The following is a 288,358-nucleotide window of genomic DNA, read 5'->3' on the forward strand; positions in this document are numbered from 1 at the left end:
TGCCTCAGCCTATCCAGTAGCTGGGATTACAGGTTTGTGCCTCTGTGCCCAGCTTTCCTTTTGATTTCAATGATTAACTTATCTTTTTCTTGTTGATTATATCTTTATAGCCCTCTGTAAAAAGAAAAGAATTATCCTTTTAAGCCAAACAATAGTGATGCACGCCTGTGATCACAACTACTTGACAGGCTTAGGCAGAAGGATCACAATTTCAAGGCCAGCCTCAGCTACTTAGCAAGTCCCTATCAGAAAATGAAAAACAAAAAGAATTGGAAATGTAGCTCAGAGATAAAGTGTCCCTGAATTCAATTCTCAACACCAAAAGATAAAGCAAAAAAAAAAAAGAAAAGAAAAAGAAAATTACCTTTTTATCATATGTATATCAGAGTCTTCTAATGTTTTTCCTTTACTTTGTAACATTTTGGCAACCTCTGCTTAAAAAGAAAGACTCTTTCTAGTGAATAAATAAGCCATTGTTGTATGCCTAGAACCACTACTGTATCCAAATAAAACTTTATTACTAAAATACCATCCCCCAAAAAAAATAAAGTAAGAAAGAATCCTAAAAAGCAAATATTACCCTTGCCCAGCCAGAAGAGACCTCATCAGGTGTATTAGTTAAGGCCACTCAGTAGTCTATCTGATAAACAAATAGATTATCAGGCTGTGATGATAATCAACCTTAAACTCATATAGAAAGGTTTGCATCAGGGGCTGGGGTTGTGGCTCAGTGGCAGAGTGATTGCCTCACACATGAGAGGCACTGAGTTTGATCTGAAGCACTACTACATAAAAAAAAAATAAAAATTAAAAAATTAAAAATAAATAAACAGGGGCTGGGGTTGTGGCTTAGAGGTAGAGCGCTTGCCTAGCATGTGTGAGGCCCTAGGTTCAATTCTCAGCACCATATAAAAATAAATACATAAAGTAAAGGTATTGTGTCCAACTAAACTAAAAAGTAAATAAAAACAAATAAACAAAATAAAAATATTAAACAACAACAAAAAAAAAGATTTGCATCAGGGTAGGCTAAAATGTTACAACCTTAACCATTACCATAGGGATCAAGCCCTCACCTATCTATAAACTTTTAAACACATGGTCCAGACATGTTAGCTACTTAGTGTTCATAGTCAGAAATAGACAAACCAGCTTTACCCTTTCAAGGAAATGGTTACAGTTTTTCCTGGTTAACTGAATTAAATTCAGGATCAGAAGCACTTAAATATTTATCAAGCATATGTTCTGGCTCCCACGTTCCCACAAAGGTGGGTATCTGACTCGACTCCTGAGAGGATCGCCAATGGCCCAGCAAGTGTTGAAACTGGGTAGAGCTGGGTACCCAGTGATGACCACTGTGAACGCCTGCTGGATCCTCACAGCATACCATTTGCAGTAAACCTATACTCTTAGCATTTAATGCTTCAGAGTGAGAAAGTGGGCATTCTCTGACTACCGTGGTTGAAAGGCTAGTTTATCTTATCAATTAATAGTAGAGGTGGAACCCTTGTTTTCCAAGTCTTAACTACTAGCGAGCAATCAATGGTAGATTACAGGTTACCGTTTTATTTGGCCTATGCCCTGGAACATATTACCTGGTTCATACCAGCTTTAACCCTTGACATCTCCCAGACTATTCCTAGGAAATGGAACATTAGAAGACTCCTCCTCACCCTGCATCTAGGTACTATTACAGCATAACATTACATAAATGTCATTACAACATGACCTCTTGTCCCCAAACCCCACCACTGTAATATTATCACACCTCAATTCCCAACTTCCACAACTTTTTTCTGTGATAGTTGAAACCTTTCCTGCTACCAAAGGCTTCAGACTTACCCTTCCTCAGCTAAGATTGTAGAATAAACCTTCCAGGTTGGGTCTAGAAGTTCTTTGGAGAAATACCTATTCTGTTTATAAATACTGACCAAGTGACAGAGCTGAGCTCTCCGAACCTCTTCTGGTTCTGAGTGTTGCCTGGTTCATGAATGGTTCTTTGCTCAAAAAAGCTCTTATTCAATTTAGTTTATCTAAAATTTTTCTTATAGCAAGTGCAATCAATGAGATAGTAGTTGGTTTCAATCTTAATGGAATTAAAAAGCAGTATTATCAGCCTTGCAGAGGAACATTGCAATTTCTAATATATTTGCAAACAGACATGTAGGTATAAAATGTACTTTATTTCATTTAATTCTGATACTTCTTCATTGATCAGATATTCACAGTGTTTTTTCCTCTAGACAGTTGACAGGAAGGAGGGGGGTCTTGCTTGCTCCCTCATGATGACTCTGTTCTAATGCTCATCTCAGGTGAGTTTCCAGACTTAGGTAACACCATCTCCCAGAAACCAATTTCATCCCTTTTTCTTTGAGTTTGGAGCAGGAGTGTTGTGCTCAATTTGGATCTTTGTTGTCATAGAATGACATTAAGACAGTCTAGTGAGACACGTGCATAGATTACATAGATAAAGAAGAGTGCATTTAAATATCTGTAAGAGTTGTGATTCTGCTGGTGAGGAAGAATTTGGAAAGAATGCAGAATAAAATCAAGCAGTGGATTGTTTTGGACTCAGTCAAGTACTAAAGCAGCCTGGCTATGGTTACATATTCCTTAGTAGAGAAAATCAACTTTTATGAACCATGAACCAGGAAGGAAGATCTAAAGTGGGTTAAAAGTGGTAGACCATGTGCTTAGCATGCACAAGGCCTGGGTTCAATCCCCAGTACCAAAAAAAAAAAAAAAAAAAAAAATAGTTGAAGGAGATTTTTGAACTTGAAATTTCAGTAAAAAAGTACAGATTTTTAAAAGTAGCCTCTTTAGGGCCTTATAATATAGTGGACATTCCACAATCACCTCAGTATATGTATATTATGATGTCAGTAAGAATCTGAGTTAATATAATTCTGATAATGATAATAACACTCTCCATTTATAGGACTTTACATTTTCAAAGTAATTTGACATTCAGTGAGGTAGGGATTGAGGTTTGAAAGAAAACTGGAAGTTGCCCTGTGGGGGAGGGGTTGTGCATGGACCACCAGGGGGAGCTGGATGTCTCTGTAAAGTCCCCATTTAGGACTGGTCAAGGAAAATTCATCACAGCTCAGAGTCTGTTTTTAGCCTTTACGGTAGAAAGGCTAATTTTGCTGTGTCAACAGTTGCTTGGGCTCAGAAGCAGATGATTAATACATCCATGCCATTTTATCCTTCCAGTGAGAAACATCTTTACATGCTCACAATATTTTCATTTCCTCCCAGTGGGAATTTGAACAGGGAGCCTAAGCCAGCTTCAGGACGTTATTTGTGTATTAGTTGGGGGACTCCCTTCTGTTACAAGGAGATGAACACTGAGATTGTGTTAGAGTTGGGAGTTTGGGGTCTGTTTATCCAGGGAAGTAATGACTTGGTCATCAAAAGTGAGTCCCAGATTTCCTCAGAAGGACTCCAGGGGAACAAGTATGAGGGCTGATGTTCATGGAGTGAGCAGTGGTCATTCAAACCTGCCATGTGCCAGACACTAGTATGTAGTCTATAATATGACTGAGGGAGACAGAATCTCTGACCTCAAGAAGTCAGTAGACTGCTAAGGCTGTCCATCAGCAAACAAGCAATTAGGTCACTAAATGAGAAGAGTTGGAGGGGAAGAGCAGAGGGCCTTAGAAGCCCACCAGGCACAGAGGCAAAGAGGAGGCCTGATTGATGAGAAACATTGTCAAAGGAAGAAGGGGCAGGCTAGGGTGACAGTATTTTGAGAAGCTAAATTCAATCCTGGCAAGAAAATAGAGGGAAAGCTAAAAGAAAAGAGAGGATAGAGAAGGTAAACAAGCACAGAGGGTGGGAAGAATTACACTGTGTAAAGGAATGTGGACTTCATCCAGAGGATATAAAAAAAAAATGAGTAACGTTATTTGCTGATAAGAAGAGAAACTGGGTGGCTGGAAACATGGAAGAGATGGAAACTTTTCATTTGGACACATTTACACTTTTTAATCTTGAATTATGAAAACTATTACTTATTCAAAAAGTTGGAAGATTTATTTTAAAAGATTTTTAAATTATGTTAGCTATAATGAGTCTTGCAGTCACTAGGCTTCAGGTTAGCGAAACAGCAAATATACCTCACCAGCTTCCAATCTACCAGATGTTTTCAAAGTTTTATAGCTAACACCTTTGCGTAGATTCCCAACGTCAAAAGATGTGTAAACAAATAATTATACAGAAGCGATTTAATAACTGTTTTATTAGAGCTCTAGGCTTGGGACTTTGAAAGCACAGATTGCGAGCTGGGCAACTTTCTCTGCCTGAAGACTGGAGGTAGGTAATATGTAAATGAGGTTTTGAAGAATGTACAGAAGCTTCAAAAATGGAAAAGAGGGAGAGCAATTCATCAAAGAACTATACAACTTTCTGAAAAGCCCTGTAATGTTTTGGAGGAAAAGAGAGTGGGCTTCCTTGATCCACAGGGAATGAATGGTAGAAGAGTCTAACAGGCATGATGAAGGCAAGTGTGCAGACTTTGAATGCTGTTTCCAAGAGTGTGAATTTCAAACATGTTCAGATACGCCATACATTGGTATTCTGGAAGTTAGCAAATATATATCTCTAACAAAATTGATTTTTTCCCCATGTAGAAGAAAAATATTAACTTAATGGAAATCGTGTTTTCTATATCTTGAGTTTCCCTTCCCATACTTTTTACTGAAACCTTCTAATTTCTGCTGGCTAATATAAGAAGTAAAAAATAAATAAATAAATCAGTATCTAGGAAGAAAATATAAATGAGGAAATTCAAGTGCAAGTGAATAGGCTTAGTATCTTTTTCTTCTTGTCAAATGTGTTCCCGGCTGTGCTTTTTATAATGTTGTATCTGATATTTTCTGTTACCAAGGTTGTTCCTCCTTTCTGTGTAGGGATGAACTGTTATCAGTGTTTCCTGATGGTTTGCAACAAAAATAAATAAATCAATGCTTCCTGAGGGTTTGCGGCACAAACTCTGTCCCATGACTTGTTTTATTTGGCTTAAATACCGTTGTTTCAGTTGGGAAATGTCTAGCTTGTCTTGAGAAATCAAAATATCTGGCAATATAGAGTCTATATTCTGCAATGACAACAATCCAGTGGACGTGACTGGAGCCTGCAGGACTTAGGCTTCATCCCCCATGTGGTGGACCCAGCCCCACCTCCCGGGGTTGGTCCTGACCCCGCTGGCTCTCTGATTCCCCACCCCCCTCCTCCCGGGCTGCCATGGGATTTCCCAGGCACTTGCTCCACGCTCCCACCAGGGGTCGCTGTGACCAGGGTTTTGGATGGAAGAGTCGGGAGGAGGTGCTTGGGGCTGCTTCCACCAGCAAAGGGAGAGGAAACCCTCCTTTCCTTCCTGGCGAATAAGTCCTAAGGAACAACTTCACGTGACCCAACCCTACCGATGGGTCGGGATTAAGAGCCATTTATAGGCCAAATATTTTGAAAGACACTGAGGAGAAACAAAGCCACACCTCAGTCACTCTGGACGTGTGAATGATGCTTTGCAGTGTGCAAAGCTGGGTCAGACCGCGCGTCACTGGGGCCTCACAGCAATCCTGCGTCAGAAGTAGGGTATGGAGTCTCACCCACGTCCCCCCAGACACTCGGGAGTTCCAGTCTCTCCTGAGAGTCCTCACCCAGCGAAAAAAAAGAGGCAGGTTCCCTGCACTGATCTCTTCCTTACACTGTCCTTTTTGGAGGAGGGGGACAAGAAGGAACAAAGATCCCAAAGAGAAAGGGCCAGGAATCTGTGCCAGGGAGGAAGGGAGCAAGGAATGAACAGGCCATTAATAAGATGACCTTTGTAAGGTGCTCATCCATGGGCTGAGGCTACCCCAGGCACAGAAAAAAAAAAAAAAAAGCTGATTATATTTGTTATGTAAATAGCCCAAGAAATTCGCTGTGTCTTTCCCTGTATATGGGTAGGGCGTTGGTATTCCTTTCATATCGGGCCCAAAGTTGCAGAGACTTGGACTGAAAACACTGAGGCTGGGGACTTTCTCACCTCTGGCCAACCTGTCCTGGATGCCCCCTGAACTCCTTCAGTGGCCGTGACCCCTCGCGTGCTTTGCGACTTTGATTTTGAAGATGTTATCAGCCAGGATGCAGAATCCTGCTTCCCTGCCCAGCCTTCAGTTGCTTTTTCGCTGTTTGTTTTCTTTGGCGGCTCTGGGGAGACTGGCTTTTCATCTCAGCAGCACGTGCCTGCTCAGAGTGAAGGAAGGAGGTTTTGGCAGGATATGGTTGTCTGGGAAGGGAAGAGAATCCTTGCTTAGGGTCATCCTTTCCAAAACATGCCCTATAAGTTGAATGCTTATTGATATTTTTTTCCCTCCAGCTCACCCTTTTCCAACTCCTTCCCAAGAAGAAAATATACAATGTCCCTTAACTCAAAACAACCTGTTTCCCCCAGTTTCCTTTCGTTTTATTTACTCATTCATTTCTTCATTCATTCAATCTGAGTCTTTTAAACAGCATTAGTGAATATAACCAGAAAATAATGACATAGAAATGACTTACTCTAACACTTGTATATAAGCACTGTCCTGTTATTTCTTAAATTGAGATACAATTCACGTAACATAAAATTCATCATTTTAAAGAGCACAATACAGAGTTTTTTAGTACATTCACTATATTGTGAATCCATCACTTCTTATTGTTCCAGAGTATTTCCATTACTACAAATAGAAACCCCATACCTATTAGTACTCTGTCCCATGCAGTCCCACTCATTCCTACCCTTATTCCCTAGCAACCACTTTTTGTCAGTATGGATTTGCCTCTCCTGGACATTTCATATCAATGAATCATGCAATGTGTGACTTTTTGTTTTTCATATTTTTCACTTAACATTATCAGGTGCAAACATGTTGTAGCATGTAACTGTCCATTCCCTTTTATGTCAAAATAATTGTTCGTTGTATTCGAATAGCACTGTTGTTTATCCAGTTCATCAGAAGACAGTCTTTGAAGCCAGACACAGTGGCACACACCTATAATCTCAGTGGCTCAAGAGGCTGAGGCAGGAGGATCTCAAGTTCAAAGCCAGCCTCAGAAAAATGAGGCACTAAAGCAACTCAGGGAGGCCCTGTCTCTAAATAAAATACAAAATAAGGCTGTGGATGTGGCTCAATGGCCTACTGCCCTTGAGTTCAATCTCTGGTAACCCCCACCAAAAAAAAAAAAAAAAGTCATTGAAATTGTTTTGAGGGCTATTATAATAATGTTATATTTGTGTAGAAGTTTTGTGACAACATATGTTTCCAATTTTCTTGGGTATACACTAGCATAGACTTATAGGGTCATATTTTTTTTCTTGACCTAATTTAATAGACATTAAATTTAATAATAGACCAAATTTAATAGACTATGTAGGTGAACATACATCCACAGAGGACTTATTCCATGGATATTTGCACGTGCTGATGAGGAGATTCCTGGCAGTAACTTTCAGTATGCTGGCTAGTTCATCCCTAGCCATGGAAATGAAAATGGAGCTGGGTAGGACAGTGGGCAGCATGGAGCAGATATGCATATCTCTTACCCTTACCAATTTAGGGACTGTATTTGGGTTTTCAGAAGATGGAGAAGAGGTCTGAGAACATTCAATTGATGTCCACTGTTGAATGGGCAAGAAGAGGGTAGGCCTCCATTTCTTCTCTTCCCTGGAAGATTTCTGGGGTCTCTTGGGACATAGACCTCAGAGGACAGCTGTGGTTGAGATAATGCCTTTATAAGTGTGTGAAGAGTTGAGGAATTGTGGAGTGGGACTTTTCTGTAGATTTGCCCCTGTTTCATGTTAGCTTCCAAGTACACAGTGAAGCAGAACATTGTCCTTATCAACTGATTTTATTTTTAAAAATGGATTCAAGGCATTATGATAGGAATTCCATCAGCTGATTAGGAAGGTCATATTCAACACAGCTCTTCTATTGAATGTTAGCTAGAGTTGATTGTTTTCATGGATGTGGAGTGGAAATACAGAACTTCACTCTTTTTAAGCACAGAGCAGGAACGCCAAATGTGGAATGTCAGTACGGGACCATCTCAGTCCATCCTTGCTCCGCCTGTGCCTGTGAAACGTAACAGGAAATGAATTCATTCGAACGACGTTCTGAAGCATTTGTTGACATTAACAGAAAAAATTTGGCTGATTTTAGATTAAAACTTCTAACAAAAAGAGAATGTTCATGGGGTGGAGAATACTTTAAAACCAAACTTTACAATTGTTACCATATAAAGAGTTGTGTGTGTGTGTGTGTGTGTGTGTGTGGCAAATATTACATGTCAAATCAACTCTTTTGCTTCAGATGAGTCACTTGAACCTTTAAAAGTGTGAAAATCAATTTCTATCTTTCTCAGTGATCAGAAGAGGGAACGAGTCAATTTAGTAATGCCTGCCCCATCCTTTCTCTTTCCTGCAATTCTCTCTTTTAGTGCTGTTTATATGGACACATATGAAATGTAACTTTTGCATTTATTTATGCAAAATTCCCTAGGCCAACTGTTACAACTCATGTATTGACCACCTCGTCCCTAATGCAGCAATGTTCAGAGGTGGGATTTTCAGGAAGTGATTGGCTCCTGAGGGCTCTGACCTCATCAGTGGATGCATTAATAATTTTATGGCTTTATGGGGAGGTGGTGGAAATTTTAGGAAATTATGAGGGATAGTTGAAGGATGTTTTAGTCAGCTTTTTCTTTGCTGTGACCAAAAGACCTAACAAGAACAACATAGGGGAGAAAAAATGTATTGGGGGCTCATGGTTTCAGAGCTCTCAGTCCATAGATAGCTGATTCTACTGCTTTGGGCCCAAGATGAGTCAGACCATCACAGTGGAAGTGTGTGACAGAAGGAAAGCAACTCAGAAGCAGAGAGAGCTCTGCAGACCAGGGACAAAACACACACCCCAAAGGCACACCCCCAATGACCTATCTCGTCCAATCACACCATACTCACCTACAATTGCTGCCCAGTTAATCAATATCAGGGAATTAATGCATGGATTAGGTTAAGACTCTCATAGCCCAATCATTCCAATTCTGAAGTTTCTTGTACTGTCTCACTCATGAACTTTTGGGGGCCACCTCCGATCACAATAGAGGACGTAGGTTGCTGAGGACATGCCCTGGAATAGTATTTTTTTTGTGTGTTCTATGTCCACTCTTCCCGGCTGCCCTGAGCTGCGCAGCTTTCCTGCCCCACACTCTTCCAGTATGATGTTTCTCTCTTGGAGCCGGTCAACCATGACCTCTGAATTCATGAGCCAAAATAAATCTTTTTTTCCTCTAAGTTTTTTTTTTTCCTCAGGTACCTGTCACAGTGATAAAAAGTTGACTAACACAGTTACAAAATTAATCTGGGGGCATTTTTTTCTCACTAGAAGTTTACAATCAAATATATAAAATATATGTATAGGTGAATAAATATAATACAAAGTGGGAAGTATGAAAGTCATGTTATAGTAAGAAAATATAGGTCTTACCTATAGAAACCTTGGGAAAAGTTTACTACTTAAGCTTGGTTTAACATCATACAGATTCCACTTCTAGAATCCATTTCATAGGATAACCAAATGTACCTGGTAGGAACTAGGAATCTAATGGTAAACAAGGCAGAAACAATCCTGCCTTCCAGGTGGCCCAAATCAATAGTTTTCTAAGTTTCTTTGGGCTAAATTTTTTGTGATATCCCCAGACCCCAAAGAAAAAGTGACTAGAAAGAAGAGTCTGGGGCACTACAATAATCATTGCTATAAAAGCATACTAAGTTTCCAGGAACTGTGGACTAGATAACTGAGATACTTACAAGAATGTTTTTGGCAACATTATTGGTGACCGCCAAAAACAACCCAAATATCCATTCATAGAGGAATGGATAAATTGTGGTGTGTTCACACAGCAAATTAATGTACAGCGATAAAAATGAAAAACTATGATTGTACCTCTCCAAAGTGAATGACCCTTAAAAACAGTGAGCTAAAGAATCCAGACATTAAGATAACATACACTGTATGATTCCATCCCTGTAAAGTTCAAAAGCAAGAAACACTAAAGCATAATGTTAAGGTATACACAAGATGGCGGTAAAACTCTAGGGAGAAGCAAGCAAGTGTCCCCCGAACCATCAGGCCATGGTTTTCTGCAGAGAGAACAGGTGATGGGACTGGAAGGAGCATGAGGGGCTTCTAGGGCTTAGCATGATCTTTTCTAAGTTGGTGACAGAAATATTTACTTTGTAATGATTTGCCCACTACACCATTATGTTTTCTGCAATCTGTGTATGTATTGAGAAAAACTAAAATGAGGAAATCGTACCCATACCAGCCTAGAGACAGGACAGCAGAAGGGTGTCCAACACCCATCATGTTCTGGAGCATTGCACAAGCATTTAACAGGGCTGAACATCAGAAACCAAGGGGACCATGATCCTTGGGTTGGGGCTTTGAGGCTGTAAGAATGAGGGAAGAACCAGCTTCTCCCTACTCTGATAAAGGTTGAGATCCAATTGTAGTTTGAAGAGACGCCCCCCCCCCCAATACTCACACCAGCTTCCAGCCCAATTCCAGCATTTATGGCTGGGGGAGAACCAGCCCTTCACCTGACATAACCAAGAACTGAGTTCCACTCTTTGCCAGAGCAGCAACAGGATCTATATCATCACTGGTAGTTCAGCCACCTCAGTGTTTTACCAGGATCAATGGCCTTCAGCCTGTCCTGCAACCAGTCCATGAAAATCTGCAGAAGACTATCTCCTTCTCTGGCAGGGCTGTCTACAAGGAATTAGTCTCAGCTCTCATGTGTTGTATTTCACAATTAAAGAAAAAGAAAAATGGAAAGGAAGACAAGGTAGGCAGAAGAAACCCCCATCCTAATTCTCAGCACCTGTAAATGTTACTTAGGTGGCAAAAGAGATTTATCAAATGTGATTCTGTTAAAGATCTTGAGATGGGGAGATTATTCTGGATTATCCAAGTGAGCCCAACGTAAGAGTAGAATCTTGTAAGGGAACGAGGGAGGTAAAATAATCAGAGGAGATGGAATGGTGGCAGGAGAGACTGGACTGATGTGACTGCTAAATTTGAAAAATGGAAGAGGGCTACGAGGAAAGGAATATGGGCAGCCTCTAGAGGCTGGAAAAATAATACCAGAAGGGAATTTTAGGAAATTCCCAAATACATGAAAGTTGAGTAACACATTTCTAAAACAACAATGGGCCAAGGAAGAAATCATAAAGGGAATTAGAAAATACGTACAGATGAAGGGAAACGAAAACACAACATACCAAAAATCATTTGACCAAATTAAAGCAGCATTTAGGGGGGAAATGCTGAGAGACGTAAATGTCTGAGACATCTCAATTCAGTATCGTAACATTGTCCCTTAAGACATGAGAAAAAGAGGAATAAACTAAAACTAAAGGAAGCAGAAGGGAGGGAAAGATCAAGGTTAGAGCAGAAACAAATGAAATCGAGACAAGAGAAACAACAGAGAAAAGAAATGAAGACAAACATTTGTTTTTTGAGATCAATAAAATTGACAAACCTTTAGCCAGACTGACAAGAAAAAAAAAATACTCATTTATAAAATCAGTCATGAAAGAGCATGAGAAGAAGATCACCATTAAACAGGGTCGAGAGGGGGGAGGGAAAGAGAGAGAGAAGGGAAATTGCATGGTAAAGGAAGGAGACCCTCATTGTTATACAAAATTACATATAAGAGGAAGTGAGGGGAAAGGGGAAAAAAACAAGAGAGAGAAATGAATTACAGTAGATGGGGTAGAGAGAGAAGATGGGAGTGGAGGGGAGGGCAGGGGAGGGGGGATAGTAGAGGATAGGAAGGGCAGCAGAATACAACAGACACTAGTATGGCAGTATGTAAAACAGTGGATGTGTAACCGATGTGATTCTGCAATATGTATACGGGGTAAAAATGGGAGTTCATAATCTGCTTGAATCAAATGAATGAAATATGATATGTCAAGAGCTTTGTAATGTTTTGAACAACTAATAATAAAAAAAGAAAAAAAATTAAAAAAAATAAAATGCTCACCATCTCTAGCAGTCAGAGAAATGCAAATCAAAACCACCCTAAGATACCATCTCACTCCAGTAAGATTGGCAGCCACTATGAAGTCAAACAACAACAAGTGCTGGTGAGGATGTGGAGAAAAGGGTACTCTTGTACATTGCTGGTGGGACTGCAAATTGGTGCGGCCAATTTGGAAAGCAGTTTGGAGATTCCTGGGAAAGCTGGGAATGGAACCACCATTTGACTCTGCTATTGCCCTTCTCGGACTATTCCCTGAAGACCTTAAAAGAGCATGCTACAGGGATGCTGCCACATCGATGTTCATAGCAGCACAATTCACAATGGCTAGACTGTGGAACCAACCCAGATGCCCTTCAATAGATGAATGGATAAAAAAAATGTGGCATCTATACACAATGGAGTACTATGCAGCAATAAAAAATGACAAAATCATAGAATTTGCAGGGAAATGGATGGCACTAGAGCAGATTATGCTTAGTGAAGCTAGTCAATCCCTAAAAAACAAATACCAAATGTCTTCTTTGATATAATGAGAGCAACTATGAACAGAGCAGGGAGGAAGAGCAGGAAGAAAAGATTAACATTAAACAGAGACATGAGATGGGAGGGAAAGGGAGAGAAAAGGGAAATTGCATGGAAATGAAGGGAGACCCTCATTGCTATACAATATTACATATAAGAGGTTGTTAGGGGAATGGGAAAATTAACAAGGAGAGAAATGAATTACAATAGATGGGGTAGAGAGAGAAGATGGGAGGGGAGGGGAGGGGGGATAGTAGGGGATAGGAAAAGTAGCAGAATACAACAATTACTAATTGGGCATTATGTAAAATTGTGGATGTGTAACCGACGTGATTCTGCAATCTGCATTTGGGGTAAAATTGGGAGTTCATAACCCACTTCAATCTAATGTATGAAATATGATATGTCATGAGCTTTGTAATGTTGTGAACAACCAATAAAAAAAAATAAAAAAAAATAAAAAAAATAAAATCAGTCATGAAAGAGGAGACATCACTACTAATCTTACAGAAATGAAAGACTTACAAGAGAATTCTATGAAATCTGTGTGCCAAGAAGTTAGATAAATTTAAGTGAAACTGGCAGACTCCTAGAAAGACAAAAACTGACTCAAGGAGAATTTTTAAAAATCTAAGTAGACCTATAATAAGACTTTAAATTTAGTAATTACTTCCCACAGAGGAAAAAAAACTTCACTGATAAATTCTCCAAAATACATTGTCCTACAGCCAATTTTTAGAAACTCCTCAAAAAAACAGAAGAGAAGGGAACACTTCTTAACTCATTCTATGAGGTTAATGTTACCCTGATACCCAAACCAGAGGAATACGCCACTATCACTTATGAAAATAGATGTGAAAATCCTCAATAAAATACTAGCAAACTATGTTGAACAACATATGGCCATGTGGAATTATCCCAGGAGTATAGTTGTTTTAACATCCAAAAATCAGTTAATGTAATAATAGACAATACTGATAAATCACAAAAAAAACACATGATCATGTCCATAGATGCAGAAAATACCTTAGACAAAAATCCAATATCATTTCATGACAAAAATCCTCATCAGGGGCTGGGGTTGTGGCTCAGTGGTAGAGTACTTGCCCAGCACATGTGAGGCACTGGGTTCGGTCCTCAGCATCACATACAAATAAAATTAATAAGATAAAGATATTGTATCCATCTACAAGTAAAAAAAAAATTAAAAATCCTAATCAAACTAGGAATAGAAGAAACTTTCCTAAATCTGAATAATGCCATCTATGAAAAAAAAATTTACTCATTGGTGAAAGACTGAATTCTTTCCTCCTTAAATAAGAATTAAGATAGAATGTCTGTTTTTATTGTTTTAATCCAACATTGTACTGAATGTTCTTGTTAGGACAACTAGGCAAGAAAAAGAAATATACAGTGTTCATATTGAAAGAAAAGAAGTAAAACTATTTCTATTCACAGATAACAAGATCTTACCTATCAAAAATCCTGAGTAATCCTTAAAAAACTACTAAACACAGTAAGTGAATTTAGAAAGGTAGCAGAATACAAAATCAATATACAAAAACAAATTTATTTATTTTTATACATTATCAAATGAACAGTCTGTAAATGAAATTAAGAAAACAATTTCACTTACAAGAACATCAAAAAGAATCAAATATCTAGGAATAAAATTAACAAAAAAGTGCAAAGCTTATAATTTGAAAACTACAAAATAACTGGACACAGTGGTGCCTGCCTGTAATCCCAGTAGCTCCAGAGGCTGGGGCAGGAGGATTGCAAATTCAAAGCTAGCTTCAGCAATTTAGCAAGACTCTGTCTCAAAATAAAAAATAAAAAGGACTAGGGATATGGCTCAGTGATTGAATGCCCCTTGGTTCAATCCCTGGTACAAAACTAAATTAAAAAGAAGGAAAGAAAGAAAACCAGCAAAACATTACTAAAAGAAATTAATAATGTAAATAAAAGGAAAAACAACCCATGCTTATGGATTTGAAGACTTAATATTTCTAAGATGACAATATTCACCAAATTGACCAAAGTTCAATGCTACCTCATCAAAAATCTCCAGCTGAGGCTGAGGTTGTAGCTCAGTGGTAGAGTGCTTGCCTAGCATGTGTGAGGTACTGGTGTTTGATTCTCAGCACCACATATAAATAAATAAAATAAAGGTCCATTGACAACTAAAAAAAACAATGTTTGTTTTTTTTTAAATCTCAGCTAATATTTTTTTTGTGGAATTGACAAGTTAATCATAAAATTTATATAGAAATGCAAAGGACCAAAATAGTAAAACAATTATAAAATACAAAGTTGGAGGATTCACACTTAATGATTTTAGAATTTAACCCAAAGCTATAGGTTCAAGGGACATTTATGGTACTGGCATAAAGATAAGGCATATAGTTCAGTGTAACAAAATCAGGAGTCCACAAATAAACCCTGACATTCATATTCAATTGATTTTTTTTATATTGGAGATTGAATTCAGGCATGCTCAACCACTGAGCCACTTCCCCAGCTGTTTTTATTTTTTATATTGAGACAAGGTCTCTTAAGTTGCTTAGGTCCTTGATAAATTGCTGAGGCTCACTTTGAACTTGCAATCCTCCTCCCTCAGCCTCCTGAGCTGCTGGGATTACAGGCATATACCACTGTACCAGGCTCAATTGATTTCTGACATGAGTCTCAAAACAATTTAATTTGGATAAAAGACAACAAATATACTCAACAAATGGTGTTGGAATAAATAGATATGACATTTAAATTTAAAGTGCATCACACAGGACTGGGGATGTGGCTTAACAATAGAGCACTTGCATAGCATGCATGAGGCCCTGGGTTTTATCCTCAGTACTACTAAAAAGAAAGGAAAGAAAAAGAAAGAAAGAAAGAAAGAAAGAAAGAAAGAAAGAAAGAAAGAAAGAAAGGAAGGAAGGAAGGAAGGAAGGAAGGAAGGAAGGAAGGAAGGAAGGAAGGAAGGAAGGAAGGAAGGAGAAAGAAAGAAAAAAGGATAAAATGCACCATACAGAAATAATTTAACTCAAATGGATTACAGACCTACTGTAAGAGATAAAACTACAAAAACTCTTAGAGGAAAAGAGAATCATTTCTATAAAAATAGAAATCACGGCTTTGTTAAAATTAAAAACTCCTCCACTTCAAAGGATACCATCAAGAGATTGAAAGGACAACCCACAGAATGAAAGATAATATTTTAAAAATACATATCTGATAAAGGATTTATGTCTTTAATAAATAAAGAACTGTCACAATTCAATAAGAAAAAGAAAAATAACTCAATTTTTTAAAAAAGGATGTGAATAGGTTTTACTCCAGAGAAGATACACAGATAAACAATATGCATAAGAATAAATGTACCACATTGTTAATTAGCTATTGGAGAAATGCAAATACAAACCATACCAAGGTATTCCCTTATGCTGGGGAATAGCTATCAAAAAAAAAAAAAAGATAATAAATGTTGATGAAGAGGTAAGAGAAACTGGGACCCTGATGAGACCATAAAATGGTTCAGTCACTGTGGGAAGCAGCTGGACAATTCCCTGAAATGTGAAATTTATGAATGTGAAAATTCATTAATCGAAAGTTGAGAGGAGCTGGGAGTGTGGTCTTGCAGCTGGGTCCCATCATTCACAGAGACGGAAGGCATTGAAGTGAGAAGGACGAGCTTAGAAAGTTTGGCTTTTGCCAAGGGGTTGTGTAAGAAAGCAACTGAAATTTAAGAACACATCAATTTTATAGGTTAAAATGGTTTCTTTTGTGCTAATTTGCACTTCTGTTATTAATGAGGATGCATCTGCAACCCTCTTTTTCCTTTCTAATGTATGAGTTCTATGTAAATTATTTAGTATGTGATCCATAATACACAAATGCGCATCTAGACATGTTAATATTTAACTCACAATTCTATCAGGATTTGAGGCAAGGATATGACATAGTACAGGAATCTAATTACGTCATGACTATTTTTTTTTTTTTTACAGAGATAGCACATTGTCCCAGCATAATTTATCAAGTAAACCACTCTTTTCTGCACAGATTTCAAGTGTCTCTTTTATCACATAAGCAGCAGCTCCAAGTCGAGGGCCTCCGTCCTCTGGCTTCTCCAGCAACATAGCGCAACACAGTTTGGGAAGCATCTTGCAAAGACAAGAACATTATCGCTTCAAAACAAGTGAGAAGAGAAGACCACGGCATATGCCACACGATACAAGACTTTGCAGAAAACATCGAATGATGTGTTTGCCCCCTCAGTATCTCCAGGTGATAGAATCACCATTATTTTTCACTTTCCTGTTTTCTTCCATTCAAATCTTCTGTGAAAAATATTCAGAAGACAAACAATAAGCTGCTGTAAAATGAAAACACTTCCCCGGATTTTTATTTTATTTATGTTTGTTTTTTGTGGTTCTAAGGATTGATCCAACCCTTCCTTTCAGGACATTTAAATCCTTCATGTCTGGGTCCACCATGTAGCATTATTCTGGGTTGAGGGGCAGCTAGAGATGTGCAAAGTAGATCTGGGCTGGATTCAAGAACAACCCTCTAGGATGTGACCTTCGCATCCCCACTCCGTCCTGATCTACCTCAACTTTATTTCTATGGGTGTGGCATGTCCTTGTCTCTTCCCTTGTGGGGGGATTCCCCAGGAGAACCACCCTTTAAAGTGTCGGGTGCAGGGAGTTTGGTAGCAGGTGCTGCAGGTATTTCCTCAGGGAGAAAGGAAGCCCACAGATCCTCCTGATGGTTCAGGCCAATCTCTCTTTGAAAGACATACAAAGTAGCTTTTTTCTGAGTTTTGGAGAAATCAAGTGGGGGACCTTTAAAAAGGAAGAGGGGTGCTAGTAGCAGGGAGCCGTCTGTGTAAAGCCCATCTGGACAACCAGCGTAAGGTGTATGTGTGGGAACTGGAGCAGAAAATGCATTTGGGTTTCACTTGGAGGGAAGGCATGGCCAAGAAGGTGGGTGTGGAATCTGTTGGACCTAAGCAGTATTGGAGGGCTGTGTGCACTTGTGAGGTTCCTCTGCCTCAGTTCTTCATTTAAACAATAAGGCTAATACATCTATGTCCCTGGGATGTTACAAGGATTAAATGACAAGCTACCAAAATCTAACAGGGGCTGGATTTTTTCCCTTGGTTTATTTTGTTTGTTTGTTTGTTTGTTTGGTTAATTGGTTGGTTGGTTGGTTTAGTTACTCTTGACAGTAGAATCCATTTTGATATATTTCTATAAGCATGAAACATACCTTATTCCCAGTATTGTGAATGTACATGATGGTGAGATTCACTGTGGTATATTCATATATGTACGTAGGAAAGTTAGGTCAGATTCATTCCACTTTCTTATTCCTATCTCCCCTCCCATCTCTTCACTCTCCTTTGACTAATCCACTGAACTTCCTTCTTCCCCTCTTTCCCCCTTATTGTGGGTTAACATGCACATATCAGAGAAAATATTTGACCTTTTTTTGGGGGGGGGATTGGCTTATTTCACTTAGCATGATAGTCTCCAGATCCATCCATTTACTGGTGAATGACATAAAGTCATTCTTCTTTATAGCTGAGTAATATTCCATTGTGTATACCACAATTTCATTATCCATTCATCTGTTGATGGGTTGGTTCCATAGCTTAGCTATTGTGCATGGAGCTGCTATAAACATTGATGTGGCTACATCACTATAGTGTGCTTATTTTAACTCCTTTGGATATATACTGAGGAGTGAGATAACTGGATCAAATGGTGGTTCCATTCCTAGTTTTTGAAGGAATCTCCATATTGTTTTCCAGAGTGGTTTCACTAATTTGCAGTCCCACCGACGAAGTATGAGTATACCCTTATCCCCATATCCTTGCTAATATTTATTGTTACTTATATTGATAATTGTCGTTCTGGTTATAGTGAAGTGAAATCTCAGTGTAGTTTTTTGTTTTGTTTTTTTGTACTTGGGATTGAACCCAGGGGTGCTTAACTACTAAGCCACATCTCCAGCCCTTTTTAATATTTTATTTAGAGATGGGGGTCTCCCTAAGTTGGGTAGGGTCTCCCTAAGTTGCTAAGCTAAGCTTGAACTCATGATCTTCCTGCCTCAGCCCCCTGAGCTTCTGGGATTACAGGCATGCACTACACCTCCTGGCTCAGTGTAGTTTTAATTTACATTTTTCTAATTACTAGAGATGTTGAACATATTTTGTATATTTGTTGACCAATCATAGTTCTTCTTTTGAGAAGTTTAGTTCCTTTGCCCATTTTTTATTTGGTGGGTTTTTTTTTTTTTTTTCATGTTAGAGCTTGTTTGAGTTCTTTGTATATCCTGAGAATTAATGCCTTATCTGAGGTGCAGGTGGCAAAGATTTTTCTCCCATTCTGTAGGCTCTCTCTTCATGCTCTTGATTGCTTCCTTTGCGGTGAAGGGGCTAGACTTTATGGAGCATGGATGGTGCTTTCCTGCACACTGCCCTGACTCATGTGCATATAAGACAAGACCCCTGTCCCCCTCAGGGGCCTGGAATGTGCCATTAAGCAGACCCCAGTGCAGGAAGCTGGGTACAGTAAGTCTCTGCCTCTCTCATGGAAACCAAGGTCAGGCCAGCTTTGTGGCTGCCCAGGCTCCACAGTAAAAATGACAGCACAGGAAACCCTGGGGCTTCTGCAGAAAACCCCTGGTGTTGGCCCTGCCCGTTGTTTTCCTGGCCCGGCATGGAGGCATTGTGCACATTAAACAAACAAACAGCAGCCTTTTGGCCTTAAGCTCAAAAGGGTTTTCGGCTCCCTTCTGTTTCTCCCCAACTGCTGCCATCCCTGTGGCCCAGGTACACCCTGAGCAAGTTCTTGGGTGAATTTCTCGCCCACAGCCTCATGCCCACATCAGCAAATCCTGGCATTTCTGTTCTATCCGTAGGACTCCGCAGACCCTGTTTCCCATCAGCCCTGGCCACCAGCGGTCCCTCTGGGAGAACCTAATGGCCTTGTCCACTCTTCCCACTTCAGCAGTGCCCACCCCAGGCCTGTCCTGTCCCCACAGCAGCTAGGTGGGCCTTGTCCAACCATGGCATGGATCCCATTGCCTTCCCCGGCCTGTCTAATGTCTGCCCTTCATGTCCCCTCACTGCCCAGCCTCAGGGGGCCCTTTTCTGCCGGGCTGGCTTCCCTGCTGGACTTGTCCCCACCCTCTCTCTACAATGCTGGGCCCCGGCCACGCTGGCTTCCCTTTCTCCAACGATGCAGCCCTTCTGCCCTCCTGGAGGCCTCCTCGCTCCTGACGGCCCTGAGCAGCTCTGCCCTGACTGGACGCCTGCACCCCGGCCATCATGTCCTCTGACAGGCCTCCCTGCCCACCACTGGAGGCTGGAGTCCCTTGTTTGCTTCCTCCACAGTGGTTGTCTGTTCATTTGTCTTTTATCCTTGGGGTGTCCCTCACTATGAGGGCAAGGGGCAGGCACCACGACCTTGGTTACTGTGCAGTGCCAGGGTTGGATGCAGAGTGGATGCTCATTAACACTTGCTGAATAACCCAGGGACGAAATAAGTCAAAAGTGGAAAGAATTGAAAAAAGAATGATATACCATAGAGCCAGGCGCTCTTCTTTGAAGAAGATACAAAGGCAAGGGATAGGACACCCGTATCAGACTTCAGGCTGGCTTAGGGCCTCAGAAATGCTCCTGGAAACCTTGAGTGCTGACCTGTGATAACCTTGAGTGCTGACCTTGACCACGCGTGTCTCCCACAGAGCAGCTCTCAGCGGACACTGCTCTCGACCTGGAGTTAGAGTCAGATCCCTCAGGATCTGACAAGACTGCCCCCTACTTCAGACACCCATTCCAAGTAAGAGGTTGTCACCCTGACTTCCAACTGACCCGCTCTAAATGGGGCTTCCTGTGGCTGCTCTCACACAGGTTTGGGTAACTTGCCAGGATGGCTCATGGAATTCTGGGAAAGACTTCACTGATGTTTGCCAGTTTGTGATCTTAATAAAAGAAATGGGAAGGATACGAATAAATAGCCAAGTGGAGAAAGAGATACAGAGGCCAGGGCCCGAGCACAGGAGTGTGTCCTCATGGAGTCGAGGTTCACCATCTCCCAGCTGGTGGACGGGCCTGTCAACCTTGAGGTTTTCCAGACCCCAGGGTTTGGGATTTTTTTAATGGAAGCTTCATGATTCAGATATGTTCAATTATTAACTCAATCTCCAGCCCCTCTCCCCTTCCCAGAGAATGGGGGCAGGGAGGATTTGAAAAGTCCAAACTTCTGATTGTGGCTTAGTCCTTCTGGTGACCAGTCCCCACCTAGGAGTCCACCAAGAGTAGCTTCATTTGAACAAAGAATATGTTCCTATCACCTAGGAAACTCTAAGAGGCTTTGGAACCCTGTGTCATTTGAACAAAAAAGATACTCCTATCGCTTGGAAATCGTAAAGGTCATAGAGCTCTGTGCCAGGAACTGAGAGCAGAGATCAAATATATCTTCACTATTATATCTGTGCTATGGCTTGAATATGTCGTCTCCAAATCCAGAGGTTGCCAGTGTGATAATATGAAAAGGTAGAATGTCCAAGAGGAGATGAGGCCATGAGGGCTGCTTCTGTGTGAATGGGATTAGGAGCCCTTAGAAAGGGCCTTGACAGACATCTCTCTTTGCCTTCTGCCTTCTGCTATGGAAGACATAGCATTTTTCCCTCCAGAGGACACACCACAAGACGCCATCTTGTCAGCAGAGACCTGACTCCTCAGACAAGCAAATGTCCCAGTACCTTGATCTAGAGAATTCCCAGCCTTTAGAACTGTGAATAAATAAATTTGTGTTGAAAGATTACCTAAGGGCTGAGTGGGTGGCTCATTGATAGAGTACCTGCCTAGCATACATGAGGCCCTGAGTTCCATCTCCAGTTCCATAAAATAAAACAATAAAAATTACCTAGTTTGGGGAATTCTCTTACAGCAGCAGTAATAAACTCAGATACAATATCATTGTCAGTCATCAGCAAATGCTCGCTGAGCTCCAGCTTTGCCCAGACAATCTCGAAGGCACGGAAGATTCAGGAATTATTCCTGCTCTCACAGAGACTACGTTCCCATAGTAGGGAGTGGCTTCCAAACCAGTGAGCAAAACACATACCAACTGGACAGCAGTGAGCAGGGTTGTGGTGACATCACACCCTCAGAGGATGGTGGCCTGGGGCCAGGCAAGTTCCTCACTTTGCCTTGGTGACTTCATCTGTGAAATAGGCTAATGAGAGTTCCTTGTCATGGGCTGGGGATGTGGCTCAAGTGGTAGCGGGCTCGCCTGGCATGCGTGCGGCCCGGGTTCGATCCTCAGCACCACATACAAAAAACAAAAGATGTTGTGTCTGCCTAAAAAATAAATAAAAATTCTCTCTCTCTCTCTCTCTCTCTCTCTCTCTCTCTCTCTCTCTCTCTCTCTGTCTCTCTCTCTCTCTCTTAAAAAAAAAAAAAAAGAGAGAGAGAGAGAGAGTCCCTCGTCTTAGGGCCAGGCCCTGTTCTCCTCTGTCTTCATAAGCAACCAAGAAAGCCCCTTGCTAATCCATGCCACTCAAGTCCTGCTCCCTGAGCTTGCTTCCTCCCACTGTTCCCCCAACCCCCACTGGGCATCATGCTCTACCGCTCCTTGGTCAGGCCAGACAACACACAGGAAAAACACCATCCACCTGTGAGTGATACCTAGGCAAGCCCAAACCCTGAGCTGTAGCTGGGGGTTCTGCCCTCCCTGCCACCCACACGCTTTCTAGACATTCTGGGGAAGGGCTCTCTAAGTGCAGCTGCAAGGTCACTAAGAATGACTTTTCTATGGTGTCAGCAAGGGCCCAAGGACCTTACTGAGAGCCTACTTCCTTGTTCCTGACCAGAGCTGTTAACAGAAGTGCCCAGTGCCCACACTGTCTACAGATTTGTGTTTATGTTGTGGTTTTATCTTGGACATAAACAATAAGTGGGCAAATTGAGCACTAGATGTACCACCAAGCTTCCTTTAGAGATTCATGCCATTTCATTTCTTCCTCTTTTCTCTTCTACTCTTTGCTCACCAAACATCCAGCACCTGCTGCATGCAAACCCCAGGCTGGGAACAGAACAGTACTGGGAACAACAGCTGTGAACAGCAAATCTTAATATGCATCAGAGTAAAATAGGAGGAGCTGAGAATTGGGACATGCATGATGCTGCTCTGCTGGAATAAGGTTTCATCCCAACCCCTGGGGTCAGCAAAGATTTCATTCCTGCAGAGTTCTTGAGCTTTGCCAGGGAAGCTGAGGTTGGAGAGAGGAATGGAATTCCAAGTACAGCAGGTATGAGGCAGACAGCAGGGCTGGGGCGAAGGCTCTCCTGGGCAGTTCTCCTGCCCTGGGAACCCTGGTCTTGGAGGAAACACAGGATGGAGGGTGTGGTGGGTTGGGGAAAACAACAGCAGTGCCAGAAAAACAACTCTGGATGCCTACCCTTGGCGGGACAGAGGCTGCCTGGGAAGCGATTCCCATTGTTTCTGTTTCCTCCATGGGGGCCTGTTTGAGAGGAGGCCATGGGCCTGCTAATTGTCAGAGTGGCCCTGAGAGCTCCTTAAGAAGTCAAGAGGGAGGCCGAATAGGAAATGGCCACCTTCAAAGATACAAAAGATAAGCAATGATCAAGTGAAACAAGCCATAATTTCGGGAGAACAATAGATTCAGAATAACAAGGCTGGAAGGGGCTAACATACCATCTACTTGAACCTCATCGTTTTTACAGAATAAGATGCCCAGCTCCAGAGAGGTGAAGTGACTGGTTTGAAGTCCACACAGCCAATAGTTCTCCTGACTCACATCAGAGTGCTCAGATTACTTCCTGGGGCTGAGAGCAGCCGGAAAAGAAAGTTCTACATGCCTTCTCCTTCCAAATGCAATTCCCAACAAGTCAGGACAACCTGCCCTGATGCTTTTGATGAGCTCATAGCCCAGGGGTTCAGCAGGGCCTCCGGGTGACTGCTGCTGCACCACTCGTGACTTGGAGATGAAGGTCAGGGTGAGACACTTAACTGCTCACCTGCATGGCTTTAAGTCCCAGATATCTGGGAGACCTGTTTCCAGCCCCAGCTAATCAGGAGAGCACACAGGTGAGGCAGTGCTCACAGCAGAAGGCGTCTCCTCCCTTTACTCCTCCATTTACCCAGATCAGCCATGACTCAGGCTGACCATTGCCCTCTCTCTGCCGGCCCTGGCTGCCCCAGTACAGCCACAGTCTCTGGCTTTCTCATGCTTTGAGGCCTTTTTACATACGCTATTTCCATCGCCTGAAATCTTCCTGTCCCCAGCTCCTCCTCTGCCTGCACAGGTCCTGCTTATCCCAGAGCCCCAGCTGGACATCCCTTACTTTTGGTAGGCCTTCCCGAGATGGGGTGAGGTGCCTGTCCTAAGGAACCCTCTCTCCTGGCTGTACACAGTCATCACACTGGATTGTAACTGTCTGCAATTATATGCAACAACACACACAGTTCTTCCGTGGTTTGCACTGTTGTGAGAATTCGCTCACTCTATCCTTGTGGCAGATGTAAAGTGTTACTTCGCCCATTTTCAGGTGAACAAACTGATTCAGAGGGGTTGAGCCTCTTGCCCAAGGTCACACAGTGAGTCATAGAGTCAGATTACATGAAGCCAGTTGGGAGGACAGGACAATGTCCCATCCAGATTCTCCTTCAAGGAAAGACTATGCTGGCCAGCTGGTAGGGCCATCAGGAGACTCATTTTCATTCTGAGCCCTTTCACTTAACAGCTTCAGCAACTTAGAGGCATGCCCTTCCCAGGGTATCTCTCCATGGACCAATCGATGTGGGGTACAAAAGCTTGGTCATCTCATCTCACGGGGCCATTTTAGCTGCAGAACTCTCTAGGGGGAGGGCAGAGGCCTTTGCTGGACCCACCTCATAGCTCACCTTCTCCCTGGCTCAGTCCTGCTTCCTTTTTGTGGGGTTGATTCCAAGGCTCCCCAACAGTCTCCCTATGAGTCGGCTGCCACCCACAGCCACAGCTGTTTGGTTCCAGCACTGCCCCATGGTACAGGCCTGGCCTCTAGCATGGGGTCAGCACACAGCAGTGCTCAACACTGATCTGTTGGATAAAGGAGCAAATGCACAAATAAAGAGACTGTGTGGTTAAGGAACGTGCATATTCACCTTCCAGGTTCTCAGTAGCTGTTACTAAGTAAGTAGGTGGCCATCATGTTCACCATGTGCCTTCCCTGACATCCTTGGGCTGCCCCTTTGTCCTCTGAACACTTGGTACACTGGGAAGGTGCCCTTTCTGCCTGCCCATGTGTTTTAGTCAGCTTTTTTGTTGCTGTGACAAAAGACCTGACAAGAACAATTTTAGAGGAGGAAAAGTTTATTTGGTGCTCATGGTTTTGCTCCAGAGCTGGGGCCTTCTGGAAAACTGAGGCAGTGTGAAGACCATCCTCCTTCAAACCCCAATTCTATGATCAAGTCAAAGATTTCAGACATGGTGCTCAGAGGATTAGGAGTGAGTTTACTGAAGGGATAGGAAAAGGGGAAGGGGACACTTCCAAGGGAGAGGGTGGGTCCTCTCAAAGAGGAGAGGGACAGCAAGTCTCTCCAATTTTATTGGGGGTCCCAGAGAAGTTTCCAGAGAGTCCTGCCCAAGCCCACTTACTGACTTTTGACTGAGGGCAGGATAACCTCAGACTTTCAAGTCCCCACAGCCACGACAACTCTGGGCTACCTTGGCCCATGTTGACCAGTTCTAACAGGATACCTCACAGGATTTTATGGTTAGGAGGAAGCATCCTTATCTCCCTGCGTTTGGGGATCTGGTCTCTGAAGAGTCACAAAAGTTTCCTCCTTCAGGGTGACTTGGGTTTCTCTTATCTACATTGTTTCAGGCCTGCATTTCTCCTGCAGATAACAGATAGTTTGCTGTGGAATGTGACGTAACCTGTCCACTGAAGCCAGGACTGGTTGCAGGAAAATTGCATCTTAGAGAAGAAAACATGTGCAGGTCAGCACAGTGGGCTCATTTGATAGAATTATTCCCTTAACCTGGAGCTCCCACCATTGGCACCTGTCTGCTCCCTCACAGTTTCAGGGATCTCAGTTCATGGTTGGCCGACTCCATGGCTCTGGGCCTAAAGTGAGGCAGAACATCATGTGGAGGACAGAAGCAGCTCAGGACTTACCAATCAGGAAGGTGGGGGAGAGAGAGCATGAACATTCCATTCACCTGGGACAAATAAAAAGCCCAAAGACACACTGCCAGTAACCTACCTCCTCCGGCCATAACCTACCTGCCTGTAGTTACCACCCAGTTAATCCATTCAAGTGGATTAATGCACTGATTAGGTTAAGGCTCTCATAACCCAATCCTTTCACCCCTAAACTTTCTTGCATTATCTCACACATGAGCTTTTGGGGAACAGGGATTTGTTGTTGTTGTTGTTTTGGTACTGGGGATTGGACCCAAGGGTACTTTTCCACTGTGCTACATCCCCACTCTTTTTATTTTTTATTTTGAAACAGGGTCTAAGTTGTTTAGGTTCTCCCTGAGTTGCCCAGGCTGACCTTGAACTTGAGATCCTCCTGCCTCAGCCTCCTGAGTCGCTGGGATTACAGGCTAGTACCCCCATACCTGGCTGGGGGACAGCTTATAACCTAAACCATAACACCGTGTTATAGATAAGGCAGTTTGGGTGTACAGAAACAAGGCTAAGGGCAAACTGGAATGAGTTCAGGGTGGAGTCCTTCTTGGGGCGGCTAGCAGAAACCAAAACCCACAGACAGACTCTCTCCTGCTCCTCAAGTAAGTCGTTCATCTCCAACCTTCACCCCAGCCCTTGATCCTGCTCCTTATGCTCCTGAGTCCTCAGCCCCACACCCCTGCAGCTCCAACCAGCAATGGGAAAGCAGCCTCTAATCCAGATCATGAACCTGGAAAGAGAAAAACCGCTCGCTGGTGGATGGACAGGCAGGTTGTCTCTTTCCTCCCCACCCTGGTGGGATCTCTCCAGTCTGGCTCACCCCTGAGCTCTCAGGCCTTCTTCCTTTTCCCACCAGTCAGGGACAAATGAAGAGGGGGCTGTGGGAGAAGAGCAGCTGCAGAAGGAGGACACTTAGTATCCTACCTACCAGGGTCTTAGTGAACTTCATATTTAACCTTAACAGATAAGGCTCTGGAGTAGATACCATTTGCTCTACTTCACAAAGGAATCAAAAACAAACCCTGAAATTCGAAGAAGCTAAGGAATTTGTCCAAGGTCACATAATTAGAAGATCAGAAGCCAGGTTTTTTTTTTTCTGATGCCAATACTGTTCCTATGGGGGGGGGGGTGGAGGGGTGGCTTTTGCAGCCCCTGGGGCTTTGGCATGTGGCCCCAGGATCCTGGGGTGGACAATGGAAGCCTGGTTCAATGGAAACAAAATGACTAACTAGTCAGTGGGAACAGTAACTGCAGCTCTAGAAATAGGCGAGGCATAGAGACATTGCAAAATAAATGCAAAACCGCTCATTCAGGGTCACACATCCCCTCCCTGGCCAGCCCTGTGTCCTCCCTTATGTACCTTGACTGTGGCAAATCAGCAGTTGAGCCATCCCAGCATCTCCAAAATCCAGAAGGTGGTGGGCTGGACAGCACCTCCACTCTTTCTTGGAGTCCTCTAAGAATGTGGATTGGCTGTAATCCCAGTGGCTGGGGAGGCTGAGGCAGGAGGCTCACAAGTTCAAACACCGCATCAGCAAAACAAGGTGTTAAGCAACTCAATGAGACCCTGTCTCTAAATAAAATACAAAATAGGGCTGAGGATGTGGCTCAGTAGTCAAGTGCCCCTGAGTTCAATCCCCAGTACCAAAAGAAAAAGAGTATGGGTTGGATGGGATTACATGTAAAGCTTCTCTTTTCCTTGTGGTCACTCAAGGTATCAAGAGCCTGAGAAGGAGTAGAAATAAGAGGCAGCTGAAGCTGACAGAAAGAGCACAGCCTTCGGTCTGGTTTCAGCATCCCCTGACCATGGCCTTGCAGTTGACTACCCTGCAACTTCCCTAAACTCAGTTTTCACATCTTTAAAACCGGGGAAATCAATGATGTTAATGAGAATGAGAGGAGAATTAAATAAAATATTCTAACACACTGCCTCCCATACCTACCAGATATTGAATGCAAGTTAGTTTCTCACCTCCAATCCCACAAGCCCCAGTTCTGAAACCAGGGGAAGTAGATGGGATAAGGAGCTCTTAGGATTCTATAAATGACTCACTGATTTACGAATACATAAAGATGGAGAGACAAATTCAAGTCTAGTTTTGGATGGAAGAAGAGGCGCTACAAAGAAAGTTCACAATTGACATATGTTTACTTATTTTTCTTTTCTCTCCTTTCTTTTCTTTCTTTCTTTCTTTCTTTTTTTTTTTTTTGTTTGTTTGTTTCTGCTTTATTGCTGTAGTTTTTATTATTTCACAGTACTGGAGATTGAACCCCATGGCACTCTGTCACTAAGTGACATCCCTGTCCCTTCTTTATTTTTTTATTCTTGAGACAGTGTCTCACTAAGTTGCCCAGGTTGGCTTCAAATGTTCTCTTCACTCTTGAAAGAATTCAAAAAGATAAACTTGTAAACATGTTTCTCCCATAGATGCCTTCACCAAAAAAAAAAAAAAAAAAAAAAAAAAAAGGTCCTTTCACCACTCTTTATCTTTTGTAAGCAATTCCAAATATTTCTCATAGCAAGCTAAAAACAAAACCACTCTTGATTATGAGTGAAGAAAGCAAGCGAGGGTTAGAGGTGATTTACCCTGGATTTGCAGGGACAGGGAAGGAAACATGAACCCTTTAGTCCTATTTCTTTCCAGTTCTTTGGCTCTGATTTTTATGTCTGGTTTGAACCAGATGCATTTGTTTAGAGCCTTCTCACCAGGTTACACAAGAGGAATCACCTGAAAAACACCTTTTTTCAAAAGCAAAGCCAGTCCTTAAGGTGCTGAATTCTGATCTCATTTGTGTCTCTAGACACAGCAGAAGTTTGGAAAGCATGAAGCACCCCAGGGGTGCAGATGTGGCCCAGGCATCCAGCCATCAAGCCTTTGTTCTCCTGTGCCCTGCTCCTCCCAGCCCCACCCCCGTGCCCCTGCAGGGCTGGGCTCCCACCAGGCTCTGGCACTGAGCCACTTAGAAGATCTGAAGAGATCTCCTTTTCCCCTTGGCTATGATGTTCAGCAGAGTGCTTTGGCTCAAAAACAACCTTGCTTCTGGAAGAAAAAAAAAAAAGTATTCTTTTCCCACATTTCCCTATGAATGGTCAAGGGAGTTAGAATTTTATTTTATTTTATTTTTTTAATTCAGGAACCATCTGGCCTTTTGGCAAAACTATGGAGCCCCTCAAATGCAGCCTTACAGGGATGCTGAGTATGTCCCTCCACTCTCCCCCTTATTTGCCAGTGCGGGGTACTGGGGATTGAACTCAGGGTTAACTTATATGTTCCCAACACTTTGAATTAACTTCATTTCTCTGTGCTTCTGCAGAATCAGGAGTCCAAAAAAGACATGACGGGTACAAACCCCCTAACATCAGTTACTAAGTCAAACACTGTGATCACCTGTCTCAGGGACTTCTGGATGGCATAGAGGAGGTCCAAGTTCAAGTCCTCCTTCTGAGAGCTTCTTGGTCACAAATGCCAGTTGGGGCTCTCTGACCAGACACAGGGCTGGTCAGGGGCATCAGGGTGACTCCATGGTAGCTGCAGATATTGGTACCTTGCCTCTGTTTTTGCTTTAAGCCTATAGCAGGTGGGGACCCCATTACCCCAAACCTGTTCAGGTACAAAATCTAATGGCCACCCAGGGCCACTCTTCTCCTATTTACCTTCCCCACCATCAAGTCCTTTCTCATGGTTTTGTGAAGATTCAGTGAGCAGGCATGTCACATATGCCCAGCAAGGTGCTGGCACCCAGCCTCAGGCCTTGAAGATACTCTGGCATGTGCAATTGGGGGCCACCATTTCTCAGGTAAGGCAGAGGACAGCTGTGCCAGAGCATTCTCCATGATCTCAGCTGCTTATAGAAAATGCAGCCTCCCAGGCCTTACATTGGATTCTCCAAATCAGAGATTCTGAAAATTTTCAGTCTTAACAGACACAGGGGCTAAGGCTTCTGTTAGCCTAGGGTCTGTTCTGCTAGACTTCAAGGGAATGGATCCTTTTGATACCCTGGTGATTCAGAGCTTCTCCTTCCATTGGCCTCTTGGAGAACAGCTGTAGATTCCTACTGAGTTCCCCAAGGATATCTCTGCCACTGACCATCACCTGCCGTATCAATTCTCAGGCTTGGCAGGAGCTCCAAGAATCTCCCTCCGGCAAGGAAAAAAATCAAGGGAGAAACCAACCTCCACACACACAAACAATAAACAAGCTGGGATTTTTATTTTCATCACAGGGCAAGAAAGGGATACAAAAGAAGCCTCTTGGTTGAGCCAGTAAAGGGAAAGCTCTAAAATTTAATTCTCAGTAAGGTGTGGCCCCAGATACTAAAAAAAAAAAAAAAAAATGAGAAAGAAAAGACAAAAGAGTAATTTGCAACATGATGCAAATTCTTAAATTCAAAGAACTGATTATGAGAACATCCCGGAGCCCTGCCCACCATAGGGGAAATGACCACACAGGCTGGGAGAGGGTTTGAAGTCCATCTCTGCATACTTGAACCTGACTCCCAGGTCAATCCCTGTGAGCTTTCGACTTTTGACATTCCTGAGTTAATTCTTAACTAGGGCCAGATACGCTTGACCTTGCAGTTTTTTCCAATTTGGGGGTTGAGGAGGAGCTCTTCCTTGGACAGACTTGTCAGGCAAGAAAAGGCCCCAGCAGCCCTGGTCCCTTCTCTGAAGCACACTTCCCATTCTCCTGCCTTCACTTCCTGTGACCAGAAACCCTCACAGGTCCTGACTGTCTCTCCTTCAGCCACAGCATTTTCCTCTACCTGGGTCTGTCTCTCCTTTTCTCCCATGCCAGTGTTAGCCAGACAAGCTATCATAATCTCACATGTGAAAATATGCCATTATCAACTTTCACCATTTGGGCTAAAACAAGACTGTTTACTCTTTTCCTCACAAATGTTCATTGGGCCCTTGTGTATCTTCAACATGAGCCTCTAGAAAGAGAAGCTGAGTCCAGCCTTATAGCGACCACTTTCTCTTCCACCCATGCCTTTTTCTGTCCACCTGTCTGTCTTCCTGTGTTCTCCACCTCTCAGTGCCTCCTGGTGGGGCTGGATGCATGAGGCAAGAGTGTGAAGGTCTCCCTGTTATGCCCTGGGAAACCTCCTGGGGTAATGGGTTGCCACTGATCTTGCAGACAGAGCAGAACAGTTCCGGACATTTCTACAAGCAAACCCACACCACTGGCCCCAGACGGGTTTTAAACACCACCATGGCACCCTTCACCACCCAGCTTTCCTTTGTTCCTACTTAGGGCCAAAGGCTCTGCCCTTTTGAGATTCCCCACCACTGAGCACCCAGACCTGACTCCTGACTTCCAGCGGTCTCTTCCAATATCCTTCTCACCCTGTTTCTACTTCCTTCACCCCTGTCTCCTACTTAACGGTTTCTTCATTTAATCTACACTTTCTTTCCCAGGGTTTGTGTCTCCCTCTCTCTTTTCCTCCTCCCCTGTGTTCAGGACAAAGCACCCTTCATTGGCCTGACATAGAGGAGCAGCTGAGTAGCTGTCAGGAGGGACCTGATGCAGCTAGGAGGCCTATGATGAGCCAGCCACACATTTGCAGGAGGATCTGGCCAGCTCCAAACATGTGGCTAAGCTGGTCTGGGATGAATCAGGTGCAGTCCCTCAAACCAGCTGTCCCGGCCACCCAGCCTGTGTCCAAACTGCCCTTCCTCCTTTCCTCAATGCCAGTTGCTCATCTGTGCAGAGACGGGTAAAAGTGACGTGATTTTATCTACTTTAAACAGTCGTGACACAACTGTGTACACAGTTTTCAAAGCATCATAGAATTTAAAGAGACTTTTTCCCCCCCTTTCTTCCTTCTTCAAGACTGTAATTAAACTCCTGGTGACAGACTGGTAGAGGAAAGAGATGGGGCAGAATGACTTTGGAAATAAACAGCTCCTTTGCTGCCAGCAGAAATGAGGCAGCCTAAGGCTGTAAAAGGTTCTGTCAGCCAGAACCTCTGCAGGAGAATCTAGAAAACCCTCTGATCCCAGGTCAACATATGTTTTTCCTGCTCAAAATTATCATCTGCTCATATCTGTCAAGTGTCTGTCTCCATCCTTGTCCCTGTCACCTTCACGTGAAGCTCTCACCTTTATACAATGCAAACTAACTCTAATCCCCAAACTTAACCTGGCCTAATTCTCTGCAGGATTGACTACCGGATCCACCCGTGTCCAAGAGATGTGAAAAGCTCAGCAGTTGGCCGGGGATGGCACCATCAGAACATTCTTCCAATTCAACAAAGAAAGACATTTTTTTTTTTTTTCTCTTCTAAGTTTTTCTGTGAGTTCAAGTCTGAAATGCTCCTGGGTTTGCACTGTTCCGGGAGCTGAGGCTTCTATTCCTTCTTGTGGTGCCTGCGCCGGTGGCTCTTGTTAACGCACAAAGGATACCACACTGGTGGCTACTCCAAAAGGGGCAGAGTAGGCCGCTGCAAATCCTTGCAGGCCGATGACTATGTAGCGACATCCTTTGGTGATGACCTTCCCGACATTCTGTTTTAAGGAACAAAAGAGAAAAGCAAAGGGTTAGATTAGGCCACTTTTTAATTGCAGCATGAGCCATGGTGACATACAGAAAGAATCATTTATCCTCAGTCTCCCAGGGCAAATTAGCAAGTTGCCGTGCTTCCATATTGCTGGTGTCCAGTGCCCAACCCAACATTGGAACTTGTGGGGCCTCAAAACAAGCACCATCTTTGCAAGCACAACAAACTAAAACCCCACTCCTCTTCTCTGTTCCAGCTAAAATTTATTGGAGCATCTGTAGACTGGGTCAAGTTCTCCTTCATGAGCCTTGTCTGAAAGCCCAGCCTCTCTGCCCCACATATTTGTCCCTTTTGTGACATTATCCAAATACTGCACGCATATAAGTCTTGTGTTTCCAAAACAATCCTATGCTTCTTGAGGGCAAAAACTGGAGAAATGCTTTCTTGGAATCTTCTCTCTCCCTCTCTGCTGGGGCTGGGGCTGGCCAAGGGACACCCAAGGGATTCAAATAGAATTGCAACAGAAAAACTAACAACTCAAGGGCTAACATTTATTGCACTGTTGTCCTCAGTCATTCTCTCTTCACCACCAAATTGTGTCATCATTCTTGGTGACGTCAGGGTCCATGAAGCTGACCTGGACCTTATCTCACACACCTTGTCTCTCAGCCCTTTGACTTTCCCAACTACAATAACCCCACTGACTGGTTTCACTTAAAATTCCTGATCCTGATCACAAAGTTTGCTCTGACTTCCAAAGCTGACTGGTCAACCCCACCATACCAATCTGGTAGGCTGTCTTTCCTCTTCTGTCCTACATCTTCCTGTCAAGTCTCCTTCCCCTCAGCAACCTCCATACATTAGATGATTCCATTTCTTTCACTGCAAAGATGAGACATTGTCAGGGAACTTGTTCACCTTCCCACCACTCTCTATAAACCTACTTGTACCTGCCCATGGTTTCCCACCCCTACCTCTCTAGCCTGTGTGACACAGAGACAATAGCTCTCTTCTGGCAGGGTCATTCCCTTGACACTTGCTGTCGTCCCCTCTCCCATCATGTCTTTGGCTTTTCCTTGTCCAGCATCACCCTTCCTTTCTCTGTCCGATCATTCCCAGTAGCTTACACTGATGCTCAGGTGCTACACAGCCTGCCCCAGGTCTTTGCTGTCCTTCATGCCAAACCAACTGAAAGAAACATCCACATAAGGTCACCCCTCTGCACTCTCTATTCCCTCTTACTCTGGCTCCTGCCCCCACCTATTCGGGGGTTGCTTGGCCATCTCCCTGTTACCTGATCCAATAGATAACTTTCTGCCTTTCCCTTCCCTGACCTCTCAGCAGCTTCTGACATGCTTTGTAAAATAATCATTTGGCCCCATTGACCATGTTCTCTCGGTTGTCCTCTGCTTCTCAGGGACCTACTTATCCCTCTTACCAAAGATTAAAATGTTGAAGGACTTGGGTCCCCCTTTCCCTCTCTCTCTGCCCGCCATGCCTACAATCATTACTTAGGTTGTGTCATCCATTTCTAGGACTTTAAGTATCTCCAGGATGCGGATAACTTTTTAGCTCAGATATTCAACTCTACTGGAGATCCCCACTTGTTGAGATCCTACAATTCCTTTGGCATATACTCTCCTTCCTTGCACCAAATAAACCTAACTTGGGCTACTGGCATGTCCCTGATGGCCTTTGGCTATTGGGCTTCAACAAGAAGAAATACAGCAGAGTTAAATTTATTCAGATGGTAAGAGGCAGACTAGAAGTTTGATGCCACAGAAATAATACCTCAGAACCCATTCCCTTAGCCACTCCCTCACATACTTCCCTTCTGTAATGGAGGCCGTATGTATAGTTAACTGTCCACTGCCTGGTAGTGAATGGCAGCCCCATTGTTTACTTAACCATCCTTGCTCTCAGCTTCCTCGTTTTTTACAATGGAAATACATAGCAACTACCTCATTAGCTTCTTTTATTTTATTTATTTTTTAAATTTGTTTTAATTAGTTACACATGACAGTACAAAGACCTTGACATATCATACATTTGAACCAGATGGGATATAATATCTCATTTTTCTGAGTGTACAGGTTGCAGAATCACATTGCTCATGCAGTCACATATATACACACAGTAATAATAATGTCTGTTTCATTCTACTATCCTTCCTATCCCCCCATCCCCTCCCCTCCCCTCCCATCACTTTTCTCTACCTAATCTAAGGTAACGCTATTCTTTTTTTTCCCCCACATCTTCGTACATGTATTTTGTATAACGATGAGGGTCTCCTTCCACCATCCATGCATTTCCCCTTCTCCCTCCCTTTCCCTCCCACCCCTCTTCCCTATGTAGAGGCAATCTTCTTCTCATGCTCTTCCTCCCTATCCCATTTTGAGTCACCCCCTTTAGAGAAGATTTGATTTGGGGGGATTGGCTAACTTCACTTAGCATAATCTGCTCTAATGCCATCCATTTCCCTGCAAATGCCATGATCGTTAGTTTCTTAAGAAGATTAAATGAGCTTATTCAAGGAAAGTATGTAGTTTTTGGTTTTTTTGTTTGTTTGCTTGTTTGTTATGTTTTGGTGGTGCTGGGGATGGGACCCAGCGCCTAGAGCACGCTGGGCAAATGCTCTACCCCTGAGCTGTGCCCGTAAAGGAGAGCACTTAGAATTGTGCCTGACATAAGCTCCAGCAGCCTGGGTACCCACAATGTCAGCTAGTATAACTGTAAAATAACATTTCCTTCTTATTATTACATAGGAATTTAGATGTGTGTCAATGACATGATATGTCCATCTAAGATATTTTGCTCTTTTCGGGAAAGTTTCTTAAGAGTATAATTTCCTAGGATTTCTGGCTTACTTGAGCTTTCTGCTAATTAAATGTCAAATTCCCCCACAATAACAGAGTGAGGGCAAGAATTCTCTTACACCCATCAAGGCACCCCCAGCATGCAGAAAGATCCCAGGTGTCTCCTTTGGTACCTCTCTGGTTACAAGAGGAGCTTTGGGAAAACTGGGTGCATCTCTGTCCTCTCTAGACACTGCTTGCTGGGACACTGCCTCATTAATTTCCCAGTGAGACACTGGTGTGCACGTGAGCACGTGTATGTACTTGTGTGTGTGTGTGTGTGTGTGTGTGTATCACGTTGCTAAAAGATACATTTCTATAATTGTGTGATGATGAGAATTGGAGAATTTTACTTATATGTTTGAAACAACAACCAAAACCATGTTTTCTGGGAGAAAGAGTAATAATCGAGTGATCCTTTATATACAATGCCAGAGTATCACAACTGCCTGCCTTAAACTTGACATTTTTGGTATTTGTACATTCATTTTTCTTAACCTGATATATTTTTTAAATTGCTTTATAGCTTCATCTTTGAAATATGGGGGGGGACCTACTAAATTAGTTCATTAACTGGAACATTGTCAAAACAAAGAATTGAGAAATATAATGCAAAAAAATATATTAAGTATCAACTTCCATTTTAATGTCATTCAGGGAACAGATTTGGGATTATTTTTTTTTTTTTTGTACTGGGGATTGAACTCAGAGGCACTTAACCACTGTGCCATCTCCAGCCCTTTTCTGTATTTTATTTAGAGACAAGATCTCACTGAGTGCTTAGGGCCTTGTTAATTTGCTGAGGATCCTCCTGCCTCAGCCTCCTAAACAGCTAGGATTACAAGCATGCCCAACTGTGCCCAGATGGGAGTCTTTGATTTGAGGAAAATTAATCTCTCAGAAGGGCACTGATGGAGCCTTTGTGTGCCAGGCTGAATAATGGCCCCCAAGATGCCCATGTCTTAATTCTCAGAACAAGTATATATGACTCTATTAACTTACATGGCAAAAGAGATTTTTTTTTCCAGAAATGATCTTGAGATGGGGAGGTTATCCTAGATTATCCAGATGAATCTCATTTTTGTGCTGGATATGGAAACCAGAGCCTCATACATGCTAGGCAAATCTGCTACCACTGAGCCACATTCCCGGCCCAGGTGAGTGTCCTTATAAAGAGAGACGTAGGAGGACTCAGACAGAAGGCAATGTAATGATGGAAGCAGAGAGAGAGAGATTTGAAGAGTTTACACTACCCACTTGGCAGATGGAAGAAGGGGGCTTCTGGAAGCTGGAAAGGGCAAACAAATGAATTCTCTCCTGGAGCCTCCAAAAGGAAGCAGCCCTGATGATTTTAGTTGAGATTCTAGCCTCCAGAAGTGTAGGAGAATAAATTTGTTTGGTATTAAGTCATGAAGTATGTGGTAATTTGTTGCAGCAGCCATAGGAAACTAATCCAGGTAGGAGGGCTTTCTGCAGGCTCATTCGCATTCAATTGATCCCTAGTGAGACCCATTCAGTTTCAAAAAGGAAACCATCTGGGCTGGGGATGTGGCTCCCCTGGCGTGCGTGGGGCGTTGGTTTGGATCCTCAACACCACATAAAATAAAATAAACATATTGTGTCCACCTAAAACTAAAAATATATATTTATATATATTAAAAAAAAGGAAGCCATCTATCCTCAAAGATCATTTTCTCTGAACACAAAGATCAAGTATTCAGTTGTGAAATGAAGTCAGGATCTAAGCACCAGCCTTTGGTTGGTAGTCAGTGATTTTATTCTGAGTTAGAACTTACTTAAAAACCCATAAGGAGCTGGGTGCACATCCCAGCAACTCAGGAGGCTGAGGCAGGAGGATCACAAGTTCAAGGCCAGGCTCAAGCAATTTAAGAACTAAGTAACTTAGTGAAACTCTGTCTCAAAATAAAAAATAAAAATGGCTGGGGATGTGGCTCAGTGATAAAGCGTCCCTGGTAACAACAACAACAATAAAAAGAAGGAGAAGGAGAAGGGAAAAGAAAGAAAACAAAGAAAAACCGAAAAACAGCCACCTCTCCTCTACCCTCCTAGATGATAATAGTCAAGAGTTACAGAATCCTTGCTAGAAGCCTGGTAGAGTCTCCGACTTCTTCGTGGATTAACAAATTTATTCTCACTACTACCCTATTATTATCTCATACTACAGATGTGGATACCAAGGCAGAGAGGGAAGCATACATAGCCTGACGCCAGTAGGTAACCAGGTACACCTTTTCTGCTTGCTTTCTTTTCTTCTTTTTTTCCTTTTTCTTTTTGTGGTGATGGGGATTGAACCCAGGATCTAACACACACTAGGCAAGTACTCTACCACTGAGTTAAGTCACCAGCCTAAAACAAGGGGCTATTTCTAATGGCTTCTATTTCCCTTCTCCAACACCCTCCTACCTACATGATTAACAAAATAGAATTACTTTTCTTACCTACACCTCCCCCTTGTTGTTCCCAAGGGTATCTGAGAAAGGCAACCTGTATTATTATTTTTTTAAGTTTACGGTGCTAGGGATCAAACCCTGAATTCCTCACATATTAGGCAAGTGCTCTACCTCTGAGCTATACCCCCAGGCACAAAGTGTTATGTTAAGCTACGTTCTGAGGAGTTCTCCTTCTGATGCCCACTGATCCTGCACAAGAAGAGGCCAGGCCAGACTCAAGTCCTAGCTCTCTCTGCTGCTCTCTGGCTATGGTGGACTTGAACAAATAGCTTAACTTCCTTAAACTCCAGCCTCCTTCGCTACAAAACAGGGATAATCACAGCTTTCCAAGGTTGCTGAGAGGATTCAGAGGTCCTTCATATAAAGTACAAAGCAGGGCACAGGCACCCTGGAGGAACACAACAAATGTATGTTCCTGCCTTTCTAATGCTCAGCAAATAGCATTTGAACAACAATAAATGCACCATATGCATGTTATTATCGTTACTTAAAAATCTACTGGGAACATTAATCTCCAGAAGAGTCCCAGGAACACAGGCTTCCAGAAGGCTGGACCAGCTCAGCATTAGGGTCTAGCCCTAGGAGGGACTAGGGGGGCAGCTTGGGAGTGTGAGCCACCCTTTCATGTTCCACAAAGGCAAACACTTTTCTTTAAATAGAAGCAGGAAGGGGCTAGGGTGAGGGATCTGAGAAGTTAACAGGAATAGGAATTGAAAGAATTTTTGTTTGTTAATAATATGGAGCTAATTGTACATCATTCCTTATTCTACTGGACCGAAGTAAGAAAATGTCACCTAGTGACCAAAGCAGCTAAAAATTACCTCCTATGTCCCTAGCTGAGTCTTAGTTGTTCTCATGGCTTTTCAGCAAAAAGAGATTGCTGTTCTCTTCCTCTTTGTTGGAGACTGGAACCTTCTCAGTGGGCTCTGAGAAAGTGGAAGACAAAGTCTCTCTTTTGAATCCTGACATGGGAATGTTATCTCCTTTGGCCTCCTGGACTGGCATGTAACCTTCTAGAGCTTTTGCATGTATACTTCTCTGTTCCTTCCACCATGGGTAACATTCCTTTTCTGTCAAAATCTTTTTTTTTTTTTTTAATTCGGGGAAAATTCACATAACATAAAACTAACCACTTGTAGTACAATTTAATGGCACTTAATACATTTACTTCTATTTAATTTCAAAACATTGTCATCATCCCCAAAGGAAAGCACACACTCCATTAAGCAGTTATCTCTACTCCTTTCCCCAGTTCCTGGCAACCATCAATCTGGGTTCTCTTTCTTTGGATTTTTTTTTTTTTTTTTTTTTTTTATAAATGGAATCAAAGAAACGTTGTGTAACCTTGAGGTCTGGCTTATTTCATTTAGTACCATGTTGTTTGAGCATCATCCATGTGGCAGCATACATTAGCACTTCATTTCTCTTAATGGTTGAATGATATTTCACTCAATGTACATACCACACTTTATTCATTCATCCATGATGGACATTTGGTTGTCTTTACCTTTTGGCTATTTGGAAATAATGCAATGAACATTTTTGCATAAATATTTGAGTAGCTGTTTTCAATTTTTTTTGTTGTTGTTGTTGTGTTATATACCTAAGAGTGGAATTGCTGGATCACAGAATAAGTCCATTTTAGCTTTCTGAGGAGCCTCCAAATTGTTTTCCACAGTGGCTGCACCATTTTACATTGCCACCAGCTGTGTACAAGGGTCCCAATTTCTCTGCATTCTCACATTTTACATTTTTTTTAAAAAAAGCAAATAGCCATACTCGTGGGTGTAACTGGTAATTCTTTGCTATTTGGTGAAAACTTATCTAATCCTTCTATGTCCAGTGTTTACTTCACCATGATTGGAAGACTTGCCTGGATTTTACTCATTCTCATTAGGAACCGCTGAGCTCCATGAAGCTCCACAGTAATGCTCCAGTTATATCAAGTCTCCCTTGGAGGCTGTGGGTCCTCTAGGGCAGGGCTCCATTGTTTTCAATTTTGCATTTCTAGTGCAGGCACAAAGCCTGGAACAGAGTAAGTATCCCCAAAACATCAAGTGCTAGCCCCTGAGCTGAGGATTCCATATCCTCGGCCTACCAGCTAAGAGGCAAATGCTGGATTCTTTGGGCTCAAGATTAACCCTGCCATAACCTCCAGACTCAAAGTCCCAACTTTGTAGTTTTAATTAATATATATTTAGCCACTGTCTGCTTGTGTACTGCTTCCAAAGCTGATGACATACCTTTCAGAAAATGATAAACCTAAGCTCCCTGTGTGGAGACTGAAATACTTCAGGTTTGATAAGAGATCACTAAAGGGCACAAATATCTGGGCAATAAATCAGGTGGAGCACAAGGCCTTTGGCCAGGACACAATGAGTTAGTTCGTGATTCTTTTCTAGATCAAGGGAGACCTCATCTAGATCAAGGGAGCTTGATCAAGATCAAGCTTCTGCGGTTTCCCTTAAAGGGACCTGGTAACTGACTTTGGGCTTTGATCTTTGGGAAGGATACTGTCATTCAGGGCCATCTCCATGTTTCCCTTCCTCCTCCTGAACCTCTCCCTCTCCTCCAAGGCAAACGGCAGAAGGCCTCGGAGTACAGACATAGTTGGTCTCAAAAGTAGACTGAACAGGTGCCTATGAACTTGTTGAGCATCCAGGACCCGGAAATAACCCTGGAGTTTCAGGAGAATAATCCAAACATTTCTCAGCTAGTGGGATATCATGGTGAGGAGGTTTCCAGAAAACATAAACTTGGCTGGAGCTCCCTACTTCACAACTGGGTCACCTCCTCCAAGTCATCTAACTGCGCCAAAGCTTCAGTATGTGCATCTGTAACACACAGAACTGATTCTTGTCCTGCGCAAGTAAAATAAGAACCCTCTTGGGCAAAACCCTTTGAGAAGGTTATTCACCACCCACCCCTAGAAGGTAGTGGGCACCAGGCAACCCCGCGCCAGCCTGGATCGAGTATGTAACACCACTCGCCTCCGGCGAGGGAGTGGGGCTGATCGGAGTTGCAGGACACCCCAGATAAACTGAGTCGCGACAGACCATCGCGACCGACTCCCGCTCTCAGCTGGTCCCTGCAGACCCCCGGCTGAGAGAAGCGCCAGAGCCCATCCGGGCTGTGCTTGTGCGGGGGTGGGGGGCGCAGGCAGGGGCGCCGCAGCCCCGATCCCGCGGACAGTGGCAGTCTCAGGTCCCTACCTTGCCGTACTTCTTCAGCTTCTGCCGGTACTTTTTCTTGGGCTTCTCGCCCGGTGCCGGCTCCTCCAGCGGCTGGTAGCGCTCGGGCAGGACGGCGACGTGCACCCTCCTGGCGCTGCGGTTCCCCGCGCGCCGCCCGCCCGCCTCGCTCTCGGCGGCTTCGTCCCCGCACTCCAGGTGCTCCAGGATGGCGTCCGTGTCCTCGTCCCTCTGGGTCCGCGCTCGTCCCAGGGGCCGGCGGAGAGGGAAGCTGTTCGCCGCCTTATTTCGGAGCCTGGCTCCCACCGTCATGATGTCGCTTGCCCCTCCGACGACAGTCTAAGAGCGAAGACGCCAACCTTTGCTCCTTTGCTCCCAGTCCGCTCCTTCACACCCGCCTCCCGCCCCAACCCGGTCCCCGCGGGGGACTTGGGTCACAGCGTCCCCTGGCGATGGGGTTCGGGATTACGGCGATTTCGCCCGGGATTGACCCGTCCAGGTGGCGAGCACGCGAGCCCGACCGCCTGCATCCCACCTGTTGCGCAAAGTGGTGCAGAATAAGCGAAAGCTCAGTGACCGTGCACGTAGAGAACACGCTCAGCCGTACTTACAACGAAATGAATGAGCCCCAAACAAGGAGACTCTATTTGCCTACATTCAAGATTGTGATAGAGCTGATGCATGAAGACCACAGCTCTATCAAGGGTGTGAGGAGAGGGTCATGATAATAATAGGATATTAATGGGAATGCATATTGATGGCAAATCTTTGGGATAAGAAAATGTTTATCAAGTGCCAGAAAAGTCCATATTTTTCTAAGACGTATTCAGAAACACCAAACAGTGTGTCCACAGCGTTCATCACAGTGACACAACTTGAAAAATTGAAGCAAGCCAACAGGGATGGGCAAGCTCGATTCTAGTGCGTATGACAGGATATGTAATGAACTTAAAATCATGATTTTCAGGATATCACTCTAGGAGATATGATTGTCAGTGTACTATGAATCTCAGCCCCCTTGGAAAGCCTGGAGGGGTGGTGGTGACGGTGGTGGGTTGTGTTTTTTGTTTGTTTGTTTGTTTGCTTTGTTTTCGTATTGAGGATTGAGCCCAGGGGTGCTTTGCTTTACCACTAAGCCACATCCCCAGCCCTTTTTATTTTTTTTATTTTAAGTCAGGATTTTCCTGAATTACTGAGGCTGGCCTCGAACTTGTGATTGCCCTCCCTCAGCCTCTCCAGTCTTTAAGATTACCAGTAACATCTCCCACATCCCCCACTGTTTTATTTATGAGACCAGTTTCTCCCCTGTTGCCCAGGCTCAAGCTGCCCTCCTACTTCGGCCTCTGGAATAGCTGGCACTATAGGTGCTGGCCACCTGTAGAACAATTGAAAACCAGTCTCCAATAGACTCTTGTTACCAGCTTTTTACCTTTCTTTTTATGTGGTCCAACATCTCTGAGTTGTGGGAAATATGGAAATAAACATAACATTAACTTAATAAATATTTTAACATTAAAGTTGGAATAAATTTAAAAATAATTTGGATATCTTGGTATAAGTATGTGAAATGTTTATGTAATTTAACGTATTAGAATATAAAATTAGTTTGGGGATTCCTATTTAAAATGTGTAATCAAGTACTTAATTTAGATTTTCTTAATTGACAAGTAATAAATGATTTAAATTATATTTAATATTTTAAATATACATAAGCTCTGTAAAATACTATTCCATATATATAGTTCAATTTAAGGTAAAAGATAAAAATACATATAATTTTATGTATTTAGAAAAATTACATAGACTCTTTTTACATAATTGAAGTACTTGAAGACAAAATCAAATATTAAGTTTGTAAAAGTTGCTTAAAATGTTTAACAGAATTAAATTAAGTAAATGGTACCTTCAAACACACACACACACACACACACAGGGATTGTGAAATTATTAATTTGTAAATAGTTTAAAACAATATGGTATTGAATTTTAAAAATCAAGGGAAAGTAGATTTGTGGATCTTTAAGTTTACCTAAAGCAACTATTAATTTTTAAACAAATAGATACCCTCATAGTCCCTTTTCTTTGTATAAAATGAACCTCAGAGATGCCCAGATTGTTTATCAAATGAAGACAGAGGTAGAGAAACGGTAGGGTCTAACATGTGTTTTCTCTATACAAAATACTGTTCAACTACCACAAGGCAAAACCCTAGAACAAGTGAAAACCAATCTCCAGATTAAAACTCTCCTACTGGAATCATCAGTGATTGAGCAGGATTCAAGATGTAATCAGAATCCATCCGTATGTTGTTTTCTGTTGTCTTTTTAGAAGTTATTCCTGCCCAGTGTTTCCCTTGCTCCTGAGTGGAAATTTAGACAGTCATATAGTGTTTCTGCTCCCATTGAAGTAATAAAAATTCCCAATGTTGTAAACATAGCCTCACTTTATATAATCTTAAATTTTTTTTTTTGGTGTATTCTTCTTTTTCTTTTTTTTAAAATACACGACAGCAGTGGAATGTGTTACAATTCTTATTACACATATAGGGCACAATTTTTTGTATCTCTGTATATAAAGTATGTTCATGCCAATTTATGCTTTTTTACATGTACTTTTTTGCATTACAATTCTTAATACACATATATACCACAATTTTTCATATCTCTGTTTGTATATAAAGTATGTTGACACCCAATTCAAGTCTTCATACAGGTACTTTGCATAATGATGTCCATCACATTCCACCATCCTTGCTAATCCCCTGCCTCCTCCCTTTCCCTTTCACCCCTCTTCCCTATTTAGAATTCATCTAATCCTCCCATGCTCTCCCTCCCTACCCCACTATGAGTCAACCTCCTTATATCTGAGAAAACATTCGGCATTTGTTTTTTGGGGATTGGCTAACTTCACTTAGCATTATCTTCTCCAATGCCATCCATTTATACCTGCAAATGCCATGATTTTATTCTCTTTTAATGCTGAATAAAATTCCATTGTGTATATATGCCACATTTTTTATCCATTCATCCAATGAAGAACATCTAGGTTGGCTCCACAGTTTAGCTATTGTGAATTGTGCTGATTAAATATTGATGTGGCCGTGTCCCTGTGGTATGCTGTTTTTAAGTCCTTTGGGTATAGTCCGAGGAGAGGCATAGCTGGGTCAAATCTTATAATGTTTGATTCCATGTAATACTCAGGAACTTGGACTTGATTTAAAGTAAACCCTCTCTCCTTCCTCAGGCAGCACCTTTAGTGAGCTGTCCATTTTGTATGTGGTGGAAGTTATGGGACAGGACAATTTCTTTTCTGTACTCTCTCACTTATGCTTCTTGGTTTCTCAAACTTGCAAAAGGGTTTCTGAACCCTCCAAAGCCAAAATAGAGAAGAGAGCAGAAAATATTCTTCACTGGTGTTGCCCAAGGTGTCCTCCCACCTTTAGGACATGTATTTGAAGCTGACACTTTCCTTTGTTCTTTAAGGGCCCTTGTTGGGAATGCTCTACTCTATTGGTCATGACCCTGTAAATGTCCTCTAATCCTCAACTGCCTGTGCCTTCTTCAATCCCCAGGAGTCCCATGTTTCACTGGTGCTATGATCTCATTGTTTTCCACAACAATCTATGTGATAAATTCTAACACCCAAAGTGATGATGTTATAAAGTGGGGTCTTTGGGAGTGACTAGGTCGTGGGGCTGGAGGCCTCATCAATGGGATTAGTGTCCTTTATAATGAAGTCTAAGAGAGCCTTCACCCCATCTACTGTAATGCCAGATTCGTGGGACCCCAATAGACCTCCAGGAGCCGAATCCAATGCAATCACACAAGAGTCTTTATTGCAAGCTCGAGCCTGGACTCACAACCGTTTCCTACACAGCGTTCCCAGGGAGTGAGTCCTGGCCCTTTGTTCAGTGAGATTTTATAGGTTTTGGGGGGATACTATATGTGTCACAACATCACACAGCAAATCATTTCACATCGAGGGAAAATCAAACAACAACTCTTAACATTGATTAACACATTCACTGGCAGGAACAAGTTGGGTAGGGGTGATTGGTTAGTACAAGAGAGGGATTCCTTTGAACTGATTGGTTTAAGCCATGATGGGTGCACATGCTAAACTACATGATTTCCCAACATGTTATCAACCACCATAAACTACTGGGAGGGTCATCTGGCATCCAGGTATTTTCCCTGTCTCTTGCTGGTTGGTGGTTGGTAGGGGGTTGCTATGGGTCCTCACCTAGCCTAACTGAGTCAGGGACATCTGGCACCACAGATCTCTCCTGTTAATTGTAGATAAACAACTCAGCAGGGTGGGTATGTGCCTAGGAGTGCTCTGTGGGTCTTTCCAAGGACAAGGGTCACCCCCCCCCCCCTTCCTTGGACAGGCTTTGAGATAGAAGTTGTTTTCAAAAATGGAGTCACATCAGTTTCTCACTACCATGTGAGGATACAGCAAGAAACTGAATCTGCCAGCATCTTGGTCTTGGTCTTCCTGGCCTCCAGAATTGTGAGAAATAAACTTCTGTTGTTTATAAACTATCCAGTTGGTGCTATTTCAATAGAGTAAGAACAAACTGTTTCTCCTATCCCAAGCCTGGGAGTCCTTCTAGATGTGAAGACAAGATTTGATACAGGAAATTCAGTGCTTCCAACTCACCCAAAGGACTGGAAAAGCAGACTGTAGTCCAGGCCACCTCCAGTGTAACTCCACAAAAGCTGTTGCCTGTGCCACAGTCAGGAGGTTGGGACACCAGGAGGCTCCCCTGGAGCTGTTGGCTGTAAGGACACACCACCTCCGATGCCATTTAGGAATCCTCCCCACCCCCCAGTTAGCTACAGCCCACCATACCTGTGTATTAGTCTGCTGGGGCTTCTGTAACAATGTTATTGTAGACTGGGAGGCTTAAGCTACAGAAATTTATTTTCTCACAGTCCTGGAAGCTAGAAGTCAGAGAGCTCAAAGTGTCAGATGTTCGGTTCTCCTGAGGCCTCTTTCCTTGACTTGCAGATGGCCACCTTCTTTCTGTGTCCTCACATGCCCTCCTCTCTGAACGAATTCCTGGTGCCTTTTTCTATAAGAACATCAGTCTTAGTGGATTAGGACCCCACCCTTATGACCACATTTAACCTTAATTACCTCTTCAAAGGCCCTTCCTCCAAATACAGTCACCTCCTAAGGTACTGGGAGTGAGGGCTTTAACATAAACTTTGGGGAAACACAATTTATTTCATAACAATCCTTGGGGCTGCACTGGCAAAACCCAGACACCCCTGCCCTGTCTCTTCACATCCCTAAGACTGCACCAAACACTGGCATTCTGGCACTTAAAAAGCCAGTCCTGCAGGACTGCTTGCTAGCAGAAGCAATTCCAATAGTGGAAGCAAGGTTTCCGTTCTATTCCTTCCAGAACTCTTGGGAGTCACCTGATTAGCCTAAGCTAACTTGCTTAATTTTCTTGAGTCTCCATGGGAGACTGAAGCATGCTTTTTTATTTTTATTTCTCCTCCTCCTCCTTCTCCTCCTCCTCCTTTTTTAACTTCCTAGCCTCTAAACTCTAGAAGGAAGGAAGGAAGGAAGGATGTTGAAGGACAATCCATATCACCCGCCACTGGAATCTTTCTTTATTAGTAAGAATTAGTAAGCTACCTTTCAAAGGAGCTAAGACACCGGAGAGCTGAGATTCATGAAAATGTATTATCTGTGATTGAGTTAAAAAATGTTTAGATATCTCAGAGGCTTAAGAACAATTACTTACATGAAATAACTTGCACAGAAACAGTTATGGATATTTTTTTCATTTTTAGACATATAAAAATCTTTTGTAATAAATGTGTAAATTGAGAGAGAGATAATATGAACCTGAAGTTATATAAATTAAAGTTATTTAAAATTATTAGGTTTTTTTTTTACAGGATAGATTTAGGTGGAAAAAGAAATATAACTTTGGAGCTGATAAGAACGGGTTATAAACCATGAAACAGGAACCATCATTTATCCCAGTTATCCCACTCCTGGAATATACCCAAAAGACTTAAAATCACCATACTGTAGTGAGGTGGCCACATCAATGTTCATAGCAGCTCAATTCACAATAGCTTAGTTATGGAACCAACTTAGGTGCCCTTCAGTAGATGAGTGGATAAAGAAAATGTGGTACATATACACAATGGAATATTGCTCAGCCATAATGAAGAATAAAATCATGGCATTTGCCAGTAAATGGATGAAACTGGAGACTCAATCAACCAAACAATGATTCAGCACAAAAATGAAAAGTTACGATATCCCCAATTTTTGCAGATACAGAAGCAAAGTAGCAGGGTACAAAAGAGATTATTAAAACAATTTTTTTTTATCATAGCATTGATGCTTCTGTTTTGTGGAAGGCACCTAGGAAGACAGATACCCTCAAGGAGATGAAGCTTCCTGTTAAACTCTCATTCGTGCTGCTCTCCAATATATGCAAAAATCTTCCATCACACATCACCATGCAACTACAGGCAGGAGAAATGGTCCACTTCTTTAGAATAAATGAAAGACATTTCAGATATAAGCCAATATCTCTTATCAAGCGATGTAAGCCAAGTGACATAAGCCAATCCCAAAAAACCAAAGGCCAAACGTTCTCTCTGATTGTGGATGCTTATTCACAATAGGTGAGGTGGGGGAGTGGAGGTTCACCAGATTGAATGGAGGCAATGGGCAATGGGAGGAAGAAAGGAGGGTATTGGAATGGGAAAGACAGTAGAATGAATTGGACATAACTTTCCTATGTTCATATATGAACACACGACCAGTATAAACTCCACATCAGGTACAATCACAAGGATGGGAAATTATACTCCATGTATGTATGATATGTCAAAATACATTCTACTGTTATATATAACTAAGAAGAAGAACAACAACAACAACCCATGAAACAGGATAATAGGTTTAATTTTCCAAAGACTGCAACTTAAAAGTGTGTGTGTATGTGTGTGTGTGGCAGTTTTTAATCCCAGCTAAGCCTTGATTTTTTTTTTTTTTTTTTTTTTTTAGCAATCTGAAAAGGGAGGATGATAAACCACCACCTTTTTTAGGTTAAACATTTTATTTTCTAAAAGATTGTTTTCTAATTTGAGACCTCCTCTCATAAATGCCTTTTAGTTCAAAAGGTGATCAAAATCAATGGCATAATAAGAAAAAAAAATTGAACTTTGCATTTAAGTTTTTTGCCAAAGTATATATGATAATCATGCAGGTCCTATAAAATGCAAAATCTGGAATTTCAGGCAGGGCACATTTGTATATCACCTAAGGGGTGAGATTTCTGCACCAAAAAGAAAGAGATTTGAGGCAAATATAAACATAGGGTTGCAGATAAAGGTGTTAAAACTGAAATTTGCTAAACTCAGAAATCAGGACCCTTGCATATATAGTTTCTTCTTGGAATCTGAAGAATTAAAAAAAATATGTCTTGTTCTCAGAGAGAGCAACTTCTTCCTGTGTCCGTGGCAACAGTGAAGGGCTAATCACTGAGACCCACTAAGAATTGGCTGAGCCTGGGCTGGGGGGGGGGTCCCGGGTCTAATTAGACTGTATTCAAGTCTGTTAGCTCAAACCTTCTAACCTCTGCCATCACTGTCAAGGGTAGGGACTGGAGGGCAGAGTCTGAGTTTTGGATTACCCACTGCACAAATGTGGGAGGAAGCATACAGGCTCCTGGCTTTGCTGGAGCCTCTCCTGGGTGGAGCAGCTTTCTCAGTATAACTCTGGGAATGAAAAGGATGACTTTCAGGGTTGGGAAACTTTTTATTGAGTGCTTTTTTCAGATTCCAGTCTGTCTTGCCAGCCCACACTGTAGCTAAAAGCTTACCTGGCTTCTCCTTACCTGGAAGAGGCATTCTTAAGCGCCAAGCAAGCTCACTTTCTGCACACCTGCACCCAGAGCAGCGACTCGTGCAGGTTTGGAAACTGCCATGGTCAGGGCTTACCCATGAAAGACCTGTCCATTTTTGGAATTCGGCTTTTAATTTGTGTGTGCATAGATTTAGACCTGTGCTATTATTAGATTGAAAAGCCCTTTGAAACATTCTACATCAGAAGCAGAATCCAAAGTCTCTGGAGGATCATGTTTTAAAGCATACTACCTGACATTTAAAATCATTCTTTAATGATATAATGGAATTGTATCTTTTTTGGCTGTATTTATCTAAAAGACCAGAGTATTTGGAAGACTACTGAGCCATCTGTGCTTAATAATATGTATAATAGAAAAATATGTGTATGGGACTAGGATTGTGGCTCAGTGGTAGAGCACTTGCCTAGCATGTGCGAGGCCCTGGGTTCGATCCTCAGCACCACATAAAAATAAATAAAATAAAGGCATTGTGTCCAACTACAACTAAAAAATAAATATTAAAAAAGAAACCAAAATATATGTATAGCGAAATAAGGTCAGATTTATGACCTTATAAGTTAAAATAATATTTTGGACAAGATCTAAAATCCCTGCATTCATGTTTTCTCCCTTACCCACAGAATGCCATTGTAATATGTATATTATTAGAACACACATATGTATATCTAAAACACACACATGCATATACCAACAGCACAAAGCCACACTGTGTAGTATCCAGTGGGTCTCCAATATCAGTGTCCCCTGAAAGAAACTGGGACTTAGAAAATCAGCTGATTGTACTTCTGGGGCCAAGAATGTACAAAATGGTCCTGGAATATTTTGTTGCCCCCAACCAAAAACACTTTAAAATTTGTGTGCATTTTGGTCAAAACTGTCAAATTTTGTTAAGGCTATATGAGCTGATTCAAGGGCTCTTTTGGCTAAATTGTGACTTTCTGAGCACCAAAGAAAGAACTAATGACTACAAATAGTTCAAACAGATTATATTGGTGGAAGCTATGAGTTCACCACAGTGTTTTTGGGGAAAAGATATAGCACAAAGACAACACAGCTCTAAAAGACTGTCATTTTGTGATGCCATTTTAATATCCCTAAGTGCTTTGGCCCTGCTAGACTCATACAAAATGATAAAAAAATGGAGAATTCCAAATCCCCCCAAATTTATGAAAGCATCACATAAGGACGTGAGGGATCCAATGGAATGGAATTAAGGTGTCTTTGTAGCCTGTTGGAAAGACAGTTAAATAACAAGAGTGAATAAAAAAAGTGCAAAATCCCACTGAAGCAGGGAAGGATGTTTGCCTGAAATAAGATATGGTATTTGTTGAACCTAAAGAATGATGGCTATAAGATCAAGTGCTTTTGGGGAGACATTGGAGCTCCTGCCCTTCAGCCAGGTCCATAGGTTTCCAACTCTTGTGGGCTGCAGAACACACTCTGGTGAGTCCTGGGCAGGGTGTTTTCTGACCTCTAGTGGTTCTCTCTGGTAATAACAGTTATAACAACAACATCAACGTGTCAAAAAATAGAAAGAAATGGTATGACATTTCTGTGCCTTGGGCTGGAATTATTATCTCCATTCAGTTTGGTAGCAGGAATTATCTCATACCAAGCAGAATCTTGGACAAGTGAGTTATTACTTAAATTCAGCTTGATGGAACAAGACTTTCTGAAGTTGGGTGTACAAAGAACAATGTGGTTGTTGGTGGGTGTTTGTCTGGGATGATGTTGAAATAGCTAGCAGCACAGTAGGCTGGTATTCAACAGCCAGGGTTAAGACCTTGCTGATTTGGACCAACTCACTTAAACATCTTTGAACTGTTTTCCTTTCTTCCTTGTGAGAAAGGAGGCCATGAATGAATGGTTTCTCAGGCCTCATCTGTCTGTAATATTCGGAGAACAAAAATGTTGAAGAGTTTAAAAATCAGAACTGATTTCTCAGTCTGGATATCTGTTTTCATAGTTAAGTTAAATCCCTTTAACGAACAGGATCATCCTTTCAAAAGAAGTAGTTAAAGAAAATATTACAGCTCACATTTTAGACCTCAACATTTGAAGCTAAAGTAATTGGATTAGTTCACCCTTTCCAGACTCTTTACAAGCAGCTGAGAAAAAAAAAAACTGTCTACTTTATTCCCATTCTGAGGTACTTAACAGTCAAATAATAATAATAATGTATTTTACGAAAGTCATCCTAATGTTTGCAAATTTGGAACTATTTCTCTTGAAAGGAGACCATCAAAGAGGTCCACTAAAATGAAGTTATTGACACTAAGTGATATCTGCCTAGGGTGAGTATCTGGCTCCAATGAGTTTGGGTTATTCTTGTCTTTTAAATTAACATATATATCAGTGTATTGAGTATATCCACACTGTTGTTCAAGCAATCTTCAGAATTCTTCCTTTGCAGAACTGAAACTTTATATTCATTAAGCATGATTTCCCCATTTCTCCTTTTCACTGGTCACTTGGAACCACCAGTCTACTTTTGTCTCTATTAATTTGACTACTCTAGGTAGAAGAAACATGATATTTGACAGGTTTATTTCATTTTGCATATTGTCCTCAAGGTTCATCCATGTTGTTACACATATCAATCCCCTGCCCTTTCAAGGCTGAATAGTATTTCATTACTTATTCCATTCCATTTTGCTTATCCATTCATCTGTCAATGAACACTTGGATTGTTTCCACCTTTTGGCAAATGTGAAAAGTGCTTCTATGAACATGGGTGTACAAACATCTGGATGAGACCCTGCTTTCACTTCTTTGGGGGATATAACAAGAAGAGGCATTCTGGATCATAAGATAATTCTATTTCTTATTTTCTGAGAAATCATCATGCTGTTTTCTACAATGGCTGCACCATTTCCATCAGCAATTCACAAGGTTTCCAATTTTTGCACATCTTCCTCAAGACTTATTCTTTTCTGTTGATTGATTGATAGCAGTCATCCTAGTATAGGTAACAGACAGACATGAGCAGTGGAAACATGAGGCTAAGGGGATAATTCTATAAACTAGGCCTTCTGTGTTGGCCTCCATATGGTTTCTTTTCTTTTTATTGGAGCATCATATTTGTACTAATTACTTGGATTCTTTTTGACATAAATATACATATAAGGAATTTGATTTCAATCCCCATACCCCTCTCCTTTCCTCCCTCCTCCCTCCCCCTTTTTTTTTCCACTCTACTAGTAGATTTTCCTTTCACTCCTTTATTTATTTATTTATTTAATTGGTACTTCTACATATACATAAAGGAGATAGTTACTTTGGTATATTTATATATGTATAAAACATGATTCTGTTATATTCATTCCATACGTGCTTTATTTTTTAAAATTTATTTTAATTTATTATATAGGACAGCAGAGTGCATTATAATTCATACTACACATATAGAGCACAATTTTTCACATCTCTGGTTGTACACAAAGTAGAGTTAGACCATTCATGTCTTCATACATGTACTTAAGATAATGATGACCATCTCATTCCACCATCTTTCCTATCTCCATGACCCCTCCCTTCCCTTCCCACCCCTTTGTCCTATTAGTGTTCATCTAATCCTACAATGCTCCCCCGCAACCCCATCATGAATCAACAGCCTTATATCACAGAAAACATTTTGTATTTTTGGGGATTGGCTAACTTCACTTAGCATTATCTTCTCCAACTCCATCCATTTATCTGCAAATGCTAAGATTTTATTCTCTTTTAATGTGTACCTTTCCCCCCACATCCTAGCCAACACTTATTGTGGTTTGTCTTTATAATAGCTGCTATTCTGACTGAAGTGAGATGAAATCTTAGAGTAGTTTTGATTTTCATTTCTCTAATTGCTAGTGATGATGAACATTTTTTCATATATCTATCTGTTGATTGATTGTATATCATCTCTGAGAAGTGTCTGTTCAAGTCCTTGGCCCATTTATTGATTGGGTTTTTTTTTTTTTTGGTGTTAAGATTTTTGAGTTCTTTATATTTCCTAGAGATTGGTGTTCTATCTGGTATGTGTGTGTGTGGTAAAAATTTGCTCCCAAAACATGAATGCTTTCTCTTTTTATTATTATTTTTATTTATATATGACAACGGAATGCATTACAATTCTTATTATACATATAAAGCACAATTTTTCATATCTCTGGTTGTATACAAAGTATATTTACAGATGAACTCAAACTAAAAAGTTTCTTCTCAGCAAAGTAAACAATATGTGAGGTGAATAGAGAACCTACATCTTAGGAGCAAATTTTTACCCTTCACACGTCAGACAGAGCACTAATCTCTAGGATATTTAGAGAATTCAAAATGTTAAGCACCAGAAAAAACAAATAACTCAATCAATAAATGGGTCAAGGACCTGAACAGACACTTCTCAGAAGATGATATATGAAAAAATGTTCATCATCACTAGCAATTAGAGAAATGCAAACCAAAACCACTCTAAGATTTCATCTCACTCCAGTCAGAATGCAGCTTTGTTTATACAAACCCACACCAATACCTCTTGCCATAGATAAGACAAGCCCTGGGCTTTAAGAGACCCCCAAGGGCTGCTGCCCTTCAGAATTCTCTAACACAGAGACACTCTTCACCATGCTGGTGAGTGGCACCCCTGAGACACGTAAGCCCCCCTCCCCAGCATATTTTCTTGCCCTTTCTCCCTTTGAGCAGGGTCTCAACCTGGATCTGAAAGGTCTCCTGCTCTGAAGGACTCCCCTCCATGAAACCTGACCAAGCTCACTGCATGCTACTGCATCTCCTGGCTCCCAATCAGTTCTGATCTCCAAATTCCCTATGGCTATACTATACACTGATTTTCCCACAGCAAAAGGATGAAGGACGTATGTCAAAATGGCTTATGAGATATTTCAGTTTTATTTTTTCTTCTTTTGGTTTGCCTATATTTTCATTAAACAGGTGTAATTTTTATAAGAAAAAAAATTTAAAGGTTTTCTTTTACTTTTTTTGGGGGGGGGAGGGTACTGGGGATTGAACCAAGGGGCAATTACCACTGAGCCACAACCCCAGCTGGTTTTATTTTTTTATAAAAGGGGCATATGTAAAGATTATTTTTATTGCTGTTCTGAATTATTTTATGACTTTCAGCTAGAAAAGTAACATTTTTAAGCCCAAAGTGAAATTTCTAAATTGCTTTAAATGGCCTTTGAGAAACTGAGCCAAACAGAAAAGACTACAAAAAAGACTACAAAAACTAATCAATACTGATTCTAGAAAAATCTTTGAGTGGCTTAGGAATGAAGCACTTAGGAAAATGAAAGGTAATTATTAGCAATTAGTGTTCATTAGGACAAACTATACCAGATAACCTTTCTTTTCTTCCTCCTTAACAATGAATATTGTAAAAAGTATTTCGGGATCTGTTTCAGTGAAATATTTGGCAAAATCAAAATATGAAGCTGTGAGTTAAAAGATTTAGTAAGACTCCCAACTAGCTGAATGAAATACATGCAGTGTCATGAAATGCATGGAGTGTGTGTAAGACCCCATCGAGTGCAGGATGGAGTGGGAAGGGAGGAAGGAGGCAGAGGAGGGGTGTGCTTTGGGACAGTGGTCATCTTTGTGCTCTCCTCTGTCACTATGGCAGCACTAACAGCAGGGCTAGTTGTGGAGAGAGCTTATATTAAATGCAGCATCATAAAGCCCATTCAATCTATGATACTTTAATTCTTGAACTGTTCATTATTAGTTATTCTGGAGGTGGATAATGATAATCTATATAAATTACTGTTGCAGTTGAAAAATTTGTCCACAGTTGGCAAAGTGATATTAAACTTCAGAATGCCTCATGGTGAATTTAATTACTGATGGTATTAAGAAAAAAATCAAGGATTTTAAGCATGAAAGCATACTTCTTATTTTCCCCTTTATATATTTATTTGATGGTAGTAGGAATTCAAATCAGAGCCCTGCACATGCTAAGCAAGTGATCTATCAAAGTACATCCCCAAGCCCTTCTTTTCACGTCTAAATCAGGCAACTTACCATTTTTCCCGGAAATTTTATTTTAATATTTAATTTACAACAAAGTGGAGGAAATTTTGTAATAAACATCTGAAGACTTATCACCTACATTTGACCACTTACATTTTTAATAGGCTTATTTTCTCACATATATTTTCATCTCTCCATCATCCTATCCATATTATTATTTATGCATTTCAAAGTTAATTGCAGATATAAGGTTTAATTCATATTGCCCTGATGTCTGATGATGCTCATCACTTCTTTCATGTGCTTACTGTCCTCTCATATATCTTTTTTTTAAGCAACATCAATCATTCCTTTTATTTTAGGCATATTATTATTTGGCAAATATCAAATCCCTCCCGCTTAACCACCATGATAAGAGTATACTTTTCTACTTACATATTTTGTTGTTTTGTTTTGGGGGTGGATACTGGGGATTTAACCACTGAACTACATCCCCAGCCTTTTTTTTTTTTTTTGACATCTAAATTACTTAAGTTGCTTAGGGTCTTGCTAAGTTGTTGAGGCTGGCCTTGAACTTGTGATCCTCCTGTCTCAGCTTCCCAAACCACTGGGATTACAGGCACGCACCATTAACAATTGGCTACTTAAAGAATTTAAAGAATTGGTGTATTATAATTATACATAATAGTGGAATTCATTGCGACACCAATGGGTTTCTTGTAGACAGCATATGGTTGGGTCTTGACTTCTTTTTAATCAAATCTAAAAATTGCAACCTTTGCATTGAAGCTATTAGACCATTTAAATCTATTATAATTTAAATCTATTGTAAATGGCTGTGTTTAAAACTGCCACTTGTTATGTTTTCTGATCTGTTCTTTTGCCCATCCCCACCCCCCCAACCCTCGCTTTTTTTTGGCCTTTTTTCTTATGTCTTGAGGATAATTGTTCCAATTTTTAAAATTTTTTAATTGACAAGTAAAATTTTATACATTCACACATTGGCAAGTAAAATTTATCAATGTATAATTTACAACACTGAATACTATTTTTAAATAAAATCTTTACATTTTATCAACATTTTGATACATGTCATATAATGCATGTATGCATTATGGAATGAGCCAAATCAAACTATTTAGTGTATACATTATCTCTCATACTTTTTTTTTTTTTGGTGTATGTGTAGTGAGAACACTTAAAATCTACTCTTAGCGTTGTTTAATTGTACAACATATGGTTATTACATACAGGCAACATGATAACCATGATGTACAATAGATCTCTTGAATTTATTCATCCTAACTAATTTTCTGTTCTTTCACCAATATTTTCTCAATTCAACTCCAAGGTTCTAATTACCATTATTTTACTCTGAGTTTTACTTTTAGATTCCACAAATTAGTGAGATCAAGCTGTGTTTGTCTGTGTCTAGTACATTTCACTTAATATACAGGTTCATCCATGTCATCACAAATCACAGAATTTCCTTCTTTTTAAAAGGCAGAATAGTACTCCATTGTATGAATAGACAACACATTTGGTAGTTGTTCATCTCTTGATGTACACTTAAGTTGACTCCATACTTTAGTTATTGTAAACAATGCTGCAATGAATGCAGAAATGCAGGTATTTTTTTAATTTTTTTTTTTTAGTTATACACGACAGTAGAATCCATTTTGACATAATTATAAAAGCATGGAATGTATCTTGTTCTAATTCAGTCCCCAGTACCTTCTCTCCTCTTCCCTGTGCTTCTTCCCCTTTACTGATCTTTCTGGGAGTGCAGATATTTCTTTGACATTCTGACATTATAACCTTTGGATATGCACTCAGAAGTGGGACTGCTGGATCATACAGTTCCACTTTCCCACCAAATGTGTACAAGGATTCCCTCATCTCTACGTACTCACCAACACTTACCTTTTGTTTTTTGATAGAAAGGTTTTGAGGACTGGGGAGAATGCTCGCCTCCCATGTGTGAGGCACTGGGTTCAATTCTCAGCACCACATAAGAATTTTAAAAAAGGGTCCATCAACAACTAAAAAAATATTAAAAAGGAAGATTATGAGATGCGATTGTGGTTTTAATTGCATTTCCATGATGATTAGTGATTTTGAGCATTTTTTTCAGATGCCTGTTGACATCCAGATGTCTTCATTTGTGAGCGTATACATTATCTATTCAGGTCCCTTGCTCATTTTTAAATTGGGTTGTTTTCTTAGAGATGTGTTCCTTACATATTTTATATATTAACTCCTTATCAGGTATATAGTTTGCGAAGAGATCCATTCCTTGGTCTATCTCACTTGGCTGATTGTTTCCTTAGATTAAAGGAACTTTTTAGATCAATGTAATCCCAAGAATGCTAAAATCTATCTCCTTTGTTGACTTATTAGCTGTAATTTATGTATTTTTGGTGGTATACAGTATACAACTTTAATTTATAATCCATTTTAAAGTGGTATTAAACCATATATATATATATATATATATATAAGCTTTGCAAAAAACATTCAGGCTTTTGTGCTATATTATCCTAAGTTTTAATTTTACATGTTGTGTATCCTCAATACATTGTTACTGTTTTTACTCTTAACATAGTTGGTATTTATTTATTTATTCTTTTTTCTTTTGAGTAGATGCAGATTTCCATCCAGTGTATTTTTCCTTTTGCTTGAAGGATTTCCTTTAACATTTCTTGTAGTACATGTCTACTATTGATAAATTCTTTTATAAATGTATAACTTACAACACTGTATACTTTTATATAAAATTTTTACATTTTATTAACATTTTGATACAGTATGTAATGTATGTATGCATTATGGAATGGGCCAAATCAAACAAACTATTTAGAGTATACATTATCTCTCATACTTAACTTTTGTGTTTTGCACATACAAAACACCTTTATATTGGAAAGATATTTTATTGGGTATACAATCCTACTTTTATTTTCTTCCATTGTTTTCTGGTTTGCACTGTATCTGACAAGAATTTGTTATTCTTATCTTTGTTCTTTGTTCTGCAATGAATCCCCTCATCCTGTGGTGTAGGCCTGGTTTTATTTCAATCACTAGTTTTAAGGTAACTGGTGATATGAAAACTTGTGTTCTTCATTGGTGTTTATTAAACATTTTGGGTCTGCAGGCTTATGTTCTAGCACATTTTGAACAATTATGGCTATTACATCTTCAAATGGTTGTTTGTTTTGCCTCCCTATTCCTCCCTGATACACTATTTTTTCTGGTTTCATTTTGGATAATTTCCATTCCGTCTTCAAGTCCACTATCTTTTCTTCTACAATGTTTAATTTGCTAATTACATCCAGTGTGTTCTTGGAAATGGTAATTTTCATTTCTAGATATCTGAATTGTTTTTTTTTTTTTTAAAGAGAGAGTGAGAGAGGAGAGAGAGAATTTTTAATATTTATTTTTTAGTTCTCGGCGGACACAACATCTTTGTTGGTATGTGGTGCTGAGGATCGAACCCGGGCTGCACGCATGCCAGGCGAGTGCGCTACCGCTTGAGCCACATCCCCAGCCCTGAATTGTTTTTTTTATACCACTCACTTCTCTATTTCCCTTCAATTTTCCTCTAACCTCTTAAACACAGTTCCAATTGTTTTAATGTCCTTGTCTACTAATTCTACCACCTCTTCCATTTCTGGGTCAGTGTTCATGGATGTTTTTGCCCCACTCCTCATTCTAGATTGTACTTTTTTGCACATCTGCATGCAGGATAATCTTGAACAGATGCTAGATATGGTGAACGTTAGTTACTCATTGGATGATATGCATTTTGTGTTCCTGTACATATTCTTGAGCTTTGTTCTGAAACTATTAGAGACATTTATCCTTGTGGATATAGCATTGTTAAGCAGGACCGAAGGAATAGTTATTCCCACTACTACTGAGGCAAATTTATCAACACTATACTCACTGCTCCATGGATTACGAAACTTTCTACCATGGCTGGCTAGAGTATATGCACTCTTGCATGAGACATGATTTTTCCTTCTAATACTTTCAGGTGGCTCTTTCTCTGGCTTCAGATAGTTTCTTCACACGCATGTGCCCATCTCTGCAGATTTCTGGAGCTTTTTGTACAGCTCCAGTTCTCTGCCCTGCACATTGTCTTAGCCTCTCTGGTCTCAGTTCTGATTTCTTAAATAGGGAGAATACAGATTCCACACAGGTCCCTCATTTTCTGTGCCACAGATTGAAAATCCTCTCAGGGTAGAGAGTTGGGTCAATAGTAAGCCTCCTTTCACTTCCTTCCATTTAGGGATTATTGTCCTTTGTGGGCTGATATCCAACGTCTGGAAAACATTTTTTTTTGTTTTGATGACAACACTGTATGAAATTGTTATTTCATGTATTTTGTCTATTCATTGTAGGATGGTAAGTGTACTACTCCTTGTTAGATAAAAATAGCTTTTTTGGTGGTACTACTTGGAATTGAACCTGGGGCCTCATGCAAGCTAGAGTTGGGTTTAGAAGTTTTGATACACAAGTTGAAAACCTGAATCACATCAGGAAGCTGCTTCTGCTATCCACTCATTTTTTTTTTAATAGTCCACAAATCCTACTTCTAATATCTTGTTGGCACATCTGTTGAAATACCTCTCAAATATACCCTTCTCTACATTTTTCAACCTTGGGTTGGCCATTCATCTATGCTATTTTATAGATATTTTACTGCTAATAACCTCTGAAAAGATCTTCTTGGCTTGTCTTCAACCCAGCATATAAATCTGTTATAGATTTTTTAAAAAACCTACTATTTCCTCAGAACTTAGAATCTGATATATATGTTCATACTTAAAAAAACAAACAACACCTTGCTGAATTAACGAATTACTCTTCTTTAACAATGATGTATTAGAAAATCTAGCAAATCTCATTTCTCCCCGCTAACCATATATCAAGTCAGTGAAGTTGAATGAGGCTACAAATCGGTGCTTTGTATGATCTGTTAATCGACCCATGAGAAGCCTGCTGCCACCCAGAATATGTAGTTCATTTCTAACATGTGTCTGAAAACTCTCACTACCTTCGAGCCTTTTCTTGCATGTGTCTTCCATCTGTAGGGTCTTTTCCATTCTAACTCTGAAAAGGCTTTCCTTTCTGGTATCCATACAGACCCTACTCTTTTCTGAATTTCCACAGCACCTGTTGTCTGTGTTTGTCTCAGCACTTTCATACTCTATTTGAGTGGGTTTTTTTTTTTTTCCGGTTGTGTACATTTACATTTTGTCTTCTCAAATGGATGAAAATCTTGGAGAGGTAGGAACCTTTTCTTACAATTCCTTTCCACATCTTAAATAGAGATTTTAAAAATGAAGGCAGAGATCTTGATTAGTTTTACACAGGGTGACAGAATTTCTTACAATAAATTGGCACCTAACTTATCATGTTGCATTTGTTGTTCACATGTGCAATGGTAGTTCCGATGAAAAGCACCTCATAATAAAGCCTTTTGAATTTAAAGTCAAATTCTATTTTACAGAATATTATTGGGTCAATGTTCTGGAGTATATTTCATCTTATTATTTTTATTTAACAAATAAAATACTGTGCCCTCAGTTTCTACAAAATAATTAATTTAACATAAGGGATGTCATATCAAATAGTAGTTCCATAGAAGCCAAGAAAATCCTGGTATCACATAGCCAGTTAATACACACTGGTATTTATAATGAAAACATTCAAAATTCCTCTAAGTCTTCAAAAATTATTTATGTTATTATGAACACATAAAATGGAAATCTAGAGTAAATATCAAGATTTCATTTTTAGTTCAAACAATAGTGAAGTAAAATTTCCTTTCACAAAACATAAGAGTTGGCCTGAGTGAGAAAATGTAAAAAATGTCAGTTTCTGCCTGATGGAAAATGCCTGAGGTCTATCTATTTTTTGAAAAGTATTTCAATGAAAGGAATTCTTATTAAAAAAATTAAATCCTTCTCATAATGACATCTTGAAAACCTACATAATTTTACTCCTTGCCAAGTAAATTTAGAACACATCAAATAAACTCCCCCTACAGAATATTTTTGTCCTAGTAAACAGGGAATTCACATTCTGATAAAGAGCCAAAGACAAGTGCTTTATTATGAGAACTGTTCAAGTAAAATTTCAGTGTGCACCAGTGAAAGTGAAGAAAGGACTGCATCGCTCGTTCTGAAGGACACTGGAGTATAAAGGGGCTACACAGTTTTGTTTTGCTTTTTCAAACATCACCCTTTTCTAAGGCAAAAATACACTTCATTTTTGAACAGAACTATTACAGAAGAAAGCTACATCACAGTACAGTACAGAATGTAAAATTCATCTTCGTCTGGAAGCCATTACGGAATGGCACATCACCTACACTTACAGCTTTCCAGTGTAGGTTAGAACTACAGCATTTATCACAGCATTATTTCTCTTTGATAAAATCTGAATACACTTTCTATTTCTCAAGAGTGTGCAGATGGGGCCCATATGTTGATATTACAGTAATTACAACATTAAATAACATTGCACAGTCAACCTCCAAGGCTAATTCAGTATAAAATAACAAGTATTAAAAGGTACCTTTACTAGTGGTTTTACATTGTATACATCACTAATTATGAAAGAAAAGTAGGCAAATGCCAATTACAAAGCTGCACATTATAGGCATAATGAAGAAGAATAAATACAAGAAATCTGGCAAAATACTGAAATCAAATGGGTTACGTGGGAACAAACTGAACAGCCACATAAGCGTAAATCATTGATAAACTGTCATAAATAGTATGTTTTGCTCACAAGTCTCTTAAGTACTTACAGAGATTATAGAGGCAGGGGTGCATGGTGGATGAAGAGGATGGGAGGAGAATGAAGCGAATGTTCCCAATGCCAGTTAATTCCTGAGGTGGCATTATTTCTTAACTGATGCATTGATCAACACTGTAAAGACGAGTTTGTGCTATGAAACAGTCCCAATATTATTACATTTCTGCAATTATATTGCAGTATTCTGAAGGCAGCTGACCTAAGTGACAGTTTACATTATAATAGTCAGTTGAAGTATTGATTCATTTCAATTTTGCTGCTATAATTAGCAGTGGGACAGAAAACACTTCAAAGTTCAAAAGAAACTTGGAATAGATTTAATTTTCCCCAGTACTTCCTAGCTCAAGCCAAAGCTATTATTTATTTTCACGTACTTTATTTTAAAAACTCTAAGTGCTGACACTGTAAACATTTCGTATCTTCTTAACTAAACCTTGTTTGATAACAAGGCTAAGAGCAAAGATAAGCAGGAATAATTCTGTGTATAATAAAGCTGATCAGCTTCTGATTTAATTTTCAATATGATTTTAAAATAATTTTTAAAAGTCCATGCTACAATTGTAAAGACTACTTTTGTGCACTTTTAATCCTGGACACAATTTTCAAAATTGCATGACGGAGGTAAGAATTTAAAAAACCCACCAAAATGTAAATAACAGGGAAAAAACATTTTCAACTCAAAGCATCAAATGTACATTTATGTGCAGAAATCTAGACAACTATACAAGTTTTTAAGCAATCATATTTTATTATACAACTCTATGAACAAAAAATGAACAGAAATACACAATATACTTACCTGTACATGTGAACCTACTTTTTAAGCTACAGATTTATTATAGTTCATACTGACTTTAATTTTACAGTTCATAACTATGTATAACCTTATTGCATTGAGGGCAAATTCTACATGGGGAGATTCACAGGTGGACCACATTAGGCATTACCAGTACATTCAAAAACTGTACCTCATTTATGAATGTATCTTCCCTGATCCTGTAAATTTGGATTTCTTTACAGCTTAAGCTCATTTGCTATTTTGGATGCAATGTTCTTGAAGGCAATAGAAGTCCCAGATATTCGCTTGAAACGAACCCCATTAAGTGACAGACGTGGCAGTTTGCAGACTTCCATCTCCCACTGCACGAGGCTATCCTGTCTAGCATCTCCATGGACACAGAAAAGCAAAAACCTCTCTTTTTGTTCATAATCACAGTTATTTGCATCTAACACTTTTCGGATTTCTCTCATCATGTCATTAGGGTCCATTGAACTAGTGGTCTTCATACTCCATGTGAACCGCAAAGAACGCGGCTTGGAATCTTTACCCTCTTCCTTGTCTCTTTCTTTTGCTTCCCCTGACGTACTTCTGGAAGCAGAGGGCAAAGGGAAAGAATGAAAACAGAATTCCATTCAGCAAAGAAATCAATACATAGATAAAAATATGAGTGATCACAACTTAGTGCCTAATAAAGCTATTCAACTTGTAGGTAGATAGAAAGATTCATGTTATCTCGCTACTACTACAGCAGACCTGTGGATGTCATCTGTTTTGACTTTCAGCATCACTCATCTAACATAGCACATTTTCTTAAATACATTTGTTTTTGGGAAACAAATTTGCAGCTTAAAATGAAGAACTGTTTTTTTTTTTCAGTTTTCTTCCACATTTCTCTGTTCAAGTTTGCAAAAATAGATTCTCTATCTTCTTACACACACACACACACACACACACACACACACACACACACACCAGGAACCGATAGAAGGCACCATTCTGCTTGTAAACATATTTTTGAAATATAAAGAAAAATGTCCTCTTTTTCTGTCCTTTTTGAGTAGGAGGAATGTAATGACTACAGAGGAAAAGAATTATTTACACCTGGTAATGTTGAGAAAGAATGTTATATTGTGTATTGTAATTATGTAAAGATGTCACATAGTATACTTCTTGAAATTCTCCAATGTTTTCCTATTTCACTAAAGACAACCTTCAAATCATCTACAAGACTGCTTTTATTTTCTTCTCTCTTTCTTTTTCCTGAGGATTGAACCCAGGGGCATACTTCCACTGAGCTGCAGCCTTTTTATTTTTTATTTTGAGACAGGGTCCCACCAAGTGCCCGAGACTAGCCTCAAACTTGTAATCCTCCGTCCCAAGCCTCCTGAGTCACTGAGATTATAAGTGTGAGCCACTACACAGGGCCCACCCCCTCACCTCTTATTATCTCCACCTTGCTCACTTTAATCAGGCCATTTTGTCTCCATGCTATTCTTCGAACATACTGGGTATCTTCTTGTCTCCAGGTTTTTACACATTTCCCCAGATGGCTGCATGGCTAATTCCCTTACATTTTCCAAATCTTACTATACCCTGACTCCGGCATGACAAACCCCCCTATCCTACTCTATTTTCCCTACAATGCTTGTCACATTCAAATATACTATTTAACCCATTAAATTAGGTTAACATACATTTAAATCTACCACTAGATTGTAAACTCCAAGAGGGCCAGGAATTTTGTCTATTTCATTCACTGACATACCTCAGGTACCTAGAACTATGCTGGTATATAATTAAGACATATTTGTTACATTAATCTACCTCACTAAATTCTGTTTATGGAGGTACCTCACAAATAACATAGAACCAGAAAAATCTATTTCAAATAACCATAGGGAAGTAAAACTAGTAGATTGTTCATTAATACCAGGTAATTTATCAATTATCCAAATACAGACAAATGTTACAACTTTAACTTGTTAACCTATCTCACTAATCTGTGATTTAAGGAAAAAACTGCATACTTTGAAATAAGTTCATAATCTACTATATAAATATTTTCTATTTATATATTTATATCAATACTGATATATATATGTATATATCCCCTTTATACAATTATTTATATACACATATACATTGTGCCTCTCATTTCTATATATTTGAGTCTCCAAATTTTGCTAACTATGCAAACTTGAGAAAATAAGGGAAAAGGTAGAGAAAATAAATAAATTTCCAAGTACTGTTAAATAGGCATGGAAAGTATTTATTTCACATCTCTACCTCCCTTTCTTTGCTTACTGAATCTAAGCCATTGCATCATAGCCTCTTTGGATTGGCAGAGCCAACCAGAGTCCTCTAATTCCAGTGGTGGACTCACTGTACTAGAAATGGAAGGGGCCTGCCAGATCGCTTCATTGGGCACTCATTTTAAAAACACAGCTGATGCCTAGAAAACATAATTTTCTAAGGTCATAGAACTACTGAGTTGAAAGCTGAAGAGTAAAAATTAGGTGTCTTATTCCTCCAGATGATGATATGGTGACCTTAGGAACAATAGACAGATACAAGTTATTTTTCTGCTTGTGTCTTACAGGCATTATCACTGATAATAGTAGTTGCTGAAAGCTCTTGATAGTGCCCAGAACAACAGCTAACATTTATTGAGGACTTTGTAGGTGTAGGAGCTGTTCTATGTGTCTGCCATGTATTATTTACTAATTTACGCCTCAAAACAATCCTATGAGGCAGTCAGGATGAGGAGATAGAGGCATGAAGCTCTAAAGTAACTTCTCCAAAGTCACACAAATAGGTCAGTTGTAGAACACAGCTCAAATCTTCATGGCCTAGCTCAAGAGCCTGTGCTTCTAGTTACGGTACCACACCATCTCTCTGAAATGAAGGAGCCTCATTAGGACTGAGGGAGTCCGGCCTATGACCTTGCTATTTCCTCATTTGTAAAAAGGGTATTTTTAACCTGGTTGTTGTGAGGGTTAAATGACCAGTAAGCACCTTATAGGTAGTACGTATTCAATTGAATATTTCTTCAAAAATATTAAAACAAAACCCAATAATAATAAAGAAAAGGAAATGTGAAAAGGGCTTTGTAAACAAACATGTATAAAAGATTAGTTGTTAAATTCTTATGTTAAATTAGCAGTCATACTAAAATGATAAAAGTGCATGTAGATTAATTACAATATTATTAGTAGCCACTTGTGACACCACACACTACTCAATGTCTTGATGAAAAACTTAATAGAAATGTGGTATGAGATGTGAGCAAGGGGCTGAAAACAAAAGTACTCCATGTTTATTTAATAGGTAAAAAAAAAGTTAAAAAATATTGATTTTGCTCCCTACCATGGAGACTCAGGTACCTACCTCTACAAAGAAGCAGGTCAATGATTATTACTAAACATAAATACAGCACAGTTTGTAAAGAATACTGCATGGTAAACATTAAGTTTTTCTAAAGCTCATTACGTTTCATATTTCAAATGCTTTGAACAAAAGTCAAAATTAAATCAGAGGCCCATGTTGAGCTGCTCAAAATTATTTCTAAATAAAGCCAGCTTTGAGAGTTATTCTGTATTCCATAATGTTTGTGTATTCTCAAAATAACTTAATGCCTTAATTTTTCAAAATTTTCACTTATTAAATATGAATATACAGATTAACTTATCTGTAATGTGATTCTCAGACCACCATTCACAAGGCCTGGAAATTTGTTTGAAATGCAAATGCTCAGATATCCCTTACCTTTCACTGAATCAGAAACCCTGGGCATAGGGCCAACTCATTAAAAAAAAAAAAAAAAAATCAAATCCTCCCTATAATTCTGACTGTGCTCAAGTTTGAGACCCATTGCCAAAATGGACATCCAAGTAGTATTAAAGGTCAAAACCCCCATAAAGTATGGCAGGAGAGAGTTTTAAAATGTGGCCTAAAACTGAGCACTCACCTAAAATACACATTAATGTCAAATCTTCCTACATATTACCAATATACTGGTATTTGTGTGACTTGACTTAGGCTAATTTAGTTACATCATAATAGAGAAAAAAAGCAGTTCCTTTTAATCTATTAATTTTTCTGCCATGAAATATCTGATAGGATAAAAGGCTATTTCTTCACTAAGTATACAATTCAAAACAATTTCTGGAAAACACAAACTTAAAATTGATTTAACTTAATTAAATGCTAGGCAACATTAGGAAAACCCACCCCAATATAAAAATTTACAATATACATACTATCTATTTATTAGTTCTATTCATGATTATTAAATGCTGAAAGTATTTCGAATATCCGCTTCCATTCACAGGGACCTAGCAGCGAAGTATTAATAGTGGCTCCTCACCTTGAGGTGTCGGTTCTGCCACTGGCTTCGCCTTCACTTGGATCCCTCAAAACAAAGTGAAGGTTGAGATTTAATGATAAAATTGAGAAATATATCAGAAATCCTACATCTAAAATTATTTTAAAATTAACTTGTTGAGCAAACTTCTATCATAACAGTTTTCTATTATGAGGCAGTCTAATGCTTTTGCTCACGTTTTTCATTATAATTGCATGTTGCCATCATTTATTGAGCGTCTACTGGGTATTGTTCAAGAGGAGATACTAGGTGAAAGCTTAAGAGCTTAGGAGGTTTGTTTTGTTTTGTTTTGATTTAACATGATCTTCCAATTCTGAGACATAATTTTAATCATAATTTATCTTTTAGTTTAGCAAAATCTAAAGGTAAGACTATTTAATAATTACTAGTAGAAAGATTTAACTTCATATTTTTTATTACATACAATTCTAGTAGTCGCTCAATTGAGAAAAAGAATTAGCTTTGCAGTTAGTAAACATATATTTCTAAAAATAAATACCAATTTTAAATAAGCAATCAACTTCACAAGTTATATTAACAATTCATGCACAGCAAGTCAATAGCCTATTGAAACAAGTGAGTCTAAAAACAGGGATTCAACCTTAAACAAAAACACTGATCTTACCTGAATATCCATTTGTGAAATAAAACCAGGAAAACACTACTAATTGTCCTTATGTAGAAGGTTATTAATATTTTTGAAGTCTCCCAAAATTTAGACCATTTTGTTATTTTCAAAAGTAATTCAATATCTACACAGGAGTATCAAGTTACAAACCAGTTCAAAAATATTAAGAGATGGCCTGTGATAGAGAGCAAAGTACTCTGAAGTAGCTGGGAAAGCTCATCAACTTGAACCTGTAAGTTAAGGTTGTCTTAATGTTTTGACCATTCCAGACACATGGACATTATTTATGAAAAGTGAAGCAACAGGAACAAAATCAGTGCCACTCTCCCATTCCCTAAATTTAAAACCAGCTCTGCTGAAATGGTTATTAGAAATATGAGTATCTCATACTTTGAAGGACCTTAAGGCTTTTCTCGACAAACATATTGCATAAAAAACATTTTTCTGTCAGAACTGAAAAGAATAACAAACTGTATTCTCACATTAAAAAATTTCTTCTATTTCTATTTTAAATAACTAGTATTTTCATTGGAAAGTTTAATAAAAATCCAATACCCATGGGAAGAATGGAGGAATTTTGGATTGGGCAAAGGGGAGGGAGGGGAGAGGTTATGGGAGTAGGAAAGATGGTGGAATGAGATGGACATCATTACCCTAGGTACATTTATGATTGCACAAATGGTGCATCTCTACATAAGTATGACCAGAGAACTGAAATGTAGCAATCCATTTGTGCCCGATGAATTCAAATGCAATTCTGCTGTCATGTGCAACTAAGTAGAACAAATAATAATAATAATAATAATAATAATAATAATAGAAAAAAATCCAAAACCATTTCTACAAATCTATTTTCATTATAACAAACTGAAATAAAAGAATTCTGGGCATGCTGAAAATGAAAAGTACATTTTCAGTTACATATAGATGTACTGACATACAACAAAGAAGGGTAGTGCTCTAATTTGGCAAATACGTAATGCTGTTGATCTCTGAGGTGAAGACAAAATGACTTTACTAAAAGGGACACAGGTATCACTGGACTTTTCTGAATGTTTTGCATTTTAATTCACTCTTAAGACACTTACCCTACTGTGGTTAAACTTTAAGCATTAGGAATGAAATTTCCTTTAGACCCTACTTCCTCTGTTATCATGAGTCGAAGTAGCAATTGGCTCCTATCCTGTCCTGCCTACTTGCCAGTAGGAACACTGGAAGAACTTTTGCTACTTGGCAACTGTTTCACACAGCCCAGGGAGTCTGCTCTAAGTAGCCCTGGTGGGAGGCAGATAGTGATACAGAAGGTGTGGCTGGCTGTAAGATCACACGCAGCATAGTATGACTCTCCAACACCTAAAACTTAAAAAACAATTACCTTATACATGGCAACATATACACAACTGAACAGAACCCTGTATAAGAATGAGCTATGGTTAGAAAATCATAAAGTTTGGTGCAGAAAAAGCAAGCCATGTGGATATTGGGGGCAGAGGTTTCCAGGCAGAATGAATAGCAAGTACTAACTCCTGGATCAGGTATGCGTATGGTGCCCAAGGATAGACAGGGTCCTACATGGCAGGTGTGCAACTAGCAAGGAGAAGAATGAAAGAGGAGGTCTGAAATATGAAAAGAGCCAGCAAAGGAGCCTGGGAGGGAGAGTTAGTTTCTGAGGTAGAAGAAAATTAGAGCCAAGTGAGGAAAATGTTTCAACTGTGTGGAATGTTGCAGAAAGTAAGCTGCTTACAGGAAGGCAGGGACCATACTTGTCTCCTAAGTGCTGTACCAACTGCACCTAATAAAGTGCCTAGCACATGGTGGATTTTCAAATATGTGTTAAATAACAATATGGCAATCCTTTTTCTGAAACCCCCAACAGACCTTCTCCTAAGGCACTTTCTTGATATTTTGTCACCTGACTTCTTGTCCATAGTACTTTCCATTACATTTTATCCAGAATCTAAAATTTTTCTTGCAAGGTAAAGAGAAATGTTTTGAACAATGCTTAATAGCAATTAAGCATTAAACTCAAAAAAACCTATTTTTTTTCTATACTTTAAAATCAATCCAGGTTTAACCATGAGAAGGTTCTGGCTTCTTAGCTTAAGTAGTCAGTTATATTCCAAAAGCAGTTAACATTGTCCTCTAACTTTCCTGCTGACTTTGTCCTAAGCCTCGGTCTTTCTCTAGCAAAGTGTTATGCTGCATAGTAATTGCCCAAATAGCATAAAATAATTGACTGATATAGTCAGACATTGTGTTGCATTTGAGGACTTAAAGTTTTAAATTCAACTGTGTGATCCTGGGCAAGTGGATCTATGAGCTGAGTCCAATAAATAGCTCCACAACAAGGTTGGAGACTCAAGATGATTCTTCTCTTTCCCACACCTACTCTGAAATCCTAGGAACACTAACAACATTGAAAATTAATATCCTTTAAAGGAAGTATAATAATTTCATACCTATTATTTAACGAACAGTTGAATTAGCTATATTGAAGGAGCCCCTAGACAGAAACAATGGTGCCTTCCTCTGTACTCTTTTAGCACCTTGCACATACTTTTTCTATCCCACATTCTGCTTCATATCATGACTAGTTGTTTACATGTCTGCTTCTTCCAAGACTTAAGTGTATGGAGAAAAAAAGATGTCATCACAATTATCTTTAAATCCTGCTCTGTACCTAGCACAGTGCTTTATACATAATGGGCCTAAGTAGGCATTTAGTGGTAATGGTAATGGTCAAATTTATATCAGCCTGTATATGTTCAGCAACCTGTATAATTGGTGTGCATTGTACACATATGCTTGCTTTTTGAAAAAAAAAGTTTAACTGTACTATTTTATTATGCATGCATTTATTTTGTGTTTACTATATTTTGATGTGATGTTAAGATTTTATGAGGTTAAATTACATAAGAAATTTGTGATTCCAGTATTTAGTATTTTTATATAAAAAAAAGATAAACTACATATTATATATTAGTGAGCAACTGAAAAGTATTTTTAAGGGTTGGGGATGTGGCTCAGTGGTAAAGCACTTGCCTTGCATGTGTGAGGCCCTGAGTTCAATCCTCAGAATCACCCAAAAAAAAAAAAATAAGAGTTAAAAAAAGTATTTTTAAGATAAAAAATATTATTTGAAGGATACAAATCAGCTCACAATTGATTCCTTTTTCTAAATTGAAGCCTTTTAAATAAGAAAGACTCTTATGTTAAAATGTACATTTTCAATCTCAAGTTTTTGATTTTTCTACCCTATTTGATAGAAGTTTTAAATCCTCATTTTGTCAATCTTTTCTTTTTCTTTCTTAAGGAAAAAGCCTTTATGTCTTCCTGAAGTTTTTCTTCCAACTTCTATAAAAGAGCAGCTCTAATGAAATGTCATAAAACCATTCTGGAAAAACAAATCACTGAAAAGATCAATGAAAAAACCAAGTTTATTCATGATTCCTAGGGGAAACAAAACATGACAGTACATTGGTACTGACCTGCGAACGAATTTGGATGTGATTTTGCTTATTATACCAGTGGACGTTCCCCTTCTGGCATGTGCAAATGCACCCGTTTCATGGGATGGCGAAGCAGGTGGCCCATTATAAGCAGCACTGCGACGCTCCCGGAGCTGCTCCCCATGGAAAGTGCTTCGGCTTGAACTCCCTCGGGGAAAGCGGGTCCGGTCTGGAGTGGTGGCACTAATACTGTGAGCAGATGGGGAAGCAGCAGGCACTCTTTGGGTTGTACTGTTGGAACAAATTAAGATGTATTATTCAGAATAATGACAGGGAATGCTTTTACTTAGCTAAAAACTGAAAAAATAAAAATGGCTATGGCTACTTCTTTTTGCTCAATTTTATGTATTCACTGTTGAGATGTGATAAATGGGTTAACTGTATTTACTATGGCTTTGTAGAGTGAAATCAACACATTTATAAAATGAAAACTACTGAAACACAAAGACAAATGCCTTTTTATATCAGGAATGCCCAACCAGGGTTCTGCATTTACATATGTATGTATGTATGTATGTATATGTATATGTGTGTGTGTATGTATGTATGTATGTGTGTGTGTGTGTGTGTATATATATATATATATATATATATTTAAACTTTGTGATCTAAAAATCTGAAATCCAATATCCAAAACTCTTCTGGTCCCAAGAATTTCAGATAAGGAATACTCAGTTTGTACTCTTAATCTACTTGGAAATGTAGAACATGAATTTTATTGTTTATTAAAAAGCCTTTGAACAAAATCATTTCCTATTTCTAATGTAGGTGTAAGTGATAGCATAATGCTATATGGCACTATCAGCATGACTAACAAAACCTAATTACCAAAGGGTTAAAATATTCAGGTGTTCTGAATTTGAGAAATTCTAAAACAGATAAAAACTAGAAAAACAGACACCTAATTTTAATTTTAGTTTATACCTGACAGTTCTCTGAGTTAATTTGTTTTATTAATACAAGAGTAAGTAAGGGCTGGGGTTGTGGCTCAGTGGTAGAGTGCTTGCTAGCATGTATGAGGCACTGGGTTCAATTCTCAGCACCACATTAAGTAAATAAAAAAATAAAGATATTGTGTCCAACTACAACTAAAAAAAAAAAAAAAAGAGCAAGTAACTGGTAGGAGCTAGTTATTACTCTTTATCTAATTGTTTTTTTTGGAGGCGGGCAGCGGGGAAATGGGGGCAGTGTTTAAATAGCAAAAAACTCAATTTACTTAAATGATAAATTAGGCAGCATTATTTTACTTCATGGATGGGTTTAAAATAAAGTACTTTTAAGAAAATTCCTCTAGAAAATGATTTAAATTATATAGCAACATTTCTGATAATAGCTAAAGTACATAGTAAGCATGTTACAATTAGACTTTTCCTCCACCATAGTGAGTCTTTCCAGAAAACTGTCCTGTGATGGTGACTATAATATATTTTCAAATGGCTCTATATTTTGTAAAACAACAAAGAAGATAAAATGTGATCAAGATATTACCCAGGCCGGTAAGCTTCAGAGCCATCTTTAATGGTTGGCAGTGTGACTTTAATAGGATGACCAGAAGTGGACATAGACTTCTGGTGGCGGGGTCGGGCTGAGGCAACAGCAGAGGCCACAGCAGAGCCGGTGGAAGATATGCTACTTGCAGACATTTCTGTAAGGCTTTCAACATGAAATGGTTGAGAAGACCATGGAAATGGAGAAAAAGAAAAAGTGCACTTTATTAAAATTTAAAAATAGGTTTTGAAAAGTCTAAATTGACTAACATTTTTCATGACTGAAACACTTGAAAGAAACTAACATTAGTGGTATTATTAGTAACTAATGGAACTATATTCTTGTTAAAAGTATATAGGGGGAATTTATCTTTCACTGAAAAGATTTCACACACTCTTACTCTATATATGTGAACCTGAGAAGGTATGAAATGATTTTTGTGTATTTGTGACACTTTTAGATAAAATGATTATGATTAAAGGTGTTTTTCACTTCTTCCAAATTACAAATTTGTGTGATGTGTTGCTGTGGGGTACACTATACTAAATTATTCATAAAAGAAGGCTTAATTATACCAAAACCACTATCACTGGAAATATCATCAAAATACTTTTAGCTCATATCATGAATCAACAGGTTAACTGTGTAGACTTAGGGCCTGTACATTAGTATTTAATATAGGAAAAATAATAAATCATTAATCTATTTCCAACTGTCTATCCTAAAGCATCTTATGTCCAAGGAAGATACATTTCTTTTCATGTCTTACATTAACACTTACTTCACATGCCTATTCATTGAGAAGAAACAAATGTGAGAATTTTTTCTGTCCACTCCACTGAAATGACTAGAGGTAGAACTAAAAACAGAATTTAGTTTAAGTAGCAAAAGATTCCATACCTTTTTGAGCTACTTTAATAAGGAATCTTCCTACTCATGATAAATGAAGTTAATTTCTTAAAATAATAAAAATACAATTCATCATATTTTACATAAAACACTAAGAATTTCATGGTTTTGACTAATCAGTTGGGATGGCCACATTTTCTTTAGATGAAGTAAAGTAAAGTAAACCCTTATTTTTTGGATAATAATGATGGCTTGGTGGGAGGGAGAAAGGGAAGGAGGGAAGAAGGAAGCAGTAGCTGCCCAAGAGAATAAGATTCAGATTATGAGGAACAGATTAGGACCAGATAATCCGCTTTGTTACAGGGAAATATCTACTATCATATATTATCTGGAAATTCATATGTTTTGAGATTTATCTCCTGCTTTCCCTAAATATTTTCCTGTTATAAAAGGGAGATGTCTTAGTAAGAATGCTTGGTTACAATCTTACTATTTTGTATTCCTTTCCTGTTGATGTGTTTATTTAAGGGTACTTCAGCAAAAGCACTATGAAAACAGTGACAAAAATATTACTACTTGGCATTATGACACTTACCTGCTGTCCTTTCCATTCTGCAATGCTGTGTATCGATCTGTGGTCCTCTCACAGACGTATGTATTCCTTCTTGCCATGCTACCTCCAGAATACACATTGTTCTTTAAGAAGGAATAAAAGTGATTTTAAGATTATAACTGTATTTGTGGAAAGTCAAAGAAATGTATTTAATCTTCTAAGGATTTGAAAAAATTCATATTAGAGTGGTAACTCCTTAGAATTTTATATTAACATGCTCTATCTCCTTTCCCTCTCTTCTTCTCTCTCATATTTGGATTTTTGGAGAGAAGGCAAAGTGCTAAAAGCAAATTTATCACAATTGCAATCCTACAGTAGCAGTGAGCAGTCATTTGGAAGCAACAAAAGGCTGGGTTTTCATTCACTCCCTCTTTTGTGAGCTGGTGTTGGGGAGAGGGCAGAGTATTGGTACAGGCAGCTCCAAGTAACTAGGAGTGCTATCTCCCCACTAAATCTCAAGGAACCTGTATAGTAAAGATGGCATGCCTTCCATGCCTTCACTTGCAGCCTCATCTACCCCCAGCCAATGGTACCAGCAAGGAGAATAAAGCTCCAGATTAAAGGCACTCTTCACAGAGGCTGCCATCAGAGAGGGTCAGTGCCATACTTTGAGGATATTTCCTTTGGTCTCAGGTTTTAGCCAGGAGGCAGGCCAAGCCAAAGGAAGAAAAAAAAAAATAAGCAAAAGAGATAGACAGATGGATAATTCTCCACACATATAACCCTTGCCCTATAACCCCATTGCCAAACCTTGACTATTAGTTACCAGTAGTAAAATATACAAAAATGATTTTCAAAAGAGATAAAAGTCTTGTTTTACTCTTACTCCAACAGAAAAAGTCTTCCCTATTTTTAGATAATCTACCTTTCACTATTCTTTAAAATACACAATTAACATAAAATTTGTTTAATAATGGGGGCTAGAAAGTCCATAGACAACTGCTTGAATTCAGTTGGGAGAAGGACAAGAATTTGTGTAAGTGCAGATTTAAACCTTTTCAATAGTGCAGGTTCCTAGGCAGAATAAGTTTTGTCATACTAGATAAAAAATATAAATTAAAAACTATAAAAGTATGTTGGCAAAGGAGGCTAAGATTACTTAAAAATTTTTTTAGACTTTGTTTATATTAACCAAAAGAAAAAAAAGAAACAGAGAGATCCATTATGAAACTAATTTGCATTACAGCTCTTAAAAAAACTAGAAATACAATCTGCATTTCATATTTTGAAACATGTCATTTCATTACTGCATTCTCATTTAACAGGTCATTAATTTCTATCTATGTTAAGTGATAAAAAGTTTTATGGCTTCAGAGTATGCAGCTTTGCAGATGAACCATATTTTATTTTGACTAATAGATTTCTAGGTTTTGAGCTTTTAAATTATTTATTTCCTTATTTTTTTAAAGAGAGAGAAAGAGAATTTTTTAATATTTATTTTTTAGTTTTTCGGTGGACACAACATCTTTGTTTGTATGTGGTGCTGAAGATCCAACCTGGGCCGCAAGCATGCCAGGCGAGCGCACTACCGCTTGAGCCACATCCCCAGCCCTTTTAAATTATTTTCTACTTTGCTTCTACAAGCTATTGAGGAGGTTAAATTGTACAGAGTTCCCTGAAAACTTAAAATCTAGAGGAAAAACCCTAGAAATAATAATGAAAACAGAGGACAATTATGAAAAATTATTAAAACTGCACATAGGTTACTAACAGGCTACATCAGTCACACCATGGGCACCAAAAGTACCAATGTAAGAATATTAGCTTTTGACATTTTTATTATTTTGGCAACTCATTATGAGTTATCTGAGTTTGAATAAACATCAAATTGTGTGGCCATCCATCCTTTGGAAGTCTCTGAGATGTTTCTGACTGTTCTTAATGTTTCTGACTGTTCTTTCCTTCTCATTGTGTGATGGTGAATGGCATTTCCTTCCAAGTAGTGCTAATGAGTCCTGCTCTTCTGTTATCTCCCTTGCCTTGAGCCTCTGGTGCCAGTGATGCCCAAATGTGGCAGCCAATCTGCCCAAGCTGCAATTCACAGGGGAACTTAGGGTATAATTAGCAAAAGTTATAGAAAAAGTCTCACTGTGGGCTAGGGTTGTGGCTCAGTGGTAGAGCGCTTGCCTAGCATGTGTGAGGCCCTGGGTTCGATTCTTAGCACCACATAACTATAAATAAAATGAAAACCCATCAACAACTAAAAAAAATATTTAAAAACAAAGGGAAGAAAAAGTCTCACTGATTCCATCTGAAATAGGTACCATATAAAATTGACTTTTTTACAGGTTGACCTTCCTATTTCAAATAACAAAGCTCTATCTAGTGACTGCTAAGCAGGGAAGACTTTTCTGTTGATAATTTGGGGCACATGGAAACTACCCTTCCTTGAACTCCAATTTGGTAACTTCTCCAAGGAAGAAACCAATCATGTAAAAGACTTCTCTGGGTTTATTTTGTAGTAAAGAGATTATATTTTACATAATTGTCATAACTTTTATATACAATATATTATAATCACTATTGCAGTCTCAATTTTTCTGAGTCTCCCAGAAAGAAGTAATTTCTTTCTTCATTTCAAAGTTATTTTTTACTGAGAGTTCATATCTTAGTCTTTTGGGGCAGCTAAAGACTGGCAGTTTTTAAACACCTGTAATCCCAACGGTGCTGCTCAGGAGAATGAGAGAGAAGGAACTTGAGTTCAAAGCCAGCCTCAGCAGAAGTGAGGTGCTAAGCAACTCGGTGAGACCCTGTCTCTAAATAAAATACAAAATAGGGCTGGGAATGTGGCTCAGAGGTCGAGTGTCCCTGAGTTCAATCCCCTGTATCCACTCCCAAAAAGCCCACTTATTATCTAAATGCTCCCTCCAGTCTTAAGTGTTCTTTTATATTTTCTCTTTATTCTTCCCTGTTGCCTTACAAGGGGGCATCTCAGTCTGTCTTCTAGTTATCATTGTATAATTTCTATAGTATGCAGCTTCAGTGAGTAACATGAGGTAACTTTATAAATCATTAACTGAATCTGCTTCAATTGAACAGTTTATTTGTAAATGTAAGATTAAACGCACCAATGTAACATTAAGACAATATTACAAACAGGAAAAACAAAGCAGGAAGGTTAATGTACCATTTTGTGCTAAGGCTGTTACATGAAGAATTCTTTTGATTGTTCTATCTATATCCATCCATCCATCTATCTATCTATCTATTGGTACTGGAAATTGAACCCAGAGGTGCTTTACCATTGAGCCACATTTTCAGTCCTTTTTATTTTGAGGCAGGGTCTTATTACGTTGCTTAAGACCTCGCCAAATTGCTGAGATTGGCCTTGAACTTACCATCCTCCTACCTCAGCCTCCCAAGTTGCTTGGATTACTGTTGCTCGCCACTGTGTCCAGCTAGTTGTTTTCTTAATTTGCATTTATGAGAAGCATGGCTCCCTTTCCACAGTTTTCAAATTATGATTCATTTTGAAACATTTCAAAACACAAAAGATAAACATTTTACAAAAAACTGATAATAAATACATTCAACAAATTGCAATATAACAGGATATTTACTCACGCTTGGAATAGTTGAAGATTTTTTCCTTTCTGGACCCACAAGTGGGCTTGCAGTCATCTCGCTTTTTGATCCAACTGTGGTGCTGCCAAGTTTACGAGCCACATCTTTGTCCCACTCCTCTTTCTGTTCACTTTCTACACTGTTAGCCTGAGGCCTTTTAGTGTACGATACGGCAGGAGGAATGGATGGACCAGCTGTAATAAACACAAAACAAAACAAAACAAAACAGCATAATTAGATAAAAAAGACAACTGGCATATTTTCTCACAAACAAGAACTCTACAATAAAAATATCTGTGGTTTATACTCTGAACAGAGATTAGACTATTCAATTAAAGAATCTGATCAGTTCCTGCAAAAGGGTTCCTGATTATCATTCGATAATGTAAATCTGTGAGAACTACATGATACAATCCATGAAGATGTGACTATATAATACTTAAAATACACGAGTGTGGGTAAGACCAGCTCATGTTTTCACTTATTTTACTTGTTCCCCCACCATGATCACTAAAACGCCGCTGCTTCTGATTTGCTGAGATGCTTCGCTGGACCTTCAGGTGAGCAGGGGACTGAAGAGTGCTGTTGTTTAGGTCACTACTGGGCCGGGACCTCTGACACAAGTTTCCACTGGATAGCGATTCACTGCCTTCGAACTACAAGAAGAAAGACCACCAGACTTTTAAAACAGGAAAATGGTTAGACAAACAAAATGCACTCTTGATTTTCTAAATGATTCAAAGCTATATAAGGGGTAATCAGAAAAGGAAGGTAGCTCAAGATATAGAATCTTGAGTTGGAGGGAAGTGGATATAATTTGCTCCCATGAGTACCTGTCTCCTTAGTTTAGTCAAAATATCAAATAATATGGTAATTATATATTAGACACTGTCCTAGCTTTTCACTTATACCTGTCACTTAATCATTACAACAAACCTATAATGTATTACCCTAAACTTTCTAGATGGAAAAAGTGAAGTTAAGAGTCAAGGGATAAAATTTAAAACTTTTAACACATATGCACCTATATAAGTAAATACATGTACATATATATATATATATATATATATATATATATATATATATATATGCATACACATATACAAAGACTGTATTAAAATATCTACATTTGTTTTACATTTTGAACAAAGATTAAATTACTTTTTTTTTCCTCCTCACTTACAAAACAAAATTTGATTTATTGGCTCTGAACAGGAAATTACTTCTACTTAGAACTAAGCTTGGGGGTTGATACACTACTTCTCTCTCTGTAACACAGAGATCTGATGCCAGCAAATTTTTGGCTGAAGTTTAAGACATGAGTTTTCCCCCAAAGCTCATGCATAAGTCAATGCAAGAAAGTTTAGAGGTGAAATGATTGGGTTATAAGAGGTGCAACCTAACCAGAGCATTAATCCCTTGATAGGAGTTAACTGGGTGGTAACTATAGGCAGGTAGGGTGTGGCTAGAGGAGATGGGGCATGTCTTTGGGGTTTATATTTTGTCCTTGGTGAAAGAAGTCTCTCTCTTCTTCCTGATGCAATGTCCTGAGATGTCTTCCTCTGACATGCCCTTCTGCCATGATGTTCTGCCTCACCTCCAGCCCAGAGCAATGAAGCTAGCTTTATATGAACTAACACCTCTGAAACCGTGTGAGCACCAAATAAACATTTTCTCCTCCAATATTGTTCTTGTCAGGTCTTTTGGTCACAGCAGTAAAAGAGCTGGCTAAAACACTGCATCACTGACATTCCAATGTGAAATTTAAATTCATATGTAGATGAAACTAACAACAAATGGCAGATTAATGATGGTGGCAATCATGACAAATATTAGCTAAAATGGAGCACACAGTAATCTTCCAGCAACTATTGTGTTAATTTTTTATATTCTCACAATGACCCTAAGAGGTAAGTACTATTCTTATTTTCACTTTGTAGATAAGGAAACTGAGGCATAGAAAATTAAATTGTCTACGTGACAGAGATGCTGTGTGGGTAGGGAATGTAAACCTGGCTCTTAAGTTCAGGCTTAGTCTCACAGTAGCTTCATTAGTTTATATACAATACAATTCATACTTCATTTTAACTCACAGGCGTGGTGGACTGTATACTTATAAAATTTATGCTTCCTTTGTATTTAAATTAATAAGAAAATCAAAAGATCTCAGGACTGAAATTTAAAAATCTAAGTAGAAACAGTTAAGACTTCAGAAAAAAAAATCTTTTGTGCTATTCCCACTTAAAATTCTCTTGACCTGGCTTCTTAGACACCACTTCCTAGCTATCAGTATCCCCACTGAAGATTCTTCTCCTTCAGTATAGCACCTTCTTGGGGCGTTCATTGAGAGAATTAGATGAATTAATACTTGTTAAATCCTTTAGAACAGTTTCTGACACACTACTGCATGCAACATGTGTTCCTCAGATGATGACTCCAAAATCTGTTAATTCTACTTGAATCTTTTTTTTTTTTTGGTTGTCCACTATTGGATTTTTTTCCCTTTTTTTTATTGTTGGTTGTTCAAAACATTACATAGTTCTTGATATATCATATTTCACACTTTGATTCAAGTGGGTTATGAACTCCCATTTTTACCCCGTATACAGATTGCAGAATCACATCAGTTACACTTTCATTGATTTACATATTGCCATACTAGTGTCTGTTGTATTCTGCTGCCTTTCCTATCCTCTACTATCCCCCCTCCCCTCTCCCCTCTTCTCTCTCTACCCTCTCTACTGTAATTCATTTCTCCCCCTTGTTTTTTTCCCCTTTCCCCTCACTTCCTCTTGTATGTAATTTTGTATAACCCTGAGGGTCTCCTTCCATTTCCATGCAATTTCCCTTCTCTCTCCCTTTCCCTCCCACCTCTCAGAGGGGCAGAGCTGCCCCCCCCCTCCACCTGCAATCTACTTGAATCTTTTCCTGCAGATCCAGATCTTTACATATGAATATCTATTATACAGCTCCAAGAGAAATCTCCAATTCAACCATCCCAGACTTCCCATATTTCCCCTAGAATCCATAGCTTTCCTATCTTGGCAAATGCACCTTATACAACCAGTCATCCATACTGAGGAAATAAGAAATATGAGGGACTCTTATTCTTTATTCCAACTGGTTGCCAAGTACTATTATTCTTACATCCTCCATCTCAGTAGAAGACCTTGACAGACCTCACCTAGCCTGTTGTAGGTGCCTATCCTCCTATAGCTCCCAGAGCATCCCCAACACCTACCACACTGTATCATATTGTTGAGTACTTATCTCTGTACTGTGGGCTCTTTGAGAGGAGAACCTTTCTTGTTTTCATATTTATACTATTGAGCATAGTTCCTGGTACAGGGAAGATTCAATAAATATTAGCTGGAATGTGTTTCACTCATAGTTACTATTTAATTACAACTAATTTCTGCCTTTTCTTTCTTTTTTTGAGAGAGAATTTTTAAAAATATTTATTTATTTATTTTTTAAGTTTTTGGTGGACACAACATGTTTATTTTATTTTTATGTGGTGCTGAGGATGGAACCCAGCGCCCCCGGCATGCTAGGCGAGCGCGCTACTGCTTGAGCCACATCACCAGCCCAATTTCTGAATTTTCTATAAAATACCTTCCCCATAGATGTCTAATTTTTAACAAACTATTAATTCTCTTGGCCTCCATTCCTACTCTTAATTTACGCCCTTTATAACTGTTTTCCAAAAGGATAATTTCCTTTTACGATTCACCATTTATTTACAGTTATTTCCTGAATCTGTCTCCTTATTATGTATCTCTTCTGGCCTTGGGGATGCATTAAAGCCACTTGATATGCTATGAGACAAAATATCATGAAACAACCTTTCCCTGGGTTTCCACTTACACAAATCATTTCATACATACATTTAGTTTGAAATACTGCCACTTTCTTTTGTTTCAGTCACTGTCTTATCTGTACACCCAGAATTATTTTAGTGGCTTTGATGAGGCTGGTACACTTGGATGCAGAAGCTGTGCACTGTACAACTCTGGGGGACATCATTCTAAGACCAGACAGTGAGTAGTGCTTCTTGAAGCCACACAGGACAATGGGCCTACTCTTGCATAAAATCCCTCTTGGATTTTTGTAGCTGTGTGGCATAGCTGGGCGGACATGCCCCATGGTGCTGTGGGAGTCCAGGATATCTTGCCTCACACATGTGGCTGAGTAATCCAGCCACTTAGAAATCAAAATCCTGACACTGAGCCCGGATCGGCTGAATTCAAGCTCCCATTCGCCTGATTCCCGCAGACAAACAGCTGTGACTCAGCACTAATCCATCCAGCTGAAACAACTGGTCAGCCCTTCTGATCCTACGGAGGTAATGGCAACCGAGCCTTCATAGGTAGTGGCCACAGGTTTCAAACGGGGCTTGGGAGAGACAGTAAGGACCCACCCATTGCATTGGTCACCCGGCAAAGGGAAACGAACTGTCGCCATTTGCAAGAGATACCACCATGGCAGAGAACTGACGTCATCAGACTGCGGCGGAGGAGATAACTTCATTGAATCCTGCGGCTACAGGTGTGTAATCCCCTAGCCTTCCCTCTCCACACATCGGGGAAACCTTAAGGGCCCCTCCCAGCTCTCCCGTAAGGGCCCCTCCCAGCTCTCCCGTGAGCGCGGTAGCCAGACCGAGGGAATTAGAGGTGGCAGGGACCCGAGGCGCGGAACTACCACTCCCACCAGAGCTGACAGCTGAGGTCTCGTGCACCAGCTACCGGGGCGTGGCTACCAGAGGGCAAGTAAAATTTGCTGAGGATTCTCAGCCCTAAGCTCCACAAACTTAGGGTCTGAGGGACAGGCAATCTGGGAGAGTGTGCCCAATCGTCCATGAAAACAGGGCTCCCGGGAGCAGCAGACCTGGCGTGTACCCAGTATTGTGGTGAGCGGCACCCGTGAGAGGGGCCTGGCTAGAGGAAAAGTGGGGAAGTGACTAGACACAAGAGGAGGCCCTAGGCACTCAGGATTGGAGACTCGCCCAGTCTGGGAGGAGGAGCTGCTGCACAGTGATTGGTTCCCGCGTATTGACAGGAGAAACTTGGCCTGGTGGGCACAGCGCCACCTACTGGAAGAGAAGTTAATCAAACTCTAAGACTGCATTTATTAGTGTTTTTTTTCCTTTTTCCTTTTTTCTTTTCTCTTTTTTTAAAATTTTTTTATTTTGATTTGGGGTTTTCTTTCATTTTCATTTTTCTTTCTTGTTTTTTAAATTTTTTTTTACAATTTAAAAAAATTTTTTTTTCTTCCAATTTTAATTTTAATTTTTGTTTTATTCTTTTTTTATAAATTTTTTTTCTTTTTCTTTTTTTATTTCCTATTTTTTTTCTTCTTTTGTCTTTTCATTTCTTTTCAATTATCTTATCCCCCCTTCCTTGAATTCTACCTGCTTACTCTCATTCTCTTTAGTGACATCTTCCCTTCCCTTCTAATACCTTTCCTCCCAAGCATCAAATAAATTTATAGGAGTAAACAGTAACTCAGCAGTCAAACAGAACAAGAAGTAACATGAGCAGCTTCAAAAAGCAAGGAAGAAAAGGAGTACAAACAATGCAGGACAGCCTAAATATTCAGGAGGACCTAGAGTCATCGGAAAAATGTTCATATAAAGAACTCAAGGAACACCTTAGACAGATGGAATGGAACCTTAAAGAGGATACGAGTCAGCAAATTCAAGCAGCAAAAGAACACATTGAGAATGAGTTACATAAACAGATAAAAGAAGAAGTTAAGCATCTTTATCAGGAGATAGAGATTATAAAAAATAATCAAACAATAATTCTAGAAATGAAGGAAACGATAAACCAAATTAAAAACTCAATTGAGAGTATCACTAACAGAGTGGAGCAAGTAGAAGCCAGAACGTCAGATACTGAAGACAAAATATATCATCTTGAAAAGAGTCTAGCCAACTCAGAAAGGCTGGTAAAAAATCACGAGAAAAACATCCAAGAGTTATGGGATAACATAAAAAAACCAAATTTACGAGTCATCGGGATAGAAGAAGGTACAGAGATTCAAACCAAGGGAATGAGTAACCTGCTGAATGAAATAATTACAGAAAACTTTCCAGAAATAAAAAAGGAAACAGATATACAAATTGAAGATGCATTCAGGACACCGAGCACACAAAATCACAGTAGACCAACGCCAAGACACATTGTTATGAAGTTATCCAATATACAGAACAAAGAGAAAATATTAAAAGCTACAAGAGAAAAGAGACAGATTACATTCAGGGGTAAACCAATAAGATTAACAACAGATTTTTCATCACAGACACTGAAAGCAAGAAGGTCATGGAACAATGTATTTCAAACACTGAAAGACAATGGATGCCAACCAAGAATTCTGTATCCAGCAAAATTAAGCTTCAGGTATGACAACGAAATAAAAATCTTTCATGATAAACAAAAGTTAAAAGAATTTGCAGCCAGAAAACCAGCATTGCAAAGCATTTTGAGCAAAACACTACACGAGGAAGAAATGAAAAACAATAACCAAAACCATCAGAGGGAAGTGCCTCGGTAAAGACAGAGGGTGAGGGGAAAGATAATCATGGAGAAACAAACTAATTTTTTTTAAAAAAGGATAAATAATCAAACATGGATGGAAGTACAAACCATATATCAATAGTAACTCTGAATGTTAATGGCTTAAACTCTCCAATAAAGCGACATAGGCTGGTATCATGGATTAAAAAAACAAATCCAACAATATGCTGCCTCCAGGAGACACATCTGATTGGAAAAGACATACACAGGCTGAAGGTAAAAGGATGGGAAAAAATATACCACGCACACGGTCCTCGTAAGCAAGCAGGGGTGGCCATCCTCATATCGGATAAAATCGACTTCAAGACTAAGTTAATCAAAAGGGATAAAGAAGGACACTATATACTGTTAAAAGGAACCATTCACCAACAAGACATAACAATTATCAATATTTATGCACCAAATAATGGCGCTGCGATATTCATAAAACAAATTCTCCTCCCTCAAGTTCAGGAATCAAATAGATGAAAACACAATAATTATGGGTGACTTCAACACACCTCTCTCACCATTGGACAGATCCTCCAAACAAAAGTTGAATAAAGAAACTATAGAACTCAATACCACAATCAATAACCTAGACTTAACTGACATATATAGAATATATCAACCATCATCAAATGGATATACTTTTTTCTCAGCAGCACATGGATCCTTCTCAAAAATAGACCATATATTATGCCATAGAGCAACCCTCAGTAAATATAAAGGGGTGGAGATAATACCATGCATTTTATCTGATCATAATGGAATGAAACTGGAAATCAATGATAAAAGAAGGAAGGAAAAATCCTGCATCACATGGAAAATGAACAATATGTTACTGAATGATCAATGGGTTACAGAAGACATAAAGGAGGAAATCAAAAAATTCTTAGAGATAAATGAAAATACAGACACAACATATCGGAATCTATGGGACACAATGAAAGCAGTTTTAAGAGGAAAATTCATCGCCTGGTGGTCATTCCTCAAAAAAAGAAAAAACCAACAAATAAATGAGCTCACTCTTCATCTCAAAATCCTAGAAAAGGAAGAGCAAAACAACAGCAAATGTAGCAGAAGGCAAGAAATAATTAAAATCAGAGCGGAAATCAATGAAATTGAAACAAAAGAAACTATTGAAAAAATTAACAAAACTAAAAGTTGGTTCTTCGAAAAAATAAATAAGATCGACAGACCTTTAGCCATGCTAACGAAGAGAAGAAGAGAGAAAACTCAAATTACTAACATAACGGGATGAAAAAGGCAATATCACAACAGATGCTACAGAAATACAGAAGACAATTAGAAATTATTTTGAAAACCTATATTCCAATAAAATAGAAGATAGTGAAGACATCGATAAATTTCTTAAGTCATATGATTTGCCCAGACTGAGTCAGGAGGATACACACAATTTGAACAGACCAATATCAATGGATGAAATTGAAGAAGTCATCAAAAGACTACCAACCAAGAAAAGCCCAGGACCAGATGGGTATACAGCGGAGTTTTACAAAACCTTTAAAGAAGAATTAATACCAATACTTTTCAAGTTATTTCAGGAAATAGAAAAAGACGGAGCTCTTCCAAATTCATTCTATGAGGCCAACATCACCCTGATTCCGAAACCAGACAAAGACACCTCAAAGAAAGAAAACTACAGACCAATATCTCTAATGAACCTAGATGCAAAAATCCTCAATAAAATTCTGGCAAATTGAATACAAAAACACATCAAAAAAATTGTGCACCATGATCAAGTAGGATTCATCCCTGGGATGCAAGGATGGTTCAATATACGTAAATCAATAAATATTATTCACCACATCAATAGACTTAAAGATAAGAACCATATGATCGTCTCGATAGACGCAGAGAAAGCATTCGACAAAGTACAGCACCCCTTTATGTTCAAAAACATTAGAAAAACTAGGGATAACAGGAACTTACCTTGACATTGTAAAAGCTATCTATGCTAAGCCTCAGGCTAGCATCATTCTGAATGGACAAAAGTTAAAGGCATTCCCTCTAAAATCTGGAACAAGACAGGGATGCCCTCTATCACCACTTCTATTCAATATAGTTCTCGAAATACTGGCCAGAGCAATTAGACAGACAAAGGAAATTAAAGGCATAACAATAGGAAAAGAAGAACTTAAATTATCACTATTTGCAGATGACATGATTCTATACCTAGAAGACCCAAAAGGATCTACAAAGAAACTACTAGAACTAATAAATGAATTCAGCAAAGTGGCAGGATATAAAATCAACACGCACAAATCAAAGGCATTTCTGTATATCAGCGACAAAACTTCTGAAACGGAAATGAGGAAAAACACTCCATTCACAATATCCTCAAAAAAAATAAAATACTTGGGAATCAACCTAACAAAAGAGGTAAAAGATTTATACAATGAAAACTACAGAACCCTAAAGAGAGAAGTAGAAGAAGACCTTAGAAGATGGAAAAATATACCCTGTTCATGGATAGGCCAAACTAACATTATCAAAATGGCGATATTACCAAAAGTTCTCTATAGGTTTAATGCAATGCCAATCAAAATCCCAAAGGCATTTCTTGTAGAAATAGATAAAGCAATCATGAAATTCATATGGAAAAATAAAAGACCCAGAATAGCAAAAGCAATTCTAAGCAGGAAGTGTGAATCAGGCGGTATAGCGATACCAGATTTCAAACTATATTACAGAGCAATAGTGACCAAAACAGCATGGTACTGGTACCAAAACAGGCGGGTGGACCAATGGTATAGAATAGAGGACACAGAGACTAATCCACAAAGTTACAACTATCTTATATTTGATAAAGGGGCTAAAAGCATGCAATGGAGGAAGGATAGCATCTTCAACAAATGGTGTTGGGAAAACTGGAAATCCATATGCAACAAAATGAAACTGAATCCCTTTCTCTCTCCATGCACAAAAGTTAACTCAAAATGGATCAAGGAGCTTGATATCAAATCAGAGACTCTTTGCCTGATAGAAGAAAAAGTTGGCTATGATTTACATATTGTGGGGTCGGGCTCCAAATTCCTTAATAGGACACCCATAGCACAAGAGTTAATAACAAGAATCAACAAATGGGACTTACTTAAACTAAAAAGTTTTTTCTCAGCAAGAGAAACAATAAGAGAGGTAAATAGGGAGCCTACATCCTGGGAACAAATTTTTACTCCTCACACTTCAGATAGAGCCCTAATATCCAGAGTATACAAAGAACTCAAAAAATTAGACAATAAGATAGCAAATAACCCAATCAACAAATGGGCCAAGGACCTGAACAGACACTTCTCAGAGGAGGATATACAATCAATCAACAAGTACATGAAAAAATGCTCACCATCTCTAGCAGTCAGAGAAATGCAAATCAAAACCACCCTAAGATACCATCTCACTCCAGTAAGATTGGCAGCCACTATGAAGTCAAACAACAACAAGTGCTGGCGAGGATGTGGAGAAAAAGGTACTCTTGTACATTGCTGGTGGGACTGCAAATTGGTGCGGCCAATTTGGAAAGCAGTTTGGAGATTCCTGGGAAAGCTGGGAATGGAACCACCATTTGACCCTGCTATTGCCCTTCTCGGACTATTCCCTGAAGACCTTAAAAGAGCATGCTACAGGGATGCTGCCACATCGATGTTCATAGCAGCATAATTCACAATAGCTAGACTGTGGAACCAACCCAGATGCCCTTCAATAGATGAATGGATAAAAAAAATGTGGCATCTATACACAATGGAGTACTATGCAGCAATAAAAAATGACAAAATCATAGAATTTGCAGGGAAATGGATGGCACTAGAGCAGATTATGCTTAGTGAAGCTAGTCAATCCCTAAAAAACAAATACCAAATGTCTTCTTTGATATAATGAGAGCAACTATGAACAGAGCAGGGAGGAAGAGCAGGAAGAAAAGATTAACATTAAACAGAGACATGAGATGGGAGGGAAAGGGAGAGAAAAGGGAAATTGCATGGAAATGAAGGGAGACCCTCATTGCTATACAATATTACATATAAGAGGTTGTGAGGGGAATGGGAAAATTAACAAGGAGAGAAATGAATTACAATAGATGGGGTAGAGAGAGAAGATGGGAGGGGAGGGGAGGGGGGATAGTAGGGGATAGGAAAAGTAGCAGAATACAACAATTACTAATTGGGCATTATGTAAAATTGTGGATGTGTAACCGACGTGATTCTGCAATCTGCATTTGGGGTAAAATTGGGAGTTCATAACCCACTTCAATCTAATGTATGAAATATGATATGTCATGAGCTTTGTAATGTTGTGAACAACCAATAAAAAAAAAAAAAAAGAAAAAAAAAATCCCTCTTGTTACCCAGAAATGAAATTAGTTCATAATTTAGCACTTTGATTTTTGAATTCTAATAAGAATATTAGAATTTTGTATTATTTTTTATATCATAAAAGTCATTTACAAACATTATATCTTACACTTAGCTGTTATTTAATTAAACAAATAATTCACATTAATTTAAAAATGAGGAAGACTTACTTCAGGTGGTTTTCTACCTAGAAGAATATAAGTAGCCATAACTTCATCGTATTTCTGACTTATTAAGGCATCATTTATTTCATCTCGTGCAAAACCCATGGTGACCATAATGTCTAGGAAAAGAAAGTATAAATTTTCTGAATATGGGTTCATTTTATTAAAAAAAAAATTGGCAAGTTTTCCAAGAGACTAGATATGAAAATTAAGTCTTAAAAAATTTAAAGTATAGTTTTAATTTTACAAATTTTTGGATTATTAATCTACAGATACTGTGTTCACAGGCACACATTCATAATTTTTCTTGCAGAATTACCTACATTGTACATTATATACTCATGAGCCAACTCAGTTTCTCATTGCCTACTACATTCCTGAGCTGACTTCCTTTGTCTAGTCAGACTATTAGTCTGTGTCACTCCATACAAAATCCCTCTTCTTTGGCTCTTTCTATCTGTCTCTCTCAATGCATCCCCAGCTACTCATGGAGTGATCTCTCTCATCTCTTAACAATTTCTGCTTTGGAGAACAAATTCTTCTGTGGAGGGCTTGAATTCCATGATGGTTCTGATTAGGATCTTAGTGCTCTCCCCTGCCACTTTGCCTTTCAGTCAGATAAAAGCCTAGTTGAGATGACTCCTGTGAGTTTCTGATGGCTTTGGATAGGGATAGAGAAACAAAGGAAGCGATTTTGGAAGCAGAGTGATGGTTGAGTGTGGGCAGACAGCAGGACCAGGGCAGAGGGCCAGTGGACTCTGCTAAGAAAGTGGAAAACAAAAGGTGAGCTGAAGAGTTCATTCCCTTTATTTGAGTGCTTTTAGAGTTTTGGTAAAAGTACATGCTGTGTTTGCTGATACTTATCAGTCTGATCAGTGCTGATAGTTGCATCAGTCAGCCCTCCTGTGAGAGACTGACAAAGGAAAAAAGTAGGTTTATCTACATGATTTTAACTTTTATGTTAAAGTTGACAACAATTAACTCAGACCATAATATATATGAGAACAAACTAAGGAGCCTGCAATTTTTTATGTATAGTGTTTATCATTAAGATGATAAATATTTTTCTAATAAAAATTGCTTCCTAGTTTTAAACTCTATTTTATAGACTAAAGACTCTTATTATGGCTTACTATATCACATCTTACAATATTTAAATACTTACCTATTCTTTTTGTATCATTGAAGTCTGGTTCAGGCTCAGTATATGGCTTTAATTCTTCTTCTTCATGACCAACATTCATCCATCGATCTTTCATTATTTGCTAGGAAATAAACTCTATGTTAAGTTTGGTCACTTGAAACATTCAATGAGTTATTTTAGCAAATGTGAAATTTACTGGTTTACTCAACAAGAATCATGTAACATTTTCAAATAAAGTTATTGCGTATAGTTTGATTACCAGTTCAATAAAAGGTATGGAACTTTGGAACCCACATACAGTATCTTAAGACAACTGTGACTGTCATCCCACATACTTACCAAATGTAATGATTCAAAATAACTTTTCTTCCATATTCATTTAAAAAGAATATTTTCAAATTTGAAGGTCTTAAGAACCTCCCAACTTTAATCTTTTCTTCATATTTATAATTTAAAGATTACTGAAAAGATTTTAATTTTTGTCTGGTCTTCTACCAAATATATACCTGTGTTTAAAAATCAGCACTTATTAAGATATTAAGAAAGGAGAGGGTTAGTTAGTAAAGATAACTCCAAGAGAATATGGGAAGAATTTGAATCTAGAGTTATAAATTAGGTGAAAATCAGGGTGAAGACAGGTATTGATGCAAACTACCACAGGTAGATTTAAGCTGAGGCTGTAGAACAACCATCAGTCCTGGCTGTTAAGACAACCTAATGGGGGCAACCTGTGGAATGGGGACAAACATTTGCAAACCATTTGTTGGTTAAGTGGTTAATATCCAAAAGAACTCCTACAACTCAATAAGGTAAAAATAAATAATTTAAGCAAGATCAAAGAAATTGCATAGACATTTCTCCAAAGAAGACAGACAAATGGCCAACAATAAGAAAATGCTTACATGAAATACTAATAATCAGGGAAAATCAAAACCACAATGAAATATCTGAAATCCTTTAGGCTGCCCACTATAAAAAAACCCTAAGTATAATAATTGTTGGCAAATATGTGAGGAAACCGGAACCCTTGAACAATGCTGATGGGATTATAAAATGGGACTACATCTATGTAAAATAGTATTAAGTTTCCTCAGGACATGAATAGAACTACCACATGATCTAGTAATCCCATTTCTTGGATATTTATTCAAAAGAACTACAGCAGAGTATCCAAGAAATATTTTCACATCTGTGTTCACTGTAGCATTATTCACAATACCAAGATGTGGTAGCAACCTAAATGACCACTGACAGAAGAATGGATACAGAAAATGTGCTGTATATATGCAATGGAATATTATTCAGCCTTATAAAAGAAATTCTGTCACATCCTACAACTTGGATGAACCTTGGAAACATTAAGTAAAATGCTTGACAACCACAGAAAGATAAATACTGCATGATTCCACTTAGATGAGACATCTAGAAGATTCAAACTCCCAGAAGCAGAAAGCAGAATGGTGGTTACTAGAGACTGAAGAAGAACATGCTAGAGCTAGCTGTTCAATGGGTTTAGAGTTTTAGCCACAGGATGGAAAAGTTCTGGAGATCTTGTACAAGAATGATAGTTAACCAAATTATAATTATAAAAAGAAATGGTTAAGAAGGCATGTTAAGCCAGGCACAGTGGTGCACGCCTGTAATCCCAGCTGCTTGGGAGGCTGAGGCAGGAAGATTGTTAGTTCAAAGAGAGCCTCAGCAAAAAAGTGAGGCACTAAGCAATTCAGTCAGACTCCGTCTCTAAATAAAATACTAAATAGGGTTGGGGATGTGGCTCAGAGGCCGAATGCCCCTGAGTTCAATCCCTGGTACCAAAAAAGGAAAAAAGGCATGTTTATGCTATTTTTAAAAAAATGTTGCCCTTTTATTCATTTTTAAAATTTATTTCGTGGTGATGGACTGAATCCAGGGCCTTCCACCCACTAAGCAAGTGCTGTACCACTAACCTACATCCCTAGGACTCCCCCCCAAAAGAAAAACCTAGTGGGTAAATTACCACATTCACAGCCAAGCAATAGAAAAACTGGGAGCTAGAGATCCATGATAAAATCATTATGCAGATGATGGAAAACCTCACCTTCAGCATTTAAAGACAAACAAATCTGAATAATTCTGTATTAATTTTTAAAATGGTTAACTTTTTATTATTACAGAATTCTATGCTTTCATTGTAGGTGTTGTATATTAGTTTTTTTTTCAAGCCCTGTAAAATATATTCTCCAACTCTATACTTTATTTGCCAAGAGTCTACTAATTAGAAAAATAACTTTCCCTTTTTATGGCTGACTCCTTGAGTGCCTAGATATTTCCCCTCGTTTATATTAATATTTACCCAAAGTCAAGTACCAGAAGACAAAAACAAGCAGATTTTTTTACAACCACTCTGACCAATGGTTATAAAAAATGGTTATAAAAATAATTTAAGTATATCATCCAATAAATTAAATAAAAGCAAATCTACTACAAATTTTAAAATAATAGTGATATTATGTAAGGTTTTTTTTAAAAATTTTATTTTAGTTCTAAGGAGTAAACCCAGGGGCGCTTAACCACTGAGCCATATCCCCAGCCCTTTTTATTATTTTTTGTTTTAAGACAGGGCTTCACTAAGCTGCTGAGGCTGGCTTTGAACTTGTGATCCTCCTGCCTCAGCCTCCTGAGTTGCCGGGATGGCAGGAGTGCACCAGCACACCTGGCCCATGTAAACTTTTAGTGATTATTCATCAGTAAAATTGTTAGGGAGGTTGCATTCCAAAAGAAAAAATAAGGACAAAGCAGAGCTGCAAATTTCTGCCACATAATTCCCTCCTTTCTGTTCCTCATTCCTTCCCTCTCTAACAGTATATGTGACAGAAGCCTAGGCTAGAGTCATTAGTAGCATTTATAGAAATAAAATATTATAGTCTGCAGAATTTCCTAAATTAGAAGGTGAAGACATGTCTTTCCTTTATCTATGGTTTTGCTTTCCATGGCCTTATAGTATCTTTTTTGGCACAAATGTTTGTTGTTTTTGAAGAAGGTAGTTCAAATAAAATGAGGATGCTAAAGAGCCATGGGTAAGATAGAATGCAGAGATTCTAGCAGCTAGATGACACTTTAGGAAGCTGTGAAAATGTTCGGGAGGGAGACAACAGAGGGCTCATCTGGATATATGGAGATGGAAGAAAGAAAACAGATTCATCTCGAGACCTTAATGACAAAATTTGTTTGGGTATTAATGAAAAGGGCCAATCCAAGAGAGCTCCGAAGATTTTAACTCAAGGGCCTGCAAATTAGGGTTTCTATGAATTAAATAAGAACTATATAGGAGACAGCAGATCTGACAGTTGGAATACAGGCAACTTAAAGCAAAATGAAGATAATTCAAATGTTCTGATGTCTTTATCTGTTTACTTGATACTCATCATACTCATATGTCCATGTTAGGAAAAAAATACACATACCTAGACCAATGTTGAAAGTGTGTATGTGTGTGTGTGTGTGTATACTAGTAAGTGCTATTTCTCTTACTCAGGAAAGAAGATTTATTCATGAAATCTAAAAATATTTTAATACACAATATTCATCTATTCAAAGTTGTGCTATTAACATCAAGTTCTTACAAAAGACCAAAATGTGCTGGAGTTTTCTGAGAAGGAATCATAAAGATGTAGGAAGTGAACTTACTCAAGATATAAGTAGTATTTGAACTGGTAGAAAGTTAAGGCAGAAAGATGTGAACAGTAGTGAGGAAACTTCCCTTTGACTTGGAACAAAGATAATATGCAATGAAAGAGTGGAAGGTACAGTTAGTATCTTCTGATGATCAACTGAAAGTTGATTTGAAAGGCTAATGAAGAAATGCTACATTTTATTAACAAAGAAGATAAACCACATTTTAGAAAAAATACAAGAAAAAGATTAATAGGCAGTGACACAGAAGAAGCAGTGACCTGACCACCCTCACATGAAAGAGATATGAGGCAACACTGAGCCAGGAAAAGGAGAAACTCAGTGATTAGGAAAGACAACTGGGCAGCCATGAGAGAATCAGCAAAGTTTAGGTCTCCTTCCTGTTACTCTAGTCAATGGGAATTGCCAAGACTTAGCAGTGTGTCTCACCACAGTCCACAGTCGTACTTCAAAGCAGAATAAAAATAAACTGAGGATGGAAGGTAAAGACAAGAAGGAGAAGATATGCCTAAAGAAATAATAAATTTAATAAATTTTTAAGCAGAGGATCTTTTCTAAGTATAAGGCACAAAAAGAAATAAAATAGGGATATATGAAAGAAAAGAGAGACAAAGAAGTACCTGTCATTAGTTGCATGAAACTCAGTCCTATACAAAATCCTTTTATGGCAAACACAAGAATTAATGTTAAAAGCGGAGGAAGAAATGTCTCCAGGATCTGGAGGTACTGTGTGACAGAGAAGCCATGAAACCCTAATCTGGGTGGATTTAGGCAAGGTAAAAAAGAACTAGGCCAACAAAGTGTACTAGACATAGGAACCAGTTGGATAAATTAATCCACTTCAGATTTCATTTCAGATACCTCATGAGAAATAAAGAGGACAAACACAATTGCAAACTTAACAAAAGAAAGCTTACTCTCCCATCACTGCCAATGAACAGATATGGCTACTTGCTGACTGTGTAAGAGTAAATACTAAGAAAATAATTGCTTCAGATGAATTATAAAGAATTAGAATAATTAACTATGGGAAATATACTCTCTATTCTTGGTGAACATTTAAAAATAGTACAATTTAGGGTGGTCAGTATAATAATTTTACTTAAATTATTAAAATCTTTTGTATTTGTACTTAGATAGCTTTCTTTTTTCTAAAAAAAGAATAATTATTATTCTTTTTGCTTTACTGTCACTTGTACTGCATGGACATAAACAAGATTATTTTAGCAGCTCCTGAAGAAAGTGTTGAAAGTCAAAATATATACTTCTCGAGGGAAGGCCAAAGATGACACAAAGAAAGCATTAAGAGGAATGTTACTTGAGAATCACATTTTGTATTATTTGAAAAGTAGTAAAGTCTATTGTGGCTAAGAATTGTAAAAATGAGAGCTGGGGAGTGCTAGAGTTCCTTCCTAGGATGCCAAAGCATCCTAGCACTGCTGCTACAACAAAATCCACAGCACTGCTACTACCACAAAAACTAGAAAAATGAATAAACACAAACATAGAGAAGGGAAAGGAGAAAAGCTTTTTTGTTTCCTTCTAATAGATAAATCTAGACACATTAATACCCAGTAAACCAAAGATGGGGAGATACCACTACACAATATAAAACACAAATCCTTTTAGAATCATGTGTGATACAGTTTCCTACCAATATTAGGGCAAATAGGAAGAGTTAACAGCATTTACACATGCCACCTAAAAAGCTCTACAACTGTTTAGGTCTAGAAACAACTATTGGTCAAACAAGTAGAATGTGAAACTAATTTCATTATTTTCATAGAGTATAAATATAGTATTTAACTTACAAATCCTTAAGAAACATTTTAATAATATGTGGTTATATCTGGTAAAGAAAAGAAAGGAATGCAAGCTAAATAAGAAGTTTAGTAAAACAATAAACAAGATTCCCTAAATTAAATTTCAGTGTTAGCAAAGCACATAAGAAAGACTAGAAGTTACTCTAAAATTAATAATTCATGATAGTTGTGTGACACTGAAGAGAAACAAATGAAATTCCATTTTTTAAAATATGAGAATTAGCAAGGGCAATATTTCATCTTAAAAGCTACAAGGCTGGTACAAATCTATAAGGCAATTAACAGATTCTTAGATGAATAGTTAAGAGACATTAAAGAGGTTATATGTGAAAAAGCACAGTCAACCTATTAATTAAAAATATAGAGCTTTATCACTAACAGAAGAAACACAAATTAAAGCAATTTATAAAGCAATTATAACAAATTACACAAAGGTATCATACTCTAGAACTCATTATATTCAACACTGGATCAAGCAGTGGAGAACAGGCATATTCAAAAGCCTTGAGTCACACACTTCTTTTCAGCAAAGATATATGAGAGCTATCAGATCACTTAGACCCTTGACCCAGTAATTCCACTCTGGAGACTTTATCTAAGTATATATCTCAACAGGAAAAATAAGTACACCATATTATTTTTAGCAAAAGTAATGGAAACAACTCAAATGTGCAACAAGCAGGGAATGGTTAAATAAATTATGATAGGTAACCCAAGGAGAACCAAAGGACACAGCTAATTAAAAGGAAGGAGCTCATTCCTGCAATAAAGCAAAAAGAACATTCTCAAAATTTTAAAGCTAAAAAAAGAAAAAAAAAGAATGACATGGAAACACTACTTCTGGATAAAAAGTTATGTATACACATCAAAGATAAGTGTTTTGAAAATAGATTTTTAAAAACAGGTTACAGATTTTCACTATAAAGCTGATAATAAAGTTTGTATTAAAATAAAAATAGACTAATATAATGTTTTAAGTCATTGATATTCCCAAGGTTTGGTGACAGTTTCTCTGGGAAATCTCTTTGGGGAACTGTGAAGCAGACCAGCCTCTGTATAGTGAAACCTGCACTATTATGATAATATTTTCAATGTGAACACATGGTTCTGTTGTTGAAAAACTTAGTTTTGGTAAGCTGGAATGGAAGGTTCCAGGCTCTACTCAAATGTGTCAAACTTGAACTTTAGAAGATTGAATGTTTTAACAATAATAATTATAATTTGTCATTTAAATTGAATTCAAATAAATCTAATAGTTTAAATCCTCAGCAATTTAATGTTATGGATAACAGACTAAAATATTTGGCTACTGTAAAATTAATCATCTTTTTTTTTTTTTTTTAGAGAGAGAGAGAGAATTTTTTTTAATATTTATTTTTTAGTTTTCGGTGGACACAACATCTTTATTTTATTTGTATATGGTGCTGAGGATCCAAACCAGCTCCCTGTGCATGCCAGGTGAGCACATTACCACTTGAGCCACATCCCCAGCCCTAAAATTAATCATCTTTAAGACACAAGTACATCTTATAATTGTCCACAGAGATTTGTAAGATCTACTCTCCCCAAATAAGTTTTGTATGTTCTTTTCATTCTGCTTATTGACTGAGCTGCTGCTTGAACTTTGGATATTTTTGATAAGTGACACTCAGGTAAAGTGGGTTCCTGTGATAAAAGAGGATCATGATGTAAGAATAGGAAGATCAATGTCCTCTAAATTTCTTGAATTTTAGAACCAATAGAGTGTTAACAATTCTAATTTTTAATTACTTCATGTTATTGTCTATGAATAATGGTTATAGGTAGGTTTAGAAAAAGCAGTGATATAAAAATGGGCCTTTTTACTGTATATGTTCTCCATTAAAATATCACTAATATATCCTTTTACCCATAAAGGAAAAAAAAAACACAAAAATCTTAAGCTTAGAACTAATCAAATTTAAACAAATAATTCAGTAAAAAAATAACTGATAACTGATCCACTGACACAAAGCATTTAGAATAATTTCCCAATGGAAGTGACCATCCCTTAACTTCCATCAAAACGTATTGTATCTTTTTGTGAAAAATATTTGTGGAAATAGAATTACAAAGCCCAAACTAACCTGAGAGCTCTGTACACAGGGATGGCTCACTATAAGGCTGCCTCCTAACCAGCATGGAGTCCGTGCCAGAAAGCCCCAATGCTACACTAAAAAAGTACAGTTTAAATGAGGTTAATTCTCTGAATTTTCTACCCTTCCAATTAAGACAAATAAAAGAAGACAAAAAGCACAAGTGAATAATAATGCATGCTGAATCTCTGCAATTATATTAAGTACAGGCCAAAATTTCACTCTTAAAAACAGATGGGCAAAATACTTAAGAAATAAGTTATTCTAACTGCAGGATCAGAAGGAAAAATGATTAGACATTTTGGTTATGCAAATCTCTGGTGTTATTTGGCTGTAACATACTTAGTAACACGTATAATAAAACATATGAAATGTATGTACACAACAGCAGTGTGTCAAAAAATGAAAATAACTGCTTCTAATATGTCCTACTTAGGTATTAGTAAATTTACTAATACATAGAAAATTAATGTTTCTATTAAATTTTTAATATCACATACTATTTTCAGAAAGAGCCATGAAGTAGACACTGGAATTTTCACAATCTTCTTTCATCATTGATTTATTGAGTCCTTACTGAAAACAAGACTTCTGTTTTGGACCAAGTGGCTTCTGACATAGGCTGTTTTCTTTTTTTCTCTAACTAAAAGTCAATTTTATCCCCATTTTTATTTCGTTTTAATACTTCATTGGAAAATGAAAAAGAAATAGTCTTTAGAAAAACCTACAACAACAAATTCTGAATAATCAAATCACTTTCTCTACCTTAAACAAAAGGCAAACTATATAACTTGGCAATTTTCTAAAGAAAATGCCGGTGTTCTTTGGTTCCTGAAACATCTTAACTTTTAAACTTTATATCTGGAGCACAAAACTTCACTCACTTCCAAGCTGCCTCTCTTTATTGGATTCAACACTAATAATTTCTTCAGAAGATTTTCACAGTCTGTGGACATGTAGAAGGGGATACGGTACTTCCCTCGCAAGACTCGCTCCCGCAGTTCCTTAAAAACATGAAAAAAAGCACTTACAACTAGCTTTTAAAATTATTGGTCTGGGGATAAAAACATAAACATCAAATTCAGCTGATACCTTTAAATTCTGGCCATCGAAAGGCAAGGAACCACTGACTAATGTATAGAGAATGACGCCAAGACTCCAAACGTCCACCTCGGGCCCATCATACTTCTTTCCTTGGAAAAGCTCAGGAGCGGCATAGGGTGGGCTTCCACAAAATGTGTCCAATTTGTTCCCGACTGTGAATTCATTACTAAAACCAAAGTCAGCAATTTTAATATTCATATCAGCATCAAGGAGAAGATTTTCAGCCTAAGAGGAAAATAATAAAAAATACAATGTAAAAAGCATATATGAAATAAAAATCTACATACTTGTTTCAGATCCTAGACTTATTTCTTGCCTCTCATTTTTAAATATAATACCAAATTTAGAAGCCCAGTATGACATACCAATACAACATCTATGTAAGACTGAATTTCAACTCCAGAAAAGGAAAGCTTTCATTTACACGCACATATGTAACGATTTAAGAAAGGTTATTTAAGACCCATTTTCTCCTTTATGGTTAAGAAACATCACAGAACTACACCTCAGTAGGATGTATTCTAAAGTAAAATCCTATTCTACCTGGGACTTCAACCAAGTTTACCCAGAGGAGCTCTAATTTAACAGGGTGCTCTTGGTTGATGCAAGGTTCAAGGTCATATTACAAATCTGCTAGCCAAGGGTTCTGTGACTAGTTTATTCATTCCTTTGTCCTTTCTTCTAGAATGCTTCCTCAATAAAGTAGTAGTTAAGAGAAACAAAACACAATCATATAAGCCTCCCTAGGCTGGTTTCCTAAAATCTGATCACAGAATCATTCAAAGACAAAATTTTAAATGTGCCTTTTGTAAATACAAGCAATTCATTAAAGGACTTGCTTTTATACATATTTCATTTCAAACTCTGAGTTTCAATTGATGAACAGGCTAACAAAGTTAGAGGTTATCTTGTAGGTATGTTTTATCAGATTCCAAAACAGTAAAATTTGGCCAAAATGAAAATCAGAGACACTTCTGCTCTGCCTCTGGAGGCTCCAACAGGCATCAGCACCAGGCACTCTGCCTATCATATATCTGTTCCCTGCCTCACATTCCTTTTTCTTTTCCTTTCACATCCCTTCTTCTTTTCCTTATTTTATGGTATACTAGCTTGGGACATTGTTTTGGAAAATGGAAATATGCCTCACACTCAAAATAGGGAATTAAAAACGTGGTATCACTTTTGATATAAATATTACAAAACAAATACATTTGAGAGATTTATATGAGATCCTAACAATTATGGACTGTATAAAAAAAAATGAAGTTCTGATGTAAGGGTCTGGTCAGTGTATGTTTCTGAGGCTGTCTGTGAGCAAGCCGAACCTTCTTTACTCTCCCTTGAACTGTCTGGATGGATATTAAAGTACCCATTCTGCCTCAGATGAGAGCTGCAAGGGGTTCCAAGCTCTCCTATTAGAAACAACTGGGAAAATTCTCTCCACTGGACTGGAGGGAAAACATCAATGGTGTTAAACAAGATTTTTTGGCAAAATTTTTTTTTCCATGTAAGAAAAGAGATGATAAGCTGAGAGCCAAACATAAAAGCGAGGGAACAATCTTTTCTTTCTTTGGGAAAGTGATTTCCCCTTGAACTATCTGAGGGAGGAAAGTGAGAAACAGAAACATTTGGAGCAGTAGAAAGTCTGTGAGCTCAGAGAAATGGAGCCAAAAAACAAGTTAACAATTTTAACAACCGTGTATTCAAATATATCCCAAACTGGTACTAGTAATTGATAAAGGCAATGGAAAAAGAAGTGAAAAATAAAAATAAACTCCTAGATAAAGAGATAAAGAACAATGCAAAATAGATTTGGAAGAATGAAGAAAAGAAGAAAAAAACTAAAATATTTTAGCTCAGAGATTCTACTTTCATTTTCTTTTGAAACCTAGTTGGCCACCATCAATTCTTGATTTTTCATATATTTTAATGTTCATTAAAACATTTAGAAGCTTTCCTTATTTTGAGCTTTAATGCAGAGAATGGACATTAAAGCTATATAGGTGAACATGGATTTGTACTTTGACCTTGCCTCTGTCTAAATGAGACCTCAGGCTTTTTTGTTGGGGACAGAGTTTTGCGTTTATCTATTTAAAACAAGCTAATCAAAAGTGAATAATATCCTCTAGTCTTTGAGCTAAGTAACTTCATATCCATATTTTTCTTCATTTGCTCATGGATCCTTTCATAAAATTATCATGAGAATTATATAAAAACTACCTGCATAGCACTTAGAACTGTTAGGTAATCAAAGAGTCAGCTCCAAATTTATTATTAAATATATGCTAATCAAGATTTTTTTGTTATAAAATCAGATGCTTACCTTAAGATCACGGTGAACAATGCACTTTTGATGGCAATACTGTACGGCAGACACAATCTGAAATAAACATTTGAATAAGAGTCAAAATTATTTTATGGTAAAGACACTCTGATTTTTCCACAATCACCACCTCCAATTTAAATAAATTACTACCTCAGATTTCAAAGTGATAGTCATTTCACTATTCCTTTAGTTAAGAAAACTATGCAGATTTAAGTGATAAAACTTTTGCTCTTCAATGTCGAAAATGGGGGAATATAATATTGTCTTACTAATACATACTAAAATATTTTTTGTCAGAGCCCATGAAGGTTTTGTCTGATTACATGACTGAATGTGTATAATTTGTATTTTTGGCCAAACGGTTTATTACAGTGTTGAAATAAGTACTTTAACACACATGAATTAGTATTATCTGGCTAGAGTTAAAAAACAAATCTCTGATGTTAGGAATAACATCAATGTGTTCTAGGCATGTTTCCTCAATTTGTTAAGACCTTTTAAATGAAGTATTTAGTAATATCTTATATTTATCTGTTTAAACATAAATAGAAAAAAATTTTGAGCCCTAAAAACACCCAGTTATCAAAATGAAAATGAAATTTAATCTTACACCTCTCACTACTAATTCAGAAAAGCAAAGAATTTTACACTTATAATTACGTTTGGTATGTCGCCATAATTTTTAACCATTACAATATCTCTTTGGTGACAAGGACTAAACAGGGAAGACAGTTTAAACAAGTTTAAAGGCTAAAATATAAAGTGAGAAGTAGATTATAAACAATTTTATGACAGTTCTTTACTATGCAAAACAAGGAAATGGGAAGACTGATAACAATCAATGAAAAGGCTATTTTGTATTGTATCTGATGTATAAGGCAATGACCATTTTAATGCACAGCAGAACATTCAATTCTGTGGATTCATTTAAATGTAAACACAGTTTGAATGCTGAACATTGGTTAGTTATTACAAACGGAGAAAGAAATGAGATTTTTTAAAGTCTAAAGGTGATGTGAAATATGATCAGACTAATAGGAATATGGGTGAAAAAAAGAACTTCAAAGTAGAGCGAAACTGATATTTTGGTATTAGAAAATAATTCTAATGTGTATTGAAATGGTTCAAAGACAGAGAAGACATGAATTCAAAACAAAATAATCAACATAAAATGAATAATATATAATTCACTTGAATTCATTTGATTCAACAGTTTATTGAGTACCTGCTATGTGCAAGAAAATGTGCTGGTTGCTAGGGGAACACAAAAATGAACACTACATGAACTCTGCTCTTAAGAAGCTTACAATCTGACTGAAAAGGAAAAACACGTAAGTGAGTAACTGTAATACAAGATAACATCATAAAAGCAGTACAAAATAGTGAGAGAATAATAAAAGATACAGAATAATTTCAGTTGGAAATGCTTCCTGGAATAGGTACTACTTGATCTAAGCCATTCTTGAAGGACGAAAATATTTGAAAATGTTGAGATTTTGGTATGGGGAAGTAGGGGGGTAAGGTGGTGAAATGTATTAACGACAAGGGGACACAATGTATTTGAAAAATTGACAGAAAAATGATCAGGGTGGGAGTCCAACTTTGATACAGAGGCTGGGAAAAGTCCTTGAATTCCCAAATAAGCAAGTACTATAGAACCACTAAGTTTGGGGCAGGGTGACTATGAATGCTTACGATCATTTAGAAGTTAGAGGCTTTTAAAATACTGTAGAACCTAACAACAAATATTTGTTCTATTAGTCTTTTTAAGCAGTATGCTTCAAGATTCCAACACCCAATTTTCACTAAATTATGTGTGCTGGACATAGGACACTCTACATTTATATGCATATTTTATTGAATATACCACAAAAGTTATAGTACCAGGCAACTTTGTATCACAGATGACAGAATTTTGCTGATAATGCTATTATCTTTTACAAGTCACACATCTGTAAGATACAGTGAAGATGTGCTGCAAATAATGATTTGGTTATCAAATATAATCAGAAGCCATGCATTTCACGTCAGACAGAATGGTCTTCATGAAAGCAGTTCCACAGGGATATCTGGAATCAAAAATTCTCCACGCCTTTAAGCTTTAAAAATGGAAAGCTAATTAAAGAGAATTCTCTGTATTAAGCATGTATTATCACAAAAAATGACCTCTGAGCTAGCATTCATTCAATGTGGTGGTTCACATTGTTTCTATGCTTGCGTTACAGGGAACAGTCTCTGCCACAAGAGAAGTTCTGGCTTCTGACTCACAGCAAACTTCTCCATCTACAAACCAGTTTCACTGCATTATTCTGTGGTTAGACTCTCCCATCTCAAAACATTCTGTATCCCATAAATAGTATGTGGGAGCTTCTTGATGATCCTTTTACTATGGACCTTGAAAATGGATTTATAATCAGCCTTGCACTAACCTTAAGGCTACAAATGTCAGTGTGTTTTTGGGAAGGTGCAGTGGTTGAGGTTGTTCTGCCATTACTTACAAGTGGGTCAGAAGTTCCTATATTGAAAGCAATACTATGATTTTTTTGTAGCCCCTCAAATTTCAGGAATGCAGAGGTATTCTATCAGTGACAGCTGACAAATGGTCTTAAACTGTCATATACATCTTTGGTGTGTCTCACAGTGGGATGAAAGACATGTATTTGTATATCCTTGCTAAGGTAGTACATCCTTTTACTGCTAAAAAAAAAAAAGTCCATAAAATACAGAAAAAAATAAAAATAAAAGAAAATCTACTTTTATTGGTTCTTTAGAAGTTCATGTTAAATCCAGAAAGGAAAATAAGCTCCTCAGAAATAAACTTTCCAATTTTGAGGGAACACATATAGATATTAAATACATTTAATATTTACTGCACATGAATAATTTTAAAGAAAATATTTTTCATTGTTTTATATTTTAAACAGCATTAATTTGACACAGCTTCAGCAACATGAGGAATATAAATCTGATTTCTAAATAATTCAGACTTTATTCAAAAGACCAAACCAATTTTAGTATTTATTTGATCTGTATTTAAAAAAAATCTTTTTTCTTTTTTGCAGTGCCAGGGACAGAACCCAAGGCCCTATGTGTGTGCAAGGTATATGAAAATATTTTTGTCCTAACTTCTTATCCTACTTTTGTCCACCAGCCATGATAGTGAGTTTTTTAGAATAGCAGGCATTTTCAACTTCTCTAGTTTCATATCGTACCAAGAATAATTTTCTACATGAGTGTATTTTTCAGTAAAAAAGTGAAATTAGCTGACTAATTTAAAAAGTATAAGTAGCAATCATCTTTAAAATATACATTAATATATCAGTGGAAATATTTAACACCAATTGGAATTGACTTGCAGGTCTGCTACTAACTAAAACTACTGTGACTTATAATGAAAGAAGAACAAAAGTGAAGTTTGTAGTGCTTTACTTAAGAGTAAGCTTAGAATTTTGTCCCAGGACAGGAAAGAATTTAACAGCAATGGGCTGAACATAATTTCAGCTTCTTAATGTTGCTTTTCTCATTACTAGTTGCTTTTACCTTTTACCTTCACTTTTTTATATTAATACTTCTAGGAATCTATCCTGAAAAAAGGATTATGCATGGCTTTGGTATAAAGCATTTCACCAACTGTGTTTAAAAAGGTAATAATTCTGTAAAATATCAATAATAAAAGTTTCACAAAACAAAGTCACTCCACAATCAATCTGGAGAATGGCATGTCCAGAACAAATAGGTATTGACTTCCCTTGCCCTTGAGGACATCTGAGTGTTTAATATGTTAACACACACATAACTACTCAAGAGACAGATCATATGTGGGCGTTCATTGTTGTCCAAACATACTGATCATAGAACCTCTTTAATTGTACAATCAGTGTTAATGCTTAGAAAAGAGGTATTGAGCCATTTTAAAGGAAAATTTTAAATTGACTGAGGGAAAGTTTAGGATATAATGTTTTCTGCTGAAACTTTACTTTAGTACATTTTATGAATGGTTTACAACTCATTAATTAGTCATTCTATTATAGTTTATTAAGCAGGTTTATTTTAACTACTTGAGTCATAAAAATTAAAAAATAAAAATTCTAGATGGATTCAAATTATTTTTCTTATTTTATCATTTCTGTAACAAGTCATATTGAAGTTGAATTGGAAATATGAATGTCTTACCACAGCCTTCAACCACATAGGCATCATGATTCCTTCCCTATAAGACTAAATAAAATTAACTATATTCTTTAAATCTATGAGTATTAGATTTTGACACCTTTTATTATAAAAAATAATAACAACCTCTTTAAATAGTATACTTATATGCTGTAAACATAAAGTTAATAATACTTGGTAAGAATTACTGGACATAAGCATGAAAGGATTAAGTGTTTCTTTTCTATCTTAGTCTGGTCTATATTTCCAATACTCAAAGAGTTAACAAGATGAGTTTCACTTACAAAAATTCACTATTTATGACCATATAAAAGTAACTATCTGCAACTATTTTAAATTTAAATTCAGGAAAATAGGCTTTTTTTTCCATTCTTAAGTATGACAATCATACTTCTTTTAAAATCATACTTTAACAAAAATGCCAGGTACTTTTAAAGTCCAGTTTGTGATACTCTCCACTGTACATCACTGAAAATATTAGCAAAACAAAGTTGAAAACTACTTTCCATACCTGCCTAAATTTTGCACGGGCCTCTTTCTCTTTCATTCTTCCATGGGCAACTAAGTAATCAAACACTTCACCTGAATCAGAAAGGTAAAGCAGACAGTAAAATATATGTAGATTTTTGGTTAACAATATATACAATATCAAGACTTTGCCTTATTTATAAAGAAACTTTTGGCCCACAATTTTCTGCTTATGTCTGTGTAAGTCACAACCTAATACACAAGTAGGAAAAAAAATTTAAAAAGAAAAGGAAAAATCCCATATAGAATTGAGCAGCAATGTATGATTTAACAAAATTCTTTCAAAAATTATAAAAACATAACCAAGAAAATTCATTTTCTGCTTTCAGGTATTATGTAAAAACATAGTCAATTTTTTATTATCCATGCTATTAAAGGGAAGCCACAGCATGAGCAATCAAAAATTATATTTGGCTTTGTATTGGGGCCTCCATTTCAAACAAAATAAAGTCATATTATGTTGGTTTTCTGTTTCTACGCATAATATAGTCTTGGTCAAATTCCATCTCACTACTTAATTACCACATTGACTTCTTTCTTTTCCTTTCGATTTTCTGATTATGCTTTTCTTACTCTACTCATTTATTTTGGTAGCTAACTACAAATTATGCAGAATTAAATAATCCTTGAATATATCTCTATTATCCCCAGAGAACTGCAAACTACTTGAAAAACTTCATAGTATCTGTACTTTATTTGTATCTTCATCTCCATGACAGAATACAAAGTGCATAGGCAACAAATATGTCTTGAAATAATTTGAAAATAACTAGAAGCTGAAGAAAATTTTTGCTGGATCCATTATTCACATGTTCCTAGTTTTTTTTTTTCATTTTTCCCTCATCAATAATAGTTTAGAAAACAAATAATGTTTAATTACAATATTAAAAAAGTTATCTCAGTGTCAGAGAAAATTTTATTTTATGTCCTTGTAATTTATACTATATAGACATATATGAATATTAAAATTCTGCAAAATGATTTAAAGAGTTCTTGTAAAGTACAGCAGAGTAGTTAAAACTCAAGCTTTAGAATATGACCAATTTTGGCATGAATTCTAAGTAGCTACTAGAAAACATTTAGATTTCTAAACTTCATTAACTGCCTATTCACATGGCTGGTGTGAGAAATAAATGAAATAATGCATGTGCTTGGCACAATGACTGGCATATAGTAAGCACTCAATAAATGATATATTTGTGCCTAGGTATACAAATATATTACATATACATATATGCAATATCAATCCTAGGATATAAGCAAAATATTAAAAATCAAATATGTAATGGATATGTCAGATGAACTTATATATCTACAATGCTGAACAGCATATTATATCAAGAATACATAAGTGATTAAATGGGATGAGAACAGAGAAATGAATGGATGCTCTAGTTGACTCATCAAAGCAGTTAATTCTAGATATGTGTTAATGTTGTTAATTCCAGTTAACCCATCAAAGTAGTTAATTCTAGATATATAGATTGAGGCTAGAAAAGATGTCTGCAAGATTTCAAAAATTTGGATTTATTCATAAGTTATTCTGAGATTGCTCATACTTCAGATATTTATGTAACTTAGCTCTTCATTTATCATATACTGTTGGTGTATGATTTGTTTCTTCAACTCTACTGTAATCTTCCTGAGGGCAGAGACTTAAACTTTGCTCATTTGTTTATTCCCAGGACCTAGAATATTACCTGGTAAATGTTTAATAAATATTGTTGGCATGAACAAAAGAAGGAATAAATACACTATTCCAGAGTAGCGCTGACACCTATTTTTTATAGGTTCCTTTGGATTAAATATGCTTCAAAAATCATGAAGGATTTCCCTAATTTCCTAATCACTGAAAATTCATTATTGAATAAGAATCAAGTAATCAACTCCTGGCAAAGAGGTAGCTGTCTGACTCAGCTCTTGTTCACGCTGAATTTCTAATGTGCATGTCACATTCAATCTTAAAGTATCTAGATATTTCAGATGAAAAATATTCAGTGTTTTATTTTCCATAGTCACCATGCCATTTATGGATTTAAAGGGCAAGAAAATGATTCTATATTTACTACCAAAGAACCATGATAGTTGTGTTACAGAATCACTGATCAGCAAGAACCAACGAAAAGTTATAACCAGGAATCAGAATTGAATGAGAGACTGGCTGGATTGAGTAGAATGCCAGAACCCATTTCTCTATCCCACTCCCTGCTGCCCCTTCCAGCTATGCCACTAAAGGAAAGCAGTGATGACCCTGTGAGTTCTGTTCCTCCATCACTCCCTTGCATTAGCACCAGTAGAGACTTGACTGTACTTGCCGGTAACAGTTAAATCAGCTCTTATATTAATATTAACCCAGCCTTGTGGTGGACCTTCACAACCACAGAAAGGTATGCATAGATTTTAATGCCCTATAATTTCTCATTTCAAAGCATGTCTAGCCCCAAACTATTTTTCCTAAAAAAAAAAAAAATAGTCTAAATGAACTAAAAATAACATCCCAGGTTCTCATATCTAACTAAAGGATAGAAAAATAAAAATTCACTATGTGATATTTGCAGGTTTATTACTTTTGTTATAGATTTGTTTTATGCAAATTTGCATGACTATATAAATAATAAATTATAAAAATCCAGTAATAATAAACATTACTGACCCAGATTTTCATGTTAAATTAAAAAAACCTATAGCAAAATATTTTCAGAGTGAAAAAGTTTCATAAAAAGCAAATCCACTAAAACATCTAATCTGTATAAATCACTGAAAATGTAATCAAGTATGTTTAATATTTATAGTAAAATTCCTAGAAATTTGAGACCATATAAAAATATATAGTATACATGCTACAGACTAGAGTAAATCCCTCTGTATTCCAGTGTGCGTAAAATATGCATCACCATAAAATCTATTAACTTTACAAGTTAAAAGGACTAAATATTAAGTTAAACACTAAGTTTTTCTGTTGAACACAAAAAGTTAAACAACCAAGTAATTTCAGCTATCCTTTCTTTTCCAGTTGCTTAAATTCTCTAGGTCTTCAAAATGTTTCTTTAGGTACTCTTTTTTTTTTTTACTTGTTAAATGATTTAATTCCATAAATTTTAAATAAATTCCAGAGAAGTCCTAATAATAATAATTTTGGGTCAATGTATTGTTATACGAAGAATATAAATGGGATTTTCTATTATACCTCAGCACTTAAAAATCTACATATGTATCTTTTCTATTTCCTTGTCAATGCAGTGCTCTAATATAAAATATATAGATTGATACTTATTTGAATTGAAACATTTTATGGATTATTTTGGAAAAGTACATAAATTGAAAAATCTGTCGCATGTGAACAGTCAGTGAAATAAACATCTGACCTCAAACATACTTTTACTATAGACTTGATTAAATCTCAGTATTTTTCTGTACTGAGATTCTATTTAGAGCCAAGAGTTCCTAATCATATTATAATATATTGTATTTAAATATGCAAATCAAAACAGTCAAAAGATTCCAAAACAAAAAAAGTCCCTAAGTATTTTTTAAATAAGCCAAAACTTCTATTTATAATGTAGGACCAAAAGGTCTTGAAAACAAACACTGAATTTTCCTTAAGATTATAATTTAAAGGTATTTTAATAAATTATAGATTAGTTTATAACACTGAAAGCAAATGTCATGCTGAACTGTTAGGTGTTATTAATTCTGTGTCATTAAAGGGAACTTTTCAATCCCCCTCATTTCTTACCCCCACTTGCATACTCCATGACTAAATAGAGGGTCTTCTCAGTTTCTATAACTTCAAACAATTTCACTGTAAAAAAAATTAAAGATATAACTTTATGATTGTTAGCACAGAATGGATATGCTAAGCAAATCTAATATAACACTAAACAAGTGGAAAATTGGAATATTTGCTAAAAATGTTTAACTACAACTTGAAACTCAAAAAGTCTCTCAAGAGTATTACTCCTACAGAAGAAAAGTATATGCCCAAACTTCTTAAGTGAAAAAAGTTTCTAAGATTAAAAAAAATTACCTTTTCTAATTAAGAGTAAATTAATAAAAGTGAAATCTTAAAAATCAGAAATATAAAAGTTTAACCAAAGCTTAAAAACAGACTATGTTGTAATGAGGTCTCATAAAAAACTAAGCGAGCTTTGATACAAAAAAAAAAAATCTAAATTTATGTGATACTATAAAAGTGTCTGGCAAAAAAAAAACTAAATTAGACTTAAACAGTTGAAAGTCTTCACCACAAATAATCACAATAGCTATATACAAATAAGATTTCTAAATGCTCAAGAAACAAGTGTATAAAAATGAACAGATTTTTAAATAACTGGGAGGATACCAGGGATTGAACTCAGGGGCACTTGATCCCCGAGTCACATCCCCAGTCCTATTTCATGTTTTTTATTTAGAGACAGTATCTTCCTGAGTTGCTAATGCCTCGCTTGTGCTGAAGCTGGTTTTGAACTCACCATCCTCCTGTCTCAGGCCCTCAAGCTGCTGGGATTATAAGCATGCACTACCATGGTTTTTTACTTTTTACAATTATGTATAATAATATATCTGATCTATAATTTTTTTTTTGTAAAGATGGAGAAAATCAGAACTCACAAAAACCAAATCCATTAAAACTGAATGTAAGCATTTTCTTTAAAATGCAAAGTTCTTTTGCTTATCATATTTTGATAATATGCACTCAAGTGCATATTATCAAAATATCTGGAATTCATATTTTATAAACATGTAAATGGTATGAAATCTCTCTGTACCCAGATTTAGTAAGGAGATAAAAAATATTTGTATGTATTAGCTCCAAGTTATACTAATTATTCTGGTGATAAGCAGAAGACATCAAGATAGTAAAAAACATAATTTGTAATCTTCAGTTAACTTCCTTATCATCTTTTTTTTATACAATGTATCACTTTCCCAGGTTATCACTTTTTTTCAGTTTATATAAAGCATCCTTAACATTGGACCTTTTCAAATACTCTCAAATTAAGGATAATACTTTGTCATTAATTGTATATATAAATTGCATACCTATATTAGGATGATTCAGTATCTTCATTATTCTTACTTCTCGAAACAACTGTTAAAGAAAACAGGTAGATATACTTCTGTTTAAAAAAAAAAAGACAAGACTCAAGCAGAGAGCCAACTGAAATATTTACTTGAAAAAATTCACCTGCTTACAAGACACTACAACATTCTGGCAATGAGTAGAAACAAGAGATGTCTCTCAGTGCTATCTATGCACAAATGAGCTATGTAACTTAGATTTAACAGATCAGTCTCAGAGACTTGGTTTCGAAAAGAATTTTAACTAAGTAAACAAATGGCTCTGTGCCTGTGTGGTAAGTGAATGCACTATAAGCAATAAAACTAACATTTTTATTCAACGACTCTCTGACTAGGAACAAAAGAAAAATACTGTGGAAATGAAATAAAATGATCCTTCACATGTTCTTTATCCAGAAACAACTTCATTGGGGGTACAACTGTTTAAATATATCTCTTCTGGCTGACCAGACATTTTAATGAAAGATTCAGGAGCATTTTTAGGTATACTTGTAGAATAATAAGAAAGGATAACAAAATATACTCAGTACTTTATATGAAACTAAAACAAAATGGCAAGAAATTGCTTCTCTATATGGCCCATTTTTCAAAGGTATGACTTGGCATTTTTCCCCTCTCTTCTGTCTTTGCATGTGTGTTAGATTCTAAGTCAAGCAATTTGTTCAAGAAAAGAGAATAACCAAGAACTGGTGATATTCCAAAAAGTCTATATTAAGACATATGAGCTGTGTCAGAATAAAATCTAAATTCGGTACTTCCAGAGGTGACATTTGTCCAAAGATATATAATGGCTAAAAAAGAAAATGAAAAGATGCTCTGCATTGTTAATCATTAGGAAATCACAAATCAAATCTGCAAGGCAATACAACCTCACACCTATTAGGATGACTAATACAAAAAAACAAAACAAAAATGCAAACAAAACACACTCCAAGAAAATAATAAGTGTAGGATGTGGTTAAAATGGGACCATTGTATATTGCGGATGGGAATGTTAAATGATGAAGCTTCTGTGAATCAATTAGATCAATACAGTATTATAAAAAACAATATTCTTAAAATAATTAACAGAATTACCATATGATTTAGCACTTCTAGGTATATACCGTATACTCAAAATAATCGAAATTGAGGACTCTACAAATATTTGTACACCAATGTCCACAGCAGCATTATTCACATTAGCCAAAATGTGGAAGCAACTCAGAATTTGTCAACAGATAAATAAACAAAATGCAGTATATACATATAATGGAATATTATTCAGCTTTAAAAAAGAAGGAAACTCTGACACATACCACAACATGGATTGAACCTTGAGGAAACTGCTAAGTGTAATACTCCAATCACAAAAGGACAAGTACTGTACAACTATATTCATAAAAGGATCTAAAGCAGAGTAGATGAATTCATAAAAATGGAAGGTAGAATAAGGTTGCAAAGGGCTGGGAGGATGTGAGAGTGACAGTTGCTGTTTAATAAGTACAGAGTTTGGGAATATGAAAATAGTTCTCGAGATGGATCGTATTGGCTGCACAATGTGAATATACTTAACGCCACGGAACTGTACACTTAAAAATGGATAAAATAGTAAATTGTATTCACATTTTATAATGATCTGAAAAGAAGTAAATATAAGGTACAAAACACACCAATAAAATTTCATTCCAATGGAAAAGTCTAATTAATACTTAAGACTTACCTGCTACAAACAGCTTGCCCTAGCTATCCTCAATAATTCCTACACGAGATCTAGGAAGTTTCTAAGTCTGTAAGTGTATATATTCATGTAAGTAAACTTTTATGAAGACCATAATACTTAATAATTAAAATTTTCACAATGGTAAATAGAATACAAAGACAAGTTAATTCACATTCAAGACAACCTCTCTCTATAACCGTGAAATATGTTCTTGGTTTGTGTTTGGGACAAAGCACTCAACTTAACCTCTTGATGGTTTTCAGCACACTTGAGATATCCTCCCCAGCTCTAAAACTATTTTCCTAACCATCTGCCTTCCTCTTATTTTATTGACTGCTCAGTCTTCCACTAGATCCTCTCCCTGCTCTTCAGCCTTTAACACAAGGACTTCTAAGTGTTCAGTTCTTAGCCCCCTTATCTTCCCACTCTACGTGCTCTTCCTGGGTGCTTTCATAGCTTCAAATATCAGCAATTTGATGCCAACTCCTATATTTATATTCCTCATCCAGAACATTTTTTTAATCTCAAAAGTTCATACCCACATTATGTACTCTATATTTTCACTTGATTCTCTCACAGGAATTCAAGCCCAATATTTGATTTCTCTCAAATTGGTGGTTTACCAATGCCATTAGATCAAAATCCATAATTGTGAACAACCAAGCCCTGAAAATCAAGATCCCATTTCCCTCTCCAGCCTCATCTCATGAAACTCTTGCTCTCAGAAGAATTGCACTCCAGCCATCCAGCATTTTCCCCTCAGTTCTCTGTACTCATTCGGTCCTTCCCTGATACTCAGGGCCTTACAAAATCAGCCTCTCTGACTGGAATGAACGTTCTTCTCCCTATTTGTTTTTTGGGACATAAAATATTTCAAATCTTTTGAAAAGTACAAAAATCAATATAGAACCTCAAAATTTATCACCAAGATTAAACAAATGATGTATGTGCATTATGTTATAGCTTTATCTTTTTTATTTAAGAATTATGAATTTTGGTTACTATTTTAATAAGGTATTATTAATACATTAACCATTACAGTCAGAACTAGAGACTCCCCCACCTCTTTTTCTCCCTTTTCATCCTAAGCATTACCCTAAGGTACATACCATTGTACATATTTCATACTTTTTCTATACGTAGCAATGTTCAATTTCTGTGCTTTAGACTTTAGATAAATGGAATCATATTGAATATATCTTTCTAAACTTATCCTTCTTTTGACATCCTGCTTTGAGAATTATCCCTATATTTAGATATAGATCTGGCTCATCTATCTTACTTGCTGTGTTCTATTGCATTATTTCAAGACACTATCATTTATACACTGTGCTTCCTACCGAGGATGCTTAATTTACTTCCACTTTTCACTACTGCAAACACTGCTATAATGAACATTTCTGAATGCTCCCTAAGGTATACCTAGAAATAATTGTTTGATAGCGGGGTATACACATCAAATTTTGTTAGGTCTTGCCAAATTACTAGCTCCAGCCTCTGCCCCATTCTTCATCTGAAGGCCTAGTATTGAAGAAATATCAGTGCCAATCAGTGCCTAGACTACCTTTGGGGCCCCATAGTCCTAATGACTTCTTGGAGCTCCAAGTCACTCATGATTTTGCTGACTGGAACCTGTAACAAAGGGAGGCAGCTTCACACCCAAGAAGAGCCCCTTGATGTTTTGGACTCTTCATCTCCCAAACAGGGATAACAGGTTTTGAAAAGTGAATATTACCTTTTCCTGGGCTCTTGTTGAAACTGAATACCTGACCACAGAGGGACAGCCACATTCACTGACCAAATTGTCTTATTCAGACATGTGAATCAGGAAAAGGCAAGAAAGGAGCACCAGAAGTTGTTTTACATACAAACACACACACACACACACACACACACACACACACACACACACACATTAATTTTTTAAAATTTTAAGTTGACAGCAAATTTAGCAGAAAGTACAAAGTTTTTATACTCCCTTGCCCTTCCTAAACACATACAGCCTCATCCCCAACCCCATCAAAATCCCAAACCAGCGTGGTATATTTATTTTAATCAATGAACCTGTACTTAACAAACCATTATCACTAAAAGACCATACTTTATATTAGGGTTCATTCTTGTGTTGTACATTCTGTGAGTCTGGACAAAAGTATAACATGTAATATTCCTCTATGCCGAAATACTCTGCACTTTACCTATTTACCCTCAGACCTTAGCACCCACTAATCATTTTACTGTTCCCATAGTTTTGCCTTTCCAGAATGTCATATACTTAGAATAATATGTTATGTAGCCTTTTCAGATTCACTCAATAATAGTCATTTCAGGTTCCTCTATGTCTTCTCAAGGATTGATAGTTCATTCCCTTTCAATGCCAAACAATACTTCACTATTTAACTGTACCACATATTATTTATCCATTCACCCATTGAAAGACAGCTTGGTTGCTTCCAAGTTTTGTCAATTATGAAGAAAGCTGATATCAACATCTGTGTGCAGCTGTCTGTGTAGACCTATGTTTCCACCTCCTTGGTAAATACTGAAGAGGGCAACTGCAGATCACAGAATAAAAGTACATTTAGTCTGATAAGAAACTGCCAAGTTTCTTATCCACCATGGCTGTACCATTTTGCATTCCCACCAGCAATGTGAGAGTTCCAGTTGCTCCACATCTTTATCAGCATTTGGTGTTGTCAGTGTTTTGAATTTTCACCATTCTAACAGGTATGTATTGGTATTTCATCATTGTTTTAATTTTCATTTCCCTGATGACATTGAGGTAAAGCATCTTTCCAATTTATTTGCCATTTGTATAGTTTCTTCAATAAAGTATTTGTTCAGATCATTTCTCCATGTTTCAATAAACAAATTATGCAGTTTGTTTTCATAAGTTTTTTCAAACCAGTTTTTGAGGAAGCTGTTCCAATCCTCAATAACACCAGATGCAGGCCTGTGGACAATGAGGAACATGGAATATACATCAGGTTGATTCATTTGTAACATAAGAGAATGGGTCTTTACTCTGGGCAGTCCTGGAGACCCTGGGCAGAAGGAGCCAGAAATTACATACTCTCACTTCTTCCCTGGGGGTCTCAGGGAGGTTAGGACCTTGGTCTGAGTGGTGTGCCCTCGGGTCAGAAGGAAAGAATATGCCTGGAATATGGGTGAATATTCAGAATGAAGCACGGAAGGAACATTCCATACTAAAACAAAGGAGATGCTACTCCTGTCTGTTCCCAGGACTGACCACAGGGGTAAAGCTCTGTAGGGTCTCCTCTGTTCTTTGTGGGGAGCTCCTCATAATGTACTCAGGGTTCTTACCTGGGCTTCTGACCTCACCTGGGCCTCTTTTCTCTGCAACCTGATCCCCCAACCCCAAACTAAAGCTCATCTCTTCGATGGGCACCTCATCAAGGACTGAAAGCAAAGGGAGAACTCCATGGGTTACATTTTCAGGGGCTCTAGACTTCTGGTTTCAACCTTTTTTCTCCCCTTCTTAACATGTAACTATAAAATCAAAACTCATAAATCTAATGATCCTATGTTTTAATGTAACCACAAAATATTTTTTAAAAAAACAAAATATTATGATACCCTCTTATTTTGTGATAATTTTCATGAAATCATTTTATAAGCACTGAGTAATAGAGTCTGCCATTTAAACATTTAAAAATCATTTTTAAGGAAAATACTTAATCGTAACCAAGTTAATTTTAAAAAAAACACAGGACGTTATCTTTTTAAAATATTGACTAACCCCACCTAACCTGCATCCCACATACATTACAAATGCAAACAGTCTTAATTCAAATCAGCAGCAAAAGCAGTCAGTAGAAGGCAAGAAATAATTAAAATTAATGAAATTGAAACAAAAGAAATAATTGAAAAAATGGACAAAACAAAAAGTTGTTTCTTTGAAAAAATAAATAAAATTGACAGACCCTTAGCCACGCTAACAAAGAGAAGGAAAGATAAAACTCAAATTACCAGCATACAAGATGAAAAAGGTAATATCATAACAGACACTGTAATACTACAGAAATACAGAGGATAACTAGAAATTATTTTGAAATCTTATACTCCAATAAAATAGAAGACACTGAAGGCACTGACAACTTAGTCATACGATTTGTCCAGATTGAATCAAGAAGATATACACAATTTAAACAGACCAATATTTTGGCTTTCTCTATAGTCATACATATAGTCATTTTAAAGGTGGTAAATGTGTTACTAATGTGAATAGTATTTTAAGTTTCATTTATATTCATCCTTATTATCACTCTTATGTATTTTTTTTAAATATTTATTTATTTTTTAGTTATTGGCGGACACAACATCTTTGTTTGTATGTGGTGCTGGAGGATCGAACCAGGGCCGCACGCATGCCAGGCGAGCATGCTACCGCTTGAGCCACATCCCCAACCCACTCTTACGTATTTCTAACAGAACAATCCCTGGTGTCAGTCTTGCTCTTCTAGACTTTTCTGCAAATGAATTACTACCTCTGCTTTCTTAATTTATTCTTTCTTTCTTATTAAAATGTATCTGCTAAGTTGTAGAAAATAACTACAAAATATAACTAACAAGTGCTTGAGTGGAGAGGAAGTTTTTATAATTGGTCTCCACTGAACCAGTCTGTCAGATCTCTTGCTCTAGAGTCCCATGCAAAACACAAGTGACAGCACTGAATCCAAAATGTGCACAGCTAGTTGTACTCCCTGCACCAGTACACTTTCTGTGAATGAGCAGTATGCTTACCAAAGGTTGTTTATGTCCCAAACATGTTTGCCACTGCAAATAAGTGATCTGGCTAATGTATTAGCTTTCTATTATCACACCCTAGCAACTTATAACAACACACATCATCTCAGTTTCTATGGCTTAGTACTCCAGACATGGTCTCACTGAGTCTCTGCTTATTACGGGGCTGCAATTAAAGCATTGTCTGGAAGTTTGACTAGAAAAGAATCTATGTTCCAGCTACTGTAGTTGGCAAAATCCATCTCCTTTTAGCTGCAGGACTGCAGACCCTGGCTTCTCTCTGGCTCTCAGCTAAAGACCACCCTTACCTCTCCTTGTCAAGTGGGTTTCTCCAACATGGCCATTTACTTTTTCAAACCAGCAAGGATAAGTGCTAAAGTGAGTCTGCTAGCAAGACAGACTTATTAACATAATGTAATCTTGGGAGTGAAACCTATTACCTTTTCCCTATTTACCAGTTAGAACCAAGTCACAGGCCATACCCTAATCAAGGGAAGCAATCATCCCATCAGAAGGTGAGGATCACTGGGGATTGCCTTAGAGTCTGCCCAACACGATTAAACTTTACATAAACCAGTGAATTACAGGTTTGTTGTTTAATGCAACAAACCAAATGAGATACTTTGCAAATGCTGAATAAAAGCTGCTAACAAAATTGCTGTTCAACTAGGTGTGGGTGAATTAAATGTAAAAGATTAAAATAAAATCTGAGATTGTGCTCTCAGACTGCTTCCTGAATGTCATTAAATAACTCTCCTTTCATGAATTCAAGTAGAACAAATAGAGCAAAACTGGAAATAATACCAAATGGATTGTGAATTTCTGAGTGTGATTTGCACTAGATAAACAAAGTAGAATTCCAGTTTGCAGACTCAAATTGAAAAGAAAAGAAAAAATGCCTTGACTTATGTTGGTCAATAAATGTACACTTAGGTGTTCAATTACTATGTTAAAAGATTGTATCCTTTTAAATAACTCCTCACTTTTAGCCCAGGAAACAGGGCTCTTACCCTACTCTTCAACTGGCATAGTCATTTCCTATATACTGGGAAGGGTGACCCAAAGAGCTGCAGCATGAGTAAGCCATACCAGTTCCTTGACTCTAACTTCTTTTCTTTCTTTTCTGTCTTGCGAAAGCACATCAAATTACAGAACCGTGAGGACAGTATTGCTATATGGATGACACTAGTTAATTTATTAAATTACTGGCAAACTTAACAGTTTTCTAGCAGTAAAGTGGCTTTGACATATCTCAAAACTAACTGAAACATACTAATGTCTCCGGGTAGCTTCATGTTTGAACATAATTTACCTAAAAGAATAGATTAACCACAAATCCTTTAGGCATTATTCCCTAAGTAATGTTATTTTATTTCATTGCTTTATAAGATGGGCTTTTAAGCAACACTGAGTTCATGAATTTAGTCCCTGACTGGTACCCAGAATGTATTCATTCCATTTTATCCTGGGGACAGGATTAAGATTATCTTGTGAAAATTAAGGCATATAACATAATTAGCACCTGCTCATAAATCCACTCTACTTTCACTGGGAGATGAGGCATGGGGAATAGTTATAGGCAGGGCCAATGTTCTCATCAGATATTTTTTATTCTAGTTAAAACAATAATACACATTCATGGGGATCCCTACATCTCAAATATGTCTTAAATATATTATTCTAGACTTAGTTTCCTCTTCTTTATCAGTTTTTGAAAAAGAATGAGGAAAAAAATGTAACAAGAACATGAAGGTGTGTATGGGTTGGGAGTGTGTTGGCTAAAAATGACAGGCAGTTGTGCAAAGAGGAAGAGTGGTTGCTTTTGAAAGGATGTGGATATTTTATATGGCATACTGATTAAGGATAATGAAATGCCAGAATCCTGCCCCATCAATCATCCCTCAACCACTTCTATTCAAGAAAATGAATTATCAGATTTGGATCACTGCTTTGTACTGTGTACCTCCAAAATTTCTGTTATAACCCTAACCCCCAGTGTCACATGACTGTTCTTACAGATAGGGTCTCTCAGAAGATAATCAAGTTTAAGTGAGGTCATACAGGTTGTGCCTTAATCCAATATGACTGCTGTACTTAAAGAGGACACCAGGGAGAAGCCGGCACAGAAAAAAGGCCATATGAGGCCACAATGAGAAGATGGCAATTTTACCCCAAGGAGAAAGTCCTCCATAGAAATCAACACTCCCAATGCTCTCATCTTGGGCTTCCAGCCTCCAGGACAGTGAAAAAAATTCTGTCTTATAAGCCATCCAGTTTGTGGTATCGGGTTACAGAAGCCCCAGCAAACAAATACATTAACCCCCTCAAATCTAGAGGATTCCGACCAACTGAACTGTGGCCCATCATTTTAGCAAAGGTCTCAAATGTCTCAATCTCCATGACACCCTTTAAATCCTGCCTAAATCTCTTTATTTTCCAGTTGTCTCCAAAGAAGAAAGAAATTGAAGCTAACATCAGAGTCTTCTGCATGAACTGTGAGTGTTAGAAGGAGCAGGGAGAATGAGGAAAGTGAGCCACATATGCACCAGTGATCTTGTAATCCACAGTGGGTCCTCCCCAGCAAGGGTACCAATCTTATCAATGTTTGTCTTTTCTTAGAAAGTAGAGAGTTTTGAGGGGAGAGGAAGAGCAGAATCTTTAGACCCTTGTTAGAAGTTTACCCTGAAATGTAGACTTGTTTTAAATAAGACAATTATTCTATGTGTCATATGTTCTGGGTACAAGTAAGGAAAGCAGAAGTGCCTACAAGTGTAAATTAATCACACACTAGTATTTTGAGCTTCTGAGTCTAATTTTTAGTTCTACTTTTTCTCATTTTCAAACTGTGATGTGATGTTTCTAGAATACATAAATTTAGCAAGAGAGCTCCAAGTCCACTAGTTTCAAACTTACTGTTTTAGGTTTGCTGTGAGCCAGAAATTGAGGGCAAAACTTGTTGAAATTACATGTAAAATCAGAGAAATAAATGTTGAGTGAGGGCTTGAGATGGGTCTTCTGTGACTAAAAGGCGAGGACTTTACTATTTAGATATGACAATAGTTATTTTAGTTGTTCATTATTGCTTCCATCTTGGTTCTTGGCTTTGTTCCACATAACTGAAATTAGTAAACAATCTTCAACTTTATGGAAGATATTTACTTTTCAATTCAGTCCTTCCTGGTTAGGGCTGAAGATAGGATTGGCTAAACACCATGAGTGTAATTATGCCTTGATTATGAGTATTTCCCTTTTCTCCTTCCAATCTCTTACATTCCTTCTGCCCATTACTCTTTTTTAATAGTGGGAAAATCTATTACATTTAGAACTAGTCAACGGGACATGTCATTCCAGTTGCATGCAAAGCATCACAAGAGGAGCCAGTCAAATACACATCAACTTCTCTGCAGCAGACCTGCTGGCTGTGTGGTCTTTTTCCTCATCCATGTCATAGGACTCCTTCACAGCTTGCTTGATCTTGAGGCAGGTGGAGGGTGAAGCTGCAGCTGTGGGAAACTTGACAAAGGTTATTCTGCCTGGGAGATCTCTTCCAGGCTGGTTTAAACAGTAAACTGAGGAGGGTGACATGCAGATCTTCTTGTGCCTTTCAGCACAGCCTTCTTGGCCTTTTGTCTATTTTGCTCTGATTTGAGTGTTAGGAACTCAAATCACTACAGTATTCTTTGCCTTCACTACAATATTTGTACAATATTTGTAAACATCCCATCTGTATCTCTAACAGCAGTTTATCAGCCCATTAATGTGAAGTGCAGGCACTGCTTTATCACCCTGCAGGAGACAGTTCCAAGAGACTGCCAGATCCTTGGCTATACTCTCAGAAGTACCATTCACTGAAGGAATATATTTGTGATTTGCCCACATTAACAGAACACTGTAAATCAAACTTTCAGCTCTTTAATTTTTAGAATCACCATGTCACTCCTTTTTTAGCTTTCAGACATTTTATTTTACTAGGATATCAAACATCAAAACTATTGCTAGTAGTACTCTAAAAATTTAAGCTAACTTAAGCCAAATATAGTGATATACACTTAAGAGTCTTAGTTACTTGGGAAGTTCAGATGGAAGGATTGCCTGAGTCCATGAGTTTCAGACCAGACCAGGGACACAGGGACACCTCATATCCAAAAATAAAAAGAAAGAAAGAAAAAATTAATCTAATTTCTTAGGTTATTCCCATGAAATAGTAGCACAGAGAAAGAGACCTGAATATAATTAAATATATATTTGATTATTTCTAGTTAAAATATAAAATGATTAGTCAGCATTACTTCCAATCCTAAACTATAAAACTTATAAATTTTTCACTGCAAAGCAATAGAAGGAAATACTCTTTAAATGATAGACTATGTCAGTTTCTCAAAGTTTTTATCTTCACAGATAGATTATGAGAATCTTATTCTTATAAACTGGTAGCAATTTTACATTATTTGAGTCTCTCAAATGGCCTTGTACCACTTGGAGTACAAGACCATGTTCAGTAAATGCTAACTGTTTGAGATATGAAATTAAATAACTTCATCATTATTCAAAGTACATGAATGAAGTCATGAATTGGTATCAACATACTTTAGATACAACCAGAGATATGAAAAATTGTGCTGTATATGTGTAATAAGAATTGTAATGCACTGTGCTGTCATTTATTTAAAAAAAATTAATTAAAAAAGAAAGAAGGCATTAAGTTTACAAATACATTAAATTTGAAAGTATGGTCATCTCATAAGAAATTATGAAAATTAAAACTAAAATTAAAATTAAAACTAGATATAATTCACATCCATAAGGCTAGCAAAAATTATAAAATATGAAAATATAGTATTAGCAAGAATGTCAAGTAATAGTAAATCTCATACAATGCTGGGAGAAGTAGGTAGCAGTGCAACCACCTGGAGCAATTTGACATTGCCTAGTAAAGATGAGGATATGTATGCCCTTCAACCTAGCACTTGGAGAGATATAGTCCTCTACACTTCTGCACAAAAAAAGATATAAACCATAATGATCATTTCAGTATTGCCTGTAGCAGCAAAAACAGAAAGTTAACTAACTAGAAGCATAAAATGGAAACACAAACACAAAAATCTATGATACACCGACAGGAAAACAGACTATATAACTAACATGAATATACTATAAGACAATGTTCAATGAAGGAAAACACGTTACAGAAGAATAGGAAGTTTAAAAATAAATAATATATAGAAATTTATGTACAAACACATGTAAAATATTTTTGAAAACTCTGAATGGGAATAAGAAAGACTCAGTTCAGAATAGTAGTTGCTTCAAGGTAGGAAGATACAAAAATGAGACCAACGCACTGAATACAGGGTCTCAAATATAACTGTGATGTATTATTGATATTTTTTAAAAAGTTGAGAAAAAAGATTTTAGTATGATAAATAAATATCACAAAAAAGCCATTTTCTTTAATGGAAAAGATATTTAGCTTAAACTACAAGAAAGTTTGTACTTATAATTATTACCTTTTTTCATCTTATTTTACCTTTTACTTCTATAAAACTTAAAAAAAAAAATCCCAAATCACAATCACAGATGACTGGGGAAAGGATTAGATTATAGGCCAGAAAACCTCAGAGACATTCAAATTGTATCCAACCTTACAGAGATATTCTTCCCTTAAGATTATGTATAGTTGTCAAATCCTAGGTGGCTAACCTCATCCCACTCAAAAATAGAAAGATTGGAAGTGTTAATTTGAGAAAGACTAGCAAATAGTATACTCTTTGGATATGCTTATTGTGGAGGGTATTTTTCACATGTGGATGCAGAACTGTATATTACACATGCCCAATAATATGTTATTGAAAACTTTCTCCAATAACTAAAGAGGGCAAATGAGTTTTAGACATCAGATATTTAGTCAGCGAACTGCTTGAAACAGCTTGATTCTTTACAGCAAATCTGGTTATCTTTTCCTCAACATTTAAACTATTTATATATTAGATTTATATTAATATTATATTATTATCACTTTCATTTAAAAAACTTGTTAGAATGCTATTTCTCTCAAAACCTATCTTATTTCAAAGTAAAAGACACACTTCCCATCAATTCTTCACATTGTATGCTAAAGAATAACTCTTAGCTATGATTTTATGATAATCCTTATTTTTCAGTATTTTCTTCAAAACCAAATCAAGATCAGAGGCATGTTACTATCCACTCTTCATAGAAAATAAAGCAATGAGTGGCTGGACATTAGGTATAATCTTATTTACTCACATGGCAGTATCATTTTTGCAGAATGAAAGAAGAAAATGAAAAGAAAACCTCCATAGGTACCTCATTATTTCTGATTCAAAACAACTTTTCAGTCTACAACCCGGCTAAAATCTAAGTATCACTTAGGTTTCCACTGACCTACATAAGCATTGGTCAAGATTTTTCATTCCACACATGTGACAAGAACTATGGAAAAAAGAACTCGTAGGTGGTGTTGCTCAGCTATAAAGTGAAATACACTTTTTTAAAGAGAACTTAAAGCATGGATACATGAGGAGAACTGATAGTTCAACATATGTCCAACAGAGACATCTGTTAAGGAACAGCACCAAAGAGCTTCTGCTGTTTTTGCCTTGATCAAAATATTTTCCAATAATTTTGTGATCTGGCTTTATAAACCTAGTTTCTTGGTAATCTGCTAAGAAATGTTAAAATTCTCAATATTGCTTCTGTAATTCTGTTCTTTTCTCTATCTTTAGTGACCAAATTCTTCAACATAAAAGAGATTGTTTTGCAGTTCTGGAAAATATAACTAGATTATCAGAAAGGTTTCTTGGCATTATCTGAAAATGCACAGAAGTTCAACTGGCTTAGGCCACCAGACACTAGCAATAAATGGATTTTTTATTTAAGATGTCAATTACTGAATTTTTTAACAATTTCATAAGTAGGAGTACTTACGCAAAATCACTATCCTACCACTGTGAATTACATCATTTATAACTTTAATGCAGCTGTCCTCTGTTACTTAACAATGTAATTCTATGTTGTAACAGTCTTGTCTTTATTTTCTTTCTTTTTTTTTTTATTGGTCGTTCATAACATTACATAGTTCTTAATACATCATATTACACGGTTTGATTCAAGTGGATTATGAACTCCCGCTTTTACCCCGTATACAAATTGCTGTATCACATCAGTTACCCTTCCATTGATTGACATATTGCCTTTCTAGTGTCTGATGTATTCTGCTGTCTGTCCTATTGTCTACTATCCCCCCTCCCCTCCCCTCCCCTCCCCTCCCCTCCCCTTTTCTCTCTCTACCCCTTCTACTGTAAATCATGTCTTCCATTTGTATTCTCTTGACTTACCCCTCCTTACCTCTTATATGACATTTTGTATAACCCTGAGGATCGCCTTCCATTTCCATGCAATTTCCCTTCTCACTCCCTTTCCCTCCCACCTCTCATCCCTGTTTACTGTAAATATTCTTCTCAAGCTCTTCGTCCCTACCCTGTCCTTGTTTACACCCCTTATATCAAAGGAGTCATTTGGTATTTGTTTTTTAAAGATTGACTAGCTTCACTTAGCATAATCTGCTCTAATGCCATCCATTTCCTTCCAAATTCTATAATTTTGTCATTTTTTAATGCAGAGTAATACTCCATAGTGTATAAATGCCACATTTTTTTTTATCCATTCATCTATTGAAGGGCATCTAGGCTGGTTCCACAGTCTTGCTATCGTGAATTGAGCTGCTATGAACATCGATGTAGCAGTGTCCCTGTAGCATGCTCTTGTTAGGGCTTTAGGGAATAGACCGAGAAGGGGAATAGCTGGGTCAAATGGTGGTTCCATTCCCAGCTTTCCGAGAAATCTCCATACTGCTTTCCAAATTGGCTGCACCAATTTGCAGTCCCACCAGCAATGAACAAGAGTGCCCTTTTCCCCGCATCCTCTCCAGCACTTATTGTTGTTTGACTTCCTAATGGCTGCCAGTCTTACTGGAGTGAGATGGTATCTTAGGGTAGTTTTGATTTGCATTTCTCTGACTGCTAGCGATGGTGAGCATTTTTTCATGTACTTGTTGATTGATTGTATGTCCTCCTCTGAGAAGTGTCTGTTCAGGTCCTTGGCCCATTTATTGATTGGGTTATTTGTTATCTTATTGTCTAATTTTTTGAGTTCTTTGTATATTCTGGTTATTAGGGCTCTATCTGAAGTGTGTGGAGTAAAGATTTGTTCCCAGGATGTAGGCTCCCTGTTTATCTCTCTTATTGTTTCTTTTGCTGAGAAAAAACTTTTTAGTTTGAGTAAGTCCCATTTGTTGATTCTATTTGTTAACTCTAGCGCTATGGGTGTCCTATTGAGGAATTTGGAGCCCGATCCCACAGCGTGTAGATCATAACCAACTTTTTCTTCTATCAGATGCCGTGTCTCTGATTTAATATCAAGCTCCTTGATCCATTTTGAGTTAACTTTTGTGCACGGTGAGAGATAGGGATTCAGATTCATTTTGGTGCAAATGGATTTCCAGTTTTCCCAGCACCATTTGTTGAAGATGCTATCCTTCCTCCATTGCATGCTTTTAGCCCCTTTATCAAAAATAAGATAGTTGTAGTTTTGTGGATTGGTCACTGTGTCCTCTATTCTGTACCATTGGTCCACCCGCCTGTTTTGGTACCAGTACCATGCTGTTTTTGTTACTATTGCTCTGTAGTATAGTTTGAAGTCTGGTATCGCTATACCGCCTGATTCACACTTCCTGCTTAGTATTGTTTTTGCTATTCTGGGTCTTTTATTATTCCATATGAATTTCATGATTCTTTTATCTATTTCTACAAGATATGCTGTTGGGATTTTGATTGGCATTGCATTGAACTTATAGAGAACTTTTGGTAATATCGCCATTTTGATGATGTTAGTTCTGCCTATCCATGAGCAGGGTATGTTTTTCCATCTTCTAAGGTCTTCTTCTATGTCTTTCTTTAGGGTTCTGTAATTTTCATTGTATAAATCTTTCACCTCTTTTGTTAGGTTGATTCCCAAGTATTTTATTTTTTGGGGGGATATTGTGAATGGAGTAGTTGTCCTCATTTCCGTTTCAGAGGATTTGTCGCTCATATACAGGAACGCCTTTGATTTATGCGTGTTGATCTTATATCCTGCCACTTTGCTGAATTCATTTATTAGCTCTAATAGCTTCTTTGTAGACCCTTTTGGGTCTGCTAGGTATAGAATCATATCATCTGCAAATAGTGATAATTTAAGTTCTTCTTTTCCTATTTTTATGCCTTTAATTTCTTTTGACTGTCTAATTGCTCTGGCCAGTGTTTCGAGGACTATGTTGAACAGAAGTGGTGAGAGAGGGCATCCCTGTCTTGTACCAGATCTTAGAGGGAATGCCTTCAATTTTTCTCCATTCAGAATGATGCTGGCCTGTGGCTTATCATAGATTGCTTTTACAATGTTGAGGTATGATCCTGTTATCCCTAATTTTTCTAGCGTTTTGAACATAAAGGGATGCTGTACTTTGTCGAATGCTTTTTCTGCATCTATTGAGATGATCATATGGTTCTTATTTTTAAGTCTATTGATGTGGTGAATAACATTTATTGATTTCCGTATATTAAACCAGCCTTGCATCCCAGGGATGAATCCTACTTGATCATGATGTATAATTTTTTTTGATATGTATTTGAATCCGATTCGCCAGAATTTTATTGAGGATTTTTGCGTCAAGGTTCATTAGAGATATTGGTCTGTAGTTTTCCTTCTTTGATGTGTCTTTGTCTGGTTTCGGAATCAGGGTGATGTTGGCCTCGTAGAATGAATTTGGAAGTTCTCCCTCTTTTTCTATTTCCTGAAATAGCTTGAAAAGTATTGGTGTTAGTTCCTCTTTAAAGGTTTTGTAAAACTCTGCTGTATACCCATCCGGTCCTGGGCTTTTCTTAGTTGGTAGTCTTTTGATGGTTTCTTCTATTTCCTCTATTGTTATTGGTCTGTTTAGGTTGTCTATATCCTCCTGGCTCAATCTGGGCAGATCATAGGACTCAAGGAATTTATCTATGCCTTCACTATCTTCTATTTTATTGGAGTATAAGGATTCAAAGTAATTTCTGATTATCTTCTGTATTTCTGAAGTGTCTGTTGTGATATTGTCTTTTTCATCCCGTATGCTAGTAATTTGGGTTCTCTGTCTTCTTCTCTTCGTTAGCATGGCTAAGGGTCTGTCAATTTTATTTATTTTTTCAAAGAACCAGCTTTTAGTTTTGTCAATTTTTTCAATTGTTTCTTTTGTTTCAATTTCATTAATTTCAGCTCTGATTTTAATTATTTCTTGCCTTCTACTTCTTTTGCTGTTGTTTTGCTCTTCTTTTTCTAGGATTTTGAGATGAAGTATGAGATCATTTATTTGTTGGTTTTTTCTTTTTTTGAGGAATGAACTCCAAGCAATGAATTTTCCTCTTAGAACTGCTTTCAATGTGTCCCATAGATTCCGATATGTTGTGTCTGTGTTTTCATTTAACTCTAGGAATTTTTTAATTTCCTCCTTGATGTCTTCTAAAACCCATTGATCACTCAGCAACCTATTGTTCATTCTCCAGGTGATGCTTGCTTTTTCCTTTCTTCTTTTATCATTGATTTTCAGTTTCATTCCATTATGATCAGATAAGATGCATGGTATTATCTCTACCCCTTTGTATTGTCTAAGAGTTGCCCTGTGACATAGTATATGGTCTATTTTTGAGAAGGTTCCATGTGCTGCTGAGAAAAAAGTGTAGCTACTTGATGTTGGGTGGTATAGTCTATATATGTCAATTAAGTCTAGGTTGTTAATTGTGTTATTGAGTTCTATAGTTTCCTTATTTAACTTTTGTTTGGAAGATCTGTCCAGTGGTGAGAGAGGTGTGTTGAAGTCTCCCATGATTATTGTATGTTGGTCTATTAGACTCTTGAACTTGAGAAGAGTTTGCTTGATGAATACAGCTGCACCATTATTTGGGGCATATATATTTATGATTGTTATGTCTTGTTGGTGTATGGTTCCCTTGAGCAGTATGAAGTGTCCTTCTATATCCCTTTTGATTAGCTTTGGCTTGAAATCTATTTTATTAGATATGAGTATGGACACTCCTGCTTGTTTCCGCGGTCCATATGAGTGATATGATTTTTCCCAACCTTTCACCTTCAGTCTATGTATATCTTTTCCTATCAAATGCGTCTCCTGTAGACAGCATATTGTTGGGTCTTGTTTTTTGATCCATTCTACTAGCCTGTGTCTCTTAATTGGTGAGTTTAAGCCATTAACATTTAGGGTTATTATTGAGATATGGTTTGTTCTTCTATCCATATTTGTTTATTGATGTTACTAAACCTGATTTGTTATCCTCTTTGACTACTTTCCCCCCTTTACTGTCCTACCTCCCATTGTTGGTTTTCAATGTTGTTTTCCATTTCCTCTTCCTGTAATGTTTTGCCAAGGATTTTTTGAAGAGATGGTTTTCTAGCTGCGAATTCTTTTAACTTTTGTTTATTGTGGAAGGTTTTAATTTCATCTTCTAACCTGAAGCTTAATTTCGCCGGATACATGATTCTTGGTTGGAGCCAATTGTCTTTCAGTGTTTGAAATATGTTATTCCAGGATCTTCTAGCTTTCAGAGTCTGTGTTGAGAGATCAGCTGTTATCCTGATTGGTTTACCCCTAAATGTAATCTGCTTTCTTTCTCTTGCAGCTTTTAAAATTCTCTCCTTATTCTGTATGTTGGACATCTTCATTATAATGTGTCTAGGTGTGGATCTCTTATGATTTTGCACATTCGGCGTCCTGTAGGCTTCTAGGATTTGGGATTCTGTCTCAATCTTCAATTCTGGGAAGTTTTCTCGTATTATTTCACTGAATAGACTGTTTATTCCTTTGGAATGGAGCTCTGTGCCTTCCTGTATCCCAATGACTCTTAAATTTGGTCTTTTGATATTGTCCCATAATTCTTGGATGTTCTGCTCATGGTTTCTTAGCAGACTTGCTGAGCTGTCTATGTTCTTTTCCAGTTGAAATACTTTGTCTTCATTGTCTGATGTTCTCTCTTCTAAGTGATCTACTCTGCTGGTAGTATTCTCAATTGAGTTTTTAAGTTGGTTTATTGTTTCCTGCATTTCTAGAATTTCAATTTGTTTGTTTTTTATTACCTCTATCTCCCTGTGAAATTGATCTTTTACTTCCTGGATTTGTTTGTCAATGTGATCTTTCATTGTCTGATTTTGCTGTCTCATGTCTTCCTTGAGACTCCAGATCATCTGAAGCATATATATCCTGAACTCTTTATCTGATATTCCATCTGTTGCAGCTATTACCTCTTCTAAAGTTGAGTTGACCTGCATTGCTTGTGGTCCTTTCTTTCCTTGTCTTTTCATACTGCTCGCGTTTCTTTCTGCTTGGTGCAACTGTTGTGTTTTGAAATTTACCCCCTATTTATTTATGTTGCTCTTGTATACTTGAAAAGTCTCCCTTGCAGGTGCAGGCGGCGGCTGTGCCCCTACTCCAATTGGGGTGACGTGTCTACCACGCTGGCGGCTCTCTGGGCCTGTTCCGGGAGTGGAAGGCGGCTCTGCTCTGTCCCTATTCCAATTGGGGTGTCGTGACTACAATGCTGGCAGATCGCTGGGCCTGTTCCGGGCGTGGGCGGTGGGCTTGGCTGGCGGGATTCCACCTAATGGCAGTCCCTAACCTCCCTGCTTGCTAATTAATGGCTTCTCTGAGGCGCCACGCCTTCTGTAGCTGCGGGGCAGGCCGCGCGAATCAGTTGGCCTGGATCTCCGGGGTCCTGCTGCTGGCTGTTTTGATGTTGCAAGCTGTTGGAGAGTGGTGGTGTATTCTTCAGCTTTCCCAGATGGTGGCCACTGACTGCCTGGATGGAGTGTCTGCTGTTTTGATGTTGCACTCTGAAGGAGAGTGGCGGTGTATCCTTCAGCTTTCCCGGATGGTGGCCGCTGACTGCCTCGGCGGAGTGTCTGCTGTGGGGGATGGGACTGTACCGCTTCCTTCCCCTTCTGAGAACCCGTGCTCGGCCCAAGGGTCCGTGTGGGCTTGGCTGGTGGGATTCCACCTAATGGCCTTCCCTAACCTCCCTGCTTGCCAATTAATGGCTTCACTGAGGCGCCACGCCTTCTGTAGCCGCAGGGCAGGCCACGCGAATCAGTTGGCCTGGATCTCCGGGCCCTGCTGCAGGCTGCTGGGATCCCTGGCACTCTATCACTTTGATTTTTTCTGCTTGCCCCTCCCCCAGCGCTGGCTAGCCAGGTTTCCTTTTGGCTGCTACTGGGAGGAGGGGTTGGAGGTCAGGTGTCTCTGGTTTCCCCCTAGCCTGTATGGAGGCTCAGCTTGATACTCCCTCTCCCGGCAAGCCTAGGAGAGATTTTATGCGAATTCCCGCTGTCTGGGGGGTGAGCTGAATGACACCGACCTGTTTTGATGTCGCACTCTGAAGGAGAGTGGCGGTGTATCCTTCAGCTTTCCCGGATGGTGGCCGCGGACTGCCTCGGCGGAGTGTCCGCTGTGGGGGATGGGACTGTACCGCTTCCTTCCCCTTCTGAGAACCCGTGCTCGGCCCAAGGGTCCGTGTGGGCTTGGCTGGTGGGATTCCACCTAATGGCCTTCCCTAACCTCCCTGCTTGCCAATTAATGGCTTCACTGAGGCGCCACGCCTTCTGTAGCCGCAGGGCAGGCCACGCGAATCAGTTGGCCTGGATCTCCGGGCCCTGCTGCAGGCTGCTGGGCTTGTCTTTATTTTCATTACAGGTTTTACCACCCAGGAATCACTTCTGAACCACTGGGCCATTTTTGTGAGGATGGAATATTATGTAACAAAGTAAAACCACAGCCGGGCTCAGTAGCCCACACCTGTAATCCCAGTCATTTGGGAGGCTGAGACAGGAGGATCTTGAGTTCAAAGCCAGTCTTGGCAAAAGTGAGATGCTAAGAACTCAGTGAGACCCTGTCTCTAAATAAAAAATACAAAATAGGGCTGGGGATGTGGCTCAGTGGTTGACTGCACTTGAGTGTAATCCCTAGTACCACATAACACACACACACACACACAAAAGTAAAACCACAGAAAATGTAAATTAATAAACAATACACAATGCCAGGCATGATGGTGCACACCTATAATCCTAGTGGCTAGAGAGCTGAGGCAGAAGAATGGCAAGTTCAAAGTCAGCCTCAGCAACTTAGTGAGGCCCTGTTTCAAAATTAAAAATAAAAAAAGGTTGGGGATGTGACTCAGTGGTTAAGCACCCCTGGGTTCAATATCTTGTACCAAAATTAATTAATTAATTAATTAAAATAAACAATACACAAGAGAAAAAAATGTTAGCAGAGATGAACTGCATGCTAGTGACTTGAACTAAGCCAGATTAACACACATTTTGCCATCTGTGTATAAACTAATGTGTCCACATTTCAAAAGTAGTGGAATTTATGAGAAAATTATGATTATACACTTGAAATTTATTAACTATGAACAAAACCATTTTACTGTGTTAGTTTTCCTTCAACGTTACTACATTGCTTAAAAGAACCCTAGGGATCACTAGTAGGGGTTCTGGGTCATTCTCAAAAAAACACAAATACATGAGGTGGGACTCATACTTTGAAGAGGAAGTTATAAATATAATATCTATCTCAAACACTTTTTAAACTTTGAAAACTCATCAAATTGGATCCCATTAATTTAATATACATGACACAAATAATATGACCATATTAATGAATAATGTTGAAGACAATTAACAATTCCAAAGACCAAACTGTTTTTAAGAACTTTAGATTTTAGAAGTTTTAAACTTATGATACCTCAAATTTAGATTCTCTTCCTCCCCACCCCCCAGTACTGGAGATTGTACCCAGGACCTCATGTATGAGGTGCTCTATCACTGAGCTACATCTCCAGTCCAAATCTAGATTCATTTATCTATTATTGATGTTGGCAAAGGCAGCCAAAAGTCCTTATAAATATATTATGCATGAAGAGGATGAAAGAGAGGATAGCTAAGTTCAGATAGAACCAGAACAAGAGTTAACAAAAAACTTCTGAAGGTGTGATTAAAATGAATTCTTAAGTATCTTCTTATCTGCCTTTTAGTATGCATACCTGACATGGAGGCATATTTTACTATTTTTTTCTTTACCAAGAGAACTTACCTGACAATGTTAGGGAAAACAAATGAATTGCCCTTCATTCCATTATTTAATTTTTAGATATGACCAACTGGGAGATGTTACTGAGCAGACAGGTAAGGCCAAATGAATGTTCTTTAAAGATGAGAACTAATCAAACCTTGATCTGTTTTTCTCCTCAAAACTTAATAGAAAGCAACTCTATGAACATATATGCAACTGTTTAAAAACAACAATGTATACTGGTTATAATTAGTGAATCTCAATTGTTCTTTTGCTATTATTTTCACAGGTTAAGGAAAACAAAATTATATCATGCCTGAATGGACATGACGAATGCATGATTATGCATGTATGGAAATATCGCAGTGAATTCCATTAATATGCGCATTTAATATATGCTAGAAATTATAATAAAAAATCACATCATTCTTTACATGCTTGTTTTAAAAAAGCAACACTTATCAGCAAAGATTAGCAGAAATTATTTAATTTCAGAAATTATTTAACATCAACAAGGAAATCTTTTAGTTAAATAAAAGCAGATAAATAAAGCAACATTCAGCTTCATGTTCAAATGTTTCAACAACTAAAACTGTGCTTTAAAGCGTTCTCTGCAACCCCTTGTTAAAGACAGAGTGGGAGATCACATTATTATGTATCCCAGCTAGAAGTTCTAAATGTCACTAAAAATCACTCAGTTTGCCAAAGTAATCCATGGCTTAATCCAGGAAAAAAAACCGAAATCTAGGTGGGCTACGGAGAGAACACCTGGGTACTGTTAGTAGTCTGTGTGTTTCAAATGGGTGAACAAAATTCTGTCCCACTGTGGCTTCAGCCCAGTAAAAGATAACACCTTTGGGTAATGCATCAGCCTAGGAGGATGCCTTGTCACTCACACAAATGCCTCATTAGCTGAAAGACTGGTAATGTAGAAGAGATTTTCTCCCAGAAGAAATCCATAATAATTATCTCACATTCACTGCAAAAGAAGAATCCAGGAAACTTTTCATGTTCTCACTGAACAGAAATATCAGTGCTATGAAAAGTTATATTGGTTGTCAAATTTAAAAGGAATCTCAGGAAAGTACAGAGACAGTTCTCTAAAGGGACATAAAAATATACTTGAGTTATCTGGCACTAAGCCAAATGGGAAGGAAGTTTTGATATCACAAATCTGTATTTTAAAATGTTGTGTTAGAATCATAGCAGATGTAGTTAAACATGCCATACTAAAACTTTCTTTTATTTATCTATTTATCTATCTACCTGTCTATTTATCTATTTATTTATTTATTTTTGGTATCAGAGATCAAACCCAGGGGCACTTAACTGAGTTCCCTCCCCCACCCTTTTTATTTTTTTATTTTGAGAGAGGATCTCACTAGGAGCTTAGAGCCTCACTAAGTTGCTGAGGCTGGCTCTGAATTTTCAATCCTCCTGCCTCAGTCTCCCAAGCTGCTGGGATTATAGGTACACCACTGTACCTGGCATAAAAATTTCTTCTCTCTGTTCTGGGACTCCAAAAGTCTTATCACATTTGCTTATGTGACTATGATCCTACTCTGTTTTAATACATATCTATCTATCTATCTATCTATCTAATAATATATGTGTATGTGAAATATTTATACATATATATAAAATTTCACTATATACAAACAGTATACATGGCCTAACAATAAATTACTTGATTCATTTTTAAAATATGAAAATGTACATCTGAGAAAGTTTTCCCATTGAAGTAATGAATGAAGTAACAAGAAACAACTTTGGTTTACCAGGATAATTCCCATTCTAACTGCTCTTTTTTCTCCCCATGTGGTTTTGTTTTTTCACTCTTTAAAGAAATATTTCTGTCTTTTACTGTGAGTAATCTGAAAGGCAAGTGCTATGAGAAAAAAGAAGAGCTAAGTGAAGCAATAAAAGAAAACTCACCTGTTATCATATTAACTCAAAACTAGATTTTAAACTAAGAAGCCTGAATACTTCAAAATATGATACAAAGTTTTATTATTCTCATTTAAAAGAGAGAAATTCCTTTCATATGGAATATGCATTACAATAAAGTCTATGTAAGTATTCCAAAATCCAAAAATCTCTGAAATCTTAAACACTTCTATTCCCAAACTTTTTGGGTAAAGGGGACTCAACCTGCAGTAGATATTTTTCAAACAACTATTTATTTGTAAACGTTATGTTTTATATCATGTTTTTTCTTCATATATGTATGAAATGTAGTATTGTACTTAACTTAATAGAAGAATTCAGATAACTGACTTTACAGAACTTTATGTATTAATAATAAACTCACATTCTAATTACATGCTAAATTAATTACCTTTTGTAGACTGGTAGGATTTAGCTGAGTTTTGTCTATTATTTTCACAGCAACCTAGAAAAGAGAATCATTAAGCTGTATTTGAGAATATATATTTTAATGAATAAAAACTTACAAAGAAAATGTCTTTTGTTTCATTCCTAACTATGCATTATTTAGTTCTATTTGAGTATTCATGATATTGGTAGTTTTGTAAACTTGTCAGTCTTAGAATATATTCCATTGACCTGTCTTTAACATATCTGATCCTGTGTCAATGAAATTAAGCCTTTGCTATTTATTCCAAGTTTTCTCTTTTACTGTAAAAATCACCCCTGTATCTTAATTGTTTACTCATGATCTCAATAAGCAACAAATATAGGGGGATAACTTATAAACATGTAGTAATTAAAATATTATGTGAATAAAATGGTTACATGGATACAGAGATTAGCTATGTAAGCCTTCTTATAGCAAAAAGGCAAAATGGATTTAAATATCACTGAAGGCTCCATCTGGTATAACCTGTATATAAACAGCTCTTAGGGTTGGAATGAACTAAATTAAATGGAAAATGACAATAAAAGTATACATAAAGTGAAAATATTAAAGTAATTTTGTAGTTGAGACTTTTAAAAATAATGTCCTAATCAGATCTAGTAAACATTACATAATACGATGGTGAGCTATTTATTTAAATGAAGTCTTTAACCCAAACATACAGACATAAATATAAAATGTACAATGTGCAAATATATAAATTTTTACCACACAAGTACAGATTATTTAAAACACAAGGGATTTTAGAAATCCAATTCTCTTATCATTGAGAAAACCACCTGTATAGCAACATTCATTTACTGGGGTCTCTAAACAAAAACTAGTGGGGAATTTTCTACATATTTGCACTTAGCTTACCTTAAGCTAAGAGCTTATCCTAGCCTTGCTCCTGAGATTAGTAGCAATGGCAATCAGAAATGTTTATAGAAACCATATAATAAAAGATGGAAGGCCGAAAGTTGCTCAACTGCAGCACATCTGATTTACAAGAGATGTTAATATGTAGGGATGAATCTTTCCTAAATGCTAAAAGATCAAATTTTATGCCATGATACAGATCAGTTTACTAATGTTCCATTCACACATAATAAATCACATGTTGCAACTGTCATTTATTCCTCAACATCAACTATTAAGAAAGCTCTTTCACAACACTCTGGAGAAGTCCAGGCAAATATTAAAAGGCATCATAAAAACTTACCTCTCTACCAGTTAGAACATGTCTTGCCAATTTCACTTTGGCAAAATTCCCCTTCCCTATTGTTTTTTGTAAACGGTAATTTCCAATGTGAGGCTGTTCATCTGTTGCTGATGTAATGGAGTTTCTACACCGGGGGATGTTCTGTCTGCTACTTGATTTTGTAGGCTGGATGTGTGGTTCCGTATATCCATCCACAGATGTATGCTAAGAAAAAGGTTATAAGATTTCATCATTAATTAAATTATATTATAAAAGGGCAATTAAAAAGACTACAAATAATTTTCATTAACAATTATTCCTCAATGAAAATATACTGTGCATACAATTTAAAGTTGAGCATTCTATTCACAATTCCTTCTTGACTTCAACTCCTTTTACTGGTAAGTTCAACCATTTAAAATAAAATGAGTATATACTTTTATTTATTCACTTTATTATTTTTACTGTGCTGGGGGGTCAAATCCAGGGCCTTGTGCATGCTAGAAAACTGCTCTATCACTGAGCCATATCTCTGGCCTTTACATGCTTTGAATGAAAAATGTAAATGGGTACGTAGCCAGACACTCAACAGACCATTACTGCTATACAGGGTATTGCCCTTTTACATTGAATGACAGCATAGACCAGGACTGCTCCATTAGAAGGACAGAATGTCTTTACTACCAAAACAAAACAAGCTCATAATATAGAATATTTGGCTAAACTAGCCCAGCCTCTCAGACTAGCCACTTTATGTTCTCTCTTACATTTCTTGCGAATATAACTTGATCAACTGACCAAATGGGTGCCTGCTACAAGTATATCTCTGATCAATTACTGCCTAGCCCCCTTGCCCAGCTCACCATGCTCATGTAAGAGGTATCTATATTCTTACCCAGGTTCATGGTTCAAGATTCTTTGCATTCCTCCTTAATATTGTTCTTGACACAAAGATGTCACTTTGTCTCACAGTCTCATGATAGCATATGACTTCAGTGGATAGCTGATCCTGCTCAGTTGGGGGCTCAGTACCTGGACTCTCAGTTCAAGCTGCCTAACCATATCTTTTCCTAGCTCTGATTATTTATGCTGCTAATTTTGTCTGCTTTATGACATACATAAAAGCTATTGCAAACATAATCACACATGATAAACATGTTTTTCTCTGACTTTTTAAAAAATAGCTGCAGATGCACCAGGAATGTGGATCAGTGATAGAGCATTTTGCCTGGCATACATGAGGCCCTGGATTCAATCTCCAGCACCAAAAATAAATAAATAAATAAAATAAAAATAATTGCAGTATGACAAATGAACAAAAGAAGGGTCATCTTTTATTTGCAAAGTAATTCAGATTCATGTTGTCCTAACCTATATAAGAAAACGTTTCTCTAAAATATTCTGAGTATATTGTAAATGAGGTAGTTTTCCTCATTTCCTTCTCAGAGGATTTGTTACTGGTATACAGAAATGCTTTTGATTTATGGGTGTTGATTTTTTATCCTGCAACTATGCTAAATTCATTTACTAGTTCTAGAAGTTTTCTGGTAGAGCTTTTTGGGTCTTCTAGGTATAGAATCATATCGTCAACAAATAGTACTAATTTAAGTTCTTCTTTTCCTATATGTATCCCTTTAATTTCTTTCGTCTAATTGCTCTAGCCAGTGTTTTAAAAACTATGTTGAATAGAAGTGGTGAAAGAGGCATCCCTGTCTTGTTCCAATAACCTCAAAAAAAAATTAAGATACTTGGGAATCAGCTTAATGAAATAGGTGAAAGATCTATACAATGAAAATTACAGAATCCTAAAGAAAGAAATCAAAGATCTACCTTGCTCTTGGATAGGCAGAATTAATATTATCAAAATGACCATACTACCAAAAGCACTATACAGATTTAATGCAATTCTGACCAAAATGCCAATGACATTCCTCTTAGAAACAGAAAAAGCAATCATGAAATTCATCTGGAAAAATAAAAGACCCAGAATAGTTAAAGCAATCCTTAGAAGGAAGAATGAAGCAGGTGGCATCACTCTACCAGACCTTAAACTATACTACAGAGGAACAGTAACAAAAACAGCATTGTATTGGCACCAAAACAGACTGGTAGACCAATGGTACAAGATAAAGGACACAGAGACTAACCCACAAAATTACAATTATCTTATATTAGACAAACATAAGCACACCAAAAACCTGCATTGGAAAAAAAGATAGTATCTTCAACAAATGATGCTGGGAAAAATGGAAATCCATATGCAACAAAATGAAATTAAACCCATATCTCTCACCATGCACAAAACTCAACTCAAAGTGGATCAAGGGCCTGGGAATTAAATCAGAGACTCTGCGTCTACTAGAAAAAAAGTAGGCCCTAATCTTCAACATGTGGGTTAGGTCCCAACTTCTTTAATAAGACTCCTATAGCACAAGAATTAAAACCAAGAATCAATAAATGGGATGAAATCAAACTAAAAAGTTTCTTCTCAGCAAAAGAAACAATTTGTAAGGTGAACAGAAAGCCTGCATCCTGGGAGCAAATTTTTACCCCTCACACATTAGATAGAGCACTAATCTCTAGAGTACATAAAGAACTCAAAAAGCTAAGCACCAAAAAACCCCCAAATAACCCAATCAACAGATGGGCCTAGGACCTCAACAGATGCTTCACAGAAGAGAATATACAACCAATCTACAAATATATGAAAAAATGTTTATCTTCTCTAGCAATTAGAGAAATGCAAGTCAAGACTACTCTAAGATGTCATCTCACTCCAGTCAGAATGACAGCTATTATGAAGACAAACAACAATAAGTGTTGGCGAAAATGTGTGGAAAAAAGGTATACTCATACACTGCTGGTGGGACTGCAAATTGGTGCAGCCAATAAGGAAAGAAGTATGGAGATTCCTTGGAAATTAGGGAATGAAAACACCATTTGACCCAGCTATCCCTCTCTCGGTTTATACCCAAAAGACTTAAAACCAGCATACTACTGGGACACAGCCACATCATTGTTTATAGCAGCACAATTCACAATCGCTAAACTGTGGAGCCAACCTAGATTCCCTTCAGTGGATGAATGGATTAAAAAATGTGGCATATATACATAAAAGAGAATAAAATCATGACATTTGCAGGTAAATGGATGAAGTTGGAGAAGATAATGCTAAGTGAAGTTAGCCAATCCCCCCAAAAAAAACAAATGCTGAACGTTTTCTCTGATATAAGGAGGCTGACTCATAGTGGGGTATGGAGGGGGAGCATGGGAGGAATAGATGAATTCTAGATAGGGCAGAGGGGTAAATGGAAAGAGGGGGCAGGGGGTTAGCAATGATGTTACCAAAGTACATGTATGAAGACATGAATTGGTGTCAACATACTTTATATACAATCAGAGATATGAAAAATGTGCAGTATATGTATAATAAGAATTGTAATGCATTGTGCTGTCATTTATTTTTTTAAAAAATCAATAAAAAAGAAAAAAAGGTACCCACTTGAATCAAATTGTGAAATATGATGTATTAAGAACTATGTAATGTTTTGAACGACCAACAATAAAAAAAAAAAGAAAAAAAGGTGATTCAGAGTCAAAAAATAAAAATAAAAAATAAATATTTTGAGCAGAAGTTTCTCTTTTTCCTTGATTTTTTCATTGGTGCATTATAGGTACACAATAATAGTTGGATTCATTTTGCCACATTTGTATATGTATGCAACATTATTGGCTCAATCTCTTTCCCAGTACCTTCCCTTTCTCCCTTTCCCTGATCCACTTACTCTGCTGATCTCCCTTCTATAATAATTATTATTTTAATCAGTGCATTTCATATATATGTGTATATATATATATATACCTATATAGTATACATACCATTATACACACACACACACACACACACACGATTCATTGTGATATATTTGTACATAGACATAGCATAATTTGGTAGATTCTGCTGAATAGAAATCTCTTAAAAGCAAAACTAAGAATGAATCTATTTGCCAGCCTTGTGCAAAGCATGATTCATACTCATTTTTCTATTATTACTTCCTGATTTTTTATAAATAATTGTTTTTAATTCAGTTCAAGATTACAGATATTCTTCTTGAGTCTTATATATAACTCTAGTCTCTGGCCTCCTTCTGAATCAGAGGCCCTTTTGGTGCACTCTTACAGTGACCTGTTTCTATGTAAATAACATCCATCACACTGTACCATCATTATATATTTACTGATCTGTCACTGGCACTCTATCATGAACAATTCTAGAGCAAGGATATTTTCTTTTCATCTCTGTGTGCTCACCACATTGAAAGTGCCAGATACACAGGAAGGATTCAATAAATCAATAGTTCTCAAAGTATTATCCTGGACCAGCATCATCAGGGCACTTATCAGAAATGCAAATGCTCCAGTCCTGTTCCAGGTCTATTAAATAATAAACTCTATGGGTAGGTTGCAACAATTTGTGTTTCAACAAGTGTCTTCTGATACATACCAAAGTTTGAGAACTATTGCAATAAATCATATGAAAATGTTATTTAGTGTCTCTTAGAGACTCTTCTATTGACTGGGCACAAACAAGATTTTAACTCCATTCAATTCTAAGAGTTAGCAGACTGCTATAATATTTCCCACAAATGGTCTCTGTCTGAACTTGTTCTACAGAGAATGCTGACTTGTCCATCCTTCAATTCAATATGAAAATTCCTCTTTCATGAAGCTTTTTGTCCTTTCACAAAAGAGTTTATTCCTCTCTTCTGTTGCTACTTTTATATCCAGTAAATATTTCCACAATTGGAATTATCACACCATCTTGTAAATATCTATCCACAGTCTATTTTTTTAAATTTTAAATAATTATTACTATCATCATCAGCAGCAGCAGCAGAGGCAGCAGCATTTTCCACTACTGAGGTTTGTCCCCAGCTCTTTAGAGTTTCTGAGAATTTTTCTTTTGAGGTGATGGGGCTTGAATTCAGGGTATCATGCATGCTAGACAAGTACTTTACTACTGAGTCAGATTCTTTGCCCTTATTTTTTATTTTGAGACAGGGACTCAATAAGTTGCCTCAAACTTGTAATCCTCCTGCCTCAATCTCCCAAATTTCTGGGATTACGGGCATGTGCCACCACGCCTAGCTGTCCCAGATTTCTTTTTGCTATAGATCCAAAGCTCCCAAATCCGAATAATTTAAGATAGTGTTAGGGACAAAAAAGGCACCAATACACATTAACTGTATTGCAGGGGTTTAATATGAGACTTCATACCCTTGACTTTTAAGAAATGATTCCTTGTTGCTCAGATCTATGATGTGTATAAAAAGAATAATAGTTAAAATATTTGAGATGTACCTGGCTCCTAAGGGCAGTTGTAGGCTAGATCCTGATGCTAAACCAAACTAACAGATTTGATTAATTCCAAGTTTCTGCACCCTTTCCTATGTTAATTTTCCAGTGCCCTCCCACTGAAGGTGGGGAATAAATTCCCAGTCTTTGGATTCATGTCATTTTCTTTGGCCAACAGAATAAACTGGATGTAGCAGTTTATAAAAGACCCAAGCAAGTCTTCAAGTGATATGTGTCAACTTACTCTCATAAAATTCTGCATCACCATAAGAAGAACTTACCCAGGATGACACCAAAGTAAGATGAGACATACATGGAATAGAACCACTCCCAGCTAAGTCCAGAACAAATCAACTGACATCAGATGACCCTCAGACTCATAAGAAATCATAAATGACTGTTGGTTTAAGCTATTGAGTGTTAGGAAGATTTGTTACACAGCAATTTTGGATGATACACAAACCCATTATTTGACTGTTTGACTGGCTATTGACTGATTCATTGGTTGACTGACTGCAGGGCTGAGAAATGAACCCAGGTCCTTCAGCACATTAAGTACTCTTTACCAAACTACATCCCTAGCCCCTATCACCATTTTTAATTTAGGAGGTGAACATAAGGGAAAATACTTATAAAATATTCTTATCAAACATATTCAAATTCTAGCAGAATCTGAGGAGAGGGGCAGTGTAATCAATTCCCAAAGAAGAAACCCTCGGTCATAGGTATGTAAGCCGTAGAGGGGACTGTTTTGTATCCCTAACACCAAACACAGTATAACAGAGGAATCAGCAAAGGGTTTTGGAGAATATACTACCCATGGGTCTACAGACTACAGTTGAACAACTTCTGGTGCAACACATCACATTTTGGAATGCAGGCTTTAAATTGTCCAGTTGATTTTTCTTTTTTAAAAGATCTAGCTCTCAACATTAAATGTGATGATTTTATGATCTTATATAGATCATAAATACATAAAACATAGAATATACTGACTTAAATTAAAAATTGCCTTAAATAACATATTAAAGAATATATTATCTTAAATAAAATCTTTTTTTATATTTGAATCAGATGGAGTATAATTTCTCATTTTTCTGAGTGTACAAGTTGCAGAATCACATTGGTAAAGCAGTCACGTATATACACACAGCAATAAAAATGCCTATTTCACTCTAATATCCTTCCTTTCCCCCCATCCCCTCCCCTCCCCTCCCCTCCCATCACTTCTCTCTACCCAATCTATGGTGACACTATTCTCTCTTTTTTTTTCTCTCTCAAGCTCTGAAAGAAATGCATATCAGTCAAGAATTCTACACCCCACAAAATTAAGCTTCAGAACTGATAAAATATAAACCTTCCATGATAAGCAAAGGTTAAAAGAATTCACAACTATAAACCCAGCACTACAAAACACATTCAATATGATATTTCATGAAGAAGAAGTGAAAAATAAAAGTAAAAACCAGCAATGGGAGGAATTACATTAAAATAACAAGTGAATCAATGAAGAAACAAATTCAAATTAAAAACCAGAAATACATCAAAATAACAGAAAATATGAATCATATCTCAATAATAACATGGAATCTAAATGGCTTAAACTCATCAATCAAAAGACACAGCCTGGCAGTTGGATTAAAAAACAAGAGCTAACAATATGCTCTCTCCAAGAGACTCACCACATAGGCAAAGACATCCACAGACTAAGGGCAAAAGGATGGGGAAAAAGACATCATTCACCTGGATCTCGTAAACAAGCAAGGGTTTCTATCCTCATGTCAGATAAAGTGGACTTTAAACCAAAGTTAATCAGAAGGAACAAAGAAGGACATTTCATATAGCTTAGGGGAATCATATATACACAAGACATAACAATTGTAAACATTTATGACTCAAACAATGCAGCATCCATGTACACCAAACAAATCCTTCTCAATTTCGAGAAGCAAACAGACCACAACACAATAATACTGGGTGACTTTAACACACCTCTTTCACCCTTGGATGGATCCTCCAAAGAAAAACTAAATAAAAAAGCTATGTAACTAAAAATACAAATAATAATTTAGACTTAACAGACATATACAGAATATTTCACCCATCAATGACTGAATACATTTTCGTCTGAGCAGTACATATATCCTTCTCTAAAATAGACTATATCTTATGCCACAAAGCAACTCTTAGCAAATACAAAAAAAGAGAGAGAGAGAGAGAGAGATAATAACTTGAATCCTATCAGATCATAATGGAATGAAATTAGAAATCAACAATAAAATAAAAAAAATAAAAGCTATTCTACACCTGGAAACTAAAGGATACATTACTGAATGACGAATGGATAGCAGAAGAACTCATGGATGAAATGAAAAAAAAAAATACTGAGAGGTAAATAAGACTAGCAATACAACATTTCAAAATCTCTGGGACACTATGAAGGCAACATTAAGAGGAAAGTTTGTTGCACTGAGCTATTCATTAAAAGAAGAAAGTCAACAAATAATAACTGAATATTACATCTCAAAGCCCTAGAAAAAGAGCAAACCAACACCAAAAGCAGTAGAAGACAGGAAATAATTAAAATCGGAGCAAAAAAAACCAAACAACCCAATCAACAAATGGGCCAAGGACCTGAACAGACACTTCTCAGAAGAGGATATACAATCAATCAACAAATATACGAAAAAATGCTCATCATCTCTAGCAATCAGAGAAATGCAAATTAAAACTAAGATACCATCTCACTCCAGTAAGAATGGCAGCCACGATGAAGACAAACAAGAACAAGTGCTGGCAAGGATGGGGGGGGGACGGGAGTTACACTCATACACTGCTGGTGGGACTGCAAATTGGTGCAGCCAATTTGGAAAGCAATATGGAAATTCCTTGGAAAGCTGGGAATGGAACCACCATTTGACCCAGCTATTCCTCTTCTCAGACTATACACAAAAGACCTAAAAACAGCATACTACAGGGACACAACCACATCAATGTTTATAACAGCACAATTCACAATAGCTAGACTGTGGAGCCAACCTAGATGCCCTTCAATGAATGAATGGATAAAAAAAAATGTGGCATATATACACAATAGAATATTACTCAGCACTAAAAAATAATAAGATCATGGCATTTGCAGGGAAATGGATGGCATTAGAGCAGATTATGCTAAGTGAAGTTAGCCAATCCCCCCAAAACAAATGCTGAATGTCTTCCCTGATATAAGGGGGGGGGGGTGACTCAAATGGGGAAGAGAGGAAGAGCATGGGAAGAAGGTTACCTCTACATAGGGAAGAGGGGTGGGAGGGAAAGGGAGGGAGAAAGGGAATTGCATGGATGGTGGAAAGAGACCCTCATTGTTGTACAAAATACATGTATGAAGATGTGAGGGAAAAAAAAGAATAGTGTTACCCTAGATTAGGTAGAGAGAAATGATGGGAGGGGAGGGTTGGGGTTGGGGAGATAGGAAGGATAGTAGAATGAAACAGACATTATTATTGCTGTGGGTATATATGTGACTGTATGACCAATGTGATTCTGCAACCTACATACTCAGAAAAATGAGAAATTATATCCCATCTGATTCAAATGTATGATATGTCAAGATCATTGTACTGTCATGTGTAACTAATAAAACAAAGAAAAAGAAAAAAGAAAAAAATTAGAGATAAAATCAATGAAATTGAAACAAAAGAAACAATCAAAAAAATACTAACAAAAGTTGGTTATTTGAAAAAAAATCAATAAAATTGATAAGCCCTTAGCCAAGCTAATGAAGAGACAAACAGAGAAAACTCAAATTACTAAAATTTGTAATGAATAAGGAAATATCACAATGGACACTACTGAAACAGATGATAATCAGAACCTATTTTAAAAATTTATACTGTAATAAAATAGTAAATTTTGAAGACATTGACAAATTTCTAGAGACATAGGACCTATACAACTGAATCAGGAAGATATAGAAAAATTTAAGAGATTAATTTTAAGCAATGAAATTGAAGTCACCAATAGAAGCCTGCCAAGAAAGAAAAGCCCAGGACCAGGCGGATTCTCAGCTGAGTTCTACCAGAACTTCAAAGAAGAACTAACACCAACCCTCCTCAAATTATTCCATGAAATAATTTCCAAACACATTCTATGAAGCTAGTATCACCCTAATACCAGACAAAGACACATCAAGGAAAGAAAATTTCAGACTAATATCCCTTATAAACATAGATACAAAAATTCTTAATAAAATCCTAGCAAATTGAGTACAAAAACATATTAAAAAGATAGTGCACAATGATCAAGTGGGTTCATCCCATGGATACAAGGTTGATTCAACATACAGAAATTAATAAACATAATTTATCACATCAACAGACTTAAAAGACAAGATTAACATGATTCGATGCAGGAAAAGCATTTGACAAAATACAGCATCCATCCATGTTCAAAATACTAGAAAAAATTAGGGACAGTAGGAATATACCTCTTGTAAAAGCTATATATACTAAACCCAAGGCCAATATCATCCTAAATGGAGAAAAATTGAAAGCGTTCCCTCTAAAAACTGAAACAAGACAGGGATGCCCTCTTTCACCACTTTTATTCAATATAGTCCTGGAAACTCTAGCCAGAGCAATTAAACAGATAAAACAAATTAAAGGGATACAAATAGGAAAAGAAGAACTCAAGCTAACCCTACTTGCTGATGACATGATTCTATACTTTAGAAGACCCAAAATTCTGCCAGAAAACTTCTACAACTCATAAATGAATTTAGCAAAGTAGCATGATATAAAATTAACATATATAAATCAATTGTGTTCCTATCCATCAGTAATGAATCAACTGAAAGAGAAATTAGATAAACTATTCCATTAACAACAGCCTCAAAGAAGATAAGGATAAAATATTTGGGAATCAATCTTACAAAAAAGGTGAAAGACCTCCACAATGAAAAGTATAGAACACTAAAAAAAGAAATTTAGAATATGGAAAGATCTCCCATGTTCTTGGATAGGCAGAATTAATATTGTCAAACTAGTCATACTACCAAAAGCATCATACAGATTTAATGGAATTCCTATTTATGTTCTAATGACCTTCTTCATATAAAAAAACGGTCATGAAATTCATCTGGAAAAATAAGAGACCCAGTATAGCCAAAGCAATCCTCAGTAAGAAAAGTAAAGCAGGAGACATTGCAATACCAGACCTTAAATAATACTACATAATAGCTATAGTAACAAAAACAACATGGTATTGGCACCAAAACAGACATGAAGACCAATGGTACAGAATAGAAGACACACAGACAAACCCACAAAAATATAGTTATCTCATCCTAGACAAAGGTGCCATAAATACACATTAGAGAAAAGACAGCTTCTTCAACAAATGGTACTGGGAAAACTGGAAATTCATATGCAACAAAATGAAATTAGACCGTTATCTCGCACCCTGCACAAAACTCAACTTTAAGTGGATCAAGGACCTAGGCATTAGACCAGAGACCCTGCGTCTGCTAGAAGAAAAATTAGACCCATCTCCATTATCTTAGCTTAGGTACCAGTTTCTGCAACAAGACTCTGAAAGAAGTAAAGCCAAGAATCAATAAATGTGATTGTATTAAACTAAAAAGCTTCTTCACAGCAAAGGAAACAATCAAGAATATGAAGAGAGAACTTACCAGAATGAGAGAAAATCTTTGCCACCTGCACCTCAGAGCATTAATCACAAGGATATATAAAGAACTCAAAAAGTTTAACACCAAAACCAAAAATCAAGCCAAAAACAAACAAATAAACAAACAAACCCAATCAAATGGGCAAAGGAACTCAACAGATATTTCACAGAAGAAGAAATATGAAGTATTTCAAGTATACAAAAAATGTTCAAAATCACTAGCAAGTAGAGAAATGCAAATTAAAACTACACTAAGATTTCGTCTCACTCCATTTAGAATGGCAATTATCAAGAATACAAGTAACAATAAATGAGGATGTGGGGAAAAAGGTACACTCATACATTACTGGCGGAACTGCAAATTGGTACAACCACTGTGGAAAGCAGTATGGAGAGTCCTCAGAAAACTTAGAATGGAAACACCATTTGACCCACTTATCCCACTCCTTGGCATATATCCAAAGGACTTAAAATTGACATATTATAGTAACACAGCCACATCAATATTCACAGCAGCTCAATTCACAATAGCTAAGCTAAGGAACTAACCCAAGTGCCCTTCAATAGATGAGTGGATCTTTGGTACATATATACAATGGAATGTTATTCAACCATAAGGAAGAATGAAATTATGGCATTTGCTGGTAAATGGATGGAAATGAAGGCTATCATGCTAAATAAAATAAACCAATCCCCCCAAACCAAAGGCCAAATGTTCTTTCTGGTATGTGGGGCGGGGGGGGGGAGGATTGGAGGTTCATTGGATTAGACAGGGGGAGTGGGGAATGGAGAGGGGGTGGGAATGGGAAAGACAGTAGAATGAATTAGACATAACTTTCCAATGTTGATATATGAATACAAGAGCAGCATAACTCCACATCTTGTATGACCATAAGAATGGGAAGTTATACTCCATGTATATATCAATATACATTCTATTGTTATTTATAACTAAGAAGAATTTTAAAATTAAAAAAAAAGAAATCAGAATATATAACCATTTGGTGGGAGTACCGGGTATTGAACTCGGGCACTCAACCACTGAGCCACATCCCCAGAAGCCCTATTTTGTATTTTATTTGGAGACAGGGTCTCACTGAATTAAGCACCTTGCTTTTGCTGAGGCTGGCTTTGAACTCTTGATCCTACTGCCTCAGCCTCCCAAGCCACTGGAATTACAGGAATGCATCACTGTGCCTGGCATAACCACACATTTTATATTATATATTTCTGATTATAAGACACCTATTAAAATGAACATTTCAAAAAATATATCTTTTCTCCACTTAGGAGAACATCTTTCCTTGAAAGGACTCCAAAGAACAGTTTAAGATAGTTGATCTTACTCCTTCCTAATCAATAGCTTAATTCTCAAGTAGAAAATCTGGCAAGACGACAAATTCAGCTCAGGCTAGATTAAACAGTGAATTTAATTAGAACTATCCAAACCCTAAGGTTATTAGATAGAAGAAATTGTGTTAGCTTAATTATAGCAGTTCTCTTGAGTTTTAATTTCTACCTTTAACTGAAAATAAATTCAAATCCTGTCATTCTTTCTTCAAGTCATCTACTCAATCCAACAGACCTTGATTTCATTTTTTCTGTAGCCGTGGCAACGTGGCCCTAAAGCTTGCTTTGCATATGCCGTGTAGTCAAAGTAATCAGAGATGATAGTTTCAAGCACTCTTTTACACTGCATCCCATGTATTACCAGACTCCAAAATTCCTAAATAAGAACAAATGTTTTCCTGTCTATAACACTAACTGAAATGATCTTCTACTCACTTACTGTGCATCCTTGGACACACTTAACTTTTATGTGACTACTTCCTTATCTATATAATGGAGCTAATAAATAAAGCCTATCTCTTTACCTCAGAACTATCTCAGGTTATTCTGAGGATCATATAAAATAAGGTATGTAAAGGTGCTTAGAATAGTACATGGTAAGCAAACCAACATAAGTGTTAATTTTAAAAAATCTTTTAATTAAAACTACACAAATAAATAATGAGACAAAAATAACCCACCTCCTAGCTTATGTAACCAAACCCATTTCCTTGAATGTCTGTTGCCTGCAACAACTTCTGTATCCGACAGGTTTCTGGTCAGCACTTTCCCCCCCATTTTGTTTCTTTTCTTTTTTTGATAGTACTGAACTCAGAGCCTTAAACAGGCTAGACAAGGGTCTATGGCTAAGCTATATGCTCAGTCCTTCAATAGGTTTCTAGTCTATAAATAATGGAAACTAATTTAGGCTAACTCAAATAGAAATGAAAATTTTTTAAGTCTAAGGTAGTTGAAAAAAATTCTGAAGGATGAAGACAAGAATGTGGAAGTAACCAAAATAAAATAATTATACTTGGTAATAAAGGCTAAAGTGAAATAAACTAAGGTGATAAGGTGACCTGACAGAGTGACTGGAAGTAAGAAAAGCTGAAGTGAGTGCTATTTTAGACAGAATGGATTTAACAGATGCAAACTGAGCTGGACCTAAAAGACGACAGGACCTACATACCTATAGAAGGGGCTGTAGCTTAGTGGCAGAGTGTATGCCTAGCACGTGTGAGGCACTGGGTTTGGTCCTTAGCACCATATAAAAATAAATAAATAAAATAAAGGCATTTTGTCCATTTACAACTACAAAAATATTAAATAACAAAAAAATACCCAGGCAGTAAAAGTAATAATCCCAAGGTTTTAAAGAGGAAATGATACCTTCCAGGCAAATTTCCTTAGTTACATAATGAAGATATTCCCTGAGACCCAAAGAGCCACCCAATCCAACTTATTTGTCTTTATCAATTTTATTTTTATTATTATTTTGTTTTTATTATAATGGAGAAGAGGATTAAAAATGTACAATACTTTTCGTAAAAAAGATATGCTTGGTAAGTTCAAAGAATATAAATACATAAGTAAATAGTGAATTAAACAGCTAAGCTCTACCTCTTGGAAATTCAGTTGTCTGAAAGGAAAATCTACACATTTATATTATATCATTCAAACGGTTTTCAGTTACAAATATGAATTCCTGCAGTGATCACACTAAGTCATATTTAAAAGGCAATGAAAGGTGCTGTTTCTCTAGCAAACAGATAAAGAATAAGTAACAAACTAATTAACCATTAAACAAACAGTAAAGAAGCAAAAATATGTTAAATGTAAGCCATATCTCATCCTGAGTGTTTCTCTCACTTGAAACAAGCAAACTTTTTATATCAAGAGAGTCTGGCTTAGACTAGAATTTCTGCTGCTTTCAGAATTTTTTTCCTCTGTAAGAACAGCAATATCTTAGTTATTAAGGTATACTAAAAATTATCAGTTTTCCTATGAAGTGCTAGGAACTATATTAAATGCTTTTAATTTTCAAAATAACTCTGTCAAGAAGCATGCAGTGATGGCACCATTTCACAAAGGAGGAAAATGTGGGCTCAGAGAGGTTATATACTATTGGGTTCTGGCTCTTCTGGTAGTTATGCCCAGTTCTGTGTGAATATCACCTAAAATGCATATTTGGTATGTAGGAGTGGGTTGTATTCCTTAAGGAATTCATATATTGTCCCGCACCCTTAAGGAATTCATATATTGTCCTGGGTTAAAAATGTCAAAATAAAAAATGAAATGAAAACTACTGGATTTATAACTTTATGCTATTCCTACTGTTAATAATAGTATCATGATCATACAGAAAGACACCAACTTCCAAGTATAATATGTCTGGGAAAGACATACTAGTAACATATTAAAAGCAAAAACAAGAATAGGCATTTGTTTTATTTAAATCACATTGGAAGTAGAGCCAGCCAAAAAAACTAGAATTTTGTTGGAATACAGATGGTGGTCCTATTTTTTTTTCTTTTAAAAAATAAGATGGATTAACCTGTCAATGCAAGAAAAAGAAAATTTCATTGGGTGTTTTAATCTAGCTCAATTATTTCTGATCTTGTTATTTAAAGTCTGAAAGTAGAGGACTACAAGGTTCAAAGCAACTAAGAATAATTTATATAATCAAAGAAAACCAGGTACCTTCCGAGTCAATCAGGATCTAAGCATCCACAATTTTGTTCACTGTATTCACAGCACATGTAAATATACCTCAAAATTGAGCCCCAATTTTAATTGCTAAACATGAATCCTCCCACAAAGACATAGCATGCTTGGTTTTTATCTAGGTAAAGAACAGTTCTTCCATATGTTGCCTCACTAACGTGGCTAAGGTATATTTCATTTTATTGTTTTCACTACACATCAACTGTTGTCAAGACAGATATTAAAAGGAATAAGCACTTTATCTTTCCATGTGCAGCTTTAGAAACAGTTGAGTAAGAAGAGCTCTCCTATTCGGCACTCACAATGGAGTGAATTAAAAGTCCTGAGTTAAAAGCAGTTTAATTCAGTGTAACACCAAACTTCTCACTTCATCTTATTATTTGAACTCCACCTTCTATCTCACTGTTCAGTAATTAATTTACTCATTTAATGAATAAAAATTTACTTTGACTTACTGTGTGCAATACACTGATTCATATACTAGAAAAATGAGAGAAAACAAAAGGTCCTCCTGTACTCATGGAATTTCTATTTTAGCAGAGGAGGGTAAAAGGAGAAAAGGATGATAAATATATTCACAACTAGAGGCTGCGGCAAGAAAAAAGAAACCAGCCAGAGTAAGGGATTGGAAGGTGAGAGCTGTCATGGATGAGATGACATCTGACAAGATACCTGAGTAAAATAACGTAGCTAGGATTATGAGTTGAAAAAGCAGGGGAAAGTGGAGAGGTAGAGACACTAATTTATAATTTTTTTTTTTTTTTGCTAAAGGAAGCACTTCAAACTCACTTTTCCCTTTGAAACATCCAAGTTGCAAAAATAAAATTGCATTTATTTATATTCTCTTCCCAGGTGTACATGTACATGCACATACCAAAAACCTACTCATCTTGTTCCTTTGATGTTACTTCTACTTGGAAGTACCTAGTATCTCACCAAGGAAGACCAAATAAGGTGCCAGAGGATAAGGAAGACTATTGATTCTCAAAATGGATTTAGATTTTCTCCTTGTGAAAATCTTTTGGCACCCCTAAAAAGATGATACTGCCCAGAAGAGATACTAACATGGGAAAGAAAACACTCCCCAAGTTATCAGTTAACAGATATAGCTCATCATCCTGTTTCACAGTGCCATCATACCAATTACACAAAGCCATATGAATTCATTAAAAATTACTCTAATATCAAAAGTATATTGTGCCAGGTGTGGTGGCACATGCCTGTAATCCCAAGGGCTCAGGAGGCTAAGGCAGAATTTTCCTGAGTTCAAAGCCAGCCTCAGCAAAAGTGAGGTGCTAAGCAACTCAGAAAGACCCTGTCTCTAAATAAAATACCCAACAGGGCTGGGGATGTGGCTCAGTGTACTGTCAAGTGCCCCTGAGTTCAATCCCCAGTACCCCCCAGAAAAGTATATTGTGATGTTTTATGACAGCCAGTGAACCTGCTTAGTGACTGAATATTCAAATATTCCTGAGAAGTACTATCATACAGCAAGAGCCCTGAAGGTAGAGATGCCATAGTTCTGTCCCCAAGATTCAGCCATATGACACTGCTGCACACCTGGATTCACTCTTTGTCAAATGATATCAGCATCAACACAGGCCCTGGTAACTTAGAAACAATAACTGAACTTTCATTTCTCAAATAAAAGAGTAGGGCTGCTAACAGATAAATAGTTTGTATATATGTAAATTCACCAGCAGATAAAAATATAATCTCTAGGCAAAAATTTAAAGACAATTCTTTAAAGGCTCTGAAAAGTCACAAAGAGCAGGCAAAACCTGAGGGCAGCTAAGAATGTCAGATATGAAATGTGTGTTTTTTCTTTCTTTTTTTTTTTTTTACAGTTTTCACCTGGGATCAAACCCTTGTCCACCTGGCTCTACGTGACTTAGCTAAGCAGAAACCAACAGCTTTACTGGTTAAAGCACTCAGGATTGAGCTGAGAGCTAACAGAATGGAAAGTGAGAGAAAATGTTAAGAAAAATAAAGTTACAGAGAACTGAAATTTTACTATCTGCTACAAGTGCTTTGCTCAGTTATGAATTAAGTTTGAGCAACACAACCTCCTTGGAACACATCAAAAGGAAGCAGAAGTTGAAGAAAATAGATGAAGATCCAGGCTGTGAAATTCTATAAGGGAGACTGGATTTGAAGTTAGAGAAAAAGCTTGAAAAAAACAAATGCACTCTAAAATTCTTTTTGCAGAGGAAATATTCTTCAAAAATAAAGGCAAAACCACATTTTTAGATTAATAAAATCTGAATTTGTTGCCAGAAGACAGACTGTAAGAAATATTAAAGAAAATGATCACAGGAGGAAAACTGGATCTATATAAAATAATAAAGAGTTCTGTTAAGTAGTAAATATGACAGTACATATTTTTCAATTTCTTGATTTCTTTAAAAGTTATGTGAGTAAAGTAAAACATAATAACACTCTATACTGAACTCACAATATGTAAGTTAAGTATATGTGAAGACAAAAGTACAAAGGTTTGCAAAATTTTAAGATTCTTACATTTGATCTAAACTGGTACAAGATTAACTCTGTGTAGACTGTAATAAATTATGAATATATTCTTGTAATCTCTAGAGCAACCACTAAAAAATGCATGAAAAATGCAAAAGTATAAGTAAAAGGAATTAAAATGTTTGATAAATTCAAAAGCAGGCAAAGAAGAAAAAAAAAGAACACCAATAATAATAACAACACTTAAAACCAGATGGAGTAAAAAGCACAAAGAAAACAAAATTTTAGACTTAAAAACAAACATGTTAATAATTATTCTTAATGTAAATACACTAAAAATTCAATATAAAAGAGAATATCAAGTGAATTTTTAAAATAAATACCCGATTATATACTGTTTCTAAGAGATGCATTTTTAATGCAAAGACACTGATTTAAAGTAAAATGATGGGAAAAACATAAACAAACTGTGATCACGAAAGATGGAAAAGCTACAATAATATTAGACAAAACAGATTCAATCCCCAAACTACAAAGTGACAGTTCATAACGACACAAAGGCCATCAGGAAGACATAACAATCCTAAATATGTTTGTGCCTCATAACTGAGTTTTGTAATCACAACCTGACAAAACAAAAGAGAAAAATAAAAACAAACCCATAGATACAGTTAGAGGTTTTAATCATTCTCTCAATGGCTGAAAGAACAACTACATATAAAACATACATACACACACACACACACACACACACACACACACACAATGAAGAGTAATGAAAATCTGAACATCATTATCAAATTAAAGATGGTTACGAACTTCTAGAAGCACATAGTTCTTATCCTTCAAGTCAAGGACCTTTTTCTTAATTCCTTAAGCCTTACACACAGATAATATTTTAGTTTTCTTTAGAATGACAAACTTGGCTTTTTATCGGAGGGCAAGACAAAATAGCTATAACTTGTACAGAAGCATGACTGAAGACATCATTAAAAGTGATCAATAACTATTTCATAAGTATCCAAACAATGAATGTGCTTGACTTTATTTCTGAAATATTTCTCTCATCTAGTATGCATCTTTTATTATGTTATGATATCATACATAAATGCCTCTCTCTTTCTCCCATTATGGTGTTTCAAGGTGAATTTTCACTTTAAATAGTACAATGGTGGGTGGTGTTACTGAAAATAGTAGCTTTATTAGTGTAAAAACTTAAAAGTAAGAATGTTCACTGAGAACAAAACCCCTATGATTCTCCTCCCCTGTGTTCCTACAGCACTTGGGACATTCTTTTATATAATATTTAAAACCTTTTAATGCAACTGACTTCTTTTTTTAATAATACTAACTCCTACTAAACCATGAGGTTTTTAAGTTGTCAAGCACTATATCTTTTACATTTCTCTATCATTCAATATAGTGACTATTATATGAATGGCCCACTAAGTATGCTTTTATTCTAAGTACCACACCTGAATACTTTCAGAAATTGACCAACAACACCTTTGATACCTTGAAAACAAAACAGAAACAAAAAATGGGCTGGGAATGTACTTCAGTGGTAGTGTTTGTCTAGCATGCATGAGGCTGTGTGTTTCATCCCCAGGACTACCACACAACAAAAACAAAACTAAACTAAAAATTATCAACAAAATGTAATTTAATTTAAAATAGATAAAAATTGATTTTATTTTAACTATTTTGTAGCTTTGGTAAGATAGTCATATAGCTATTTACAAAAAGCATAAAATACAAAAGCTAAAGTTCAGCAATGGGGGAAAAGACTATTCAAATAAACTGATGCTAACACCTTTGACCATGCTACCATGTTATACACTACATAAATCCAAGGGGAGATGTACAATATGGTGATCCTGCCTGTCCTCAAAGAGTAAGAGCATAATATTCCAAACTTTCATATTACAAGTGATCTATACCTCATCTGTTTTTAGGAACCATAAATAACTTTGATTTAAAAACCTAAATAATATGATAAAAATAAGAAAAATAGCCAATATAGTTTAACAGAGATCCAAGCAACCTGAAGAAAATCTTAGACAACACCACTTAACAACATCTTAAGTAATTATTGTTAGAAGTAGTTAGGCAAAGGCCCAGAAGGCAAAGTTAATACTATACAAGAAAAAAAATTGAATCACTTCGATTTGAAAACGTTTAGTAGAACCAAGTGATAAACCAAAACAGAAACAAGACTATTTCATCAAACTCCTTCAAGTGACAGTACTAAGTATATTAGCAGCACTTTTTAAGAAGAAAAAGAATGTATGGGGCTAACGATTATTTGTACCATATTTTTCAGTTGGTATGACTATAAACCTAGAAAATATAAGTAAATCAATAAAATATCTTTGGAAGTACTACTTGAGTTCAACAAAGTTGGAAGACAGGAGAAACATCCTCAATAACAATTACATTCTGAGAGAATCACTGGGTTCCCTTTCAAGTCATCTCCTTTCAATTTAGACATCACCCCCTAGGAAAAACCACACATCATGTCAGAGCTTTTACTCTATAACTGTCAGGCTCAACAAACACTTTTGGTATTTCTATTGTTTTTAGCAACACATTGCTCCAATATTTTCTCCTAGTACTAAGGATGGAACCCAGGGCCTCACACATGCCAGGCAAGTACTCTACCACTGAACTACATCCCCAGACCACAAATTTTTAAATTAACTTTTGACATAGACACAATGGTCAAAATGTCCAGTAACTCTAATAGGCTACTAACTGCTGTAACAACAAAGAAATCTGTCCCCTGCACCACCCTTTCAAACTTCAAGCCCACTCCCTCCCCAGAAACTTTTTCACTAGAATTTTCTTCTAATATTTGCCTAGATATTTTTATACAAAATAATTTCATATCATCTTAGACCTTTTCTGAATTTTCTACTATGGTCAATTAGGACTAAGATCTTGTAGTCTCCACTCCTTCTACAATCAAACTTTCCTTCCTCTAATTCTCATAATGTAATACAATCAAATTTCTAGTCAAAATCATTGATGGAATGTGACTTACAAATACTAATTCACTGGAAACCAAATAGTATATTATAATGATTCTTTTAAAACTTCATGCCAGCTTCACTGTGGTATAATTAGCACACAATGAAAACCACCAAATTTAAGTATACAGCTAGATGAATGGTGACAAATACATTTGGTCATGAAACACCACAACAGTATTTAAAACACTTTCATCATCCCCCAAAAGTTCCCTGTGCCTCTTTGCTGTTAATGTCCTCCTTTCTTGAATATGCTTTTTATTGTGGTATTTTTTACTTTTCTGGACTGTTATATATAGATCAGATCATTTATAATCTTTTATATCTTGCTTCTTTCCTTTAGCAAAATGGTTTTGAGATTTTTCCATGTTGTCATATGTATTATTAGTCCTTTTCTTTTTACTACTAAGTACTATTCCATTGTGTGAAAGTATCAAGATTTGTTTAATCCATTCCACCAGTTGCATATATCATGAAAACAGTTTCCATGAATATTTCTGTGGACATACATTTTTCATTTTAGTTTTTGTGTGAATATACACATTTTTATTTCTCTTAGCTAAATATTGAGGTGTGGAATTGCAGATTATATAAATACCCGCATTAAATTTTTAATTTCTGAAGCTAGTATTTGCATCAACTTTTTACTATTTGCTGAGTGTTCTCTGTATACGTAACAAAAATTTCAACCTGACACATTCCCTTCCGCTCATTCCTGTGTTGAATCCAATGTTTTTTGAGTTAAATGGACTATCTGCCTAAGTTCTGACCAATGGAATCTAAACTCTCCAGAGCCACACTTAAAAGTCAGGTGATACACCTCCCCTATTGTTCATCTCTTTGATTTTTTGTTACTTATTTCTGGGAGATTGCCTTTCTGAAAATTATTCCCAAAGCTTAGAATAGAAACTGACAGAAGATGTGCTAAATAAGAATTTGCATTTGTTGGGAAAAAGAAAAGAGACTTCCTATAGACTGAAAATTTTAAATGATACCAAAATTTAAGGATGACCAATATAAGTACAAAAATTGAATATATAAATTAAAATTAATAGAAAGCAAAAAACACAAAAAAAATTAACCAAAACAACAAAAGGCAGAAAAAATTTCTGAGCAGATCAAGAATAAAAAAGTGGGGGCTGGAGGTATAGCTCAGCTGGTAGAGTGCTTGTCTTGCATGCACAAGGCCTTGGGTTCAATCCCCAGCACAACAAAAAAATTAAAAAGGCCTGTTAAGTAAATAGAAATCACAAAATAACATGGTAGAAATAAGTCTAAATATGTAACTACAATAAATATAAAAGATTATGCATATAATTTAAGAGACAGATATGTCCAAAACAAATTTTAAAAAACCACACACACAGATGCTATCTAAACAAGAAGATTGACAGTAAATGTTGGGAGAATTCTACAGCAAAATAGATAAAAGATATAACAGATGGTTCACAAAAAGAAAGTAAATATAACTGAATAATGAACATGGAAGAAAGTTGAGCAAACTGAAATAAACACGATGAAAAACCATTTTGACCTAGAAGATCAATAAGACTAAAAAAAGTTGAAAATACTTTATGGTGGTAAAAGTTCTTCAGTAAAATGTAAAGTGCAAAAAACACAAGCAACCTATACTAAAATAAACAGTAGAAATTAATAGGCATTTCTCTGATGAATATAATAGGCATAATTTTAAAACATTTTAATCACTAGCAATCAAACAGTGCAAATTTACATCAGTATTTCTTTTCCTATCAGGTGATCAAAAAATTTAAAAGTAAAACAATATTAAACATTTTAGTGTAAATTTTAGGAATACAATGTTTATTACACTGCTAATGGGAATGTTAAATCAACCATTTTGTGAAACAATTATCCAGTAAAAGTAAAAACATACATCTCCCAAGACTCAGTATCTCACTACTGGAAATACTCACGCAAAAAAGTTAACAAATACAGAAATGCTATTTGTAAGAGTTAACATTTGTAAACAATCTCAAAGCCCAACAGTAAGAGATTGGATAAATAACAATAGTTCTGTCCTTAAATCCTACTTGCAACTTTGGACCTGGGTTGACACATGGGAACTTAAATGGTAAATAATCCTTTTCTTAATATAAAACTTACTCTGATGGTAAAAGTAGTTCATTTTGCCTAAATTGATTCTGTAAATGATGTGGTTTATGCTCACCACCTGCCTTTCTTGGGGGAATCTGGAATTTTGGTATGCTCCAGGCCCATAGTATGCCTATGTGATCCAGCCTTTAGTAAGAACATGGGTACAGGCACTTTAATTAGACTCCTGGCAGAGGAGGCCTCAGTGCTGTCAGTTGCTGGGGAGAATTGAAGGCATCCTGTGAGACTCCATTCAAAGAGGATTCTTGGAATTTTGCTCCTGGTTTCCTCTGTGTTGTTTCCCCTTGCTGATTTTCCTTTTCACTGTAATGAATCTTAGCTGTGAGTATGACTGCAGGCTGAGCCCTTCCAGGCCTTCCAGTGACTCACCCAACCTGCAGATGGTCTTGGGGGCTCCCAACAGAAAATGGGTCAGAGTATCATAAACTATCAATAATAAGAATTCATTTAATTCTTCTTTTATTTCAGTTATACATTCAGACTTGTATCCTGGGTAATGAAGTAAAGGCCACAATTATGCCCTAATTCTATTGATAAATCAAAACAAAATGCTTGTTGATCAATAAACAAAGCCATAACATTTTGTCCAGTGTAATGCTTATAGTCCTAGATGTTATTTTAATATTGATACTGCTATTCCTAATTTTTATTTGCCTGACATAACTTTCCCTAATACTTCTCATCTTTATTTTACATTTTGTTTTAGATCTGTGTCATGATGAAGACTAACATACCTCGATTTCACTGGGGGACACAAGAAACAAAGCTGGTAATCTGAGTCTTTTTAAAAATGAGTTTAACCTATTACATTCATTGTAATTACTGAAATATTTGGATTTACTTTTGCATTTTGTTTTGGGTTTATGTACTCTTATGTGTTTTCTTCTTTTGTTTCTTTTTCTTATATTTGATTTTCTTCTATCTTTTGTCCTTTTCTAGTGATTTAGAAGTACTAACTCTTGCTTCTGTGATTATTTTCAAAAATATTACGGTCAAAAGTCAAGATGCAGAGAAGACAGAGCAGGGGCAGATATTACTCCTGACTGATGTGATATGAAAAGAGGCAACAGCACTGCAGCTGGAAAATAAAGGGACATAGGTGAATGAGGTTACTGTGTTTGTTTTAAGATGAGAGAGACTCAAACATGTTTAATGCCAAGGGAAGAACCCTGTAGAGACAAACAGGTTAAGAGAAAGAGAAAAGGTAAATTAGTTCCTGGAAATGTGTAAAGTGAGATGACTAAAAGCACTAATGGAGAGATCACCCTTGCTGGAAGAGACATCTCTTCTCCTGTAACAAACAGTAGGAGGAGAACTCAGGTCTAGATGTTAAAAAAAAAAAAAAAAAGTGCATACATTTTATAGTGGGAAGTTGAGGGAGTTCCAATATGATGGTTCTTACTTTCCCTCTCTAATGAAGGTCATACTGCTAAGAGTAAGGACAGGCCACAGAGGTGTGCAGAGAGTAGAAATACTTGAAATAATCTCTGTAAAGAGAGGAACAATGAGTTAACTAAAGAAGCCTAGGAGGGCTGTTGAGCAGTACTGACAGTCTAGTTGAGATCAGTGACCATGGATTTATTGTGGTTCTACTCTATCCAAATGTTTTATGTCCTCAGTAACAATACTTACCTGCCCAGAAATAGGTTATTGAGAGGAATTGAACATAATTTTCCTATGTTCATATATGAATACACAACCAGTGAAACGCCACATCATGTACAACCATAAGAATGGGATCCTAATTAGAATAAGTTATACTGCATGCATGTATAATATGTCAAAATATACTCTACTGTCATGTATATCTAAAAAGAATTTTAAAAATTAAACAAAAAAGAATCGGTATCTTCCAGTCCTGATTTCATCTTGGACTGGAAGATCCCAACAAGAGAAAGTAGCAAGATAAGTTACTAGCAAGTCATGGAAATGATGGATAACAAAATCTGTGTTAGGGAAAGAAGTGAAACAAACAAAAATGTTGAGGTAATAATTTCCTTGTACTGCTAGTTTCTCTACCCTTTTTAACATGAATAAGTGCTGGATTTCGTTAAAGGCTTTTTCTGCATCTATTGAGATGATCATGATGATTCCTGTTAACTTCATGTGGTGTATTACACTTATTGATTTTCATATGTTGAATCAAATTTGCATCCATGTGATGAAACCCATTTGATCATGGTGTACTACTTCCTAATGTGTTTTTTAATGTGGTTAGCTTATATTTATTAAGGATTTTTGCATCTCTATTCATCAGAGATATTGGCATGAAGTTTTCTTTCCTTGATGTGTCTTTGTCTGACTTTGGTATCAGGATAATACAAACCCAAACCAATATCACACTAAATGAATAACAACTGAAAGCATTTCCTCTAAATCAGGAACAATAAAAGGATTTCCACTTTTACCACTCCTATTCAAGATATAGTTCTTGAAACTCTAGCCAGAGGAAAGAGGAAAAAGGAAAGTTAAGGAATACAAATAAGAAAAGAAGAAGTCAAACCATCTCTGCTGATGACATGATCCCATATTTAGAAGACCCCCAAAACTCCACCAGAAGACTTCTATAGCTGATAAACAAATTCAGCAATGCAGCAGGATACAAGATCAACATACATAAATCAATTGTCTTCCTATTCTCCAATAATGAATCTGCTAAGAAAGAAATCAGGAAAACTATCTCATTTACAATAACAAAAAAAAAAAATGCTTAAGGCATCACAATACAAGATCTCAAATTATACTCCAGAGCTATAGTAACAAAAACAGCATTATACCAGCATAAAACAGACATGACAACTAATAGAATAATAGACTATAAGACACAGAGACAGGGCTGGGGATGTGGCTCAAGCGGTAGCGCGCTCGCCTGGCATGCGTGCGGCCCGGGTTCGATCCTCAGCACCACATACCAACAAAGATGTTGTGTCCGCCGAGAACTAAAAAAAAAATAAATATAAAAAAAAAAAACTCTAAAAAAAAAAAAAAGACACAGAGACAATACCTCATAGATAGTCATTTGGTACTTGAGAAAGAAGTAAAAAACATACACTGGAGAAAAGACAACCTTTTTAACAAATGATGCTAGGCAAACTAGATATCCGTATGTATTAGAATGAAACTAGATCTATATCTTTCACCTTGCACAAAAGTCAACTCAAAGTGGATTAAAGACCTAGGCATCAGATCAAAACTTTAAGAAAACACAGGGCCAACACTCCAACATATTGACACAGGTACCAACTTCCTTAACAAGACCCCTAAAGCTGAAGAAATAAAATCAAGAATGAGTAAGTGGGATGGTATCAAATTAAAAAGTTTCTGCACAGCAGCTAAGAGCATGAAGAAAAAGTATATAGAATGGGAGAAAATCTTTACCAGCTGCTTCTCTGATAGGATTAATATCCAGAATATATAAAGGAATCAAAAAACTTAACAAACAACAAATAACCCAACTAGTAAGTGGGCCAAAAAACCAAACCAAACCAAAACAAAAACTACATGGACATTTCTCAAAAGAAGAAACACAAATGGCAAACAAATATATGAAAAAATGTTTAATGTCCCTAGCAATCAGGGAAATGAAAATCAAAACTACACTGAGCTTTCTTCTCACTCCATTCAGTATAGCAATCATCAAGACTACAAATAGTAATAATAAATGCTGGTAAGAATGTGGGGGGGAAAGGTGCATTCATACACTGTTGGTAGGACTGCAAATTGGTAAACTACTTTGAAAAGCAATATGGAGATTCCTCAAAAAAAAAAAAAATGGGAATGGAACCACCATATATGACCCAACCATCCCATTCCTTAGTATTTATCCAAAAGAACTAAAATTGGCATTCCATAGGAATACAGTCACATTGATAAATAGTAGTGTAATTCACAATAACCAAGTTATGGAATCAGCCCAGATGCCTATCAATAGATGAATAGATTAAGAAATAATGTGGCATTTATTTAGTCATAAAGAAGAAAATTATGGCATTTGCTGGTAAATGGATGGCATATAAAACAAACCAGACTCAGAAAGGAAAGTCAAGGGTTAAATGTTTTCTCTCATTTGCAGAAGCTTGACCAAAATAGAGGGGAAAAAAAGGTGTGGGGGGATCCCATGAAAATAGAATGGAAAGGAGTGGAGCAGAGGAAGGGGACTGGAAAAGAGAGCAAAGGTAGAATGAAATTGACCAAATTACACTACTTACATATATTAATTATTAATAGATTACAGTGAACTTCAGCTTAATGTATATTGATAAACTACTAATTTAAAAAAACTATAAATAAATAGAAAGAAGACCAGTATAGTAGAGGAAGGGGAACAGAAGGAAGGTTGGGAGAGGAAGTACAGGGACTGAAATAGAACAAATGCTTACATGATTATGTCAAAATGAACACCAATATAATGTATAACTACAATGCACTAATGAAATATTAAAAATAAATAGAAAATTTTAAGATTTTTTTATAAGCCAAAGGAGAAGTAGAGACCAGAAGATCCAATGAGGTAAAAGAATAATTATAGCAAGACAAGTTGAAGAAAGAAAACTAGAAAGCTAGGTACATGAGGTAGAGATATGGGTGACTGGATTTATGGAAGTACAGCAAGTTAGTACATGACTGGATTTAGTGATAATGAAAGTACAGCAACTTTGTATGCTACCAGTATAAAATGTTAAAACCACCAAGAATTGTTCTGGACTTTTGCGGTTTTAAAATACAGGTCTGTTCTATTTTACAAACGTTTTAAAGAACTGAAAAAAAACTTCACAGTCACATTATTAGACCTTGTTTAATTATATTCAACTTTCACTGGTTACATTATTTACCATACTTTCTTACATCCCTTTTTCTAATTTGTAGAATTTTTTTCAGATAGACGATGAGTAGGTGATATATTTTCTGAACCTTTGCAGCTACTAATTTTTCCTCATTTTAATTTAACATAAAAATTCAGCTGGATATAGAATAGATACAAAGAAACATTTCCAACTTATTTCTGAATTTATTCTGGAATGTGGAACTTTTTAGAAACATAACTTACACATAACCAGAAAATCACTATAATTAAATTGTGACCCCTGAGTGACAAAACAGTGAGAGAAAATAAATAATTACTATGTGACAAAAATTTTACAGAATTTTATCTAAGGAATAAACACAAATGCAAAGGAAATTTTATGATATCTTAATGTGATATCTTATTATTTTATATCAACAGGGATAATAGGATATTTAATAAATGATACTGGAACTAGAAAAAAATAAAGTTCATCTCAAGGATGTCAAGGAGTGAAATATCATTTTTTACAACAAAAAATTTTGCAGTGGATTAGGATATAAATGTAAAAGCAAACACATACACACATAGAAGCATTAGCCATAAAAGTAAGTACTAAATGAAATAAATGACAAGCTAGTAACTGTTTTTTTAGTCTTAGCATGGGAAATACCTTTTAAAATATGACAGAGAGCAGAAGCCACAAAAATTTTGACAAATTTAACATCAAAGAATTTAACAACAACAACAACAACAAATAGCTTTTCCTAAATCCTCAGCAATCCCGCCCCCCTCAAAAAATTCTTTCAATTCTTGGATTAGAAATTTACTTTTAGACTTCTTTCATAGCAAAGGAAACTCAAGAACATGAAGAGAGAGCCTACAGAATGGGAGAAAATCTTTGCTACCTGCATCTCAGATATAGCATTAATTGCAAGGACATACAAAGAACTCAAAAAACTTAATTCAAAAAATAATAATTAATAAATGGGCAAATAACTGATAATTATTTATTAATTAATAATCGATCATTTATTAATAACTAATTAATGATATTTAATTGATACAATTATATTAATTATGATTAATATAGTAATTAATATGGTTATTTATAATTACTAATTATTAATAATCAATAAATGGGCAAATTAATAATGCCCAATTAATAAACGGGCAAAGGAACTGAACAGATGTTTCACAGAAGAAATAAGAATGGTCAACAAATATGCAAAAAAACATCTCTAGCAATTAAAGAAATGAAAATTAAAACTACACTGAGAGCTGGGGTTGTGGCTCAGTGGTAAAGCGCTTGCCTAGCATATGTGAGACACTGGGTTCAATTCTGAGCACCGCATATAAATAAATGAATAAAAATAGAGGTCCATCAACAACTAAAAATAACTTTTAAAAAAACTACTCTGAGATTTCATCTCATTCCAGTCAGAATGGCAATTATCAAGAATAGAAGTAACAATAAATGTTGGTGAGGATGTCAGAGGGGAAAGGTATATTTATATATTGCTGGTGCAACCACTCTGAAAAGCAGTACAGAGATTCCTCAAAAACCTGGGAATGGAACCACTGTTTGACCCTTGGTTTATATTCAAAGGATTTTAAACCAGTACACTGCAGTGACGCAACCAAATCAATGTTTATAGCAGCTCAATTCACAACAGCTAAGCTATGGAAACAACTTAGGCACCCTTCAACAGATGAACAGATAAAGAAAATGTGGTATATACACACAATGGAATATTACTTAGCTATAAAAAATGACTTTAGGACTTTTGCTGGTAAATGGATGGATGTGGAGACTACCCTGCTGAGTGAAATAAATCAATCACAAAAAACCAAAGGCTGAATTTTCTCTCTGATATGTGGATGCTAACACACAACAAGGGTGTGGGGAAGAACAGAAATTCAGTGTATTGGACAAAGAGGAATGAAGAGATGTGACGGGGAGAGGGAAAAGGAAAGACAGTAGAACGAATCGGATATAACTTTCCTATGTTCGTATATGAATACACCACCAGTGAAACTCCACATCATTACAACCACAGGAATGGGATCCTAATTAGAATAAACTATACCCCATGTATGTATAATATGCCAAAATACACTCTACTGACATGTGTATCTGAAAAGAACAAATTTTTTAAAAATTATAATAGAAAAATATATTTTACTTTTAGTAGTTCATACTATAGTCACAGACTATATATTTATATATTTATATATATATATATAAAGGTTAGATATTATTACGGTTTTTAAGAGCAAAAAATAGAAACAAGCATAAATGTCTATCGATAGAGAAGTGGTTATGCATGTATAGTATGTTCTTTGCAAATATGTACATGCGTATATGTACACATCTTTACACATGCTTCATTAAACATAGAACACTTTTAAAAGGTTACATGAGGGACATAAATGTGAATAGTCATCTCTAGGGAGACTAGCTAGGAGACAGGGAAACAAACAAGAAGTAGAAGGAACACTTTCTCTTTCTGATTTATCTTTCAAAATATGTGGATACTGTTCTAAATGCACATATATTAACTATTTGATATAAAAATTATTTTTTAAATGTGTCTAAGAGAACACACAAAAAGAAGAGAATCAACATTTATTAATGTCCACTATGTACCATACATTGTGTTAGACAAGCTGAATATCATCCAATAAATAGTTATATTACTGGACTCAAATGCCAGTGTTTATGGCTATAGACATGGTTGCAAATATGTTCTTAAAAATTAAAATTTGAAGTAGAACTTTGGGGGTAAATGAATGATAGCACATTTGTTTAGAACTCATTAAATTAATAAAGTTGGGAGAAAACAAGTAAATGTAACAATGAATGCAACAATTTGACAACTTCATTCTTCCAACTCCAAATTAAATAAAAAGTAGTAAATGAATAGTTTCAGAAGGCCCTCCCTAAGTAGGAAGGCCAAGTATACAGACCACATGAAAAATGACAAGTGTCTACTGGGCACCTAAAAGAAGAACCACTTGGTAAGATCATCTTGTCTTCTGTCAACTAGTACAAAGAAATGCAAATCTGCTCATTCTGGAAAAAAAAAAAATAGAGAGGCCAGAATCTAAGGAGCATTTCCCTATGAACTGGATGTGACTCCAAGACCCTTAACATTCAGCGAAATTGTTCTAAGAAAATACATGTTACCTGAGGCCTTCTACTTGATTACCACCACAGTTTCTATCCCCATACCCTCATTACTTCCCTGAAGTTGCTCAAGGAATGAAAAGAGACATGACTCTTTAACACTTACACCCAACTGTCAGCTCAAGTTCTATTTCCACTTATTAGAGAGGTAAATCAAGGAGAATTCACCTACGCTATTCTTGAGCACATACCAAATCTACATAAAATTACCTAAAGGGTAAACTATATGGAAAAGATTCCAACCTATGCATAGACAGTGGGTGGAAGAGGAAAAGAAGACTATCATTATAGAATAATAATTACTCCAGGAAACAGGAAACAAAAATAAAAAACATTTTAGATAAACCTTCCATATACACATTTGAATGTACTTGCAAAAAGAAATACTAGAAGGATAAACTGAAAAGTAATTGTTGGGAAGGAGGAAACAGAATGAATGAAACAGAAGGAACTCAGACTTTCCTGAATATACCTTGTTACACAGCTTCAACTTGGAAATTATGCAAATGTTTTAAACATTCAAAGAATAAAATCAAAACTAAAAAAAGTAGTCTTGAAATATCTAATATAAAACATAACAAATTGATTAGATATCAAATTGATGAAATAAACAGAAGGAAAAAATATTTAAGTGCCTTTAGGACTTTACTGTGAGTGTATATTCTTAGTGGAATATACTTTTAGGCAAAGCAGTCTTAATTTATCAATCAGTAGCTTTATTAACATTATTATCTTGAGATTACACTTTTATATAAACACATATATAAGATAAAATAACTATATTATAAAAATTGTTCACTATAAATAAAATAAAAATCCTATGATATTAAATTCAAAGTAAAAATATCAGCTTCAATTCATACAGTTTTGAATATTTTAAATATTCCCCAAATAATGACAAATGTTTGAGGTGATGGATATAGATATGATCATTATACATGTGTACTAAAATATCAAATTATACCTGAGAAGTATGAAAATTACTGTGTGTATTTTTTTAATTTAAATATACTTTTAAAATGTAAAGGCTATTTTCCTGATTCTGTCCATGAAAAAGGCCTTGTACCACAGATGACCCGGTAACTCTCTTTAGAGAAATGGCTGATTACATGACTGGGGGGCTCAGTTTGGAAAAACTTGTACCAGAAGCAAGCCTAAAAGGGTTCCCAATGTCACTCTGCTAAAATAGCAGATCTAGGATTAAAACGCATGGAGTATGGCTCCAGAATTCGTGCTCTTAACTACTAGTCTAAACTGCCTCTTTTAAACAAGAGAAGTTAAATTAAAAGGAGGAAAGAAGATGAAAACCAGAGACCAGAATAGAAGAAAAATATCTTCTGTACTTAAAAGCATTTTTTGACAGTTGATTCTTTTCTCCTTTATACACTGTTTGGTTTTCACATTTTCCTCCTGCCTGTTCTCACCTTCTCAGACTTTCTTATTTGCTTTCCTTCTCCCACACTTCCTAATACTGAAGGACCCCAGGAATTCAGATCTTGGTATTCTTCCTTTCTTTGTCCATACTACACCAACTGCCTTGATTATTCCACCTAGTCTCAAAACTTAAATAACTCACATTAAAAAAAATTCACGAAGTTCTATCTCTAGCCATCTCTCTTGAACTCCAGAATGTTATATCCAGCAGCCAGCTCCCCTGACATCTCCATTTGGATATGTCAATATCTCAAACTCCAAAAGTGCTAACTTGATCTCCAACCCCTAAGCCCTTTCTCTATTCCCACATTCACTCCTTCAGGAAATCCTATTGATTTACCTTAAAATAAATACATCTAGAATCCAGCCACTCTCATCATCCCTACTGCTACTATCCTAATCCCAAACACCCGAATTATTGCATTTGCCTCCACAGGTCATCCTGTTTCTAACCTTGCCTCTCACCATTTTCTTCTCCTCAGTGTATTATAAACATAGAAGACAGACTATTTCTTTTAAAATATATGTGATATCAAGACATTCTTTTGTTAAAAAGATTCCTGCATCAGATCCCTGTTTTAATCACGATAAAACCATAGTCCTTATAATGGCCACTAAGGCTGCTCATCAAAATGTGGCCCCTTAAGCTGGGCATCCTGGCACATACCTGTAGTCTCAGCTTCTCAGGAGGCTGAGGCGACAGGATTCCTTGAGCCCAGGAGTTTGAGGCCAGCCTGGGCAAACATAGTGAGACCTCATCTCAAAACAAAACAACAATAACAGAAATATCTGACACAACTACTTCTCTGACCTCATTTACTACCATATCTCTTCTCACTTTGCTCCAGTCAAACTAATCTCACAGGCATCCTTCAGGCAGGTCTGGCACGTTCATAACAGCTCTAGCTGTTCCCTCTGCCTGGAACATTCTACTCTCATATAATCTGTCCGTCCAGCTCCCTCAGCTCTTTCAATTCTTTTCCTAAATCTCATTTTCACAGTGAGTCTTACTCTGACCTAATGCCACTTTCTCTTCAGGCCCACTCTATCTATCTACCTACCTTTAGTTTTCTCCTTCCCACACCCTCCTAAAGATGTAGATATTTCTCTTTTCATTTAATATTGTATTCAAAATGCCTGAGAAAGTGCAAATATCAAAAGCACTAGAAAGGCTTAAAGAAAATAATTTAACAAAGCTAAGCTTATCTATTGTATAACTGAGCACTAACCTAATTTTAAAACAAAAAAATGAGGTGTACCTAAATTCAACCACATGCTACCTGTTAAGAGACTCATCTAAAACAAATGGAATTTTAAAAAAAAGTTAAAAGTAACAGAATATATGAAAACATGCCACATAACTAAAAATGGATAAAAAGCAGGGATCATGTAGTGATTAAGAAGATAAATTTTAAGGACAGATCTAGGATCAATAGTACCTATGCCACTTGGCTATGTGACCTTTGGAAAGGTACCTCTCTGAGCCTTCATTTACTCATCTATACAATGGTGACAATGACCTACAATGTGAAAGGGTTTTTAATGACAACTATATGAAAGAAAACATTTAACACAATGCCTGGCACATGCTCAATCCCAGAACCCAATGTAATTTTTGTCCTTATCATATTCTACAATTGAGCGAATAAATGCCTTTCAATATTTCTCATATCAGAAACACAGTACTAATCAGAGTTGTTTCATACTAGGGAGAAAAAAAATAAAGCAGCAATTCTATTTTTTACATATTTGTGCAGGTTTCTAAAGAAACCTAAAGAAGACTTTAATATAATAAATGTTTACCACATAACTGGTAGCTAATCCTAACTATGTTTCTCCTCTCTGAGGCAAAATACACATACTTACTATACACTATCAGAAGTTTCTTAAGTGTTCACTCTATGACCAGTAACTCTACTTATAAGAATTTAGCACACAAATAAACCCCTGCACACATAAATATAAAATGACATATGTAAAAGTCAGACGATTCACTGCAACAAAATATTTACAACAAAAGGCCAAAAACATTCTAAATAGCCATCAGTAAGAAATGTGATTAAATATACCCACACAGTAGAATACTAAGCCTATCTTTAAAAATAAGATCTTTACATAGAGATATGGAATAATCTCTAAAATCTACTTTTAAAATAAAAAATATCAAGGGAATAAAAAGTATCAAATATTGCCATTTGTGTAAAGAGGATCAACATTTGCTTGTAAAGTTGTTCCTTAGTATCTATGGGAGAAATATTCGAGGAACCCCCATGAAGATCAAAATCTGTGGATGCTCAATCCCATTCTATGAAATGGTACAGTATTTGCATATAACCTATATGCACTTCCGTATACTTTAAATCATTTATAAATTATTTATAATACCCATATAATGTAAAATACTATGTAAATAGCTGTACCATTGTTTAAGGAATAATAAGGAGGAAAAAGTCTGTAGCTGTTCAGTACAGATGCATTTTTTTCCCTAGAGTTCTCAATACATAGTTTGTTAAATCTGAGAATGCAGATTTAACACAGATACAGAGGACCAATTATATATGAATAAAATATTTTTCCTAACAACTCTAGGCTGGGAAGAAAATTTACTGAATATACTTTTGAATTTTTAAAATTTTCACTTATTTGTATGTATTATCTATCATCAAGTTTATTTAAACAAAATATAAGATTATTAAGTAGCTGGTTTCTATCTACTAAGTAGTTACTTTCTAGGCAAATTAATTATTATGTCTCAATTCATTCATCAAATGCTAACTGAACATTTACTATGTACTGTCATTTTATCTTCAATTTCATTTCCCTACTTGATTAATGTGGCTGTTATTAGGGATCTACATGCCTATTCAAATACCATCTATTGAGCCTGGCAAGTACAGTGTATTTTCTTTACATCAACTCACATTACCTCCTTCTTAAAATAAAAATAAATAAATAAACAGCGATAGCAATGGTTTGCTTTCAGTAAACTGCTTGACCTATAACAATTTCAAGCACAAATATCTTTTGGCCATACATGGAAACCCAAACTAGAAAATTTTAGTGGTTAAAGTTATGGTGAAATGGTATGACTCATTCTAGTATTAAGAAATCCCTCAAGATTAGATAGCATAGATTTATGTCTCATCTAGCTGTTCCTTCCCCATTTGGTCCTAATTCCCACATGAGCAAAATACATTGGAAATTACATTAATCTCTAAAAATAGGAATAATGTTACTACCAGCCCAATAATAATAATAATAATAGCTATTATTTACTTAATATTGACAATGTCTTTTGTATTTAGTACCTTTTTAGACATGGTTTTACTTAATCCTCTTTGTAAACCTGACAAATTGAAAATATTATCCCATTTAAACATGAGCTATGAGGAGTCAACAAACAAGCAGTCAAAAATACACTTACTAAATGACAGTCCCAGGAGTCAAACTTTAGATCTGTCTTATTTTAAAGCCTCTGCTCTTCAATAGAATGCTAAGCTACTTCCCCAAACCTTTTTCCTAACACAATATTAATAATCTCTAAACCAAAAGTTGTTGTTTAGGACTCAAAGCTTTGAGAGCTGTGTGTCTACAGAGAACTCATGTCCTTGTCAGCTCTCATTCATAGGTAAGCTTTGCAGCGCAGGCTCTGCCCTCATTACCAGAGGTGTACAGTTGTTCAGCCTTGCCAATAACTAAAAACAACATGGTTAAAGGAAGAGATCAAAGATCTGATGAGAGTTCTTAAGGACAAAGAAAAACCTCATTGGTATCTCCCACTGGCCATGATGCCACTAGCAGTTAGTTTCCTCTACCTGAGTTTACAGCCAGAACATTTGGTCTAGGGAAGCTTTGCTTCCTTCCCACTCCCAGATACACTTTGTTGCCCCAAATTTACCCTTTTTAGTAGATACAGCACTAGGAGCTCACTAGGGGGTGCAGAATAGTGCGAACCCTCACAAAATAGTGCCAAGTGCAAGCACACACTCACACGTCAGCGTTTCCTTCTGTTCCTCCAGAACAATGAGGACAATGTCAACAAATAGAGATTATAGACCACTTTACCAAAGCAAATGTTAAAGTGGATTTTACCACAGGGACACTGGTAGCTTTCCAAAAGACCTCAACATTATAAGCATCATCTGAAATAGACTATTAGCTGATCAAAGAAATTTACAGGCTCAAGTGATGGTTGTTGCTAAGAAAACAGAACCATTATAGCTTAAATATTCAATGAGAAAGGAATAGGGAAAAATCTGATGACTATAAATGCAGATATTTTAAAATGCAGATATTTTCCTCTTAAGTTTTACTCATTTTTCATATCTACTATTCTATTCTTAATGAAAGAGCTATTGCAAATGATGTCTTACTGAAATAAAAGAGCAGAATGGCACTCTTTGGGAAGTTTATATCATTCTGCATAAAATAAATAGCTTTGAATTGTCTTAAATTACAGTATAAGCAGGTTTTTCCTGCCTTACCAAAACAGAATGGGAAAAAAAAAGAGAGAAAATGTAATCTTCTAATGAAGAGAATGAGAATAAAAAGAATAAAGTGGAAATCATATTGAAGAATATCATTGTTACTGTTTGACTAAACTGCTTTAAAGACAAAAAAACATAGTATTGTTTCAGGAATAAGATAGAGCTCCTAAACTTCAACATTACTAGTTTAACAAATTCTGAGAACTTTGCTGAAGGAGTAAACATGGTTTTAAGAGATGGTCCAAAACATTAAAGGTTAGTGAAAGGGAAACTAAGCGTTTCCATCTGATATGGTAATTAATAAGATAAATAACACAGGGTACCATTTTTTTTCTGTTAGAGTTGTTTTCCAACATCAGTTATTCTCAAAAGCTACCTGAGCTACTCAGTTGATCTTCTTTTATAAATCTGTACCATAAGGGTTCTATTTAAATAACATAAATAGGAAACAGTTTATATACATGTCTGGGTTTTTGCCTTTTATCAGTTATCACTATAATCAAATAATTAATTGTGTACCTCCAGAGAGCACAAAAAGTACTGGCTTAGTCATCTCAGACCAACCAAAATACCTTTGTACAAGTTGCATGGCCTCCAAAAGATTCTCGTGTGTGGAATGAACAACTGGACATCCAAACACATTTGGACCTACGACTGGGCTTCAGTGCAGCATCTTATAATTACAGATTACACACAGCCTTTATTTAGTTAATAAACTTCAATCCAAGCCACAAAAAAAAAAATCATAGGCCAAACACATATAAAAAACTCAATTATTTGTATTAAATGAAGAGCAGAGAACAGAGAGAAATGCAATCTACAGGCTGTTTAAAAGCCATTTAATGCAATGGTTTCTACACAGACACTCACTCACTAAACTAATGTTTTTAATGAATAAGCACATAATCCATTTTAACTTGGCAACCCTTCTGTTTTCCACTGCTGTCCTCTAATAGAAGTGCTGATTTACAATGAAATGCTCAAAAGGAAAATTGCATGAAGAAGAAGGAAGCTCTCTGAGTATAAACAGGATTATCCACTTTTTAAAGCAAAAAAAAAAAAAAATGGCTGAGTTCAAATAAAATATTTCCATTAAAATATGTTTTGGTTTTCATTTCCACAAACAGCACAATCATTAAGAAAAATGAGTCTGAATAGGCCACGCAGTTTGAATTTTGGCACTGAAACTTATCAGCAGTATGACCCTGGGTAAGTTATTTAACCTGGGCAATTCCAGGTTACCACAGGTAGAAAAAATAGACAATAATACCCATTTCAAAGAGTTTATGCTAAGTTCTCACCCAAATGCACATATGGACCTTCTCTGACGATCACTTCTAAAGGAGACTCACACCAATTTCTCTTTATCCTTTAACTTTTCTTTATTTTCCTCACATAGCTAACTATTATCTAAAATTATATGGGGGGGGGCACTTGTTTTCATCTGACTTCCCCTATAAAAATGTCTGTCTTATTAACTCTGTATTACTGATGCCTAGGAACAGTGCCCAAAACATACAAGTAGGAGCTCTTATATTTGTTGAGTAATTTGTAATATAGTAAGGGGTACTTTGTACCCATTCAATAGATGTTGGCCATTATTCAGGTAATTAGTATCTTGGGATTTTCTTTTATCTCTAAATAATTTCTTTCATTGACTTTGCAGGTTTTATTTACCATTCACAAGCATCAAGAATCATACTAATTTACTACTTGAAAGGATTTTCCTTCCAGGGTTAAGAGCTGCCATTGGGATAGATTATTTAAGTTCATTTCACACATATACTGAATGCCACACTAGCAATCACATTCTGTTGATACAGAAATGAAAGACAATCCCAGCCAGACTAAAGATTGTGTCTCAGTGTAGTGCCTCTGGCCAAGCCTCCTACTTCACTGTAGTATTAGAAGGAAAATGGGTATGAACAGAATGTTATTCAGTTGAGGGATGTGGGACTTTGTAAAGGGTCCTGAGCTCTTGATGGAAACCTTTGTCAACTACCCAGTTCTTTGGTAAACTTTAAATTCCTTAGCTCATTATGGCTAGAATTTTACCTTAGCTGCTATTTTGTTAATACTAATAGTACATTCAAAAGGCAAACTAGATTATGATCTAGGTTCTCACACAAGCAAGTCAAGTGTTTCCAAAATAGTCCCAACAGATGAAAGTTTACACAGGTTCTCAGCAAAATAAAGAAAATATTTGTGTGTATCTGCAAATGTAAGCTAGTGTAAGATTGTTATAAGTTCTCTTTTAAAAGGACCATCCTTCATTTTAAGACCATGGACCAGTTTTACTATTAAGCTATCCTTTCTACGAAATTATGTTAATAGTTTATGATAAGTCTTTCCCCTACTTATTTGACAAACAGAAAGTTGGCAATGTCAACCCAAAGATTTTTGTTTTTGTTATTATTTTTTACAAACTTTATCAATTCATGAAATTCTGAAATCAAGAACATCTAGAGGTAAAAAAAAAAAAAGAATACAATTAACAGCTGCCTAGCCAAACTCCAAATACAGAATACTTGATCTTTTATTCATTAACACATTATTCCTTCATTTATTCAAGCCCAGTTTTCATTAACCCACAAGTCCAGCAGATCTTAATTACAACCCAGATAATGTTAACAAAACTTTTCTGACCATGTGTTTGAAAATGGTAAGGACTTTCTGGGAAGTGCTTAAATCTTGTCATGCCGTGCTGGAAACACAATTTTATGTATGCTTGGCTATGTCCTTTTTAACTTTTAACTTAACATATGACCCTCTAAATAAATTGTGTCATAGAGAAGCTGAGAACATTTAACTTGGTTGTGCTTAACTCATTATCTGCAATGTCTTACACTGAGATATGCAAAGCTTTTTTCAACCTCAAAATCTTCAATTCATTGTCCATTCCCACTTGTCCCTGTCATATCCTCACCTATTTCCTTACCAAGGTTATATGTATGCTCCAGTTCTTTACTATAACCACTCCCTCACAAGTCCCCCTTATTCCTCTCCTGCTTTCCACTCTCTCTTCCAAGTTTGCTTGGCAACTCCCCACCATTCTGAAACCCAACCACTTCTCTTCCCGAACAACCCCTATACTTTACACCTGAAAGCTCAACACTATGAGAGATATATTCAACAAGATTACCTGACTTCACTTAAATTTGTGGGAATTTATCCCAAATGACAACCCAACACCACCTGATAATCCTCTGTACTTGAAATATATTCACTTACCCTTCTCTAAAATTCCCATTACCTACTGACTCCTATCCCCCCTTACATCCCAATTTGCCAACTGTTACGGTTTGAATATGAGGTGTCCCCTGAAAGCTCATGTGAGACAATTGCAAGAAAGTTTGGAGGAGAAATAATTGGATTATAGTTTTAGCCTAATCGGTGAGTTAATCCCTGATGGGATTAACTGGAGTGACAGGGTGTGGCTGGAGGGGGTGGGAATTGGGGGCGTGGCTTTGGGTATATATTTGCATCTAGAGAGTGGAGTTTCTCTCTCCGCTTCCTAATGTGAGCTGCACCCTCTGCCACACTCTCCTGCCATGATGTTCTGCCTCACCTCGAGACCTGAGGATTGGAGCCAGCCTTCTATGGACTAAGACCTCTGAAACCTTGAGCCCTCAAATATATTTTTCCTCCTTACAGTTGTTCTGGTCAGATCCTTTAGTCACAGCAACGAAAAACGAAAAAGCTGACTAAAACACCAACCACAGGTCATCAACCTCAATACAGCATACACACATCTCCAAATTCTCTGCCTCCATAAAATGCTCCTGCTGTTATCAAAACCTGGAATGTGGTAATTGCAGATGCCAAGAGAATAAGGAAACAGAGGTCATCTGTGTCTTCTCTGTTGCATTTATCAATAAAGAGGTAGCTGGTGACCTTGACAAGACTAATTCCACTGGAATCTTGGAGACCAACTTGGCTGAAGTGGATTGAAGCTGAGAAGCAATGACAACTATGAAAATACCTTTTAAGAATGTTTTTGACATAGGTAAACAGAGAAAAAGACTCCAAGCTAGAAAGGGACATGTGGTCACAGGAAATTTTTCTCTTTTAATATAAAATATAGAATATGTTTATGTGCTAATGGTTGAAGTCTGTTTGTGAGGGAGTAATTGATTCAGGTAAACAAAAGCCCTTGACAAGTTAAGACTGAGTAGGATCTGTAGCATGGGAAGTGGTAACAAAGCATTACTGAACATATAAACTCAATTATTCTAAATATATGTATAATTCAAATATACATAGATCTATCTATGTAGAGAATTTGAGCTATTTTTTAGGAGGATGGGTATACTATGTTCTGATTCACTTCATTTATCAAAACTACTTTGAACATGGTCCAAAATTTAGAGAGAAAAAAATCCTATGTTATCTAAACAAAAATTCTATAACTTCCTTACATGAACAGTTATCAAAATCCATCTCCTTCTAAATGCACATTAATATTTTGATAATATCTTATTAATATTTATTAATATTTCAGGATGCTGTGTTGTGCAGTGTCAGGGCACATCTGTCACATTCTTTTTTTAAAATATTTTTTAGTTGTTGATAGACATTTGTTTATATGTGGTGCTAAGAATTAAACCCAATATCTCACACATGCTAGGCAAGTGCTCTACCACTGAGTTACAACCCCAGCCCACACACCTGTCACATTCTAATTTATGTGGATGGTGTCCCCAGACTTTCACACAGCCTATGCAGCCCTCAGTGGCCCTGACCTCCATTATTTCACATGGATAATTAAACTGAGGCAATAACTAATGTGACTATATAAGCAACACAGATCAGCTTGAAAAGTTAAAATTACCCATAAAACACTGTAACTAATATGAGTGGCAAGAACTTCTTTGAACTGTGGTAGTCTTGTACTGTCAATTTAGCTAAGCTGCAACTATGTTTCCCCAAATTTCCTTTCCTCCATGGTTCTGTTATGATTTGTCCTTTGCCACAGTGAAATGTGTGTAAGACTTAGAAGACAAATGTTATTTTCTAGGTCTAGGTTAGGTACTTTTGCAGTTCACACTGTGATCTAAATAAAACTATAGACTCACAGCCCCTCAAACAACTCCCATAGTTGAAGAACTTCAAGACCCAGAACCCCTTGAATGAAGGAGAGACCACTACTATATACACCAAAATGCAAACTGTAAATCTTCCTCTTAGCTTTCCCTAAGGGAACTTCAACAATTTACTAGCGTGATTAGTCTCTGGGATGTAGAGAGAATCCAAACTGTCTCTAATCTAACTGCAATTCCTTGAAACCCAAAACTCCATTGTGTTTTACCAGTTAGAGCAGAAGCTTATGGAAATCAGATGATCGATAAACTTTTAGATCAGGTGAAGTTCACAGAGGAACAAGTGGGTTCTCAAACCCATCTTTGTGGTTACTTCCCCAGTTCTGGAATTCACAATTGAAATACACCATACTGAGCACCCGCCAGAACCCACACAATCATTCTCTGACTTGTGAATTAAGCACTGTTATACTAAGAAAGGGCAGGTGGAAACCATTAGAACTCCTTGGGCTTACCAAAACAGTAAGCCAAAAGAAATACTACTTCCTGGAGAGACTGTAAAGATTATTGCCACAAATAATGTAAAAGATGCAGAAATGATAATCCTCACCACACCTCCATTCAAGTCACCTATTTAGTTGATGCAGAAGACAGATAAATCTTAAATAATGAAAATATGTTATCTAAACTTAATTAGTTGGTAATTGCAATTATAGCTGCTATTCTAGATTTTTTTATTGGATCAAACAGACATACCCCCTGGCACCTAATATGTAGCTATTGACCTATTAAACACTCCTTTCCCGGTATATTTGTTAGTAAAGAATACTGAAGCAGTTTGCTGCTTCACTATCCTACCTCAGGGCTGTTTCATATCTCAAGCCTTATGTTGTCCAGGGTTACCCAACCTTGGCACTGTAAACATTTTGAGCCAGGTTATTCTTTTTGGTAGGAAACTGTCCTGTACATTATACAATGTTTAACAGCATTTATGGCTTCTACTTACTAGGTGCCAATAACTCCCCAATCCCCATTTGTAAATAAACAAAAATGTCTCTAAACATTGGCAAATGTTCCCTGGGAGGCAAAACTTCCCCTGATTGAGAACCAGTGATCTAGTTCACAGGGATTTTCATCACTTTTCTTTTCACAAGACATCAAACTGGTCCATTATGTTGATGATATGCTGACTGGACCCGGTTAACAGGAAGTAACAACTACAATAGACACCTTGGTAGACACAAGCATCTAGAGAGTGGGAAATTCATCCCACAAAAACTCAGGAGCTTGTCTCCTCAGTGAAATTCATAAGAGTTTAGTGGTGTAACCCCTGTCAAAACACCTCTTCCAAGGATAAAAAACAAGTTGCTGCATTTGGGCTCTTTTAACCATAAGAAGCACCATGTATACTGATTTCGAAGGCAATCCAGACTTTATTACCATTACAGGTCAGCCAAAAGCTTGCCACTTTTGAATGGGGACCAGAACAAGAGGGTTCTGCAACAGACCTAGGCTGTCATGGAAAGAGCTCTGCCACTTGAACCCAGAAATCTTGTGTAAGTGCTTCAAGTAAATACCTGTGGCAGACAGAAATCCAGCTTTGAGCCTTTGACAGTCCCCTAGAGTAAATTACAGCACAGACCTTATGAGTTTTGGAACAAAGGTATGCCTTACTTTGTCCTCTTTGGGACAGGTGTTGGACATAATCCCCACCCCCACCTCCCAAAAATAATAATGCTGAGTCCCATAATCCAAATGTTGACATTCCAAAATAATACAATCCCTGTATTCTCAACATATCAGATCAAAAACCCAGCAATAAAATTCTGAAAAAAATAATTTTTAAAAATTTTAAGACATTTACTTACATTATAAAAGGATTTATTTAAGAAACATTTAAAAACCACAGACCACTTTATATAATAGATAATAACATACATATTTTGCAAGCATAAACACTCTAGTACACTAATGACAATTACACAAATCTAAGTTATAAGTAGATGAACCATATTCATAAAGAAATAGGCCAAAAAGCAAAACATATAAAACACATATCACTATGATTGGTAATTAGGTGCATCCAACTTTATAATTATAATCATTTGAAATACTGTAACAGACAGCCTATGTCTTTTAGTAAGATTGATGCAAAACTGTGATAGTTTATCACTGCACATACAGTTGCCCAAAGAGTTCAGTTATCAAGAAATGCATATGTACAAAAAGAACACCTCTTGATTTACTGAGGAAATTTCAGCATTTTTAATACATGCACAATGTTTGCTACATACATACAAAAAAACAACATTGTAATAATGTACTTTCAAAAAGTCAAATTTGTAAAAAATATACAAAACAAATCAGAACTCTATAAACTACAAAGTCTTGACATAATTTGAATGACCATTATTGGAAATAATACTAAGATAAAATATACAGAAGCGCAAACTGCTATATAACAACAACAACAACAATAATAATTTAGGGTAATAGAAAAAACTACAAAAATAAAAATGAAAAAGAAAACAAAAAAAAACCTAAAAAGAAAAATTGACATATATAGAAAAGCATATTACAGGAATGGATTAGGGACAATTACATGGAGGAATTCTATAAGTTGTCTGGTTTTCACAATCATTAACTATATTTTAAACTCTTGCATTCAATGAAGAGTGGGTTTTGTTTTGTTTTGTTTCCAATTTAGGGCATGGCCTCTCCTCTAAAACTACATTCACAATCACTTTCTACATGGCACTGTTCTTTTGAAATTCTTCTGTGATTTCACATATAAGGATGTGAGCACTCCCCATTAACATTTCCCATCTTAAGTGCCATCCTTCTGTGATGTTTTAGGTATTAGAAAATCCATTCCACATGCATTCATATACAGACCACAAATTTGGCAGAAACTATACTAGCAATGAAACAACACTTACTGTGTGTCTTATTATCCCACACTACACATCATTTTCTCACTAGTCAGTAACACTATAAACAAGGCTTCTTCAAGGCACATGCGGCTTTAACTAAGGTCTCCTGAGATTACGTTAGTTGCAAGGAATGCTAATGCAGATAAATATGGAACTGGTTTTCTAGGTATTCATTCCACCTAACATGATGCAACTATCCTGTATACAACCAAAAATGAACAACTTTCCCCAGAATTTGGCTTTCTACCGCTATTATATATCTCTTTTTTTTTTCTTCAACAGAAATTGCAGTTTTAGGGATTTCAACTTTCAGAATCTTACAGTCAGAATTTTAATTTTCAGGATTGTGATTTGGGAGACTTTAGACTTTAGGGATTTCCACAATCAGGATTATGACATTCGTAAATTGTGTCTTTCAGGATTACAATTGGTATTGTTGCTGGATTGTCACTGGTCGGGATAGACACTGAACAGTTGACTATAGGCCACCAAGTTACCCTTCAGCATAAGATTCCCATTATGATCTAGGTGTTGTCAGACTCATTAAGTCAAAAAGCTAGGAACACACAGCTAACATTCCACTACCGAATGGAAGTGGTATATATTTTAGATAAGGCTTAAGCAGATCCTAAAGGCACAAGTTATGCCTTGAGATGCCCCTGACTCATGCTCTTGCTATACTATTACATTCCTTATTCTTTCAAAATCCATACCAAAAGCCTCATGGGAATTTCCCTATGACCAGATGATGAAGGAAGAAAAAAATCCAAGCCTTGTTTACAGTTGGTTTTGCACAATATGCTGCTACCACACAAAAATGAACAGTTGGGACATTACAGCCACATACTGGGGTGGCACTGGAGGAAGAGTGGTGAAGACAAAATTCCCCAGAGAGGAGAATTTAAGAGCAGTGTGCACTTAGTTGTTTGCTTAGAAACAGAAAGAATGTCTAGTATGGATCTATAGACATTCAGAAACTGGTATTAATGACTTGGCTAAATGATCAAGGACTCAGAAGGTTAAAATGATCTGAAAATTAATGACAAAAAAAAAGAAGAATGTGAATAAATCTCTCCGAACAAGCACAGCACATGGAGATAGTTGTGTCCCTCTGAACTGGTACTCAAAAAAGATGATTAATATTTATGTTATCAGTCAGCCTCCCTTTAGCCACACATCCTTGCCAATGGCCTCATGAACAAAGTAGCGACATTAGCAGGAATGAAAGTTATATGTGGGCCTAGTAACATGGACTAATATTCACCAAGTTAATCTGCCAACTTCACAGGATATTTATTTCCCAAAATGGTACCACTCCTATGGAGTTACAGGGTAGGCTGTCAGCCAGTTACTTGGTGTCAGGATGATTATACTAGACTGCTTCCATATTAGAAAGGACAGTGCTTTATCTAGTCTCATTGTTTTTTTCCTCACTGGAATAGATGCTTACTAAAGATATGAAATTTGCCTTCTCTGTCCACAGTCCCTATTTCAAAACCTCCACTGGTAGACTTACAGAATGAATGTTTACCATTAAGGTATTTTTCACCATGACAGTATTCCACACAACATTGCTTCCAAGCAAGAAACTCATTTCATAGCAAACAGCATGATAATGGGCTCATGCTTGAAGAATTCACCAGTTTTATGAGATTTTCCAGAAGTTTGAAGCAGCTGCCTTGATAAAATACTGGAATAGCCTTTTGAAGACTGTTACAATGCCAACTGAGTGAAAACTTTGCAGTGTAACATCTTCCGGGATGCAATATGTGCTCGAAATCAATAACTAATATATGGTTCCATTTCTCTCACAGCCAGGATTCACAAGTCCAGGGAAGAAAAAAAAAAAAAGAGAGAAATGGGAGCATCACCCTTCACCATTATCCGCAGACACCCACTAGTGAATTTTTTTTTCTAGACCCTGCAACTCTGGGTTTTGCCGCTTCTAGAAATCTTAGTAACTAGGGAGAAGATGCTTCTACCAGGTGTCATAGTAATGGTCCATTAAACTGCAAGTTGAGATTTCTTTATGGCAGTGAATCAATAGGCAAAGAAGGACATTATCATTCTGGTGGGGGTGACTGATCCTGACTATCAAAGGAAAACTGGGTTGCTATTACATATGACTATGAAAAGTATATCTAAAATGCAGGCACTCTCCTCTGGGGCACCTCTTCTTACTCTCATGTCCTGAGAAAAGTCAATGGAAAAATTATACTAACTCAATAGAGACAAGACTTCTGATGGCCCAGACTCTTCAAGCATGAAGGTTTAGGTTACTTCACCAGGCAAGGAACTATAATCAGCTGAAGTGTTTCTGAGGGCAGAGAGAACACGAAATTATTAGAAGAAAGTAATTATAAATACTATCTACAACCACCTGACCAACTGAAGGAATAAGGACTATTACTGCTTAAGAATATTTATCCTTATTTTGGTATGAATACGTTTGGATACATATTAGCCAATTCTTTTATTTTTATTCCCCTTTCCATTGCCATCATTCAATATTAAATTGTTAAAATTAATTTTTTAAGTTAATGTTGAAGTTACAGGGTATAAAAAAGTGAAATATGACTGAGAAGATAAATGAGCATCACCTAAAGACTGATAAAAGGACTTCATATCTTCTTTTGAGGAATTAAAACATTTTTTATGTATCTAGGCAAGATAATTTTGTTAATATCTTTATTTGTTAAAGTTAAGTATGGTTAAGAGAGGTGTAGCCACATCACAAACTTAAAAGACATGGCCAAACTGGAAACGGGATGGACTGTGATAATTTCTAGTGTGATGATTCAGCCAAGCTGGAACTGCTTCCCAGAATTCCCTTCTCCCTGAGGTCCTGAGTTATAACTAGCCACAAGAGAAATTTGCACAAGATTTGGAAGGCAGAGATATGAAAACAGCAGCCATTTATATGCTCTGAAGGTCAGTGAAGAACCAAATACAGCTGGAGCTTACATCTGACCTAGCTGCTGCGCTGGCACAACTCAGGGGGATGGAGTGTGATCAGGCCTCACAGTTCCTTCAGCTCCTGCTGGATTACCTGCTTTAGTTGCTAGGAATTCTGGTCCAGGTGATGTGCAACTCTCTGATAATGCACCAGCCTACCTTGCAGGTCACCTATCTTAGAATATAGAAAGCAGTGAGATAGAAATAAATTTGAATTTGTCCCTGCAAATTCCAATTTATACTTAACTCTCCCTTAATCACATCCATCTTTTCTTCCTTCCTGACTCCTGGCCTTCTGGACTTCATCTTCTTAACACTAGACTCTGAAGCAGCAATTGTACACAGAATGCTTAACAGTTCCTACAATTGTATAAGGGTAATAGCATAGTAAAAGCCTCATTCTAATTTGCTCTTAGGATTCCTATTCCCTGGCTGTACTCTGATGCAATAATAAGTTAAATTGTAATGTTCTTACTTTTAAAAGGTAGCTGAACATGGAATTCTATTTCCAATTAAGTCACTATTATGTAAACATGACTAAGGTGAAGTTAATTCCTCTGAATTAAAAAAACACACCTATAAAGTATTATTTTTAGAAAGTTAAAGAGAAACATCTTCCCTTAAAAGAGGACGAATATAGAATTAGAGAAAGTTCTCATCATTCCACCTAAACCTTACTTATCAAGTTAGTACTTATAATTTCTAAGGGGCAAAAATATAAGCTTTATAGTTAAAAAAAATGTAGAAGAACATTTGGATTCCAGCATACACAATGACATTATCAAAATTATCTTTAATCTATAAATCCCTGATTTAGGGCTTGTCTTTATTATTTGAATTCAGTGAAATCAATGCAGTCTCGAGAGAGAGATTCCATTAACATGTTTAAAGCAGCGATCAATCCAAGTATATTTGTACTCAGTCTGAATGTATTCACATGAAGAAATGGTAAGCATGGGGAAAAAGAACATGAATTAAGTTGTATATTTTCATCACTGTGGAGTAGGAGTAAGAAGTTCTAATTAGCAATTATGAATTTTCTTGTCACCTTAGTTTTGATTCCTTGCCTCTTTGGTACCATTACTGAACACCTATTATCACAAAGTACATTAGATAAACCTAATAATTTAAACAGACAACTCTCCAACTACATGTGTATTATCATCATTTATAGACAAGGAAACATGTCCAAAGTTATATACCTTATAAACGGATGAGCTGGGAGTAAACCCCAGAGCTGTCTTGTCCTGAGTTAGAAAAAGTTTGTACTCTTAAAGATTACACAACACCCAGGTGTGTCCATTCCCACAAAGGATATCCATGTCACTAAACAACTGCTCTCCTAGGTAACCTGCTCTAATTTCCTCTTCACCAGGCCATCTGTAGATAATTCTGGTTCTCTTACACTTAATACAAGCATTCTAGCAAACCAAAAAGTTATACTTCCCATGGTAAATGTAATATTTTTTTCTTGGTATAAAAAGGAATATAAACCCATGACTTTTAAAATACAGAAATTTTTTAAAATGAAAATTATGTATAATCCTGTAACCTTGAAACACTTAGAACTCTGCCATATTTACACCTTACAACCTTAATCTGAGTGTAGCACTGACAATAATAACAAGAGCAGCAGCAGCTAGAACTTTTACTAGGAGCCAGGTACTGTTCTTGGAGCATTATATGTGCTCCATTGGTTAAACCTCACAACAACCTATAAGGTAGGCAGTTTTGCTATTCTGTTGTAAAGATAAGGAACCTGAGGCATAAAGAATGGTTTCCCAAGGTCCTAACTCATTTTAATAAAATGGTTTCCCAAGGTCCTGACTTATAAAAGGCAGAGCACGGATTTGAACTCAGTCTAGCTTCCGAGCATGTGCTCTTAACCAAGAAGTCACACTGCCTCTATATTTGAGCTGTAGTGTGGGAAAGGCATCAGGCATTTACTCCTATTCTTCTTGCTCCCCACACCAACACAGCCAGAGGGCTAAGATACAGACAGGGAGTAGCTGAGACTGTATTTTTATTTTAGAAGCCTTCCACCATAAGACAGTCCCCTACACTCCAAAAAGCTCCTCTGGGAAGGCGTGCACTACAGTTTTCCAGAAGACATTAGGAGCTAACACAATGGAACCTCCAGAGAATTAAGAGAAAACATCTGCCTAAATTATATCTAAAAATATGGTGCTAAATTCTTTTTAAAACTTCCTAGTTCTTTCCTTCTCACATGTACAAAAGCATCATAGCAATCTTCTGCCCAAAATTACAATAGATGTTTGTTCTTTAAATCATTACATTTAATACTTTAGTAGTTAAAGCTTTATCCCAAGACCCTCAGTTCAGTTATATTAAGTCAATCTAACAATCCAGTAATTAGTCCCTAATACAAACTAATAATCTCATCAACTTAAATGTCAGTATATTTTCTAAATAAGTTTTTTTGAAGTAGACTGAGATTTTAGCTGACAACTTTAACTTATGAACATGAACATGAGAGGAATATCTATCCAATATACCTCTGAAATTTATAAGAAAAAAATGACTGGAATTAAAAATCAAATATTGGGTAGAGAGAGAAGATGGGAGGGGAGGGGAGGGAGGATAGTAGAGGATAGGAAAGGTAGCAGAATACAACAGTCACTAATATGGCATTATGTAAAAATATGGATGTGTAACCGACGTGATTCTGCAGTCTGCATTTGGGATAAAAATTGGGAGTTCATAACCCACTTGAATCTAATATATGAAATATGATATGTCAAGAGCTTTGTAATGTTGTGAACAACCAATAAAAATAAATAAATAAATCAAATATTGTGTCTATCTTGCACCAACCACCTTAGATCTTTTAATTACTTCATTATTTCCAGAGAACAAATGAATCTTAATTGTATATATTTACTAAGTATCCTCTAAGTTGCTGCTATGTGCACAGCACTGTGCCAAGATACTGTAGGAACAGGAATGTAATTTACTGACATGTTCTTGCTGATTTTAATCTGGCACAGCAGGGGATTCTGCAAACTGCAGTCACCACTGCTTGTTTGATATGGCAATCAGGAAGAATTTTTGGTCTCAAGGGGTTTGCAGCATTATATGTGGGGCAGGCTTAAGAAAATCACTGTACAGTTTATTTTGTATGTCATAAAATGCATACAAAATACAATTAGCAACATGAATACTGGATTCTGGCAGAAAGATCAGCAGAGTCTCCTCCTTGACATACTTGCCTTGTTTTTTTCTCTCTTCTTGGAGAGGAAGGTAGGAGGAAAAGGTCTAAGTGATCAAAGAAGCTGGGACTAAGTCTTTCTCTGAGACTTTATCCTCCTTAAGATGCCCTTTGAGCACTGGTAGTTAAGAATTCACTAAAGGACTGGGGATGTAGTTCAATGGTAGAGTACCTGCCTCACATGCTTAAGGTCCTGGGTTCAATCCCCAGTAGTGGGGGGGGGGGGGAGTCACTAGAACCAATTCCTCAGACTTAAACAAGTAGACACTGGTAACTAACTTTATTTCCTTCTATTGTATGACATTTATGCAATAAAAAGCATTTAGAGTGGCCAGAAGGATCAATGGCATGATTTAGTAACACTATTCAGTTAATAAATAATTTTTTGCAGAGAAAGTATGTAAGACAGTTTATAAATAAGTATCCAAGTGAGATTTGCCAGTAAAATCCACAAAGAAAGGGTAGCTAGAAATTCATTAGCACCACAGTTTTCTGACTTCCATCCCTAGGTTCTTGCTCTTTTCATTATTATAAACAAGTTGAAGACTATCTTTAAAAGGGGGTATACCCCTCTTGAAATAACTGAAGTTGAGACAGTGACAGAAAAAGAAACCTAAATCAGACAAAGCAGAGGCTAAATGATCTTCATCTCAGGTCAACTGTATTCACTACAGATTAAAAGCATAGACAATGCAAATGAAGGCCAATGAGTTACCAATTCTAGCATTTACCATATCCGTGTAGCCTATTCATATCACCCTATTCTTCTTCCCTACATCTAGAGCAACACTACTTTCTAATCACTGGTTGTTTTATGGATACTGTGGGATTCTCTAACCTTTATTCCCAACACATACCAACAGTGCCATGTATATGGGATTTCATTAGGAAACATAAATCTTTTCTTAACTGGTTTTAAAGAAAAATCAATTCTATACTAAACTTCTTAAAACAGTAAGAAAGACTGTTTAAAATTTAAAAAAAAAAAGAAGACAATTTATACAAAACGATTGTAAAAAGGAAGAGAAAGCAAATTCACGTCTGAATATAGCCAAGACAGCTGGGGATTTATAGCCAAGGAGCAGAAGTGAGGGGCGGTGCTCAGCACACATGGAAAAATTAGTAAGAGGAGACATCAATGATGGGGGATGTAGAACTCAACCAGATATCAAGAGTGGTATGAAGGGTGGTTATCTCACCAAACTAACTGAGCAAGATTCTATGTTAAGACTGGGCTATGCAGCCCCAGCAAGGACAGGATGGACACAGATGACCAAAGTCAAAGGCTTAGTTGAGAAGGCTCAGAGGAGCCTAACTAAAGTGTGGTCAAGAGTCTTTGTCACTAGCACTGACATCTTCCCTTTACAAAACTCTTCTCCCAGTATGCCAAATAAAGTACTTGTAAATGCTATATTAAAAGCTCTTTCATGGATCATGACAAAGCAGCTCACTAAATTTAAAAACTGGAATGGTTCTAAAACATGCAGGCTCTCAGTGAATGTAACTATGATCATGTTGACCCTCTACTTTAATCTTCCAAGAACTATAGCAGCCTCAGGATACAGTTCATGCTAAGACACACAGGGCCCTGTATATTCCCCTGCTGAGTACTCTCTTGTGCTAAATATTGCCTCCTCTGTGCTATGGCTCCCCTCCTCTCACACTCACTTCCTCTCACTGTCAGCCTCAGGACTTTTGGGCATAAGTTCCTTGAGCCCAGTACCATTTTCTTTCCCCCAACTCAACTTTCTACAGAGCCTCTTGGCAAAGGAATACTTCCCTTTTGAGCTACATGCTGTCAGGAGCACCCTGTCCTGCCTCCCCCTTCCTTCTTTGTTTAGTGTTCTGATCAGTCAGATGACAAGGAACTGTAACTTTCTACTGCACTTGTTTGTCTCTATGTCTATCTCCCTCTTCAGGCTCTGAGTCATTCCAGAGCAGGGAATAGGTTTCATTTGCCTTTGTATCCCTATTGTCTTCAATAGTGATGAAGCAAAAAGAAAAGGAAATAAAATAAACCCTCTTTTCAAGTTGTGAAAGTTGTACTGCTGATCCCAGAAGGAAAGGCAGACATGCTAAACCTGTTACCACAGCCTTTACTGGCAGAGCACTAGAATTTTGGACTGTTTCTCAGAGTCTGTTTACTCCCTGAACTATAGTGATAAGGTGATCAAAACCATTTTAAATAATACTTTCTTGGAAGAAAGAGTCAGCCTACAAACAAACACAACATACAATGAACTCCTTTTGCCGCCATTTCCCCTTCACCAGTACGCTTAATCACATAAAGATAGGAGAAAGAAGGGAAGAACATCGAATTTCTTGTTACCAGCTTCTGTCTCACACCTACAAGTGCCTCATTCATGTAACTTATTACCTCCAAAACCACACAATTCTCCAGTACGTTCCACCGTTATCACCTACCGGACTGGTTCATCATTTCTCCTAAATCTACTTTCTATAATATAAACATCAACTATAATTATCTTTTCCTTTGGGTTGAAAGATGAGATTAAAGTGCAATCATCATCACATACATCAGTGTTTTAAAGTCAATGGATTCATGCATCATAATTACCTAAGGAATTGGGGAAAGAGATTCCTGGACTTTAAAGAAACTGAGAATATGTGAGAGACAAAAGAGGGGACAGGGAATATGAATTTGAAACAATTCTTCCTTTTTCACTATATTAAGAATAAATAAATAATACAGATCTTGATTTATTAAGTCACTGAGTACCAAAAAAAAAAAAGTTAGATAACACAGGATCTATAGAAGTAATGTTAGAAGTAGTCTGTGACCTCAATGTATGTTCAATTGAGTTAGTAAAAGTTTATACATGAACAATTAGAGATCACTGCTAACTCTGTGGAATAAAATGGACTCTTAAAACTTTAGACCAAGTATCTCTATATTTAAATTTTTAAACTATGGACCCCATAGGAATATTGACTTACAAATTATATATGGATTAATTTATGAATCGATTATACAACAATAAAATATATGAAAGATGAATTTTTTTGAAAATACACAAGTAGGGGATCATCTTAATTGTATAATTATTAAATTATTATGCTTACATTTTAATCCATTGATTACATGAAAATTTTTATAGAAGTTCTGCTAGTAAAATTCTACCTTCCCTGATAATAATTATATTTACTTGAAAACTAATCTTCTAATAGTTATAACAAATAGTTTCCCAAAACCATTGTTTTTTTATTTATATGACAGTATAATGCATTACAATTCTTATTACACATATAGAGCACAATTTTTCATATATCTGGTTGTATACACAGTATATTCACACCAATTCGTGTCTTCATATATGTACTTTGGATAATAATGATCATCACATTCCACCCTCATTAATAACCCCATGACCCCTCATTTCCCTCACAGCACAATTCACAATAGCTAACCTGTGGAACCAAACTAGATGCCCTTCAATAGATGAATGGATAAAAAAAATGTGGCATATATACACAATGGACTATTACTCAGCAATAAAAGAGAATAAAATCATGGTATTTGCAGGTAAATGGAAGGAATTAGAAAAGACAGTGCTAAGTGAAGTTTTCCAATCACAAAAAAAAAAAATACCAAATGTTTTCTTTGATATAAGGAGGCTGATTCATAGTGGGATAGAGAGCAGGAGCATGGGAGAAATAGACCATTAAGATTTTTGAAATGGAAGACTTATAAACAGCTAGAAAGCTGTGGACATTTTAAGCATGCCTGTATGATATTTTCAAAAATGACACAAACTTGAGCGTAATAAGATCACATTAAGTTTGGAAATTTTTGAACACCTATTTTCGCAGTGCTAGGGATTGAACTTAGGTTTTCATGCATGCTGGACAAGCACTCTGTCCCTGAGCTACACCCCTCAGCCCTTAAACACCTGTTTTCATAAGCTTATTCTAGTCTTTCTGCAAAGAAGTACACACAGTATTATGAGGGGTCCTATGGGAAAGCGGGGGGAGCATTATTTTTACATGTGCTGTGAAAGTGGAAGAAAGTAAGGGAAACATTCAAGGGCAAAACAAAAACAAACAAATATAAAAAAACAAAAGAAACACCAGCTGAAAGTAACCACAAAAGCCAGAATTACCCTGGGTCAAATTCTAAGTCTTGGACCCACTATGAGACGAGCTGAATCCCAGCCCTCTCAATGAACCAGGACAGATACAGGAAACTAAAGTGTCCCAGGCCAACAGGTTTTCAATAGGCACTAACACAAGCCCTCTCTGTAGGAAGGCATCCTCAATTTAGACTCCCATGTTTCACACAGACAAAATGAGGCAAATGGGAGTTTGCCTATATATTAAATGGTTATGGAAATGAAGTTGAAATCAAAAAAAGTAAGCAAGGACCAAGAGACCAGAGTTGTTTGAGGGAACATCTTAGAACTTGTAGAAATTAAAAATAGAATTAATGGCCTGTGTGGTGACACATGCCTGTAATCCCAGCTGCTTGGGAGGTAGAGGCAGAAGAATTGCGAGTCTGAGACCAGCCTCAGCAAATTAGAAAGATCCTGAGCAACTCAGCAAGACCCTGTCTCAAAATGAAAAACAAAAAAGGCTGTGGATGTGGCTTAGTAGTTAAGCTCTCCAATACAAAAAAAAAAAAAAAACCTGATGAAATTAAAAATTCAATAAGCCCCAGAAAAGCAAAATAAATAAAGGTAAAGGTAAATCAACCAATAAGGAAAGAGAAGAATGGCTTTGGGGGACTGCTGGAGGGATTGGGATTGTTTGGGGATGCTGATAGAACCCATCATACTCTTAATGCCAACACAAAAATAAAAAGAAACATAAAGAGAGCAATAGAGGATACGATGGGCAAAAGAACTATAAAACATACAAAACAATTAACAAAATGGTAATATTAATTCCTTCTCTATCACTAACTACATTAAATGAAAGGATTAAACACCCCAATCAAGACATCAAGTGGTTGAATGGGTTAATAAAATAATATTCTGTCCATACAATAAATGCTGTCCATACTAGATACTCACTTTAGAATTAAGTATACATGCAGGCTCAAAGTCAAAAGATGAGAAAAGATATTCCAGGCAAACAGTAAGCAAACAAAAGCAGGGGTAACCATATTTATATAGGCTTTAAGTCAAAAACTGTCACAAGAGACAAATGTCATCACATAATGAAAGAAGGACCAATTCATGAGGAAGATATATAAAACACACACACACACACACACACACACACACACACACACACACCCCAACATCAGAGGACCAAAATCTATGAAACAAACATTGACAGAACTGAAGTCAGGAATAGATAGCATTTATAATAATAATAGAAAATTTCAAAAACTATATTCAATGGTAGATAGATCATTCATATAAGATCATTATGGAAATAAGAGGACCTGAAGAACATTACAGACCAACTGGACCTAAGTGGCAGAGCACTTACCTCCCACATGTGAGGCACTGGATTCAATCCTCTGCACTATATAAAAATAAACAAGCAAAATAAAGATACTGTGTCCAGTATAACTAAAAAAAGTATTTTAAAAAAGAATACCAAGTATTTTTTCTAACTACAATGGCATAAAACTAGAAATAAATCCCAGAAGGAAAGCTAGAAAATTCACAAATAAACCACACATTCCTAAACAACTAATGATTCAAAGAAGAAATCAAAGGGGAAATTAGAAAATATCCTAAGACAAATGATAATAAAAACACAACATACCAAAATTTTTGAGTTACAGCAAAAGTAGCATGAAGAGGAAAGTTCATAATAACTTCATTAAAAAAACACCTACATTACAAAGAAAAGGCCCAAATAAACAACTTAAACCTCAAGAACTAGTAAAAAGAACAATCTAAATCCAAAGGAAGGAAGGAAATAATAAAGAGGACAGCAAAAAGAAATGAAAAAAAATAGAAAAAAAAGAACAAGAGTTTTTTTTAATTTTAAATGATCAATAAGATTGACAAACCTTAGACTACATCAAGAAAAAAAAAAAGAGGGCTCAAATACACCTAATCAAAAATGAAAGAAGAATTGTTTTATTTATATATATACACACACACACACACATATCTAATAACAGAAATAAAAGGGAAGGTAAGGGATGCTACAATAAATAATTGTATGCCAACAAACTGTATAACACATGAAATTAATCAATTCCTAGAAACATAACCTATTATGATAGTTAATTTAAATAGCTGGTAAAACTCAACTTCTAGGTTTGTCTGTGAGCGTGTTTTGGAAGAGATCAACATTTTAATAAGTAGATATAGCAAAAAATATGCCTCCTCATTAAAAGAATTAGTTGGCACAAACAATAAATCTGAATCTCAGGTACTTCAGATATACCACATCATTTGATCCACTGAGTGACTAAATAGAACAGAAAGATAAAATGAGGAAGAACTCTCTTTTCTTGAGCTGGAACACCCAACTTCAATTGGTCAATGAAGCTCCCAGTTCTTTGGACTTGGACTAGATTATGCTACTGGTTCTCCACCTTATAGAGATGCTCTCCAGCAGGTACTTTTCAGCCTCCATAATAGCATGAACCCATCCCCATAATTAATATCCTCTTATAAATACCTTCCAAATAAACCTCCCAAGACCAAATTGTGCAGAAATAGAATGGCAGTATGTAAAAAAGTGGATGTGTAACGGATGTGATTCTGCAGTCTGTATATGGGTAAAAATGGGAGTTCATAACCCACTTGAATCAAACGTACGAAATATGATATGTCAAGAACTATGCAATGTTTTGAACAACTAACAATAAAATTTTTTTTAAAAAGACCTATAACCAGTAAGGAGACTGAATTAGTAATTAAAAACAATCCAACAAAGAGAAGCCCAAGACCAGATGGCTTCACTCATAAATCCTATCAAACATTTAAAGAAGGATTAACATCAATCTTTTTCAAACTTTTCTAACAAACTCATTTTTAAGCAATACCCTAATACCAAAGCCTTAAAAGGATGTTACAAAAAATAATAATAAATAACTGCAAGCCAACATGCCTAATGAATACAGATGGTAAAGTCCTCTAAACAAACAAATTTAAAAACAGCAAACCAAAATCAATGCCATATTAAAAGAATCATATACCATGACCAATTGGGATTTACGCCTGGAATTCAAGGCTAGTTCATATAAAAATCAGTGTGATACATCACATTAACAGAAAAAAGAATTTTAAATCTATGATCATCTCAATAGATAAAGAAAAAGCATTAGACAAAATCCAGTACCCTTTCATAATAACAACACTCAACGGACACAAATGGAAGGAAATTACATCAAGGCTAGTATCACACTTGGTGGTGGAAAACAAAGCTTTCGTCTAAGAACAAGAATATGAACAAGTAGCAAGAGGACATTTCTTGCCATTTCTATTCAAACATAGTACCAGAAGTCTAAGCCAAAGCAATTAAACAAGACATAAAAGGCATCCAAACTAGAAAATAAGAAGTAAAATTGTCTGTCTGTAGATGATCTCATGGGTAGAAAACCCTAACACACCTGTCAGAAATAAACAAATTCAGGAAAGTTCCAGGATACAAAATCAACATACAAAAAAAAAAAAAAATATTGTGTCTATACACTATCAAGAACATCTGAAAATTACAAAAAAAAACATCAAAAAGAAAAAACTAATTAGAAATATGCTTAACCAAGTAGGTGAAAGACTTATACATTGAAAATACTGCTGAAAGAAATTAAAGACAAACAGAAAACAGCCCATGTTCATGAATTGAAAGAATATTAAAATGTCCATACTATCTAAACCCCTGTCAAAACCCAACAGAATTGTTATTACATTTATTGGTACATTATAATTATATATATAACAGTGGGTTTCATTACACCATATTCATACACACATAATTTGATCAATTCCATTCCTTAGTATCTTCCTTTATCCTCCCCTCCTCCCATCTGCTTCCTCTATTCTACTGATCTCCCTTCCATTATTATTTTAATTAGCACATAAATATACATATAAATATAAAAGCAGGATTCATTGTTGTAGATTCATTTATGAATGTATTTCTCCATGACCTTCCCTCCTCTCTCACTCTCAATCTCTTTCTTCTATTCTATTGGTCTCCCTTTTATTTTGATTAGATCCTCTATTTTATTCCTCTTTCTGCATTTCTATCTCTTCCTCTCTCTTATTCCTCATCCCTCATCCCTCTCCATCTCCCTTTCTTTCACATACGGAAGAAAACTTTCAACCCTTGACTTTCTGAGACCGGCTTATTTCACTTAGCGCATATTCTTCAGTTCCATCCGTTTACCAGCAAATAACATAATTTCACCCTTATTTATGGTTGAGTAAAACTATGTTGTGTATTATACCACATTTTCTTTATCTATTCAATTGTTGACAGATACCTAGGCTAGTTCTGTAATGGCTATTGTGAACTGCACTGCTATAAATATCCAATGGCATTTTTTCTTTTACAGAAATAGAAAAAACAATCCTAGAGTTCATATAGAATTATGAAGAACCCTGAGTAGCCTAAAAATTTTAAAGAAAGAATAAAGCTGAATGCTGCCTAATGCTTCTTGACTTCAAAACAATACAAAGTTACAGTAATCAAAATGATATGGTACTAATAAAGAAGAAACATATGGACCAATGGAACAGAATAGAGCGCCTAGAAATAAACCCATACAAATACAGGTGAATTATCATAATTTGTAACACAAGTCTTCTTCTCAACGTTACTATTGGGAAATGGAATTTATACATACAAAAGTGTGCAACTGGACCCTCATCTTACAACCTATGCAAATATCAACTCAAAATGGATTAAATGTCCTAGAAAAAAACATAAGAGGAACAGCTTCATGACACTGGTCTTGGCAATGATTTCTTAGATATAACATCAAAAGCTCAGGTAAAAAAAAAAAAGTGAAAATAAGCAAGTAGGACTACATCAAACTAAAAAATTCTCTATATAGCAAAGAAAACAATAGCGTATAAAGGCCACCTAAAGAATGGGAGAAAACATCTGCCAGCTACGTAAGTGATAAAAAGATAACATCCAAATTATATAAGGAATGCCTATATTTCAATAGCAAATAAATAGCTTGATTTTAAAATGGGCAAAGGAGCTGAAAACAGTGGCATACATTTGTAATGCCAACTACTCCAGAGGCTGAATCAAGAGGATCATGTGTTCAAGTTCAGCCTGGACAATATAGTGAGACCCCTGTCTCAAAAAGAAAAAAAAAAAAAACATGCAAAATACTTTAATAAACATTTATCCAAAACAACACACAAAATGGCCAACAGTTATATGAAAAGATGATCAAAACCACTAATTATAAAGGAAATGTGAATCAAAACCACCATGAGATATCACTTAACATCTAATTTTAGGATGACTATTATCAAAAACAAAAATAACTGTTATGTGTAACTAATTAAAACAAATTAAAAAAATAAAATAAAATAAGAGTTGGCAAGAATAGAGAGAGACTGGAACACCCTGTACACAGGAAAGTACATGGTACAGCTACTATGGAAAAAAATATTAAAATTGAAACCAACCCAGGTGCCCTTCAACAGATGAATGGGTTAAAAAAAATGTGATACACACATACACACATACACACACACACAATGGAATATTACTCAGCCTTAAAAAAAAGAGTGAAATTAGGGTATTTGCTGGTAGATGGATGGAGCTGGAGAATACCGATCCACTGAGTGACTAAATAGAATAAAAAGATAAAATGAGGAAGAACCCTCTTTTCTATCGGATTGGCTTATTTTATCATGCTAGATGAAATAAGCCAATCCAATAAACCAAATGCTGAATGTTTTTTCTGATATACAGCTGCTAATGCACAATGGGGGTGGGGGAGCTGGAGAAGAATAGAGTTACTTTAGGTAGAGGGGAGTGAAGAAAAGGGAGGGGGGTATGGAGATACGTAGGATAGTAGAATGAATCAGACATTCTATGTACATTTATAACTATACAACCAGTATATGTACATATATAACTATATGACCACTATGATTCTATATCATGTGTAACCAAAGAATGAGAAATTATACTCCATTATATATGATGTATCAAAATGTATTCTACTGTCATGTATAATTAATTAAAACAAATACAAAAACTTTAAAAAATAGAAATAACATATGAACCAGTAGTTCAACTTTGGGGATTAATCTAAAAGAATTGAAATCAGTATCTTAAAGAGATATTTACACTCCCATGTATACTGCGGCATTATTTGCAATGGCCAAGAAGTAGAAACAACCCAAATGTCCATCAACAGACACTTAAACAAAATGTGGCACATAAATATAATGGAATATTATTCAGCAACAAAAAGGAAAGATGTCCTGTCATACATTAAAACATCAATGAACCTTAAGGACATTATGACAAAATGAAATAAGTCAGTCACAGAAGAATAAATACTACATGATTCCAATTATATGAGGTATCTAAGATAGGCAACCTCATCATAGCGCAAAGTAACAATGGAGGTTGCCAGAAGCTGGAAGGAAGGGGAGAGAGAGTTATTGTTCAAGAGGTATAAAGTTTCAGTCACACAACATGAAAATTTTCTAGAGATCTGCTGTACAAACAGGTCTATAGTTAACAATGTAGCACTATACACCTAAAAATCTCATGGGGGCAGATCTCATGGAGTATGTTTTTTTTTTAAGATTTTTTTAAAGATGGACACAATATCTTTATTTATTTTACTTATATATATTTTTATATGGTGCGGAGGATCAAACCTAGTACCTCACAAGTGTGAGGCAATCGCTCTACTGCTGAGCTACAACCCCAGCCCCTGGGGTATGTTTTTTTTCACACACACACACACACACACAAAAAAAAAAAAAATAGATGGATTATAGGAGATTTAAACACAACTGAAAAAAGACTGACCTAAACGCATTACATAGAGTAACCATAGTGCAGATTGTACTGCAAATTATAGTAAAAAGAAATAATGAACAGTAGAAAAACATGACTAAGGGATTAAGACATACAGAGAACAAGAATAAAACATTTTAGCATATCTAATCAGAGTATCAGAAAACACTCCAGAGAACAGAGATAAGACAATACAGAAAGAGATAATGGTTGATACATTTCTAAAACTGATGAAAAATATGAATCCACAGAAGATAAAATTCTAAAGAAATTATATAGTTTGTCATTTAGAGAGACAGTGAACTAGGAAAATAAAAAGCTGTTAAAGCATACAAGGTTAAGGTCTAACATAATCAGAACATCAACAACAGGAAAACAATAGAGACACCAGGAGCAAAGCAATAATCAAAAAGATAATAGCTGGTAACTGTCCTAAAATTATGAAAATGATTAATTCATAGATAGAAAAAGTAATCAAGATAAAAAAAATTCCAAATCTACATGCACTGCAGTGAAACTACTACAAAAAATACTAAAAGAACTTTAAAGAGACAAACACAATCACCTGTTATGTAACAGATGACTTCTGAATAGAAGCAATGGGCTCAGTAGACAATGGAATGCCATCTTCTGAGCAGTAAAAGAAATTACACTATCAACCCAGAGTTATGGACAGAGCCAAGCCACCTTCAAGAATACAGACAAAGGGCTGAGGGGTTGTGGCTCAGTGGTAGCATACTCTTCTGGCATGTATGAGACACTGGGTTCAATCCTCAGCACAACATAAAAATAAATAAAATAAAGATATTATGTCCATCTAAATTTAAAAATACTTAAAAATTCAGACAAAATACATTTTTATCCTTCATCAAAAGAACTTCTAAAGTGAAAATGACCCCCAAAGCAAAGTCTGAGGTGGAAAAAGAAATGATAGTAATGACAATAATTATTTGAAAATTACATAGCTAATTCTACACAACATGGGCTTTAAAAAAAAAAAAAAAAAGACTTAACAGCATATAGGTCAGAGGGAAGTGATAGATATTAAAGATATTTCTTCTTCCAATGCTGTGTCCCATACTCCTGCTTTGAGAAATCCAGTGCAGACTATATGCACACACCAGCACTGAGCTACAACAGACAGCAATGTTGGCTGCCATCTCCTCAGAAGTCTTGTTAAAACCAAGAGCCAAGCCACAAAGGATTTGTAAGTATAGGGAAAAGGGAAAAGTGCAGAGCACTCCAGAGAGAAAAAACACAAAAGGTTCAAGAGTAGACAAGGAAGGAGGCATACCCTGTTCTTCTTTATTATATCATTGCACATGTTTTAAAATCTCTAAGACAAAACAAAACAAATACCTTCTGGAAGCAGCAGCATGAGTAGAGCAACTGTGGAAAGTGTCCAAGATTTAGTATGACCTTGGGCTTTCTGAAGGCTTCATCCTCTTTTGTTGTAATATGTAATGCTACTCTTGCATATATCATTAATGTCACAGGGGAATGCTATCACACTAGGCATTGACAATGTGGAACAGCAATTAAATTGCAATGTGGTAGTGAGACATGGCAAGGATGCACTGGGTACTGAGCAAAGCCAAGGGTGGTCGCAGACATATGCTGTCCTCTTGCCTTTTCACACTATTAGCAATGATTCCCCTAGGACAAATACTGATGGCCACCTTGGTTACATTAAGTACTTGGTAGAGTCATCACTGAGTATTTCAGATTTATCAAAAGATTCATCATCAAGAATTTATTGTTGTAAAGATTTTTAATCTAACCAAGTCAATTTTAAAACATCACAAGAAATAGTCAAATCAATTTTCTTCGTACCAATCAAAATTTCAACACATAAAACTAGACAGGGTATTTTTGACCCATAAAAAATACCATAATCCGTTTTTCCAAACACTAAAAAAACTGTTATTGTTTCAATGAAGAGCACACAGAGAAATAGTCATGAATTATCTGTATATATACCAGAATTATACAAGTATAATCTAACAGAAGGAAAAAAGAAGAAAAACCTTTCAAGCATGCATTCTTTTTTCTGAACTGAAAAAAATCAAACACATTCTGCATAGATTCTATGATCTGCAACATGTCTTTCCTGCTTCACTAGGAAGTGTTTATTGCCTTAAAAGTTAATCATTGGTTATTCTGTTGTATTCAGCCAACTGAGGCCTATTAACAAGGCACACACAAATCCCTCATCTAAGAAAATACTCCTGAAAAAGTACACACTGAATGTTCTCAAAGAAAAGCAATTCTTTCTCACTCTACTATACACAGCCATGATATGTACGAGATCAATGCTACAGCATTCTCCTTTTGAATTTTTAAGTTTACCTAAATATATTGATTAGTGACATCAGGAATGGTAGATATCACATATTACCAAGGACACAAAATCCAAATATGTTATACGTATGCTACACGTATAAAGAAATTTTTACACTAACTGAAAATACTAAGATGGTTTAAATTATCGTAATTTGTTGATTTTAATTTCTTAGGGTAATAAAATGTTTTGGGTTACTATCTTTGGTATTCCAAAAGACATAGAAGCCTTTAGTAGTCATATAAATAGAAAATTTTTCATAAATATTTTTAAATGTCAATTAAAAATGACTATAAACAAATGTACATTTTGATTAGCATTAATATATTAAGATTTTTTAATCTAACAGGCAGATTTACTACTTTATGTCACCATGAGATAATTAAAAATGGATAATACCATTTCTATTAAACAAGAATAGAGACTCCAATGATGATTTAATAGCCAGCAGTGGTAGCCCCTTTGATAAACACTCATAAACCAATTTAGCCCTATTTATACATTGTCTTCTATTGCATATCACTTGAAATCACATTCCTTAAAGGGAGAGGCCTTGCATTAAATACTTCTACACTATCCTTCTAGTTCAAAAACAGAGTTGATTTCATACTTATTGATTAATTAACAGCCACAGTATAACAGATATTTTCCATAGCAATTAGAAGATAATTAGGATGTGGGTAAAGTAAGCTAAATGGACAGATAGTTATGCACGACACAATAAAGAACAAGACCATAACTGTGACTTTGAAATACCGTTTAGAAACAGAGCAAATGAGCTTATGCAGCAAAATCATTTTCAGAAGGTCCTCACAACAAAATTTATCACACTACTATTGCTTAACTCTAAAATCATTTTTGTCTTCCATGTGATGCTGCATTTTGTACTATTCCTTGATGCATATTTCTATAATGCTATCTCATGTCTGTATAAAGTGCCTTATTCATACAAGCATGAGAAGAGCCGTAGTATTCAAAATCCAAAGGAAAATAAAAATGTATTTTTCCACTCCTTGTCGGTTAATACACACAGTACTTTGCTAATAAAAACAAAGGTCATCATCTGATTTACTTTTCATTAACACTCATGAATGACAGCAATTTTTTTAGAAATCCTGTTAGAAAAATCCTGTACCAAGTTGGCTTTAAAATTAACTTTAACAAAATTCATCTTTTTCTCTGATCTTCTTCAGTCTCTCAGTCAAAATCATGCATCAATTATATTTCTTGAAAACCAGTTATGATGCAAATCAAGTGACAAAGTATGATAGTGGCAGCCTTACTGTACCTTTCCCATTTTAAATATATGACACAGGAGGGGACAAAAGCACACTGTGAAACATCTTAGTGGGTCCTCTAACAATGGCCTCTTACTAGAATTTCTTTTCCCTTCATATAATTATATTGTTTTTTGAGCTCATCTACTCTTAAAGATTAAATAATGTTTATATCTTATACCCCCTCCAACACTTCAAAAGTGAGCTTGTACCTCTCCTCTTTCACATCTTTTTTCTCAGAACGCCAAAGCACTTCATTAATTTATTTTACAAAACCCTTGAAGTCATTGGTACATCAGGCACTGGGGGCTGATGAGTCAACCAGACAACCAAAGAGCTCTGGACACCAAACCAAAACTTAGTACACCTCTAGCTTCTGAAAACTAGTTGGAAAATCAGTCAAGGCCCTATTTACAGGTCACGGGATTTTAAAACAAACTAACAAATCATAAACATAAAAATCCTTTCCCACAAAGAAACCTGCACAAACACACATTGTACTTTTCATAAGGTGGAAGTATGACTGGTCTTGTTCTTTTAGTTTGGGAGAGTTTAAACACCGGGGACATCTAAATCTTGATAAAAACTCCTGAGGGCAATTTGATCAGACAGAAAAATCCTTCCTCCAAAGAAATGCACCTTGTGCCACTCCAAGGAGGAGAGATTATTTAAAGTAAAACCTGCCCTGAATCATTACCACTGACTTGGAAGAGAGAATACAAAAGCCAGTTGGCTTCACGGGGCTTTCAAATATTTTGCTCTAACCCCAGGACCACAGAAGCTTTTCGTGAAAATTCTACTCATCTCTACTACAGTATCACAGCAATGGTAAACTCATACACACACACACACACACACACACACACACACACACACACACGTCTCTACTTCCATTCCTGTGCTTCTCCCTTTGGTGTCGGTGACCCAAAATGTGGACACAATGTTACAAAAAGCAAAGTCATGGGGCAATGCGTGCGGGACGGGGGGGGGGGGGGGGGGGATATAGGATTGAAAGATCCAGAAAAGCAAGGGTGTAAAAGGTAGCTGGCTCTTCAGTTATCATAAAGCAAATCTTAATTCGGGTGGGGATACAGAATGCAGAGGCAGAAATAAAGCTGTCTAGGATGCCCACTCTGTCACCGCCTTCCTCCTCTCTGCCCTCCATCACCCCATCATGTTCTGAAGGACCACCTCAGGGCGAGGGGGCGCCGCTCACCGTGCCCCCACCCTCACCCTGGAGGAGAAAGAAGCGAAATGGGGCTGGAATGAATAGGGGCTGGGCAGCGGGTGAGGGTCACGCCAGGCTCCAGGTGGAGACCCTGCGGGTGGCCGGCGCTGGCCTAGGGGGCGGCCCCAGCGAGGCTGAAGGGGGACCGGAGGAGGGTCTGGCCCCCGCCGCTTCTGGGGGAGGCTCCAGTTACTCACATTCTCAGTGTCCCGCTCGTTCACCGTTGGCAATGGCGTCCGGGCCGACATTTTGTGCGGGCGACGAGGCTGGGCCGGGGTCTCTCCGGTCGGGTTGGGGTGCGGGCCCCGGGGGACGAGAGGAAGGGAGTGCAGACGCGAGCACCAGGCCCGGCCGCGGCGAGCGGCTCCCGCAGGCCGCGGGCGGTGCAACAAGCGGCCCCGGCGGGGGCCGGAGGGGAGGGGACGCGGAGGAAGAGGAGGGGGTGCTGCTTCCCGCGGCTGCGCCGCGGGGACACGCGAGCAGAGACGAGGGAGGGCTCCCGGCGAGGGCGGCTGCCTGGCGCGGGCCAGGCAGCGAGACCGGCAGGATGCGGCGGCGGCCGGTGCGCGGCGGGGAAGGGGAGGTGGGGGGGCGAGGCCCCGCTAGGCTATCCGGGCCATGGCTGAAGGTGAACCCGGCGCCGCGAATCACTGCCTGGCTCGTCCCGGAGAGCGCGGCTCGAAAGCGGGAGCCGCGGCCCTAACAGCGCCGCCCGCGCTCCGCGCCCCGCCTCAGGTGTGCGGCTCCGCCCGGCCCAGCCGCATCCACGCGCCCAGGGCCCCGCGGCGGCGGCGCCCCGGCTCTCGACGCCCAGACCCACGGCGCGCGCGTCCCTACTCGGTCAGCGCAGTCACCGCCGCCGCGCCCCAGCCTGGAGGAGCGGCCCGAGCCGGCTGCGCGCGGAGCGGCGGGCGCGGCACGCAGCGCCCAGAGGCACTTGGCGGCCGCCGCCGGGTGGGCGGGCGCCAGCCGAGGGGCCTCTCCATTCATTCCCTCATTAGGGATGCGGAGCCGCCTCCTCCTCCTCCTTCCGCGCTCCCTGGCCCGCTTGCCCCTGTTTATTTTTGTTTCTCGCCCCACCCGCGGAGTTTACGGTGCTCTAAGAGCCTCTGTTGGTTTTTATTTTTATTCGTGTTTAGTTTTTGCTGGTTTGGGGTGACACGGAGTAATATCCCCCCCCCTTTATTTTTTTTGGTCCATTTCATTGGGGAAGGATTGTGTAGGATCCTGCCCTGGATTCCACACCTCCTCTCTCCTATCTCGGGGACTTCTCCCATTCTTAAATCCTCCTCTGCCCGAGTGCTCAGGCTTTCTCAATTCTTGCCCCAGCCAGAACCCTCTTTCAGTTCCCTTTTCCTGGGAGCCGTTGGTTCAGGGTCACCCTCACAGTTGGGACAAAGGGCACAAAAGCCCCCCCACCCCCACCCCATGCACCAGCAGCGTCGGAGTGGTTCCTTTTATACAAGGAACTCGGCCCGGACCGCGCGATCTCCTCGCGAATGGGGCGCGTGGAAGAGGACTCCCTCATTCCTACAGCTCCCCCGGAGTGGGTGAGACCCAAGAGTCACGACATCTACACTGGCTGATCGTCACTTCCTGGGACACAAGGAAGTGTCACTTTGGCGAGCTTATTTATTAGGGAGGATGGAGAGCCATCTCGGATTCTGGCCCTGTCCTACACCTTCCAGGTGGCTTTCTCACCCTTCCACCCTCCTGCCACTCATTACATCGTGCAGACATCAACGTATACAGTACAGTGTCCAATACAGAACAGTGTCCAGAACCTATTGGCCCTTTAATAAGCAACGCTGCTTTTCTCTCTCTTACTAGAGAGCCTATGTTTAGCACACTCAAGCCTCTAGGACAAAAACCTTACCATCTCTCTAACCCTCTTCTTTCCAATATTTCTTTTTCACATCCTTTCACAGATAGGCAGGAAAATAAAAGGAGTAACAGATATGAGAAGATAAATACATTTTTAGAGCTACTTTCATAAGCCTCCAATGGGAATCTTATGTTGGTGGGAAATTCCTCCTCTCTCTCTGGAATTCATCCATTTGAAGAAGGAATTCCTCCACCAGATGGTTTTTATCCTGACTCATTAAAGGTTGTTTCTAAAAAGTTAACACTTGACCCTTAAAACATGGGACCAAAAGACCTAAAAATAGCACTCATCAATCCTCTGAGGGGAAAAAAAATTCTCACCCAGTATATAGTTGTTTCTAGAACACCATCTGTGTATTTATTTCTCTAATATTTTATATTGTAAACATGTCCCAATTTCACAAAGCAAATAAAAATCACAAGACCCCTTTGGTGGTCATCACCACTCCTTAAATAGCATTCAGGCTCTGGAACTGCAAGACTGCAACCTAAATTATGGTGTGTATCTGGAAATACCACGCTTTTATAGTTCTTCTGAATCACCAAAACATACTAAAGTTGCCAGTACATAAGCTTGTACTTTTCTGATCAGCTAGAGTCACTGCTGCCTATAGGGCTGCCCATAAGATATTGAAGATTGCAGCAATTCAAGGGTGGCTTGCATTACAATGGTACTGATGTTGACCCAGAAATAAACATATATCTCTGAAAAGATGCTCAGCCCCATTGGAATATGAATCATTCTTTCAGTGGGTAGCTTGGATCTTGCTCTTCAAAGTGCACTCACATGTTATCCTTTATCTTATCCTTGTGTTGACCCTGACAGGCATATTTATTTCCATTTTTCAAAATTCCACTAAATTGACTTCTTTGAGATCATGGAAGCATCAGGTTAATGAGATACAGAAGAAGATAACTGGAATACGTGGTACAGTTCAATCTTGCACCAGTCACAGGACCCACAGGGTCAACTCTGTACAATATAATGGCTAATTAAAGACAGAGCTCAAAGGAGAGCCCAGGATTTTGGCACAGTAGCTTCCACAAACTTTAAAGTGTACATTAAAAGTCATGGGCAACTCTTTTAGCTGGATTTGTTATACTGTGCTCACATTACTAAACATTACATAATAATAATAAGGAATACCCACTTTTAAGTCAAGTCCTAAAGCAAATTTTATGCCCATTGAACTACCTTCAAAGGGAATCATAATTGGATAACTCAAATCCATAATCATGTCTAACAGAATAGACTAGAAACAACTGTGTACATCAAAAAAAGATATTGAAATAATCCTCCTTAATACCTACAGTCTTAGTACATAATGAAAATGCACTTTGCGTAGGTCTAAAGAAAATTCTGATTTGTGATCTCTTTTCCTTTAAAATGGCATAAGACAGTATTGTGATTTAATCAGAACTTTAACCCTAGTCCTTAATAATGAAAATGCTTACAAGCAAAGTTTTCTTGTATAGCTTCTTATGTCTGTGACTATGGAGAAATAACAAGAGGAATGTTTTAAGGCTTTTGAGTAATTTTCTTTAAGACTATTAACCATATGTAGCAGGTTCAATTTAGATTTCTAACTTACAGTGTTAGGGTATTAAAAGTTTCAGAAGAAAATTGTAGTTCTGAGAAAACAAAACAGAAATAAACATATACAAAATCCTAAAATGTGATGAAAGAACATTGTCTACTATCAGCACTGCGGAGTAGAATGTTTAAGAACTACACTGTCCAATACCATAGATCCTAGAAATTTAAAAAGTAATTTGATTCCACATTTGGAAAATTTTAGATTATGTTTGGAAAAACTAAGTAAATAAATCTACCTTGTCCACTATAAATTTTTGAAATCCAAATACAGATCAAGTATTTCTGTTAAAAATTTATTACCAGAATGAGGTTGTGCTATAAAGTTCATACAAATTCTTAAACATGTGGTTGGCAAAATGAATGTAAGATATCTTGATAAATATTATACTAATTACCTATTAAAATTCTAATATTTTAACACATAGGACTACATAAAATGTTATTAAGTTAATTTCCACTTTTTAATTTTTTCAAGTGCAGGTAATGAAAGATAAACTTACATATGTGGTTCACTTTATATCTGTTGGACAGCACTTCTCTATGAGGTCAAAAGTGAGAATAAACAGAGTTAGTTGCTGAAGAATCAAAGGTCTTGATTAGAAGCTATTAGCTTATTCTATGGTAGAGTGGCGTCTAACAGACATTTTGGGGGTGCTACTCTACCACGTGCCATACTGTGTTATTCAAAGGGAATATTCCCTACCTAATAGTTACTAGTGGTTAGCATTGTAATCTTTTCAGAGCTAAAACATGTTGAAATCATACAAATGATTGTTAACAGATTGTAGTCATTTGTAAACAAAGAATTTATCAAATGTGACAGATTCAACAGTTAATAGTTAAGTTATAAAACTACACCCTTATTCTATCATATGGTTTAAATATGTCTCATGCTTAATAGACTTGGCTGGTCAACAACTCTTTATTGAGGGCACACTTTGTTTCAGGTACTACAGGCTACTTCCAATCTTTGATTTGATCACACTAGAAAACTACAGGATGAACATTTCTATAAGGTAACAAAGAGATATCCCAGCTAAGAGAAACATGGTTAATGGCCATCAGTAAAGAACCATTAAGTCTTTTCATAAATAAACTGGATCCTGATTGTGTTTCCATGGTTTACAAGGTACATTTTTGTTGTGTGTCAATACTCCCTGCTCAAAATGTAGAACCACTGAAATGGACAAAGCCTTAAAAAACTTTAAGGCTGTTGTCTTTTACATTTTGCATATGTATGGGTCATGGAAGGACCTTAAAGTCCTGGTGATTATTTAAATGACACTTGTCTCTACTGCCATCAGTTGAACAGAGACACACCAGCCAAGAATCAGCCCAATGCACTTTCTAGGCTATGCCACTCCACACTCACAAACACAATCTAAGTCTAAGTGATATTTACTCTCCTACCAGCAGATTCAGCAGCACTAGACTGTTTGGAATTCCCCAAGCACACCATACTACTTGCCTCCTCCACCCTTGTGTCATCTGTTCTCTCTTCCTGAAATGTCCTCCCTATTTTTGTTGCCTGATGACCTCAGAGTTTTAAAAAGGATTTAAAAAATCCTTCCTTTGGAAGCCATTCCCAACACCCCTATTTTCTTCACACTACAGAGTTACCACTCCTATTTGCTCTACCTCTGTACCCTGGACTACCTTGTACACTTCTATCGTTGCTCTCTGAGTGGTCCCCTATGCAACTGTGCCTTAAATAAAGAAAGGAAATATGTTTTTTTTCCCCTAGGCCCTAGCTTGGTGCCTAGAAATTCATAGATGCCAGTTTCTTAAGGGGACTTTACTGATTTTCCCTGTGTTGCAGATTCTCTGGAACTTCCATACACTTTTGAATTCCTAAGAAACATCACATAGGAGTTGAAAATACATTATAAGAGAATAACCAAAGTTTACAGCCAAGAGTAGATAAGAGTTCACATTGATATACATATTATCTCCTCAATAAAGTTATTGACTGGGAGGCAAAGTGACTCTGTTCTTTGTCCTATAGCTTAACATAGTGTTGCTAACTTTACTGCTCTGTAATTTTGCTGTGATCATCCTTTTTTTATCCATACATAGGAATTATTGATCACTGATATTTTAATAGAACAGTCTTTTAAAAGAGTACCTGAGGTGTTGGGGATATTGCTCACATGCTTAGCATGCACAAGGCCCTGGGTTGAATCCCCAGCACACACATACACACAAAACAAACAAATGAGAATCTGCATAAACCAAGGTGTACTGACAACAAGTTATTTCGTCAAGAGAAAGTCCTTCACAAGTAGGTTGAAAATGTTAAAATGAAATAACATGACAATCAAGTGTTGCAAGCAATAGAACCACAGACCAACACTGGGTAGCAAGTATCAGGAATTAGGTGACTCTTCCTAAGCAAAAGCCTTTCAACAGACTCAGTATCATCATCACTTGTCAGTGCAACAGTGGGACAAAAAAAAAGGGACAAGATACATGAAAGTGACATTTGGTGGTGAGTTATGCATTGGTCTTTGGCAATGTTGAGAAAATGCAGACAAAAATCAATATTAATAGTATTATCTTCGAATAAAAGGACCATGGTACATATAGATTCATAAATTTATAGGTGTGGATGCACATACATTATTGTAACTTCCAAAATGTAGTTTTGTGATGTCCCATAGAAAGCAAAGCAGTCTTTTGAAAGTCTTGTGGTAGTTCCCCTAAAGTAGGAGTTCAGTTATCTTTCATTTGGCATTTGTGACTACAAAAGGAACAAATGTAATTCAATACCTTTTAAAAAGTCTTGCAATTTTAATATTTGATCTCATGAACAATACACTGAGTGAACTGCTCTCTTACATTCTTACACTTATTTTCTTAGTATAAAACATTAGTTTCATCATTTCCTTCAATACATTTATTCAATCCCTTCACTTATTTTTCTCTGTCAATTGCTACAACACTTAAATTTTGATGGTCTTCTTCCTTTTCTTTTTTACTTTGCTTTTCATTCATTTGTTCATTTAAAAATGAATTCACTTAAAAATTAGCCATTAACAGCCAGTCGTGGTGACACATGCCTATAATCCCAGCGACTGAGGCAGGAGGAGGCAAGTTCAAAGACAGCCTCAGCAATTTAGTGAAGCCCTAAGATACTGAAGGAGACACTGTCTCAAAATAAATAAATAAATAAATAAATAAATAAATAAATAAATAAATAAATACATACATAAAAGGGTTAGGGATGTGGCTCAGTCGTAAAATGCTCCTGCGTCTAATCCCCAGTTACATACATACATACATACATACATACATAAATAAATAAATAAATAAATAAATAAATAAAGTAAAATTAGCCCTACTAATGCCCAGCACTATTCTAATCTTTTCAGAAAGAGCAATAGACAGAAGAAACAAAAATCCCCAGCACATGAAGTTTACATTTGGATAGGCACTTTCAGAGTCTAGACAGTTCAAAAACTGAGGCTTCCATAGTGCAAATAACACTATGTTATGCATTGATCATTTTTCTCTTTTAGCAAATTTACAAGCACTCAGATTAAAATTTTTAAATTAATAATTTGCAGTAACTTGATATTTTCTCCAATCCAAAAGTACCTGTAATTGTTTTCTCTTAATATCTTGGCCCTTGTCCAACAAGCTTTTGTGTAAACAGCTTTAACTGGTTCCACCAGTAGTTTGGGTGCTTTAAAACCATAATAAAGATGCCTTCCTGAGCCGGTGACTTGTATTTGATCCACATTTTGTAATATTACCCCAGCTTTATTATACTGACACCAGCATACTTACAACAGTTCATCATTATGAACCGCTTTATCTTCAATCACTGGGAGTTTTCTTCCTTCTATGTCCATTAACTCCAGATAAACTTAATATTTCAGTAGTTCAGTAAGAATCATAGTAAATAGAAAATTATGTTTATGACCATTTTAGTAGTACTTTTTTTTTATCAGGTAAAGGAATAGTTTCAGAATGTTCTTCCCAGTCCATCCTTTAAAAGTTAAGTCACTTATTTTCACTTTAGTATGAACTATATGTTCTATTCTTCCTTGACAGGTCTTGTGCTATTAACTAACAAGGAGGTGCTATGAGGCCAGTACTGAATCTCCAGGGACTAGCACAGTGCTTAGCATATGCGAGTTACTCAATTCACCGTTAAAAGAAAGAACAGTAGATTTACCCATTTCTCTGAATTTGAACATATGTTTTATATCTTAATTTCTTTCAGATAACCTTCCTATATTGCCACCTAAATGTGTAGAGACTTTAATCTTTCCAAACTGGCTCTCTGGAGTCACCCATTGGGTCCTTGCCATCCATTGCTTTAGGAGATCAATTGCCAAGCCTCCCAGATTAAATTTCCTTCTGTCTGCTAATATATTCCTCTTCTAGTTCTAAAACAAGTGTCTAAATTCCTAAATCTCTGTCTTTTTTTCAATACCTTTATTTTATTTCTTTTTATGTGGTGCTGAGGATTGAACCCAGGACCTCACATGTGCTAGGCCAGAGCTCTACCAATGAGCCACAACCCCAATCCTAAACGTCTCTTTTTGAAAGCATTAAATTAATGAAACATACATCTCGGGAGATTACCATAGCTAGAATTCAGGTTTTCTTACAGGTGAAAAAAATGTATAGCCCTCTTTTTATCTATTCATCTCATGTCAAATTCTTGACACCAGGCTACAATCAACTAGACCACTGAGAACCTACTATGGGTTTCTGTCTATTCTAAGAGGAGCTAGATACAACATACAATACTAACTTGTTGCAATTTTTACATATATATCCTATGACATAGAACAAAAGTTGAGCTGAACCTTTAAAGTGGACATTCTGGGGAAATAAATATTTAAAACAGTGATGGGATATTCTTAAGAATTTCTCTTTTTCAAGCACCTTTTCACCTGTGGCATGTTGTTATGTGTATTCTCAGTATAGAAAATCTTTGGGTTTTGACAGTTTATTTTCAGTGAAGATTCATTCAGAAACAACTTTGATAAATAGTATGGATGATTGAATTAGTCCCACATTTGATCAAACAATGGAAATGTAAGAATGAAAACAATATTGTATTCACTAAACTGGATCATTCTTTAAAGAAGCATCTAAAACAGAGAGAAGACATCTTAATTTCAAGGAAAAATCCCTGAAAACTGACTATCTTAAGATATGTATGCACTGGTTTATAATCACTTCTGCCTGTGGTCATATGGTTCATCAGTTAAGGAATGTTTAGCCTTAAAGGAGTGACATGAGAAATTAAAGAACAAAATACAATGTCAATTGTGATGTGTCCAAAGGGTTCTAGAGGCAAAGGAGGGGGAGGGAAAGATTTTATACAGGAGCTTCACTGTACATCACCATCTTCTTCATTAAGAGCTAATATTTATGTGGGTTTTGTAAAGTCTTCTGTTACATTGTCTACAGTAATCTAGTAAAAATCTTAGTGCATTCCCCCAAGAAGAGATAATGTCTTAACAGGTGAAATGGTTCAACTAGTAGCATACCTTGACTGGAAATTCAAGTCACCCAACTTTGACCCCAGGCCTCTTTTCCCTTCATTTCTGAGTCTCTCACACTTACTCATGGGGATCCATGTAATGATTGCTAACTCCCAAATCCATATCTCTCTCTTCCTTTTTGCTCTGCGAGCCTTGTTAATATAAAAATCATAAAAACAACTGAGAGTTAAGGACATAAAAATATATGAATAACTGTTGTGAACTTATTCTGTTATAAATGTGAAATAAAATCAGGCCTGGCCCTATGAGGCCTGAGCTAAGCCAAACTGAACTATGTAGCTTGCCTGATGTTTTCATATGGATAAAATCAGATTAGAATTAAAACCAAGAGCAAACTAGAATTAGGAAAGCAATAGTGAAAATATGTAACTTACAGCTTGGAAAGTATGTGTTGAAAGGAGGGGGAGGAGGAGAAAGTACCTATATGCAGAAATGGAGAAAAACAGCCTGGTTGATGGCTGGGAGAGAGCTTGTGGCCTAAGGTTATTGCTGAAGGCATTAGATCTTTTCTTTTGTTGGAGGAAGGTCAAACTGCTTAAGCAATGATCATGCTAGAAATGACTCTTAAGTGTATTCAATCAGTGCACATGGAAGAGTGGCAGGCTATCCCGCAGCAAAGGCAGTGAGTCTGAAATCCACCCAGATGTGCTGTGTAGTTCAAACATGTGGTAGTTTGAGAAAATATGTGAGTCAGCACACTGAAAAAAAAAAGTGGGTAGGGTGGACTGAATCTCAGAAGATTTAGGAACCATCCAATTCTCTTCATTGCAATTGGTCAAAAAGAAATAAATTTCTCAAAGAAATGATGATCAGAACTTCCCTGCAGGCAGGGCCAGCTTTATGGGCTGGCACATCTGTGCAGTCACACAGTGCTTAACACTCACAATCCCCAAGCTTGGTTTAATGCTCTATTTTAGCTGTTTCAAAATTCTGTATAATTTTTGAAGAAAATGTCCTTGCCTGGGCCCCCAAATTGAAGTAGCCAGTTCTGCTGGCAGGGTTGTTCTGAGGCTTAAGTGAATTAATACACATAGAATGCATAAAATGTTTCCAGGTACCATAATTAGCTCTCAGCATTGTTAATTATTTTTGTCACTCTATCATTATTATTATTAGTCATGCTCCAGAAACATGGGAAAGTCAGTGATGACCTCAGTCCATGCATGCTTCACTGTCTTCATAACTACCAGCCCAAGGAGCATAAGTAATTAGTAAAAGACAGGTGTGTCCTAAAGGCCAGCATCAATTTTAATGACCATCTTCCTATCTCAGATGAACAAAGGCAGGCTACTTCCATTAAGTCAGCACAACGGCAGTGGCAATAAAAACAACCAGCCATTGGAAAGTAAGACCTCACATACTAAGATTTGTATTAGACTCACAGATGAAAATAGAAAAATCCTACTATTTAACACCTCCTGAGTGCCCTGCAGTTCACATTTATCATCTCATTTAGTCCCTATGCCAATCCCATCGGAGTTGGCCCAAAGTCACACACACTTAGGGAATGTGCCCAACTCTGTCACAATCAGATGCCACCAAAGGGAATAGTCTCTGCTCTGGAGGAGCTCACAGCTGAGTTAGACCAGACTGCTATAAATCGTGTTTCACAGGATCTCATTCACAGGATCTCTCTCTCTCTCTCTCTCTCTCTCTCTCTCTCTCTCTCTCTCTCTCACACACACACACACACACACACACACACACACACACACCCCACAGCTAAAAGCACCGACAAAGCAAAGTAACAACATAGAAACACAGAATTAATGCATAGATTAAGGCCACAGGGAGACAATGGAGTTAGAGTTACATGGGGTTCATCAGGAAAGACCTTCTGGGGAGCAGAGCTTTAAAATCTGTTTTAAAAGTTTAAAAGGACAAATATAAGTGGAGTGAATCAGGCATTCTCCGAAGAGAATGTAAAGGGGGAAAAACCTGGAGGCAAGAATGAGCATGCTGTTGACGGGACATGACACATAGAACAAAGTTTTAAGCAGTACAGAATTATTTGTGCAAAAGAAAAAAATATATACATATAAATTTAAGGACTCAACATGTGTGTGTTTATGTGAACATTTTCTTTTTCAAATGGAACATTGCTCCTGGCTGTAGAACCATTAGCATCTACTGAGATGACTTAAAAATGAGGCTGGGAACCATCACTTCCCTTTTCACTTCCCCACAATGGAACTTTTCACTCCTCCTTTTCTTTGGGCTTCTCTGAATCTAGTAGCACTTACTCCTCTTGGATCTATCTATAGATGCCAGTTTAAAAAAAAAAAAAAACTTTCTATTTTCTTAACTGTAGAATGCAATCTTTATTTATAGTTGAAATGTATTATTGTGCATTTTCTGACATTCTTTCCCAACAAAAGACCACAACTATTTGTAGTGAAAGAAGGTTTTGCAGTTCAACATGTTGAAACTTGTTTTTGTAAGATACTTTAATACATTGCTAAAGAAATATGTTTGCTTTGCTTTGCTGTCTGTTATTTTTAAAGACCATTTATTTGTGAGACTAAGAACTTTAAATAAGCGAACACAATCCCAGCCCTCATCATCTCCTCTGGGAAGGAGGCGGGGTCTGGATGTTAAACTGTACCAGATGATGGAATGATGGGAACTCTCGGTCTGACTCACGGTTTCCATGTATCTTGGATATTTTCATTTCCTGTGCCTCAGTTTCTTTATGAAAGAATGATTTTTCACTGTAAATTGTTTTGAAAATATGTCAAAGCTCCAGCAAAGTACATAAGCTTAAAAGCACTTGCTTTTTCCTATTTAGGATAAAAATACAAAGTTTAGAGAGCAGGGTGTCTAGCTCAAAAACAAACCAAAAAAAAAAAAAAAGAAAAAGAAAAAGAAAAAAGAAAAGAAAAAGAAAGAAAAAAAAGTAAATCTATAAAACACAAATCACTAGAATAAAGAATCAATCATTCACCTCAGATCTCTTGGATGGTGACAAAAAATGTCACTGAAACATTATGTTGAGTTTATGTGTCCCAGTTCTGAGGAAGTTCATAGCTCTGGTCTTTGACGTTTTTAGGTTTCTGAACATACATATATTACTCCAGAGCACTGATTTTCAAATGGTTCAGAAGGGCTAGATTTTCTCTCCTCAATTTCAAATCTGTCAGAGGCTAATACTTTTGTAAAATACAACAAGAATTACTTCACAGAAAAAAAATTTAATGTAAATATACAAAGTTAAATTTATTATCAGATTCGACAGATGAAAAATTACTCTGTCAAATTCTATACATTTCTAAATACTGCTAATCTGTTAACCTATCACCAAACAGGACTGAAAAATTCAGATTTGGCATGGGTGCGTGAACCAACCATACTTTGAGTAGCACTGCTCTGAAGCACCCTCCCTGAACTCTTTGTCCCTCATTTATTCCAGTGTTGTCCCTCTAAACCTTAACTCTAATCCAATGGCAGGACTCTGTAGTGGAAGATCAGGAGTTTAAAACTGCCTTCTCATTACTGGGCACTTGAAGCATCTTCCCAGCTTTGTTTCTCTATTTCAAGGCCAAAAAATGAATCCGAGCTATTTCTTTATCATTGGGAATAGGCTCAGCCTTCTGATCAAGAAAGCTAATACAGACTGTCCCTCAGTTATGATGGTTAGACCTGAGTTTTCAATTTTATGATGGCAGAAAAGTAATGCGCATTTAGGAGAATCATACTTTAATGGACGCTGTTATAGTTTGGATCTGGAATGTCTGCCAAGGGCCTGTGTATTGAAGGCTTATTTTCCAGATTGTGGTGCTATTGGAGATGTTGGATGCTTTAGGAGGTGGGTTTAGAGGAGGAAGTAGTCACTGGGGGCATGCCTTCAGAGGGAATATCTTGTCCTTGCTCCCTTTACCCCCTAGCTTCCCGGCTGCCATGAGATGAGAAGCCCCTTTTGTCATACACCGTGATTTCTGTCTCACCTGAGGCTCAAAGCAATGCATTCAGGTGACCTTGGACTGAAATTGTGAGCCAAAACAAATAACTTCTTCTCTGAGTTTAATTTTCTTAGGTATTTTGTTACCCTGTCAGAAAGATGACTAACACAAACACGAACATACATTAACCATGAGTACCCACACAACCATTCCTTTTTCAATTTTATTTCAGTATTTGACAAATTGCATGAGATATTTAACACTTTTTATTGTAAAATAAGCCTTGTGTTGATGATTTTACCCGACGGTAAGCTAATGTGAGTCTTCTGAGCATGTTTGAGATAGGTTAGGCTAAGCTAAAATGTTTAATAAGTGTATTAAATGCACTTTTGACCTATGACATCTTCAAGTATGATGGCTTTATTCAGATATGGTCCCATTGCATGTAAGTCAAGATACATCTGTGTGCTCCACTTGTCCCAATAACTCCACAGTCGTAAACATTGGGGGGATTCCTGAGGCCTGCTGCGGCTGTTGCTAAATCAGACTTGAACACATCCAAGTCAAATGCCAGACCCTCCGTGTCCCAATTTCCGGTCCCGAGACCAGGAGACCAAGAGATTTGGGAACTCCATAAGTGCATTTGTCCTCCTTCTCAGCCTTAATTTTCAGTGACCTCTTCCACCTCCATTAATGACATCTGCCTCCTCAAAACTGCTTCTAAGCAGCCATCCTTACTCATCCTTTGGCAAGAATTTTTCTCTAATGAATGCATTCCTGTAATAAAAGATAAATAAAAAACAGAAAATAACCAATAGGTATCTGTCTTCATAACTTTAAAACTAAAAAGAGTCTCCTAAAACTTTGATAAAATCCAGTATTCTCTTCTCTCCCACCTCTTGCCTATGACATGATGATGTAATGAGGTTGCCCTCTCTTGACTTCTGCTTCTACCTAGAACTATCATTAAATTAAGAAGGATTTATCTGGAGTCTAAAAAAGAGGGAGATCCAGAAGCCTTCAGAAATAGAATAAGTAACCAAGTATAGATGTGAATTTTTCTGTAAAATGAGAACTTAGTTTTAGTCAGATTTTCAAAAGACCTCTATTTGGCAAAAAAAAAAAAAAAAAAGTTTGAAACCTCTATTTTAAGCAATCTGAAATGGAAGAGTAGCTCTCTTTCTGTAATCATTTTTGTTTTGGTTTGTTTTGTCTTGGTACCAGGGATTGAACCCAGGAATACTTAACCACTGAGCCACATCCCAGCCCTCTTTATTTTTTATTTTGAGACAGAGTCTAACTTAGTTGCTTAGGGCCTCACTAAGTTGGTGAGGCTAGCTTTGAATTTTCAATCCTCCTGCCTCAGCCTCCCCAATTGCTAGGATTACAGGTGTGTGCCACTGTGCCCAGCTTCTTTCCTTTATTCTTGATCTCAGTTCTCCAGTGTTACCCTCAGAACTTGCTTAATGTTTCCCCTTCATCTAAACACTGTGATTTTCAAATTTCATTTGTGATCCATACCATGAATCATTATAGGCATTCACAAAATGAATAAGAATACAATGAAATATTCCCTAGTGTCTCGGGCATGGTAAAAGTAAGTACTATTTCATAACCCTGTTATCATGTGTATGTATTGGGTCTTGATGTAAAATGAATTTCTTTCCTGGGTTATGGCCAAAATAGGTTGAAAGCTATTGATGTAGAGCTTTAGTTCACAAACTTGAGTGTGTGCAAGGATCATCTGAGCAGTGAATTAAAATGTGGATTCCCACAGAACCTGCCTATTAGAAACCCTGTCAGGAGCTTGTGTACCAGCTTTTCTACTGAATCTGATTCAGGTAGGCTGTGAGCACACTCAGAGAAACACTCATCTGGAAGCTGTGACTGAGTACATCTGGGAGGTGTGCAGATCAGAGCAGAAAGACCAACTCAGTTGTGTTTAGGATCTTGGCAGATGACCCTGTGAGCATGGGTCCTTATCTACAAAATGGTATCGAATGTCCTATCATGTAGAGTAGTTGCAAGCAATATAGGAAATAGCCTGCATGCAGGGTCAGCTACAAAATTTGCAGAACACAGTGCAAAATAAAAATGGGGGGCTCCTTTTAGAGAAATTACTCAAAATTTCAAGATGGCAACAGCAGAACATTAAATCGAGTGCAGAGCCCTTCTGAACCCTGATTTGGCAATTGCACAGGTGCATACCTATACCAGCCCTGGGAATGAAAAACATCTGATTTGGTGCTTAGCAAATATTCACAAAAGTGCAGTTTTATCTAGCTAGATCACATATAAATATAAATATGAGGCAGTCTATGTTAAAGTAGTTTAAACAAAAGCACTCACCTATAAATAGACCAAGGTATTATTAGCAGGATGTGAGCTAACTTCTATGATGCTGATGTAAGCTGACTGAACTTTCTTAATTAGGATCAGAAATGCTGTGTTCTACTGTTTGGTTGCTTGAAAGAAGAACCACAAGTACAAGGACTGAATTATTTCCGGCATGTTCAAGACTCACCACTTCCACCCGCACCCTTCTGCAGGGTCACAGTTGGACAAATGAACACCCCCTTTCAGCAGCAGGGACTGGATTGTATGGCAAAAGCAACCTCCGGGCCCCTCCCCTCCACTAAAGTCTCCCAGGAACTGCTCAGCAGCCTGATGAAAGCCCACTCAATCAGTACAAGTTAAAAAAAGCACTTTCCAGATCTAAGAATAAGTCTCAGAACTTCATGCAAAGTGGAAATCAAGTATTATTAACATCAGTGCAGAGATGAAAAAAAAAAAAGACTTATAGGAAAACTCAATTTCAGTCTCTGGGCAACTTCTCTACAGGCTTCATTTGTTATATGTCCCCAACTCTCCAAAGTATATTTCTACCAAGGCCTTCTGTTGTTGATCTACACTCTCTGAAATTAAACACATTTCTTCTTTAATTACAAGTGAGCTTAAAACCAAACGTTTAAAGATTCCTTGCAATGGCTTTTTTTTTTTTTCTGGGTATTTTGTTTTGTTACAGTGTCCCAGACCAAGACCTTGAAATTTTCTGTATTTTACCCTACGCTCCTATCGCACCTAACATGCACTGTTTTGTATTGTAGTTATTTGTGTGCTGCCCTAATGCTCCTACTGGATTCAAGTGGCCAGAGGCAGGAACTGTGATTCATTCTTTGTGCATGCCTTGTCAGCCACCAAAACTGTCCCATTCTTCATATGTTAGCGATAGAGACTGAAGGAGGCTTGCAGCAGACCTGTAGTAGATTTCACCATCATTTTGAATTTCCACCTCTTCTTGCTTGTGGCTTGCTTGGCTTGCTGAGTACAGCTCCAATCATCTGGAGGTTGCAATGGCAAGTGTCCCCCAACACTTATAACAAACACTATAACAAATATCACAATTTGCAATTCTGTGATGTTTAGAAAATATTTGCCTGAGATAGAGTTTAGGTATAAAGGACTTCTCACTCTACTGGGTAATAAGGTAACACTTAACTGAAAACTACTTAAATTTAAGTACCTTAAATCATTCTTATATGATTTTTTTGATGCTTTAATACCTAGGACTACTTCTCAGGTATATCAATCTATCAACAGGCTTAGGAATATCATATCAATCAAGTTCACATGCTAGGTTAGGTCCTCATACACCATTACAAGGTGTAAATTTTGACTTGACACATCTGACAATTGAGTGGAAGATGCTGTCTCTGAAATTAGAAACAAATCAAAAAGCATTAATGTTGTATAACTGGCTATAAATTTGAGAAATGGTTATATAGTTATCAGATTAATATGTGTATGATTGAATGGAAAGAAGCTTTTGTGGAGTTTGGCCTTGGTTTGAACTTTGAAAGATGAGTAGGGTTTGAATGAATAGAAGGAAGGCAAGAGATGCCATCAAGTAGTAAAAGAGGGAAGGCTAATTTTAGCACATATGAGAGATTAGTAAGGAAATTAGCCTGGCTCTGGGTAGCAGTTTATATTTAGGAATAGAGGTACCCAAGTTGGTATATTTAGGTAAGCCTGGAGCATTAGCCTTAGAATGATGAAAGGACTTTGAATTTAATCTTATAGGCAACAGAAAACAATTACATTCTCTTTTCAAATTAGTGACAGGAAGAGTTTTGGGCATATGAATTTGTTACCGGCACATATGATGATCTGGGAGGATGAGGATGATAGGGTGGCGAGGTGATGGAGGTTCTGCTGTAATTCATATGGGAGATTGTTAGAAGCTGGGCAGATGGAGAGGTGTAAAAGTAGAGGGGAAAGAAGAGCAAGGTATCTGGGAATTCCAGAGAAGACTTAATTGAACACATGTGTGTTCGTTCAATGGGTTTCTGCTAAAAGCCAGAGCTTCTGCAAATGCCCAGGGGGGTACAGTGGTAGACCAGATGACTATGGCCCTTATGTCTTAAATTTGCCTTCTAGTGAAAGGGGGCAGACAGTAAAAGAAGCAGTCAGTACGATGCCAAAGGTATTCTAAAGGAAAAAGTGGGGTATTCTCCAGATACACATACACGAGATCCCTAACCCCAGTGGGACAAAGTACAGGAATGAGGAGTCAGGAAGATACCTAAATAGGATGACATCGGACATAATAAAACAGGATCAAAGAAAAGTGTTCTGCAGTGCAACAGATGGGAAGAAGGATGCCACATACACAATTCACACAGAAAGCAAATGCATCTTAGAAGTGGCTCCCAATCTTCAAATCATTTGTCCTTAACAAGGCAGAGCCTTGGATGTAAGTCTTCCTGGGGTCTTGAAGATAAAGGAAACTAATCAGATTTGTAGTCCTGCTTTCCCCATTGGAAATAGAGTCTTCAAATATAGAAGGAAAGTGACAAAATCTTTGCTCTAAGAAGCTTCTAGTTGAAGGGAGAGCATAAAACAAACACTTGAGGCACAGGAGACAACTATTCATGCCTGTTTTGCATATCTGCCATCATACCTCACTCTCTGCTTAAGTTAATAAAGTTGTGCCTCCATTTACAAAGACCTACTTGCAGCAGCAAAGGTGAACAGGGATACACTCAGCACTCATGAGCTTCATGACAAGAGGCAGGGAAAGCACATGAAACAAGTTTATGAACCACTGGCACTTACTTTGGCCTCCTTCTTTAAGAAAGGCAATACAGGGCTGGGGATGTGGCTCAAGCGGTAGCCCGCTCGCCTGGCATGCGTGTGGCCCGGGTTCGATCCTCAGCACCACATACAAACAAAGATGTTGTGTCCACTGAAAACTAACTAAATAAATAAATAAATATTACAATTCTCTCTCTCTCTCTCTCTCTCTCTCTCTCATAAAAAAAAAGAAAAGAAAAAAGAAAAAGAAAGAAAGGCAATACAGGAAAAGGAGCAGACTTGGGGTATACATACAGTTCAGTTGTCAACATAATGAGTCTGAGATATCTATGAGATAGACGTGCAGATGAAGGTATCCAATTCACAGGTGAATTTGGAGCCCCGGGGAGCAGTCACAACACCCTATATAATAAACACTTCCTTCGAAAAGAAGATATGAAGCAAATATCAGAAAAGGTTAACATCTCTAAATTCTTTCTAACAGAGATATAGGAGACTCAATCCCTTCTACAACAATATTCTTGAGCTAATATTTTCTTTTTGTGCAGAGTAACTTTTTGTTACATAGAATATTCCAAACACAAAGAAATGTTAAAGCAATCATTAAACAAGCACATTTGTCAATCAACAGCAACCCTGAGCCTTTAAATCAATTTACCCAGAAACCGCAAAGGCCAGCAGACAATAAAATCCACTCATCTTCTTCTCTCCGGCCTCTTGCCCCATTCTCTGATCCTCATCCCTCTCCTCTGTCTCCTTCCCATTTTGTTATGCTATTCTATCTTAACTTCCCCTTTCTCTTGACCATGTCTTCCACCATCATATTTCCATCACCTTTAAGATGTTACTCTTCCCTGCCATAAGCTTAAGTTCATCTGTGTCATCCCGGCTTTCCATTAATTCATTCATGGTTCCTGAGAAAAGAATGGTAACTGACCTCCATAAAACTCATGTGCCCAAACACTCCCTCCTTCTTACTCTAGACAGGACCCACCCTCTGAAAATAATTTATAAACTCGGTAGTTCCTTCTTATTTGAGGTTTGGCTTCCCACAATTTCAGTTACCAGTGGCCAACTGTGGCATTATATAAGGATTATATAACCTCACAGTGGGGCTGGGGTGTGTAGCACAGTGGTAAAGCATATGCTCAGCATGCACAAGGACCTGGGTTTGATCCCTGGTACCAAATGAATAAGTAAAGATCATCACAAGAAGGGTGAAGAAGAAATTTTGTGTGAGAGTACATGTTATTACAGTATATTGTTATAACTATTTTATTTTATTATTGGTTATTGTTATTAGCCTCTTACTGTCCTTGATTTATAAACTAAACTTTATCATAGGTGTGTATGCATAGGAATAAAACACAGTCTGTATAAGGATGGTACTATCTATGGTTTCAGGTATCTGCTACGGGTCTTGGTATGGATTCTCCACAGATAAGGGTAGAACACTGAACCAACAATATTCCCAATAGAAAATAGCCCTTTCCAGACCAACCAAGTGCCATTCTGTATCTCTCTTTCTGTGTTTTCTATATTGGGCTTACTCTTCCAATTCTGCTCACCTCCCGTTTTCTTCCTCAGTTTCAAGCCTGCATAGACATCATTCACTGTGGTCATAAACCACTAAACATTATTAACCATGTTGAATCCTTCAACATCAAAAAACCTGTATAAATATTTCAATCCCCATAGCCAGGTACAGGGTGACTTAACAAAATGAATACTGAATTTGGAGCTCTGCATTTAAATCCCTCTACATTTTAAAATATTTTCTGGTTCTCCATCCCAAGTAACCTTAAATATCTGACTCCATCTGGAAATTTCCTCTGGATATTCTTACTTTATTATATCTCTTTTCCCAGTGACCACAGTATTACTATTAAACCAACACAACATAAATTAACGTAATCCTGCCCATATTTGTATTGTGATAGAGTTATTTCAACCAAGACTTTTGCATCTCTTCCAGGTGAACCAAATTGTAGGTTGATTGAAATAAATATGAATACATGCTCAGATTTTTTGTGAGCAGAGAGAAGAAAAGACTGAATGATAAAGGTCAGCTAAAGTGCCCGCATGCTTTTAAGTGAACACTAGGGCATGACCAGACAATTGCTCAGTCCCCACCATCCTATCCATGCAGCTCCTTGCCACCACATAACTAAGAGTGTCAATGGCATATGTATCATGGGGTCCTTCGAAGACCATGAACTGGAACATAGTAAGAGCAGGGTAGTGCCCCTGTACATTTACTTCATAGTTGCCTCAAAGATTTAATGTTCCCAATTTTATAGTACATCTCCCAAAAAGTTCCCATTTCTCGTAGCTAAAACTATCAGACCTTTTTTCCTAATGAAATTTATTTTTATCCTTTCCCTGAAGCTTCATGATGACTTCAGTGAGAGTGAATGTGAATTCCAGTAAAAGCAGAAGACACTGTGGATGTTCCAGCTGCCTGGACCTTATAGGTCCTCAAAGTAGAATGGGGTAAAGGGAAGAATTTATGTAAGCAGGACAGGTAGCCACTGGTAGGTAGATAGATAGACAGACAGACAGATAGGGTATATAGTTTATTGAGTAATTACTTTGTACTGGATTCTGTGTTAATACCACAACAAAGATCATCCCATGAGTTAGATACATTATTACTCTCTATTCTGGGTATGATAAAATTGAGGATTGTAGAGGGTCACTGATTTTCCCAAGGTCAATGCCTAGAAAGTTGTAGTGTCAGGATTTGATGTCAGTCTACATGTAGAGCCCACATTCTTTCTTATCTTCCTCTTCTTCATTTTTATCTTCTTCTTTCTCTTTCTTTCCTTCTTCTCCTTCTACGTATGTGGTACTAGAGATTTAATTGAGGCCTCACACATGCTAGGCAAGCATTCTTTCACAATATACATCTCCAGACATTTTTAAAATTTTTATTTTGAGACAGGATCTCAAGAAGTTGCCCACACTGACCTCCAACTTTTGATCTTCCTGCCTCAGCCTCCTGAGTAGCTGAGATTACAGGCATGTGTCACTACTATTGGCTCAGAGCCCACATTCTTCATTATTATTCATTGTTCTGTTGCATACGAAGAGGAAGTTTAAGTCTATCAACCTTTTTCTGTTTACTAAGCTTATACATGAAATGTTCCCTAAAAGATCAGGTGTTAAAGGTTTGGTCTCCAAATTGATGCTATTGGGAGGTGGAGGAAACTTTAGAAGGTAAAGGCTAGTAGGAGGTCTTAGGTCATTTGGGTCCTTCCCTTGGAGGATATTGTGGGACACTAATCTCTTCTTCCTCTTCCATTGCATCTCAGCAATACAGTGAAGTGTTGCCCATGCACTGCTACCATGATGTGCTGCCTCGCCACAAGTCCAAAAGCAACAGGGCCAACCAACTATGAACTGAAACCTCCAAACCTGTGAGCCAAAATTAGCCCTTTCTCTTTTTAAGTTTATTTATCTCAGGTATTTTATTTCAGTAATGGAAAACTGACTTACACATTGTACTTATACTTTATTGACAGTACAATACTTGAGAATACCTGAAAAGTTTTGGGCACTGAAGAGGATTGTAGATAAATGATATCTCATTTCTCCTCCATCTTTAAGACTAAGTAGTTGGAATTGTACTCAAAGCATTAGCAGAAAGAGCATAGCTAGACTGGTGTCTTCAAAAGATCATTTTAGCCGTATCTCTTCCACTCATCTCTAATACTCATGCAAACATATTCAGCTAATTTCACTTTCTCCAATATCTCTTTTTAAAGATTGCCTTCTCTAGAAGTTCCTTTCTAACCTCTCCCTCCCAACAGACTCTTATGTCCATTTGGTGCATGTCTTTGTCATAGAATTTATTATACTATCCTGTAAACCTTTATTTTCTTGTCAGCGTCTTGGGACTTATGAGGAAGCCATCTTTGTATGATAGCTACTCTCTAGTTCATGGCACTGAAAAGACTTAATATCTGCTAATAATTAATTAATTAATTAATTAATTAACCATGGCAGCAGAGAGCCTTTGTTATGGTTTCAATATGAGGTGTCCCCAAAAACTCATGTGTGAGACAATGCCAAAAAGTTTCGAAGTGAAATAATTGGGTTATGAGAGTTTTAACCTATCAGTACATTAATTCCTGGATCGGGATTAACTGAGTGGAACCAGTAGGCAGACGGGGTGTGGCTGGAGGAAATGAGTCATTGGGGGCACACCTTTGAGGTTTATACTTTGTCCATGGTGAGGAGGGTCTTTCTCCCTGTCCTAAACCACGTGCCTCCACCATACCCTTCCCACAGTGATGTGTTGCCTCACCTAAGGCATAAAGCACTGGAGTTGGCCATCTGTGGACTGAGACTTCTGAAACCATGAGAACCAAATAAACTTCTCTTTCTCGAAAATTGTTCTTGTCAGATCTTTTGGTCACCGTGATGAAAGAGCAGACTAAAACAGTCTCTAAGTCTGAGTGAAGGACCCTCATCCTTATTTCAGGGAACCACTGGCCAACTGTTCACACTTCAAAAGTGTGGGCAGGGAAAGCTAGGCCAAGAGTCCACTGTGATCAGAAAAAAACATAAGTTGCAAACCCTTACAGTTTTTCAGAATAGAGGACCTCAAAGAACTACTGTTCTCACTTGTCACTTCAAATATTAAAAAATGTCACCAGATTCCCAGGAGCTGCTGCTGTTGACAGGCACCATGGTGAGCAGGGCCTTTCTGAGTCTTCTTGCTTGCAGGTGGGGTCCAAGTTCAGAAAGGTTTGAGGAAGGAGCATGGCCTTGCTTTTTACTGTGCTCTGGCATGAAGTTTTCTCGCCATATATATTTTTAGAGAGAGAGAGAGAGATTTTAGTCCAAGGTCACAGGTATAACTTTGCACACCTGGAATCATGTTTTCTGCCCTCCTTGGACAGCTATCTTCCTGATGGCGGATTTAAATTCTGATTCAAAAGGAGTTCAAGCCATACCTCTTCCAAGAAGCCTTCAGTGACCTGCTACCCCAGGCTCATTTAAATGCCCTCCTCCATGTTCTTTTGCCACAGGGTACACGTTTTGTTGTGGCACTTACCACTTAATTGGAAAAGGGCTGGCGAGCTCCTGTTTTCCACCAGACTGGGAGCCACAGATGGTCAGTCCCAAATTTCAGTGTTCAGCACTGTGCTGCACAAACAGACTCTTGCATTGCTTCCCTCCCTGTTTCTTCCTGGCCGTGGAGTGAGGGTGGGGATGTATATCCTTCTCTGTTCTAATGGTCTTTGCTTGGGACGATGCCATGTTTGCATACCCACAGCTCCAGACAGCAGGGAGAACGATTTTAATGTGGCCTTACTGCATTAAGACAAAGACTGACAACGAAAGGTAGCTTAAATAAGTTCCAAGCACTTTTCCAGCTCTAAAAATCTAAACTGTAATTTCATTAGATGCCACCTTCCTTTCTCCCTCCACACAGAGCCCAGCTCCCTGCTCAATAAACACTGAGAAAATGGGGTTGCGGTGAACTGAGCAGCCATCTGATGGCCTTTATAGACACTCCCTGGGACTTCATAACAGTTGGGAGGGCCATAGTACTGCTGATTCAAAGCTGAGTCCAGCTGCTATCCTGGGCTGAAGGATCACAGGGGTAAGATGCTGAAACAACTGTTATAGATTTTCCCGGCAGTGGCTTTCGACAGACTGGAATCGAAATGATGATTGGTGCAGACGTCTCAGAGGTCACCAGTGAATAGGAGAAAGCTCTCTGGCTTTCTATAATAGCATTCTCTCCCTGAACACAGTAATAACCTTGAGGATGGTACCATGAGAAATGAATTCGTGTGGGGAGAAAGTCTAGGAATAAGTCTAAATAGCAGCTGATAATCTTCCAGAAACAAATGCTATAATGAGAGCGAAGGATTTCTCTTTAAAAGATTCTCTGTTACCAATTTAGGGAGCCAAATAACTGCATCCCTGTTTTACCGGGAAGAAAACCTTCCAAATTAACAAATAAACTCACATCGTTAGGGGATATTTTCATAACGAATGTACGTATCTCAGTGGAGGAGAGAGAAGTTAGCCTTTCTTTGCTGGCTGCAAATGACCTTAGAAAATACTGTTAAATAATAAATGTCCATTAACTAGTCTTAAAATAATTGCACTGAAACCAATTTTGTGATCATATAGAACTGCATTTTACATCAAAGTGCTGCAAGATAAAAGTACTGCATATTACAGTTATTAGCCAATAACAGAGGCAGTATTGTAAGAAGGGATTCACTTTCAGGGAAGCCAAAGACCCCAAATGTCCCCCAAATATGGCTTCACCAGCCTGTGGTATCTATCTCCTCTTCCCCCATAAAGGGATGAACTAGGAATCACATCATAGAGGTAAACAAGTTGCTCAAAAAGGCAATGGCGTGACTTGATGGAGAAGGGAAGCTCTTCGTAGACTCCACCACAAATGCAGGTGAGTTCTTCTAATTAGCTTTTTTCTCATCTTAGAAAGTAGAGAAAATGGGCTAGTAATCTTTATTGACCCCTAGAGTGGTCAAGAAAATGGGCTGCAGCAACGCAGAACAACATTTACCACTGGAAGGCTATGAGCATCTTCTCCTTGAACATGACCTACCATGTTATCAGCATCATCATTACCTGAGTTTTTATGTACATATTCAAAGTTCTCTACGGTGACGGTACTTCACATGAAGAACTACACAGAGAAGCTGACCTTTCTCCATTTCCATGCTCCAAGGAGAGAGTGATAATTTTTTTTTCTCAAAATGAAAAATTTACACTACTGTTATTTAGTCACAGAATTCTTATGCATTTTAGAAGAAGAAACAGAAATGAAATCTTTAGGTAGAAACCATAGAAGTTCATAAAGAGTTCAAAGTGAAGAACTTATGGCAGGCATAGGCAGACAAGAATACAACTTTATATGTATCAGTTGCCTTGGTAATAATTCCTCGGTATATAGAGTGTGCCTGCTGCTATATGATGCACTTCCTTAATGGATTAGCATTGGGGCAAACGTTCCCTGTGTGTATCCTGTTGTGCCACATGAAATAAAGTTGCACTATATGCAAAGAACACAAACGTTTTGATATATGCTCCTTGATTTAATGAAAATGGTTTTCTCATTTTGGTCAATAATTCTGAACCCTCAGATGCAATCAGGGAAGGTGGCAAGGGTCGGAGCAAGAAAATCTAACCTGTCAGTAGCTTTTCCTTTTATATTTTCAAACAGCCCCTCCCCCTTCTTATAGGCTTACAGGAAGAACTACAAACATATGGGTTGTGCATTTGTACTCCTTAGTACTTACTGTAGTCTTAAGAAAGGTATTTTTAATGATAACAGTGAAACACCGGTAAACTGATAAATGAACAATTGGTCTAGCATTACTTGTAAAGCAGTGACATGAATGAGTGAGTCTTGGGCCGTGTGTATACTAGGCCTTAGTTGATGAATGAAAAGAATAGAAATACCTCTTCTCCACCTCACCCTCTGTATTATTTAGTTTTCCACTACTAGAGCAAATTCACTGGGATAATCAACTTATACAGAGAAAAGGTTTACTTTGGAACTATCAATTTATGATTGGTTAGCCCTGTTGATTTAGGTTTGTGGTAAGAGTATATATATAGTATATAGAGCAGAACTGCTTATATCAGGAGCCAAGAAGGAAAAAAGAGGAAACAGAAGAAGCTGGGGTCCTTCCATCCCCTTCAAGGGCATGTCCCCAGTGTCAAGCACCTCATCTTAAAGGTTTTACCACCTCCAAATAGCAAAACCCTGGGGACAGATCCTTCAACTCAGGGGCCTTTGGGATATACTTGTCCAGACCACAGCACCCCGCTCAATCTCCTCCACCACCTGCCACCATGTTGGATATAAAAGTAAGGGAAAGGGGGCTGGGATTGTGGCTCAGGGGCAGAGCGCTCAGAGGCAGAGTGTCTATAAAAGCCATCAGATGGCTGCTCCGTTCACGGCAACCCCATTTTCTCCAATGTTTGTGGAGCAGGGAGCTGAGCTCCGTGTGGAGGGAGAAAGGAAGGTGGCATCTAACGCCTAGCCAGTGTGAGGCACTGGGTTCAATTCTTAGCACCACATGTAAATAAATAAAATAAAGGTCCATTAACAACTAAAAATTTTAAAAAATAAATAAATAAAATAAAAGTAAGGGAAAGATCAAACTGTACCTGCCCAGAAGCATTACTCTCCATCATCATCAAAAATCTCTTTGCTGGCATTAGTTGGTTGGAAGTAGCTCAAATGGTTGTAAAACCACTCCGTAGATCAGAACATTCTTTTTATACGGTAGCATAATTTGGGAAGGTTCTGAGGTAACCTGTTCTCATCCTGTGAGCTTCAGCTGATGAAAGGTTTCAATCCATGCAGCAGTGGTTGCTGCCCACAGAGGCCAACTTGGACTTTGGATTTCCAGTCCTTTTCTCACATCTGTTGGTCAAAAGGTTGTTGGGATGATTATTTAACTTAACCAAGGTGAATCTCTAAAGTAGTTTCCCAGGGTTTTTCACTGTGCGGGTTTGATTCAGTGTACTTTGAAAGGCCCCAGGGGGACTATGATATTCATCCCACCTTAGAGACAATGAACTGCCAGGAAGATATCATCTGTCTTCGGTAAGAAGTGACCCAGGACAAAGCCAACCAGAACCGTGAGTGAGTTAGCATTGTCTGGAGCTGATGGGGTGGCTATAGCAGTGGACAGGACAATGACGAGAAGACTATAGTTACTTAACCTCATGTACCTTAGTCTTCACATCCATAAGATGGTCATAGTCTTAGTACCTACCTCATGGAATTGCCATGGGCATTAAATGGATCAATCCATGTGAAGCACATAGGACGGTACTTGAATTATTATTATTTTTTTTACTTTGCCTTACTGTGTATTTTCTAGTCATTAATTGAGATGTAAATTTGAAGATTAAAATTGTCTTTAAAAAGGGGTTGTAATAGCCGCTCTCAAAGCAATATTAAAGCTTGATTTCAAGGATGCTTTCAGCTTTAGAGTCAGTCTTCTTTGTCAAAAATCTTCACCACTTCATCAAAAACTTCAGCAACAGATTTAGGAGCATCTATTTTCTTGACTTTCCCCATTTTCTCATAAAAGTCAATAATTGGCTTTGTCGTTATCACTCCTACCCCTACTTTTCCCACACAAGACATGGTTCAATACAGATCTCATTGTTACTGTCAAACAACAGAACAGAAGATACATCTGCCTTCCCATCCGTGGTCTTGTTCTAACCTTGAAGAATTGTCTTGATTTCTTGGAAATCCATCAATCAAGAACTTATTCTTCTCAGCGTTGGTAGCCATTGCTTACTTCATTTCCCTCTTTAATAAACTGATGGTTAGCACCATCTTTCCATCTTTAATGTACTTTTCAATGAGTTCACCATACTGTGAATCTGGGCTCTTCCTTTCATCATGGAGAAGTTCTCCTGCAGAGAGGTGGGAGTGTAGCCATATTTCTCAGCATGGGGCCTTCTCCTTGCCCACTTGTGAGATGCATCTGGTCCCCAAAATGCAAGGAAAAGGGGGCACAGGAATAAGCACCTTGGGTGGCTCCTTGAATATTCTTGATAAATGTCAACTGCTCTCATCTTTATTTGATTCTAAAGCTGCCTAAGAGAAATTGGAGAATTCAGCAAGACTATTGAATAGGACAAGTCTGAAAGGGCCCGGAGAAAGCACAAAGGAAACTGTTTGAGCTTCCTCTGAAGTCCAGAGAGAAGCAGGACACTCTCCTGTGGTCCGTCTTTAAAGGTTAGTATTTTGTTATTTTACTTTAAAAGAATGAATTTAAGGTAGGATCATTTAATATTTATAACTTAACAATTTATGTCATCCTAAGGAACCACTATTTAGCCAAATGGGGAAAAGGAAAATATCTTACCAGTAATTCGGATTTTTACTAAGAAGCTCTTAGCTTCACAAATATTCTTAATAGAAACTGCAAATATTCTCTAACTTAAAACTCAGGTTAGGGCAGTGCGATGGTAGAACATGGTTTTTCTCCCTGGGGGTTCATGTGTGAGAGCCTAGTCCTCAGTGTGGTGGTGTTAAGGTGGTGGGATTTTAGGATGTTGGGTGAGATGGTTAGGTCTCCGTCCTTGGAAGGGACTAGGGTACTTCTCAGGGCTTCTCAGTTAGTTCCTGAGAGAGTGAGTTATTATAAAACAGTGAGGCTGCTAGGTTTGGAGGTATGGCTCAGTGGCATGTACATTTTGATTCCCCAGCACTGTAATTTTTTTTTTAAAGTAAAGAAACAAAATTAAAACGTAAGGCTGACCCCGGAATCTCTCTGACTTTTCACATCATGCTCTGTGATCTCTCCCTCTCTCACATGCTCCCATCATGATACTATATAGCCAATGGAATACTTAGAATATCCAAGAAGATACTAGAAACTTGATCTTAGACCTCTAAAACTGAAATCTAAATAAACCTCTTTTCTTTATAAAATACCCAATCTTAGGTATTTTGTTATAGCAATGGAAAACAGACTAATACAGGCAGGATATTTGTTATCTATTACTATGTAACAAATAATCACAAACCTAGTAGCTTTAAACAACACATATCTGACATGTTTCTTGGGATTGGTAATACAGCCACCACAGCCTATCCTGGTCCTCTGCTTCAAGATATCTCACATGATTACAATCAAAGTATCTGCTAGAACTGGGATCTTATATAAAGTCTCTAAAGGGGAAGGATGAGCTTCTAAATACATGCAATTGTTGGTAGGCTTCAGCAACTTGTTGATTCTCCCTTGGCCACTATTTTTTTTTTTTTTTGTACCAGGGATTGAACCCAGGGACACTTAACCACTAAGCCACATCCCCAGCCATTTTTAAATTTTTTTTAATTTTAAGACAGGGTGTCTCTAAATTGCTTAGGGTCTCGCTAAGTTGGGGAGCTGGCTTTGAACTTGCAATCTTCCTGCCTCAGGCTCCTGAGCTGAGATTAGAGGCATGTGCAACAGTGTCTGGCCTTGCCATTATTAAAGACAGAAGGGAGAGAGTCAGCTAGGAGGTTAGAAGTAACTCACAATCATCCTCATACTCAAGGGGAAGAGATTATACAAGGGCAGGAATCAGGAGTCATTGAAGTTCATTGGTCTACCACGGGCAGCATTTCCCAAACAGGGTTCCTGGAAACACAACTGAGTCTTAAGACATGAACGGATACTCTAGAAAACTCAGCATTCAACCCAAACCAGTAATGTTTTTTCATCTAAATTTTCTTAGAAAGATAAAAGCAAAATATACTTTTATATAACAACCCCAAATATTATGTGACAATCAGCCAAACTCGAGACTTTCCTTGAAAGATTATTACTTGACATAAGAACGCAAAACATCCACCCTCTACAGTGATGCATAAGCAGCATTGATTTCAGGTTGATCCATGTCATTTATTCAATGACCGCTGCTGTATGTTATGTATCTTGTCTTGCAATTTCAACATAAATTAATATTTAATGTTTCTTTTATATTAAATATTTATTCTATACAAACTCACTCTCCCTAGACCTGACTCAAAGAAGAATGTTTTCGAATTAAAAAAAAAAAAAGTCTTGAGGTTCTCAAAATGTGTCATAAACAAATAAGCAAAACTTGGCCAAATAACCTTCATTAAAATTAAGTTTACAGTTTTGCTGTCTTAAGATACTGAGGAGTTAGCTGTCTGCAATGAAACAATGAATTATGCTGAAATAATCTAAATCCAAACTAACAAAGATTCTGCAAAGCACAAATATTTGGGCTCTTCTGTCCCTCAAACACATCTCTACAACATTGGATTATTTCATATTACTTTGCAATGAAGGGAAAGCAGAATTGACCTCATGCTCTAATTCTCATTTGGCTTTTGACTCATTAATATCATTCCCCAAACTCCCCAAATTAATATCTATGGGAAGGAAAGATAAAAACACTATTTTTGTTGCAAATGTTTTGTCTGATGGACATATTTACATTAACATGTAAAATAAGATTTTATGTTTTCTTTTAAAGTATCACACTTTTATTATTTTCGTTCTAACAACCTTATCACATGGACAATAAATATTAAACCTTAAATACATATGCTTTTCCCTGGCATATATTCTACTGAATATTCTATTCTATAGTTAGTTCTTTGGACCTTTGTGGTGATGGTAGGAGAAAAGGTGAATTGAAGACTGGGAGAAATTACGAGGTCAAAGATCAAAAAGAAAAAAAGAAATTTGGAGGCAGAGGAAGGTCATCAGAGTTTGGGGAGAGAAAAAGGGACTGGAAATGGCATCTGTCAATCATGTAGTTGAGTGTTGAGAAAGATGGGAAAGCTACTTGCTTTTCTCTGTACTTTACAGTATAATGCTCAACTTTGCTACCTCCTCAAGATAATGTCACTTAGTCATCGTTCCCATCCTGTGAGTCTTTCTCCGAAGCCACTTTGTTTCTTTCAGATAGTCTCTGTGTTGAGGTGGGTCTTCCTGTAGGTGCTCAGGAAGTGGCCTGTCTCCACAGCTTCCTTTGTTTGTCCTATGCTAATTCTGACCGTTCTTCTCCCAGTTTCCATAACAGAATATCCACTCCGCAGGCATTAATGTACCAGGAATATTTTACTGAATTTCCTGAGAATTTCTTAACTAACCATTAAAATAATAGTAACACTTGGGTTCATTACAAATTGGGTTTGAAATCCTTTTCCTGAATATTATGCATTTTGGAGACAAGAATAAATAAGGTGATGGTTCATGTCCTGGGGGAACTGTTTCTCTCTGCCCCTTTTCCTCTTTCCCCCTATTGCCTTATTATCAGTATTCATCCAGCTTGGGGGCCCATGTGTCCTATTAGCATTCCAATGTAGTAATCAGGTAACAAGACTTCCTCAGTGAAAATGTGCTGAACATAGGTAGCTTGAATTTGATGGAAGGGAACCTGCTCTTAAATACAGTAGAGCCCCAGGAGATGTTGCCTTCACTTTGTGAATGCCTTCATGACAAAATTCCCTTGGGTCCTGTCTCTCCAAGACTGCCAGCTGCTCCGTCTGAGTGTCTCTGTTTGTCCATCTCCCTTTCCCTCTTTCCCCATTGACCTATCCCTCTAGCCTTCCTGCACTTCCAGATCTGCCTAATTACACACAAGTCCATCACCCCACATGGCTAATCAGAACTATCCCTAGAAATCCATGTAGGACCATGTATAAATTTTTTTTCACTGTCACCATAAGATAAAAATATAATAAAAAATAAAATAGGTCAGATTTTTAATCATTTATGACAGTAATTGTTTTATCTGGCACGAATATAAACCAATCCCTATTACATCTCTGTAACACCTGTCAATGATCTATCAGTACATTCTAAATTCAAAGGAGTTTTGATGTCAAAGTGGCTTGGGAAATTTTGTAGTAAGCTGTATGTAGGGCTGGGCATGGCATCCCTAAATTCTAATTAGACAGGAGGGTCCAGGCAAAACTTGGGTACAGTGGTTAGTTCAGAAGGGTAAGTCATAGTGCATCGGTAGAGGGAGAGGCTAAACGTTTATTTGTTCACTAAGTGTCATGAGCCAGACACTGAGCTGGGTGCTGGAGCTGTTATATTTAAAGCTTTGTCCTGGGGTTTCATAAACTGACTTCCAGACCACTCACATATAATCAAATCAATCCTTTATTGAAGCACACCGGTGGCGGCTGACCAGAACATAAAGCTGTTCCCCTGATCAGCCCCGAACAATTGCAAGGGCACTCCTTATAAGCCTAAAAACCGCAAAAGGGATGTTCAGGGGGTCTAGCCAATTCAAGCAAGCCAGGTTACAGAAGCGGGACAGTGCAGTCAAGCGGAGGGAAGCCTAACCAATCACAGTTAGCCCAGTCACCCCAGTTACAGAAACAGAGCCCCGTTACCCTAGTGACAGAAACAATACCCCATTAGGTAGTTCCGTGTTCTTAAAGGTTACTATAGCAAAAGGAAAAGAACATCTTGCCCCAGTCATGACTCTTCTACTTGGCATGGTTGTTTTACAGGATGAAGTCATAAAACAAAATGGAGTCACATTTGCTCCTACTATCACAGAGCTACAATAGGAAACAAAATAGACATGGCCCCTGCCCTCAAGAAGTCTGTGGTCTCATGGGAGAGACAAGCAATCAAACAATCAACTCGAATATTATCATGTACTTAAGTGGCAGGAGAAGTGCAGAATGGAAGGAGGCAGTATTCCAAAATCCCCTACCCAGTTTGTCTAGGAAAAATAGAGAAGTGTGGGGGAAGGGAAAGAAAGAGTCTTTGAACACAGATCACAGAGAGGAGAGAGGTGAGGAAGTAGAGAATAGGGGCAGCTTGAGGGTGTCAAGAAAGGAGCTCACACAGACATTATTACCCCATATGCATGCATGAATACACTACTGGAGTGACTCTGCCCCATGTACAGCCAGAGGAATCAGAAGATGTACTCCACTGGTGTACAATATGTCAAAATGCATTCTACTGTAAAATAAATTAATTAATTAAAAAAAGAAAGGAGTTCATTTTGACAGGCACATGGGTGTGGGAGTGATAGGGCAGGTAAACTCCCAGAAAAACCTGGATAGGAAAGTTCCATGTTTGCCTCCGACTTCCTCGGGTTTCTAATGTTCGGTAGTGAATCCATTATGCTCATCTGAAACCTAAGCTCAATCTGAGCTGGTGCTTTCACTGCATCCCCTTTTGCCTGAAGGAACCCAGAGTTTCCAAGTCCAAGATATCTCTGCAGCATCTCAAAGACGCCCCTCAGAACCTAACTCCACCTCTCTAAAGCTGGGATGTGCATTTGCACTATCGTTATCTCCATGGCCCTCAGCTGAATTAGAATGCCTATCAGAAAACAAAAAGTTTTAATTGATATAAATAATTTAATCCTACTCTAAGAACTTTCCTGAGAATTTCTTAACCAATCATTAAAATAATAGTAACATTCGGGTTCATTACAAATTGGGTTTGAAATCCTTTTTCTGAATATTATGCATTTTGGAGACAAGAATAAATAAATAATTACGAATAAGATGATTGAATAACTAATAATAGCCACATCCTGGAGCTACATAAATTAAAAAAAATAGATCTTCAGAGTGCCCACAGTCTAGGATATATATATTACATATATACATTATTACAACCCAGACCTGAAGACTTGAGTTTAAAAAATGAATGACTGGATAGAGCTCACCGAGCAGGTGATAGTTCATCCTGCGGAATTGTTTCTCTCTGCCCTTTGCCTCTTTTCCTCTATTGCCTGATTATCAGTATTCATCTAGCTTTGGGGCCCATGTGTCCTATTAGCATTCCAATGTAGTAATCAGGTAAAAAGACTTCCTCAGTGAAAATGTGCTGAACATAGATAGCTCGAATCTGATGGAAGGCAACCTGTTCTTGAATACAGTAGTCTTGTCTTTTTTAGGACCCTCCTCTCCATCTTTCCTTCCCACTCACTTGTTGCTCCAGTTGGCCCAGAGATCTTCTCTAATCAGCAGGCAACTGGATGATAACCTAGATTGTTCCCAGATACCCCAGCACTCCCCACCCCAAATCAGGAATGAAAAATTAGCAGATAGAATACCTAACTAGAAAAGGCCTACAGAAAGACATGGAGACAGAGACCAAGAGAAGCAGAAACTAGCAGACACGGAAATGGAATTCCAAACAAATTCGAGGAGGGGAAAGACACAATTTCAACATAATTTATCATAAACTTATCCACTTTTTAAAAAACTCAGCATCCTAATGGAAAAATGACAATAAACAATTGAGGCTGTGAAGTAGAATCAAGTGATATATATTCCTTCTTCTCATACGCCTCGAGTCAAGAACCAAAGACCCACACTGAGAATAGGGTACCCTCTTAGTATAGAATAGGAAACTTTGGATATTGTAAGTAGACTTAATTATCAGCAGTAGTTATTTTTTCATTCATTTGCTCATTTATACAACAAAAATATATAGAAGCACTACTACATGCCATATAATCTGGATCCAGGATATAAGTAAAACCTTTCTAATAAGGAGATGGTTGGAGAAAAAAAAGAGATGGCTGAGTACAATATAGTGATTAGAGTACAACGTATTAGAGAAAAATGTAAACATCACAAAGGGTAGGGACTACATTTGCTGTTCAGTATTCTATCCCTAACACTCAATGCAACACCTGACATGGTAGATGTTCATTTAAGTACATGCTAAATGATGTGTATATATGTCAAATGCACAGCAGGCTATGATATCATGGAAGCAGAACACAATATCAGACAGGATCTGGGAGAGAAAAATGTCCCGTTGAGTTTGTTGACCATACTTTGAGTGTCCCCATTCTGCCTGATGGCATGATTTTATGAAGCAGTGCTCAGTAGCTCTATTATGTATGGAATCACTGGATGATTTGAAGGATGGAAAAATAAGTTTCAGAAGGTAAAATATTTAGGAATAGAAAGACAAAGAGGCCTCCGGGAGAGTGATTGAAAGACGATGAGTAGGGAAGGGAATAAAGAAACTCAACAGAAACAAAAATCAAGTGGCCAAAACCTAAGAGGTCTCAGTGAGATTTAAAGACCAGAGAAGGGATCATGGGTGAGAAGATGGGACAAACAGAGGAGTCCTGATGTCTGAAGGTCAGGATCCTGATGTTTAAGATTTCAGACATGAAGCTGTGCAGGGTCATGTCAATTTCCAGAGGCCATCTGAGAGAGAAGAGCAAAACCATCTGCACTACTTGGGAGGTGGGAGGATCACCTTATCTGGGTAGGACAATGGCAGGAGTAGGACTGGAGGAAGAGCCAGAAGCCAAAGACCTCCATAGGACAGTGACAGGGACATCGGTAAGTGACAATGAGCTTCCAAGGTGAATCTTAGCCAGGATTCTCCCAGAAATCGGAGTCTGAGTCAAGGGCTTACAATTAGTTTCTGGACACGATCCTAGGGAATATGACAGGAGGAAGGAGAAGGGTGAAGGTGGGTTGTGGGGGGCCAGGAAAAGCCAACATAAGAGCATCCTTATGTGAGGAATCATCTTTCTAGGTGAATTGGGCTCTATCCTGTTCGGAAACCTCTGAGAAGCCTTACAGAATGAACCTCAGAATTGATTTGTACTTTATCCTTCCCCCAGAAGTCAGGGGTTGTCTTGTGGGGCTTGAACTCCCTTTCGTTACGGCTGCAGCCGTACTGTTGAACAGAAGGCCGGTTTCTGCTGGTGTCCTACTCTGAAGCCCCAGGTGGAAATCAAATCATAGCAAAGTACAGCGGAGGCAACATACTGTCAGATTCACACCTGCCGGGAGCTGGTTGTCACAGCCGTGGCTGGAATAAGAAGTGGGCAGAGAATGCAAGGTAGGGCATAAGAAGTGTGTGACATGGGCAAAGGAGTCATTGTTATTAAGCAAATAAGAAGTCCCTGGAGGCACTAGTGACCAAAGTTCCAGTTAGAGCTTTAATCTAGGACTCTAAAAGAATGTGGATGAAAAGTCATCTTGCACCTGAGCAAGACTAAATTCCAAAGAAGGGGGCCAGATGGGAAGATCCATGCTCCCCTGGGCATCCAGATGTCTAGCAGGACCAAGCAGGTTTAACCGGATCCAGACACCTAATCAAGCCATGGCTGACCATGAAAGCAAGCTGTGGCCTAATCCCGGTGGTATCACCATATTAAGAGAAACAATGTCTAAGCTCACAGAAGTCTAATTGAGACGATGAAATTTGTGATGTGGATGTGTTTACTGAAGATTTTTTTTTAGGGAGAGACTAGAAGCAGAAAAAGAAGGTAGCATTTAACTGAGCCTTGGAAAAACTCTAACTTACAAAGATATAATTTATCTGATCCACTCAGCAGTTTTATTTAAGAAGGTAAATTAACAAGTTAGCATTCTGATTTAGACAGAACTCTTTTGGGAATTTGTTTAGCCAATGAAGCTCCCCAGAGCCTCAGCAATTGAGCTTGCTAATAAACCAAGTCTGTGGACCTCCAACGAAGAGGATCATGTATTGTTCTGGAACTCAGTGACCACAACAGAGAATTGATGCCAGGAGGTCCTACATTAGAATCCACTTCAACTCTTTCTCTGATATTTTAAAACTTGCGTTCTGACTTTAACATCCTACTTCTGTGACATCACACAGAAATAAAATTATGTCTACGTGGCATTTATTAACCTATTGCCGTATCACAAATTATCCCCAAATTTAAAACAACCTACATTTATTGCTTGGCAGTTTCTGTGGATCAGGAGTTGGGCATGCCTTAGCTTGTTTCTGCACTTCAGGGTCTCTAACAGGCTGCATTCAAGGTGTCAGCAGGGTCATAGTCATCTTAAGGTTTAACAAGGATCTTCTTCCAAATTCACATGCTGGTTGGCAGCATTGAGGTTTTTGTTGACTGTCTGAATGAGGGGCTCTGTTTCCTGAGGCTACTGGCCACAGGCCACCTTCAATTCTATGCCACATGTCACCCTCCAACATGGCAATTTGCATCATCAAAACCTGGAAGGAGAATGTCTAGCTGTAGCAAGAGGAACATTGCAATTTTTGGACCTTTATCACAGAAGTGACATCGTGTAATCTTGCCATATTCCTTTGAATAGAAGAAATTACTGGATGAGCCCATATTCAAGAGAAGGGATTACACAAAGGTGTGCATCCCCAGGAGGCAGAGGTCTTTGGAGAGCATCTTAGGGGCTACCTAGGCTACCATGTGTTATCTTAGACCATCATATATTGTTCTCATGGGGACTGTGGCTCATTGGGGTACAAGCTAAGTTGTTTGAACAAGGAAATCCAAATGTAGTAACTTAAGGAAATAGGTTTAATTCTCTCTCTCAAAAGATAAGTGGCCAGCAAACAGATTGAAGCAAAGAGGTGGCAATGCCTCTCCAGGTACCAGCAAAAACATTCCTTTTATCCTGTTGCTCAGTTCTCTTCCAGGATGTGGAGGACTGTGACACTGTCAGACAGTCCACACAGACCTCAGTGCTGCCAACCACCATACAAACTTGAAAAAAAACCCTTTCCCAGTTGAACATTAAGATGTCTGTGTTCCAGATGATACCAGACCTGTTAGAGACCCTGTTAGAGACCATGAAGCCTATTAGAGACCCTGAAGTGCAGGAATTTGCTGAGCTCTGCCAGGGTCCTGGCCCACAGAAACTGGGATGCAGTAAATGTGAGTAGTTTTAAATTTGGGGGTAATATATTATACAGCAATAGTAGAAGAAATTATATATATTGTCGATGTATACATAAATTATATACACATATATGAATATGCATATACACACATATGTAAAATAGTTCAATTCCCTATGATTAAAAATAGATTACTACTTCATCTTCATTCTTCTAATACCTGGGAATTAAATTTGTTTTGAGGATGTGATGTAACAGGGTGATTACACAGATCACGCCCACTCACATATTATTAGTAGGTACTTGGGCACAGGACCACACAGAGCTACAAGGAGGCTGAAAACTGTAGTCTCTTACTGGTCAGCCATGTGCCTGTCAAAACTCAAGGCGAGTGTGTGATTAAACAAAGATGAGAGAATGGATAATGGGGAACAATAAGCAGACTCCACCATGGTTACCAAGAATGGATGGAGAGTTGAACGTTTCTTATTTTCAGAGCATGCAACAAATGTTTATTTGTCCCAACCCTGACATTGTCTTTAACACTCCGACGGCTACCTGGAAATTACTATATGCTGGCAGACCTGGCAGGCAATCCTAGATGAGCAATTTTCTGCTTGATTAAAATACTAATTCCAGTCTTAATGAGAGTTCAAGTGTAATGTTTTCCCAAATTGGAAAGAAAATTTAAGTCCATTACAGATTACCTTAACATCATGTAGCTGTACTTTGTTATTAAAATCTTAAATGTTAAAACACAAGCTTATAAGATAATTAAATTATTGGATCCTTGCTAAGATGAGAGAACACTTTTTATGCATTTCAGCACTGTAGTCTATCAAGTCAAGAGAGCCCCTATGCATTTATTTAAAGAGATTAATTTATTTTAAAAGGGAAAAAAAGCCCTCTGTATTAGGTTTTGATTGCTATGTTGTCCGTATCAGAGACTCATTTCCAGTCATTGGTGGTAGACTAATCCCATCAACAGAAGGAGACTGGGATGATGCCCAGTGTTTTTGGTATCTTTAACATATGTTTTATCATTCAGTAACACACTTACTTCACAGTCTACAGTTTCTTCTGTTTTAAGTAAGAAAGACTCTAGGCTCTTTTTTTTTAAGGTTTTTACTTAAATTAAAAATCTGTCTAAACTGTATTATTTGTGCCAATTCAGGCTAATTATACAGCTAAGAAATTTCCACTAACTTTATCTATCTTGAAACCTGTCTGCAGAACCACTGGCCAGAATACAACTGATGAACATATGGAACCCACAAGAAAATTAGACTGACCCTTTGAGCTGACATTTCCAAATCCATCAGAACTTTTTTCTTTTAATATTCTAGTACCATAAAGATATAGGGAGGGGGCTGGGGTTGTGGCTCAGCAGTAGAGCACTTGCCTAGCATGCACAAAGTCCTAGGTTCGATCCTCAGCACCACATAAAAAAAAAATTTTAAAAATACAGGTATTGTGTCCAACTACAACTAAAAAATAAATCTTTAAAAAAAAGGTATAGGGAAGATCAATGGAATACAAGAAGGGAATGAAAGGGAATAAGGAAGGAGAAGGAAAAGACAAGTGGAATGAATTTAACAAAATCATATTATATTCACATATAAAGGTACCAAAGTGAATTCCACCTTTATACATATGTAGAAGAAAGGAAGTTTAGTAGAGTGGAGGAGGAAGAATAGGGGAAGGGAGGAGGGGAGGAAAAGTAGAGGGAATAGAGCTTGAAATCGAATTCCTTGCATTTATGATTTTGTCAGAATTAACCCAATTACTATGAATGATTATGATGTACTAATAAAAATATATTTAAAATATTAATCTTAGTCTGATAGCATTTTACAAGAAGTATAAGAAATTCAGATGCATCTCTGTTCTGTCACCTAGTTATCAACAATTTATAACTGCATTTTGGACATTTTCCTTCTTATTTTTTAAAAGCAAAATACAGTTAAAATGATATATCTTCTAGCACAAGGAATTTCAAAATGGATTCCATGCAACTGCTTTGGGAGTTTTGTAATACTCTTAAAATTGTGAGGTTGATCTCTATGTGCACAGACTCTTAAAAGGATCTTTGACATTAAAAAGGTTAAGAACAACTATTCCAGTGAATTAATGACATGATAGTGAATTAAAACCTTAAAAACAATAGAAATAACAATAATCATCCTTATGGGACAATTTTTTATGTACCAGGTATTATGCTAAGTACTTAGTGTAAAATGTATCATTTTGTCCTCACAACAACACTATGAGGTATGAAGCAATATCCCTACTTACTATAAAGAAAGAGGGAGAGTGGCATGTTTTAGGAGTGTCCTACATAAATAAAGAGTTGGACTGTCCAAATGGATAGAAGTAAGACTATATGGCTGAGTTTAAGTCCAGGAAACAGAAGGTCATGTAGAATCATTGTCCATGACTAATAAATGATCTAATCCAAATCTGAAGTCAGTGATATCATGCCAAAGCCATAGCTCCTGATGCCGGTGAGTTCTAGCCTCCCATTGTATGAATAGGCTGAAGAGGAGTTTGTTTTATGTTAATAAGCAAGATCCACTAAGAGGAAAATAGAAAAACAGAAGAAAGGTTTAATGGTTATTTTTCTAAGTTTGGGGTTGGGGTTTGTTGCTTGTTGTTTGTCATTTGCGCATCCATCCAGTCAACCAACCTTCCATCCATCCATCCATCCATCCATCCATCCATCCATCCATCCATTCATATGTATATCCAATATTTACTGAGCACCTACTATGTGCTAATCATGGTGTTAAATACTGGGGATCTCAAGACTAAAAGACATGCCCCTCTTCTCAAGGAGATTTACAAGTTAATGGGGACATAAACTCTCTAACCCACAATGACAGTAGAGTGTGAAAGAACCAAAGTGAATTTGTGGACACACGACAATAAGAGCATAGGAAAAGAAATACTTAAATCTCCCCGGAGGAGTCAGAGATGATTTAAAAGATGAGAAACCCTTAAAATTAAGTTTTAACGAGTAGGTTTAGGAAGATAAGCAGGGGAAAGTACAGAGATGAAAAAAGGGAATGAAGAAAAAGAGAACATACAGCAAGCTCAGGGAATGTCACACGGTTTGACATTATAAAAGTATGAAGAGTGAGTAGGCTACAGAGGTGTGTTGGGGCAAAATGACAAGTCTGCTCAAATGACTATGAAGATGACGATGAAGAGGCTGACATCAGGTGAGCAGCACAGTGATGTGGTTCCATTTCAGTGTTAAAGGTTTGCTCCAGCAGCTCTGGAGAGGAAGGACCGAGGAGATCTCAGACTAGAGGCTGGCATACCCTCTAGGACACAATGCAATAATCCAGGTGACTTTGTCCTGCACTAGGAGAGTGGCAATGGGGAATGGATTCAAGAGATAATTGGGTTGTAAACTCAATAGACTTGATGCTTGATAGGGTCTGGTGGAAGAGGGGGAAGGGAGAGGCCAGGATGACTAGGGTGTGTGACTTGTATAACTAGTAGGTGACGGTGACAGTCACCAGTTGGGAACACAGCAAAAGGAGTGGACTTGGTAAGAAGAGAATCTGCATTCTGTTGTGGACTAGTTGAATGCAAAGTGACTTAAGACACCCCACTGGAGCCATCCAAAGGCCTGAGAACTCAGGCTGCTTGGTTTTATGACAGTAAAAACAGGGAGAAAGGACCTCCCCCCATTCTGTGTCCTCCTTTGCCCCTAAGGCCACTAAGGCAAAGCTGCTTTTGCTCCAAGTTTCAGGATCTTAGAAGAATTAATTCTTTTCACATCTAATTCTTTCTAACCCTCTTTCTTCCACAGTGGTTCAGAACCATTTAGGGGGACCAAGCCAAGTATACCCCAAACCATACTCCCTATTATCCTTATTTCTTTCTCCAATATTCCTGTTGAATCCCTTTCCCCACCTTCATCTAGAATGCTGAAGTCCCTATGCTTATGGACAACAAAATCCAAATAATTGGTTGGAAGAAAATGTCCGCACACCCTATCCCCACTTAGCAATTCCTCACCCTGTTGCATCTCTGTGTGGAATAAAGTCTAGGGTGAGTGGAAATGCTGACAGTGGTTTTTAATGTCTTTTTGTTTACCTTTATGTTTAAAATTTTCTATCTGGGTAATAATCTCCTCTCAGTAGTCCTCAATGACTGTGCCTGAGGTCATCTCTGGGACAATGGACCAGACCTGCCCCTGAATGCCAACCGCTGATCCCGCACACCCACTTTTACACTTCCGCTCAGCCCCTGCTCTGTGATCAACTGGAAATCACATGTCCAGTGAAAGGCAGAACCCATGTGAAAGAGATCTGATTACTGTGAGCGTTAGCCGTATTATAGGGAGTGTGAAAAGAGATGTGCAGCAGGCTGTAATCAGAGAAAAAAAAAAAGAGGCTCTATTCCTCATTGGCTCTGACATCATTGCACATGGAATGGAAACCATGGCAATGAGTTAATAATGTGAAACTGTAGTCGCCTGAATGCTGCAACTAAGACGAGGGTGGAACAATGGAAAGGTAACTGGAAGGGACAGTGCCATTCAGGACAAGGGTAAGACACTGGTTTCTGGTGTGAATAAAGCAGGGTCCCCGGGGAAACAGCAGAGGGTTACAATGGTGCCACCACCCATTGCCTTATTCACCTGGTGCCATCCGGTGATGCCCCAGCCTGAACAGGAACATCACCTAACACCATAGAAACACTGTCCCCTGATTCAGAGCTCACCAAGGAGGGAGTTAAAAATTAACTATTGTTACCCTAGGTACATGTAGGAAGACACAAAGGGTGTGACTCTACTTTGTGTACAACCAGAGAAATGAGAAGTTGTGCTCCATTTGTGTGCTATGAATCGAAATGCATTCTGATGTCATGTATAACTAATTAGAACAAATGAATAAATTAATTAATTAATTAATTTTAAAAAGTTAACCATGGAATTTACACTACCCCTTCACACCCCATCTCCTAGCATCGTCTTCTCAGGCTTCCTTTTCCAGAGGCCTCTATGACCTGCTGGCACTGCACCCCTTATAGTTATTTTTTATTCTTTTGCAGAAAACAGAAGCACTATTTCTTTTTTTTAAATTAATTTTATTTTTTTTAATACCACAATAGCGGAATGTGTTACAATTCTTATTATACATATAGAGCACAGTTTTTCATATCTTTGTATAAAGTATGTTCACATCAATTCACATCTTTATACATGTGCTTGGTTTTTTTTGCATTACAATTCTTTTTTATATATTTATTTTTTAATTATTGGCAGACACAACATCTTTGTTTGTATGTGGTGCTGAGGATCGAACCCGGGCCGCACGCATGCCAGGCGAGCGCACTACCTCTTGAGCCACATCCCCAGCCCCTACAATTCTTATTACACATATATACCACAATTTTTTCATATCTCTGTTTGTATATAAAGTAAATTGACACCCAATTCGTGTCTTCATACATGTACTTTGGATAATGATGTCCATCACATTCCACCATCCTTGCTAATCCCCTGTTCCCTCCCTTTCCCTTCCTCTCCTCTTCCCTATCTAGAATTCATCTATTAGTCCCATGATCCCCCTCCCTACCCCACTATGAGTCAATCTCCTTATATCAGAGAAAGCATTCGACGTTTGTTTTTGCAGAATTGGCTAACTTCACTTAACATTATATTCTCCAATGCCATCCATTTACCTGCAAATGCCATGATCTTATTCTCTTTTATTGCTGAGTAAAATTCCATTGTGTATATATGCCACATTTTTTTTTATCCATTCATCCACTGAAGGGCATCTAGGTTGGCTCCACAGTTTAGTTATTGCAGAAGCACTATTTCTGAACTGTGATTCTTTCTACAGAAAGGCCTACAAGAAAGGTCAAAGCTATTTTTCTGCCCAATGTCCTGGAACTTTGGGGTGCTGTGATAGCCCCAGGAAGCAAGCAGCCCTGTGGTGACTTCTAGAATTTGTCTGGCTTGCCCTCCAGATTCTTTGAGCCTCTTCTGATCAGGAGTTGCTTCCCAAGGTCCACTTTTACTTTAGGTGAGCAATTTATGTACCTGAATTTGGAGACATCTCTACTCCTATGGTGAACTAATTCAGACTTCAGATTTTTATCATCTGAGTCATTCTTGTCCTTTGACCATAGTTAAAATTCAGTAACTACAAGTTCATTTTCAAGTACAAAAAGGTGAGTGAAGGCAACAATGTCCTTTTCCTATTAATCTAGGTCCTGTGGATTCTGCCTCTTGCATGGAGTTGCCATGGATTCTTTAGCCCATCATGGTCTTCCTCATTCCTGAATTCCTATAGTGTCTGTCTTTGAGTACTAAGCACCTCATGTCTACCAATACACCATGTTGTATGTTTCTGAAGTCTAGTGATGGTCTACGTGGGGAAATTGCATCTCCTAAAGGATATTTGTCAATGTCTGGAGACATTTTTTGGTTGTCTCAACTTGGGATGGTGCTACTGGGTATCTAGTAGGTCTAAGAGCTCATGATAGTCCCAGTAATGAAGAATCATCCAACCCAACATGTCAACAGTAGCAAGACTGAGAAACCATGCTCTAGTTAATGGATGCCACCCTTGCATTTTCAGCTATATTAATAATATAACGAAGAAAAATTCAACCAGATCTAAAATGGGAGTAAGTTTTAAGCTTTATCAGTTATCTACACTATACTTAGTGTGAATGCTCTAACAGATTCTTTGTAGGAACAGTTTTAATGGGTGAAAGTAGAATATTCGGGTATGGTTCTGGGACTAGTTATGAGAGTAGGTAGACATAATTCAAAACTGAAACCACAAAGGAAATTTCACCTTCACTGGGTGAGGTGCTATATTTGCTCCTCTAATGCAGTTGGTTAATTTATCAGCATGTACATCAAAATCCCCTGGGGGAGTTCTTTCAAAATAAATATGCTTAGGTATCCTCCCTGAAATACATTTAGAGTTGGGCGTGGGCGTGTGCTCTTAAAGAACTTCTCAGGTGACTATGACGTGCACACCTAGTTTCCATCTAATCTGCCACAGGCAATTATCCAGTATCCCTATCCTGCTACATTTTCCTTCCAAACATGGATTTCCAATTTTTCAAAGGACTAATCATGATTGTCCTAGTGTATGCTCCCTGTGAATTAAGATGGAATGTAGCTTGCTGCTCTGCTTGAATCCCTTGTCTTGAGACATAATAACCTCCGGGGCCAACTCCACTAAATTTCCATTACCAGGCTCTGGAACACAAGCAACATTACCTGAAATACAATTTCTACTCAGAACAGTTTCTCAATCTGGGAGATTAGCACATGTGAGTGGAACAGAAGCTACAAAGAACTCTCAGGAGCCTTTTCCTTACGTAAGGATTGAGAGTTTTAAAACAACTCATTGCCCTTTAAAAATGCATTCTTTTATTTATTTGTTTACTCCTTTCACCAGTCAGGCAACAGCTATATTGGAGACTATCCATAAAATTATGCCATGTGTATATGAGATGGTATTATTTCAAAAATAGCTTCCTTGGAGGGAACTTACAGTCTACTAGGGACACAAAAATGAAACAAAAACTGTGTAAAGATGAAAAAAAAATAAACATAATAAAGAAAAAATACTTTGGAACCTATCCAACAGGTCATTTATCTTCTTTGTGTTTCAATTTTCTTTTCTGATGAGAAAGAGGTTGGATTAAATGGTCTTCAAAACCCCTTCCAGCTTTGAAATACTCTAAATCTGTCATGCTGAAGTGTGTGCCCCGAGTGTCTGTGTTCTCCTTGACAGAGCCTTAGTGCCAAAGGGGATGTTAAACATCCCCATCCAGGAGATGCAGCCAAAGCTCACCTGTATATGTCAACCTCTGTCAGCCCTTTGCAATGGTGCCGTCATGGGTGATCTTCTTCAGATGAAGGCTTTGCCCCTTGTAGTTTGTGAGTCAGTCATGACAGCTGATGGCCGCCTCTGTTACAGTTTGGACTTAATTGGTTCTGCTGCCTTGGACTCATGGGCTATCATCCTAAGTGCATGCATACCTATGTAACTCTGCCCCAGTATTAGCTCAATCTGCACGACTTGGATTGGTTTTTGTTTGGTTTTCTTGCATTTGTTTATTTGACAAATTTTAGATGCATGTTCACATCAGGTATTGTCCTTGTCAACCAGATAAAGACATATGAGCAGGCCTGGCCATACAGAGTCCACAGTCTAGCTTTGCCTGTTTCTAGCCTGTGAGCCCTTCCTCAAATCCATCTTTGTTGGATGAGATTTTGCTGTGCAGGAATAAATGCCCAAAACTAATACCCAGGGTTCTGACTGTCTTATCTGTGAACTGAATCCCTCTGCCGATAGGATACCTGTCCGTATCTCAAGCCACTGCAATCTCCTCTTTTTCCTTTCCTCTCTCCTCCTCTCCTCTCCTTTCTTCTCAATCTTTTCCATGGGCCTCCCCATCTCCATGCAGACAACTGACCTCTTCCCAGTCTAGGTCCTGTCTGGTCTTGGCCTCTTCTACTAACTCATCACCCTGTTCTTGAAATGCCACTTGTGGCCAATTCCTACCAAGTAATGACAGAATGGAAGAATCAAGTCACCCTCCCCCAGTCATTCATAATCAGAAACATTTTTATTCAATGTGTTCTTAAAGCATCATGCTTGAGATGTGTCACAATTAAAAACAGGAGTCCTTAAAACAGATGGCTGTATGGTTAATACAGTCATGGAGCATTAATGGCACTGAAGTGATAGCTAGGACAGTTGCCCACCAAACACAAGCATCTTGAGCCATATTTGCAAAAATTGAGTAATGGAAAGTGTTCCGCCAAGACTCATGTTTGCTCTTTCTCTGTAGACATGCTGCCAGAGCAAGGATGATTGCTGGTGACAGACAAAGCCAACATTCCTTGGGAGCATCACTCCAAAGGTTCTGTTATCCGTCCCTCTACATTCCCCACCCCCATCCCATCACCACCCAGTAGGAGTTTAATGTGCAACACATATGCTCTTCTCTTTGGCTGGGGTTGCAGCTTTGCTGGAACCTGTAAGGCTGCCTTGCAAGCATATGGGCAAATCCTCCCTTTCCAGCCTCCTCTTAACCCAGAATCCCCTACAGCATTGAGAGAGAAGGCAACACAAGCCCACGCAACAGTATGGAGATGTTTATCCAGAGTCAGAGGCTCAGCCTCCACCCTGACCACACTGTCAGCACAAGGTCAGGATTCGTTGTCTTTAAGAGAGAGGACTTTGAAGCTGCTGTTTCCCAACCCAAAGAATTCCAAAGGAGAGCTGCAATGGAAATTGCTGTGACCAACTCAGTGAGCTATAAATAACATTTTAAAGTCATCGAGCATGTCGTCACCTGCTCTCATATCATTTCTTTGGATCCCCACTTTCCCACTCCCTGCCAGAATCTCAAGTCCTGAACTGATAACTGGTGTTTCCTTCCTTACTGTTGAAGTTTGCAGCACAAGATACAAAACCTGATAAACAGTCTCCACCTGATCACTTCCTCCAATCCCCAAATCTGTTCCAGATTCCCAGGCATCCCTAGGCATTCTAGCTGCAGAGGCAGGACAGCAAGCGATGACCCTAGCTAAACTGTTACCACTCTAAGTAGCCTTTAACCAATCATCTCTCTCCCACCTCACTGGCAAAGTGAGGAGAATACTTTACTTGGGTACTACATAGAGCAAGGATTTGAGAAGTACTTGGGGGGGCTGGGGATGTGGCTCAAGCTGTAGCGCGCTCGCCTGGCATGCATGCCGCCCAGGTTCAATCCTCAGCACCACATACAAACAAAGATGTTGTGTCCGCCGAGAACTAAAAAATAAATATTAAAAAATTTAAAAAAAAAAAAAAAAAGAGAGAGAAGTACTTGGAGATCCACAGATGGGCGGGAGCCAACACTTGGACACCAGAGCTTGCCCTGCAGCACCTATTAATCCCCACACCTGCCTTGTGACTTAGATGTCATCTCCAATTTTTAAGTAAGAAAATTATATTTCAAAGAGGCCAAGAATTGGGCCCAGGTCACACAATTGGTAAACCGGACTAAAATTCCACCTCTGAATTTTGTGGCTCCAAAGGCTAATAATTAAAATTGTTATATTTCCCCTAAAATCTGAATATGTACTTTAAATAATTCACTTACTCAATAAAAAATTTTCAAGTACCTACTATGTGCCAGGTATTTATGATACTTCAATAAAACAATTAAAATTTCTGGGCCTCATGGAGATTAAATGCTAGTGATGGGGGGCAGGAGGGCAGAAGGATGATATTTTAGTTTTTATTGCTGTTGAAAACACAAATAGACACCGTAAAAATGCTGCATGAAGAATGCAATATTCTTAAATGAAGCTGAATTTATTATAATGATCAAAGCCAGAAAATTCAACCATTAAGAAATCACATTAGCAAAGAAATGGATTATCATTCCTACAGTGGATGACTGACAATTGCTAAAATTCTGTATCAGCAGTCAAAAGGGGAATGCTGTGTATTCCTGAACACTTATTAAAAGAATTAGATGTCTGTCAGTAGATGACATTTTTTTCCATAACATGCAAAGGTCTGTATTTCCATACCATTGCATAGATATGGAAACCAACTCTCTAGGGAATGAAATGGTCACAATCCCTCCAAGATCATTCTCATAATGTCAAAGTGAAGCCCTGAGTGGAAAATTAAATGATTTACTAGCAGAGATGTGAGAGAAATTTAGAGAACACTACAAGACAAGGTCTTAACTTCCTATGCTTCAAGCAATAGGAATTAGCATAGAAAGCATTTATATGAAGATCTTTTAGAAGTCAGACTTTCCCTCTTAAGCCTATGGCTTGCCCACTAGAAAGGACAGTACTAACAATAGGATTCCTAAAAGATAAGCTACCATATTTCTCTGCTGCTCAGCATAGAAAAGACAAATGACTCAGCACTAGGAATATAAAGTTATGGTTCCATATGTCAGGTGAAGTACTGGCCCCATTACCTGGACCATGTAGCTTTATTTTACAAGAACCCCCAAAGGTGTAGGTGATTTTTTTGATGATTATTTCACTTTGGGTTAATGAGTGTTAAGGATAAGTGGTACTAATAATGGTTTAAATCCTGACTCTGCCACTTATAAACTGTGTCATTTGGGGTAAATTATTTAATTCTGTGTGTCTGAATTTCCCCATTTGTAAAGTGGGAATAAAAATAGTACTTATCTCATGGGATCATCATAAGAGTTCACTGAGTTAATATGTGTGAGAGTCTTGAGTTGACTCACGTCTGGCACCAGAGTAATACTCTATAATGAGTGATATGATTATTTAGAGCTGTGTGTCTACATGAAGAAATGGGATAATGTTCTGACACAGTCCATTTTGCTATAATAGCACTTGAGATTTTTTAAAATGATGGTTAAAGTCACACAGAAATAACTTCCTGCCATAACAAAAAAATTTTTTTTGTCTATCTCAACAACAAAATCTGAAGCAAACCATCACATTGTCCATCAGGTTGATTAAATACTGCATTTACCTCGGCTGCTCTGACTATCCTGTCTCTACCTAAAAGTGGCTGACATCCCACTGCAGAGCAGACCAGAAAGTCATGACACTTCAACAGGAACAAAAGAACTAAGCAGGAAGAAAAACTCTATATGAATACAAAATCAACTGGTTAAAAATTCATTTCTAGGGGCTGGGAATGTGGCTCAAATGGTAGCGCGCTTGCCTAGCATATGTGAGGCACTGGGTTCGATTCTCGGCACCACATAAAAATAAAATAAAGATATTGTGTCCACCTAAAACTAAAAAATAAATATTAAAAAAATTCATTTCTATTAAAATGTGAGGTAACTTTCAGAGATTGAATCAGGGAAGGAGATTACACCAAATAGTAATGATCCAATTGTAATTTTGATGACATCAAATTTCAGTCTAGGAAGAAAACAATGATATAAAATATTTATTTCCTATCTCCAGGGAGATCATCATCTCTGGCAGCCTTCTGCGTGATTTGCCAAAGTGGAGTACAAACCAATGACGAATCCAATGAAACTTTACAGTTGTTACAAATGAGTCAGGTAATAAATCGCCAAGCTGACTGGTTATTTCACATGCACTGGGGCTATAACATGGGGTCCTCGAGGAAAATATGTTGATGTTGTTGAAGGAGTATATATTTCTTTAAATGTCAGAGCCTGGGTTTGAAATAATGACCTTGATGTACACTTGTCACACAAAGGAAAAAAGATTTCTTGAATTCCCTCACCTTGAACTTTATTTCTGGAATGAAACCTTCACATAACTCCCAGAAAGACTGTTTCCAGCTGGAAATTCATGTGGATAGCTAATAAACCAATGTGCTTTCTTATAGCCTTAAAAAATTTAATATGTACTAGGAAGAAGAGTTGGCTACCCCTCTTATTTTAAGTGGAGGGAAACTAAGTTTTTAATCCCTTAGGTCACCAATGAATGAGTCCCTCCAGGAGTCTCTTTTGATAGATAGTATCTTATTGGAAGATTGGTGAAGTGAACTAAATGTCCAGCAATAAAATTGAATAATTAACAAAAGGTCACAGATACACTATTGTAAAAATTTAAACAATTAATCTGTTAATTTCAGCATCAGAATATTTCAGTTCAAAATATTTTGGGATCTATGTTATCCACAAAATATTCTAAATTAACATCTCCAATTTGCTAAGAGTTTTTAAATGTATAGGAAACACCCTAGATTTATTTCAATTGTTCCCCCCCCCTATATATTTGCCCACAACTTGCTTGGATGGTAAAGAAACTTAAAAATCCCTTGGGAGCTTTGTATTAATTTAATAACCAAAGGCATCTCCATATTTTATTAAATATCTGACTGGATACCATTTGGCTATAGCTTTTAATTTACAAGGGGTCTGATTTTAATAATTAAAATTATTACTATACTATTAATAATAATATTACTAGCAGGAAAAGTAGATTTATTTAACCAAATATATTTTTAATGAGTAGAATTTTCACCCTAAAAAATAACTGTACATTGTCCTGAATGGTGTGATCCTATTGTTCAGTGGAGTTCTTCACTGTTACTATAAGAAATACCCAAGATAATCAACTTATAGAGAGAAAAGGTTTGACTCACAGTTTGAAAGTTTCAGTCCACAATCAGTTGGCCTTATTGCTTTTGGGTTTGTGGTGAGAAAGCACATCATGGCAGAATCATATGGTGGAGCAAAACCTATCACCTCATGGCCAGGAAGCAGAAGAGAAAGAAAAGAAGAGACCAAGGGTGCCATAATCCCTTATGAGAGCACACTTCTGACAACCCAATATCTCCTGTTAGGTCCCACTTCTTCAAGACTCAATCATCTCCCAATAGCACCGACCAGGGGACCAAGTCTTTAACACATTGACCTTCGGGAGATGTTCAAGATCTAAACTGTAGCATTCATTATCATCAATGGGTAGAAGTGGGAGGAGAACCAGCTAGAAAAGTAATAGTATAAAAAGAGAGTTTAGAGCCAAAGGATATTAAGAACAGGAATAAAGATGGAAGTCTATTGACAAGATTTGGAGAGTTCCCCATTACAGTGACAGCCCTGCCCCAACTGCTTCAAAGAACTTATGTGGCAGGATATGTGCCAGCACAGGCATGTCTTCCAGACCTGGCTTTTGCTCATCCTGGGGCTGGGATGGCTGGTAAGGCATGGACTGTCACTGAGCAGGTCAAGGATTTGCTTTGACCAAATAACCAGCTAATTTGATAGAAAAATGTCGAAGGGTTACTTGAAATTCATAAATTATTCATTCAAACTGAAGGGAACTCTAGCCTACATAAATGGCTACAAATAGATATTAGGTCTAACAATCAGGATAAAAGAGCTGTAAAATTTATTTGAAAAGTAATAAAGCTTATGCAAGTGTCCTATATTATTACTATGCCATTATTTTCCTGTACCTCCATGATTGGATTCATTTATTGTTAGAATCACATTTCCATTTGGGGCATGAAAGTTGTATTATTCTATTCTAAAAAAAATGTACATTTTCTGTCCCACAGTGATTTTTAAATTATTATTATTTTTTTTTAGCAAGCAGATAAAACCACATTACTTGCTCTTGTTAGCAGTCATGGATTTCTTATGCTTACTTCTTTATCTGCAACCAAACTAATTGGCCTCGAATCCATTCTGACAACATTTTAATTATTTACTAGTTAATAATTCTCAAAAGCAATCTCAACATTAAAATGTCTCTTAAGAGCATGTGCAGAACTCTCCAATCCCATATAATCACTTCATACAATATTCATACCAACCTAAATTTTCTCTGAGATCTTTATAAATGTATATAACATATTTTTGTATTCAGAAAATAACCTTAAAGTTCTATCACTATGTATAACATTCTTTGTGTAATAAATATGTATATTCTCCAAACACCTTTTTTTACTATAATTTTAGTTTATCTGATGTAAATTTTTAAAAATCAACACAGAATGTAATGTTTAAAAAAAAAAAAAACCTAGTCCCTACCATGTATAAAACTATACCAACCTAACACTACTCCCTGAAATAAATGCCAAGTGAATTTAAGAGTTATTCTTAAATGTATGTCAGAAGAAAATATAGTAAAAATGTGTCTCTAAATTTGGAATAAGGAAATAATTTCTAAACAAGGCAAAAAAAAAAAAAACCATAAAGGAAAATATTGGTAGGCTGGACCAATTAAAAATTTTAGTACAGCAAAAAATATCATACATTAAATTGCATGACAGAAAAGAAAACATTGCAACATACTTAAAGGAATAATAATTAATATCTAACATATAATGAATCTTTTCATATTAATAAGAAAATGCCAAATAGCCTATTAAAAAAGGCAGAAGATGGAAAGAAAAATTAATAGAAAGTTATAAATGAATGATAAAATAATATTCAGGTTCACTATTGTCTGAAAAGTGAGTATTAAAATAAGTGTAACATTTTTTGCCTGTTAGAATGTTAACAGTTAAAATATTAATTGTTTGAGTAGGAACTAATGGGTAATGTAAAATACAGAAGGGAGTAAATCTGAAAGTTAATCCCACAAAAATATATATGTGATCTTTGATTCAGTAACTTCCCCATTCTCAAGAAATACTTCTTTATTTCCACAAAAATACAAGAATGTTCATTATTAGCTATATAGGCTAATGGCCAAACTATATATATTACATGCATAACAATGGTAGCCATTGTAAGAGGGAGGTAGTGCTGCTTGTGCTGATGTGCAAAGCTCTGCAAGATTTAATACTAAATGGAAAAGCAAGTTGAGGTATGGACCATATATTATGGCCACATGTATATAAAACAAATAGTGAGGCTGGAGAGTCCAAGATCGAGACGCTAACAAATTCAGTAGCTGCTGAGGACCTTTGACATAGATGTAATCTTCCTGCTGTGTCCTTGCAGAGCAGAAGGGGCAAACAGTGTCCTTCAAGCCTGTTTGATAAAGGTACTAATCCTATTTATGATCTGATCTCCTTCCAAAGGCCCCATCTTGGTCATTAGGTTTCAACACATGAATTTTGGGAAGACACAAACATTCAGACTATGGCAGATATTCACCAAAATGTTAACATTCTCCCCTCTGGTTAAATAAGTCAGAGTGGAAAGAAGGAAGGTATTTACATTTTCTGTCCATGTATTTCTTATAGTTGATATTATTTAAATCATTTATGATAAGAATATATTTAATTATTACTAGTATCACATTTTAAGGCAAAATATGTAAACAAAAAATACAACTGATGGTATGGACCTGCCAATTGGATTGTTGGGCCTCTGGCCCTAGCTCCTTCCCAAAGTAGTTGACAAAAGACAACTGCACAGGGCTGGGGATGTGGCTCAAGCAGTAGTGCGCTCGCCTGGCATGGGCAGGGCGCTGGGTTTAATCCTCAGCACCACATACAAATAAAAGAAAGATGTTGTGTCCACTGAAAACTAAAAAATAAATATTAAAACAATTCTCTCTCTCTCTTAAAAAAAGAACTACATAGGAAATATATATATGTATATACAACATACACACGTATATGTATGTGTATATATCAAGTATGGTGAGGACTGATTACATACCACCACTTTTCGCTCAATCTGGAGATGCTTCCACATTTTAGTGAAATAAATAGTTGAGAACAGGTCCTTCAAATATATATATATATATATATATATATATATATATATATATATATGTGTGTGTGTGTGTGTGTGTGTGTGTGTGTGTGTGTATAATATATACTCTCTCTGTATGTATCTCACATACATATGCCCCAAAACACATGTTTATTTATTCCCCAGGTGTTTGTTGACTATGAACCTAATTATAATGCTGTTGTAAGCATAAAGTGGTGTCACTTTATCATTACCCTAAGTAGGTAAAATATGCATTTTCTTAAATTTTCTGGGACATGATGCTAGCTATTAGGACAGTGATGGTCTGCTGCAGTTTTTGATGATGAATGATTTCAAGGAATTTAAGATAAGCTGTCCCCACCTGCCTCAGTCTCCAACTGCTTAGAGGGAGCTGAAAAAAGCAGGTGTTGGGGTGAGGGAGCGTCGAGGAGCTACCTATACAAATGTGTGTGTAGTATTTTATTTAGAGACAGGGTCTCACTGAGTTGCTTAGTGCCTCACTTTTGCTGAGGCTGGCTTTGAACTCATGATCCTCCTGCCTCAGCTTCCCAAGCTGCTGGGATTACAGGTGTGTGCCACTGCACCTGGCTTACTACCATGCTCAGCTTAATTTGGGAGATTTTAAAAAAAGAGTTCCAGAGACCATGTTAGTAATGGTTGTACAACAATGTGAATGTATTTAATATCACTGAACTATACACTTTAAAACTGGTAAAATAGGGGTTGGTGATATAGTTCAGTGGCAGAATGTTACCTAGACCATGGAAGGCCTTGGGCTCAATCCCTAGCACAAACAAGCAAACAACAAAACAAAATTAAAAATACAACACACATAATGGTACATTGTATGTTATGTGTATTCTACCACAATTTTATAAAAAAAAAATTTCAACAACAACAACAAAAAGAAGAGGATATGAATTTTTACATTTAATTCTCACTGGAGTATCCAAAGACCCTGGGGGCGCCATATTTTTGGGTCGTGGAGGTTGAAGATGATGGTAACCTGACCTTTTGTGTCTCATGATCTATCATTCTTCTCGGTTCCCAGAGAAGGAAGGAACAATGGCAACTTGTGAAATGTGTGAAGAGCAGAAGGATAACAAAGGAAAAGGGGGAAAAAAGCAAAAATCAATACAGAAAAACAAAAAATGATGTTCATTCATCACACAGGATCACCATCTTCCGTATTTTTCCCTGAACAGATAAGTATGTCAAATACCCCTCATTCACAAAAGACAGATGATGATGGCTTGAACCTGTTTGAAAGACCAGTCCCCACTTTGAACTGCAGAGGATGATGACCAAATCCAGTGCAGCTACTCTCTAAAAACTGTTTCCCAGTGTTGGCCTTTGTGGTTTATGTCCAATGGGGCAAGTTTTACAATTAAAGAGACTGATGGGAAGATGGAATACAAATAGCATCTTTTGTGCAAAGGGAGAGGATTCAATTTCTGGGCCTAAATATTAGAAAAAAAAATCACCTGAGTTCCAGTGCTGGGATGCTACGGGAAGATCTGCAGGGAGAGGGTTCAGAACCAAGCCTGGTCCTCTAGTGAGGGCTCTGCTTGCTAAGCAGAGGCCAGTTCATTGAAATGCCACCTTCTCTTACCTGATGATTTACAAGAATCATCCAAATGACACTTCTAGGTCTTCTTTCCCTCTGTTTCTTCCAAAGCAAAACCTGTTCTCCCTAAAGAACATTCTGAACCTACCGACCTTGAATGATTCTAGTTTCCCTGAATGGTTGCTGCTTTCTTTTGGCTGAACCAGGAGAAAGAATGATCATGCAATTTTGCCTTTCTTTGGCATTCCCAGTGTGATAGGCACACTATTCTAGGATATCTTGTGTCTCTACAGCAGAAGAGACTATAACTATTAGTGAAGAGTTTTCAAATACAATAGGTTTTATTAAGACAGATGTCTTGAAAGGCAAGAGGTTTGGATTTTAAGAGGTCAAATTTCCTTTCTTTGGGGTTGCCCAACATGTACCAAGTCCCAGGTTTGATCCCCAGCTCCCCAGCACCACCACCAAAAAGAAAATCCTTTTTTGGATTCTATGTAGGGATAAGAACAAACTAAATTAAAAAGCCAGAAATTCAGGACTGGGTCGAATTGGAAAGACACAATATTTTGAAGATAAGACAGAATTCTGGGTATCCTGTAAAATCAGCTAATAGATTTCACTATAGACCTTAGCCATTGCTTACAGAAAGTTCTAGATAGGAGCAGATGTTTAAGAGCCAAACAAACCAGAATGTTCAAATTAAACTTAAAATAATGTGTAAGTTACTAAGAATGACCAAATGGAGAAAATTGGCAGAATAATGATATAAATCTATAAAACTTTTGTTTTATTCAGTTATTTCTGTCAAGTTTTTAAAAAATATCTTTTCTGTAACATTTTGACTCAGTCTCTGCTTCAAATTCCAGCATCGACTCATGACTTGCTCAAGAATCATCTGGCTATTAGTTCAGTGGCAACATTACTTAATTCTCTTTTTCATAAAAACAAAAGTCATCAGTTGCCTTTTTCAAATCAGAGAGATTCTCTATCATATCTGACTGAGGAATATTACTCTCATAAAAATATTTGCAGACTGTTGTGTGTTGGCACACACCCGTAATCCCATCTACTCGGGAGGCTGAGGTAGGAGGATCATAAGTTTGAGGTCAGCCTGGGCAACTGACTGAGACCCTATCTCAAATAAAGTCTTTAAAAAAGAGGAGCAGCCTGGGGATATAGATCAGTGATATAGTGCTTGCCTAGCATTCATGAGACCCTGTGTTCAATCTCTAGCACCACAAAAAAAAAAAAGGAAGAAAAAAAAATTGTATATTTTTAAGATTTTTGACCTTAGTTCACATCTAAAGTGATTTGACCAATTCATCTTAATTCCTTATATTTGGTTTTATTCTGATTGCTAACTGTATCCATTGTTAATTATTTTTATCAATATTGTCTTAAATATTTTCCATCAGCTTAATGAAAGCAATCAGTCAGACTCAAGTTAAATAGATTCACATCTTTCTTAAGAAGAAGGCCTGCTAGGTCTAGGCACTGTCGCAGAGGTTAAAGGTGCAATTTCTTGTTCTTGCTCCATGCAAATCCACATAGTCACAGCAACAGCACAAGGTAGAGGGTAAGGGGCGTGGTCTGGTTAGAAGAAGAGACCACAGCCATTGCAGGAATCAGAGAAGGCTGAAGACAGAAAGTGATCCTGGAGCTAAGTCTTCTCAAGGATGGAGAGGATTTCAATAAGCAGAGAGAGAGAAGAGAAAGGCATTTTGACTGCAGAAAATCATAAGCAAAAAAAAAAAAAGAAAAAAAGAACAGGCAGAAACCAGGGTGTGTACAGGATCAGCTAATAGCTCAGTCTGACCAGAATACAGAATATTTGTGGGGATTTGAGCAATGTTAGGAAAGGCAGGAAAAACAGGTTGAGGTTGCAGATTACCTGTAAGTGGGGTACTAAATAGACTGAGAACTCTCGGCTGAAGAGATCTCAGGAAGGGAAAACTGACATGAGACAACTCATCAGTTGCTTCATACCATGCTGGATAAGAGAAAGCTGATTGGCCATCTAATCAGAAATCAGCAGCTCCCACCCAAGTAATGAGCAGAGGAGAGATAGCTCTTCATGCTGGTGTGGGGATCTGTTGACCTGAAACACAAGCCTCTGTGGTGGAGAAATAGCACCTGACTACTAATGCCCTCTGGTCATAAAACCAATGTCCCTTGTCCCTTGTTCAAACTCTATGGTTACCAATCCTACCAAGTCACTTTTATAATGATCGTCACCTAGAAAATGACCTAAATTCTATAGCAAGACATATGAGGCCTTATACACAGATCCAAATTCAGCCTGTCCATTTCTACCTCTCTTGAGTTTCTCCCCGTAGTCAACCACTTCGGAGATGAAGCGGGTGGAATCTTACAATTGACCTGGGCTCAGGGTGTTGGAGTGACGTATTTCAACTGAGATGAGGTTGACTTGGGAGCTGTTTTTGTCAGTTTTTTTTTTTTTTTTTTGCCACTGTGACTAAAAGACCCAACCAGCACAATTGTAGAGGAGGAAAAGTTTATTTGTGGGCTCATGGTTTCAAAGGTCTCAGTCCATAGACAGCAGGCTCCATTCCTCGAGGCTCAAGATGAGGCAGGACATAATGGTGAAAGACTGTGGTGGAGGGAGGCAGCTCACATGATGATCAGGAAGCAGATACAAAATATGTATCCCGAAGCCACCCACCATTGCCCACCTCCTCCAGCCACACCCTACACTCCTTCAGTTATCACTCAGTTAATCCCATCAGGGGAATCCGTCACTGATTGGGTTAAGACTCTCATAACCCAATCATTTCTCCTCTGAGCCTTCTTGTGTTGTCTCATATGTGAGATTTGGGGGACACCTCACATCCAAACCATAACAGGAGCTACAGAACAAGGGGCCAAGGGCATGCCAAAGACCATGCCAGAAGTCAAGTCGGAATCAAATCCAACCAACGTGTCCATCCACAGGGCTGCAGAAAGTAAAGCCAAATATGGAAACCAGAGTTACCCAGGCAGACAGGCTTATTTAATATGATGTGTAGAAGGCAGATCCTGGAGAAATTCCAAGGTTCTGGAGCATTGTCCCAGGGACTTCTTTATATGGGTATATCAAAACAGCTCTTTGAGATGTTGTGAGTCTCCACTGAATTAATGTCTGTGACATCATCTGTGGGTGGGAGGGAACTGTTCATGGAAAGTGTTGTCCTTCCTAGAGTTTTTCTTCGCCCATCTCCCTTTCCTTACCATGCACACCTTCTCCCTTCACCTGCTTGTAGAGTTCTTTGTACCTTTCCTAGCCACACTTTAATGGAATGTTCTCCTTGAAGCTCTACCTGACTTTCCCTGGCAGAAAGTGGCTTTTCTCCCCTAAGTTTGCAAAGCACCTCACATATTGTCTGAGAGCCCAAGAGACCATCTTTTCCAAGCTAGAAATTGGTACATATATTTTGACAGGTATGGGGTACAGATATTTAAATGAACTCTCTTTAGGAAGATCAGGTTCGTGAACTTACCACATATAAAGCATTCTATCACAGTATTTAGCATCTTGCATCCCTGAATCAGTTTTACACTTCTGAAATACAGGAACCATTTCTCATCTTTGTAACTATTCCTGCATCAGCAACATGCTCAACAGGTGACAGATTCTTGGCTTTCCAGATGGTAAACATTTGTGGAACAAATTATCCATTAGTTTTAAAAAGAATTATAATTAGATTATTTCATTTCCCAGTTTATATTCAATATTATATCTAATCCACAAAATAACACTTTTAACTAAAAATAATAATTCTCTCAAAATTGGTTTTGTCACGGTGTTTTGAGCAGATTTCTTTTCTTTATTCATCAATAGTTTGATGCTCCTCCAATTATTTTATATATTTTTTTCTAATGGGAATCAAAGTATACAATCACTCCCCTGTATCAACCTCTGCCATTAAAAAAAAAAGTACCAACTTCTGCTAACAAGGCAAGTTACCTTTCAAAAGGCAGAGCTGGGATGGGAGAAGGAACAAAGATGAATTGGCTAAATCACTTTAAAGGTGAACTAAGGTCACAGATCTAGAAACGGGTCTCAGTGTGAGCTGCAAATACAAGAAAAGACAGCAAAAAACAAACAGTAGGGGTTGACAGCAGATGAAGTTGAGAAGAAGCAGGATCCAGTGAAATGAGAGAAGATGGTTGAGGGAGTTGGTTCAGAAATTAATGTCATGGCCCCGACTGTGTGCTGAATGCCCCTCCTTTGAGGTGTTTAATGTGTGGTAAGTGGGAAGGCTGTGGCAACAGAAAGGAGCTCTGCAGGGCTGCACCATCATCCCAGTGCACCTGAAATTATCTTTGGGCTGTTCTTCCCCTTCACAGAATCTACAGGATGCACCAGGCAGTGCATCAATAATTATTGCTTAGCTGTCTGAATCGTTGGTTGGAAGCCAGTGTGGGCTACTTTCCTCCTGATGCTGCTTTTAATGATTTAAGGAACCAAGTCCTAGAATGCCACTATATTACTTAGGAATCAGTTCAGCAGCTAGAACCAAGGACAAAATAATCATTGTTAAAATAAGAAAGGTTTGTATTTCTCTGGAACAATAGGAGTGAACAGCCTGTGATAGATATGGAGGTTTCCTGGAAGTGGGGACCCAGGTTATTTCTACCCATATTGTTCCTCAACACACCACCTTTGTCTCACATTAGTGGCTCTATTTCCCTGCATTGAATTCATATTCTACCTGAAAAAAAAAAAGAAGAAGAACAGGGATGTGTACATTTCTTTCATTTTGAAGACAAAACCTAGAGGTTGTATCTATCCCTTCTGCTGACATTTTACTGGTCAGAATCTAGTCACATGCCTTGCCCACCTTTCAGGGCAGCTGAGAAATGTGTCCCTCTGCAGAATAGCTCACAGAAAATGAGAACAGATGACAGAGGGCCTTGGTCTCTGCCATGAAGTGTTTGGGTTCTCTCCTGGGTCCACGCTGTATCTAGTACAGCTTATGTCTACACAGAGCTAAAATCACTTAAGAGAATGAGGGAAAAGGTCTGGATGCTGTGGACCTCTGGCCTATGTAGGGTTGTCCATTTCCCAAAGCAGACACCATGGTCCAGGGATAAAGGGAGGCTAATAAATTTGGAGAAAGCCTGGGTTATACAAAATAAGAAAGGTTGGGTTTATCCCATAGACTCAGAAGCACAAAAGGTACCACTAAACTTTATAAATTTCCAAGAGGAATCATATGTGACCTTAGAACCATTTTCCCCCCTCTAATGCATATTTTGCTAAAGACCATCTCATGAGAGAGGTGTTCTACAGAGCCTAAGTAGATGGATACCACTCTGAGTGTTTAACCAGAGTCCCCTCCCTATTCCTTCTCCAGGGTCTAAGTTTTATATCTTCATTATAAAATGTTAAGTTTACTGCTCCTTTTAAAAAGTTTATGTCCTTTCATTTTCTGTTTTTTTTTTCCATAAGATTCATATTGACTTAACTAGATCATTTGTATTGCACTACTTGTTTTGAGAGATTTTTCCAGATTTTTATTTTATTTTATTTAAAAATAGGGTCTCCCTTTTTAATATTGTTATTTCATAAATACCATATAGTATAATTTCAAATCTAATGATATTAAGCAGAAAATTTTTGTAATTAGTTCCTTTCTGTTCTATGAATTTTCTGTACAAAACAGAATGAAATAATCTTCTTATCAGATAGCTCCCAATACCAGAGCAGGTTCTGAGAACTCTAGGCAACAATATGATCAAATTGCATATACAGAAGAGTAGAAGTGAGGCTTAGAAAAGAACCTAATTGGCTACAACTTAATTCATCAGCCAGCTTTAACTGATTGGCTGTGGGGTTTCCTGTGACTTACCAAAGCTCAGTTTCTCTGATTAAACTCCATATTTATTGGGTCCATTGGGCCTAGTGCAGGACGCTAGTCCAAATCAATGGCTCCTTATAATTTTATTTGACAGAAACTACTTGGTGGTAGACACAGCAAATAGAGGTAAATGAAGAAAGACCTGGCATGAAATCCAGAGGACCTGACTTAGCAGAAAAGCAAAGAGAATTCTCAGATGTCAGCTGTGAAGGTTATGAGGCTGTAAGGCTGGTCTCTGGAAAAGCTACTGTAGAGGGGGGTAAAATGAGATAAAGATTGGAAAAACTTGAAGATATGATACATTATGAGAATAGAGAACAGAAAATTAGCAACTGCAGAAATAACAGAAAGCTGTCCAAGAAAGACAGAGATCAAATATTAAGCAAACAAAAACATCTTGAGATTGTAAGTAACTGATGCAACATTAAAAAAATAAATAAAAAATATAAAAGACTATCCATTTGACCTTGTAGTTAGGAACATTTTATTTTAATTAGCCCATGGATGTTTCCAGTGGACTCCAAGAAAAGAAAGTAATCCTAGCCCTCAGCACAGCATAAAACAGTAAAAACAATGTAAAGCATAATTGATTTTTAGCTTTTAGGGTCAACTATGCACTCAACAGAGAAGACTTTGTCGCCATAGAAGCAAATATAAATGTCAATTTCAACAACAATGTAAAAGTAAAAAGATTTTTCCAGAATGTGGATGAAGCGAGGAAGAGAGAAAATAACATAGAAAAGATAAAGTATCTTTATTTTATGAAATGGACAATTAGGGGATCCTGTACAAAGTTGACATAACAAGAAATAGAAATTTTAGAATATTAAAGTTTCAAGGTAACTAATGGAACTAAAATAAAATAATAAAATTAGGAGGAAGATGGGAGAAAACAATTTAACATAAGCTAAATATTCAACATTCTTGTGGAGGAGTCAACAGATTTAACATGTAGATAAATTTAAAAAATAAGAGAGCTTGGGTTGTGGCTCACTGGTATAGTGCTCGCCCAGCACATATGATGTGCTGGGTTGGATCCTCAGCACAACATAAAAATGAATGAATAAAATAAAGGTATTGTGTCCACTTACAACTAAAAAAATTATAAAAAATAAAGAAAAAATACAGTCATACATTGCCTAAATGACAGGTATGTTCTGAAAAATGAATCATTAAAGATTTTGTCGTTATTTGAACAGCGTAGTGTGAACCCACATAAACTTAGATGGCAAAGCTTACACACACCTAGGCTATATGGTATTATGTATCATAGCCGATTGCTCCTAGGGCCATGATGGACAAAATTAAGCACAAGAGAAAATGATGCAACAGGAAGTTGTAGTAAATATAAGATGTGAGGCTGCTGCTGGTGTAAGAGGGCATACCATCCTATAGCAAGCTCGTTTTGTAATAAGTAGGAGTATGCTCTAAAATAACAAAAAGTATACTACAGTAAGTACATAAATCAGTAACAGTCATTAGTTATCATTAGCAAGTATTATGTACTCTATATAATTGTGTGAGCAGCACATAGATTTATACCAGCCTCACCACAGATGCGTGACTGATGTGTTGCACTGTGACATGAAGATGGCTGAGAGGTCACTAGGAAGTTTTCAGCTCTGTTATAATCTTATGGACCCTCCATCAAATATGCAGTCCATTGCTGACCAAAATGTTGTCATACAATGGGTGATTATATAAACGCTTTAGATATCTGGATGCACCCAGAGAACTAAAAGTAGAAACAATTAAAAGAGCTTCCTTCTTGGAAGTGGGGTTGTGGCCGGGGAGGGAAGGACTATAGTATTGCCTTACACTAGAAGTGCTTTTCATCATTTTTCACATGTAAAAGAGAGTCCTGGTCCCAAAGTGATGGCTCCTCTGAGAGCCGTGGCCCTTATTTAAGATGCCAATGGCTGTTGATGCTTCACAGGAGTTCCCTGAGACCTTTAGCATTCCAAATTAATTCAGTTGTCAGAAGCAGTCAAGAAAGGCACCCTTTGCAAATGGGTGAGGAATGAAGGGCTCACAGAGAGAAGAGTGTGGCAATCTAAGACAAAACACTGAGCACCCCATCTCTAGGAGCCAATTTTGTTTCCTTCAAACCAATCCATGCCTTGACTCTTCTTTTAATTGAGACTCTAGCTCTTTTCCTCTTAGTTTGGTTGTCTTTAAAATGGTTAATTTCTCAAGCATTTGGCCCTGATCCATTTTTCTGGAACTTGTCCATCCAAATTGCTTGGGTCCATGAACTTGGTCTCCTAGGAATGAACAATCCTACTCAAACCTTCTCATCTTACACCCACGCCTCAGTACATCCATCAGCACCACAGTTTCCTTTCTTCTGCAAAGGATAAAAGGAGATGTTGAACAATGTTTGGGTCCCTTGTTCAGGGTATAGCATGGTCCTCAGGAGCCTCATTCCCCTTCATCTCTCTTGGCAGATGAATCATTTATCTATGAAGTGACCCAATAGCTATTCTAGTGCCTGCCTTCCCCATAGTGCATCTTCCAGATGCTATGCGAATTCTCTTCCTCCTTGCTTGCTTCCTCTTTTATCTTAAAATGTAGCATGAGTCCAGCTTTCACTCTATTTTCCCACAAGCAGGTCTTCTGTCTTAGTAATGATCATTTTCCTGCTTCCCCCTGGGCCTGAACACCCTCCTCTTTCTCCTTCTGGTCATCCCATTGCTGGGCCACTCTTACTGCTGAGTTCTTAAGCATCATCCCCACAAAAAGATGTAAATAGCATTTAGGCAAAGAGAAGAGATGTCAAAAGACAAGGCATGATTAATTGCCAGATGTACTGTGCAGACAATAATTGCCATAGGAGGTCAGAGGAGACTCTCTGAGAGCATGCTAATGAGCCATCTCTTTTTCACACCAGCAACTGTCTCACTTGTCAGTTGTCTCTTTAATCACTGAAGTGGTTCTCAAAGTGTGGTTCCCAGACCAGCAACCTCAGCATCTCCTTGTTAGAATTTGTTAGAAATGCAAATACTTTGGTCCCACCTCAGAACTGCTGAATTTCTGGGCTTAGTAAGGTCCAACAGCCTGTGTTTAAAGAAGGCTTCCAGAAGATTCTAAAAACACTTGTGCTTGAAAACCTTGGCATAAGTTTGTAAACGCCAGCATAAACCCTTTTTTAAAAAAAAAATTGTTTTAGTCATCAATAGATTTTTAAAAATATTTTTATATTTTAGTTGTAGATGGACACAATATCTTTATTTTATTTTTATGTGATACTGAGGATTGAACCCAGGGCCTCACACATGCCAGGCAAGCACTCTACCCCTGAACACAACCCCAGCCCCCAGCATAAACTCTTATTTGCAAATACTGGTTTGAAATAAAAAGAGTCACAATGATTTCTGTGAGCTAAAATAAGCAATGAAGGGGCTGGGGTTCTGGCTCAAGTGGTGGCGCACTCACCTAGCAGGCGGGAGGCACTGGGTTCGATTCTCAGCACCACATAAATGTAAGATAAAGATATTGTGTCCACCTAAAAAAAACTAAAAAAATAAATATTTAAAATAAAATAAAATAAGCAATGAATTATTTAACTTCTCACAGCTTACAGATCTGTATTTTATATCTATCACAAGCTTCTCTTTCCTCTCAAAAGTGACCACTTCCCAAGACCTAAAGATACCCATTGCTCTTTCTCTTGCTGCTTTCTACAGGGAATGCCCTTCCCATATCTCTAGTGTTTGAGGACAAAACCTCATGTTGACTCTTTAAAGACAATAAACATTAGAGGTAGACAAAACCCTACTTCCTCTCAGAAGCTTCTCATTGTTTCATTCTTCGTGAAGAATGAGAATAACAGCAATTAGAGACAGCTTGGCCCACACCGAGCACCACCCCAAGGTCTTTACATGGGTGCTCTCGTAATCCTCATAACAACCCTATGAGGTAGGTCCTGGGAACCTTCTTCATTCATAGGAAGAAAGACTTGGAATGGCTTAGTTTTCCCCAAGATCATATTGCTGGAAGGTGGCAGATTGAAGACCAGCTTGATTCCAAAGCTGATGATCTCCACTGCTAAACTGAGAGCTCGTTATCATCCACTTAGTCGTAGGTGGCTTTGGAAGTAACTGTTCACTTCCTCTAATATAGAGTATTGGCCTCTCTTCAAATAACCGCTAGGCAGATCAAGAGCAAATCAGGCATCCCTCTCAAGTTTGGGTTCTTCCCATCCCCTCAGTACCTGTGCTTTCCAGTAAGTGTTTGAGAAATGAACAAATGGAGGAGACAGGACTTGTTTCCCCACCCTTGCCCTCTTCCATGGGATTAGAGAAGTTTCATCAGGGATCATTTGTGCTTCCAGAGGAAAGAGTGGCAAGAATGTGGTAGGGCACTTGGCCTTCTGCAGACATCTCACCCTATTACAGAATGGGGTTCACTAACTCCCCAGGGCTGAATCCTTCACTGTTCTCTGTGTGCTTGCATTATGGGTCCCCAAGGGCAGGACAGAGATGTATTTATTTCTCCTGATCTCATCTCACTCTTGTACCCCAATTTCTTGATCCTCTCATAAGTTCATATTTTTTCTTTACATCCATCCTTCCAGTTAAGCATGTAACTGTGTAGAGAATATGGAAGACAATTTTTGGATGCATACTGGATTCAGTGACTGAGTTAGGGAACTATATTAGACAGGATTCACCAAGAGAAACAACCAACAGGGTGTATATATGCTTGTGTATTGTGTGTGCATGTAGAGAAAGAGAATTATTATAAGAATTGGCTCACATAGTTATTGGGCTGGCAAGTTCAAAATCTGCAGAGTAGGCCTGCAGGTTAGAGACCCAGGAGAGCTCGTATTTTGGTTTCAGTCCAAAGGCAAACTATTTTGAAAGAACTGATGTTACAGATTATGTACAAAGGCAGGCTGCTGGAAAATTCTTTCTTGCTTGGGGGGAAGCTGATCTTTTTGTTCTATTCAGGATTTCAACTTTACTGGATGAAGCCTATTATATTATGGAGGACAATCTACTCTATTCACCAATTTAAACATTAACATCTTCTAGAAAACTCTCACAGAAACACCCAGAATAATGTTTGACTAGGTATCTGGGCACCCCATGCTAAGTTGACAAATAAAAGTAAGTGTCACAGGACTATCCAAGCTGGAACAGAAAAGTCTGGCAAGTAGAATTAATAGCTGTTCTTGTTTAGAAAGGCTGGGCCCATCTTGTTCACTTTTTTTTTTTTCTCATTGCCTAGTAGGGTCCATAGCACATGACAAGTGAGAAATAAATATTGGTTGAATGAATGAAATACGTATTAGTCAAAAATGAAGGAAAGCCTCCTGACGTCTACCAGAGAGACATGTAAGAAATACTTTTAATGTTTCCCCTTTCATGACTCCATGAAAGGAACAGTCTCTGGCCCTGAGATCCAACTTGCATCTCCCTAAGTGCTAGTGAGACCTAAAGAAATGAATGGAGAAATCCAAAGAGATTCGCTGTAGGCTGCACCATGCAAAATTAAGGCAAGAAACTTTTCTACTACCCTTTTATACCTTTGTAACTCATCAAATCAGGTGCCACTATCCAAAGTTGAGTTTTATTCAGTAATTTGGAGAAGATTCTCAAACATATTTTACAATGCACAGTGGTGACCTAATCTGTTAGCTTTAGAGAGATATAGAGAGATTTATCGATTGACTAGTTCCCCTTCCTGAATCCCATCGCCACAGGATATGACAAACAATTAACCTCCCAACCGCAGGAAGCTGATTCATTGCTTAAAGCAGTTAATTTAAAATAATGGTAATAATCACCTGGCCTGAATCTCACCAGCAGAGATTCTGTAAACCTGGAATGAATCTGCATTTTACCTAGCAGGAAAATTTCTCATTTACCAGGAGATGCTCATATTGCTCCTATACAAAGTGAAGGGGATACCCACACACTCATGGCCCTGATTTACACAAAGGAGAACACTCGATAACTTTAAGGGATCAACTTAATTAACAAAGAAAATGTTCCCATATCCTGGGGAATTTGGCATTACTTGGTACTCTCTGTTATACTTTTATTGTTAATGGCCATTGATGATAATATCTTTCATTTGGATAGGCTTCACTGTTCCTGAAGCACCATTGTTTACCCATCACCTTTTCTGATTCTTTAGGCACCCTTCATGAGGCAGGATCTTGGAACTTTGCCTGTTTCTAAGCTCCTATTGGTTTCAGTCATAATGGTCTCATCATTTTCTACTGCTCCTTTAGGCTCTTTGGTGGTTCCTGGTTTGTGTGAGGCATTGAGAGTACCCTGGCCTCACTTCTTCAACTCTCTAAGACACTTGAGTTTCATTACTCCAGGCATCTGGAGCTTTCCCTTAGATCTTCCTCCAGAACTCATCTGTGCCCTTGATTTGAAGGTCATCTTTGTCCTGCCCAGATGGCAGACAGTACTCTCAAAAAAACAAAACAAAACAAAACAAAAACTGAAAAGTCTCTTAACAGGAAATAGCATTTTTTATTAGCAGAGAACACAGCTGTCCCATCTTTTGTTTTCATGTGCCAATTTGCCTGGGAAAGTCCTGCTTTAAGCCTGGTTTCCCAGTATAATTATTAATAGCTCCCCCTTTCACTCTCAGAAGTGTCCTGGATTGGACAATAAATTAGGTGACCATCCTACTCGTTTGACATATCTCCCCAGGAACCCAGCTTATGTGTTTTAGAATAACCGATGGCATTTGATGCTTGTCAACATTGGTTAGGCAGCAGAATTACCCAGGGATCTTGTTAAAAATAGATTTAAACCCCCTTTGACTCCCCCTCTCCCCCCCCAAAAAAAAAACTATAGCAACAGCAGTTTGGGAGTAGAGCTGAAGAATCTGTATTCTGAGAAAGTTCCCAAGTGATTCTCATCATGTTTTTCCAAAGACACAAGTTTGGGGCCTACTCTTCAATGAGCACACAGCTTAATCTCTCTGAATCTGTGTTCATCTGTGGGGGTAGGCAAGCTGCTCTAAAAAGCACCCTGAGAATCTTAGTGGTGTAAAACAGTTGTAGGTTTGCTTCTTATCCATGTCTCAGATAAGTACAGAATGGAAGAGTATTCTGTCTCTGGAGATTCAGGTCCAGACTTGTTCCATGAGGTTTCATTATTCCCTCAGAATTCTCTGCTAGCTCCTCTAAACCAAGATGGAAAATGAAGGGAAAGAATGGTATGGAGGATTTTCCAAAGTTTTATGGGTCAGTCCTGGAATGGCATACATAATATTCAGGCATAGTTCACTGGACAAATATCATTGATATGGCTGACCATGGATAGCCACAAGGAAAGATAGAAAACGTCTTTTAGCTGTGTGCTAGGAGGAAAATGAACGGTTGGATGAAAAAATTATTCAATTCTCCTCATCAATCATTCCTTTTGGTCATCAAAGCTTTGTTTTAACACTTAACCTCAGCAAACGACAGGAGACAACCAAAGCCCCTCAAAGCCCTTGCCTACCCAGTACATGCACCCAGTTTAAGTCTAAGTTCTCCAAGGAATGCAGGTTCTTCTCCATCAAGCCCAGATATGGCCCCTTCTAGTGTTGGAGATCTGTGACTGCTACTCCATGTCACTGCCCCATATATACCCAATATAAAATGAATTAAGGAAGTATCATCAAAAGCTACTTTCATTTAGAAAGGATTAGAAGAGAGACATATAATATAAGCCCATTGCTATGTAGTCGTTAAGAAGGTTACTCCCCTAAAATAAGAGTACTTTTAGACCCTAATTGTGCTCATTGTTCTTCATTGTCTATAGCCACAATTCTGCCCTTTGTGGTGTTTTTGTTTTTGAAGTCAACAATCTCTCTGTCTGAAGGGAGCACTGGGGTACATGTCTTCCTTGGAGGTGGTATAGGAATGAAACAAGTTTGGAAGCCAGTTGCTGTTTTACGTCTTGGAGAATTCAGACTCATGCTTTCTTTGGCAAAACAATTCGTTCACACTTCATAGGTTTCTGGTGTGCCTGCCACCAGTCATTGCCAATAGTCACACCCAGTGCTCTTTCCTAGACATGATCCTCAAACCTGGATTGATTGATTGATTGATTGATGTATTTATTTCCTCTTTACCTCAATGATTTGTATTCTCTCTTTCTCTCTCCCTCTCTCACTCTCCAATCCCATCCTCTCAATAGTGGCTACCTGAAAGTCATCTGAAACATATTGAAAAAAGACTGGTGTTTCAGCCCATTTTGTGTTGCTATAACAAATTCTACAGACTAGGAAACTTATAAAGAAAAGAAATTTATTTCTTACAATTCTGGAAGCTGAGAAGTCCAACATCAAAGGGTTCACAAATGGCAAAGGTCTCTTTGCACTACATCATCCCAGGGCAGAAGGAAAAAGGGCAAGAGAACATGAGAGTGAGAGAGCAAGGGGGGTTAGAACTTACTTTTCTAATAACCCACTCTTAATAATAATGAATCCACTCTCATGATAGCATCATAAATCCATTCATGATGACAGAACCCTCATGACCTAATCACTTCTTATTAGGCCCTTACCCTATTGCATTAGAGATAAGTTCCCCACACATGAATTTTAGGGGACTGGTTCAAGCCATAGCGGGTATACACTTAATCTGACTTTTGTCAAAGAGCTAAGTTACTATTCAGTTGGGGAATGTTACTAGATCTTTGTCACTCAAGACCTGCTTAAAATCTTACTCTTGGGGGCCAAGAAGAAGTTAGTTTTTCCTGCTCTGATGCCCCCAATTCCTGGACTCTTTCTCTAATTTTCTGTGATTGCTTGAAAACTGGCTAGTTCAGCCCTGAGTTTATCTTGTTATTAGTGGTGGTTTGGCCCATATTTGTCAAAGAGAGACAATAATGGCCACTCTCTCACTAATACTGATGTATTCCAACTACTTCCTTTGGAGCTACAGAAGCTTGGCTACAACTGTTCCAGCTCCTTTTGAATCCTCCTTCAGCTCCTCTAGCTAATGAGCCAGGTGAATGATTAACTTGGTAATGAAAGGTTCCAGTTTCTCGTGCAAGTCATGCATTTTCAAAGATGAAGGCTTAAAAGAAGTACAGTACCCATGCGGATTCTACCCTGTCCTTGGGGTCCCAGCTTCTCCTCGTGGGTTCCATGTTGTCTTGGTTCTTCCCCACTTCTTATTCATCTTTTCTTCTTGTGTTAGTTATCTTTTGCTGGGTAACAAAGACCCCCCAATTAACATCCTATGATAATAAAATTTAGTATCTCATATTGTTCTGAGGGTCAACAACTTGAAAGAGACTTGGCCAGCGTGATTTTGGCTCAAGGTATCTCATGAGGGCTCCAGTTGTTGGACAGAATTGCAGACTTACCTCGGCATGGTTTCTCACTGTTGTTGGCCATAGATTTCAGTTCACACAAGGGGCTCCCCAAAGGGTTTCTCTAAGTGGATAGGTGAGAACTACACAGGAATGCAATGCCAAGAGGGCAGGAATCATTGGGACTATCTTACAGGCTAGATGCTACATTTCCCTACTGCTTTCCCTGCTGACTTTGCAACCTAGCAGGAGAAACAAAAAATGCAATCACCATTAATTATTTAACCAGCTCCTATAATTTCATAAGATCAAGTCCCTTAAAAAATTGCTTAATATATATGGCTCCTAGTGGTTCTGTCTCTGATTTAACCCCATCTGATGCAGACACCTACTTACAAGGTTCTTTTAAAAATTAACTGATGATGGACATTCTTATATCTGTAAATAATTACTATGACTAGACTCTAACCAATACCTATAGCCATATCTGTGGGGAAATGCATAGAAGGTTCCAAATTGGGAGGCTAGGAACACACCTTTTCTAAGGGATCTCAATTCCTGAACTGCTTGGCCATGGGATTAGGGGAATTAGGGCCAGATCTTGGCCTGTTGAGTTATGGGACTCCTGGCTTATTCCAACAGAGTCCATAGAAATACTTCCTTTGGCCGAGCTAGTTTCCAGGTACTTGATTTTTTCCCCCTGAATTTCTACCATTTGAAAAATAGGACATGAAAATCCTAGAAACTCAGAACTGGCAGAGACTTGTGAAATCTAGTTCCACATACACTCTGGTTTTGAGGTCCACAAGGTTCAGACAAGTCAAGTAATGGGCCAAATTTGATGTTAATGCTCAAGAGGGAAAACAATATGGAGTTTCCTCAAAAAATTAAAAATAGAACTACCATATGATCCAGCAATCCCATTTCTGGGCACTTATCCAAAGAATTGATTTTTTTTTTTTTCAGTGCTGGGGATTGACATCCAAAGAATAGAAAGCAGTATCTTGAGAAGATATATGTACTACAATGCTCATTGCAGCACATTCAGATAGGCAAAAGATGGAGACAATCAATCTAAATGTTCATCAACAAAAGAAAGAAAAGATTGTTTATATACACAGTGGAGTATTATTCAGCCTTTAAGAAGAAGGAAACACCAGGCATGGTGGCACATGCCTATAATCCCAGTGGCTCAGGAGTCTCAGGCAAGAGAATCACAAATTTGAGGCCAACCTCAGCAACATAGCAACATACTCTGTCTCAAAGTAAAAAATGTGAAGAACTGGGGATGTAAATCAGTAATAGAGCACCCCTGAGTTCAATCTCTACTATTGAGATATAACCCTTTTATATTTTGAGACAGGATCTCACTAATTTGAAATCTGCCTCAAATCACCTAGCTAATGATAAGGCTTGCTTGGTTCAAGCTTGGCTGCTTTCTCCCTTAGAGCCATGCTCTGACCACTGTGCATCACTGCCTGGTCGTGGAATGCCTGAGGTAAGTGTGTGAAACCCCCCATCCCTCAGACCAAGAGGAGAACCTGCCTATTAAAGAATCCCAAATCAACCTGGGCCAGACCTTCCCAGTAACCACACTCCACCAAGTCCTCTCTGCCTCACTTCTTTCCCCGAGAGAATGATGAGAGGCCATGACCCATCATGAACCCACATTAAGTGGCATAAAAATTGTCAGGAAATCCTTTGTCTGACATGAATCCTTCTCACCCTGGTTGAACTCATTTCCTCTTTTGTACTTCGCAATGAAGATGGACAACAACCTGGGCCAGTGTCCTCTGTGTAAGAGGTCCTCATCTTCTTCAGGTCTTTACCAAGCTGGTCTCTCTCCTTCACGCACACAAATATACACAAACACACACACCCCTGCAGTGTCTTTCTAAACTTTTGGTTATTATGATTACTCACTTTCAAACCTGAATACAACTTGGTGTCCTCTAAGTCCTATAGGAAGTTACTATTATTTTATTTTGTGAACTCTCCCACCAAAATCTTTATTTTATTTATTTATTTTTATTTTTTTGGTACCAAGGATGAAACCCAGGGGTGCTTAACCCTTGAGCCACATTTACAACCCTTTTGTATTTTATTATTAGACAGAATCTCACTAAATTACTTAGGGCTAAATTGCTGGGGCTGACCTTGAATTTACAATCCTCCTGCCTCAACCTCCTGAGCTGCTGTGATTACAGACATGTGCCACCACACCTAGGCAAAATCTTCATTTTAGTCTTTGAACCTCGCACTGTTTTCTTCCTTTGAAAGATAGTCTTGGTTAATTTATTAAACTTAGCATTTATGATGCACCTCAGAAACATTTCCTTAACATGAAACTTCATTGAGCATTAATATTAAAAATAAAATAAACCACCAGCATATGATAAAGAAATTAATTTGTTTTCAGAGATCTGCCAGGTGGTCACGGATGTCTGGAAAATCTGAATTGATATTTCTCTTTCCATTTGGGGTCAGTTAAAATCCAGTGACATTTTTGACTTCCTGGTTGACAAGGACATCCCACTGGAAGAGGATCCTCACTCTCTGCAGCAGTGAACTTGTGACCCTAATTGCTATTCTTCCCTACAACATTACTGACTGCTATTGTTTTTCTGGAAATAACCCAGCCCTCCAAAATTCTCATTTTCTTGGTATGGTATGACCTTGGAAAGGATCTGATGAGCTTTAGGTTAATGGGAACCACAGCTAAAAGGAGGTCTTGGTAAGTTTCATATAAGTAAGCTTCCCTATTTCCCTTGAGCTTTGCAGACCAAGACTCATTGTTTTCAATCTGTGAAAAGAATCCTTCCTTTGGTGGTTTTCTCAGCATCAAAACATTCTTCTTTCTTCTCAGTGGATTGATTCCATTAGATTTATGTTTAGGTAAACTTTGGTACAATTTTGAGTCTTCTTTCTTTTTTTTTGCTCACAGGGTCATTATGTAAGACTTTTTAAGGAAGGGGAATGAGATGAATCTTTCAATCGTGATTCCTGGAAAGTAGAAATGTGAGGCAATGGAGAGTAGGCAGGGTTGGTTGCCCTGGAAGGAGACACTGAGTACTGTCAGAAGCAGATTTATTATGAAGCTGATCATGCTTGAGCTTTCAGGGCCGCTCACTCGCATTGGCTGCTTCCACATTTTGCCGAGGGACCCATTTTGTCTTCATCCATCTGTATCATATTTCTTAAAGAAGATCCTTCCTCACACCAATGTTTTAAGTTTTGGCCCTCCCCCAAGTCTAACCACTCTCATGGATTGTGCTGTGCACTAAAAATAAGAAGGAACGCCCCTGGGAGAGGGAGACTTACCTTACATAATCAGAATTGAACTCAGAACATGTGATCAAAGCCCTGAACAAGTAAGGTGGTAGGTAGGGCAGGGGAGCTATCCTAAGAACACACCAGCTTGACATGGGAGGTCAGGCCACATCCCTGGAAGTCATTATGCTCTGTATAGATGACAGCTACAATAGATGATATCCTTAATACAGAGCACTGGATTAAGGCCTTTCAGGCAAGACAGTCTCAAGCTGACCTGAGGCAGAAAAAAAGCAAGAGTAGAAGATCAGGACCTGCAGCAACCAGAAGAGAGCCTTGGATCCAGCCGGGATGGGGGATGTCCTCACACTCATCCTTTTACTCAAAGTCATCATGTTGGGTGTGGTCCCAAAATTCCTACATGATACCAAAGATGGGAGAGGCATGGCAGATGTCCTCTGCCTCCTTAAATTCTATCTAAAAAGCCCCATTCTTCCAAGTCCTGTTGTATTGGACCTCTGAATAAAATTGTCTATGGGGAAAAAAAAGTTGGATTTTTTTTTAAAGTCCCAAAATCAACAATGTCAGAGTACTTCTCTGAGAGTCTTTTAAACACAGAGGCATACTGTAGAGCTTAAGTCTATTGACGTAGATTTCTTTTCATTAAATCTCTTTTTCTAAGGTTACATTAAGAGTCCTTACTATGGAGAAACACTCAAATGTTCTACTGCCACAGTCTGGCTGGGCACAAAATAACCGAGCCACCACAAAAACTTGTAGATTCCAACAGCAACTCTTTATTCCCGAACTCTCACCGGGACTCTACACGCATGTTCTGGGGAAAAAAATCCACACCTCCACCGGGCTCTGCATCCCAAATACTCTCTGAATCCTGAGAGAACGCAACAGGAACTCAAGGAGTGGGCGCCTGAGGCAGCAGGATACTCCCTATTCCCAGCAGGATCCACCCTAAACCCGGATCCGCCCTAATCCCTGAGCAAGGTCACCTTTCATGCAATGTCACTGCAAATGACCTGGGTCCAAGGCAAGCCCATTTCCACAATGGAGAGTCCTCCCTCTAAGCAACATTGAGTAGGCTGACAAGGAAATTGCCATGCGTCATTCCTACTTAGCTATGGCTCTCAGCATTCTACAGACTATATTTCTCCAGCTTTCTGATTTCAGCCAGTGTGAAAATCTACATCAGGTTATGAGGGGACTCTTCAACATCTAAATTATTCATAATTGATAAAAATGTACAGCAATAAGTCAACAAATAAGGTTAAGAGCATCCAAAATCAAGATCGTGTGCACATTTTCTCTCTGTCCGTTCTTCTTTCCTTCTCCCCCAACACCTGCCAAAGAATTTGAGCCACCTATTTTACATCTTCCTTCTTGCCTGTAACCTTCACATATTTGCCAACATTGCCAATTCTACACTACTCACTAGGAGGTTATCGTACTATAATAATATTTCTTTTCAACCCCTGCCAATAAGCTTTTTATTTTCGTCTCTATCAAAGGCATTGAGATTTTTTCCCCCTTTCTGTTTCTAACCATGCTTCATTTTGTTTGCTTTGTAGTCTCTGGAAATAATTCTTGAGAAATAAATAAGCAACAAGAAAACACACGGAAAAATAATGAGGAAAATATGTGAACAAAAAATGAGAATGCATCTTAGAAGTGAAGCCTTGTATTTAAATATAGACTACTGATTAAGGTTTCTTTTCTTTTCTTTTTTTCTTTCTTTCTTTTTTTTTTTCTGGACAGACATTCGCTAGTAACACAGATGTGCCAAAAGACATCTCAAGTAAATATTGACTTCAGTCGACAAAGCCTGACTACTCCAGCTTTTCTGACACTAGTAAGATGCTTGCCTCCCAACGTGTGAATGAAGGTGGAAGGGTACAGAAGCAAGCAGATGTCTCCTTGGGCAGGAGAAAAATCAAACAATGGCTTGCAGAGGGAAGAACTTTCTCTTAATGCAGTGTTTCTCAAACCCAGGAAGGATTTTAGGAATTCAGATTCCTGCCCAGGTTCTGATCCTGAAAGTTTTAGGATCTTAGATTATTAAAGGAATCTTATATTATTAAAGTCCCCAGGTGATTTTGATATACAAACCTGTTTGGGGAATCCCACCTCTAAGTGTGCCTAGTACGATTGTAACTCAGCCCAGCACCTACATCAGCTGGAAGGGCCAAAGACGGAATAAGTCGTGAGAGTGCAGTAACATTATGTTCTATAAAGGAGGTCCTTCAAGGTTAGGGCTGAAGCACATGGCCACTGTGTCCATTTCTTGCATAAATAGTGGAATTTATCCTGCGGGCTGCCAATTTGGCACCTATTTGGAGCATTAAATTCACTTAGCAAGTCAGAATGGAAGGTTTGTTTTTTATTTAAAAAAAACAAAAAACACCATTTTCGTTAGGGTAAATTTCAACTGACGGTGCCCATAGCTCCTTATTGTAAACAGCTGTGATTATTCAAATACTAACAACAGCACATAACTACACCCTGTGTTTTCAACATCAAAGATCAAAGTTTCTTTTAAAATCAGTCAGTCAATCACAGTTTCCAGCTGTGGTCATAATGATACATAAATCCCTGGAGTTAGTTGGACCTGTGTTTAAGAACAGTTTCTCTTACTGATTGTGCCTCTGGACACATTGGTCTCTGTGCTCGTTAGCTTCCAGTATTCTTCTCTTGAAGTAGAGGTAACAGTAGTACCTACCATATAGAGTTACGGTGAATTATAATAGCAAAATACAGGACTCTCTAAGCCTTTGCCTGGCACTTAGCGAACAATCGAAAGTGTCAGCTATTGGAATTATTATTCTTACTTTATTTGACATGCAGCCAATACTCAAAATACATGATCATGATGACTATGGTGGAATCAACTGAGATTATTCTTACAACCCACAACCATCATCACCCCCTCCTCCAAGGATTTAAGGTCCAACAATTTGAGGTGGTGCTGTTCATTTCAGGGTCAGCTTATAGGAGACAGTTTTTGCAAAAACAACTCCGGGCAGAGAGGGAGACATCAGTTCTCCCTCAGCATAATCAAATTAATGGAAGTATTTCACAAGAAAGAGAGTCAAGGTTATGTGGATAGAAGTAACAGTTTCTCCAGCAGTCTAAACAGAGGGCAGTTTGGGAAGAAATTGATCTTCGTGGGGATGTTTGATTTCTAATACATTCAAGGCAACTAGCACAATCTGGAGAGGAAGACCTATAGAGTTTCCACCTCCTCATACAACAGCCAGATCCAATGGGACACACAGATACAGAGATGGCTCTCCACCCTTCTGCCATTAACACTGGGTAATGGAGGTTGTGGAACTGACAAGACTTCAGAGAAGATTTGGAACTGGATAACTTCTCTAGGGACAGTAGATGGGGACACTGGAAATGGGTAAGAGTGAAAGAGCAAAGGCTTTTAAAAGAAAGAAGTGAGGAGAGAGTTTAGGAACAAGAAAAGTATGCAAGATACCACCTTACTGTTGCCTGGGAAGTATCAAGGTAAGACTCTCCTGGTCAACCTGGTCAGTGAGACCTTGATCTTTGTGTGATCCAGAAACACCAAAGAACTAACTTGAGGAAAATATCAATTCTAGCCTGGCTTGGTTTCGCACACCTGTAATCCCAGCAGCTCGGGAGGCTGAGGCAGGAGGATTGTGAGTTCAAAGTCAGCCTCAGCAAAAACAAGGTGCTAAGTAACTCAGTGAGACTCTATCTTTAAATAAAATACAAAATAGGGCTGAGGATGTGGTGCAGTGGCCAAGTGCCCCTGAGTTCAATCCCTGGTTAAAAAAAAAAGATAGAAAATGCCAATTCTTCCATCTTTTTCTTCATTTTATGCAATTCTGGAATGGTTACTGGAAACCATTCATTAAAAATGTCTCATGTCTTGGGCAGAGATTGTGGCTTAGTGGTAGAGCCATATGCATTCCTATCATGTGTGAGGCACTGGGTTGGATTCTCAGCACCACATAGAAATAAGTAAATAAAATAAAGGTCCATCAACAACTAATAAAAATATTTTTTTTTTAAAAATGTCTCCTGTCTTTATTGAGGTTGAATAGGAGGCAACCCGAGAGATAGTACGTGCATTGTTTCTGATCCCTGTTTCATGGGTGCAACCCCCATGTGGACCACAGGACAGCAAGAAGAGACCATTGGTAGCCTCTCATCCCACACTGTCCCACCTCACCTCAAAAGAACTGCCCTGAGACCTGAAAGAGACAGGAAGAGACACATTTGTGGACAAAAAAGGGAGAAGCTCATATCTATCAGGAGTTAATTGGTAGTTGTTTTGATAGATGCTATAGGTCCTAGAGGCCACACAAACTGTGTAACATGCAAAGCCTTTCCAGAATTCAAATAACTAAACCTTTGGACATATTTCCAAGAGCATTTGAAAATTTTCCATTTTTGGAAAACTTGAGAATACAGACCATCACCTTGTACATTTTAGATTTTCATCCTGCCTGACATAAGCAGCTATACCAGTTAACACTCAGATCTTCATATACTAAGCTCTTGATGCTTCTGTATTACCAAGTGGAGGGGGGCAGCCTGGAATCACATAGAAGGGAGATCTCAATGCAATTGGAGCTTAACCCTCCAGTTTTAACACAATTGAATTAAAACATAAAAATTTGTTTATCACACCAATTTTTTTTTTTTTTACTTTTTTTCCCTCTAATCATTATTGGCCACCTTTGTTTACCCAAATACTCCCCAACTCCCTTCAGTGCTGAGCATGGTGCTAGATATTGTGAGATAAGGTAGAGGTGATGTTTCACAGGATGGCTGAGTGTTGGGTTTTTGAACAGGAACATGGGAGTTAGGTCAATAGGTCAACATTTATTTTATCTGGGATTTTTCTGTCCTGGAAGAAAGGTGTGGTTGGACAGGTAGGGAGTTTGTGTCGTGGTTAAATGTAAAATTTGAACTGTGGTATTCAATATAGCTTGAAATACAGGGAACCTATGCAGGTCAGCAAGCGAAGGCAGTCTTAGGCTGAAGATTGAACAGTCTTTTAGCCACCGAGGAAGACTGAAATCAAGTTGCTCCAACCCTACTGCAAGACTCAAGCCAATAGCCCTGAGATTTGCTTCATTAAAACATCTTTTCAAGTGGGACCTGCCCATGACATCCATTCTGACTCCGCAGTATCAGGCTGGTTTCTTCCCCTTGTTATTAGTACCCAGTGATAATGGGGTAATAGCTATTGGCATGCAGGACAAATTTATGAGGACCTGTGGTAGGGTGTATATGTGTGTGTGTGTGTGTGTGTGTGTGTGTGTGTGTGTGTGTGTGTTGGGGGGAGTTGCATGGGTGTGTGTCAGAGACAGAGAAAGAAGCAAGATGGTTGCCAATCTGTAGTTCTTCCCATCATAGGGCCTGAGAAAACCAGCGAATCTATAGGTCCTGCCTTGGACCTCATGGTCTTCAAAAATGTCTCATGCACATTGAGATGTTCAGTCACTTAGCTTGTGAGAAATCAAAATAGAAGACTGGTGAGGGTGGATAATAAGAAAGAAGATTTAAAAGATAAGGCTTAGGCCAAAATATGGACACCCATAATGACAAACCAAGAGAAGGTTTTGGGAAACATTTTTTCTTTTTTCTTTTTCTTTTTTTAAAATAATACATTTTGGAAACCATCTGAATGCTTAGTCTCTTGTAACCAAAGATATGTGTAGCTGGACACTCTTCAACCAAAGATTTTGGTGTCATTTAAACACTGTTCTTATACATTTTTCACAATTTATGCAAAGAATGCATTCCCCAAAGGTTTTATTCAAGTCACATGCAGCAAATCAAATCATATTTAAAATGTACTCAGGAATCTGGCTGTTTAAAGAACCCCTTATTATTTATACATCTATGTATGTGTATGTGTGTGTGTACATATATACATAGTGTGTGGGTATATAGTGAATTTATCTTGGCTGAAAATTAGATGCAGTTATGGTTTAGTAACCCATTACACTTACCATTTACTAAATTTTTAAATTGCTGTCTTTTCCAAAGATTTAATGGCTAAAAACCACTGCCCTGAATATCTGACCAATTTTCAGACAGGAAGACAGCAGTTCATTGTCATCTACTTCATGCCCACAATCATTTATTGTCAATAAGACTTCTGACACATCAAATGTCTGGCGAAAATGTGTATTATTTTTAAGAGTATAAGAGGGAGGAAAGAAAGAACTGCTTGGACTTCCCCCAGACGTCTGTGTGGGATATTGTTTGTCCGTTTTGAAGGACTCTGTGAGTGGGTGAAACAGAAAAGGGAGGGAGAAGCTGTTCAAGGCTGGTGGGAGGAGGAAGAGATTGCTAAATCTAGCTGGGAGAAACTCCACAGATCAAAGAACTGCTTTGCTGAAGCTATGCTCCTAGACCTTTCTGAATTTCTCAGCTAAACCAGACCCAAATGGACCTGTTGCTTTAATTACCCAGCTCATTGCTTCAGTTTCTCATTTTGCTTTGTCAGCAGGAACCTTAAGCACATACACACAAGCACCACCCAAATTTGTGTGCAAGAACCATCCATTTATTTTTCATCTGACACAGGCTGGCTGGGACCTTCTCTTGAATATTTCTCTGGTCATCTTGAACTTGAACTTGAACTAGTCCTTTAACTGCTCCCATCTCAAGGCCCTTTCTCACAAGACTTTCTGTTCTGTAATCATTTGTCCCAGGGCATAGATTAGCACAGTGCCAGGGAGATAAAATTGCTGCCAGAGCAGAGGTGGGACCACAGCACATCCCACCTTCACTGATTCTGCATGTTCACAGTCTCCAGGCTCATCTACATGGTCTCCTTCTGTGTGCATATTTGTTATCCATTGCAGACCACGAACCACTGCAAGGCCATGGGATGTTTAAGCTCATAATAATTGTACGACTAGAGACCCTTGGAACAAATTAATGCCAAATCTGAGGTCACATTCATATATTATGTTTAAATACACACTTAATTCAGTCTAATGACTAAACAATCCAATTGACTATTTAAAATTCTGTCTGTGGGTTTAACTATTTCTGCATGTCACCAACTGACTGTTTAGTGCCATGTTGACACCTCCAATTTTTCCTCAATGGCAGAACTGAGTCCTTCTCAAACTCAACATGTCCTTGGAGAGTTCAGGGAACCCAGAAAAGAACCCTGAGTTTATGGAAAGGGCAATAGGATGTGTGTGGGGGGTGACTTACAAGGATGATCAATTTTTAATTTTTCTCATTTTTTTTGCAATTTTTTTGGGATCATAGAGTCTAGGAATATGAAGAAAACTCCATCTATAAAGCAGGAATGAATATAATCTAAATTTCTCACTAAAGTGATTGTATTATCCCATTCCTTGCCAAATATTCATTCCATCAGTGATTTTCAGTTCAATAGATTCCCGTATGAGATTTCCATACTTCAAGCCACTTCTGCATAAGAACAGGAGCCTGATCTCATAATAATGTTATATGATCTCATATTATTCATAATAACAATGGCTACCTTTACCAAACACTTAACAAGTGCCAGACCTTGTATTATGCCCTTTTGCAAACATTATCTTGTTCAATTAATCTTATGAACAACCCTGATATCTGTATTTTTCATTCCATTTTCCTGATGAGATAACTAAGTATTAGATAGCACACATGACTTGTTTTTGTCTTCCTTGAAGGACTAACCTTCCTAAGCTTCCTCTGTAAGCTGTTAGGGTTTCTAACCCAGCTCTACCTAATCACAGGACCACAGGAATAAGCACATGTTCAAATTAGGCCAATCAGAATCTCTACTGCAAGAACCTGCATTTAGAGTGGAGATGCATCCCAGGACTCAAAAGCAGCAGGAGTGGAGTCGTCTGAACTAAGTACTTGAAAGATAGAAGAGGTTAAATATCATTGCCAAGTTTCCAGAACTGCCCTTGACCCTGTCACATGGCCAGCATTGCAACTCTTCCTTTCATTCTGTGAATGATCCTGTTTCCATCCAACAAATTCCTTTTAGGAGGGTTTATGATGTTAGCCTGAGCTAGCTTCTAATCCTTGCAACCTTCCAACGGCACCTGATGTACTGAAACAGGTTCAGTAATTGCTAGTTGATCTCAGAGCCAGTGAGAGGCAAATTTGTTATTTTTAACTCAAATCTACATGATTGCAAAAGTCCACCATAACCATGAATTATGCTGGCTCATTTACCCTGTTGCATTCACCTCATGACTTTTCTGCCAACGGCTTTGGCCAATGTCTTCCTAGTATAACACATCAACCAATATCAGTGCTAATTTCGTTTTGTTTCTTAATTTCTGCCAAAAAGCACACTAATAGTTCGACTCCTGTAATGTTGGACAAGTTACTGGTCTTGGTGTCTGTCTCTTCATTCATCTGTGACATAAAAGTGGGGAGAAGTCACATGACTACAGACTGCCTTCCAAGGAGGAAGGATGTAGGAAACTGGAGGGAAACTTTCTTTGCTGATTATGGATGACTGATGAGACAGTTGGAGGGGCTTAAAGTCACTGAAACACAGCCACACTGCTCAAACGCCTGAGGGAGGACCATCGGAAGGCTGGGCCTAGAAATGGAAGATAAATGAGCCCAATAGTTTTCAAACTTTTGTTCACTCTATAGTGTCAAAATTTTTGAGCGTGAAACTCCAATAATGTATATCATTTTTATAAATAATAAGCATTTACCACTGAATCTTCTTCATATGCTATAAAATACATCCAAAAGCAAAACAAAAGAATTCCTTAAAAACTATCAATGAAAGTTACACTATTTTGTTTCTACATCTGCACTATTACTTTGTGTACATCCTAGGATATCCACACCCATTTTAGACATCACTGAGTTAAAGGTCAAGAGAAGGTGATCCTTATAATAACATCAGATAAATTTTTTTTTGGACCATGATTTTTGCTGAGGGACTTTTTAAGGTCCACCTTCATCCTTGAGGTTTACATGTAAAAATGTGTTCGTATTAGTAATTTAGAACGTACTGTAAAGCATTAACTAATTTTTATGTATATTCTCCAGTTGGATTCTGACACTTTTAAAGGCAAGAGCTGTGTCATAGTCACTCCTATGTGTTTTCTCCAGCACAGAAAGTGGTAAAAGTCAGTGTCCAATAAACAGCTGTTTAATTCGATAGAACCCTGCTTCCTCCACAACCTTCCTTCCAGGGTTGCCAGCTCAGGTATCCACTTTCCTTCACATTGGTCAGGCCTGGGCCACCACTGGACAGTGTAGTTGAAGCCATTCTGAGCAGTTGCTGCAGGTCCCAAACCCAGCAGTTTTTGCTCTTCACTCAGCCTCTGAGTTAAGCACAAATACATAAATTTGAATATCAAGAAATTAACCTTAGGTCTCAGAAAAGGAAATCTGTTAAATAGCAATGTCACAAAATCTGTTGTGCCTTTAGATACAATCTCTGTTGGAGAAATGGGCAAGGTTTCCGATGTAAACTTTCTGATTTTACTGTGTAATGGAAGAAAAACCAATGTGTTCCTCCAGGTTCTCATTAAGTGATGAGCATGTGGTGGAAGGATCCCACTGTGGAGAATTACATTTCTCCTGTCTGTAGCTCTTTAGTCTTGACTCACTTGTGTTTTGCCATTAAGATCCTGAATTGTGCTCAGGTCAGGAAATAGTGCATATGTTTCTTGGTTTCTCTAATCCCTGGACTATATATTATCAGAGCTTATGGAGGCGGAGGTCGCATCTCACATTTTTGTGACATTATGCAATTCCGTCTTCCTTACAGTCCCACAAGAAGCCTGGGAAAATGTAACAATCTCAACCTTTTCTCCTTCCCTGAGAAGGAAGTGGAATTACATTCCTTTGCCCTGCTGTTTACCCCCACATGAGAAATACTCTCCTACAAGAGAACAATTCAGAGAATTCATAGAATTATCAGGCACTACATTTACATCTTTGGGGAGGGAAAAAAATTAATAGGATTCCCAGAGCCAGAGAGATGTAATCTATAAAACTTCAAGGACGCCCCACACATACATTTTCAAATGATGAAGTTAAGGGATAGAAGACCAAATCTTTGTCCAGGAAGAGAAAGACAAAGTAAATGCAGAGAAATTGAGGAACTAAAAATGTATTTTAATTCCTCACCCTATCTGTGATAGGGACTATTTCTTTTGAGAAGAGATGTTAGGACTGAATCTAGAAGTGTCTTTCTTTGAGGCCAGAGTCCTCAGACAGACAGCACTCTACAATTCATTCAGGTCCCCTCTCCCCTGCACAAATGCTGCCTCAGCTGTTTGTGGCGGGCACTTTCACATGCAAATGTAACGTTGGTCACTCGATGCTAATCTCAGTTGCTATTCTAGTTGCTCCTCTATCCAGGAGAGAATTGGCCAGAACACCAATACTACCCTGCAACTCGCACTGTCACGTCTCCCCTGCCACTGCACAGAAAGAGAGAGAGAGAGAGAGAGAGAGAGAGAGAGAGAGAGAGAGAGAGAGAGAAAGAAAGAAAGAAAGAAAGAAAGAAAGAAAGAAAGAAAGAAAGAAAGAAAGAAAGAAAGAAAGAAAAAGAAGAAAGTCTTGATGCATTTCCCTCTCCAACAGGGCCAATTAGTTATGGACTTTCTTCTGCCTCCATGCTATTCAAATGAAAACCAACCAAATGGAACCCCCAAATCCCCCTCCCTGAAGTTGTCTAAGAAACTCACGATACAGAAACTGAGGGAGTGTCTTTTCTGGGCTGGGTTTTTCTCTCTGAATCTTTGGACAAAAATATTACTTTAGCAGTTGTGTTCCTGGACTTTCTCTCTCTCTCTCTCTCTCTCTCTCTCTCTCTCTCTCTCTCTCTCTCGCATGAAGATATTGTATTTGTCCTCCTGACCCCAGACAGAAGAAAATGCTCGCCCTACTTACATTCTGAAATTCTCTCCTTGAGTTGGGCTTGCTTCTGATCATGGGCAGATTTGCAACATGAGATTGAGTGGTCTTCAGGGCTGTCAGCAAAATAATATCCCTCCTTTGTGAAGGCGTGACAGGCCATACAAAGAGTGCGGCCTATTTTATCTGCTCATGCTGGCTGCCAACTTTTTAAAAAACCATTTAAATATTTTCCCACAGAATATATGCTAATTGAATAAAATGTGCATAACACAGACAAGCCAAATAAAAGAGCAGAGGGGATCTCCCATAATTCCGCTACTTAAAAGAAATCACTATTCATGCTTGATGGGTATATCTTGCTTCTCTTTTTTTCTATACATAAATTTTTTCTTTTACTAAAGAAAAAAATACTGTTTTATTATTTTTTCTTTTACTAAGCAAGACTTCTGTGTATTTCTCACTGCAGATTTTTTTTTCTGAAAATTCATTTATAAAGTGTTATTTTTTTACCTGATAAGTATATCATAATTCACTTAATCAATCATCTATTCTGAGAACATATGAAAAATTTTTTTATTAGAAAAAAATGGGGGGTAAAATCTGTATTTTGAGCACATTTATGACAGTTGACAAGATTGATTACTAGCAGTAGAATTATTATCCAAAGTAAACAAAATTTTAAGTCCTTTGGCTCATCTCCAGTTTCCTTTCCAAAAAGACTACACCAATTTACAAGACCACCATCTATGTTTAGTTATTTTTAATTTCTGGCACTTATCGATAGGTACTCAACATAATATGTTCTATTATTTAGTTTTTATGTATTTACATAGATAATACATTGAGCATTTTCCCTCTTTACCATTATTCTCTTTATTATCTCATTTGTGGAAACTATTTTGTTAATACCTTTATCTAGAGTCCTCAAACTGCTCATGAAGAATTAACTATTGGGAACTGTGTACTTTTCATAAAGTTGTGTCAGAACTCTTTATATATCAGTCTAGAAGGCAATTCTCTATATTTTCCAATTCTTTTTCCTCAGTTTGCTATTTGACTCTCAATGTTTATGCATGGGGCATGTAAAATAAGTTTTCTTTTTTATAGATTTACAAAAACAATTTTTTAAGTACAGAGAAACAATAAGATAATAAGATAAATGAACTATACTCACATAAATGCCACTACCCAGAGATAACAGACATACAGAAATTTTTATCATTAATTCAATTCAAATCATTTCAGTATATATTTTCTTTTTAAATATTTCTTATTATTCTTAGAAATATCTTTCTTACTTTATAATCTCCTGCATTTTTTGGATTCCTTTTTCTATTCACAAATAAGTCTTTCATTCATCTGGAATAGTTTGGATATATACTATGAGTTAAGGGTATAACTTGATAATCTTTTAAAATTCTTTTTTTTTTTTTTCTGCCCAGTATAGTTTTATCAAAAAAACAAGTCTTTCTACGTGAATGTGGAAGGGTGAATAGAAGGAACTGCGAGTAGACCAAATAGTCCTACAAAGCAAGGAACTGTGCCAATCACAATAAAGACTGATCAGCATGAGTGGTCACATCTAATAATCAGGTTGAAGGGGGTCCAACAGCATGTGGTGAAATGCTGGGCAGGATAGACGCCAAGAGGTCAGCTGGCTGTTCACACTCCACTTTTAGCCCTCTGCCATTTCCTCCACCATCACCTTCCACCCCCTGCTGCCACCTCCTGGGAGGTAAAAATACAGACCTACTCATTAAGATCAGATGACACGAAGGCATAATGAAGTAAATATGTCTGCAAAAATGGGAGACCCAGAGACCAGGATTTGATAGACATGGGCCTGGCTAGCTGAGACACCAAGGAAGGTATCAGACGCTCTTGTCTTTGCCATCTCTGGATGATAGAGTAAAAAGCTATGGCTCCATATATGCGGAGAATTGTTAATGGTTTTAATATTATACAGCTCCCCCATTTCTACTACTAATTCTATAGTTTAATGATTTAATTTAGATGATCTTCCCCACCTTCTCTGGCTCTGCCCAAGCCTCCTTTAGAA

The 288,358-nt window shown here is 37.5% G+C and overlaps 2 protein-coding genes across 4 annotated transcripts; both read right to left on the minus strand.

Annotated features, from left to right (window-relative positions):
* Nucleotides 1-30,005: 30,005 nt before the first annotated feature.
* On the minus strand, nucleotides 30,006-41,206 carry C9H1orf115 (chromosome 9 C1orf115 homolog). The gene is made up of 2 exons (XM_026387975.2): nucleotides 40,859-41,206; nucleotides 30,006-32,327 (listed from the first exon to the last, which is right to left on the minus strand). Exons 1-2 carry the CDS (start codon nucleotides 41,147-41,149, stop codon nucleotides 32,208-32,210), a joined length of 411 nt encoding a protein of 136 aa, XP_026243760.2. The 5' UTR covers nucleotides 41,150-41,206; the 3' UTR covers nucleotides 30,006-32,207.
* A 19,662-nt stretch (nucleotides 41,207-60,868) lies between these two features.
* Nucleotides 60,869-202,743, minus strand: Mark1 (microtubule affinity regulating kinase 1). Of its 3 annotated transcripts, XM_026387992.2 has the most exons (18): nucleotides 202,359-202,743; nucleotides 135,628-135,831; nucleotides 134,388-134,441; nucleotides 110,373-110,421; nucleotides 109,066-109,131; nucleotides 105,313-105,383; nucleotides 100,629-100,685; nucleotides 98,294-98,530; nucleotides 98,086-98,205; nucleotides 89,614-89,713; nucleotides 88,455-88,567; nucleotides 77,857-78,010; nucleotides 77,355-77,548; nucleotides 73,773-73,873; nucleotides 72,329-72,493; nucleotides 70,820-71,071; nucleotides 66,686-66,730; nucleotides 60,869-62,907 (listed from the first exon to the last, which is right to left on the minus strand). In XM_026387992.2, the coding sequence occupies exons 1-18, from the start codon at nucleotides 202,407-202,409 to the stop codon at nucleotides 62,553-62,555; spliced, it is 2,388 nt and encodes a 795-aa protein (XP_026243777.1). In that variant the 5' UTR covers nucleotides 202,410-202,743; the 3' UTR covers nucleotides 60,869-62,552. The 3 variants fall into 3 exon arrangements, with proteins under 3 accessions (XP_026243777.1, XP_026243778.1, XP_077658375.1); XM_026387993.2 differs by lacking the exon at nucleotides 66,686-66,730; XM_077802249.1 differs by lacking the exons at nucleotides 134,388-134,441; nucleotides 135,628-135,831; nucleotides 202,359-202,743 and adding an exon at nucleotides 120,293-120,378.
* Nucleotides 202,744-288,358: the final 85,615 nt, after the last annotated feature.

The sequence above is a fragment of the Urocitellus parryii genome, chromosome 9 (genome assembly GCF_045843805.1).
Source record: "Urocitellus parryii isolate mUroPar1 chromosome 9, mUroPar1.hap1, whole genome shotgun sequence".
Lineage (NCBI taxonomy): Eukaryota > Metazoa > Chordata > Mammalia > Rodentia > Sciuridae > Urocitellus > Urocitellus parryii.

What these genes read in the sequence shown, in the direction of transcription:
- C9H1orf115 (XM_026387975.2), bottom strand. Translation starts at nt 41,149, where the DNA reads ATGACGGTGGGAGCCAGGCTCCGAAATAAGGCGGCGAACAGCTTCCCT. An exon ending in AGCTGAAGAAGTACGGCAAG is followed by an intron (nt 32,328 to 40,858) that starts GTAGGGACCTGA and finishes TCCTTAAAACAG; the next exon opens with AATGTCGGGAAGGTCATCAC.
- Mark1 (XM_026387992.2), bottom strand. Translation starts at nt 202,409, where the DNA reads ATGTCGGCCCGGACGCCATTGCCAACGGTGAACGAGCGGGACACTGAG. An exon ending in CAGAATGGAAAGGACAGCAG is followed by an intron (nt 72,494 to 73,772) that starts GTAAGTGTCATA and finishes TCATGTTGAAAG; the next exon opens with CCTTACAGAAATGTCTGCAA. An exon ending in GGCAGAACCGACACCTCAAG is followed by an intron (nt 62,908 to 66,685) that starts GTGAGGAGCCAC and finishes CTCTGCTTCCAG; the next exon opens with AAGTACGTCAGGGGAAGCAA.